This window comes from Lagopus muta, chromosome 12 (genome assembly GCF_023343835.1).
Source record: "Lagopus muta isolate bLagMut1 chromosome 12, bLagMut1 primary, whole genome shotgun sequence".
In the NCBI taxonomy this organism is placed as follows: Eukaryota; Metazoa; Chordata; class Aves; order Galliformes; family Phasianidae; genus Lagopus; species Lagopus muta.
Window position 1 is genome coordinate 11,916,049 of NC_064444.1, and position 277,918 is coordinate 12,193,966.

General features: G+C 39.5%; 10 protein-coding genes across 15 annotated transcripts; 4 read left to right on the plus strand and 6 right to left on the minus strand.

Moving 5' to 3' along the window:
* Positions 1-50,547: 50,547 nt before the first annotated feature.
* SHCBP1 (SHC binding and spindle associated 1) lies at positions 50,548-69,193 on the minus strand. The gene is made up of 13 exons (XM_048958821.1): positions 69,060-69,193; positions 68,506-68,676; positions 67,983-68,098; positions 66,633-66,841; positions 65,896-65,988; positions 63,274-63,507; positions 63,017-63,185; positions 61,682-61,802; positions 58,670-58,801; positions 57,737-57,855; positions 56,958-57,044; positions 56,469-56,610; positions 50,548-55,700 (listed from the first exon to the last, which is right to left on the minus strand). Exons 1-13 carry the CDS (start codon positions 69,127-69,129, stop codon positions 55,387-55,389), a joined length of 1,977 nt encoding a protein of 658 aa, XP_048814778.1. The 5' UTR covers positions 69,130-69,193; the 3' UTR covers positions 50,548-55,386.
* An 11,102-nt stretch (positions 69,194-80,295) lies between these two features.
* LOC125699483 (histamine H3 receptor-like) lies at positions 80,296-86,105 on the plus strand. Its single transcript, XM_048959051.1, has 3 exons — positions 80,296-80,551; positions 80,624-80,790; positions 82,795-86,105. Exons 1-3 carry the CDS (start codon positions 80,296-80,298, stop codon positions 83,674-83,676), a joined length of 1,305 nt encoding a protein of 434 aa, XP_048815008.1. The 3' UTR covers positions 83,677-86,105.
* Positions 85,427-106,255, minus strand: VPS35 (VPS35 retromer complex component). The gene is made up of 17 exons (XM_048958615.1): positions 106,171-106,255; positions 101,012-101,110; positions 99,430-99,526; positions 98,493-98,616; positions 96,979-97,161; positions 96,356-96,569; positions 95,618-95,701; positions 95,045-95,154; positions 92,806-92,902; positions 92,573-92,721; positions 91,844-92,051; positions 91,185-91,340; positions 90,430-90,552; positions 89,714-89,893; positions 88,381-88,620; positions 87,544-87,687; positions 85,427-86,332 (listed from the first exon to the last, which is right to left on the minus strand). The coding sequence occupies exons 1-17, from the start codon at positions 106,171-106,173 to the stop codon at positions 86,153-86,155; spliced, it is 2,391 nt and encodes a 796-aa protein (XP_048814572.1). The 5' UTR covers positions 106,174-106,255; the 3' UTR covers positions 85,427-86,152.
* A 90-nt stretch (positions 106,256-106,345) lies between these two features.
* ORC6 (origin recognition complex subunit 6) lies at positions 106,346-113,573 on the plus strand. The gene is made up of 7 exons (XM_048958763.1): positions 106,346-106,503; positions 106,643-106,772; positions 106,925-107,088; positions 108,071-108,160; positions 109,131-109,243; positions 110,596-110,667; positions 111,051-113,573. Exons 1-7 carry the CDS (start codon positions 106,439-106,441, stop codon positions 111,221-111,223), a joined length of 807 nt encoding a protein of 268 aa, XP_048814720.1. The 5' UTR covers positions 106,346-106,438; the 3' UTR covers positions 111,224-113,573.
* MYLK3 (myosin light chain kinase 3) lies at positions 113,239-151,622 on the minus strand. Of its 5 annotated transcripts, none has more exons than XM_048958754.1 (14): positions 150,541-151,622; positions 144,293-144,416; positions 130,373-130,463; positions 128,912-129,341; positions 125,541-126,112; positions 123,936-124,041; positions 122,449-122,542; positions 122,021-122,130; positions 120,819-120,960; positions 119,748-119,818; positions 118,263-118,391; positions 117,075-117,227; positions 115,607-115,739; positions 113,239-114,451 (listed from the first exon to the last, which is right to left on the minus strand). In XM_048958754.1, exons 2-14 carry the CDS (start codon positions 144,299-144,301, stop codon positions 114,380-114,382), a joined length of 2,112 nt encoding a protein of 703 aa, XP_048814711.1. In that variant the 5' UTR covers positions 144,302-144,416; positions 150,541-151,622; the 3' UTR covers positions 113,239-114,379. The 5 variants fall into 5 exon arrangements, with proteins under 5 accessions (XP_048814711.1, XP_048814708.1, XP_048814709.1 ...); XM_048958751.1 differs by lacking the exons at positions 144,293-144,416; positions 150,541-151,622 and adding exons at positions 133,731-134,241; positions 135,722-135,793; XM_048958752.1 differs by lacking the exons at positions 144,293-144,416; positions 150,541-151,622 and adding an exon at positions 133,731-135,285 and having other exon boundaries at positions 128,912-129,116; positions 129,207-129,341.
* Positions 151,623-151,741: 119 nt separating this feature from the next.
* C12H16orf87 (chromosome 12 C16orf87 homolog) lies at positions 151,742-165,005 on the minus strand. Its single transcript, XM_048958764.1, has 4 exons — positions 164,769-165,005; positions 160,719-160,815; positions 158,682-158,864; positions 151,742-152,293 (listed from the first exon to the last, which is right to left on the minus strand). Exons 1-4 carry the CDS (start codon positions 164,832-164,834, stop codon positions 152,175-152,177), a joined length of 465 nt encoding a protein of 154 aa, XP_048814721.1. The 5' UTR covers positions 164,835-165,005; the 3' UTR covers positions 151,742-152,174.
* Positions 165,006-174,029: 9,024 nt separating this feature from the next.
* GPT2 (glutamic--pyruvic transaminase 2) lies at positions 174,030-198,160 on the plus strand. The gene is made up of 11 exons (XM_048958758.1): positions 174,030-174,750; positions 183,735-183,824; positions 185,343-185,451; positions 187,579-187,712; positions 189,622-189,865; positions 190,890-190,969; positions 191,524-191,660; positions 192,345-192,519; positions 193,235-193,390; positions 194,674-194,786; positions 195,450-198,160. The coding sequence occupies exons 1-11, from the start codon at positions 174,445-174,447 to the stop codon at positions 195,538-195,540; spliced, it is 1,635 nt and encodes a 544-aa protein (XP_048814715.1). The 5' UTR covers positions 174,030-174,444; the 3' UTR covers positions 195,541-198,160.
* A 299-nt stretch (positions 198,161-198,459) lies between these two features.
* LOC125699321 (borealin-2) lies at positions 198,460-205,645 on the plus strand. Its single transcript, XM_048958762.1, has 10 exons — positions 198,460-198,733; positions 199,030-199,158; positions 199,587-199,627; positions 199,949-200,009; positions 200,615-200,682; positions 201,451-201,518; positions 202,793-202,891; positions 203,927-204,059; positions 204,289-204,375; positions 205,151-205,645. Exons 1-10 carry the CDS (start codon positions 198,604-198,606, stop codon positions 205,196-205,198), a joined length of 864 nt encoding a protein of 287 aa, XP_048814719.1. The 5' UTR covers positions 198,460-198,603; the 3' UTR covers positions 205,199-205,645.
* Positions 205,646-208,362: 2,717 nt separating this feature from the next.
* On the minus strand, positions 208,363-219,017 carry DNAJA2 (DnaJ heat shock protein family (Hsp40) member A2). The gene is made up of 9 exons (XM_048958761.1): positions 218,828-219,017; positions 216,399-216,458; positions 215,223-215,446; positions 213,904-213,984; positions 213,466-213,599; positions 211,720-211,916; positions 209,925-210,069; positions 209,635-209,762; positions 208,363-209,134 (listed from the first exon to the last, which is right to left on the minus strand). The coding sequence occupies exons 1-9, from the start codon at positions 218,903-218,905 to the stop codon at positions 208,946-208,948; spliced, it is 1,236 nt and encodes a 411-aa protein (XP_048814718.1). The 5' UTR covers positions 218,906-219,017; the 3' UTR covers positions 208,363-208,945.
* Positions 219,018-244,833: 25,816 nt separating this feature from the next.
* NETO2 (neuropilin and tolloid like 2) lies at positions 244,834-277,203 on the minus strand. Of its 2 annotated transcripts, XM_048958759.1 has the most exons (9): positions 277,099-277,203; positions 266,705-266,761; positions 265,145-265,285; positions 263,008-263,256; positions 260,964-261,008; positions 260,747-260,874; positions 257,855-258,083; positions 254,363-254,476; positions 244,834-251,741 (listed from the first exon to the last, which is right to left on the minus strand). In XM_048958759.1, the coding sequence occupies exons 1-9, from the start codon at positions 277,130-277,132 to the stop codon at positions 251,161-251,163; spliced, it is 1,578 nt and encodes a 525-aa protein (XP_048814716.1). In that variant the 5' UTR covers positions 277,133-277,203; the 3' UTR covers positions 244,834-251,160. The 2 variants fall into 2 exon arrangements, with proteins under 2 accessions (XP_048814716.1, XP_048814717.1); XM_048958760.1 differs by lacking the exon at positions 260,964-261,008.
* Positions 277,204-277,918: the final 715 nt, after the last annotated feature.

The window sequence follows — 277,918 nt, forward strand, 5'->3', positions numbered from 1 at the left end:
ATAGCACAGTTTTATGTTCGTTTATACACACAAACAAAACCACAGGACACTCATCTTGTAGTCTATCAGGGACTTAAAATGAACCACAACTTGGAACAGCGGAATATTTTGTTGCTGTTGCTTTGCTTTTAAATACATCAACCCTCCAAATAACAACACTTTAAGGGGAAAATGCTGGGCTTATCTCTAGCATGTACAAAGATTCTTCCACTTTCATTATTCTCAGTTCCAAGGCTGAACTCCAGCAGTGCACTATTTAGCCAACACTCTAGTTGATCAAGACAACTAAAAATAAAGGCAATACTCAAAAACTGGAAAAAACAGAGAACCTAAGAACAATGTGCTTTTTATCCTAGTCCCTAGAAAGAAACCAGCACAGGTCACGAGCATCACAAAAGTACTTCACACATGACATTTAAAACCACCTATTTCATTCCAGCAGAACAAACAGAGGAAATTGAAGTGTCTAGATAGTACTGTAAAAATGGTCAGTAGTATCTTCAGTCATCTTAAATATCTCCGCTGTATTTCACTGACTTTTGATCAAGTGCCTACTCATAGGTGGCCATTTGAATAGCTAGCAGAAATAGAAGGTCCATGAAAGGTTTCTGCCCATATTTTCTAACAGCCTGTATGAGAATTCCCTCAAAACCTAACAAGGCATCCACACCTTGCCAGAACAAATAGAAACATCCTGCCATGTTTCTTAGAGTGTTTTTAAAGCACTCTATTTTATGGTCCCTCTACAAAACCTTGTGCATTTCTTTTAAAAATTTCCAGTGCAGCTCAGTGCATTCACCATCACCTTACAATGTTTTTGCCTAACAGCCATTTATGAAAAATTTGAAGTCTCTGTAGCATATCCTGCATAAAAATGTCATTCACTGAATGATTTAAGCAATGGAAGATGATACCACTAACTTAAGTGCTTCATAATACAGAGGATTCTACTAGCAATAATGTTAAAGACTGCTTTTCTCATGCAATTTAGGGGTCAAGCTTCTAGATGCTAAAGACAGCCAAGCATAATGCTTTAAGACAGCTTAACATACAATAAATTGTGGCATCTCCATAGTTATGGGCTCTACCTCCCCTGTGTTTTATCACATACATCACAGAACTTAATTACGTTAATATTCTCATTTCTATCTGATACCTGTAAAATATCACTCAAATAGTGCTTAAACTCCACAATTTATCTTAATAGTGATTAGAAATAGAGCCACAATAGGGATGCCTTGAGTTTATTTAGTGAATTCTTTAGTGAATTCCAGGTGATGCCAATGAAGGAAATAAAAGTCCCACGCTTATGTGGCAGAAACTGTCATTTAAAAACCATCAATATACCTGTGGGATCATAGTAATAATGAAAAAAATGCAACCTGAGTGGTTTGATTGCTGTATCACATATTCCCTTAACAGCTCTGCTACACAAAACTAAGAAGGAAACATTTTCAGATAATTTCTCATGATTTCTATCTTTGTCTAAAACATTTAACACAGGAGAAAGAGATAGCTAACGCCATGCAAAGCCAATAACAAAAACCAAATGCTATCTGGAAAAGGACAGGTAATACAATTTGGGGAGGTGAGGCAGGGGGAGAAGGAGGTGCAGTGAAAAACGTGGACAGAGTGAGTTCCATACAAACATGAGGAAAAACTTTACTTAGTGACAGAGCACTTGAGCAGGCTGCCCAGAGGTGGGAGTTTGTTCTCTGGATATATTCAAAATTCACCTAAGTCAGTTTTCTGTGCAACCTACTGTAAGGAACTTGCTTCAGCAGAGGGTTGGACTAGATGATCTCCAAAAGTCCCTTCCAAACCCTACAATTCTGTGATTCTGTGATTTTAGCAATTCCAGTCTATTGGAATTCCTTATATGTTCTTAAAATTATATTTCTAGCACTCCCTTTATAAGAACTTTAACTTAATATGTAGACATTTGGAGATAAAATACCTATAATCATAATTATAAATTTATATATTGTATAATCACAGGTACAGTGCATGCTCTGCAAGAAATTTGTTTTATTTAAATAATTGGGTGGAGCGAAGAGTCACACCATGCCCTTGAACAAGGAAAAAAAAAAGAGAAAAGAAATAGAGCACGGATTACTTTCAGATAGGTGCTCAAAAGGCAAGCTAAAAACTCTCTACAAAAACGATTTGGAGCTTATTCATTCAATCAGTTATTTAATTATGAATAATACAAACAGTGTTCGAGCACAAGACAAAAAACATGAAATGCACTTGGAGGCCTTAAAGGGTAAATACAATTATACGCTGTAATAAAAGCTAACATCTTTTCAGCCAGTGGTTCAGAGCACTCAGATACGCTTTTGGAGAAGCATAAACAATGCAAAAAACCTATAATTGCAATGTCAGTCATGGTGTCCATACAGAATACCAAGTACAAAATCATATCGTACTTCATTTGTATCCATGGCTCCCTGGCAAAATAAAAAACTCAAAGCTAATCGCAGAAGCACAGTGTCCTCTGCTGGGGAAAATTACTTCAATGTCTTGCTGGAACATAAGAAAAAAAAAAAATCTGTTTTTCTCACAGCCAAAACTGAGGTAGACCAATCCATCATTGTTACAAAAGTCCCATTTTTCATGACCTACATAAAAATAGTAGGAGACAGAAGACCATCCCGGAGACACTGCTCCAGTGACTTCCAACAATTCAGGCTTGATTAATAGCTCCATAGCTGTTACTTACATAATTCAGCAGAAGCGATCTTAAAATACTTTACTTTTTCATGAACACTGTCGTTATTGAAAATGACTGACTGAATCATTCATCAAAGCTAACTAAAAGGGCTCTGAGCAACAAATAATTGCTACCTTTTTCTCTTTTTTCCAAGTTCAGAACTTCACTATAAAGTTTGCCATCTGTAAATTCAAAACAGAACAAGAACCGAAGCATAAGTTAATTGCTCTCTTTGATTACTGGATGTGATCTATTCATCTAAATTCCTCAAGAAGCTGCAGCCTTCTCTTCTAAGACAGCCTCCACCTGCAAAATACCTCATAGTAACAGTCAACAGCACAAGGGAGTAAACTTGAAAACTGGATAGAGCCAGCAATTAAAGGATAAAGCCCCCAACTTAAACAGCAAATACAGTATTTTAAGGGAAAAAGGGAACAAATGAATAGAAAAATAATTAACAGAAACATCAACACCTGTTCCCACACAACAAACAACAGTTTATAAATATATAAATGCCCCGTAAACATTGTTCTTATACTTTAAGATGAATAAGAACTCTCTTTCAGACAGCGATTGCCTCACTTGCACAAAAATATTCCTTTATATTTAAGTCAACTGAAAGAGTTATGTTTCACTTATTTAACCAACGTATAATGGCAGAAACCTCACAGCAGTGGTATAACAAAGTGAAATTAGTTGCCTTTCACGGACAAAATATATCCCTGTGTACCAAATGCTTACAATCAATGTGAGTTATCTTGGTTTTAGTTTGCACTACTAGAAGCCACAACACATACTAGTAGGAAAACCTTAATACATGCCTAGAGACTTAGAGAACAGAACATAGCTTGTGTTGATCTGACACCCTCAGAGGGGATCATGGCTACGTACATGTTACAAACAGACTAAACAAAAAAAACGGGCAAGAGCAACTTCTCTTCAAAACTCATTGGCAGTGCTTAACATGTTCAACAACAGTGAAGAACTCTACTACTGAACATCCAATGAGTTTATTTGATAAATCTCCTAGGCCAATCACATGGTATTCCAGCTCTCTCATTGGGTTAGGATGTGGAAATTAAAACACAGGTGGTTGCTGATAAATCAATACATCAGAATTTCATACTTTAAACCAGTCCAGTTTATGTATCTGTATATAATCAACAACTGAGAAGCTAAAAACTTTCAGTAGTAGCGTGATTTGGAATTGCAGACCATTCAACCAGAGTGATCATCATCTTTTCCATTTCTTTAATTCAATGGATACTGTTCATAGCACCATTCAAAATATTCTTGGTTTCAGCTTTGTGGCACAGTAATAGCTTACCATCTTCATTTTTTCACTTGAGAAATGATTAATTTCTGAATCTGTTGTAGTGCATACGAGATTTTCACGGACAGGTTCTTTTCAAGCATCATTTCAAATTAATTCTGCTGTACATTATGCATAGGTCAGTACCAAATGAAGGGAAGGCTCTGTTCTCATAATCAAGAGAAAATTCAAAGGCAGATACAATTACCAATTAGAAGTGCAGGCTGCTTTTAATGTATAGAAATTTTTAATAACACCACTGGAAAGAGAAATAGACCCATCTCACCTTTACCTCTCCAGCAGTACAGAGACAAACATTTAAAACGCTCAGTAGTTCTTCAGAATGCTTAGTTTGTATCTTACAGCCAAAGATGGTAAAAGGACATCTCCTTTATTTTGAGTTCATTGACTTTTCTAACCCTCAAAACACATCCTATGTCTGCTTTCAATCACGCTTATATCCGCATCGTAAAAACTCGCATGAAAATAAAGCACTTCTGTAGGTACTTGATGCCCACAGAAGAAAGTAGCTAGCAGTACACACAACAAAGCATGTATTAACTCGCAATAGTAGTTGGTTCCTACTAGCATTTCACTTGTACCCTGATTTCTTTTAAAAGCCAACAACCTTGAAAATGTTTCTTTTCTTATCTTGCACAGGACCTTTGCACCCATCTCTGTTATTACTCATCAGAGACTTCCAGGGAGATCTAGCAGCAGAATAATGCCTTTGTTTCATACGATACTCTTATAGCGATGTTCAGCTCACTAAAAATCTCACAAAAATATGCCATCGCATCTCTAATATCACATTATCATAAGCCAAAGTCTAGAACTACCTTTAATTGTTCAGTCAGTTCCTCAATATATTGATTTTTTGGAAAAAGTAGTGGAGAGTGGAGAGAACCACACTGGATGGAAAACACAATGATAATGATGATAAACACAATTGCTGTTTCAGCTGGAGCATTCTCCATAGATGTTTTATGTTCCCTAGTCTACCAATGGAGTAGGAGTGTCATCATTCCTGTCTGCTGGTAAAGCTTTGGAAAAGCTACCACAATCACTTAGTTGAAGTCAAAGCGCTGTCAGAATAATCCCCTAAGTCTGCCTTCTGAAACTAAATAAATGATTTTCCATCTTTGTTTGCCGTGTCACAAAAGATAACAGAACACATCCATTTAACATTTGTCACTGAAGCACATTATCCCTCCAGGAGTAATATGTGAGAGTAGCACAGACCTAGTGTTTCAAATTAACCAGGAATAGGATTAATCATGCAAGAAATGGAAGTAAAATGTAATCTTTCATGTTAAAGTTAGAGCAATAGAAAAGTATAAGAAGTGCATTTCCTAGCTACTATTTCTGTTGCATCTAAAGCTTGACTTTAACAGTTGGATTTTTAATTTCTCAGCCATAATGTGTTACAGGACAAATTGCACTGTATGCTGATCTGAATCACTTCAGAGAAGAGCATGGGGAGAGCAGACTACAGAGTGCCAGGGGGCAGTGGACAAGAGCTAGGCAGGCCAACAGAAGTGGTGTTTCTGATGGTAATGAAAACCTTCTGACCAGTTTGGCAGAACTACTTGGTTGATATCAGGAAGGACGGAAACCGACTAGCCAAATTCCAAGAAAAACCTTTACATAACTGGTAGATGAGAGTAAAAAATCAGTGTTATCACTCTGTAAAGTGCAGAGAAAAATGCACTTCTTCCATTTAGATCTTTTTCAATCCCTATTTTTGTGTTTTACAATGTGCATAGTAGTACAGAGGCATGCACAGACATATGAGGGGTGCATGCTGAATTATTTTTTTAATAATGAGATGTGCAAATGAAAAAGGGTTTGGTAACCACTGTACCAGGCAGTCACATAACCGGTATGATTCAACCTGAGCGCATTCTAATGCAAGTTCATAATTTGTTCATTACGAAGTAAAAGAGTAGAGATGAATTTTGAAGTACACTGAGCTGTACAGTGGTCTACAAGCATATTAAGATTCAAAAAAGAAATTCTAAATACAGCTCCAGTTATAAGAAGGCATGCAGAAAATTTCTGTGGATTTAGTAAATTCTTCATGGATACTGCAAAATTTAGGACAACAAAAAACTTACTCTAAACTTGGACAGCTTAGTTATCCAAATAAAGCATCCCACCAGCAGGTGGTAAAAGAATCCAAAGCACTTTCAAGGAGGCACAGCTTAATGTCAAAAATTTTAAGTATAAGCTAAACTTGCCCTTCTGTACAAACCTTTCTACTAGGTCTGTTAAAATGAAAGGCACGGCAGATTACTCCACAAAAATTCAAAGGCTATTCTACTTAATGCTAACCTTGCAAACATTTAGCAAGGCAAACTCTAGGAGCAAATTCAGCAGAAACTCTGAAAGGACCACAGGAGACAGCAAAATCCCACACATTACTCCGCTGTGTGATGCAAATTTCAACTGTTAGTTAATTATGAGACTTCACAGCAAGGATCTACTGGTCTGAATCAAAGTACAGTTTACAGCAGGTCACAAAGCAGTTATATTCCCACCTCTAAAAGGAGCTTCAGTTTAAAAAAAAAAATAGCAAAAAAGCACACTGAACAAGACCCAAGCTAAGATTTGTAAACTAATAAAAAGAAAGCGTTGAGTGTAAACCTTTCTAGACTGAAGAAGAGATGCGAATCTTTGAAAATTAATCAGCTGGTTATTGAAGCCAGTGGAAATTGCTTTTTCTTAAGTGAAACAAATTTTTAAGATTCAAAAAAACAACTGAAACACCCAATGTCTTCCTCATGTCTTCACTGTGACATTTCCACTGTTTAATCAAAATATTTTAATGATGGAATTAAATCAAAAAGTAACATTAACCATATTAATATAGTCTCACTTTCTCACATACCAAAAACAATATTGGGTGCAGACAAAAGATAAATATAAAAATGAACAGGGTGGTTTTAAGTGCCTTTCCTTACCCATTTCCACTTTTTTCTTAATTAAACCAGCAAAATTCCCTTGCAGAAAACACACATTGCTCAGTTTTTAAACTATGTGACTGCAGCATTATTAGTCAATTCGGTTGCCTCGCAATGCCCCTGCATCATGTTTTATACTATAAAATGTTTACTTTTTCTTTCTAATATTCAAGTTCGGAGCCTTCATTACTGTGCACAGCTACATTGTAATTTTTTTAAATTTATTAATGATGTCATTACAATGCTTAATAGGCCATCTCAGGTAGAACTCCAAGAATATACACACAAAATTATGTTTAATTTGTCAAGAGGGAAATCTTAATGGAGAGATGAAAACAAAACATGCATCTGAAATGAAGACCAAAGACAGGAGATTCAGAGACATAAGCATCTGAAGAGCAAACAGATGTTACCGATTCCTCAGTCAAACAGCAAAGCCACTTTCATTAGTAATTAAAGCAGTTTCCTCTATCATATGCTTTGTCAGACAACAAAATTGACCTGTCCTTCCTGTATTTTTCAAGTAACTTTGTCATTGTTAAGAAGGTCAAGAGTGACTTCCTAGTCCAAATGGAACCATTTGGATTCAGTTTTAAAGGTTATGGAAAAGTTTTGTTTTGCTCAATCACAAACCCAAAGTTAGGAACTGATGCATTGCAGTAAGTCTTGAAGAATGTTTCTCAGATTAGTAAACATGCACACCAGCCCCAAAATAACTGCTTGGGGGGGAACTTGCAAGCAAAGCCTAACTGATAACTTGTGCGTCGCATCATTTAAGACATGAACTCTAGCATTTTATATAGTAAAAATCTGCTTAGTAACATTATTGCTCATTATCTTGCATCTCTCACTTTGTCTTCAACTTAAGGTCAAGCAAACTATGCCAATCAGCACATGCTCTCACAAAATGCACTTCTGCATGTATTCACATCTGTCCACTCGCACCCCTGAAATGTCTGTACTTATCTGCCAAGTTCAATCACTGACAGATGGATTGGCATCCCAAAGTCAATTACATTCTTAGAAGTTCTATTAAAGCCTGCATGATAAAGCCAACTCATTTCGTACACCAGAAAATGGATTATAAACATCCCAATCATAAGAAAAACTTCGATTTGCCTTTTTAGATATGAGAATCCAACCACAGATTGGAAACCAAGGCTTATTACTTCCACCACTTTCAAAATTAATTACTTGTGGAAAAGTTTGTGCTTTTTATTATTTAACGAGAAATGATGCAAGTCAAAAGTGGTACTTATTATTAACCAAAACCAAGACAATTTAAAACAAGTCAATAAAAAAGCAACTAAATCCGTAGACAAGCAAGGGAAATAGAAAATGACTCAAAGAAGCCCAGAGCTTTTAAGAAGAAAAGAGCATCAAGGAAAAATACGCAGCCAAAATAGAAAAAGAGAGATCAATTTTCCAATTGCAAACTTAGAAAAAGATTAAAAGGAGACATCTCTTCAATACTGAATATTTTGTATTCAAACATTAATTTCAAAAATACATGGAATTTCAGTGAGAAAAGATGTAGTTCAAGGGAAAACAACTGAAGATTTCTAAAGGAGAGAATAACTTTGTGAATGCAACAAACTGATGAAAAATTTCTGGTGAAGTCTCAGCCCTCCCCCACGCACCAGAGAGAGAATGGGAACAGCCATTAGTCTGCATATTGATACAAGCAGCCACCATTTCTCAACAATTAACTTCCTTTTTTAGTAATAATGAACCGATGCAATCTGATCAAGAGAACTTTTTTATACACTTGCAGTGGTAAGACTTACTCTGAAGAACTGTCCAGTGACAGAAATTTCAATTAAAAAAAAAACTTGCATGACACCTCTCTGCACACTACTCTAATTGCATTTTCCCAGTGTACCATTTTACACTAGCTGTAGTTTTAGGGTTTGACAATTGATGACAAAGGGGCATTAAAAGTTAGCTCTTGCTGAAATACCATCGTACTTTGTGAGGTCTTCCATATCATCCTAGAGGTAGATCAACTTCTGACTAATTTCAGACAGAACTGAAAGTTTGCATCTGTTTGTAGAAATGGTCTTTGAGTACATGATACAATTTTAAGTTTTAGAAAGCTTTAGCAGAAAAATTATTTTATACCTTCAGCCTTCAGGCTTAATCAAATCACACTTGAATGAAAACAAGACACTCTAAGGTGTGAATAATATTGGAACTAGCTCTTCCATCTGAAAAAAACTAAGAGAATGCTGCTGTTCAGATACAACTCCAGTTTATAAATAAGCTTGGCAGCTCCTAGCAGAGGTGACATTGCCAGAAGAATTGTGCCATGCTCTTCAAATTGTACCTGCACAGTCTTGTTAGCGTGTGATAGCTTCACAGCAACAGTATGAGAGATCAGAGAGCACTTCTGTCTAGATCTGCCATTTCTGCCTTTGGCTTCTATCTCAGGATGATTCATTTTCTAAGTAGTAGTTCTGGCTCCCTCAGAGATCCTGATAAAAACTAACCTTCAGCTTTCAAATTCTTTACAGACCAGTCTTGGCTTTCCCAGCCTCAGAAAGGCAACATGTTCTTCAGAAGACAGTTCTCAGAACTGACATACTCAACCCCAGCCATAAAGATGATCACAATGCCCAAACAACTCCTTAAAAATAGAAAACAGATGCAGTACATCACTATTCAGTTAGCTGAAAACAGTTAAACTAATACTCTGATACTGTTATTGAACAGTTGATCAGTTTCCATAGGAACAGCTACAATATAAGTTCAGATCTGTGAAGGTACACTGTCCTTTCAGAAGACTTTATAAAGGAAGTATCTCTTGACATTTCCATTGTTTGAATAAATTACAAGACAAGGGCTTTTGAGAGGTTGCTGATTAAAGTGCCCTTTATTGTTATAAGTGTAATTAAGTAATACTTGAATTTATAATTCTCTTCAGGGAGTCCCCAGTCCTAAAGAAATTAGAAAATGGTTCAGCCTCAAAGTCATCTAGTTAATAATACTTTTCAATTATCACAGCTAGCCTGTGTAGCATTCACATTTGCAAGGTTTCATTTTATTTTAAGAAATTAAAGTGCAAATCCAATCACCAAATTCTCCTGTTACGCATTGTCCAAAGTCTATCAAGCAAAATATAATCTTAAAACAGCACAGATTTATAAATAGCCTGCTGTTTGGAATAGCCTGTCAGTCTGTTCTCAATTACATATATTTAGCTAACAGCTCACTAATTAGCACTCACTTCTGGTTCTGCAGATCCTAAAATGTTTACATTTTAAGTCACAAATTACTGTCTAACTATGTTGACTACATTATTTGACATAATATAAATATCTGTCCATGCTATAAAAAGAATCGCTGTCACCATTGAATGACTAGATTATATCCCATCAATATTTCAAGTGTTAGAAAAAGCTTACAAGAAAATATGAGAGGCAAAGAAAAAGCATTATGGACTGATCACAAACCCCAGTCCCTTATCCCCTACACTACTCAAGCGGAAGGGTGGATGGGGTGGGGAAGGTGGCTTTAGTTTGCTAGCATTTCTCACTGCTCCAGTCTGTTAGTAACACTTACAATTAATTGTATTAATCTTCCTAAACTGTGTTTTGCCTGCAACAGTAATTAGTGATCCAATTCCCACGTGCTGGAATTTGACACTTTTAAACTTCAGATGACGCTTCGTTGAGATTCCTGCCTCTCTTGTACAAAGTACGGCACCCTCACAAAGATGCAATAATTTTATGTCCAGCGTGCACCTCCCATTACTCCCCACTACTGCAAGAACTGAATACTCAATAGCTTCACAAAGGATTTCAGAATACACCAGAGGAGAAATCATCTGCAGAACACAAAGGATTATCAAGGTTGTACGGAAACATTCTTGAAAATGAAGAGTAAATTAAAATCCTCTCGTGGTTTTTTAGGCATCACACAAACAAGTTGTCCATGGAAAAAGATAAACAAATATTACCTGATATTTAGTTTTAGCTACGTACCATGTGTAGAACAAAATAAAATGTAAGAATTTAGACTATAAGCTAATTTTAGCTATTAACAGTAAAGTTGGGCACTCCTTCAAGATGGTCTCGTGGGTTTTTTTTTTATCGTTAGTGATATAATATCCATGTGTTCCATAACCTTCAATTTAACAATTTTTGATTAAATGGTTACATAATAGGAAATCCAGCCTTATTTATGTGTTTTTTTTCCTTTTTAAAAAACAACAACAACAACAACATCATCACCTTTACTAAACACTGTGAAATCCTAAATGGGATTTTTTCGCTGAACATTATACATGTGAATTGAGTTTAGATGAATATATGTAGCAATCATGCCTCTCTTTGTAGAAACCTGCAGGCATCCTCCACTCCTATCCTCTTCCATGAACTTATAACTAAGAAAAATAGGAAGCATTCTGTTTTTCATATGAGGATATTTACACAATGATTACCAACTTGTGGCACCATCACTGAAGCTATTCAAGATAAGGTATAGCATGGTTACTTCCACATTACATTCCATTCAATGCAGGGATTTGAATTATGTTAGCTGAGAGGTCTAATCAGCTATTGCAATTCATATGCCAAGCAGAAATGACGTTTAAGAAAGCAGTGCAGTATGAAAGGAAGTGCCTATAACTAGTTGAAGACTAATTACTTTAAACTAATGTAGCTGGAGAACTATCATTCTTTGGAAAATAACTGTGTATTTCATTTTAAGTTTTTGGTTTTGTTGCTTTAGAGACATAAACAATCTCTATAGCTGGATTTGAAATCAGTGTGTATTAACAATTCTTAGAATAAGGTGCTTTTTCTGACACATTCAGTGAAAGAACCGCAATAATTTCAGTCGGAGATGCACTAAAGGCACACAAACGTCACCATCTCATATCCTTAGGAGCTGACATCAAAAATTTAAAAAGCGACCCAGGCTCATCACACATTTTCTCTACATAATAATTGAGTTCTGCTTGTGAATTATTCTCCCTCCTCCAAAACACAAATAAAACAAATCTGAAATAGCAGTTTGTTTCCTCTAGACCTTCTAAATTAATAGTTTTGCTCCCTCATCTGACCTGTTTGGTGAACTCTCCTCACCACTACAAGCATATTTGCCAGGCTGCAATTTCCAACTTACAGATGACTCTTCACTGTATTAGAAAACTCCCTAAACACTTCCCTATCACTAAGAATATTAACTGTCACATATAATTAGGTTAATTTCATGTTCAGATGAAATGTGCACATTATTAATGAAAGCAAACATATGAAGCAGTTGACCTTGCTTCTACCAAAGAATGTACTTAGCAGTAGTGCTTACCATTAGTTGGCCATCTCAACTACTGTGAAAGATGAATCACATCTGCTAATCCTAAATTATGACAAAAACCTTCTACATTTTTTCTTTTCTTCTGAAGGAGAGAATTTGAGGCAGGAAATAATGTTGTTCCAAATCTCTAGCACAAACAGCTACTACATTGAGTTAGAGGGGTCCATATGCATGTTACCTTTGATGTTCCTCTCCTAAAATATCCTATAACAAACCTGACACACCAAGGCTTCCTGATAATAAGGTGTTTTCCATTTTTTAGAGTTCAACTAACATGAATTCCTCTGACAAATTCCACTTAATCATTTTATTTCCAAATTGTTTTTTTGCTTTACTGATCACTTTATCTGATTCTTTTCTTACTTCGTGAGTAGTATAATGCTCAGAAATCACAGAAATCTTTAGTCAGAAATCATATCAGCTATGAGATATTTGAGATATTCCCTACTAGAAAAATCTATTCAACTTTAATACAAAGACTAAAACTTGGAAGCCTAAGAGGAATCCAACGGAGATTATTTTCAACTGCTTTCCCTTTACCTCTCACTACTCTATACTGGGGGAAGGGAATGAGGAGAAGTTTCCAAAGCCACAAGATTTATATTTTTTTTAATTATAAGGATTATATTGTAATTATGCAGTAATAAATTTATTTAAAGGATCAATGTCCTTCAAAAGGAAATTTCTGTAACTCTTTTCTAGAACCTGAAATTCCATGAAAAAGAATTAGAAATCAAATAGAGAAGACTCACATTTCAGACTAGGACTCACCAGTCTGGGGTGTCATTCAAAAAATAAAACTCACTTCTACTTCTTGTCCATTCGTCTCTTTTAATTTCTACATCACAGAAGTCCCACTAGAAATATCACACCTCATTCAAAACTCAAAATGCCCAATTTCTCAGCTCAAAGACTGCTGAATTCATTCTGTAAATTTAGCAGCAAATGATTTCTTTCTGTAACCTCTGAGGAGCTTAAAAATAAACAAATCCCTACTGCTATACATTCATTAGTATCTGTTCGACAAATTAAATGTAACTGGTGCTTCTCAGAAGTGCAGACTTTTAGTTTGTTCCTGTCAAGACAAGCACACTTTTTCATAATATAAACTCGTTATTAGCACTGTCCTTCCTAAATTTGTATGGATGCTTTCTCACATCATTATGGAAGTTTAAACCCATAACCTCATTCATTAGGCTTTTTTTCCTTCTTGCTCTGTCAGTTCTCCCTGCTCCTGTGATATGTCTCAGTGAAATACACACATGCCACTTCAAGGAGGCAGCTGTAGAACAGCAAAGTCATAAGAAGATTGATATACAAGTAGTTTCTCTGATACTCCCTTTTAGAGAGGTGACACCTGCCTGGAGGGAGCAGGACACATTCACAGGCTTTCTAAAAAAGCTCCAGAGTCAAAGCTTCAGATGTCCTTCCAGAGAAATACTGCCAGTAATCCCAACCTGATATCATGGTTCGTTGCTGTAAGAAGCCTTTTTAACCACCATTATCATTTCTGTGATGAAAAGTTTTGTTTCAATAATTCTTTCCCACAGTCAATAGGTGCAAGTGAAATTTGCAGGCTTACTTACATTTTCATTTAATGAAGAGCCACTTAATTTGCATTCAAATTGATTTTTTTAATGGTAAATATTTTATTTTAGATTAACTGAGAATAATTTTTCATCTAATTACTATCAATAGAATCCAATACTCAAAGGAGGAAAAATGATGCACTTCATCTGCTAAAAAGAAAACATCCCTTAGCGCAGAGTTTATTAAATCTTACTTGAAATCAGTTATCACAGCTAAGTTCAATGAACTGTTAATTCCCATTGTTAGAAGCCTCCAAGTTGAGGGAATAAGAAATACATCAATATTTTGGAGAACTTTATGGTTATTTGCCACCTAAGAAATCCTTTAACTATCAATGCCTGAGCACCTCCTACCTTCTAGTTGAAATCTGTTTATTGGAGTGAGGTAACACTTCACTGTTGTAACTAATGCATGTAAAGCAAGGCCGACCAGGGAGAACAGCCAGCTTCACACTGCAGAAATCTCTGGGCTAACAAAAGCTGACTTGCATAAGTTAAACGTTTGGTTTCTCCCTAACTTTATAGTGCAAATCCAATTCACCCTGACTTCTCACACCACCAAAAGGCAATTTGCTGAAAATCTATAGGTTGCATGCAGTCTCAACACATCCATCAACTTTATCAGCACAGAAAGAAAAATGGCATACTGTTACTTTGAAAAGATTTGAAATGAGGATGAGGCATGCCAGACTCCTTAAAATTAGTTTGGTTTTCTGCACTATTAGCATGATAATCTCTGTATGCTTAATTTTGACAATTTTTTCCCCATAAGTTTATTTAATCACTTCCTGAAGTCACAGCTTCACGTAGATTAGGAAATCACTGAATCTGTTAAAACATGAAGACCTTGATATGTTCCAGTCAACTTAGCCTGAAATCAAGTATTTTCTAGGATATTTCAAGTATCAGGATGGTATAGCTTAAGTCCAGTTAAACATAGCTCCCATTTTTTCACAGAAAAGAGGTTTTTTTTTCCTTCTCAAAAGAGTTTGTTCCAAAAATCAGCTACATTAACATGCCTTGTCGTGTTACAGTTTGCAGATTCCTTCAAATCCTTTCATGGAAATATTTCATTTCACTGCTGTCATCTTTTCCTAATAGCTCATCAGTTGTGCTAAGCGTCATAACTTTAATCTCTTTTATGACTTATTTGATTTTTTTTTTTTTTTTAAGGTAATAATACTGGTATTTAACTAGTAAAAAGCAAATAGTCCTGTCAGCATTTCAGGAAGCAAAGTAATTTCCCCATCTTGTGATATCAAAAATAAAAGTATGACTAACATTTGATGTGTTCATCACTAACCTAAACAAACATGCTTCCAAGAAGAGTAGAAGATAGCACTGTCTGCCATACTTGTTTGAGATTATGGTAGGAAAAGTTACATACTCCTCAATTTATATTTACTTTGCTTCAAATCTGTAATCCAGGAGAGAAACAATGTAATATTTGTTACAAATTATTAAATAATCATTAAGCGTACGTTGCTGTGAGTATAATTGGACCATTAGTCTGTAGGTTTTGCTACTGCAGTTGTTCAACTTCAGCTTTAGTAGAGGTCTCCAAACAATTTCCTATTACCTTATAATGACTTTCAGTAAATGCTTATCTGTATCCAACAGATTGCTCTGTTTCAATGCACTCTACTACAAGAGAAAACCCACTGAAGAATTGTCACCATGAGCTAATTATTTGTGGCTGAAAATATCAAAGACTCTCATAACTTGCTGAAGCATAAAATTTGCCCTACCTTTAAATTGTTATAGTCTAATGAGATTCCAGGTTATAACAGAACATCCCAATGCTTTCTCTGATACTGTTTTAATCAGATTTCTTTCTTTTATTTTGTAAGCTTCAGAGAAAATATTGTACGTTGCAAACATCACATTAAAAATAATCTTTAACTGCTAATGACCCACAAAAATGGCTTGTGATTATTGAGTAGCTTCCACTAGCCGAAACTGTTCAGTGGGCACCATTTGCTAAGCTCTGCTATGTGCTCAGTAGACCTACAAGAGTCCTCTTCCAGCAAGACCAGCACTTCCTTCTTATTGGGAGTTTTGTTTGCACCTTACAAGATATTAATAAAAGCTACTTTTACTACATTTAAACCAATAAGTCCACCAGCTGACACACACAAGACAATGCCATTTAAATAAATAATGAAATATGGTAGTATGTTAAAAATACGTATATGTATACATTTGCATCATAAAATTACTGTTGTACATAAAATCTTGCCAATTTTGACCCACCGACTTGTGAGAAAAACTTCAGGGCTGCTATCAGTTCCCTACTGAGCAATACAGAACTATACATGGTCTATTGGCTAGACTTCAGGAATTCATATGAAATAGATTTCTGCTGCTACTGCTCTTACAATAACAACAGAAGATTAGCATGTTCCTATGAGCATTCAGAAATACAGGACTACCAGTCTGTTTCAGGAACCATCCCTACTATCAATGTGTGATATGTTAACAGGTCTTAATTATAAAAGCAATACAAAAGCAATTAAGAAAACTGAAGGATTACTAAAAGACCCAGATGCGGCAGCTTGTTTCTCATTCTAATGTATCTATTTTCTATTGAAAGTGAGATTAATCTTCATAAACATATTAAAAAAAAAAATCTTACTATAGCAAATTTCTCCCCTCATTAAATCAGCTCCTGTTTTGGCAGGAATTGTAGAAACAATGTGCCACTTCAGGCTCAACATTTGCTACTTATGTTCCACCACTTGAAGTGTCACTCAGTGAGATCCAGTCACAGTAAGAAAAGGAGCTACAGGACCAAAATCATCACAAGATGGCATAGCTTGGAGAAAAGCATATCCCTGTGCCATCAGAAGACACAAGTCACAAGCACAAACCTCCCTGTTCACATACTGAGCTTTCTTCAGATGTATCACTAGCACCCAAGGCTTCCAACCTGTAATTTGTTTTCAGCTTCCATGTTTCCCTTACAACTGAGGACCCAACACACTGACAGTTACCAGTACAGAGCTCTGTATCAAATTGCTGGTAGATCAGCATTCTAAATGTATTACTTTAGAAAGTTCAAGCTTGCAAACAAGCTTGATATATTGGAGTAGAATTGATTTACCACATCTTATATATAACATTCTAAAAAGCTCTTCTGAGCTAATTACATACTCAGTTGATCTCTAAGTGATTAACAAAGTTCCTGACTAATTTTCTCTCTCTTCTGAGCTGCCAGATGGAGTACAGAAAACTCTTCTGTATCTCATAATGCAGATTCTTTACATTTTTGAATAAAGTTTACATCTAGAATAAAGCAGGGAAGATTTCTCTGTTTTAATTTTACATTCCTAAAAAAACAAAAAACAAACAAACAAAAAAACACACAACGAAACAACCAAAAATCAGGCTTATTTTTTTTTAGGTCTCAGATCAGAAATCCATTTGTAAACAAAGGCCGATACACAACAGTACCATTATCTCAATCCTTTATAAGAAACTTCCTTTCATGACACAGTTCAGATTGCCTTTACCTACCAACCTGACATCCAGAGTTGGCATAACATTACCAGTGCTTGTAGTGACCATGCTTCCCTAAGATCTGGTTAAGAGGAGTCAGTGCCACGTTTGTCTCACAAATAAAAGCCACGCTAAAGGTGACCTTGTTGGTTTTTGCAATGAATGTGAAAAGCAATCAGATAACGTTGTCCAGTATTTCAGATCTTTCAAGATAATTCAAATTCATTTGTCCCTTATAAGATTCAAAGAAAAAAACCACTGTTCTTAATTTAGGCAATTAAGAGTACTTTGAAAGCAATATCCAGTACGCTAAACAACCTTTCCCTGGAGTGCTGCCTAAGGACCATGAGAAGTTAATTTTTAAGAGTATTTCATGTGAAGAAAGGTCATTTCCTAGATGTGCTCTATAGATTATAATTTCTAATTGGTAAGTTAAATGAGAAGTTATTTTTGTCAGTAAGGAATGAATGATTATGTGAATTAGAAATGAAATTTAATACACACATTACATTGTACTGCTTTAAATGAGACATACCAACATTTATCTTTCTTTTGAATATTGAATACAAATACATTGCTTTCTTCACACTACAGTCTAAAAAACTCTACAAAAAGAGTTCATATTAAATCCAGGATCAACTGATACGAATGAAAACTTAAGAAAGCCTAAATAGGCTATAACTTCAGCTCTTCAAGAGAAGAGAGTATGATCTACAGCACAACATGGATTCTGCCCTACAACTCTGCCGCTGACATTCACCAGCAAAAGGCAGCCCCACACATATATATAAGATTCTCTTGGCTCATCTAAAAGCCACTTGAGTCACTTTTGTGAATTGAAGGAACAGAAAACTGAAGTGAAAACTTGTTGTCGACGGATGGCATCAATTCTATTATTGTATATATTGCCTAACTGCAAATGGAAATAGACTGAATAATGGATAATTCTCCAGAAAATTGTATCAAGTAGTAATGAGTCCAACACAGACAGAAATAAAGAAAATTATCACATTCTGACATAAAAGACTGTGACAAACTTCAATTTGTCAAAATGAAAACATTGAAGTTCATACGACCATTTTAGCTGCACCATTCTAGGTGAGCCATGATGCTGTGACACTGTGAACAGATTCACATCAAGCACATGCACCAAAGACTGTGGTAAGTCCAGCATAAACCCACTGTGATAAAAATAGGTGTTTTTTTTCTTTGGGGCTAGCATTTATCAGGTGTCTTTAGATGTATTCGTTATCACAAGCAACAAAAGTTGAGTTGAGTAATTCTTTTGTTTATTTGGGCATTGCTAACTGCTTTCATTGTTACACTACTGACTCCAAAGCATGTCACGTTGGTGTGTCTTTATCACTGTGATAAGTTATTTCATAGACTGTGCATCATTTAAAACTAAACAAACACCTTCTGTCTTTACCCTGGCTCTACTTCAACTTGTTAAGTACTACAGCCTGTCATCTCTTTCCCTAAACAACCTACATGAGAATAGCACTACAGGATTATTATTCAAGAAAGTGAAGAGCAAAGCAGCAAAGGGCACACATAGGTAGTCACAATTGATTTGATTTAAGTAGACATTTTCATACAATCTCTTCCGCCCAATAAACATGTCTATAAGCAACATTTAAAAGTAACCTTTCTCCTCCGGGCACTATCTTCTTAAGTAATGCAATTCATGATGCATTAGAAGAAACAATGAACAAAATCCTCAAAGTCATCCTACAGCATTGGTAAAAGAAACCTTCTCTTTAGAGCATCTGCTGGAATTTTTCTTTAATAAAGCTAAATCCATTTTGGGAGAGCATTTATCAGACACAAAAATAAGCTTGTTAACCCGAAGGAAAGGCAAGTATTGACAGCATTGTTCCAACCTTCTCTCTTCAGCCTGTATACGAAGCACACAGTCAACAACTCTACCACCAGATAATGTTTGCAAAAAGTGTTTTTTTCATCAAGAGCAGAATAAGATGTTTTCACAACATATTCTTGACTCTTCCTGCACTGGCAGAAAAACAAAGCAAAGTCTAGAATACAACCTAATTAATGCAGGAGCAAAAATATTTCCATTTTCTCAATGATGCAAATTAACAGCAAGCGTGGGTGCTAAGTATTCACTTTATATGCCTGCTACAGAAACAGAGACCCAGAAAATGTAATTTCATTTAGTTTCAGATGAGTTTTATGTCCATATTCAGGATATAATACTTTCAGCCAATTTAATGTCACTGAAGTCAATGGCCTAGCCTCCAAGTCATACTGAACTACAGCCAAAACTGCATTTAGATTGGACTTCACTGCTTGTTGATTTTTCCAGTGAAACACATTCAAACACATCCTCTGTACCACAGGAACTGTTGCAAAACTTGATTACACCAAATACTTTTGATTTGGGCAAAAATGAAGTAAGCCCAGAAGCTTGGTACAGATTCCCTCTTCTCTACAGCTCACTTTGACGCACAGGGATGTCAGTGGAAGCGCTCCTGAAGATTCACATCAGCTGCTCTACTGCATGAGAGGGCCCTCTCTGACCACATGAAGTTGTGCTAACCACTATCTGTGGGGCTTTGGAGTGGCCTGGATCAGAGAACGAACCCAGCTTAAATAAAAAATGACTGCACCATGTTGCTTATAGCAATCACTCTGGGTGGTGCTAGGGGAAAAAAGAAGTAGAGTTCTAGTCTCCACACCAGTTAAAATGAAACATGCTAAAGTAAAACAGTATGTAGTAAATTAGAAAGATGAAATCTAAAAATAAAAATGTAACTCAACATACGCACGAAGTAAATAGCTGAAGAAGTATCAGGAGATGGATAGTCTGTATTATCTCCGCTGTCATTTAGAGCTGAAATATCTGTCCAAACCTTGATTCTCATAACTGCACTGGAATAGAAGGCTGCAGCATTTTCTACTAACTTTACAAGAAACAGTGAAACTACTGGAAGCCAAAACTTACAGTGCTCTCCCTTTAAAAACAAGGAGACCACTAAAGCTAATAAAGCCAAAATATTTTTCTTTGAGACAAAAATGATTTCTACGCAAGTTGAAGACAAAAACCCTGTTCATCAACACTTGCAAAAGAAAATACATGAGGAACAGAAATGAATTTATCTCAAGTGTACATTAAGAAGGTCTTCAGGCAGTTAATTTTTTTTTAATCCTTTACTGAACTAAATTTGGTCCTAAATATGCACAAGTCAATAATAATTAATACGGATATTTAGTGATAAAAATTTCTAGTGAAATACATAATGAAAAAATGATGTTTGGAATAATCCATATTAATTATCTTGATCCTGTGAATTCCTGTAAATTCCCTAATTGGAAGGGAAGCCAATCATGAAGAGATTTTAATTTATTTTTTTTTTCAAACCCTACCGTATGGATGATTGACAAAACATCAGTGATGTAGTTCATGTCATGGCCTTCCTGAGAACAGCCAGCCAGGCACAGAAGACATTTCTCTCCAAAGTGTTCTGGAACTTCACAATTTCAAAGCATATTAAAAAGTAACAGCATAAACTTATTCAAAATCCAAAGGAATACTGCAAATGTAAGTACAGGACTTCCTACTTTAGCACCTGCATTTCCACACTATCCACATTCATTTGGCCTGATCATCAGCAAAGACTTAGTTTGCCTGCAGTGCCAACTGGCACACCAGCATATCAGGACTGTATTTTTAACTGGTCCCATTAAAAAAATAATAATTCTTGCAATAACAATTTAAAATATTAATGACCACAGATCAAGAGTTTGGTCAGTTGCTCCCAGTAGGAAATATTTTCAAATACAGTCAGTTGAAAAAAAAAAAAGAAAAAAAAAAAAGATGCCTGTTTGCAAAAGGAATGAATTTGGCTTGCCTGCTTTTCCACTCATATACTCCAATCCTTATAATTATACAAGACTCTGATTTGAACAGGTCTCATAGGCCTGGACAGAGGTTATGCAAGAGTGAAACACTAACTCCCTGAATAATTTGAACATAAGATATAAATGCAAATTTACAAACCACTACACATATCTGAAATGTAAACTACTTTTTTGCTTATTAAGTCACTCCTTGCAAATTAGACCAATTTTACACTACAACGTCTAGCAGGGTTTGCCTCCCAGAACCTCTGTATCAAGCAGAACAGAATTCAGCCCCTAGATTCTCCAACTGACAAAATACAGGTTGATCCTATGGACTCTGCAAATAACTTGAAAAATCTTAATCCAAGGAAGATTCACTTTGATTACTTTGAAGACTTTCTATATGGGATGAAGAACATAAGATTTTCTCATTTCTGCGCGAGAATTCCTCATTATTGGCTTTCTTCTCATCTTTGATGCAGGTTAGGAAAGGATATCACAAACTGAAATTCTCCCTGTAAGGTCAATAATTATATTAACTTGATTTATATATAATTTTATGCGAGCAGAAACACTCAGCAGAGCCTAACATGATGTATTTTTAAGCAAGTCCAAAAGTCAGGAAAGTGAACTGGCAGGATTCTGCCATGATAAAATTCAGATGATAATTAATTTACCATAAAATGAAAATGCCACTAGGTAAAATATTCCAAGTTTTCACAGCACTGGGCAAGTTACCCTACTTGAAGTACATTAATTCTGTCTTCTTTTAGAATAAGGTCTGAAAAGAGCTTCCATGTGAACTGCTTTTAATCCAACAAAAAACTTGATAACCTTCTCTTCAGTATTCAATCTTTCCTGAGTTCAATGTGCTGAAATAACAAAACAAAATCACCAAGACACACGGAGCTGTAAGGACAAATAGCAAAACCTGGAAGTCTTCCCCATTCACTTATGATTAAAAAAAAAATTAAGATGTGTTCTATTATTACAAAAGAAACAAGATAACTTTTATTTATTACTATTATTTAACTGCACAGTGTAATGCAAAGGACAGCTCACTAATGACAGCAGAGCAGCAAGATCACAGGCTGCAGCAATTGAGGATTCATTCAAATGCAACAGCCATAGGCACAGAAACAAAAGAAAGAAACTGCTTACCTTCAGAGGGCCTCAGGTACACAGGGATCTTCAGCAAGATCCCTCACCTCCACTGCAAACCCTTAAATAAGGTCTGAGAAGGGGTGCATCCTGGCTGCATGCACCTGAGCTCCTCTGGGCTGGCCCTGCCTTCCCACCAGGTGTTCAATCACTGCTTCAGGCTGTGACTCAGCATTTCTACTACATATAGAGATTAATAAATTATTTTTTGCCCATTTTGTGAATAACTATGCAAATATTACAGATTTTGTCCATTTTGTGAATAACTATGCAAATATTACAGATATCTGCAGAATTACACAGTAGATAAATAAAAATGGCTGAAGAGGTGTCTCATGCTCAGTTTGTGATGTTCTCCTTCGCAATATTAATTATAATCTACTATAAATGTACAGAACTGCTTGTCAGTATGACAACTAAATGGATAAGCTAATAGGGAAAAAAAAAAAAAGAAAAAAACAGAAAACTAAAAAAAAGATTAGATAGAATTAATTCTAACTTATCCAATCAAATAGAGAAGTTGAAGACCAGGTGCGCTTCTCCTCACCTAAAAGTATTGATCTACTTCATAATAATTAATGTTGTTGTTCTCTAATCAGTGGTCACAGCTTTCCACAGGAGCTGGAACAACTTAGACAACAAGCACCTTCTGCAGTAGACTGGAAAATCAAGGACAGTGTTGCAGGAAATGCAAATGCAAATGCAAAAGGCTGAAGATGATAAGGAGGGCTGGCTGAAATAAGAGGCTTCTTGGAGATACTGGTTATGTTAAATAAAGAAATTTTCACTATTTTGCTCCCATTAAAATATTCTAAGCACTTCAATTTTTCTTAGATGTATCTAAATAACTCACAGGCTTTTGGTAACAACTTTTCTATATATTGTATTACAGGACTACAGACAAGCCCAAGTCCTAATAGTTTCTTCTTCAAACATTGAATTAATTGCAAGTAAAAAAGAAACATCAATAAAGGAGACTGAAGGCCTCCTCATAAGCTGTTACTGTTTCTGAAGTGGACACTCTCAGAAGAAATGCCACCAATCACAAAACACAATACCTAATTATCCACCTGCAGTCTGTGATATGTTGCCTCAAACCTTGCTTAGATTTAACAATATATAAATACAGAGTTGTCTTCTGATTTGCAGCGTAAGCTTGCTTAAAACAAAACAAAAAGAATGGAGTACACTTCCCTGAAGGAAGGAACTTGTAATCTTCGTTAACCCTATTATGTGCAATATCATTTCATCACCCTAACACTCCCTGCAGCTGTAGCAGTCTGGCAAGCACAAGTCACAAGAAAAACTCATTTACATAGGGCTTCTGGCCTTATTCAGTACAAAAAATTGCCAAGACAAATTACAGTGTCAAAGGAAAGCTCATTAAATTTTTATATCAGATTGCTATGTTACCCTTAGCTCCCAGGGTACTCATCCCTCTTTCTGTCGTTACTTTTCAGACCTTAAGGCTCAAATATTTTCAAGGGCAGAAGAGGACCAATTATATATATAAAAAAAAGTTATTTGCTTACTGGTATAAATTGAAGCATACAACCATCACTAATTCACATTTACCAAAAATATAGCTCAATTACCATGTCACACTAGACTGCTGAATAGCAAGATATTCCTGCATGCTTTTAATTTAGTGCCAGTAGTTGTGCTGAAGCTACAACAGCAATTAAACATACTGAGATGGGGGTTAAGCACATTTTCCACCATTTGTCTGTCCATTATAGCAATGTACCACTCAAAAAAGGAAACCCTGCCTGTTTATTTCATGCCCATGTGATTATTTCAAAAGGTTTAAAAACCTTTTGACAACTAGAGAGGTTAAAACAATTATAATCTTCATCTCGATCAAAATTTATATGGGTTATTTTCAAGGAACAGCCTTTTGAAGGATTCAGGGACATGAAAGCTACATTCCCATATACCCATAAACTAAGTAAAACATTCAGAAAGGTTTTTCTATTTAAAAATGGTAAATCAAAAAGTGTTTATTTCCCACCAAAAACTCTGCTTAAGAATTTATTCTATTCAATTCTAACTTAAAAAAAAAAAAAAAAAAAAAAAAATACTTTAGGAAAAAAACTCAGAAATTGCATACCTGGCTAATACAACAATACGTATTTCAAACAGTACTTTCGTTCCTGTTCCAAAAGAGCAAATATATCACAATTGTGATTTTATTTGACACCACCTTTAGGCTTGGCACATCGAAGCATAACCTGATGGAAGGCAGACACTCCCACCCAGCTCAAACCAACACAGCAATTGTCAGTTAGGATCCAAGTCAAAGCAATTGCTTCTGAAACTTCATAGCAGGTGGAATTTCTCCCTTACAATTGTATGGGAGAAACAATATTGCAATTAATTTACAATATTAAATCTTGAAATGCCTCTTCTCCTCCTTCTCCCTTTTTTAAGCTTTCTGGGTTCTCAGCATTTTGCTCATTTAGGATTATACTTCAAATCCAATGTCAGCTGCTGATCTGCTTTATCAACTACCAATAATGTAGCTGGGTAATTAACCCAAAGGAATAGCACACGAGCCCTCTGTTTTTCAGCTGCCTGGCTCATACTGGAGCTCACCATTACCAAAGTAGAGTCAGCTTAGAAAGCCCTAGAACAAAAGCATTCATTAAAAATAAATAATAACTAAAAAAATAAAAGACAGGGGTGGAGCAAAGCCCTGAGAAGAAACTACTTCTCATAGGAAGGTAACACATGGGGTACTCACTGAGAAGTGTTGCTCCCACAGAGGGGCAGGCAATTTGAGGTACACAAACACATTCACTTGACAAGCAGTGATACAAATGTGTTACAAATCCCATCACAGTGGGTTACTATCTCTTACTTTGTCAACTTCCATGATGCGTCAAAGCATTACAGCCTCTCTCATTCCATTCCCTCCTGGACTCACTAATCAGACAGGCCTGCAATGTGGGGGTTCCAGAGGTGTGCCATTGCTGAAGTGCCCCAGCCAAGCAATCACAGCTTCTCCCTGAATATCAGAGCTTTTGTGCTGACAAGAATGCAGAGCTACTGATTCTTCATGAGGCTTTCCATGTGTATGGACACAGGCGTGCAGGTGCGCATTCCCAGCAAGTGAAGTATTGAATGAAAGCTTCATACGTAACAAGACAGAGAGATGAGAGCTCAGACGAGCAGTGGAGGCACACAGCTTACCCAGTGTGAGCAGTAACCAGTATGTCCAGCAAAGCAGATCATATTGACACTTCTAGGGAGACAGGAATGCACACCTCACACTTGAACAATTTTTTCTATTTAGTTGTATAAAAATAAAACTAGAAGAAACCTGTTAGCATAAAGACAAAGTTATCCAGCTTACATTCCTCACATTTTATCCATCACTAGTAAAATATCTGCATAGAGATGGGAAGATGCTACTAGAGAAAAATTGCTTCTTCTAAAAGCTAGCAGCAGAACCACGCCTACGATGTCTCACTTAGCAAAGTTTTATTTCTTTTACTCCATAGTTGAATACGTATTTAAGAGGCATATTTTTCAGGAAGCTGCACAACTTTTTAGGCTTCTTAGTGAGCCTGGAAGTATTATTTTTCCAGTTCATTTAGTACAGATCACCTAAGGAATAAAAAATTGCTTAAATACAAGAGGAATTTGTCCATTTTACTTCAGTTTTCCATGTTTTGCTTTAAGTTTATCTTCAAATCATTCCTTGTTTGTTTGTTCTTTTTTTTTTTTAAGCATAAACTGACTCCATTTTTAACAAGTTATTTGCACTCAATATCTAATATTACCTAATTTATATTGGCCTTACTAACCTGAACCAAGGGCAGACCAACTCATTTGACATCTCCGCAGCTATAGCTGCACAGCACCAGCCTTTAATGCTGTAAATGGCCTGAAATCGCTACCAATTTGAATTTGTGTAGACCAAAGACAACATCGATGAACAAAAATAACAACAGGTGTTTCTTAAACACCTAAAGCTGTCTTCTCAATTTTCAAACATCAGCTAAAGAATTGCATTTTGCTTCTCACTGCTAGCTGAGCAAGGCAGCTCTTCTCTCCAGAGCCTGTCAGTCTCCTAAATTAATTAGAGCCAGTTCATTGATCCGTAACCAAGGTACTTTCTACAATCATTGACAATTGATTTCCATCTAATTCACAACGGGACAAGCTCTGGCCTCAAGTACGACCCAATATTCTTTCTTCACCCATGTGTTACATGAGGGCTGAATTCACATAAGGATATATAATAAGAAATCCATGCCATTCATGTCTCAGCTTCCAGAGATGTAATTATGGTGTCTGTGAACAAGTAACACTCAGAGGGGATTTTCAAGTGTGTTTTTTGAGGGAAGGTTATTCTGTTTCTTTGTGAAGGCTCCTTTCCAAATTTATAGCACTAATGAGGCACAATTAACTGACACATGTTATGTCACTTAGAATATTTACTACGTCTGCATAAACCCCCTTGGCCTTCATGAAAAGTTCAACATATTGGATGTGCTACAGAAAAATACAGAAGATCACAACAAATAAAACTTGAGTAGAATGACGATGACATTTGTTGCTCAAATTTGGCATAAGCACATAATTCTTCATTACTGTCCCACCTGAGGGTTTGGGATTACATTGGTGCAACAGGCTGCTGACTGAGGCTTTTGCCCATTGGGAAATCCATAAGCCTGCTAGGCCTTTTTTCAACATTCTCTTTCCTAACAGCCATGATGTTTTAGTGAATTGTGTGTTCTGTCATTCTGAGATGAATTCAGGTAGGAAGGGAGGAAAACAAAAGAAAGAAAAACTAAAAAAATGACAGTAACTATCCACAGCACATGTCTCAATGCTGACAAAAACAATGTATTCTGAGGATCAGAAAATGGAGGTCAGACACTAGTTAGAAGAACATTGGATAGAGCAAGGTTCAGTTAAATAACAGGGTACGTTCCACTTGGCACAGCTCCTACAGCCTGCTGGCCCTGCCTCGGGAGCTAATTAATAGAGTTAGGCCAGACTTAACTCTCTTACAGAGGGCAGTAAATAATTAACTGCTCCCTTCAAGAAAGAATGTACGTATTTATGTATGGCTTAAAGCGAGATATTTGTAACTAGCACTTCCTTCAATATACAACCTTTGCCTTTTGTAAGAATTCACACCATTTTTTCAGCAGAAGTGAGAAACACTGAGGAAATAGGAGTTAACTTTTTGTATGTTTGTCCCCAGAAATCTCTCCTGAAATTGGAACATTTTGCAATATGCTACTACTACATTATGGCCAAAATGTTCAGAAACATCTGTCAGAATCCATTCAGCTTAATAGTTTAATCCACCTTCCACATTAAAATTTGCACATTTTTTAAACTAATGTTATGTTATGACTAGCAAGACACTTCACATTTCTTATGATGACTCAGAGGATATGTTCTTGAGCTCCTTTGACAACACTTTAAAATCTACCCTCAACACAATGCTGAAAACAGCACAAAGATACAAAATAATGATTAACTAGGTCTGGGTTTTGTATTCTTCATATTCTTTTTCTCGTGCATTCTCAATTGCTGTAGCACCCAAATTTCACCCACACTCAAAAGCACTAAGGTGAAATATCCAGCAATGAGCTAAAACCCCGATTTTGTGTCCCAATGAAGTTAAATATTTAGCAGCACTAAAACCTCAAATTCAGGCTACTTGAACCATAGCTAGCCATAACTTTGGAAAATCAGAGCAGTGAAAGCAAATGCTTCTTAAGGAGCTGGTCTGCAGCACTTTTGAGAGCCCATTCAAATGATGGCAGATGATCCTTTCTAAGTCAGTGACAGGGCTTTTTCCTCCTATCACCAAGCATTAATGCAGGAGAGCAGTGCACTGCAGAAATAGCTCACTGCAGAAATACCTTACTGCAGAGGGGAACGACTTGCATTCTTTCTTGCTTTTTTTCTGCAAACAAAAAACTTGCATTAGGAACAGCTACAAAAGGCATCTTCATCAGTAATGAGTTTAAGTATAATTTATGTGAGTGAGCAACATGCACAGGAATAAGATTTAAAGGGGTAACATTTTGATTTGTTCGAAACACTAAACTTGCTCAAACCCTCTGAAAATGCATATTAAATTCTGAGGTACAACACTGGAATAAGACACACACGAAGGAAATGGCCATCTTATAATTTTGTGCCGCAGCCAAAGTCTGTCATCATTCTTTCCAACAAGCCCCATGTTGGACACATTCGTGTCAAACTTCCAACCGACGATTCAAAAGCCTGCGGGCCCACGCTGGCGATTCTGCATAACCATTAATTCTCAGAACGTCTGACCTGATACAGATATACAAAATACAAGAGGCATCCCTGTCACGTTTCCCTTGTAGCTTCAAAAGTTTGAACTTTATAGGCATAAATTTAAATAAATAAAAAAGAAGAACATTCATTGGAATTTTAACATATCTATATCAGTACTGTCCACACAGGAGCTATTCCTAGTATATCATCAGGCACTTTTTAAGAACACTTTAATACCATATCATTATAAAGGCTGGAAGCCCTATGATTAAGACTAAAATGAGCTACACACTTCAACTGAAAATCCGTGCTGCCTATAATATAGCAAACCTTTCAAGCAGAAAAACATTCCGTCTTACGTTGATTGGGTGCTGTAAGCCCACTTCAGGAGAATTCCAACTATTTCTGCCTGAGTTGCATGTTAGGATTCACAGCACATCTACAGTTTGTCATAGGCACTACCCTTGATACCATTTGATTTCAAAGCTGCTTGCTACAAATCCTCTGCAATCAGGTTGTGCTTGTTATTAATACCTTTAATCTGACCTCAGACAGCAAATCTAGCGCAGTGTGATTTGGCCAAACAGACTGAACAGTAATCAGCAATCATATCTGATGGATTATGTTCTTTGTACAATATTTATGGTGAGCAACGAACACAAAAAGGCAGTTATGCTCATACTGTGCGTTGCTGTGCATGCTGCTCAGGAGTTCAGTTCGTTTGCATGCTCACCATTATTTTATTTGCATCAAGATCAGTTGAAAGGAAAACATTTTGGGGAAAAGGGACACACTCACCCTCTAACAAAATGAAATATTCACATCTTTTATCAGTTAAACAGCAGTATTATAATTTGCATATACTGTGAGGTTAGTAATAACTCCAAGCACTGTAACGTACATATGATTTTCTTATGCACACTTAGCTGGAAGTCTGGGAGCTGCTTAAATCTTGGGAAAAATAAATAACCATTTCTATTCTCCTTTAGGAAAATGTCACTCATCACTTCACTATTACTCATCTCTTCAATTTAGGATTAACTTAAGCTGCCATTACAGCTATAATTCTGAAAGCCATGACACTGGAAGCCAGGCACTGTACTAAAGTGGATTTGCCTTCTAAGGAATTCAATTCTGACAAATGTTCATCCCTGTTTTTATTATCACTTCCTAATTTCAATGATTATTGTTTTTAATACAAAGGTTAATTTTCTCTAGGTTTAAGTCAGCCATCTAGTCCACACCAGCAATCAGTAAAAGACAGCAACAACCTGTCTGATTAATGTGTTCAGATACATTCTCAAGACCCAGGACCTACTGAATCAGTACCGGAAGGACAAAGTTAGGGAAATCCTAAAATGCTTCATCCATTTGCCAAGATTATCCTATCACATTTGGATACACTCCTAATACACGCTCAAAAATTTAAGCACTGCTTGTAATTTTTATCTAATTTAAATAACCAAAAGGCAAATTTGCAACAAGAATATTTTCAATTTAGTAACTAAGCTCAGAATAAATGCTGAGGAATTCTGATGCATAGATCTGGTGGTGTTATGTATAAATAAATATCTAGATTCCATCATTTGCAGGCTGGAATGGGTCAATCACATTGATAGTCTTCAAGGAAATTTTATCAATAAACAGTATATCATCATTCAAGGTTAATGCAAGTAAACACGTCTCAAAGTGTTTCAAAGTCCCTTTTGTGAAAAAAAAAAAAAATTACCTGCCAAATAATAACTGTTGTCACTGACACTCTGAAATTTACAATAGTTTGGTTACTAGTTTTGGGTTTCTCAAGGCGCTGTTTTGGTTTGGTTTTGGGGTGTGTGCAGGATTTCTGGGTTGTTGGTTTGTGGGTTGGTTGCTTTTTTTCTGAGAGTGTTGGAAACAAGCAGCGTAACTTCCATCTGCTACCTAGTGATTTTCTTCTACCACATAAGCACGGATCTGTGTGCTGAGTTGCATCTAAAATGTTCACTTATGCAGATCTCTGGGATCCACCAAGTCTGGATAAGAAATGACAGACTATTATCTGGGGAGAAAGGAAGAAAACAAGTAGTCCAATATTCATGAAAATAAATAGCAGGCAATGTGTATATTGTAAAAACAAATCAAGTCTAACTAATTTAATTTCCTTCTATCACAAGGCATAAGAGCTTATAGATATAGAGTAATTGGCAACATTCTTGTAACTGATCTGTTTGAGGCTTTTTTGTCACCATTTTATGCAACAGTCCTAAGGAATCTGGGAAAACAGGAAGACAGAACTATTGCATGGTAAGAAAGAAAATGGTTGAACAACCCCATTCAAACACCAATTATTAACAATTACCTGTCAAGAAGTCACCAAGAAGGTTCCCTCAAGGTATGTTCAGCAGTTTTGTTTATTACCTGGATGATGGAGTTAGGACTACCCCTAATCAAAACCACAGGTGATACAAAGCTACGTCTACAGTCACGAAAAACAAGCTTAGAATTCAACATGAGAGTGTTGAATATTAAAAGGGGTGTCTGTAGCATATCAATATTGATAAGCTCAAGGAATTATAGTAAGACAGAAATAACAGCCACAAATACATGAGAAGAAGATAAGTAGCAAGTCCGCACTGGAGTTACAGTCTACCACATGCTGAATGTAGGTTAGTAGTAGCACTGCTGCTTAAAAATCAAACACCATACTGCAACACACAGCAAGAATCCAGGAAAACCTTCCTGTTCTACACAGACTATTGAAGTCTCAACCAGAGAACTCCAGCATGAGAGACGCACAGACTGACCAAAAAGATTCCAGAAGATGATCTCTGTTCAGTGGAACATTCCTTAACAGTCAACAATATTCAACAGAACACTGAGGTTAAGGAACCGCTGTTGCTTAATCTGCAGAATCAAAGAGCACAGTAAGAAGTAATAAATATTGAAAATACCACCAGAAATAAAAAGCTGTAATTCCATGGAAGAGAATTAACATTCTTAAATAGCAACCAAACAATTAAAAAAAAAAAGGAAATGCAAAAGAAGCAGGAAAAAAAAAAATAAATCACATCATAGGTGAAAGAACAAGTTATAAAGGTGAGATGGAACACCACACATCTCTCAGCCGCTACTTATTCCAACTATATTAACCAAAACCCATGTATAAAATGAAACTTTCAAATATAGAGCTTTAGTTCAAGGAAACATTACATACACTCTCACACCATGGACATTCTTCATTCTTCTATTTAGCAGTCTAGGTCCAAGCCGAGAGATATGTTTATTTCAATCCCAAATTCTTAATTAGAGTCACATGTAATACACAAATCAGCACAAGCAAAATCTTGACACTCAGAGGCAACCCATCAAGGGAGTATTTATCTTAGAAACCAGGAAATAGCATTGAAACAATACCTCTGATCACTGATAGCTCACTGTTAGCAGGACCAAAAGCATGAAGTCTAGCTGCAGAGAAAAAAGATTAATCATTTACATGCAATTTATCCTCTTTATAGTGATAGGTCATTGATATTTAAAATGCACTATTATTGAGTTGCCTATTCTATTCAATCACCTCTTTTCAACACGAGCTCTACTCAACATTATTTTTAAGTTACAGCCATAGGAAACCAAACACTGGCTTTTGCAGCTTTCTAATTCTTAACAGAAGAGAGCTAATTGGGTGCCTAAGGTATTTATATGGTGTCCATTTATTACAGTATCTGTGCAGATCACAGTCGTTAATATAATTATTCTCCCAATATCACTGTGAAGTTCCGTTTTAACTGAAATTTATTTACTCTTCACATGCTCAAAAAGGCAACTGTAAATTGTTTTATTAGCATTAAACATTATCCTGATGTTCAAAATGCCAAAAATTGAAGCTGAAAAACAATAATTGAGCTTTTCTGATCTGATTTTTGCCAAGGTAACACATAAATAATCTTTTACATCTAAACTCTTGCTGCAAAGGATGAGCATTGTTCCCTAAGGGTGCCATACTTGTCCACAGTTTCCTCTACAGATAAGCACGTTGGTAACTAATTCACTCCAAGCCTCTCTCCTTTAGGTTGTAACCAAGCTGGTCCAAGGCCAAAAGAATTAAGAAAACTACTTCTTATTTTTGCTACCAGCAATACGAAGGAACAGCAGCCAGGCATGCTGTACTTTCAATGTGTCTGCAATCAAGGCTTCAAATAAAATTTTTCCCTGAAGCAGCTTTCTTAATCTTCAAGACATCTGAATATAGAACCAAAAAATACAGACATTCACAAAAAGACTGAATATGAAGAGTGAGATACCCTCACATTACAGTGATGTGAGTTTGCCTTTAAAAGTGGACCCCACAATACGGAACGTGCTTTGGCAGGGAAGTTGGACTCAATCTCTTGAGTTCCCTTCCAACCCCTGCAATTCTCTGATCATCACCACAAGGAAACTACCCATTATAATTTTATAATCCTGCTCACAAATCACAAGGATTAGTTTGTAGATGAGTAATCACTGAAAGAAAGACAGCAGCTCTCCAAAATTCAATTCCTCCACATACATCCTTTCAAATCAGAAGGGGCAGACAGTAGCTAACCCCAGCCCATCAAGCACCAAGTAAGAAGAAATGGCTCCAGGAAGACTACATTGATAAAAAAAAAAAAAAAAAAAAAAAAAAAAAGAAGATAGAGATGCTGGAAATGCTTCATTCCTAATTCATATACATGCATTCACAGGTTAACACCCCTACAGTGCATCAGAGCACAGACACATCCTGGCTTTCAGGGAGTTCACACAATTCAGTTGCTGTTGATTTGTAAATTCCTTGATAAATTCCTTTTTAAATTCCTCAATAAAAACAAACAAAACTATTCAGTCAATAGCCTGAAAGCAATTTGCCTGTTCTTCGCCATTGGTTTATGCCACACTGCAACACTTCGTAAGCAAAAGCAGGACTCCAGAAAACATGTCATTGGGCTTCTAGTAGAGATCAGTTTTAAACTACTTCTAAAATAAAGAAATGAAATAAGTGCTTCTGTGAAGAAAAAAAACACAAAAACAAACATACATCTTAGTGAAGAATTTCTTCCCATCCTACCTCCTTTACATTGGCCATTGCTATCATTTGTACTAGCTAAAATGTGTATCTCTCAAAGTACAGAAGCCAGGCCATAAGACATAACTGTTCTTGCACTGAGTCACCAGCTCAGCCTGGTGCTTGCCCATTAGCCAGAGCAGTTACATTGTTCAGCCTATCTCCATCCCCACTGTTGATTGATTTCTCGGATCAGGATGAAATTCCCTCAGTGTGAAAGACAGCAAAAGAAAGCTGACTTTACCAGCTTAAATTATTTTTAAACCTGAAAAAAAAAAAAGAGTTCTGACTTTGAATAAATGGCACGGCATAATGAAAAAGCACTGCATTAAGCACTTGACTGTTGCCAACCCCAGCGACACCTCAATTAACACAGCAATCAATGGTATGGGAGCCAAGCAGCCCTGATGGGCCATACACAGCAATACTGTGTCTTACGGCTTTGTATTTTCAGGATGGCCTCTACAGCACCAGCTGATAAATCAACACATAAGCCATTAAATGGTTCATTATCCCAGTAATATGATTCACTCTCTCTGCCAGGAAACACAAGACATGATGGGCACCATCTACTTGCAACCACGACTGTCCATCAATATAACAGATTAACTGTATGAGGGAGTTCGGTTTTCTGTAGAGGTCAATGGGATGCTTCACATGGTAATTTTTCTTCTGCAAGTCTTGACCTCTTAACAGGGAAAAAAATAGCAATGTGGACAAAGAGAAGATAATGCAGTTATCCTGCTGCAGAGACAGCTTTCTAAACTAAAACAATAATTAGATTAAAAAGAATCATGACTGTAGAAAAAGTCAGGGCTCACATGCACCTGGCAAGCTCTTTCCACACATGTGAACAGTTATGTTAGACAGATTCCTTCTTAGGAAAGCGGAACTTAGTTTCAGTTCAAAACAGATAATAGTTCTTGTATAATCCAAATATGGTCACTTGAGGAAAGGAAGAAAAGTTGTTCAGGACAGCAGGATTTGTGTGTGTGTGTGTGTGTGTGTGTGTATGTATGAAAGAGAAGGGGGCTTCTGTTGTTGTTTTCATATCTTCTGGGAATTATTCTTAAGATAATTCCTGTTCTTAAAATAACAACATAGCTAAGACCACACTTGCAAAGGCAGAGCCCTCCATTACAATATGTTGACTTAGCAGAGGTAACCTGTAAGGAAGTCTAAGAGTTCCTAGAATCACAGAATCATTAGAGCTGGAAGGTACCTCTGAAGGCCATCTATTACAACCCCCCTGCAATGAACAGAAACACCTGCAGCTAAATCAAACTGCCCAGAACCTGATCCAGCCTCACTTTAAAGTCTCCAGACATGAGGTATCAACCACAACATTAAGTAACCCGCTCCAGTGCCTCACTACCCTCAATGTAAAATATTTTTTCTTCATAACTAATGTAAATCTAAATTCCCTGAGCCTGAAGCTATTTCCCCTTGTTCTATCACCACAGACCCTGCAGCTCCCCTTTAGATACTGAAAGGCTGCTATCACCTCTTCTCCAGGCTGAAGAGCCCCAGCCTGTCCTCATAGGAGAGGTGTTCAATTCCATGGATCATTTTTGTGGCCCTACTCTGGACACATTCCAATAGGTCCACATCTCTCCTGTACTGAGAACTCCATATCTGGACACAGTACTGCAGAGGAGGTCTCACCAGTACAGACTAGAGGTGCAGGATCACTTCCCTCAGCCTACTGGCCACACTGCTTTTGATGTGGCCCAGGATATGATTGGCTTTCTGGGCTGTAAGGGCATACTGCTAGCTCATGTCCAGCTTGCCATCCACCAGTACAACCAACTCTTTTTCAGCAGGGCAGTTCTCAATCCTTTCATCCCTCAATTTGTACTGCTAATGGGGGTTGCCTCAACTCAGGTGGAAGACCTTGCACTTGGACTTGTTGAATCCTCATGAGGTTCACCTGGGCCCACTGCTCAAGTCTGTCTATGCTCTGAATGGCATCCCATGCCTCTAGTGCATTGACTGCACCCCATAGATTGGTGTCATCAGCAAACTTGCTGAGGGTGCACTCAAACCCACAGTCAATGTCATTAATGAAGATATTAAAGAGTATTGGCCACAACATCTACCCCTGCAAGGAAGAGCAGTATGGGATTGTGGTCTGTCAGTCATACCAGACTACATAGTTTCCCAGTGATCTCCCTTACCTGCATGCCAGGAAGACAGAAAACTTCTCTAAGAGGGTCTGCTCAGCACAGTGGGCATTCAGTTCCCTGTAGAGAGGAATCACCTGCAACCAATGTCTGTTCTTCAGTGAAGCACCCTTAGTGCTGGAGAAAAGCTTTTCCTGGTCTGTTTCTGTCAGTACATCAATACTGAGCACGCCATTACCTCTCAGAGAGGCCTTGCACACACAGGGCCTCACAGCAGTTGTACAGAGGCACCTGATGGGCGCAGCAGACAAGGAGGGCTTTTGTTGGCAGCTTTGAGCGCAGACTTGCCTCCATCCGCTCCTTTCCTTTGCATTCTTGCCTCCAGCCTTGCAATTTTTTTTCCTCAACCCGATGTGATACAGGCTGCCTTAGGCTTGTCTTTTTTTCTTTGAAATAACTTGTCTGTGCATGGATGAGCTGCAGTTTCCCTGCTCCTTTTTATCCCCCTTGGCACTTTTTAATCTATATATTTCATCCTGCCGCCTGGCCACAAGGCAGAACAGATCGCCTGCCTGCGCACGGCGCTGCTCTGACTGCCGCCCCACGAAGGCAGCCGGAGGCTCGCGCACTCCGCGCAGCTGCCGCTCTGACCTGCGACGTGCTTGCATTTAGTCAGTTGCAACACCCTTCCAGACGGGGGCAGACAACCCAGATCCCCCTCCGGGTGAATATCACGATAAAGTCTCTGTCCTTAGAGGGCGATAATCCCGCACTTCAGACCGTGAACGCCTTGAACTCGGCGGGTGTTCAGCTGCTAAGGAACGCACCTCTCCCGCACACAGAGCGCTCGCCCCCACGCGAGCTGCCCGCGCGCCCCGCACCGCCTTCCGCGCGGCTCCGCCCCCACCGCGTCAGCGCTGCCGCAGCTGAGGGGCCGCTCGCAGCCTTCCCAACGGCTTTACCTTTCTGCCAAAGCTCCCTCGCGACGAACTGCTGCAGAGCGGCCGATCCGCACCAAAGCCTTTACAAATGGGGCCGGAGCAACCAAACGGCCCGCTGCCAAACCGCCCCGCGCGGGATCCAGCCTCCAGTGCGCGCACCTCGATTAAAGCCCGCTAGGAGCCTCCCGAGCTCTTCAGCGCTTCAAATCTCGAAGGTGCACAGAAGAGTTGATTGCATCTAGGGTCAAATGCTCGATGCTATTTTGTTCCTCGGGTTTTAGGCCAGCTACGCTTCGCGTGCACTTACGTGTTGTGAAAAAAAAAGCGTTTCCTGGGAGGTCGTAATTGGAAAAGTCAGTGCATTCTGCACAGCCCTGCACTCCCACACCACCATTGCTTGCTGCTTTGTCCCACCTCAGTGAGCGCTTCCTAGGAGTTAAACAGAAGTGATAGCACCAGAAGTGCTAGCAAATATCCTAATTGGAACCAGACTCCAAAAATTGTTATAATGTATAATTAGCGAGCGTCCATACAAAATTCAGCTACAGAGAGAGTTTTATGGTATATCCTTGCAAGTTTGTGTTCTTAAACATGGGGGAAAAAAAAAAACCCTATAAAAACATAGTATCATAGTCCTTTAAACCAGAGACGCTTTCTCTGAAATTGGAGTGCATGCAGGGAAAGGAACATTTTGAAGTCTGAGAAAAAACAGATCTGCAGTTGAGAGCAGTTGGGCACATCTCTCCATGCAGTAGGGCTGCAGAACAGCAAAAGGACAGAGGCTCCAACCCAAAGAGTGCGCCAGGGCCCAGCTGCTACAAGAGGCAGGAGGATCCACTCCTACAATAGAGAAACATGTCCAGGAAGTGCAAGGATCAAACTCTGCTTTCAGTACCAAATTGCTCTGTTGGCTTCTGTGGGGAGATGTTAATCCACCACTGTCTATTTGTGTTAAAGTACACTCATGTAGTCTTAAAGTTCACAGTTAAAATTAACATACAAGTCTAGAAATGGGGAAGTGTTGCTATAGCAACATTAAATTGCTTTGTATTTCATGCACTTGGACATTGTTTCTGTTTTGTGATGCTAGGAGATATTGCCAGTTTAGTGAGTACTTGAGAAAACAGTAGCTTTCAAGTCAAAACACAAATAAAGACAGCTGATAAATGTGTATTGTATTATATAAACATGCTCTTTTTCTTTTCTTATATATTTGGCTAAATTTGTGTCTCTATACAGTCCATTATTATAAACTGTGTTCAAAGAAATCAAACCCAGAGCTGTGCAAAATCCTGCATGCCGGTCGCACACATCAGTGTTGTATTCAGCACACGTGAACAGAATGTCAGACAACACAAACTCTTCCTGGTTTCTACGTGCTACTCAGTGAAACAGCAATAATTATCAACACACTGATTTTTAGAGGGAACGGAGTCAAGTTGCACCAGGAGATGTTCAGGTTGGGTGTTAGTAGGAATTTCATCTCTAAGAGTGGTCAGGTGCTGGAATGGGCTGCCCAGGGAGGTGTTTGAATCACCATCCCTGGAAGCATTCAAGAAACATTCAGATGCTGTACTGAGCAGCATGTTTTAGTGGGGAAATATTAGTGGCAGGTGAGGAGTTGAACTGGGTGATCCTGGAGGTTTTCTCCAGCCTTGGTGATTCTGTGGTTCTATTACTCTCATATACATGCAGCGTGTGTGCATTTCAGTGTAAGCTCTAGTGTAGCTGGACAAGCAACAATTTGAAGGTTATCATCTCACATAAAAGTGAAGAGAGCTATCTTTAGAAGGAATTGCTTAAAGCCAGTCCTGTTTGTGTTTTGTCCTCAGTTAGATGCAGGTTTTGTAAGCTTTTAGAAAGGAAGCTTTATACCAGAGTGCCTTCTAGTGGCTACGGAACTACAAATCTTAGCCTGAAATAGAAATCATAGCATTTACCAGATAATTATTCAGTAAACAAATCCACACAAAAATATGTTTATAGATATATAACATACATAGAAATATTTTATGCTAGTCAATGAGTCAGCTTTGCATAGTAATGCTGTTTTATAAAAAGAAGCATAATTTAAGGATTACAAGAGGTTACTTACCACATGAGTAAGTAAGAAAGCAACGGACAAATACACAGTTTAGCTTTAGGAATATACTGTTTGGATTTCAAGTTTATGTCAGGTGTGAAGAATTAGCAACATCACAAGTTAATTTCATTGAACAATTCCATTAGTAGTACTTATCAGAATGATTTTAACTATAATAGCCACTTATCAAAAGTTTATGCAATACTGAACCACTAAAAAAAAAAAAAAAACACACACGAGTTTATACTGGTTCATCTTAACAGCTTTCAGGCACCTACTCCACAGCAGCTAAAGACCACTGCCTGCTTGGAAGAGACTGCAGACCTAGAATCAGACCAGCACTGAAACAAGGCACAGTAAGTACTTCCAAACCTCCTCAGGCATGGCAAGCACTACCAACCCAATAATCAGCTTTGAGTCTACAGAATTATTACAAACAGACCTTCTTACGAAGTTACAGGAAGGAATGGAAGCTACTAGTGAAGGTAGGGATGGAGGAGCAGACATGTTGTTTGCCTTAACCACCAACTTAGCACCGTATTCATTGAAGTCACCTAAAGATTTTGTACACATTTATGAAGAGATGCATAATGCTTACAGAAGACCTTAGTTAGGAAAGATTAGAAAGCTAGGAAAGCCAATGGTAAATTAACAGAAGTTACAGATGATTAACAAGCCATGACTTCCAAAACCACTTCTGTGACCAGCACCCAACAAACACGCACACATCACTGCTAATTACCTACATCCAAAAGTAAACACTGCTGGTAACATAACTCCCAATGGAGACTTCTCAGGACAGTGTTATACCACAGAATTGGTTTCTCTCACGTAATCCTGCGATTAACTTATTTACGTTTGCCAAAGCACATTACAAAAAGCTCTAGTAATTCATGGAATTATGCACACAAATAAAACCCGAGAATGACAAGCACCAGCCAAAGCATTAACTGTTAGAGAGCCCTCAGGCAACCTCCAAGCAAACCACCCAGCAGACAGAATACCCTTCTCCCTTTTTCCCAGGTGGTCCCCTCAGGAGGCTCATGCCAGCATCATGGGCATGCAGCTGCTGCCACATCCTGGGACCACATTGGTGCTGCTGCACCTGCACCATTGCTGTGATACAGCCTGCTCAAGTGTGCCAGGACAGATCCATACCTGTCCTGACACTAAGAGCTGATGCTAAGAGCTCCTGTGGGATTTAGCGGCAGCTCCCATGTGTGCCCAAAGCTGCAGCTGTGGCCTGACAGTGGAGAGGCCACCACATCATCCATAAGACTGCCATAAAGCAGTGTGCCATGCTGAATATGTACAAAGTCCTGAGAAATATCTAATACATAGCCACTCCTGCAATTCCCTTCTCACTACTCCAAGCCACTCAACAGGAGAATAACCATTTAACTTCCCCATATTAACACACATACCGGTGTTTCCAGAGACCTTATAGGTAGCAGAATAATACCAAAAGGAGTTTTTTTTTTTTAACTGCAAGTGAACACTTGAGTAAAAAGAGAGTAATTAATCCTCTTTCAGTTTTTTCTTTCTATTTCTTTGTAAACTCCCCTTTTCTGTCACCCCAAAATATTACTGAATCAGATCTCAAAAGCTGTACATAAACCAAAAGAAAAAGCCTTCAATGTTCTCCTTAGGTGGATCACATACAAATGAGTGTAGGTTCAACCTGAATTTACTTCAGCTAGTCAACAGGAACAAGAAAGGTTGATATTGTTCTATAGTTTGCAAAAATGTGAACAGTAGAGTACAGCGGAGTAGGAGTAATCTTCTTGCAGATGCTTTATGCCAACTTGGTGATACCTCACACTGTGGTTCTGTGGCCCCTGGCACTGTCTGGGTATTTAAATACATCTGACAACAAATCACACAAATTCACATCAATTTCAATAGCTTACTATGTGATTCTCCTTAATCTCAATACCAGGTAGCATTCCTATTCTTAAAAGAAATACTTTGTGCAAATGGAGTTCAGATCCTGGATTTCGCACATGCATTTCGCTGTAAGCTGCATTACTTCTTTCAACTCAAACAGCCCATATGGAAGGTTCTTCCAATTAAGAAGAAAACAATAAAGCATAAATTCTCTTCATCTTTAGTCACAGAGTATGTAAAATTTCTTTCTAAGTTCTGCAGAATTCAAACAGTAGGGTGCAGTTTCACTCACTATTCTAAGCTCACCTTTCAAGCCAAATCTCCATTTAAAATTATCTTTAGTTTTCTCTCTAAGCTACAAGACAAATGTTTCTGCAAATGGATCACTGCCTGATTTGTGGCTTCTGAATGTTATCTCATGGAACACATACATATACACAGAAAGCTAAAACACTTCTGCTAAATCCAAACATTTGCAGTGCTTGCCTGATAATAAAAAAATATTGTGCTATGACTGCCTAGCTTTTTCTTTTTTATTATTTGCTACACCTGGAATATTAGCCCTACCTGCAACGCTCCAAACATACTGAAGACAATTGCTTTTAAGAGCTCACAAGCAAATTGTTGTAAGATGTTACACTTCCAACAGAGGACTACTGCAACATGATGGAAAGTGCAGTAATGACAGCAGAGCAGCAAGACCCCAGATTTCAGCAAGTGAGAGTTTGCACAAATGCAACAGCCATGGGCACAGAAATAACAGAAAGAAGCTGCTTACCTTCAGGAGACCTCGGGTACACAGGGATCATCAACAAGACCCCCTCACCTCCACTGCCAACCCTTAAATGAGGTCTGGGAAGGGTGGATCCTGGCTCCACCCCTTCCAATCACTCAGGTGCACTGCATGCCCCTAATTTTCCCTGGGTTGGCCCTGCCTTCCCACCAGGTGCTCAATCACTCCTTCAGACCATGACCTAGTATTTCCAATACAGGTTACTAAGAAAATAATCTCTTGGAGTGATGCCTTCTCAGTGTTTTAGCCTGAGCCTTCTACTGCTTCTTAAATCTTGATACTAACATGGCTGGCAGTTCCTTGTGGGTTTAATCTATACTGTTACAACTCCCATAAAAATAATTATAGGAAAGGAAAAAAAAAAAACCTGTTCTAAATTAACTGTGCCCACCAAGTACATTTGTCACAAAGCTTACAGATTAGCACTATCTGGTATAATTCAGAACCAGACTTAGGCATTCTCACTCCTGAAGTCTTCCAGACTGAGATTTCTGGCACCTCTCTGACTGCCTCTCATCTCCTTTCTATAAGAAAGCCTTCACTTGTCAGGTTCTTAAGCATGTGAAAGAAAGCTGTACCTTCACATCCAGTTATACTGCTGCAGCTGCTGGAGAGAAGCAGATAAAGCACCACCATGCAGCAGAGGTACATCAGCACCAGGTTAAGAACTTCCTTTGGGTTTGTGATCTGCTAGGAGCAGAAACATTTGCTAGGAAATGTTAAGTAAAAGAAAACAAGAGAGATACAAAAGAGGTGTGGAACACTGGAATGACTACTGAGTCATTACAAACTCTTACGGTAGGACACAATGTTTTTCACAACTACATTCCAATACATTTTAAAAAAAAGACCAATGGATTAATTATTAACCCACAAGACGTCTAAAAATACTTTTTGTTTTGTTTTGAACATGGGCTTCCTTCTGCTTCCCAAGAAAATTCATAGTCAAAGAAATCATTGTCAGCATAAGTGAGCAAACGAATAGAAACTGCATAGCTTACCATAATAAAAACACCAAGGTTTTGTATTACATGAACTGTTTACCCAAGCAGGTGGATGCAAAGGACTAATTAATAGGATATTTTAAAAACAAACAGTAGCTTTGTTATGCTGATTCATTCTTGCTAAATAGATTGTTAAGTACTGATGAGTATCTCACTAGCTGTTGGATGCATAATGGTAAACACCTGTGAAATTCCACACATGCACAAGTCTACCAGTTTATTAAACATTCATTTGCTTGCCTTCTTTCTCCGCCAGTGGCTCGCAGACTTCAGACTGCATCTATTTAAACCCCCCAAAGATATTCCTGGATGCAGGCATTAAAGGCATGAATTGAAGCCAACACTGGGGGAAAAGGAGTACGTTTTGATTTCTAACGTTCCCACATTAAGGGAATACTCCATAATTACTGAAACATCTCATAAGGATTATTCAAACAACATTAATCAGTACAATATTTGTCAATGCCTCCAGAATAAATTCCCTTGTTTAGCTATAAAACAATCTCTATATGAAGATTTTAGTCCAGTTTTGGGAAATATTCTCACTCCCAATTCATTCTTCAGATATAACATACTTCAGAACAAGAAATTTATTAGCTTTTAAGTCTACACAGGTGTCTTAAATGTTTGGCAGCTACTATGTTTTTCAGAAAGCTTTCAATTCACTACAAGTTCTAAGTCAGCAGATAAATGGGTATTTAATTTGAGTGATACATACTTGATAGTCCACTGTCTTTTGGAGACAATGTGGTGTTAAGAATGCACTGAAACAAACACCATGCCTGAACTTAGCTGAGCTTGTATCACTAAGAGAGAGCATCCATGACAGCCATCACTTCAGTAATGCACCGTGTGTTTGCACCAAACTGAGAGGAAAAGCTTTTTTCAAACTGGTCATGCAGGGATGATTTAGATCCAATGACATTTTATTTCCTTTGGAATTTGGACAGGAATATTAGTTTAACTGTCCAAGTAGAAAGTGCATTACATCACTGTAAAATTTGGGTGAAGTCTTAAACATCTTCCTAAGTTATTTGTCAAAGCATTTTGATTACTGCCTACCACCTGCAAGAAAGTTCTGTTGCACACTGAAATGCAGCTGCAGCATCCAGTTACTTGTAGGGGTGCCAGCCTTTTTGGCTGTCACTGTATCAACTATTACTATGCTGCACACATGCCACACACTGCACACTTGGTATTGTAATTTAACTCCCATGCACTGCATGAATATAATTTTCAAACAGTATTTGCATGTGACAAGAGTTCTAAGAAGCAAGAACTCGCAAGCCAGCACCTGTTCCTCAGAACACACACATCATACTGTGGAGGACAACAACAGTTCAGAAACCAAGAATACATCAAAGATTATTATACCATCTGGTATTTTTAGAAATATTCATATTTAAAGCCAACACCCCCAAAATCTTACATAGCATTCCTTTTCCTAGCATAGCCTGCTGGCCTAGCAGCAAAATGCCAACAGTAATACTCTTTCTTGCTAGCGGTTTAGACTTTATAACTGGAAAAGCATCCCCGCTGAGAGAAGAGAATATGACAGACGGCGTGAGATATTGCAGTAATCTTACTGACAAAGCACTAGGCACGTGAAGAAAGCTCAAAATCTATTCACATTTCCCAGTTAAACATGGAAGCTTGATAGTAAAGTTATTCAGAAAGAAGTTATCTACAGCTCTGAAAACACAGGTGTGACTTCTTTTGCTTCTGCTTTCCTAATGAAGATGTACAACTTCCACTTGGAAATAGACAAAATTTACAACTTGTCTTCCTACGCTAGGAAAAGATTAAGAGGCCTGCAGCCAAGCTTTGGAGCACTGTAAGGGAAGGTTATTTAAGGTATTGAAATTGGCAGCCATTTGGGATTTAATACAGGCAAACACTTCAAATAATTGGTCTATTTAAACTAGTACTAAGAAATCCATACACTTCTGCTGACAAATTTGTATTCAGTTTAAAGAGACAAGTAAATGGGTCACTATATTTATCTCACTTTTTTGTTAAGACATTAATTGTTTATGGATAATCAAATGTCCACAGATAACTCACTCTTCTGTCATGTATCAATACCAAATGCTCTTATCCAGCAAATGGGGACTGATTAAAGGATGACTTTGTCTGATCCCAATTCTTCTACAATCCTTTCATGTGACGTTGGGAAAGCCATTCTACCTCGTTATGATTTGCTGTTTACTTCTACTCCACTTTGTCAGTCTCATCTATAATCAATAGAGAAGTTAGAGATCAAACTGTGACACAAAAAATAAAAACCTTGAAAGAAAGATACATAAATTACTATGGAAAGACAATAAATCAGCAAACAACTGGCATGCTAACAGTACTAGTTGATACCTAAAGCAAAAGTCTCCACTGCAGCACATCAAAAAGAAAAATATATAAACCTTTATAGAATCCACAAAGTAAGAAACTAGACATCAGCACTACAAAAAGGATTTTACCTCAAAATCGTCTAATTCTAATTCTTACATACTTTTTTGTTGTTGTTGTTTAAATATACAAGTGGTGAAGGTTAAATTTCTGATGTTATTCTTGCATGTCCTTGTACAGCTAAGGTACTATTCTGGTTATCAACCAACTATGATATACCACTGCTATACTACCAGAGCTATAAGAAAATTTATTGTTTAAAAGAGAAATGCAGTCAGTGTACAAGAAGCTTAACAGCCCAGAAATAACTACTGCATTGACCATCAGCTGTTACTCATATAACCCCATACACTCAGGTTAAGTAATGATCACTGTTCTTCCATTTATGGAAAGAAAATTCTAAGTTTCTCCCTAGCGTAGTTCCTGAGAGGAACATACCAACACTTCTGCATGCAGTGTGCTACAGACTTTCTGACAGTGTGTACTGCCTATAACACAGTTTTAAGAAACGACTTTTTAAGGACACGAGTCTCTGGAGATGCAGATCACGCACATGGGAATTACAGACACATTACTGCAATTAACTGAAAAAGAGAAAATAACAAATACAAGGTCTATAATCAAAGACAAATATTTTCCTATTTACCACAGTATGGTTGATAGCTTGATTCCAGAAATGTGACTGTTAAAGAAAGATTTAAAATATGGGAATAATAAGAATCTTCATCAAAATGCAAATACAAAGGGTATTTTTCAAAATGAATAATGATAAACATGAAAAAGAAGCAAGCAGCCAGAAGAAAAAAAAGAGGGTCGTTAAGGAACATGAATGCACTAATAGTGACAGATGATGCTGGTATTGCTGAAGGCCTGAATAAGTTATTTGCCTTAACATTCATGAAAGAATTTGGAGCACATCCTTGAGACTAAAATATATTTTCACTGGGAAAGTAACATGGTGAATGAAATACGAGACAGATGTTTATTATTCCAGAGCTCAAAGAATCATTCAGTAATTAAAGCAACTGAAAACTGACATAGCATCAGAATGCAAGAAGAAATAAAACAACCTGAAAAGTAAAAGATTTTCACTTTGATTTCTAAGAGCTCATTGATAACAGGAGTAGGGAGAGAGAGAAATTCCCAGTGCCTATTTCTCAGTTTCTGTAAAGACCTGTCCATGTGAGACCTGCTTAAGTCACAGAAAGGCTTAGCCTATTTTTTATTAAAATGCCTCCGAATGGTAGTGAAAAAATCCTGTCTCCTGATTAGCAAAAGATAACAACAGTATATTCTCTTTAGTCTTCTATGAAGCCATGGTATCCAGCAATATGGCAACAATAGACAATAAGCCCATGAAAACTGATCGAGCAGCATATATTAAAATGTCTTGAATTCTCTAATATACACTTGTGAGAGTCTAATATCAATTGACATCAGTAAAATAAGCCACTTATCTCATAGAGCAAGATATTACCCTGTCACTAAAAAATACAGTGTATAATTTTAAGAAAGATGTATAAGATCCTACGGTTTGTTCTAAGGTCCTAGAGGAAAGGCTGTTCTTTACTAGCTCTAAACAATAACACAAGAATATTCATGAAATAGGTTATGTTTTGGACAATACTGACAGCAAAATACTATGGTAACTGAAATAAAGTTCCTTAAAGAAAGAATTGTACCAATAACTAGCACCGCAATAACAAATTCACTATGAAGAATTTCAAATTCTGTGTAATTAATTAAAAGATCCTAATGTCAAAAATAAGGATTTATTTATTTATTTGTGTGTCACGTAACAATTAAGCTGGGATTTGAATTGTCCCAGTTACCCCAGATCCCTATGCGGATGCCATTACAAAGACAAGACAGATTTCTCAACTTCAAAAGTGCTCTACGAAACCTTGCACAACAGTATTCTTAGTGTACATTTCTGCTAGGAGAATGACAAAACACAAAGAGTAAATAGCACAAAAGACTGCAACAGATAACATGACAATTTAAGTACATCAGGTAAAGGAAAAAATCTGAAAGGACAAATGTGCTTGTTTGAACAATGTATACTTGAAAAGAATAAGGACAGTGAATAAATCAATTGGTCTATGGAACTTACACCTTTCCAACAGGAAACATGCTACAACAGCAGAAAAAAGAAACACTAGGAGAGGACTGGAAGCAGCCCAATCAGAAACAAAATGGCTGAGATGCTGGCTAGGAGTTCCTCACCCGGAAGCATGGAGTGCAAGACAACAGCTTTCACTATTTGTATTCCATTGAGAAATATTATAGACCTCATTAATCTAACTCCAGTGAATTGGCTTTAGGACAGAATAGATAAATTGTCATAATCACAAGATGAATTTTAGGCAAACACTACGTTTTGTACAGAGGAAGAAAATTACACTTCTTTCTATGTCTGAGCAAGGTCAGTCAGGAAGCATCGTTCAACTGCCAGTCTTCTGAATCTCAGTGATGATTCAACTAGGTACCTATTTAAATTTAACCTGCACAGAAGAAAGCAAGTACCTGTGTTCATCGTGCTCTTCTCTTTAATTCGTAGGCAGTTTTCAGGCAACAAGGCTCATCCGATTTTCTTGTCCATAGTTACCAGTGTAATGGGATCATTGGTGGATGTTCCCCAGCAGCTTTGCAAAGACCTTTCTCATGCTGAGAACTAGCAGTTGTTAGAAACTGTTTTCCAGGACTAAGATTCAGTGCAAACCTGCAAGGGATGTAGTTATCTCTCACTTGAAGACCTTTCTTCCATGAGAACTTGTCCTGCGCAGACACTTCACTAGTATTCTTCTCAGTAGAAGCACTACTTCAGTTTGAGACATTTTCTCTGAGCACTATGCTGGTATGGCTGTCACATCCGTGCAGTAACTTGAAAGATCCAATTGTATTTTCATATACAAAATCATCTAGCTTGACAGGACACTGTACTTTTTATGTTTCACCCACATTTCCTGTTGTTTCCACCTTGATCTAGAGCGCACTTCTAAAAATAATTTTAAGTTTTGTGTTACAAGAGGGAAGGAGGACAAAAAAATATTTGTGCTTATGACATAATCTTACAGCCTTGCACACAAAAATGACTGATGTAACTTAGAGGAATGGGGAAGCAGTATAGTAGTGCACTGAGATAAGCGCTTTACACAAGTGGAACATGCTGCATCTCCCAGAGGACTGATTTATATGAGAGTTAAATTGTTTGCGTGGAGATGTTACACGAGCATGTTTCCTCTCTGAAACAAAACACAATGAAATACAAAGCTTTCCCCATTGCAAGCTAACAAATTTAAATCAGCCTCCTTTGCCTGTCGCTGTGGTAACCAGCTGCAGGAAGGGCTGTGCAGAAATTTCAGGAAAAAACTGTATGAGTTGTTTACATAATCATAGATCTCCATATGAACAAAAATAACTCACTGTATCACAGGAGAGATGTGCTTTACTGGCTGCATTAGCAGAACAGATGTAATACATGACTGATATTAATAAAGCAAGAGACTGACTGTTCACCATGAATTTTTAAGTTATGACACCTTGTTACTCACTGTACTGATGGAGACATGAAACAGCGTTCTGCCCACAGAACCAGCACTGAAGCACATCAATCAGCATTAAATTCATCCTGAATTTTGTTTATCCTAACTGGTAAATATATAATAATAACTGTAATTTTGAAAATAACTGTAGAGTTCAGAGACAATACAAGTCCTGGTAAAGGAACAGCATCTAAGAAACACAAACAAGGAAAGTTATAACAACTATTTGCCTACAACTGAAATGGAGTTTTAACAGTTTTGTAAAAGGTTTAAAATAATGCACGTTACAGAGAAAATGTATCTAATGAGAGCCCTAGTTTCAGGACAGCTTTTGTTGTTTGTTTGTTTTTAACCTGTAGTACTGGCTGAAGTACTTCAGAATAAAATTTAGAACACAGAATAACACATATTAGGCTAAACTACAGAAATACTAACAGATTTGGTAAAAAGTTAGAGAGCACTTTTCAAAACAGCTTTTGGGGCACTTCACACTCCTATTTTATTTCTCTGTACATTTCGTGTCGTGAACTTTTTTTTTCCAACTACGTAGTGACACACCTTCCAGGTAAACACCCCACTGAATGTTGTGCCATTTCATTACTTGTATCTCTTTTAAAGCTATCATACCTGTGCACAGGTCCCAAGGCTGTCTTGCTGCTCTGCTTAGCAAGAACATGAACTCTTCACAGATCCCTACTTGAAACTGGAGTTGTTCACCTCCTAAGCCCAACTTTCACTGAGAAACAAAATAGCATGCATCATTTATGCCAACACTGAAAGATGCAAAGCAGTCTGCTTTCAGCTGATTAGATTTTTCCTTATTTGTTTATTACTCTGGCCTGAATTGCCTATCTCTTCAGTGAGGTGCTAAGGAAATTGTGCTAAAACCTGTTTCCCCATGTTTCATTTGAAAGGAGAAATCTATTCTGTGTGTTTCCAATGGATTTTTATCTACTAGAACTGGAGACCAAAAATCAAAGTTTTTCATGAAACTTTCATTTCCTAAAAATAAACTAACAAAAATACTTGACAAAATCATTATGGTAAACATGTTAGAACTAATGTGTTGTGACAAGTTTGTTGCTTTAAGATGAAAATCACTTTGTACCTGGTACAGCGTTCACAATAGAGCTGTGGTGGGTCCTGACTGCCTGCCAGCTGGGGTTCCTGGGTTGCTGTTCTGAGGCAGTTTCCCTGCAAGTGCTGCCAGCACTGTCTCCACGGCAGCATTTTGTGCTGCAGGGAACTCATTTCCAGCAGCACACGACTCAGACAAGACTTTGCTGCACACTCTTGATAGTGGTAAGTTAAAGCAATGCTAAGTAGCACAGGGTCATTTGTACAAGCCATCCTACCTTACAGTGTGCAACAGCTGACAGTGCCTGTCTCTTGATTAAAACTGCCCCGTCTCTCACTGTAACAAAACAAAGGATACTGAAAAGCACATTCTTCTGCCAGTACCCTACCCCTCTTCTTCCTCCTTACCTTCTATGGGGATGTTTCCAGTGCCCTGCTTTATGTACTTTGAAATGATGGTCTAGAAATTGATCTGACCTACTTCGGAAAAATAAATTTAAGCTACAATGATGTTAAAATTACTTTTTTTTTTTTTTTTTAAAGTGTTTTTAAAATGCATAATAGGTGGGAAAGAAATAGTATTGATAAAGACTATGAGCAGATACAAACAGAAAAGTAGAATTAGCAACACTATGCAAAGTTCTGTCATAATAGCATTATTACAATTGCAAAACTAAGAGAGTATGTTTCCTTATTGTAATACACAGCCTAACTTAAGCTGGCTATCCAACCCGTAACATTCTAAGAATCCCAACATTCCATGAAACATAATATAAAGCACGTTCCAATAATGTTTTCTTCATTAGCTATTCTTGACATTAGGCTGGGAAGAGAAATGATGTATTTCATAATAAAGGTCCTTTCTACAGATTATCAGTCTCAGTGAGATTCCTATCACAACATTTTATTACTATAGCATACATTTATCAAAGTGAAAGATAACTTGCTCCACACCTTCCCTATAATTACCCCATAACATTAAAGTCATTTAAGACGAGATTTCCCACTATAATAGCAATACAGGAAAACTCTGTGTAGCACTACCAAAATAATTATCAGTTATTCAAATTACGCTCAGCAAAGGAAGAGAGATACATAGGATGTATAGGATGTTCAAACTTGAAAACAGGAAAGTAACACTCTCAAACAATAGCATTTACCATTCATTAAAACGCTGAAATTGCTTTGTCAGTAGGAATAAAAACACTTCATGTACTGAATGGTAAAAACAAAAATTCATGTTCACACTTTTGAGCAAATTCTTTATTGACTGGGAAGAAATAGCAATTTAAACAGTGGAAGAATCATTTACTTCAGCATTTCACTGTTCAGCAAACAGCTACAGTAAGCCTGGTATAAGATGAAGAGCCAGTGTAAGAACTACTATAATGGAGTGCCCATGTACAGATACCCAGGTATAACAACCTAAGTCTGGTTATTTCAGCTGCTTTCTGAAATTAATAATTTTAATTAAAATCATCAAGAACCTACCACCCACCACAAGCCAGTTACAGGCTTGTTTCATATCCAAAGACAAGGCAGAGCTTCACAGTTGAAAAGCAGTGTGGTGCTACAGGATACAACACCAAAAACAAAAACATGGTTGTCCACAAAAATCACCCTAAGAACAGAAATGGAGTGTAAGATGCATTGGAATGGTACGTACTCAATGTAATCATGTGTCGTGCAGCAAGTTTCTCCTTGATCAGGCAGCACGAAGTACTTTAAAGATCAAAAGAAAAGCAATAAGAAGTGGAAAAAAAATACAATAATTCCTACCCTTCCATTTTAAGGCCAAAGTTTTCTGCATTTCATCCCAATATATCAAACAAGTCTAAAAAGAATGTACTTAAAGAGAACTCTTATCAGGAGTTCTGTCCACCCCCAGAGTCAAATATCAACACTCAGAGGCAAGGAAAGGATGGCACGCTCTCCTAGGCTGCTTTGTAATCCAGAATCAGGGCTTGCAATACCTTCCTCTTTTTCTGCATTTCTGCCTTGCTTTTGGTGCCTATTATCATGTACTCAGATGTATTGCCAACATCATACACTGCCTGCCTTGTAGAACCAACTGCCACTAAATCCACTGGATTCTGGATACATTTTATTGCACCTTTCTTTATATTTGCTTTAAAAAAAAAAAAAAAAAAAAAAGAGTTGAAGATTAGATTCTTACCATAACAAATACCACACAAAATGCTTTTTTCTTTTTTAATGACACAGCATGAAGCATTCAGAGTGAACATATGATTCAAAATGAAGAATTAAGGATTTAGTCTGCCAGATAAAGTATACCAAAAAACAAAAACAAACAAAAAACCCTAAAGTAACAGCTTTCTCTTAAATTTAAAAGAATCTGTGGTGTTCAGTTAGTTCACATAGTTAATAAGTCAGTAGAGCAGCAGTAATCACCTTTGGATGCATTCCCACAGCTCCCTGCCTGATGTATCACACAGACTCTCTCTCTCTTTCAGAACCTGCGGGTTACTTCTACACACACACACACACACACACGCACGCACACACACACACACACACACACTCTCTTCTGTTCCTGGTGGTGAATGACAGCTTAGATCCTTGCCCTGTTTTTTTTTTTTTTATTTTATATACAGTTAATATGCAACTCTAACTTGATGCATTTATATTGCTCTTAGAAAACTAAAAACTTAATGAAGGAAAAAAAGCCAAGGGTCACAAGTAACTTCAAGATTAAATTTCCTTCAACACTTTCACATAGGCATGCTTAAAAACCATTCAGCTTATTACAAGCGGATACAATAAATTCAGTTTTGTTTCCTGGCCCGCATTGCACAAGCTGTAGTTTCACTCAGGAGCGCTCTGAGGCCTGCAGATATCTTCTGGTTGTGAGACAGCAGAGCAGCGTTAGTTGATTTCAACTCACGTAAGAAAAATAAAATTCTTTTTGCCTTTTGTGCTGTATTATAATGCCTTAGAGAAGAACAGAATAGTGCTTCAGAGGGGAACTTTAGAGAGACAGCATCATCAATTCCAGCCCGCAGGAGTGCTTTACAAGAAAACCCTGTATTTGAAAGAGGGGAAAGCAGAGTGCAGAACTGGCTGTTGCCCAAGGACCTTGCGAAGCAGGAAGGCACAGCAGTGCTAAACAGGGCCATAGGAAAACTGGACAGGAAATATCACAGGACATGCTGAACTGATTTTATTTTCTTATTGTGAAACATGAAAAATACTGTCTGAGGCAGTCAGGCAGCTCAGAGGACAGGTAGAGCAAAAATATTTGTGAAACAGAATTAAACATCACTTTCCAAAAGAGGTTTTGTCGCTTTCTTTTCCTTTCTGAGAGGAAAAAACAAACAAACAAAACACTAGAAGAGAAGCACGAATCTGTGAAATCATCCTCCCTGTTCCACAGTACCATCTGAATGTGTGGCAGCCTATGGCCATACCCCTTACTGCAGACAGATCGATGCACTAACTGCTTCTGTGACGTATTCAATTCACTATTTTATCTACAACTGAAAGCTGGCAAGAAAGTGACAGCACAGCCTTGAAAGAAGCACAAAAATGAATAAAGAAAGAGCATACTTGAGAAAATAAGCACATAATGTGCTAAAGACAGATGAAATTACTGGTTAGGATTACAGCTTGCAGAAACAACAGCCTGAACTGAAGATGAACGTGCTGAAGTAGAAAACAGTGGTAAGGCCAAACTCCACAAAAAGGGCATGGCTCAATTGGAAGTTTGGTCCTTCAAAGCTCTAATGTCATCAAGAATTAAGCCACAATTTAATAACAGAATTCCTGCATAAAATCTTATTTTTCATATGTTGCTTCCTCACCTGCTGACAACCCATACAGCAGCATACCACTGGCACATGGCACAGGAACAGACCAAAAAAAAATGGTGAAATTGAAAAAGAATATTTTAATTTCTGCCTTCATAAACTTTAAGCTGAACATAAAAAGGGAACTCAAAAGTTGTCAACAGAAGCCAGCTTTAAAATTAATTACAAGAGAAAGAAATGCTACCTACATATCACAAAGACAGCTTGCTACAAAACCACAAAATCAGTTTTCAGCTCTAGACCGTTAATTAGGATTGCACTCAGGAATTAAAAGTATAACATCAAAGCACTAAACTTCACACATGACATGATAAATCCCATAAGATCACCACTGTCAGTACAAGTAGTGGGATTTCACTTGAGTTAAGTATTTTGTTACAGCCACTAAACTGCAAACATTTATTGTCTTGTGCATGTTAAGATGTTGTAATGGCATTCAGGCTCATTAAAACTCAAAAGCACAATCCTGAAGTCAAGTGCACTGAGCAGAACAAAAACAGCAGGGGGATAGGAAAGCTGCAATTAATGCTGCAGGTCACGTAAAAAAAAAAAAAGCAGGAAAAAAATACTTTTAAGTTACACTTTTCTCTTTTCCTTTCTACCTATTGCTCACACTAAAACAAGTCATAGACTCAAGGGAATTTTGATTCCCACTGAAGTTTCAGAAGTGGGTGGAGTGAAAAACCTGGAGTAGACAACTCGTCTCCACCTCAAGCAACCCTCTACAGTGCAAGGGAAGGTATATACTTGCTAAGTTACTTGCAGAAGTTATTCCGAAATTCTCTTGCTGGCACCTTCCTTCTCCTCAACACCATCCTGTGTTTTACAGCACCACCTTGAATCACTTGGGATTTTTTATTGTTTTTTAAACATGTAGAACTGGTTTTGAACTGATGTATGGAAATACAACTCCTGAAGGCAATATAAGCTTAAATAAGGTATTTGGATTTATATTTATAAGGAATGTGAAGCACTGAAAAGGCAGAACCCTGGGGCAGGCAGTTCAGCCAAATTTCATCTCCAGTTAATTTGTAATGAATGGTGAGTCACTGAAATGCTTTTTTTTTTGCTTTTTTTTTTTTTTAACCAAATGCTCCATAGCTGTGTGCTGATGAGATCTCATGCAAAGTTCTTGTTTTTTTTTCCTTTTTAGTTTTCCTTTTATTTCCAAGAGATCTGCTGCTATATGTGGCATAGGAGTTTCAAACATTTTAGAATAATGTGCTGAAAGATACACTAGAATAACACTAACCATGGAAACATCTGTTTTTATTTCTTATTCAGAGTTTTAGTTAGACACCATTCCTCCTTATGTCAAAGGTACACAGGCAGTGGCAGCTGCTGCTGTGTGCCAGCTTATTTCCAAAGAAGACTGAATGATGCTATCCTTCCAGATGCCAATTTCTCTAAAAAATTCTTAAAGCAAAGCACGGCAGCCAACTACTACATTTCATGCAACAGTTCACCAGCTTCTGTTTGGCACACAAAACTAAGTCTATCACTCTCTTATAGGAGGGATGTAGAGGCTAACAGCACTTTAAAAGAAACTATGGAGGAAGATGTACCACCAATTGCTGAGCAGCTGTTTTCCATTCTTCCATGACAAACTTTTTGTTTGTAGAAAGATTTATTTATATGTTAAAAAAGAACCAAAGGAGTTAAATAAATATACCAAAAAGAAGAAAAAAACAACAAAAAATGACAGCTAGGAAAGAGCAAGTCCATAGATTAGCGGAGTTCTCTTTTCTACCAGCATTGCCCATGCTTGCACAAAGAAAGTAGTTTTCACATGCTGTATATATGTGTGTGTGTGTGTGTATATATATATATAATTAATAAATATTTTACTAACATTATGGAAAGCTGGTGGAAGTTACCTCCTCAGAAAGTAGCAGTGAAAAAAACAGCTTGTGCAAATCTTATTACAATGCCACTAGGAATCAGGACTGTCAGAAGAGAAAAGTACCAAAACTTCCTTTGCCATTCCATTTGAACTGATTGCCCACAATAGAAACAAACATCTCCTGTGACATTAAGTTGTCATCAGCTTCTGTGATTCCCAGTTCACTCAGCCTTTTCCTGTGCATCTGACTCTTCTTTGCAGAAGCAGCACCAAGTTCACTTACAATTTCATGATTGCCTTCAGAAATCTCAGCTTGCTTATAAAGCTCCAATTCATCAGCCACACACTCAGGTAGTTGTCCTTGTCTGAAGCCCTCTACATGTGCTCTCTCATCACTTGACTGGGTAGACTGTGCATCCCCTAGATCAGGGAACAATGAGAATATCAATGCCAAGCATGCAAAATAGCCAAATCAGTTAAAACTACCAGAATGAAGTCTTCTTCAATTGTAACATTTGCATACCCCACACATTTGGGTAGTTGTTTAGTGACAACCATACATTTCAAATACAGCATATGAAAAGGTTTCCTCTCAAAAGGACTTCAAGCTACCAAGTAACAGTGATATTAGACTGTATTTACATACCATACTTGCGACTGGCAGTTCTCAAATAAGACATATGAAGAGAAATACAATTGTCACATTTTATTTACTGCAGAAAACAACTTCTGTGCTGCAAGACTGTGCTAACCAGCATGTCTCAGCTCTAGTGCTGAAAGGAAAAATGGAGCAGAGAACTAAGAACCAGAAGAGCTATAACAGAAGTCACATCCGCTTTCTTGCTGATCAACACTCTTGTTTCTGTAAGATTGAGGTAGTTATACAGGCTTTGCTTAGTGGGAAGTATAGATTAGATGCTTAAGGACTTAAAAAAAAAAAATCTAAGTGTACACATAGCACGGAGCACAGATATACACAGTATTTACCTGCAGGAAGTCTAATTCAGGAAATTCCATTGTTCTGATAGTTACAGAGATACATTCCAACTAAATCAAAACAGACATTGTGAGAAGTTTTTGAAAGACTCACTTCCTAGTTATGGAATTCAAAAAAACTTGTGTACACTAGGCTTAAGCGTTTTTGTTTCTTTTTTTATTATTTACTTCTATGAAGTCAGAGAAAAATACCTGTTGTTCCTTCTGCTGAAGCATCCTTTACATCAGAAGCAACAGTTGGTTTTACCAGGACCACACCATATCCTTCATTATTATGGATCACATTATTGGCCATGCTTATTTTGGGGATGTCATAATGTTCATCTAAGAAATTCTATAGAAAGGAAATAGAAATCCAACTTGTTATGTCCACCCAATGGGATGCAAATCATTTCACTTTTAGACAGAATTAGCTCTCTGCATTGGCTAGAATGTTTTCAGTGTATGCAAGTAATACTGCAAAAGATCTCTTTCTGGCAAATAAGAAACAAAACATTGCTTCATTGTACCAACCCAAGGCAAACAAGTACCACCATCATAAGTTGTAATACACAAGAGTTCCACTATAAGAAAGCATGGTTATAAGTCAAGCTAAACACAAGTTATCTGCACCAATTCTGACAGCTATAAGTTTGTGTGCTATTAAGTTGAAGAAAAAAGTGCATTCTGCCTTCAACTGACCTTTATGAGTATTCCCTCCTTGCAGTGGTGTATGCCGTTGTCCAACAAGGTGCACGTACTACCTGGGTATATTTCCACACCAGCACCCTACAAGACAAAACCCACTGCAGTTCACAAATAGTTCCGGAATGCTGACAATTTGGCATGATATCTCCATGGTTGATCTTGGTGCTCATTCATTTATCTGCACCACTCCAGCTGTGAAGCTTCACAGCTCTGTTAACTTGAACAGCAATATCAAACATGGAAGTCCCACAAGTAATGCTACTGTTGCTAGTCTATAGAATTACTAGCAAAGAACGACTATGCACCCTTTTATTGCTTTCTTGCTCTTTAGACATCCTCCTCAACATTCAAAGCCCTATCATCCTCCCAAGTGTGCTAATGGGAGTTCAATTCTGTCAGAAGGATATCATATCATATCTGTCAGAAGGATAAGGTCACTTAATTTGCCAAACTAGGATTAATGAGTTATTTATAGGCAGGGGAAAAAAAAAACAACACAGAAAATCACCTTAAAGATACAGCAGGACATGAATCAGTTCAACAATGCAGTAATCACTGTTTCATAGATAGCCCCTGCACGAGATACTTCATTGGGTACTACTGAAGACCATAAGATCCCTGGGAACAATCTCTTAATGTAACACACAGATGTTCAAGATAACCTGTAAAGATTCTCACAAGAGGGAAAGAAACCACCCCTTCACTGAGAGTATCACTGCCTAGTACAACTCTATTGAAATTTATAAACAAGTTTTTAACTGGCTATTTCGTACCTTGGCACCATACAGATCTGAGTTCTTCATTAATAGTTCAGCTGAAGTTCGTACAGTTATGCCTGTAGTTTCACACTGTAATACACAATTCTCTAAAGTTGTTTTCCCTTGATGAACATCTACATACACACAACAAACACTGTTAAATGAATCATACGTGCAAAAGCAAACCTACAGGTAGATAGATTCACAATATTTTTTACAGTATGTCAAAATGACCATTTAAATAACATCTTATGCAAGTTTTACTGATTTGCTCAGGCATAGTTTGAGCTCATGGTACTTTGTCAGGATAAGCAGGTACACTACAAATGAGCACTAATCAAAAGATTTGCCTTGAAGTTGTTTTTTGTTTGGTTAGCCACTGTTTTTCTAGTGCCAGCAGTTTTGTTTGGGGTTTTTGTTTTTTTGGTTTTTTTTAACCTTCTTAAAAGTCTTTTGTATTAATAAGTTATTAGATACATATATACAGGTGTTAAGAAAACATGTTTTAAAACAAATGCTTGCCAAGGCTAAGTATTAATTAGTACCTTCTACAAAGAGAAACAGCCATGGCCAAAACTCAATGGATACAGTTTGGGATTATCCGAGTTTCAGTTTAAGTTAAGTCAGAAAACAAAGGTCTGTGCTACTTCTGAAGTCCGTATCAACCCTCAGCAAAGAGCTGTCAAGTGTTGGGAGTTCTTTGTAGCATGAGAAATTATTTCCTTTTCCACGCAGCCTGACACACTGAAACCTGACCTACTGCTGCAAAACCCAAGAGCAGAGAGGTCAAGTTATCTCATCCAAGGTTATCTTACCCAAAAGTTAAGCCTGAGTGCTACAACAGCTTGAAAGTTAAAACCAGTAAGCTCTGTGTACTAGATTCGTTTAAAAAAATGAAAAGAAAGTCACAGAAGACTCATAAGAACATTAAAGTGCTTTTATACTTACTTAAAATCCCTTCCACAGCATCATGTTGCACCAACTTCAAATTGGAGATCTTTATATTGGCTCCTGTACAGTCCACGAAGTTGTCTCCTTTCCCTTGCTTTTCTATCACAATGTCATCTGGCAGGCCATAGCCTTAAAGCAGGGGTGAAAGTTTGATGAGCAACTGGTAACAATCACAGGCAGATATTCACATCAAATAAGAGGATTTAGAACTTGAGGTTCGATAATCTCAAATAGTTTTCTACCCATTGGCCAAGCCTCAACTTACACCCTTCTGCACTACAGTCCAATGAATTAAATCACCCAGAATTCCAAATCACCCTCTTTGAATGACATCAAATACCAAATTATTTTTGCCAGTTGAACAGATGTGTAACAGAGGTCACATTCACTGAGATCCAAGTCCTCACTCCCCAAAGCTGCAATACTCAGGAGGGAGGTACAGTAACAAAGGCCACATGAGAACCTGCAGTTGGCTTTCAAAATGGATGAGCACAGCAGAGCAAGCTGGGGCTCTCAGGAAGCAGTCACTACCACAGTGCAAGGAAACAAAAGGAATTCATGCTATAGTCCTAAGTTTCACTCAGCTTTACTGTTTGAATGAAACCTGGGTCAAAACACGTTCCTGTGTTATGTGTTATATGGACTTCCAGATTAAAAAGGAACTTTCAAAAGCATATGCCACCACTGATTTACTAAAGCCATCCACACTTGTCAGCATTCAAACACACACAGGGAAATTTATGAGCATGTAAAGCTTCTATTGCTTGTCAATGGCAAGAATCATGATAAGGAAAGCAATAATGCAACATCTATTAAAGCAGTATGAGTCCTATCATTTTCTGAACACGCAAAAAAGCTTAGATAAGAAGTGCCCATACAGGATGCTAGCTTTTAACCAAGTACATAAATAAATAATGTGAAAGTAGAAAGGTTGAAAAAAAAGCTTTTGAACAAGAGCTGAGAGAAAGTTTTAGAGACAGCAATGAAGGCAGTTTGGTAATATTTCAGCACACTGCAATAGCTAGTAATCTTTTTCTAGGGTTCCTGGAGAGGAGGTAGCAAGGGGCAGTTTACTTCAGTATGGAAAGAAAGTGCACCCTGGGACTTCAAGAGGCAGATCCTGTTTAGCTATACACCCCAAAGAATGAGGTTGTTTATCATTCATGGCAAGAGTTTTAAGAAGAATTGTCCAAACTACCCAAAGATCTTCTAACCAAGCTTTTCGCCTGCCCCACCTACAAAGCAGCAGCTCTAGCAGTAAAGAAGCTGTTTAAAAGATAAGGAATAGAGAGAAATTGATTCACCTGCCATCAAGCACTGTTCAATACATAGCTAGCTCAAGGTTGTACACCCTGTTAAGCAACTTTACAGGAGCTAACAGCAACTGTCATCCCATAACTCTGATCACAGGTATTAGGATCGATGTTCAGCTTCTCTTCCAACTTCAACTATTGTACAAGCTGCAAAGTTATTTGGTACCTTTGCTGCACACCTTCACCAAGTGATTAAGTTGTCCTTACTATAATTTTCTGTGTTACAGCTTTAACCTTCCCCAGTCCTCTGAAGTATTTCTTTTCCTCACACTTTCAATCACAGCACTGGTTTGCACATGCATGGAAAAAAATACCACCACTACTAAGCAAAGCAATATCATATCTTTGATGAGTCACAACTTCATTGCAGCTATATCCAGCCACTCAGATTAGTGCCAGCAACTTCTTTCTTGATGCTCCTACTTCAAATGTTTTCAGCTGCTATTACTGCTATAAAAACTTCTTTAACAGAAGTCCATATAAGAAGATTAAGTACCCTGACATATTCATTATTCAGAGTGCAGTTTGTACTAAAGACACATTTACATGCCTTGCTTCTTAATATAGCATACCTCATTCTTTAATGGGAGTGCTATTTCACCATTTGCATTACTGTTTCCTCAAAAGTATGAGAGAAGTTGTCATAAACTCCAGTCCACACAATTTTAGAACAAATCAATTTTTGCAAGCAAATCAAGCAGTTTGAAGTCCTTTAACCAGCACTGTCCACCAGCACACAACTCTATATAAATCATACAAGAGAAGAGCAAAAGAGAAAGTGATATTCATAAGAGAAGGGCAAGGAAAATACAGTCCCAAGCAGCAGGAAATTAAATTCCCAGCCTTTCCCATAATGAAGTTTTGACAAGATAAAACTACAGCCGAAGAAGAACATGAACAGCTGCACAAGCCCCGGTGATACACAGACTATTATGTTACAGCAGCATGCAAGCCTGAAGCAGAGAAATTACACTGGGAAACTAAGAATTATGAGGAAAAGACAGTAGCATAACCTAGACAATGCAGGAGTATTTGAAACAAATACTTGGAGAGAAAAATAGAATCACATATGGTGTGTCCACTTCTACAGAACAGAGACTAAATCAATAGCTCTTTCTATCCAGGTACATCACATAATAAACAGATTTGCATCAGCAGCCCATACGCACAGCTGGCACAACAAATACCATAAACTGAGTTGACAGAACTTGGCTTTTTCCCCTCTGTATTCATGAGTGCTATCTGGCAGTGAGTCTCAGACCACCTCTATGAAGTACATTAGGTCTGTGAGAATGCAAAGGACAACAAGAACCTCCACTAAGTACTCAAAATGAAGCTTCTCAGAATGATCTGTGCTTGTCAGATGTAAAAATATACAATCGTGTTTCTGCTGGATACAGATACAGGTACAACATCTAGCTCCATAGGTAACAGTACTAGATGTAGTACCTATATAATTCAGTCAAACAGAAGAAAACAGCAAATTCACTATTCATCAGCAAAACTTTAAGCTTATTTGCAGGAATAACTGTTGTTAATAGAACACCATACACCACAGACAGCCCTACAAGCAGAAACAGGAACACTCCAAAGTAAAAAGCAAATACCCAAGTCAAGCTTCTCCAAATTAAAAAAAAGAAAAAATCTTTGTGCATAGCTAGCTTAGGACCCTGGACTCCCTCAGCAAGCTTTCTACCTTCCATTTCAATAGAATCAGCAATGCAGAACACGCCATCCACAACATAATGACCAGGACAGATGATGACTGTGTCTCCTTCATAACAAGCATTTACAGCTGCCAGCGGATCATTGTGGAACTGTAAGAGACAAACAACATAATCAACTCCTGAAAAAATGCTATAAAATAGGCATATTTATGCCCTTAAATTTGTTCTTTAATTAAACGTTGCTGCCTTTGCCTGAAAGAAATCCTTTATAACGGCACCAGTAACAGGCCGTTTCTACTTGGAATTCCACAATCATAGCACTCTAGACAAAAACAGCCTTAAAGCTTTCCTTTGTGTTACGTCCATTCCATGAGAAATCTGGGGCAGTGGCAGACTGAAGAGCATATGCACTGGAAAGCAGGTTTCAGTATGGCCTGGGTTTCAGGCCAACATGTGAATTCTGTTTCAAGTGACTTGTCATGAATTACATGAAGCAGCACATAGCAGACAGGAAAGTCAATAAAAACAAAGAACTCAGCAATAAGATTTGAGTCGGTCCAAACATGCAGAACCCTATTTCTAAGCAAGTCACTCCAGAACAGAGTTCAGACATCACAGTGGCAAATAATAGGTCCACATGGTTCTTTTCCCTAAAAAAAAAAGACCTCAGTACCTGAAAAGTGCAGGCTGATATCCTCTGAGCAATTCCACATAACAGGAAACAAATAGTACAGAAAAACTTCGAGTTTATTGCATCCTGGCAAATTCTAGGGCAAGCACTGTAAAAATTACTCAACTGCCAACTGAGAAAATCTGATTTTATCCCCAGAGTTAATAGGGAATGCTCTGTTCGGGTCTGCTTTGCCCACCTGCAATTCATGAACATGATTAGAATACAGTAAGCAATTTCATTTGGGCCCAAGCACTACAGACTATTCTGTATGACAGACTAAGCTGAAGTGCTGAAAATCCTAGCTGAAGTCACTAAAACTAATTGCTCTAAATAAGTTTCCTAAGCAAGTTTCCTATGCAGAACCATAGCAATAGAATGGCATTTCCTTCTTGAAACCTTAAATTGTTATCAGCAACTCAAAATACAGAGCTATCTAACATTAGAGTATTACTCCTTTGCACATTTATTACAGGTTTATTTCTTACACATTGGAAGGAAACTGCTCACACAGATTACTCAGCAAACAAATTAAGAGAAATTACTTGCAACTTTGTCTTATTAAATTACAGTGCTGTTTTCAGACTCAAAAATGGTACTGTACAAGCGTATCGTCTTCCATGTACACAATTCTTTTGTATTGTTTCTTGAGTAGACAAAATCATGGGTGAGCAGGGAATTGCTGTTACTTTACCTGTATTTCTAGTTCTTCACCACAAGACTCAGGGCAAAGTCTGTCCCTTATCAAAGACTGCAAGAGACTCGCCATCACAGTTGCGGACACAACATGAGTGATCTTGATACCTGTTGGTCTCTGCCCTTTAGCTTGGAGACCACTGTATTTTTGGTAACCAAATACATACCTAGAACAAGGAACAAAGCCTTCAGTGAAGAACATTCTACACGTGGTTTCCCCATCAGGGCTCCCCTTCCATTAAACCCGCTAAGTACCTCAGCAGAGGATTCTCAATTAGTTTTAGTTTTTGTTTCAAGTGCTCTATTTTCTCATACAACTTTAATCCCTCCACCATGGAGACATTTTCCATTTCAGAGTCTGAATCACTGCTTGATATGTTGTTCCTCACATTTAAAAACTTCCTGTAGAGCTCTTCACATTGAGACAAGTAGCTGTGGTAATCAGCAACAAGACCAGAAGGCACACGGTGCTCGAGGATGTCATAATGCCTGCAATTCAGAGCCAGAGATCAGCATACTTTCATTTCCAATTTTGAAAGATCAAATACAAACCCAGAGAGAATCTGAGATGCCCTGTATTAGTACTGAAGTTAAAATTCTTTGCAGTCTGCATCAAATCAAAACCCTCAGAACATACAAATATTTTACTTACTTCTCTAAATGATCTCTCATGGCATATAGGTAACAATTATATGAAACATTCTAAAAGAAATGGTACAGTTACAAAAAAAAAAAAAAAAAAAAAAAGCAACTCCTAAATCCATTAGAAATCAAAATTAGCCTACTTCTCAAGCATTTATTGGAAAGCCTGAGAAAGCTATGTCTAAACAACAAGAATAAGCCCATAATGTGAAGTCTGTATCAGCAGCAACCTAAACAATAACCTGGACAAAATCCCAGAAACAAATAAGGCAGTATCTGCACAAGATGAAGATGTGAAAGCACTGCACAGGAAATTGTGTCACCCCAGAAGTATCTTCTACAAATGAAATTACAGGGTAGAAAATGCCAGCCTGAAGTTGCATTAAGATTATCTGCCAACTAGACAGTGCCACACAGTCACATAGAACTTATCACAGTCACTAAAAAAGAAAAAGAAATGCTGGACAATAATTAATAACATGAAACAAAACAGGACTTAATATTTTCATTTTTGTAGAGAACCAACTTAACACAGCATAAATAACTCTGCTGAAGAGGCGGAATGAAATAAGGGCAAATCTTCAAAGTTCAAAAGATTATTTTTAAGTGGTGCATTTAATTCAGAAAAGAGCAAGAAAAAAAAACTATAACCAGAGAAGTAAATAAGTATGCAGTTACAATAAAAAGGATATAAAGAAAAAGACTCACAAGATTTTGGCAATGCAATCAGAGGCAGCAGAAAGTTAACACAGCATGATTAAATGAAAAAAAGGATTTATAGCAATGTAGAAATAAAATATTAGATGGAAACTAAGAGTTAAATGTAGGTTGGTCCTGAAATGCATACTTCATTTTAGGGCTGGTCACTATGAAAATGCATAAAACTTGATCTTGATTTTTTTTTTTTCCCAAGCTTCAATTAAACAATTCATATTACTTGCCTCAAAAAAAACAGTATTACATCCTACCACTACACATGAATTTATCGGTTCTGATTGAAAGAGTGCACACCAGAGATCTGTAAAGTTTAAAGCATCACGTGTTTCCATGCAGCTTTAGAGTCAACACATGAGGACTTCAATCACAACACAGGATGGCACTCACATCAACATAGTTTGGAGGAGAGACTTCGCATTAAGCAGTGTGGGAAAAAAGATAACGTCTACTTGAAGTTTTTGGTTGTTTTTTTTTTAAACATTTTGGATCCCAAATAAACCAACTCTAAGGTCATTCACAGATGAAAACAATCTCTCCTGGCATACCATTGCATTCTGGTTAATTCCATGCAAAGACTTCATAAAGATCCAAAACCTCAACAACAGAACAGCCATGCATTGCAAGCTCACACAATAAACACTTCACAAACATTTACAATTTCTAATTTCCACATAGAACACTTCCCTCTAATTTGTATGATCTGTTAGAAATCCAAGCTTATCAGAATCCTCAAAACTAACTGTGTCCTGTTAGAAACAGAGACCCACAGCCACCTTCAGAGTACAGGTAATGATACTAATTTCCTTTGTAAAGCTTGTGCTATACACTGTATTCTAGCACACACTACATTCTGAAGAGCATTCCAGGGTTAGCTGTAAATAATAGCTGATTTAGTTCCAAAGCATCATAGCAGACTTGCACCTGAATGACAAACTCATGCTCAGTTATGCTATGTTGAAAACAGAAGTGTGCTTGGGTTATTTAACCCCCTCCAGCATGTAACCAGACTGTGTCCTCGTGCACTGCTCAATTTCCATATAGACAGATGGCATTAAAAAAGTAAAACTCACCTTCAGAAAACCTAATGCCAGCTAACCCCACAGATAACAGAAATGCACGTAATCCTTCTTCAGTATAAATGATTTACGAGTTTTTGTTTACATTCTGTTCCATTCTGGTTCCTATTCTATGCCTAAAGATATGACAGCATTTCATGCCTGCTTTAGATAGCGTTACATTAGTCACTCCTGCAAGTCCAAGGAGGCAATAGCTGGATTTGGAGCGCCATCTGATGGGAGGTTAGGGATTACAGGAAAACACAAGGGTTCAGAAATAAAGCAGCAACTTCAGTTGTACCCTCTTCTGTAACAAAATAGAGCATCAGACAGTGGCTGCTACTAGAACAGGCTTGCTTTAATTCACTAGTGAAAACATTCCTTGGAGATTTATGCATACCACTATTCCCACAGCACCCTTTCCTGTGGTCCCACACATTAACACAAGAAGTGTTACACTCACAGTCTCAGTCGAGGCTCCACACATCGCACAAAGTAATCAAAATCATCCTCCTCCTCCTCATCCCAGGTCCTCCAGATGCACTCGTAGAAGAACCTTTTGAAACAAAGTAAGCTTTTAAACACAAAAGAGGCCACATTTAAACAAGCAGAGACAGTGGCACTAAAAATACAGACATAATAGAATGTTTTCATTTGCATTCTGTAACCTATCTCCAATTCCACATCACCCTCCTATAAGCCATTTAGTAGACACAACAGTTGGTTTTTTATATGAAGAGTTTTAATTTGTATTTCTTGGATTAAAATCCATAACAGCCCGAGTCCTTCTGACTTTCATCAAGAGACTGAGCAAGTATAATCTGGATTTAAAAAGAAGACTTGCACAAGATTCTGTGGCTCTCTGATTATTCAGTTTTGGCCAGGCATCTTTCCACTAAGCTCTTCTTCTCCACAAGAAGTTTGCCACCTCTATGATACATGCTCAGGTCTCTGCTACTGAGCATTGGCCAGCAGAATGAGTCTCTTCTCAGATAAATACACCCCATTTTTGTGTGACTGCCTTCAGCTACCAAAGGCAAACACATTTCCTCTCCCCATAGCCTTCATGGTACCAGTCATAATATTGAATGTGGAAAGCTAGACACGTGGGGATGCCAGTCTAGCCACAAGAACTCAGGACAGCACACAACCAGAGTGCAATTGCTCAAGACAAGAATTAACCTTAAAGCAGTTTCCTACCTGACATGCTCCACAGCTAGTGCTGTCTGATCAAACTCTCCCGACTCATCATACACAACCCACAGCTCCTGCAGCAGTATCCGACGCTCCTTCAGCTCCAAGAGTTCCTGCATGCACTCCAACGTAAAGGTGCTAACCTGTGACTCGCACAGGAAAGGCTCACAGAGCTGCACAACTGCCTTCAGATCTGAGTACTCCACATCAACCACCTGTTGGAATGAATAGCTCTTAGAATTTCTCTACGTAGAACCACAGAAACGGCTGAGGAAGGTGCACATGATGTGCACAGCCCAGCAGACCTCACTAAGTGCCAGCTGACCCACACAGATCAACACACAGTACGTATTACAGCAAAGGCAATCTGGTCAGATGAAACGATAATCCCAGAAATAAACTCCTAAAAATCAAAAGATCTGGAGTAATCTCTTTGACATTCAAAACTAGGTTAAAAAAAATAAAAAAACCTCATAACACCTATCCAAGGCCAGTAAACTGCTTCTCAAATTGGTTTTAAAACACAAAAAATAGGATCTTCAGATTCAAACAAATCCATGCCTCACAGTTTTCCTAGACTCTTCTATGGTTCATTCTTCAAAGCATCCACAAGATATAAACCATCCCATGAATTCCTCAGCAAACTATTTTATCACTAATTTTGCTGAAAAGATCAAAAGATGAAGTTCCTCCCTTCTGAAAACATGTAATACAAGTTCAAGCTTGATCAAACATCCCAGGTTTGCACAAATATGAAAGACTCAGATACTGGTAGACATAAAAAAGAAGGATCCCAAACATGCAATCCTCCAGCAGGTCTACAAGAGCTATTGTTAGTATCAAAGTCGATTAGACAGAAGAATGTTAATGATAGGAAGAACTTAGAAGTGACCACAGCCTGGTGACTGAGAAAACTACCCCAGCAGCCAGCTCCAGACAAAGCACTTATCCCTCCTGTGCCCACCAGGGTTAACCTCACAGTGCACCCATACCAACTTGGACTCCTCCTCCTTGTTTCAAGGATCTTCTGGAGTTGTGACTTGCTGCAGCCCTGAAGAGCTCATTCTGAGCAGCAGTGCCTCACTGCCATAACAGTCCCCGATACAAGTATTCGGATTACAGGTTCTAACCTCAGGCTTTTAGGTATAGATAGCACAGCAGTGTACAAAAATGGTGTTCAAGAATAAGGATTTTTTTGAAACAAATTCCTATTGCTTTAGTCCTCATTGGCAATTACATATAAAAAACCATACTATTTTCTAGCAGTTCATAAATCTCATAGAAAGTGTTCTGCCTGTCAGAGAGATAAATGACGTTAGTGGGAGACCAATGCCTGAACAACCACATTCCATTTACCTCCACAAGGACCTCAAACACATTAGTGCGCCAAACAGCCTGCCATCCTGACGGCTCAAGGACCTTCTCCAGGTACTCAGCCGTAAATTCCTTCACCTCAGAAGCTTTGCAGTCAGCTAAAATGAAAAGGAAGGCAGTGCATTTATGTAAGAAAATAATGAAAAGTCCTCAGGAAAAGATGAAAAGCACAGAAGGTTTCAGCAGCAATGCTGCTGAGTCTGTGCTTTATCTCAAGGAGTCTCACCACACGCAGAAAAGTTCTGATAACATCAATAAAACCAAGCACAGGGCCCAGCATTAGCGCTTTTCCTTTCAGACCTTCACATTTACTCATGTTAAAGCCATTACTTCCTGGGCCTATCATCTGAGGTGACAGCACACAGCCCAGCACTGACGGCACACACCCCATCTGTGTTCCAGTCCTCGCTATCAAGAGCGAGCGTTTCAGGCAGAACTGACTCCACTTAGAGCAGAAGTCTTAAGAAACCTTGCCACATATTCTTTCCCTACTAAAATCACTTACCCAAAATGTAATCCTGGTAAGCTTTAAATCGCTCATAAAACAAAAGATGATCCGTGCGAAAAATATCAGGAAAAAGCGCACTCCCATCCGGTACAGTCCTCCCCAGGGCAGTGCCCGGCTTGTCACGGCTTCCATAATCGCTGCAGGTGTCCTCATCCTGCTGGGTGGGAGCTGGGGGAGCAGTGGGAACAAAGCAAACCCCACAGGCCGTCAGGTCCACGCAATTATCGCTCGCTCTTCTATTCCCAAACAACCCCTGCTCGGCCCAAGATCCGTCACACGCCTGCTTTCCCTAACAAATCTCACAATGCACCACAAAAACGCTGAAATTCATACGCTGAAAATTATAGGGCGATTTTAACCTTCAAGTACTCCTTCAGAAGTGCTACCAAAGATCCCAGCAGGCCATGCCTGCACCACGCACGCGAATTTATTCCTCAGAGCCCGAATTCCGCAGCCGCGGCAGCAACGCCTCACGCAAACGGTTGCGCGAACGCACGCGCCGCAGCGACAGCCGCGGCAACCCCCCCCGCCCCAGGGCGTTCGAACCTCACCTGGCTTCGCCTCCTCGGCGCCCCCCTGCAGCCCAGCGACGCTCCCGCCCGGCGGTCCCGTTCCGGCCATACCGCCCGCTCCGCTCCGCTTCAGCCCGCACAAATTTCAAATTCGCCGCGCCGACGTCACGGGCAGCGCCCGCCCCCATTGGCTGCCGGGCGGCGGGCGGGCCGTTGCGCTGCGGGGCGGGCCGGCGGTCTGGGCTCACTGGGAGGAACCTGGGCTGAGGAACCGGGCGCAGAGCCATGCTGGAGTCACAAACGCAGATTTCTGCCAATTAAACATGGCTCCTTGGCAGGGAAAGGGCAGGCAGAACGTGCTCAGTAAGCCAGTTCTCATGTCATTGGCAGACCTACCAGCAAAATATTGCACAGCCTGGAGGGTAACTTACGCAGATCCCAAATTATCCGTGGTAGGAAGTACATCAGGTTTAGGTTGTGCCATTCCCTATTTGGTACAAGTTTGAACACGCACCTTCTTTGATAAAAGAGAGAATTTTGTTATCCTGTCTGCATGAACAAATTCACCCTCAAATAGTGGCAAATGAGACTGCCCAGCAGCCTCATGCTCAGCAGCAACACGGCTCATTCCGTGCTGAAACCTTGCTCCTGCTTACTGTTGTGTCTGCTAGAAGCAGATTGTGTCCTTTTGGAGCAGATTCTACTGTGGCTATTCAGATAAAGACTCTGAAAGTAAAGTTGCCACAGGTCCAGTAAGGTTTAAATTCCAAACAAAGTAAGTAAGGTTAAGCTAAGCAGTTGGAAGATGTTTGTATTTTACAATTGGGTATTTATAATTGGGTATTTAGCAGAGATGAGGCGACTGGACATCACTACAGGAGCTAAGGACAGGCAGCAACTAACAATAGACAAGAAAGGTTAGGATGCTCCAGCAAGAATGTGCAGAGCTCTGTGGGAAGCAGTTCAGAAGGAGAAGATCAATGTCGCAGGTTTGGGACAGAACAGGTTATGTTCTATACAGCATGCTTTGTCACTGCTGGAGCCAGGCATGTAGAATGGTGTTCTGCAGAGCTGCTCCTGGACGTGCCACCATTTTTCCTCCAAACAATGGCTATTTAAATTGCTGTTGAGTTTTTTTGTTGTCTTTTGTTTGCTTTTTTTTTAATGCCACAATTGCTTTAAAACAGAAACAGCCACGAGAGGGCTGCCTTAGATCTCAAACAACATGATTAACCTGCTTAGCTTCCAAATATTAGCATTAAAAAGTATTAATTTGTTCTCTTTTGATATTTCACTGATTTTTAATGGAAGGAACACCATGGTGAAACAAATCCCACGTGTGCAATTCATCCAGGCTGGGGATCAAGATAGCATGCACCTCACAGGCAGCCACATCACAGCAGTCCCTATGCAGGTGGCTTAAACATCAACATCAAAATGCCTTTCTCAAAGGCTGCTGTAACACACAGCCCTGGCTCAGAGAAGCTGCACGGCTGAGGGCTGCTGAAGACTGCATGTGTAAGTCAGCCTGTGACCCCTGCAGAGCAGGGCTGCTGTGCAGTGGGAAATAAATTGCTGGGGGAAATTCTGCTGAGCTGTTGCTTCAGATCTCCAAAGTGCGAGCCCGATGGCTGCCAGTTATTGCAGATAAGAGCAGGCAGTTCCTCAGGTCAGGGCGGCTCTTAATTTTAACTGTGAAGTTATGAAGAAAAAGCATCTGTCCAGAGAAATTGATGTAGGATACAAACTCACCTGATAGTTTGGACCAGAACTTCGTTGTGCGCCACTGACCTCACTGGAGCAGTGTCTGTTCATGCCACCTGGAAATTCATTTCCGAAGTTAAAAACCTAAAGAAAAATAGCAGTGTTTTATCCAGTGCTCCTATCCAAAGAAACATCATCTCTATTTTAACTCACTGCTGGATGAGAAACCCCTCGACAGAAGTTCTCATTTGTGGATATATGCAGATTTCATTTGAAAGCACAGACTGTTTCTACTTTAAGGTTTCTTAAAGCAATATTTTCTTTACCTCTCATTATGAAGCAACCTTAAAATACAAGTATCAAAAGATCAAATTATATTATTACATGTAATGAAAAAAAAGCTTTTTATAAGGTTTGTCAGTCTGAAAATGTCTATCAGATGTGTGTGGGATAAGTGGTTGAGAATCAGCACAGATTCACAGTGATGGGAAAGAAATAATAAAAAGACACAGAAAAGTCTAAAAAGAATGGTACATAAGGCAGTAAAAAGTCTGCATACATTTCTGTTCTTGACACAAATTCCTTTTGTTACCATGGCAATAATTTAATCTCATTAGGCTTCCATTTCTCCATCATAAAACTTAGACAATATTTTTTTACTGCATGTGCTTGATTAACTCATTTGTAAACAACTTTTATATCTGGGGATGAACTGTGCCATGTAACTGCAGACTGCTGTTAATTATTTGGGTTATTAGCTATAAAGTATGTTCTTTGACAGGTATTTTATCATTGTAAGCCTAAATAAATCAAATACAACCAGAAAAGCAATTGAACTTTTGCAAACCTCTATAGTTTCATTGCTTCATCCCCTCAGAAACTCAAATCCAATTCATGGGTTCTTTTAAAGAACCACTTTGGAGCTTCACATGTGAGCTCTCTTCGTCCAAATGTCTACACCTATCAAAGATGGAGCCGTATCACTGCAACCAATATATCTTTGAAAATCAGAAAAATCAGTTTGAAATCATTTGTTTCTATTACTGCTTGACTTTATTAGCAGAGGATGCTTCTGAAGTGCTTTTTCTACTATAATTTAAGCGGTTTTCAGAACCTCCTCAACTCTGGCTTCTTCAGAAATGTACTTCATGGACTTAAAACTGGTCCAACACCTTATTTCTTAAAACCACAGTAATAGCATTACAGGTTTGGATTTTTTGTGTTTATAGACACCTCTTTTCTTGCAGTTCACCGGAAGAGTTTCAAGATTTACGCTACTCTATCTGCTGCGTATTGACTTTCTTTAACCACAAACATGCCTGACATTGCCAAGTGCCTCATTTTCAGAATGAGGGAATTCACTCTAGATAATGACTTTCAGAAATAAGCTACATAATAACACAAAATTCAAGCCCACGCAGTCTTACTTAACTAAGACTCATCTAGAATGGAAGTGCCATCAGCCATGCTCCCTCAGCACTGGACAGGCCATCTCTCCAGACAGACACATTGCTCCCTGAAGGAAGGCCAGAAAAGAGCTAAGTCCCTTTTGCAGATGTTGCAGTGCTGTCCTGAAGAACTCGGTAGACTGAGCGCTGCAAGGTCTTCTTCAACTGACTGCAAAGATGCAACAGGGACAAAACCCATAATAAACCATTTTCTTTCTTCAGACGTGGACAGCAGGCAGACAGATTTTCCAACAAACGTTAAAACTGAAGTTGAATGTTGATGGGAATAATGAATTTGGGCAAAATGGAAATTGCCAAGAGGATTCATCCTTATGACTAATACTACAATAATTATTTATCAGCCATTTTGCACCGCACAACACTATGAAAGCTATATTTTGCCATATTACCGTCGTTTTCCATTGGCATTGATAAGAACAGGCATCACTGCTGACAGTGACCACTCAACTTTCTGCACCCAGAGAGCTGCTGACCACATCTTAGAAATAATAGGAAAGAAGCAGTGATTAAGATAAGGATGAAATCACAATTACTGCAGATGCAGAATGCAACAAATCATTGGGCATAATCACATCAGGAAGATGGCAAGCTTGAAAAGAATGAAAATTGCTGACAGTGTTGGTTTTGTATGATCACTGCACCTCCTCATTCACTGCGAACAAAACAAAATAAGTTTACTAAAGATGCAAAAGAACACAGCTGTTGGTGATGGCACATTATGTTGCTGTGATCAATGCTTCATTTCAGTTCAAATTTTGAACATGGCTGTTTAGAAATTGTCCTCCTGTGATTTTGTTGTATTTCAAGTGCTTTAAGTTCCTTTTTCCCTGTAGTACAGCTGTGTCCCTATCTTGACAATGAAGGCAGAGTAACGATGGCTCTTGGGTCTTAAAAATTAGCTACTGAAGTGTGTTGGAAAAGAGATCAATTAGCATGAAGTGATTTCTGACAAACACTTGTCAGTGGGCTTACGATTATGTCTTAGCAGATGGTAGTTTGAAAGGCTGGAGCTATGTGAAGCGTGCTACTTCAGCTGATAGAACAGCAATAGGCAGCCAGTTTGCTTTGGATGTGGTAAAGCAGAACTAAAGCACAGTGACATCAGACTTTTCTAGATGCTTTTCAGTAGTTGACTTCATTTTCCGTGCTTTCAATCTCCTTAACAATTTGTGTGCAATTACCACAATTTCACTAAATACTGCTGAAATGTATATGCTTATGTGAAATTATAACACAACATGTAACTGCACATATGCTCAAATGATAAAGTCAACTCCTCCTGTAGTGGAATTCTTAAAATATTTTGAAGTTTTAAAGGTATGTTTAAGCCCTGTCAGGAAAAACATTTCCTACAGAAAACACATTTTCTGCTCAGTACAGCAGATACTGGAATATCCTCCAGTAGTGTGGCTTTCTAAAGTGGTGAAAGAAAGTGGTGGCTTTCTAAAACAACAGAATACGTGGCCCAGTCTTTCCTAATGACTGCAATCTACCCATCTAGATAAAATTGGCAAGAATGTTATTTCTTGTAGGTTGGATGGCACATATGTTTGGAGGCAGTTGGATTCATATGTGCACACAGCTCCAGAACTCCCCCAAAACGTTCATAACAAATTCCTTTAATGAAAGCCTTCATTTTCTGTGGTTATCATAGCTTGTTCAGGATAGGTACCCTGTTTGTTTGTTTTTTTATTTTGTTTCTAAGTAAACGCAATACAAGATGCATCCTCTGGGAGAAGCAATTTATGCATTGGATCATAATCAATTAACACAACAGCTTGAATCAAAAAAAGCAGCTTTTTTTTTTCCCCCCAAAAGAGATCAGAATTTATTTTGGTTATCATGGAATCATAGAACCATCCAGGTTGAAAAGACCACTAAAGTCACCTCGCCCAACCACCAGCCTATGCCAGTGACTGCTCCCAACCACGCCACTCAGTGCAGCATCCAACTTCAACACCTGCAGGGACAGTGACTCCCCATGCCCTGGGCAGCTGCTCCGCTGCCTCACCGCTCCTTCTGAGAAGAAATGTTTGAATTCAAACAAAACAATGAAAAGATGCATTTCAACCAGAATGTATAAACTTTAAATTACAGCCAAATTAATAAATAAAATAATGGTTAAGTAGTTTAAAGACAAAATTTTTTTCTTTTGAATGAACCACTGACATCCAAGTAAATTTTTCCCCCTGCATCTGGAAATCTTACCCTTCAAAAACAGGTCCTTACTTATTTGAAAAAATAGAAGCAATGCTTTTATATGTGTTTGAAGCCACTCTATTTCTTCCCTTTGTATGCGCTGACACTCTGTAACAGTGTCTACAATGTAGAACACAATTCAACTGAAATGGAAAATATTTCTCATCCAACTTTAAAAAAAAACCCTGGATATTGTTTACATGCTCTTTTATAGATATGTCTTTTTAAGATACACCACTTTTGTAGCAGAGCAGTGCACTGTGTGCTAATGAGAATCTGTCACTGCATTAATACAGCCGGGCTTTTTCACAAAAGAACAAAAGATTGCCTTCAAAATAAGACAGTTGGGAAGCAGGGTGTCCCCCTGGCAAGCTTTCCTGATAGCTGTCCAACACAGGAAAAACACACAGTAGAAGTCTATCACTACAAACCAATGTATGAAAGAAAAAAATTCCCACTTTGAAAAATAATCTGAACTATTAGCCTTAAAAATTTGGAAGCCAGTAATTTTGCAAGTTCTCCCGAAGTGCCAGGAGATGCAAATAACACAATGCTGGCCAGCAGCACTTCCCCAAGCTGTCCCATCCCCAGCTTTCTCCACCGCGTACAGCCACCAACACCACACCATCACTTATGTGAAATGCGTAAGAGTCTCCTTATTGACCCTTACCACAACCTCCTGGGGCCTGGAAGTTCTTCTCTTAACACAGGAGCTAATTTCCAATCCCGAGGTCCCAGCTAGGAGGGGTTATGTACATGTAACCCCTGAGCAGCACTACAAGAAACCCAAATATTTTTACAAAAGAACATTAAAGGTTCACTCTTCAAGTCCTATGTGAGCAGTGGCTTTTCTTAAGAGAGGTAATTACTCACGTTTGGTGGAAGTGCAGATTGGCATAACCAGTAGAGCCATAAGAAATAATGGTGTATGAAATGGAAAACAATGGGATTATTTCAAATCATAAGCATAACATTCATGCATAACAGAAAAAGACTATAAAGGGATTTGCATCAAATCCAAAAGCTTTTTTTCCAGCAGAAAACTTGTTTTCTTACATTTTCTTAGTTCCATACTTGAGACAGTTCATAATTTTATTCATTTTTTTTTCCTGTTTTTCTTTGCAGTACTTATAACAGTTTTGAAATGAAATCTTCCTTTACTTGAAAAGCTCAACTATTTCATCACAGAATAACGCTCTTTAAACACAACATTCCAACACAGGAAACAATTCCCTACTTTTATTGAGACAAAACTTTAAGTCCAGTATGAAGCTCTCCTGAAGAAATAAGCTCTTTCTACAGAACAGAACATTTAATGACATCCACATTTGGCAAAACATTTTCAGCTCTGTGCCCAACACAGAGACAGTGCAGTTTGGAGAACTGCTAAAAAGGCACATTTAGATTTGGTCAATTTTTTAACTGTAACACACAGAAGCAATGGTTTTAATACTGCTATATAGAGCTCTAGCCAGGATAGGGATATTTGCTAGCACAGAATCAAGGATGAACTTCAAGCATATGAGGAGTGCCAGTGACCACTTTAAAAAGAAATGTGTTAGTTCAGTTTCAGGATGCTTTTTTTTTTTTTTTTTTTTTTTAAGTAAAGGATGATTAAAGGCTAGCATTTCCTCTTAATGTTCTGTAATTGCTTATTTAACTCCCACTGACACTAATGGGAACAGCATGCTTAACCACCATGTGCAAAGATGAATCTATCTGAACACTCAGCAGGTGGGAGCTGCCTTGCCTATGGAGTTTAACTATGAACAGAGAAGGATGTGAGAGCTATTGTTCTGCTGCCATTGTTTTACAGTCCGTCTAGCTGTGAATCTTGAACACTGTTGCTTCTAGAATATTTCTGAAAGAGTTTTAAGTACCCTGTCCCCTGTAAGAACAGGGAAACGCACAAGAAAAGAGACTTTCTATGAAGCTCAATGAACAAGTTTGTGACAGAGCCATGAACAGAACATGGGCTTCTGCCTCCTACTCATGTATTGCAGTTTTCCCCTTTGCACACAGCTAAAATCAGCCCTTTTGTGCTGCCCAGAGAATTGTACAATTAGGGGCTGACCCAAGTATACTGAAGTCAGTGAAGGAGCTCAGTGACTGCTAGAGGATCACTTCCCATACACCTCTTTCAGGAATGGTTGATTCATAGCACTGAAGACTGCCTATGTACAGAGAGCACTGAAAGACCAGAGGGGGGAACATACCTGTGAGTACTGCTGAGCGTTTGTCTCTTTGACTTATCATGAAAATTTCTTCCAACTGTTCTCTCTAGCTTTGTTGTTGTTACCATTTTCTTTTTTAAATTTAATTTGTCACTTACCATGCGTTGAATCATGGTAATGATTTACCCTCATTAAATGTGTTGGATTTTCTTACATGAACGTACTCTTAATTTCACCTGTTCTTATTAAGAAGCCTCCCTGTAGGCCAAGGTGAAGGGAATGTAGTCTCCACAAGGGATGCAGAAGCCAGATGGGCACCAGCTCAGTTCTGGAGGATGCCATTCATTGGGGGAAAAGGAGATCCTGGGACCTCAGCAACAGTTTGGATAGAAATACCACAGCACTTTGAGCATGCTAAGGACGTAAGATCATGTGTCTGGTCACTGTCAGTACAAAGAAGAGAGAATCAGTTAAGAATAGAGAAAAAACACAATCCCTCTCTCATTTTTGCAATGCCCACCAATGTACTGAGAGATGTTTTGGATGTCTGTCCAGCTCTCACTAAATACAAATAACTACATAAGCAAACATTAAGTCCTCTGCAACATGCTTACAGCCAAGAGACAAAACTGTGCTGATACCCTTGGACAACATGAATGAAAGTACTTCAGTGAAATATGCATACATCAACAGTCAGGATGAGAAAGACGTGAAAGCCAAATATGCTGCATAACTTGATTGGTAGTACCATGCACATGGAATAGTGTGAGAAGCTGTTGAGTGTATCTAGGAGGAGCAAAATGGAATAAAACTATTCCTAGTGCCTATAATATATTCAGTTATGATGTTCCTCAGCACTGACAACTTTGGTTTCACTTTGAGGCAGTTGCCTATGGGATAACTGCTTCTGGGATCTTGTGGCCAGTGTAATTTTCCAAGAGCATTAGCTAGTAATGACATCACCTGAATGCAGAATACAGCAGAACCCTGGCCTGCACACTACGACCTCCTCAGTGCTGCACTGTAGTACACATAAACAAAACAGATCTTCATCAAGCAGCAGATCACACTTGAAGCAGATGGAAACCAGTTTATTACGTGTGAAGAGATGACAACACTGCTCATAAGGACTGAGTGGGTAGCAGTACTCCTCCTTTGCACAAGAAAGGAAGTACTGTCTCCATTTTAAGCTCTAACCATGCCTTTAAGTGTCTTAAAGGCAGGTGGGGCTACTCAGAGCCAGCTGTTAGCGCTGATACCTACACCAAACCTTGCTACGCCACAGCACTCATTATGCACAGGACTGAACTGGACTGAATGCTTCTTTACTGAACAGAAGAAAATGCATAATCAGCAGATGTTAACACCATGCACTCTGAACGAGATGTCTTTACACTGGCACAGATCAAATAGGTGTGCTTTCTCTACATGCTCAGGAACAAGAGGAATTATTATTTTTAAATAACTATTGCATCTCATGCAAGAAGACATCTAGAGAAGATTCAAAGAACAAAGTGAGCCACCATGCAGGCAAAAACCTGACTGGCAGAGTGTATAAACTTAATAGGAAATGATCATTACGGACTTTCGTTTCCCCTGTTCATTTAGCTGTGCTCAGTCCCATTTGACAGCAGGATTTATCATTTGATAAAGCAACCTGTATAGTCTCTCAAGTATAAAAATCATTCCACTGTTCCTGGCCAAGGAGGCTTTTTTTCTTTTTAAACTGTGAAATACCAACAAGTAGCTAGAGAACAGTTGATAGAACCTTAAACAAGGCTATTAGAAATTACATATCTTTTCAGAAACATGCAAATTAGTTAACAACTTCCTTTAAGTAAGCGATGGTTCCAGCTACAGTATGCTTGCATCTGTTTCACTGAGAAGTGCTCTTCAGACCACTGGAAATTAAAGCCTAAAGCTTCATGCCAGCCAACAGATATACACCAGGAAAGAATTATCCTGTATGTGGAGCCCTGGGACTAGAACTAAATATCTTCACAAGGAGCAAGCAAAGGAAGAACTATTACATACAAGATGTTATTTGGTAAAAGACACAACAACGTAATTCCAAATTGAGATTCTGGGAAATATGCAGTTCAAGTATGCTTACTATCCGAGTTGTACTTCAAAGAAGGGATTAACTAAAGAGGAGATCATCTTTGAAGCAAGAGGATATGCAGCCAGCTGGAGTCTACCCCCTCACAATGCAGCTTTCCCAAATCCATTTGGATGATGAATTTGGCCTGTTCTGAAAGAGTCATCTGCCTGGGATGGGGGGAAAAAACATTGTTTTTCTGTCATTTCTGTAGATATGCTCACCCACATACACTAGTCATGGGAAACTGCATGAATCAGACAGCTCCCTTTTTCATTAAGGACTGAGAGAAATCTTCTGGAAATTAAAACAATCATCAGTGAAGGAATCATGGAACAAAAGTTTTAAGTTTCAGAACACATCAATATTGATTGCCTTGGGAAATGTTACATTTTTCATTATTATCTTGGGCTATTGTCATTCCTCTTTAACAATTCTAGTTATTTGATTCTCAGCAAGAGACTATTTAAGATCAAGAACAAAATTTACTTTCAGAAGTCTACAGCTCAGCCTTACATAAGAACGTTTTACACAGAGCTCTTCATGTTCTTTCACTTCACCCTGCCAGGCCTGGTTATCAGCGCCCTCCCTCCAGCACAGCCTGCACTGACAATGGGAGCAACGAGCTGCCGCTCTCTTCTCTCGCCCGTGTGTGTTTCGAGCTTTTCCCCACAGTATTCCTAAACATATCCACACCACTACAACGTACATCTTGAAGGGAAGCTCTTCTCCCAAGAGCTGGTGTTCTTAAAGGAAAACCAACACAAGTCAGTAGAAAACACCTGACAATATCCATTTAAAAGTGATTATTCAATAAAGAACAAATTAACTTTCCCATGTTCTCCTGGTGATTGAGATACTTCTCTTCATTGTGTGTCTTGGCTGCCTCTATGTTTTTCATACCAGCACACAGCCAGACAGCAGCAGTTATCCACAAGCTCGCTGCCGCCCCAACTCAAGTGAATGGCAAACTGAGAACTCAGCTCAAAACAAAGTGAAAAAGAGTCCCCAAATAAGGGAGCAGTCAGTGTGGTAACAAGCTACAGTTTCTTGTTGCTTCACTGTGGTAGCTTCCCTTACTTGCTTTAGGGAGAGGATGCTACAGGGACACTTTGTGAGAACACTTTGCTGCCAGGCATCGCACAGGCAGCGATGTGCGGGGCCTCGCAGGTGCACCCCCAGCACCCCAGGCAGCGGCCGGGGGCTCGAGGGCGGCACCTCAGGCACACGACGGACAGCCGTTACAGAGCTGCGCTGCTCGCCCTACCTGACGTCGCACACACCGTCCTCTCTTCACAAAGCTGTGGTGATCGCTCCTAACACTTATTTCAAACGGCAGATTTACACAGATCTTTCGCCGCTCATACGAAAAAGCTTACAAGCGGCTGATTTCAGCGAAGGTTACGGCGGGGACCCCGGGTAGGACCCGTAGGCGCGTGGCAGGGCGCGAGCGGTCCGCCGACGGCCGGCGCCGCGCAGCCCCCAGCGGCCGTCGGCGGACCGCTTTCGCTACACGCGCGCCGTCCCTTCGGGGCGAGCCTCCCGCCCGGCCCCTCCCTCCGCCCGCCGGGGCGGGGCCGGGAGCAGCGCGGGGCGCGCGGCAGACGCGGGCCAGCATCGCGGGGCGAGCCATGGGGCAGGGCTCGGCGCGGCTCAACCAGTCCGGCGTTTCGCGGGCGGCCGGCGGCGCCTGCGCGGCGGACGGGCAGCGCGCGGGGCCCTTCTCCGGCGCCGCCGCGGCGCTGCTGGCGGCGCTCATGGGGCTGCTGGTGCTGGTCACGGTGCTGGGCAACGCCCTGGTCATCCTGGCGTTCGTGGTGGACCGGCGCCTCCGCACCCAGGGAGACTTCTTCTTCCTCAACTTGGCCGTCGCCGACCTCCTGGTGGGTGAGTGCTGGGGCGGCGAAGGGCCGGGGGAGCGCGGTGCGCCGCGAGAGTCACCACCGGCTGTGTCCACAGGCGGCTTCTGCATCCCGCTCTACATCCCCTACGTGCTCACGGGCGAGTGGAGGCTCGGCCGGGGCTTGTGCAAGCTGTGGCTGGTGGTGGACTACCTGGTGTGCACCGCCTCCGTCTTCAACATCGTCCTTATCAGCTTCGACAGGTTCATCTCTGTCACCAAGGCGGTAAGGGCTGCGCTCCTGGGCACGAACGGCAAAAGCCGCGGTTAGCAGAGAGAAGCCCAGCACAGAGCAGCTGCAGGAAGGGTTTGCTTGGGTGATCCTCGTGCTCCTCAGACAACACAGGAGATGGGAGCAGCCTCGATACACCCGCTCTGTTCTGGAAGTAGGTTTAGGAACAATTGGCTTTGGCAGAAAGAGTTGTTTCTCACTTCTCTGCTGCTTTAGAAACTGGCACAGGCTGTACGTGCTGCTGTTGAAGCTAGAAGAGCAGAGCCTCTCACTTCTTCTGCAGTCACACCTTAGAAGAGCTTAGAAAATCATTACCCGGGTGCAACAGAGCATTCCCTCGAACACAGCAACCTACTGCCAGCCTCCAGTAAAGGCAGAGCTCTGCACCAGGTACTAAGCCCTTCCATGGTGCCCAAACAACACGTTATCTCTGGCATTAGGTCTCATTCTTCTACAAGCAGTTCGTGGCTATTCTCCAGCACCATTTCACTTGTATTTCATTAAAACATTGAATTAGCTTCATTGTTCAATGTAAATCACACTGAAGCAACAATAACTTTTCAGTAAATAGTTAGAAGAAACAACAGCACTTAACACAGTTCATAGGTAGCTTAGTATTTCACCAACTATTTTTTCCAACAGGGAGAAATAAACAAATTAATTCTCAAATAGTCAACACAACATTCCTTTATTTTCTAAGTTCTGTATTAGCCATGAATTTTACTTTTAGAAACCACACTCATGACTATACACATAATATAAATATATAGACTGGATGGTTTCAGAACCAAGCTGTTTATAATAAATGATAGAGTTCAGCCTCTTTGAAACATTTCAAATAAATCGTCCATATAAAAATCCCTCCCAAAGAGTACAGAATCTGCCTACTGGTGTAGAGCAACATGAGTATATGAGAATGAGTTCTAAATTATTCTCTCAGTGAAAGCTTCAAACTTCCTACAGAAGTTGCTAATGATTTCAGGAGCAGTCTTGAAAAGGAGTGCAAAAATGAGACCCAATTCAGACAAACTCAGAATTCCTCAGCTGTACTGCCATACTAACCAAAACAGCATAAGCCCTGGAGACCAAAATTCACAGACTGGGGCAACGGGCATGAATTCAAGGAGATTTCAAGGCTGAGGACTTTGTATTCCAAAATATTGTGTCATAGGTCCCTGGGATTAACCACTGCAGAGACGGGAAGATGGAATTCCAATTCATTATATGAATATTGTCTGGTACACCAGCAAATTAGAATATGAAAACTTAGATGATCTTGAGGTTCTACTCTATAGTGCTGATGTAGTTTACTGACTTAACGCCGTACAACCCTTGTGGCACCTTAGATTCCCTGTTTTCTAAATAAGAAAAAATACTCACCCTGTGAAGCATTTTGCAGACCACAAATCATTCCCACTTGCAGGTAACAGTTCTGTAAGTAATTTGTGACAAAATGAAAATAAGGGTATAAAACAAAAGCTCTTCGCCATTTCTTCTTGGGGGCAACTTTCGCTTAAGAAAAAAAAAGCTATCTATACAAAGCATTGAGGATCTGCATTCACAGAATACCCCTGCAAGCTCTATTCATTTATTACAGTTTCTAGATTGTTTAATATAGAATACATCAATGAATTTCAAAGAGCTGTCTTTGATAGCTTTGATAAGCTGTAAACTTGTGTCATAGCTTATGCAACAGAATACATAAGCAACTAGTAACTGCTAATTCTAGAAACTGCAGTGAGTATTTACTTCAGAAAAGCCTATTTTCTGGTTTGTAAGGTCTGATGCACATTCTCAGAACCTACCCATCACCATGATAGTATTTCTGAAACACCCACTCTAACAAACATCTTTTCCGTGGTTTTGTGAGCCTGTAACCCCTACCCCCAAACCAATATATGTTATCATCAACCTTCAAAAGATAAGAGGTCCACATTCCAAGGTGCCCATGGAACCACTTGAGATGCCATTAATATACGTGACTTCTTCCTTACTCAGGTGAGTTACAGAGCACAGAAAGGGAAGACCAGAAATGCAATACTGAAGATGATCACTGTATGGATTGCTGCTTTTCTTCTCTATGGTCCAGCCATTCTCAGCTGGGAGTACGTCGCCCAGAAGAGCATCCTTCCAGAAGGAGAATGTCATGCAGAGTTCTTCTACAACTGGTATTTCCTAATGATTGCTTCTACCATTGAATTCTTTACACCTTTCATCACTGTTACATACTTCAACTTAAGCATTTACCTCAATATTAGGAAACGCATATCCCTTAGAAATGAAAACTTATCTCCTGGCCAAGGGGACTGCGAGATGAGTTTCCGAGGGAAGAAAAGGGAACACACCATATTTTTGGTAAAACCTGCTAACAGACAGAAACACAAGAGGAAGAAAGGAAGCAGCCTTTCTCCCCTGCAGAAGGCTTCAAGGCTCAGCCTATGTAAATTTGACAGTCAGTCATTAAATGTGAATGTCAATCAAGACCTTACACCACTTCAGGTGGACGCAGAGACCAAGTCTCATAGGAACAGTTTCTGTAAAACTACAGAAGATACAGGCGGCGCCACCACGAGAGCAGACGCTGCTATGACAAACAGATTTAGACTTACTCGAGATAAAAGAGTAGCTAAGTCTTTAGCAATTATTGTAAGTGTGTTTGGTTTGTGTTGGGCACCTTATACACTTTTAATGATCATCAGAGCAGCTTGCCATGGGCACTGTGTGTTACATTCACTTTATGAGACTTCGTTTTGGCTTCTGTGGGTGAATTCAGCCATTAATCCCATTCTGTACCCACTATGCCACATGAGCTTCAGGAAAGCCTTTATCAAACTCCTGTGCCCAGGAAAAGTTAAAGTTCATCCTCATATTTTTATGTAAAAAAAAAAAAACCTGTGAAATTTGTCAGTAAGCACATCTTGCTTTCAGTGGGAACACAAACTGGCCAGTACTCATCTGTAAATAGTAAATGCACTGTGCACTGAATATTTAAGGGAACACTGATGAGTAAATAATCAGGAACTTATAGAATACAGTCATCTGCATAGCTGAAGAAATAGCAATCAGTGACAACAAAGGTAATTTCTCAAAGCTCTTCAAGGATTTGCCTACAGTGTACTTTCTGGTGATGATGCACTAGCACTGAAGAGACAAAAAGGGAATACAAATTTCATACCAACAACTGGGGAGTGTCTCATTATTAATGTTTAAGTAAAACTGGTAAGAAATTTGTTAGTTTGGATTTGTTATATTTTGCCCCCAGCCACTCTGTAAGGACTTCAGGGTCTTAGCTGCTAGGTGTATGCATTTTGGGGAGGAAATCCCCAGTCCCTAACCAACTAATGGTACCAAGGAAAAGCTTGGAACAAGAGGTACCAGAACAGTCAGGTTACCAGAAAAGATGAACAACTATACCAATAAAGGAACACTGACCTGGGTGGAAAAGGTGATTCGTTTCTACCTTCATTAGCATCTTCTACAGTTTTACAGACATTTAATTCTGAGAACAATTCATAGCTATTGAACATCCACAGTCACTCAGTGCCACAGCCAAAAAGCATCTTAGCACAGCTGATCTGAAAGTTCACTAATGATGAAGTTCATTTTGTAAAATTTCAATAAAGGTAATTATTTACCAACTGTGAAAGAGTTACGACTGTCATCTTAACCAAGAGCATACGGAAGTAAGCTTATAACAGAGAATAACTGCAGCTGAAGCCACAAAACTATTATTAAGAAGTAATTCCTGAGTTGCAAGTACAGGTTACCTTAAGAATTAAACATAGTTTCACAAATATTCTAAGATAAGAGGGCATATTCCAACCATATGAATGCATCTACATGAACATAATAATCACATTTTACTATGAATGCTTCATAACAAAGAGTGCTTTCACTTTTTTCTTAAACAAGGGACAGCATCAACAGATACTGAGTAATGGTATTCAAAAGTTTTTTACTTACACCACAAAGCAAATGAGGCCATAAGGTTCCCTCCATTCCTCCTCCACTTCCAAACCAGCAGAGCAACAACCTAATTCTTATCTTCTCTGTAATTCTTAGGTTTCCTAGGATTATATTTGTCATTTTCAAAAACAAGCAGTGACACTAAATTATTGAACAACCCAGCAAAGTTTGACTACCTCATCCAATATAGCCTATGTCATTTTAATAGCAGTGACCGACTCAAGGAGTGAGGAAGTTCAGTCGGTAGCTTTAGAACACCGCAGTCAGTTAAGGTAAAGAAACAAGATTTCAACAAAGTTTTTAGGAAATGGTATTAAATCTACAACTAGATCAGTCTTCACATATCTTTGGGAATTGCTCTACCACTCAAATTTCTACAGCTTCATGATTTAATTGCCACGAATCTCTTTAGCACAGACCTAGAATCTAGCAGGCTTCTCCACCATTCAAGTCAGAAAAGCACTCTGAACTGTGAACAGGCACCTTTCAGCAGAAATTGATTTTGGATGACAGTTTTCTGCATCAGGACAGCTAGCACCCTCCTCAGTTGGTCCAGGTTAACCATGCCTTTGTTTTTTTGTCCCTTCAAAGCAGAAGTCCCTTTGCTTTTATCAGAAGGTAGTACTAGGTTCAACAGTGGGCTCTGAACAGACAAAACAACAGGTGTTAATAGCAATTTTATTGTTTCACTGGTGCAAAAATCATGATACGGAATAAACTGGTGTAATGCATTTTCCCCTAAATTTACAGTAATGAAGGTTATACATATCTATATAGATTGCAATTTCTCTATTTTTATACTATTTGGAACAAAATTATCTTGATAAATACTCCCTGTGCACGGTACTGGCTCTCGCTGAATGTCACAGAGCCTTAATATGCAAAATATAGCTTCTGTTTTTGAACATGGTATTTTAAAACTCTCCAAACATGCATTAATATATTCTAGTTTTTAGGGAAAAACATTACACTTAGTCTTAACTTGCATTAAAAGAAAAGCACAAGCAGAACCTGACATACAATAATCCCAAAAGTCTGATGCTCTGCAAGGATCACAGTTTCAGATGACAGTCACTGCCAGTTTAGAACTCTAGTGCCACAGAAGCAACAGCAAACAGACAAGAGAAGTCAAAAACAGAAGAACCCTACCATGTCACATAGATTCCAAAGAAAGATTCAGCCATGCTAACTGAAGAAACCTGTAGTTGCTGGTCCAACCTTTCAAATTCGTTAGAGTACTTAACACAAGTGTTTGAAGTGCCAGACTGAGCACATGAATGTTAACTTGACATTTCTGAAAGGCACAATCTATGAAACTATCTTTAAAAACAAAACAAAACAAACCATATGGTATGTAAATGAAAAGAAATAAGTACAGTGCGTATCTCCTTTAAAGAACAAGACCTTCATAAATTGGCCCCTCAGATTCTGGTGATTCCCTCCTCAGACGCAAGTGCTCCAGTGTGTTGTGAAAGTGTTTGTTAATTTGTTCTGTTTCTTCAGTAGATTCGAGGTTTGGAAGATCTTCTCTTATCTTTTGTATGAGTTGATTCAAAACTTGAATTGTCACCTGCAGGAGAAGATATGAGCAACAAAATAATTGACAAGACCTCTGTGTAACACATAAATATTAGTTTTAACAGACTACAGACAGACTTCCCTTGGTATTTGGACAGTTCTTACAGTTATTATTGATAACATATGCAGACAAACTGCTGGATTCTGCACCTTCTCTTGCTCCTCCTAGCAGGCACAATGCTTCAGGTTTCAGAATTTTGTGAAAGCTCCCCCCAACTCCAGCAAATATGAACAGCCTCTCAAGTGAAGAAACCTATAGATCTGTAACTTAACACAGCATTTCTCTTCACTTTATTCATTACAAACATTAATAACTTTAAACAAATAAAGCACACAACCAGACTGTCTAGACAACCTGTCCCCTGTAGAAGTCAGGATGGTAGCATCAGATTAAGTTATTCCTAGCAACCAAGTCACAGCTTAGGAAAGTACAGCTGTCTATGGCAACAAATCCAGCATTACACAGAACACCAAAGCACAAAATGCACTGCAGACTGCCACTGTATCACATTCTTACAGATGTGCTCAGTGCCTTGAAATACAGCGTTTTGCCTCAATCCACAGATCCAACAACTCCAACACTACTGTAGTAGCTGGAAATTGGTTCTGCTGCTGGAAGTTATCATATCCCTAAAATCTCTTCAGATGTTCTCTCAGAATTACATGATAAGTTATTAACATCTGTTCTTCACTAAATGGTGACATAGGAACTTCAGAAGTTTACCAGCTACATGCTAACTAAACAATGAGTATGCTGCAACCATTATCTCAGATGTCAGGTGAAACTTAGGCTGGCATGCAAGACATCACACCAGTGAGATTAAAGTCTACACCAACCTTTGGCAGCACTCTAAGCAGTGACCTTGAATAGCTCTAAGAATTTTATTTCCCTTAGTGCACATTAAGTTAAATACCTCTGAAGTTAAATGAAAATACAGTAAGATCTTAAATCATAGTCAGTTTTGACCTAATAAAAGTAGATGTATCCAAGTCTTGCAATTTAAATTCAGAACTAGATTACAAGTGATTTTCTTTCCTATGAAAGAAGTTATCTCTACAACATGGAGAGCATTGTATTTTACTAGCATACCAAAAATTGACCACTTAGTATTACTATTTAGCACACTAAGCAGACACGATCCGGGGTATAAATGAGTACAGGTATTAGAAAACAGATTTAATGAATAATGCATTTTTACTCACTGCCTCATTTTCCTTTTCGTAAAAATAGATGTATCTATTGAGAATTTCTATGAAAAGTTGGACTTGCAGAGAAGGGTCCATGCACTGATTCGCTATTTTTAAAGCCTTCTTCAGGCACTCCATCACTCTCTTTCCTCCATGAAGCTACAAGGAAAAATAAAGTTACAAGAAATAGAATAAAATAATATAAGAAATAGAATAGGGAGAACCAACATCTCTTCCCTCAACACATAGATAGCATTTCACAGGGGTACATTACAAAAACTGTAGAGAATGACACAAACTGCAGAACAACCTACCATTAAAACTGTACCCTTCTCGATTTTAACAGTTTGGGTAAGCTTTCCATAAATCAGGCAATAACAAACAGTTGTTGAAAGCCTTCAAGTACCTAACTAAATTTGTACACTACACTACAATATGTACACTAACACGTAGCTTGTGAAACAAATTTCAAACAAATGTTCCTAAGTGCTGTGGCTCATGTGGGAAAAGCACCCCTTCTTATGTTTGAATTCAACAATTTGTACCTTCAGAGTTCATTGATTCATGTGCAAACAACTATAGAGATGTGTAAAATGCAGGAGATTACTCTGAGCCAGCCTTAAACTAGCTGACAATCACAAAATTTTGCATGGTACTTCCACTTTTAAGCTTGAGGTTTTTTTTTAATTCTCTATTTATGCACACTGTAAGATTTAGAAGCTTCATATATTGGAACACAGTCCAGCCAAGCCTGATCACACTGTGTTCACTTTAGAAGCTAGTGCATTCTGAAGGAAGCCACAGCTACATCACTGAGGTAGGATGTGCTGCGCTGTGTCCCTTAATTCTTACCTCCTCTCCATTCTTGTCAGTGTTTCGGCCAGACCAGAACAGATGAGCACAAGTACTCACAGCCCGGCACTGGTCTGGTTTCTTAAGGAGCTTAGAGGCTGCCAACGCACACTGAGTCCTCAGCGGCTCATGGTTCTCCTCACTGAAGCACTTCATCCTCTCAAACGTCCCAATTATCAACGTGATTGCAGCCAGCTGTGCCTTTGAATCACTGATTTCATCTTCATACAGAGAGAAAGCCTAGTCAGAGAAGGAAAATCTTAATTATTGCTTCAGAACAATATAAAAAGAATTACACTTGCAATAACAAAAACACAATTGGACACTTCATAGAGACTGTCACCATCTAGTCAAAACCACAGACCAGAAGCGTGTCCTGCAACAAAGTTATTGAAATAGTCATAGAAAACATGCATGGTTCTCTAAAAACAGAGATAGTTTCTCCTTGTTTCAGGCATCTGTTCAAATAAGAAACTTCAGTAACAGAAATATTCATTAACAAAGATTCTTTGAAATGCAAAACAGCACAGCAAAAGCTTAAGTGGTAGGTTACTGACCAGTCAGGTTTCCTGACTGACAGTCAGGAAAATGTTCACATTGCTGCTGTGTCTTCAGAAAAAGAATGTACCACTAAAGAAATCTCAAACTATTTCTAAGGTAAGGCACATAAGGTCCATCAGCACTGTGCTGTGTCAGAATAGCAACTGATCCACAGTGAGTAGAGACGGGGGGCTATCAGTGACTCAGTTTAAGAACATGCCTTAGTAGCAGTATGAGAGGAAAGATTAGAACAAGGCCTGTAATGCGGATAGCATTAGTAAGTCAGTTCTTCATCTAATGTGAGCAAGTGGGAGAAAAGCTTAAGTCACAGGTAAAGCAGACTTGGAAATAATTTAATGACTTTCAACAAAAAGATGGTTATCAATAAGGACCAGCGTGACAGCTGTGAACGCCACAAATTTTACAGGACTTCCAAGAGTACCTAAGATCAGTACAATACAAGCTACAGGAGCTGGAAAATGGTCTTAAAAGCAATGAAAAAGCATTTTACATTGAGAAAGCCACACTCCTCCTGCAAACCAACCACGTGAGGATGTGGCAGCATTGCAACGTAACACATGTTGTCAGACTGTGTACTCCAAATATTATCAATGGAGCTCAATTACACAGAACCCTGGGAAGCAAGAACGAAGTTAAGGAGTTTCTACCTAGTAGTATTTGCTGCAATATTTGATGTTTTAATCGTGCTAGATTTTCAACGTTCAGAAAACTGATCCAAATCATACTTAAGGTAGCACAGGACAGTGACAGCAAAGGACAGCTGGACACTTACCTGGGACATAAATTCATAGGCCACAGTTTCATGATTCTCAAAGCCAATCTCCCCTGCAGCCAGCGCCCCTTGTAGAAAGAGACGAAGAGGCAGCTCTGCCAGCTCTGCTTTGATCAAAGCACTGATGGTCTGATGAGCAAATGAGAAGATTTTCTGGCACTTCTTCTCCCACTTGTCATCCTAGAGAAGTAAAACAAGTTAAAGACTGAACAAGATAGCAGTAAGAGAAAATAATATGAACTGTAGCAAACTGTGTTAAGCACTCCAATCTGCTCCCTTCTGGATGTCAGACAATTACTGAAATGGGTTGGTATATGTGGGCCTCACAGAATTGCGTGGATCTCAGCAGGTTTTAACAAAACCATTGCAAGGGAATTTCAAGACATCCAATTTCAAGAGTGCTTTTAACAAACATTTTTTCTTCACTCTACAACCCCGCAGTAAGGGGAAATGCATGTTTAAGCTATTACTTTCAATTAGAAAGCATTTAAGAGATAAAAATTGAAGAGTTGTTTTAGTGTAACTTGAGCAGTAGTTAAAAGAGTGCAATCAGCAGATGACTGTGCAGTCTGCCTTGAGGGGGGGAAAAAAAAAAAAACACAAAAAAACAAGCTTTTACACACTGTTAGCTGCAGCCAGACAAAATGCTCCCTGCTCCTCTAAAGAAGCAAGCAAAAAGAAACAAGTACACAGAAGACATCCAGAGACCAACTCACCACTTTTGAGTTTTCCTTGTAGCGAAAAGCAAGCTGGTACGCTGCAAAAACCAACGGTGGCAGCGTAAAACGAATACGTTGGTTCCCACCTGCACCAAAGTGTTTTCGAGCAGTGTTTAAGATCTAAAAACAGAAGCAGTGGAAGCTTAGAGAGTTCTTTAAAAAATCACGTCATTTGCATCTACAACAATCTGCACTCCGTGGAGCAGGAAGACGTATGAACTGCTTAACAGGAATTACATTTGTGCAGTATCTGTAGGTTTTTCGTGTACTGAGTGACAAAACTTTTTCCTGTAACTGCTTAATAAGCAGTAGGCAATGCTCATACTGTATTAACTACAGATACATTCTGGATTGGGTAGAGAGACAGAAGTTGCCTGGGCTCAAATTTAGAGCCTGCATCAGATACCTTCTATTCTCAGAGTAACACAGACTGCAGAAAAAAAAAAAATGACCATCCTTTGCTATAATAGCCTGTAAAAACTATAAAGCAGTTAAGTTTAATAAAACAAGTCAACCAAATTTCACTCAATGCTTTTGAGATAGATGGTTATATGAAGCAGTTAGAAGGCTAGTCGAATTGCACCTTAACACACTACTTCTAGGTAAGCAGCTTTCTACACTTTTGCATGATGTTGTGTATTGAGTTGGTAGCGACAGAGCAGCTTCAAGCTCCAATCAATCTTTTATAGTAAATAATGCAAAATCTGACACTTCACAGAACACAAACACACTCAGAAGCACTAATGCCATACCTTATACTGTTGGTCAGGGTCATCTGAACGCAGAAGATGAATAAATCTTCCAACAAGACTCTGCTCATCAGCAAAGTCCTCGGGGTCAGGGTCTTCAGCAGGTTGATCTGGCTGATCCTGGATCAGCGTGGATACCAAATTCATGATAGCATCAACCTGTTAAAGGCAACATAAGCTGTTTAAATTTGAGTAGTCTATGAACATACGTTGATAGAAACTGGAAGTGTCTTTACAGCCATTCATAGTCCTGACAAAGGACTAAGAACATGTTAACTGTTGATGCTTTAAGACTTACTTGCCTTACACGCTGAAGAGTCCCTCTCTGCATAGAGGGACAGAATAATTGTACTGACAAAATTCAGATTCACTATTCAAACCTTCTTCAGGTAAAAGGCCAAACTTCAATGGGGAAAAATCAAGATCTTTGTTAAAGCTTAAGAAGTAGTTTCTAGGATGAGGTAAACAAGATACATAAAGACAAGATATCTGAGAACTCGGGCAGAAAAATAATCAAGCCAGATAAAACCTGGGCTAATAAAATGGGGAAGACAAGAACAGAATCTAAGCATAACCTACATGAGATCCCTTAGAATGTTTTCAAGTCTTCAAACAGTAGCTAAGATATCCAGAATTTGCAAGTAAGTAAGCTTTTATCATACCTGTTCTTGGGACACAATTTCTGTGTTATAATCCAACACGTTGCTAAGCACATAACAACTCATGCTCTTCCTGGACTCGTAATCAAAGTACTCAAACAGGGGGTGGAAATGTTTTAGTCTCAAAACTGTCAGGATATTGTTGTAAGTATCAACAGGGATTTTCAGAAGTCTGGTCAGCTCCTTTGAAACAGCACTACTTGTTGCAATACTAAAAGAAAATACATGTGAGACCACAATTAATTACTAGCTTACATACACAGGCAGACTTAAATCTGCCCCAGTACCAACTCTGATATAGACCATAACAACTAAGCAACCCACAGCAAAGAAGATCAGAAAGATAAAGGCTCAAAAACAGTATCTTGCTCTTTGGGATATACAGCAGGAATTACAAATTTTAAAGCCACTGACAGCAGGAACAAACTGTGGCTGCTAATTCAGCCAAAGGAAAACTCCAGAGGGCTGTAAGGGAAAGAACAGATAGTGACTACACAAAGCTTGGCATCAACACTGTGCATCTGTACAGCTACATGGGGAGATTTATGCACAGACAAGTAAATCCTGGTGAGTCAGGCTTTCCCCCATTGTAGCTTATCATGAACTTCCACAGCTTGGCTCTTGCACCAAGATGCAGAATCTAAACCAGGCCTCTTCATCTTAAAAAATACAATGTAGAAGTCAAGATTTGAGGGCAGCTACTACTCCAGAGAGAACGTAATATTTACTTACTGTTCCAGATTAAGTTTATTGAATATTTCTACAGTTGTCTCCAACACCTTATCAACATAGTCAACACGGTCTGGGTAGCACTTCATAGCTAAGTTAATGAGAGAAACTTGCAAGGATACCACATCCTCTGAGGGCATGTCTTGACGAGACTGAAATTTAAGACAGCACTGAGTTGATCAAAACCACATAACTTTGCAAAAAGAACAGACTGCACGCAAGAATTCCCAGCATACCTGTATAACAGTAGCAACCTGCTGTGAAAAGATGTCAAACAGTTTGATATCTGCTGGGATACCAGGTCCATCTTCACGATGCGCAAATAAAGCTAACCTGGTAACAACAACAACAAATAACAAAAAAGACACTGGTCAGAGTAAGATACTAGAAGAAAAAAGTAAGCTTTTTAGGTATACATGCAAGCTTTATTAAAAGCAAAAAGGAAATTCATCTGAGTCAGAGGCCACAATCAACCACCGAGGCTAGTAAATATCTGTCCTAGAAAAGAGTGCTGATAGACAGCAAGATGAAGAAAGAACAATGTAGGTTCAAATCTGTGCTCTTCACCTAGAAGTTGATTGTTCCTTCCAGCAGAGAAAAAGTTACAGAGCAGCCTGATGGAACAGCAGATGTTCCGCAGTGGTGTTGAACATCCAATAGCATTTTCAGCTAAAAGGTCTCCAGAGGAGGGAGGAAGAAGAACTGAACTATGACTCAACTACTCCTTGTTTCCAAAAGAATTATAGATCAACATGTTTGGGATGTCCACTGCCTGTGAAGAGCAAAGTTCAAAGTAAATTTGAAGTGGAGTAGATGACTTTTTTTCCTCCATAAAAGCAAAGTTAAGAGATTGCTCTTTCCTGAGTTACAGAAAGATCTACAAAATATTTAGGAAAAATCACCTATTTAAAGTTTCTAAGATTATTTCTCACAGAGTTTAAAAACTTAATTCTTCACAAACTTCTGCTCTGAAATAAAGATACGTAAGAACAGGCTTAAGCACCAATAAAACCTCACTGCCAGGGAAAACATTAAACTACTCACATTTTGACAGGTTGGGAACAAGAAGGTTTTCTAAAGACAAGGAAAATTACTGCCTTTTCTCAAAGGGACAAGACAGCTTCTTTGAACAACTCAAAGTGTGAGGCTGACAGGCTTCCAAATACCATCATGCTGCAGGCAGATGGCAGCATAATTAAAAGTTGTGAATGGCACAGTAAGTCAAGAAAGACCTCAAAGCAACAAGTCTTTTCAGAAAGACTCCTTAAACAGGAAAGCCTCATGGGAATAGAGGCTAAAGCTTCACAAGCTCCTCTGCTTTGTTCACGCCCAGTTTCAACTACCTCATGCCAGAAATCAAGATGAGAAATGCAACCAGCAAACCCTGCGTGGAACATATCTAAGACATAATTGCACAGTTCTGAACTGCATAATTGTTCCAAACAACAGCAAAACAAAAGATTTTCATCACACGCATTGACTCAAATAACTGATAACACTGCTGTCCTTCAGAGTAACATCAGTCCTAAACAAAAAACTGACCAATTACAAAGAAGATAATCACACCACCTCTCTTCTATCCTATCTCTGAATGAGAGGGCTCCAGAAGACACTAACAGCAGCCAACACAGTACTGATATGCCTAGAAGCACAGCAGGTCCACTGCCACTCATTTCCTTACTACTGAGTATCTGTAAGAGTAAGAACAGAAGACTTACTGTGGAGGCAATACCAAAGTTGTTCAAGTCCTGCAAATAAATGTGACAGCAGAAGGTACAAAATGAAAGCCTCTATGCAAGAATTACATTGCTACGTGATCATGTAAATCTAGCAAGAGGTCCCTACAGTAACTGAACTTCCTACAGTGGTATGAATGGACCAGTTATACAAAGGTGTACATTGGTGTGCAAAAGCAAGAAGGTTTTTTTGAGGCTTCAAGGTTAATGATCTTATCCTAAGTGCATCTTTCTGCAGTAAGAAAGTACAGGTACTCGCTGTCATCGGTGTTGGTTCCATTCAGGATACAAATAAAAACTTCAGTTGAGATTCCTCCCTTAATATTTTAATTCAGTGCAAGCAGTTAAAAGCAGTATTTCCCCAAAATAAGAATCAATAAAGTAGTTCTGCTTCCTACCAGCTCTTTTCTGAAGAGGTTGTCAAATCAGAATACTGCTGCCACTCTAGTTCAAAAACACAAAGCTGGTCAATAACTTGTTGCCTGGCTTCATCTGCTTTTGAAGTTTTAATCTGTCCTTGAAAGTAGGACACATTAGAAGCCGCTAAAGCAGAGCCCAGAGAACAGAAACTACATGAATAATATTCTTCACAGTCTTAATTGCAGGTGATAAAAATACAGTAAAGTTAAACATGAATAACATATGAAAAATTGAAAGCTTTCAACTGCTAAGAGTTATCATCTGCGTGTGCAATACACACTTCATTTTGAGCCAATTTCCACACCCCCCAATCACTTACCTGTCAATTAAAGCAATTATTATATTTTTCACATTAACATTTTGGTGCAGCTCAGCACAAGCTCTGAGAAATGGGTTCAAGGTTTGGAGATGAAATTCATCTGGGAAAACCTGAAATTTTAGACCAGTAATCATCAAGTTAGTAACTGACTTTGCCCACTATCACACAGCAGTAAAACCAAATAGTTATTGAAAAGCAAATACCACACATTAAACACAGTCCTATGACTGTTCTAGGGTTTCCCAAACTGATCTTGTCTTAGCAAATATGTAAAGCAAAAGATGAAAGACAAATTGGTAACCTGAAGGCCTGGCTACCTATCATAATTCTTACTGCAAGCATGGTTGCTCAGATAGCTTACCAGCTTCTGCAACAGAAGGAGCACAAAATGGATACCACTCCACTCTGTCCACCTGGTGAAAACTAGTATGCATCACGCCAATGAGAAAGAGTACCACTGAAGAAATTTCCCAGTTCATAAGGAAGTAAAAATACTCCGAACCTGACTAAAAGCACAGAAATAATTATCCCCGTGTTCAAAACTAATAATGCAATTGAATTTAAGTAGCTCACCTGTATGATACACTCCATGAGGTACTCCTGAGCTAAAGCATCTCTACAGTTTACAACCTGCTCCAATATTCCAGGCAGAACAATCTGTAATAAGAAGAACAGCCCTGTAGTGTTTTTACAGTCCTGAAGTTTATACTCATAGATGCATTTAATCCAAGTAGAGCAGTATTTCTAACACTTCTTGGCTTTTCTTTATGTAAAGACTTTATCAGAAAGTCTAAGTGTTCAGAGAAAAAGTTTTCCACTCCCAGTCAGATGCCCCTTTGGCACATGGTACTAATTCAAAACATGCAAGTCTTTTTTAGGCAAGAATATTAAGTTTTGCTGGCTATCCTTTCACAAAACAAACAATTCTTCCCAAATGCTTTGGAAGGCATAACTTAGAAGAAGTTGTGAAGTCTACTATAGAATGCTCTATATGCACATCTCTCTTAAACCCACCTATTATTATTATTATTATTATGGGAATCAGTAAAATGAATTCAAAACTTCATGCCAATCCTACTGAAAAAGTTTATAAGAAAAATCCATGAGTAAGGTCTTTAGCTTAGCTTCTCAACACATCACACAGTTTCACTAGCTTTCTGAGTTTCAAGTGAAAAGTGGTTCTAGAAGTGCCATGACTACCAAGCTTTTAGCACAGCTGTAACTCTTGCCAACCTGCTTATCTGGAAGCCCAAACTGGTTTGACATGGGGAAAAAACAGCAGAGGTTGGAAAGTGTGGACAGTCATCCTACCTGCTTGTATCGTTCCACATTAACACCTTCCAGCTGACTGAGGCGAACAAGGTTGGTTCCTACCAGAATTCTCAGTTCCTGCCTTTCCCGCTCTCTCTTTTCTCTGTCCCTACTGTGGCCCTGGTGTTGCATTCGCACCCAAAGTTTGTTCATCTCAGCAAAGTTCAGCAGCACAAAGTCCATAGAATCACTGATGTCTCCAGTGGTTTCTTCACTGCAATTGAGAACAGGTTAGGAATATGAAAAGCTTTCTGCCCACCCAGATTTTAAGATAAAAGGTTGGGGAAGCATGTGGTGGGATGTCTAGGTTCATAAGAACAGTTCACATTCTCACTTAAATAAGGAAACCTTAAGAATTCCCTTCCCAAATTAACAGAATTCAGTTTTGACAAGAATTTTTAACTTATGCTCCTTCTCTAGAAGCATTCAAGCCCAAGCTGGATGGGGCTTTGCACAGCCTGGTCTACAGGGAGGTGTCCCTGCCTATAGCAGGAGGGTTGGAACTAGATGACCTTAAAGGTTCCTTCCAACCCAAACCATAGATGATATCCACCTCTTTCAAACCCAAAAAAGTCATGTCCCATATGTAATTACGTTCTGTTTAAAGTTATGTGCTGTCTTACTCTGCTTGCTCGCCTTCATCTGGTAAGATGTTCCTGGTACACTGCAGGAGATAGTTGCGAAGAAAGAGGCCTCTAAGAGGATGCTGTACTCCACGGCACATCTCCACCAGGTCTTTCAAAATATCTTTCCTGGACTGTGGAAATGACTTGACATATACAACACCTACTGTTATTAGGAGATACCTGCAGAAGGCACAGAACAGAGCAACAGATTGTCAAATAACACTAAAATACCTTAAAGGCAACAGCCCACTTCAATCCTGACAGCATTACCAAAGTGCAGAAAGCAGTTAGATGACATCCAGGTACCGGGGTGCCATAACTTCAGATATTTTGCCAGCTTTCAACTCCTGCTCTCCTCTGCTACAGAACACAGTAAGTCTGAAAAGCTGATTTACCTCATTACAATTTTTTGTACAAGGAATGCATACACGCTCAGCACGCACTGAGTGAATTACTGCTTGTCTATACTTACAACACCCTGCAGGACTGGAAAGTAACTCTGGCACAAAGATAAGGTATGTATAATGGTGAAGCATTAAACCTCTTTCACACTGTAGTTTAGCATAAAAGGTGTTACGCTCCTCAGAAATGCTCACACCTGCACTTAGTCCTTCCTATCTCTGTATTAAGCAAAGCGTACAAGGAACAAGTAAAAAAAAAAAAACCAAAAAAAACCACCCCACCCTTACAATCCTCAGAACATGCAAATATTTGGCTCAGAAGCCTCAACTCTGCAAGCTTTGCTAACTCATGAGAGCACCAGAAGGGTTCACCAGAGAGAAACATAGCCTACATCAAGTAGGTAAGAATAAAAATCAAATGATTATGATGAGGGAAAGACATAGTGGCATTACTCCAAATCACCCAATCTGCATGAGCCTGGTACCCCAGAGACCCTTCCTGGCACCACTGTGAAGGCCAAAAATAAAATTTTACTTAGCACAGAAACTTCTGAAGTCTTTATATCTCAAAGGTCCACTCTAGCCCTACAGCGACACATTTGAAGATAAGCCCTTCAGTATTACCTCTAGCACATTTACTTAAAAACTACATTTAGAAAGACTAAGCTGTGGTTACTCACCACTAGGAGACAGATGCTTATGAAGTACCTATTCTGTGTGCAGCTCAAAGACCTAGACCCTCAGCTACAAGTTACTTAACAGGTAGCACTGGGAAAAAAAAAAAATGCTAGATGTGCTGTTAATCTCACTGAGCAGAACGGACAACTTGGTTAGTTTTGTGCTGACCAGCTCTTTACTCCAAGTCTGCTTTACTAAAAAGTGTTTCCATCTCAGTCATGTGCAAAAATAAGATCTTGGCAGGAACAATCTACATTCTGAAGTTGCACTCTTGGCCTAAATCTCATAGGAATCCACTCTTAAGATATGCAGCTGTAACATTTACAAGCAAGTCTTGCTGTCAAGCAAGAATACAGCCCATTATCAGAATTCAGATATTGACCATTATCTGACATTTTTATTTAAGAAAATGCCAAACACATATACACTTACAGTCTTGGAATAATATTTCCAGCATACTGTACTAGCTCATAAAGGTCTGCCACTTTCCTTCCTTTGGCAAATTCATCTGTCAGGTAGACTTCCAAGTAGTGTAGCTCATCAGAAATTGCCATGTCTTGTTCTCTTAGTTAAGGATTTTAGTTCAAAGCATCTACAACAGACCTAGAGAGAAATTTGTTCAATCACACCAAAGAGGAAAGATGCTGTTCAAATACAATCATAGGTTTTAAACAAGTCAAGCCTAACTAGGTAGCACTTCAGAAAAATTCATCACTACTGACATTAAGAGTACCAAATAAACCTAAACTTCAATTTCCATTCTTAGCATATTAGAAAAGAGCAAGAAATACAAGCAGTTAAAACAGCTAACAAGTGAATGTGATGGAACAGAATATCTAGACTAAGAAGGCATACAACGTGGTACAGAAGAACAACTTCCTCAACAGCAGGCACAAAGAAAGCAATTTCAAATATATTCACATTCAATTCTCAAACTTCATGAAAAGCCTCCTGTCATTCAGGTACAAGACGACAGACAAGTGCATAGATTACAGCACTTGACTTAGGGCTAGATTCTGTGAAAACAAAAAGGCAAAGTAAGTTGGTTTTATAGATATTTTTGGGTAGCATACAGTAAGCACAACTTTTTATAGAGGTACTATTCTTATAGACCTAGACTCCCGAAGACTCACAATGAAAGATACAAAAGACATTAAAGACCTTCTTCACACCAAAGGGAAAATAACTTCAAACAGTGAGCAAACAACTGGATATTCTCTTATTATACATCCAGATAATTAGTAGAGAAGTGCTAACAAGAATGTGAGAAAAGAGATGGCAACTGAACAACCACAAACAACAAAAAGTGCAGGTGAACATTTCATTCCAAATTCAGCAACCACTTGTTCCTTTAACCTTCAAAGGATACAGAGCTCATAATAGCTCTTAGGAGACAACATAGAAGTCCGCAGCTCACCAAGCTTGTTGGACGCGTGTTTCAAAGCATCCATGAGCTTGTTTTTGTCCTTCAGAGGAGGTAAAACAACAGTCTATCACAAATAACTCCAGGAAACCAGAATACTTAAGCAAACAAAAAAAACTTAAAGCATAGGTTTCTGAAAAAAAAAAAAAAAAAAAAAAAAAAAACAAAAACCCACAACATGCAAGCATTAAGTACCTAAACATCAGGAAAGTGAGAGTTCTAATTCAAATAAATTAGTATCTAACCTATATTACATCCTCCCTCCAAACTAAGCTGAAGGCAGCTAGAAAGCACAAGATATAGCTGTAGCAATAAAGTATTATATTATCAAAAAATATTTTTTCCTGTTCAGAAATCCACATCCATCACTCAAGTTCTATTCAGCAAGCAAACCAGGACTACTCTTAAGTCATCCCATCTCCTGTTTTCTCAGATCTTATGAAGAAACCTCCAGCACTCAGAACACACATAATGCCAGTGGGAGCCACTGTTTGATTTCTCCTTTCCCCTCCTCACCCAACAGTAACAGCTTACTGAAAGCAAGAGTCACATACAGCATGTGCTTACAATGGAATTACCACAGGAAACAAGAAACTTTCAACCTACCATCTATATGTACTTACTGAACACATCATTAAAAACAGCATTAAGTTTGGGAGGGCAGTGGATGGAATGGCTAGGGTTATACACTTAGCATATGGTTACTCAGTCACAAATAGAAGTGGAAAGTTCAGAGGCAACTGCTTTCAAGACTTCAAAAATATTCCATGCAGCAGAAAACTGGAAGAGGCATTGACTTCCTTGCTACTGTCATTTGACCACAAAGTTAGCTTGCCCAGCCAGATGAAAATAAAAATATATTTAAGTTCTGTCATTGCAGCTTTAAACAGCTTCTCTAAGTAATTCTCTAGATAAAGCTAAAGCTTCTCAAAGCCAAGAAACGTTCACGTGATTATACTATGCTCTGCACTGACTACAATTTCAAGCTGAATATCCCAGCAGAAACCCCAGTCAATGTTGTTCTCCAGTTAGAGGAGAACTGATGCATCAGTCTACAATTAGTCCTATAAAAGTTCTCTTTAGCAGCAGATAACACATTAGCCTCACAGTCCGCAGCTCATGAAAAGACTCCAGTTACAAAGCAGCAGTACACTGAACACTGACAAGAACAATTTCTCATCGTGTAGCTGCACATAGAGTGCATTTGAGCAGTGAACTGGTAACAGCTGGCAGGCTCACCCTCAGTTTAGGCCGATTCAAATGGAAGCACCAACTAAATTATAAAGGTGCACCTTCATTATCTTGTCAAATACTGGGTAAAAAAAAAAAAAACACAACAAACAACAGCTATTTAAGGAACACTGAAGACTCCCTCACTCATTTAGTAGCTGCCTCATTCACTTGCAAAGGCTCTAACACAAAGACACAAGGAGTTAAGTTCCCTCAATGCACTACAGATTAGTATTGATTTACTATTTTACTCCTAGCAGATGGGAAGCTTCACTGCATTTTTAAGTTACATTCTTACCAAGCATCTCTTCATTTGGAAAGACTGCACCTTCACAGCCTGAATGGCTTCATCCAGGAGTTTTTCCTGTTCATCCTGGGGAGATTGCTGTGTTGTTGGCTGGAAGGAAAACAAACAACCATTTTAATGAATCTACCTATGACTTGATTCACTGTTCTCCCATAGTTTAGAATACAGTGCAAGTGTCACAGCAACACGACCATTAAGAGTTGTCAAATAGCTAAATATTCATTAATTATGGGGTAAAGCTTTACTCTGCAAAAACTTTCTTTTCTCCAGGAAAACGCTACTGCAGCCTTACAGTACTTGAAGGGAGCAACTTTCTGCACGGCCTGATAGTGATTGTGCAAAGGGGAATCACTTTAAACTTAAACAGAGGAGACTTAAGTTAAATGTAAGGAAGAAATGCTTTACTCAGAGGGTGGTGAGCTGCAGGAACATGTTGCCCAACAAGGTTGTGGTTGCCCCATCCCTGGAGGGGCTAAGGCCAGGCTGGATGCAGCCCTGGGCAGCCTAAGCTGGTGGATGGCAACCAGCCCATGGCAGGGGGTTTGAACTAGATGGTCTTTAAGGTCCTCTCCAGCCTCAGCCATTCTATGAGTCTATGAACTTGAGGGCAGGGACAAGATGAGTTATGGACAGCCTATATTATCCATATATAAATATGGACAGCATTGTTATTTCCTAGAACACAGAGCCAAGAGGGTAGAACAGTCAACTTCTACCTTCTTTACCAGCATTTTCAGGTCAAAAATACAACATCAGTATTTGGCAAGAAGAAGGTTCATGAGAACACATGGACATCATCACCCTGATGGCAAGCATCATTACTCCTTGCCAGAAGATCAAAGCAAGGCATGAAGCCCAGACCACAACCATACAGATCATATTCTGCACACACAGGTCACAAGCTATCAGCTAACTAGTATCCAAGCCACACAGCTCTGCTGAGGCCTAGCTCCAGATAAGCAAAGGATAAAGTACAATTACCTCTTCATGGAAGGTAAAGATGACTTGCAGAAAGTAACAGAAACCCAATGAGAATCATCATTTCCTCATGCCCCCTATCTTCCTCAGCAACTCTCTTCCTTTTGTTTCTCCTCAAATAAGAACACTCCAGGCCTTCACCATACAAAACAAATTCATCTGCCTTTCCAAGGGTCATACTGCATTTTCTGTATTGATTAGACCCATTGCTTACAGCCTTACACATCCCCCCGCCCAGCTGGAACAGGCTCTCCCTCCTGCAGCTGCTTCCTTTCCTCTGCCAGATCAATGAGGTCAGTGGAGCTTCCTTCTTTTACATTACACATGACATTCAAGTCTACATCAACCTAAACCCATACCCAGCTTCCTCACAGTGCCCCAGCAGCTCACACACTGCATTCAGTACCACTCCCCATGCCTAACACCCAGAGAAGAACCACCACCACGCTGCTGTCACTTAGGCCAGCCCTCAGCATCTCATTAGAGCTCCCCTGGCCTCTCTCAGCCTGGGGGTTTGGTTTCAGAGGGCACCCCTCAGTTATCATCAGATAGAAGCACTGGAACTGTGGCTCAACTGCACCTTCTCTGGTCTTGAGAAATACCATTTACGCACACAGAATCCTGTGCTGGTGCTCTGAGCCCACAGCTTCAGTAATTTCTCAACTCTTGGTTCTTGTTCCCTTCCTCTTCCACTGTGTTCAGAAGGCTCCTGCCCTCTGTAACCAAATATCTTGATAAGAATCTAAAAGGCCATCAACTACAACACCATCTTGATGTTCTTAAAACCACTATCTCCAGTATTCACTTCTCTCAAATGCTCCGTGCTTGGAGTTCCCGTAAGCATCTTTTAAGGAGCAAGATTTTAATTTGGGTTTTCATTAAAATAGAGAACTTAAATTTAACACCAATTTAGTAGCTGTAGAGCACTGCAGCCTTGGCATACCATGTTTTCCTCCTTTCTTCCACATTCACCACTACCCTTGATTCCTATCCTGTAACTGCAATCTCCCTCACAAGAGCCACAGACAACTTCTCCTGTGTGTTTTCCCTACTACCCAACAGAGAAGGCAATACCACACAACGTTGTTTGTGCCCTGGTTCTATCTCACCAGGTGGTGAATCTCCACCCTTCTTCCAGCAGGGAGAAGTCAGGGCTGCTCTGATCCAACCTCGGTGACAGTTCTGCTTGGAGCAGAAGGCTACGGGTGGAAGTTCTTCAACTGCAACTCAGCACCTCACTAACAGCTAAACCATGAACAATAACCCATTAGCAAATCTGTCTCGTCAACAGAGCAAGTTAGCTCTGCTAATCAGAGTGACTGCACTTATCACAAAGCATGGGCCTTCTGCACAGCACTGAAGCATATGGCAGAGCAGCACAGTAAGGTGGCTGTACCTCCAGGGCAATTCATAGCTACAAACTCTTCAAAGGCTTTGAGTAATTTTGTCTTTCCAATAGGACTTGGAATAAATGAAGATAGGTAGAAGGTACTGCACTTCTGCACCTAAAGAAAAGGCAATCATGGTGTTCTACAGCTGCACAAGTGGCAGAAAAGCCTTCCCTGACTGCAACAAACATAACCGAGGCAGCCCAAGGGGCACAGCCTGTAGCAGCATGGCCTCTGAAAGGGGTGAACATCTGAACAGCAGCGCTACCAAACAAGTTCCAGCTCCTTCCCAAGTATTCTGACTTTGAAATCTCTATAGAAAGTACCAGCTGACCCTTTTCTACGTCTGCATGTGAGCTGGTTACTACCGCGTGCCAGACACACACGGCTGAGGTTGAGGAGACACGGCTCCTATCAAACTGGGAACCAGCTGCTGTGCCAGATACAATGGTGAATAAAGCTGTTTATGTCCTGTACCTTCCACTCCATAGCAAGAACCTACACGTCAGTTCCAAGTGTTATTTAATCAGGAACACAACTGCTCTGTGGAATCCTATTCCAATCTAAACTCCTGAAGTAGAAGATATATCAACTCCTGAGAAAAGCAGCAGAGCTGTGTAATCAAGGCACAACACGGCCTCCCTCCTCAGCACCAAGCACAGTAAGATATGAGCTACTGCACAAACGCAAGATAACAATTCTCAGCAACTACGCAGCCAGCCTGACTTCAATGCTTGAGTCTTAACACCCCACAGAGCTTTCTGCCAGTTTGATGCTGCTGAGTTGCCTTGGGGAAGAAAAAATTTAAACCCCAAACTAGCTTGGAAGAAGCATATTGCCTGGCTGATCACATGGTAACACCAGTTACCTGGAAGATAATTCGTACTGCAAACATGGCTCTGGACATGTACATTCTGACAGTAACAGCTACTGCTGACACAGAACATTATCATTAAACCTACAGTGTATAATTTACTTGATTTCTGACACTCATTTCCACGAGAAGAAGTTAATACACAGTCTGTTGCATATTTAAGGCTTAGCAGCAGTCTGGAGGTGGTAAAAACCCCAGGTCAGGGTGCAGATGGCTTTGAAGTCTAGCAAACTGCAGCACTCCACAGAACTTAGAGCATTAAACCACGAAAGAAATCAAGGTAAGCCTGCAGAACCTACCAAGCAGTCTGTACTCTGATAATGCACACACCTAAAACTGGATGTAGGGTACGGATAACACAAGTAAGTGGAAGATTTTGCTTCTGTTCTAAGGTGTATTTTTTATCTACCCTAAGTATCATTACTTAGATGTGCTTCCAGCATATTCCATGCAACTTCTCCTCCTGTTTGCTCACATCCCATGTTTGGTACCACAACAGAAGTGACTTACCCAAGTTTCTCTACCTCCTTCAAATTTCATGAGGACATCAATCACCCTATCACTGCCCATGCAAAAGGAGCATTTAACCAAGGTAGACAACAGGTTTGCTGCAGAATATTAGGACTGAAGCCGGCCTAGCTATGAAGCCTGATCACACACAGCAGATTGCTGTGAGCATCACAGCACGGCTTGGCAGTAACTAAAAGAAAGCACAGGCATTTTACATTTATATTAGAAGCATTACTCTGCAACACCAGAACTTGTAAGTCTCACAACAGAGAAGCCTGAGGATCAACTAAAGAACACCTTTTTCACATGTTTAAGATATCATTTATTTCCACAAGAAGGCACAAGCAATCCACAAGAATCAAGGGGCTGTGCTGTTTAGTCATGAGATAACTGACAGCAGCAAGAAACAACACTCTAGTTTAAGGTTCAAACATTTTGCTTTCAGCATGGCCACTGGAAACAGCAGCAGAGCTCGATCTGGTAGAGGGGACCACGCCAGCACAGCGCTGGTCTTCTCTTCCTCCATCAGACACCACAGGGCATTGGAAGAAGGGGACAGAGAGCAGACACGGAAGTGACAAACACAAGGGAGCCATGCCAGCTGGGAACCATGAGGTACCTGTGGCAGTGACTCGGGAGGCAGATCACCTGCACACACTGCACATTTCCTGTTATCCATTCAAATACTTCCCCTTCATGACAGGATTCACGGCCACACACACACACTTCTGGAGGATGCAGCATTAAATCCAACCCAACACACAGACGACGTCAGAACACAGATCTGCCCCAGCAGCCCTGGGACTGCACAGCTCTGCTTCAGTTCATTTGTGGCACCGAGTATGTCCACGCCTCGCTGCGCAGACACAGCCAGCACTGCTCACACTGCAGCTGGACGGACCAACAGACAGAGATGCCACAGCACACGCTGCTGAGGATATCGCCTCAGCAAATACAATGAACTCGGGTTGTGCCAGGAAGCACAGCTGTCCTTTTGTTGTCGCCGAGCATTCAGAAGCACGTCTCGGTAAGCGCTACTCCACGCTCCAGGTTCTTTCATAAGCACTCACAACTGCTGCAGAGCGGCCTGCCCCAGACCCCGGCCGCAGCGGCTCACGCTGCCGTTTGGGGCCCGGCCCCGCCTCGCCTCGGCCCCACCCGCGCCGAGCAGCGGCCTCGCGGCCTCCAGAGCCCTCAGACCCCGCCGCGCCTCCCCCGCACGGCCCCGCCGCGCGCAACCGCTGACGGTGCTCCCGAGCTGCAGCCCCCGGGCCCGGCCCAACCCCGGGCCTTCTCTCAGCGGCCGACTCCCGCCCTCAGGGCGGCGGCGGGACTCGGGGCTCTCCCCTCTCCCCCCCACTGCCCTACAACCACCACGCACCGACCCCGCCGCCCCTCACCATGGTCGCGCCGCCGCCACGAGCCGCCCCCACCAGCAACGCCCCGCAGCGCCGCGCGCCGTCATGTGACTGCGCCGCCCGCGCCGCCCCGCCCCTCCGCCGCGCCGCCGCCCTTCCATTGGCCGGCGCCGAGGAAGCGCTTCTCTGCGGGTCGATTGGCTCTGCGGGGACGATTGACGGCTGGACGGACCGGTCGGTCGGCGAGCCCGGTGGCGGGTCCGGAGCCGCGCGACGCGGGCACAGCGGGCGGGAATCGAGAGCGAGGCGGATGGAGCGCGGCGCGGTACGGCGGCTGGCGGTACGGCTGGGGATCGGCGAGCCGCGCGTCGTCAGGTAGCGCAGTGCGGGGTTCGAGAGCATCGGCAGGGATGGCGGGAGGAGCGTGCCCTGCGTGCACGGGGCCCGGCACGCAGCCCGGTCACCTACGGACGAGGCTCCGCCGCCACCTCCGCGTCACCGCGGTGTTTTGCAGGAAAGCCGAGGAGTACCTGCGGCTGTCCCAGGTGAAGTGCGCGGGGCTGATGGCGCACGTGACCGCGAGCGGCCTGGCCGTGATGTGCCTGGAGCTGGCGGCCCGCTGCGCCAAGCACCCCGCCGGCAAGGTGAGCCGGCCCCAAACCTCCCGCGCCCCGCACGGATCTCCTCCGTAGCGCTGTCGGAAGCGGCGCGTAGTTTCTCGTTTCTCCGCCGTCTCTGGGTACGGAGCCGGCGAGGAGCCTCGGCGATCCCCGTGTTCTTTCTTTATCTCGAACAGAGCTCCTTTGTTAAACTCTCCGGTTTGAACAAGACCGCGTACCAGAGCTCCGTGAAGGCCTTGGAATGTTTACTGGGGGTGAACGCCCGGCTGGGGATGCGCGAGCTGGCGGTGCAGTTGTGCTGCACGGAGGCACTGAGCGCGGCCTCGGAAATCCTGCAGAGGTGAGCGGCTGTACGGCTCCGTGCCCGCAAGGGTGAGGAGCCGGCTGGGGAGAAGGGCGGGCGGCTGCTTCTGAAGGCCCACGAGGTGAGTTCTTAGCACTGACAGCACGTTACCTATTTAAAACACATTAGAAAGACTGAGCCTCTGGAGCACGGTAAGTCGCTGCCCAAGTTCCAGTTTTTCAGCTCAGAGCAGTTTGAAAAAGTCAGGACTTTGTGTCTTTGCCTGCAGCACTGTAATTAGCTGCTGCTCATGGCACAGTTCAGAAGAAACGGGCAGGAGAAACAACCATTCTGGAGAAGCAGATCTCTTACAGTGCACGTTACCTGTCAGAACATGAGGTACAGCACTTCAGTGGGGATCCAAAAGATTTTACTAAAACCTGGCTGTAAGATCTACTTTAGCAAGAGCAGTCGAGGAGAAGCTCTGCAGTGCTGTTCTGCTGCTGAGCACATTTAAGTGTTGGTGGGGTTTCCGAGGATTCTGGTGGGAAACAAAGGCTGTGAACGCTGTGGTACTTAAACAGCCTGGTAAAGGTGAACAATAAGAAGTTAAATTCTTCACATTGCTGAATATCCAGTATGTCATCCACTATATATTGTACAGGTGAAGGTTTAAATATAGATCAAAAAATCTATAGTTCTACCCTTTGTAATAGGACAGATCTAAAGATCTCTTCATGTAATTTTAAAGATAAAAGCAAGCGTAAATGGGTAGCACAAATGAAATTATACTGACATACCTCGATTCAGATCTCTCCCTTAAAATACCTTTAAATCAAAAAGAGGAAGTGATTCCCATTCCCTTCTATTCCCCAGTCTGTTTATCTCCTCTAAAGCAGTAGCAGCTTTTTGTGCTTGACCAGGTTTCAAAGGACTGAGATATCCAATATTTAACTGCTGAGTACCATGTGACAAATTAATTTCAAAAGTTTCATTTGAAGCAAATGCATTATACAGCTATCACTCTGTTATTCTTTAGGTACGAATCCAGCCTCCCTGAAGCACAGCAAATGGAACTTGATTTCTCAAAACCACTATTTATAGCAGCTGCACTATTCACTGCGTGCAGGTGAGTACAGTGTAAGGGGTTCTTTTATAGGCTTAGATACCTGGTGAGACATTCAACAGAAATAGTGCATGCAGTGTAAGCAACTGATTGATTCAGCATGGCTAAAGGCTCTTTACTACTGCATTCTGCATCTCTACTCCTGGAACTGGAGACATCTCTAGCACAAGAACCCTTTTACAAGGAAATCTCCAGCCTACACTGCATTTGCTTTCAGGGGGGAACAGAAGCATTACATCAGATGTACAGAAGAGGATCTTGAATTACTTGTCCTAGAAGAAATGAAATCTGCCTTTCCTGGTGTGTGATTGATGAAGCAGATAGTTCCATTTGGATGTGTTATCCCTGACAGTAGCTGAAGAAGTCCACCAAGCCAATATAACAGTAGTAATATTTTCAGATTTAACCTGAACTTTCTTCTCTTGTCAGTGTAGATTGGTGTTGGACATAAAGCAAGAAGTTCTGCATGTCTCTTGGTGAGATATTGCTCAAGATGAAAGAATGGCTGCTGCCAGCTTACCTATGAGCACCTGTACTATCCCATCCTCAGGCTCTAACATTTGGGGGATGGATTTGTCTCAGCTTTAGACCAGCATCATCTCAGGAGATGGCTGATAGAAGAGCCTGACACATTTAACAGTTGGGAAGAATTTGCTTGCGCGTACGTGTTTTCCCTCTCAATACTGTGCCTTTTAACAGTCAACAATTCCGGTGTTGTGTAGTTTCATAGCTCTTGACAAATGTTTTGACTGCAGTCCCATTCAGTTCTTCACAAGAGTAGTTGCCTTGCTTCCCTTGAAACCTATGAAGTACCTTTTCCTGATAGAATTTCCTCTCATAATTTGAGCTAACTGTGGGCTTCACTTCCAGATCCATCTTGACTCTTCCTTCCCAAAGGCAGCATTGATAGAGTAATAAATATCATCTCAGCTGGATGATATTTGCTGAGAGATAAATTAATTTTCTGTTACAGGTGTTTGAAGCTGAAAGTGGACAAATCTAGGGTGTTGGCTATATCTGGAGTGAAAAAAGCAATATTTGATCGCCTGTGCAGTCAGATGGAGAAGATAAGCCAGCAATTCAACAGTATGTTTTTGACCTTATCTTTGTAATACAGCTTACCCAACGTCTAGGCTCACAGTGTCCCCATGCATTTCTGCTGGTGGTTTCATTTCGGTCACTTCAACTATTTTCTTTCAGCCAAACCTGCCCACCATTCCAGCGTTTCCCTCAGTCCTGTTCCCACTCACAGTCCTTGCTTCTGGGAAGGTCAAACAGTTGAGAACATGATAAGGCCCACAGTACCTATCCTCTTCCTTAATGCTCACAGTTCTTTACATTTTCTGCTGCTGAAAGTTATCCCCTCTTTCTCCCATACCACTAAAGCATTTTGGATTCATCCTTGCCTGCTTTCTTCATCCTGTTTAATATAGCAACATAATATGGAAATTAGCATAAACCTTTTACTACCTCTGTTGCTTTAATTGACGCTCCTGTGTTTTCCTTCACAGGGATTAACACACAGCTAAGCCTTGATCTCCTTGTAGTAATTCAACCATTACCTGACACCATGCCTCCACACACAGCAGGCAGACATAAGAGTCTTTCTCACCTGCTGCTGAACTTCCAGCTCTCCCCACTCTTTAGCATAGGGCAAAGATTGAAGATGTATGTTCCTTTCTGTCCTTGTATCTTTGTTCCTTCCTGTTTATCTCCTCTTTCCCTCCCCAGATTTTTATTCTCACTCTCCCACTGACAGTATTCCTCCTCCACTTCATCTTCATATTTCACACTGCAGTGTTTTCTAGAGTGTCCTGCCTGAATCCAAACCAAAAGCTGCTCTTGCTAGGCATGGAGCTGCCAACAGAGAAATTATCCCACCACAAAAGCAGCTTCAAGGCAGACAGGAGTTCCTTTTTCAGGTTAGGTATAAATTGACAGCATGCTGTGGGTATCTGTAAAACAAAGCAGTTGTAGAAATGGTACAGAAGGGAGAATGCTTTGTGAATAATCAAGAATGGCAGCAAGGTGTTTTTTGATATGAACAAAGCTGATGATTATGGTTACACATGCAGCAGCAGCACTAGGTAAAGCAGCCAGCCAATCCTCGCAAGCCTTGGAGGGTGCTGGCACCTTTGCATATACAGTTTGGCTATCAGTCTTTAACAGAGAATCTTTTTGATGAGGAAACACCACTTGCCTGCTAAGCTGTTTTCCAGCCAGGTCAATCAGTTAAGTCTATTCACTAACTGGCTGCACAAGAAGCTATGCTAACACATCAGGCAGCAACCTGGAAGGAAGAATACATCACAAAGGGAGGGCACTGGGGGAAGGCATCACTGCTGTGAACAACTGGATGTAGAATAACATCCCACATCACTCATCCCACATCATTCAGAAGTAAAGTAACTTAACTTTTTTGTTTGTTTGTTTTTTAGAAGATGATATTCCATTAGCTGCAGAGACATCTGAAACCCAGCAGACTGACCTGGAGCAATGTGAGAAAGAAAGTAAGTTGTGTTTAGCTGTGAACTAAGATTATCGGAGTCATTTGGGGTTTTGTTGCTGCTTTGCAGTATTTTAGTTGTAAAATAATAAAAATTGGTTGACACCATTCTGCAATCTACTATAATAGAAGGACTAATTAAACACAGCAAAAGGACAATGTTTACTATACTGAGTAGTTGTACTAAAGTTAACTCTTACACTCAACCAGAAAAGTGAAAAGGTGACCGCCTTGGGAGGGGGGCAGATGAGGAAACCAGAGAGTTGAGAGTGCAGTAATGGTCTCTGTACATGAATAGGCTGATCTCTGTACACTGGCTGATTATTTCCAACAGCACATTGCTGGTGCTGGCCCATCATGTACTTACCTTTTTTTTCTTAAACATAGGTTCTGAAGATTATGATGATGAGATTCCATGTAAACAGCCAAAGACTGAAACAAAGCAAGACTATGAAGAATGGAAAAGGAGAATCCTGGAAAATGCTGCTAAGGCACAAGAGACAAATAGTGGTACTGTTTCTATAGTGCCACCTTGTAATATCACTACTGCTTGCTCATAATGTTAACAGTCCTTTTGTTCTTAACAATTCCTGTAGCATACAAGTGATGACTGGCTGGTATTCAGCTAATTTTATTTTTTGAGCTAGTTTTTAAAAGTTATTTTTAGTAAATGACAATTGAGGTGATTTTTGGAAGAAGCATGTTTAATTATTTGCCAGGCTGGTACTTGAGCAGATGTAGCATTATGTGGTAGGACAGCTTCATTTTTCTTGGTACAAGCAGCAGGTGACACTCCAATATGATGTTCAATGTGAATAAATTATAAGTCACATGTCCTTGTGCCTCTAGCTGGCAGCAGACAATGAAAAAGAGTGGGAGGAGACCAACTGTGCCTTGTTAAACAGCAAAAACAACAGATGAATTAAAGACTGAGTAATTTTTAAAACTGTCAAACACTTATTCACTGAACTGACAATAGTTTTTATGCCTGTGTAGGACTGAAGTCTCTTGTGTATGTAATGGGGCCCAGCTGTTCCAAGAAACAATAAAGATATCGGAAGGAAAAGCTTTGCATTAAGACGTGCATTTTTATGCACATGGTTGTTGTATGTAAAACTTCTGGGGGGCAAAGTAAGACAGGAGGACCCATCTGTGGAAGGTATCCAGGGAACAAGGATTTTGAACGTAGTGAAGCTGGGACACAGACCTTTTTGTTGTATCTCAGGAGCATAAGCTTCAACTGGAGTGCCCTGACCCATAGGTCTTAGAGGCAACTTGTGTCATCCTATACTTTCATCCCACCTATTCAGAGTAGGACTTAAAGTAACTATTTTTGAAAGAAAAATCATAACCTTTAGCAGTCCAGGACTAGCGTTACTATAATAAAGTCAAGCCAATTCTGCTGCCCATTTCTTGTCTTCTGTCTGAGTTGTATGAACAAGTTAACTTTTATAAATCATCATTTCAAAAAAAAAAAAACCAGAAACTCCTTAGCTATTTGCATGAAGGGAAATAACTCCTGTCTGAGCACTTAGATTTGAAACAGCATTCCCATCTGAGCTTCTCAACAGTATTTTGATGGTCTGCCAAATGCCTCACTGCTTAGCATGTTTCTTGCTTACCTGGGTGACACTGATTCCAGCTTCAGCTATTACCCTGTGGGGCCACCTGTTTTTTTTTGTTTTCCCATACTCTGTTCCAGTGTCTTGCAGACTGTGTGTAGGGTGTTTTTAGCTTTTTGTAGACCATGCAGGACATTATGAAATATCCCATGAGACTGCAGAGATGGTTTTCACTGTATTGCAGAATTACGTGGCTACAGAAGCTGAAAAGATTTCTGTTAAGAACAAAATAGCAAGCCAGATGCATCCTCTTTTTGTAGATGGAGAGGAAATATAAGACAGCAGAGAACAGCTATATCTATTACCCCCTTACAAAAATAGAGGAAGTACTACACAGTAAGTGGTAAAATGAAGTTTACTAGCAAATTACCTTTCACTTCATCTCACAGTGTAATTGAAGCATAAAAAAGAAATAAATTCTAGTCACCTTTAAATAGTAAAAGCCAATTTCATACCTGATGAGAGTCCTGAAACATAACAGTAACTTTATTGTGGAATGGACTCCAAACAAATGCATGGCGTGCAGAGAAAAATCTTAGTTAATGAACCCCCAGTAGGAGCTGTAACAAAACATCTGCTATTAATATCTAACATGTGGCAGAGGGGTGAGATCTTACATTCTGTAAGACCTAATGAAAGATGCTTTCTAATGTTTGTTTTTTGAACCAAAATGGAGGAATGGGCCTGTTCCTTTATAATGTATTTTATTAGTATTAGTTCAGAAATATACAGACCAAAGAATATATCCACTTCTAGCATGCAGAACCACTGTGGAAGGAAAATATGAACAAAAGTGGGCCTTCACAGAAGGTGATACATTGTAAAGATTCACTGGATTTTAATCATTTTTCACTGCTCTGATAGTAGAAAATCGGCACCAGTCCAGAATCCAGGGATTAGAATAAGTGGGAAGCACTAGAGCGGAAAGAAGATAACTAGGCTAGGGTAAGGCATTCATAAAATCTTCTTTATTAGCAACCAGCACTTTTGCTAATTTAAGGGATATGAAAATCTGTAAAGTTAATGGGAGCTTGGCAGCAGCTAGATGTCTTCACTGAAAAGCTAGTTCTAGGAAAACCAACAAGTATCACTAATAAAGAGCCTGTTCAGCTTACACTGAGCTCTACAAAATCTAGAACAGGAATGAAAGAAACCACAGGTCTAATAAATAATGTTGCATTTTTAGCTGAGAAATTGTAAGTGGCTTCAATTCTTTAGACATCATGAAGAGTTAGTATTGTGAAGAAAAAGTCTTATGTTTGAGAGCAAGTTGGGAAAAAAAGGGTTTCAGTGTTCCAGCTGAGCCAAAAAGAGAGTCTAGCAATACACCATTTCTCTGGAGCTAAACAGCATTAGAATGTGTTCTGCATATCAACTTTCCAGATAAAATGCATTAAAATCATTGAAAAGGATTTAAAAAAATCTCAAGAATCACAATACTAAGGGCTGCAGTCACACCCAATGAAAAGCATTTACACATTTAAAACGTGAAATGAAGTGTCTGGAAGTCTTTCCAGTACATTATGAAATATTTGCAGAGCGACCCAGCAGCCACTGCCTAGTTTTTATTTGTGGCAGTTTCACCCATCTATCTTCTCACAAAAGTAAAAGTTTGATCTTCCTGCTTAAGTAACAAACCTGAGGGAAAATATTGTGCTATTCTTGTGGCAGTCCACTAAAACTGATCGTGTACAGAGCAGTTGTGAAGAAAGTCTTTAGAGATCCCATGCTTGGTGTGAGAAGCCAGAAAACTGCTGGTCTTTTTGGTAAAAACAGACCAATAACACCTTCAGGAAGAGGTCAGCCCCACTAAATTCTATTTTTTCATCACTATGTACAACTAAAAGCTTGAGAGAACAAAACAAAGTATATTCTGTTTTCTTAAGTTATTTCAGTGCCTCTGCTTTCAGGTAACACTTTCTGTTCTTGTCTGCTTTCAGAGACATTTCAGGTAACTAAGCACTAACACACAATATATGAGAAAGACAGATGCAAGACTTGACATTATATACGGGATAGAAATTACTGAAGATACTGAGTTGTTCTCCTCTGGTTTCACACCATCTTCAAGCATGGTAGTTGCTTCATACAACATTATGCAAGCTTGACAGACATACTCTGAAATCTCTTCAGTCTGTTAGCAGCAGCCACCACATAAAAATGTTTCTGTGAACAAAACAGAGTGGTCTGAGTGTGAGTGTAACTGAGGAAAAGGACTTTTTCTTTCTAGATTTTCCTTCAGCAAAAAAAGACAATCTATTTACCTAAAGGTCCTCATGGAGGTTGAACATGTTAAGTTGCTAAGTTGAACATGAGTCAGCAGCGTGCCCTTGCCATAAAGGTAGCTATGGTGCCCCAGGTTGCACTGTTTAATGTGAGCAGCTCAAAGAAGTTGATCCTCAACAATGGTGAAACCACAGCTGTAGTACTGTGTCCAGTTCTGGGCTCCACATTAGAGAAGAGACCTAAAACCTGAGAGTCTAATAAATGGCCCATAAGATGGGTAAGGGACTGGAGTCTCTCCTATGAGGACTGCTCTGCTTGGAAGAGAGAAAGCTCAAAGGAATCTTATCAATATATATAAATATTTGAAGGGAGGGTGCAAAAAGGATGTAGCCAGGCTCTTTTCAGTGTTGACAAAAGAGGCAATTGGCAACAAACTGAGATAGCAGGTTCCATCTGACCATCAGGAATCCTTTTCAATTGTAAGAGTGAGTAAGCAATAGAACACGTTGCACAGAGGGGGTGCCTCTCTCCTTCAGGTTACTAAAAAGCCACCTATATGTGGTCCTGCTTGAGCAAAAGGGGTGGACATGAGGTCCCTGCCAACATCAGCCATTCTGTGATTCTGGGAAAACTGAATACAGGGTCAGAAAACAATCACTGTCTAAGCCACAGGTAAATCAGCTCACTTAAAGCAAGAAACAGTCTTTCTACAGCTCCCTTTTCTGAAAAGTCTTGGGCTTATCAGAAAGGTTCTGAGAATTTTTCCTGATGTCTTTAAGCCTATTTTTTTTTTTCCTCTCCCAGACTTCCGTTCTCTGCAGTGGGAAACAAAACTGCCTTTCATTGTATCCCATCACAACTGTTGTCAATGCAAAAATGTCTCCATTAAAAGAAGAAAAAAAATTAGAGTGAGCTAAATAGCATTTGAAGCCTCTGAACTTGTAAAGAAAAAAATATAGAACTTCAAATAACAAACTGAAGAATTTCTAAACTCATGTTTACAATAGTTTAGTAAAACTGAGCCAATATTCAGAAAAGCAGAACCTGCCTGGGTTGAGCTGATTTTCCCCCTGGAAGATTTTCCAGGCTAATTACCTTCCATTTTCTTTGAGCTATGTAACTTTGCAGCAACAACTGGGACTTCAGGCGAAGCTTGAACCTCTTGGCTTTGGCAGGCAGGTTGTTTAACCACTCGTGCTTCAAACACTGTGTTGCGCTCATCCGGCAGCTGCAAGAAAAAAAAGAAGTACCATGTAAACACAGCCACCCTCTTGCCATTTTCTCTGAATCTCAGGCTCCTCAATCTACAGATTACATAAATGTTTCCCTTAAATAAACCAATGCAAGTGAGTGGAAAGGCTTGAGATGCTATTCATTCCAGTGCATAGAGTCCTAACAACATCCTGCACTCTCCAGTGTAAGGAATGAGTGGTGTGAAAAGTTGCTGGCAGGGTGTGCAGTGGGTTGACTGTCCGGTGTTCAACTATTCTATTTTACCTTGTTTGGATTTTGTTCTGAAGAAGCAGCTGTACAGGTTCATCGGTTATGTATAATTTTGTTATGCAAATCAAGAACCACTGAAAGAATCAGTGCATGAAGAAAAACTGTTGTGGTGCCATCTACCTGTCCTGAGAGTGCAGGCTTATTCTGTGCCTCATATTTAAAAAGCACAAACATCCCTTCATCCTAAGCTTAGATACAGATAAATATAACATTATTCTCAGACATTCAACAATGGCCCCAAACATGAAAACCTGTCCAAAAACCTTGAGAAATAGAGAAAAGCTTGTGAAGGGAGGCAGGGAGACAAGATTTTAAAGTTCAATTTGCATTTTTTAAAAACAAACCCTATGACTTCTGGCTGAAAATGTAATAAAGTATTATAACCGATTTGTCTGATTTAGGCAATGATCTGGAGGACGGTAATATTCTAAGCACTCCTTGAAATACCCCTCAAATATTGCCCTCTGCTTTTCTGTATGCATTATTTCCTGTTTTGATTAGTTTTGTATCATCGCCCAGCAAGAGAAAACTATTTTCTATCCACCCTACCCCAGCCCCATAGCCATTTTCTGACATCAATGTCACCCTCATTCTTCTGTTGTTTCATACATACAATCACTTTTTGTTTTATTTGATCCCAAAATGAGAAACCAACATGCAGAGGTAAGTCCTAAATGCTTCTTAATAGCTACCAAATGCACTTAGACCACTTCAGAAGAAAACTATGCACATTTTCACAGCTGTAGCTTCTATTCATCCTCTGTATACTCAATAAACTTCTTTTTTCCCCCCCACAATTTACAACAAGGCTTGTAAGAATTCAAAGTAACAAACAAAATAGCTTTTATGCAGAGAAGGAATATTAAAGACAGATTTCTACACAGCAAATCCTTCCAGACTTCCTCTCTTCTGCCTTGAGGAACTGTCCAGTAAGCACAGAACAGCAAAAGAAAATGTCACGTAATAACTTCTCATTGTTGACTGTAATTCAAACAGTGGGCTAGAAGGAAATAAACACTATTAGGTGCTACACTGTTCTCATGATCAGAGAAGGAGGTACCTTTTCTCTTTCACAAGTAGTCTGGAAATAAAATCTTTTGCTTCCTCTGACAGCTGTTCAAAAGCTTCTGCATCAAAATCCCAGTTGCAATTGACTACATAATTCATCGTCTCCGCATCAGTTTCTCCCAGGAATGGGGACAAGCCACTAAGCCTGAATAAATAAATACATAAAATTTAAAAAACAATTTTAAAAAGCGAAGTGGGAGATAAACAGTTACATGCAAGATGAATTTCTTCTCCCTTGAATCTTCTGTTCTATAGTTCTGGCCAATTTTTCAAGAGGAAGAGTTCTCAGACATGGGGGTCCTACCTGTCAGTCCCTGCCAAGAACTGTATTGTTAGTGTTACTGCTCAGCAGCTCACTCAGCTAAGTCAGAGCACACCATTATTGGATCTCTAGTAAAATAAATTCAGCAGGAGTCTCAGTACATATTTCAGTGCTTTCCCAACTAGAAGAGCTAGGAGGGTTCAAGAGCTTTCCTAAATCAAAGCCTATAACCAAGGTTGGCTCAAATTACACTGGTTTCTGAACAGCATATTGTTTTCAACTAGCCTCTAGCCTCAGATTTATTGTTTCAGCAATTCATTATTTCATTTAGTTACTTTTTGGCTAACAAATTTAAACCATTTATTCCGTTCACAGAAAGCATTTGTGAAAAATTCTGAGACGCTGAGTCAGCTCACCAGAGCCTTCCAAGCCATCCCTGCCTTCAACAGAAAAAAAGTCTTACTCCCATTTGTGATGTGACCTGTGGCCCAGCACTTCACATTAATTCCTCTGGGCAGATGCAGACCAAGTCCAAGCTAATAAAATTATCAGACTGCAAATTTGAAAATTAATCTAAATCTTCAAGAATCCAATAAAAATGGAAATTCTGAAATGCTTTGGGCCACTTTTCCAAGGAATCACAATATGATCCACTTGAACTTGATAAATAAGGTGGGGTAAAGGAGAAGAATGTTTACATACTTATCTAAAGGCCTATTTGTTGTTCAGAGACTTAACACCAACTGTGAGGTACCCTCACATTAAAGGGCTGCAGCTCACTGTTTGCTTTTAACAGCATGAATTAGGAGTTCCATTCTGATGGGCTCGCTGCCTGCCATGCTCCTGTACCGCAGACACCCTCCACTGCCCTGTTCTCATAGAGCCTTTGGTGCCACTGCCATGACCTCTCATACTCACAACATGTACGTGATGACGCCTACGCTCCACATGTCTGTTGGGTAGGAAACAAAGTCATAGTTCACCACTTCGGGAGCCAAGAACTCTGGAGTTCCAAAGTTAACCTTCAATTTTTCTCGAGGTTTGTACCTTTAACAGAAAGAAACAGACATCAATGCTGAGAGCAGGCCAGGGGAACAAATATCTCATCTCTAGAAATCAAAGCATGGTACAAAAACAAACAAACAAAAAGCTAGCATAGCAGTCTCCAAGCCAACCAGGACAGCATTAAGGTCTTGAAGACCTTAATTAAAAGTCTTTTTTAAGATCTTGAAAATTAAGGAGTGAATTCTGCTGTGACTGCAGGTATAAGACAATCAGTTTTCCACTTGTCTGAGTAAAAACAGAAAAAAAGACCAAGAGCAATAAAATCTGCATAGACCTCTGTCAGGGAATGAGAGAAGCTATGCTTTCTGCCAGGTTCCACCTTTCCAGCAGATGTTGTCCAACATAAAACAAACAAACCTGTTTCCATTAAAAGGGGTTTGGAGAGCATTTGCTTCCCTATGCTCAGCTACGTCTTAGGTTAAAGGTCTGTGCAGCAGACTTGAGCAAAATGTAACTGCAAAAGTGGGATTCTCTGAACAGGATTATTTGGGCTTAGTAACATGTAAAACACAGATCCGAATAGGGAGAAAATGATTCAATTTTATTGCTTAAAAATTAAGTGTACAGACACTGAACCAGTAATAAGTTTCACTGACGCCAGTGGGAGTTACATCTAAGTACACAGACAGAAAGCAATTAAAGCACTGCTTTTATATCTCAGCTTCTTGGAAGATTTTGTTTTAAACTCTACTTAAGTAAAAAAATTACATCTTTACCCTCCATTTCATAAACAAATTAATCTCAGTGCATCCTTCTGTTTTCATAAATACTTCTAAAACAAGAGTCCTTGGATAGACACCAGAATATGATACATACGTACATGCTGGCACGCATATGCATGCATATACCAGGTCCTGACTTAACAAAATCCTCAAAGGGTTTAGAAAAAAAAAAATAATAAAGAAATGTTTTTATAGTTACACCAACAGGAGTCAATTCTTTCAATTCTGAGGATCTGACTCATGTTCCCACAGCTTTCCTCAAGCAAACAAAGCAAGCAAAGTAAGAGCACAGTGAAAAGCCTCTATTTCTCTGAGGGCTTTATGTTTCACATGAGATGTGTTCATGGAGTCCCTAGAGTAAAAGCTTTAGAAGGGGAATCATTTTGAAACAATTAGAACAGCTGTATATCTTTATTCAACAGAAACCCTACTTGAAAAAGCAAGTAGATAATTAATGCACACAGCAGAACTCATGCCTGCAGCAGCATAGTATTTAGCTCATTCACATATCAGAATCACCTCAGAGCCAGTAAATGCATAAAAAAATATAATAAGAACTACCAGCAGCATATTTCGATGGGATTTTTTTTTAATTAATTCATAGCAGAACCCTTACCTCCTTGCGAATCCAAAGTCAATAATTTTTATCTGGTTTCCTGTGTGATTTACACATAATATGTTTTCAGGCTACAAAAAGACAAGAGTATTTTCAGTTAAACATGACTAATACACAAATTTAGTAAGAATAAGAAAAATATCTCAGATATTTTAGAATCTTTAGGATGATTCTTTTACTTCTTCTTATTAGAGATAAGGATTTGGCTGACACATAAGTTAGAGAAAGGTTTGGTTTTGGATCTCCTGTAAGGAAGTTTAACTTCCACTCCAGTACAACACTATTCCTGTACTGAATATAAACAGATTTTGAAATGAAAAGCACCTGCTTCATGTACAACAGAGTTAGGTTATGGTTTACCCTGAATTTATGAAAGTGATTCCACGAAAGTCACAAGAAACACATCAAATGCACCCTCTGTTTTGTTCACGAAAGCAAAGGAAAAAGTTTCCTTCGTTTTGTTTTTGCTACTATTCTCCATTTATTTGCTAGTTTTCTTTTCCCTAACGTGACTGTTTTTCAAAGGAGAGAGTGAGTTTCCAAAGTCAGAACTGCAGAGCTGCCTGTAGGCCAACCAGGACTACTACCATCTGAGTAAGGCACTGTATGAACAAGGAAATTGATGTGGCCTGTTTTCAGCCACATCAGTTAAGGAATCACACAGTTCAGATCCAGGCAGTAAAAGGAACAATAGGAAGAAGATGGAAAAGATGTTTGGATACAATTAAAATGCAGGAAGAATGAAGACTGGAAGCATTTCTAAGCATTTCTGTCCAAAGATGTTTTGGGGTTGGTTTCTTTTGTTTATTTTTGAAGAAGAACAGAAGGTCATTGTTTAATGTCACACAATGAAAAGTTTCTGATTTAACAGCAAAAAAAAATTACAGAAATGCATTATTCCATTATTATAAGTAAGCTACTAAGTAGACACTGAAAAAAACCATCTCTGGAACTTCTTCACTGTGGCTATTGAATTAAGGTAGTCTATTTCTTTATGAGATTAATGAAATAAGAAATAATAGCAATTACAGCCTGTAGTGGTGTAAACCATCACTCATGGATATCACTGACCTTCAGATCTAAATGGAGAATATAATGCTGGTGCAAGTAATGGACTCCTTCACAGATTTGTTTGGTAAATAAGATTGCATCCAACTCTGTTAGACTGTAGTTTTCATCCGTGATCCGGTCAAATAATTCACCACCATCCAGACTAAAATTTTAACAGATAAGCATTAAAAACACCAGAATTCCTCATTAACTTCATTTATTTCCACACTGGAAACTCAGTTTCTAATTTAGCACGGGTCCTAACAACACAACCAGCATGTATCACATCTGCAGACTAAATGACTTTAAGAAACTTATTTTTGTGTGTGAAATTAAGCATCACTTTAGAGCGCCTTCCACACTGGAAGACTTATTGCTAACATTTGGGAGGAAGCAGCAGGGGAGAATCAAAGCCTAAATTCAAAGCCACACAATCTGAAGACAAAATGGGGACCTGGAAAACCTATAGAATGTACCGAAGTATCTATTATTATTTCCCTGTTAGCTCTGGGAAATTAACTCTTCAACCTATACAATGCGTTCAACTTCTAAACTGAAAGCCATATTACTTGAGCTGACAACTGAAACCAATCCTGCACAAAAAAAAAAGAAAAAAATAGAACATTACGTCAGACACACAGATCTGACAAGGTTTTGCAGGGTAAAAATTACAATTGTTTAAATGAAAGAGTAGAATATAGACATTTTAAAATGTCTTTTTTTTTTTTCTATTTTGTTTCCTTTTTTCTTTCACGTCAACAACAATTCATTTTGTAATGGAAACTCAGTTTGAAAAACAAAACCAAAAAAAAAACAATAGCCATACTTTAATCTCCCTTGTGTCATTTCCGTACTCTGTATTCTCACTTCTTATCTGAGGTTTTACTTACCCCATACTGTAGTTTGGTAGCTAGGGACAGCGACGCCTCAACGTTAAACTCAAATGAAAAATGAACCATAGCAAAATTATTTCATTAATAGTCTTGTAATTAGCTCCATATGCTTGAAGATAACTACCTTCCTTAGCATCTGCTTAAATTGCAATCTTGCAGTGTATGTATTTTTTAATGTGAAGATATTGCCTTTAAAATATGTAGCTTCCACTCTCATAGGCTCAAAAGCCACTCAAGCCTTTTTCATATCTCAGAGTTATTGCTCTCCTTTTCTTTTAGTAACCAAAGCAAACCCAAATTCCAACAGTTCCTGAAATCATTTAAACTTACTATTCCATGATCAAAGTTATATTATTTTTGGCTTCAAAGGCATCATAAAGCTGGATCAAATTCACATGATTTAATTGGTTCATGATGTTAATTTCATTTTTCACATCCTCCTGAAAAAAAAAATAAAAATAAAAATAAAAAAGAGCAAATATGCTCCTTGAACTCCAATATATTTGAATACAATAGTTTTTAACCCTGCAGCATCTGTATGACAGGTTTCATGTGAACAAATGGCTTAATCACAAACACTGGAAATGACCAACAGTTATGAAGCCCAAGCTACTACTTTAACAGACAAGTTCTAATATTTGGTACTATGCAATGAGAAATTGACTCCTACAAGGAGGTTCAGTGACGTGGCGTTAAAATGAATGCAATTCACATGGTTTACAGCATGCACTCATTTAGGCTCACAGGAACATAGTTACCTTTTCTTTTGCTCCTTTCACTTTAATGACTTTGGCTGCCAAATTGAGACCAGTTGAGACTTCTGTGCACTTATGAACTTGCCCAAAACGCCCCCTGTTGACAACAAACGAAAGACAGGAAAATAACACAGCTCACTGCAGAAATTTTTCAAACTATTCTTATCATTGATTAAAAATAGCCCAGTACAAAGTGAACAGAATCAGGTGGCCAGCAGCATCAATCTCCTCTTTCTCTCAGCTTATGAAGGATTAGTTTTATCTTTCCAGCCAGTTGTTCAACGCTTACATTAAAATATTATGACCCTTCGTATTACTACATTTCACTGTGGTATGATGACCTGATGATATTCTTTTTCAGTTCTGTAACTGTACCCATTTGCTGTCCTTCAGTGATGTGTCAGTGGACATATTAACAAGGATATTTCTGTCTTGATCTCATAACTTTTAAAATGACTAACACCAGTAACTGTACCCACTCCACAAACCACATTTCTTGCATGGTGTAAATTCTCCCCCATGTCACCCAGATACATTAATGCCCCTTGGGATGATTCCTAAACATCATTTTCTCTGCTATTGCATCATCAGGCCTATACTTAAGCCATATTCATACTTGAATTAGTCTGTAAATAAAACCTTCTTGTTAGATAAGTATACAAAATACAAAGGCTGAAGCAGCTGTAGATTTTCCTCAAGTCAAAACTAAATGCGAGGTCAACATAATTACAATTTTTTCCCTTAGTTTTCTTTAAGGGAAAGTTCAATGTGAAATAAAGATTTTGGAAGCTGTCTGACCCCTAACAGGCTCTGCTGACTTCAAATGCTCTGAATCTGACTGGAAATTATGGATTTCTGTCAAGACTCCAGCTGTAGCCAAAATTATTACAGCAAATGCAAATAGTATCCAAGAGCACAGTCAGGAGCCTGAAAATGGAACTGAGGCAGAAGCCAGTAATCTAAGGGACCTAGAGATGCACCTCAGACTGATTCATAAGAGGGCAAATATAGTAGCCCAGGAAGTCTGGAGGATGAAGAGATGAACAATCTGACATGCTATCTGCATACTCTCTCCTTGCTTTTCTATTGTAGGCCAAATTTACTCTCTTCTTGCTCTACCAGAGAAAACCAACTTCCTCAAAGCTTAAAGGACTAAAAATGGTAGAGAAAGTGATGTTATCAAAATAGAGGGGAAAGTATTCATAACATACATGAAAAATAGTTACAGTAGATACATTTGAATCCCCTTTTGTTCCACACAGAACCGTAAATTAAAGAAATAAGCTGATATTCATCACTCTCCATGTTTTCGGGAGTGAGTGAGCATTTTGATCCACTAAGCAACTGCTCTGGCTGCAGCAGGCTTGCACATGCCTCACCTGTACACATCTTGGTGCCATCTGAAGAAGATTACTAGTTCCTGAGCTAACTGCACTTCTTCACAATTAGCTACCACCTGCAGTACAGCAGAAGGGGGCAGAGAGACTTACCCTCCAAGGACTTCACGGTGACACACTGAGTAGCACGTTGTCACATCTGTTAGCTTGACACTCACCATGCGATGTTCGAAAGGAGCTGGGGGAGAAGGGCTGTCATCTAAAGAGGAGAAAGCCTGGTCACTGAGATATTTCTCCCTCATCACTGCAGCTTCATCTTCATCACACCAACATTCTCAGTCCACAGGGCATGCACATCACTTCATTTTGTTTGCTCGATACAATGAGAAGTCTCAATTGCCTTCTACTGGAATTCAGACAAGCACTGAAGTATCTACAAACATTAAGCATGCAATTCTTTCCACTATTTTTAGAGTGAAATGCAGGTAAAATACCAGAAGCAATGGAACTGCTCATTTTTAAATGCAAATCAGTTGAGCACACACAATCACTTTGCTTTTCATTAAGAAAAACTTAAATCTGATTTAAAAAAAAAAAAAAAAAAAGAATTTCTAGATGGTTGTAAAGGAGATGCTGAAAATATTCAAAATCTCTCTGCTGCTTCAAATACAGACTTCTACTGTTAGCAGCCTTCTAGAGATGATGGATGAAGGCCCATCACTGAGGATAGGATCCCACCTCCCAGCTCTCAACCCTGTCTTCTTAACACAGCAATGCTGAAAGAGCCCAGGGAGGTAGGTTAACATTTGACCTTATGCATTAACAAAAGAGGCCATTCAACAAAAATATCTGGAAGTTTCAAAACAATTATACTTGACATTCTTCTCATTTTGATAAGCTAACTGGGAAAACCAGCATGAATACACAACAATATCAGCATAGATATCAGTTAATTCAGGAAGCTTCTACCAGCAACACCTTGTTTTACTAGCAACATTTTATTAAGAGCTGTAAACACTTAAATGATTAAGTTTAACCAGTTCCTGGGAGTTAAATAATTAAATTATTATATGCTTAATGTCTAAGTTCTTCTAGGATAAAGCTTCTACCATCCACTACGGTGTTGCTCTTTCAAAGTAATTTTACAGTTTAAGTCCAGAGATCTTGGTGAGCAATTTAACACATATGCAAATTCATTTTCTTGCCACCACTGCTGAGAGCACCAGATGCAGCTCAGGGCATCTACCCATACACGTACATTCTGGAATTACACGTCTGTTGCCTGAAAAAACATGGAGTGTTCACACACTAATCGAGAAGAGATCTATGGCCAATAGCACAAAGACCAAGCAAGACACTCGTCCTGCAATATTCTGCTGTTCTCTTCAGTCTGTAATTGCAGAAGCATACCTAGTTTGCTTACTCTGCCTTACTGAACAAAGGCTATATCTGGAGGACTGTATTTTGTCAATATTACTTATTCTGTAGAAATATACATTCCACTTAATTTCATCTGAAAGGATATTTTTTACTGCAAAACACCTTTTAGAAGGAAAAGTACTATTGAAATAAACTGTACTAACGTTAATTCTCTTGTTTTTGACCATCAAACTTATCTGTGGTGTTCAGTTAAATACTCTTAAGCATAGGACCCAGGTGGTGTAGCACGCACTACTCCAGCTATTAGTTTGTATGCAATACACAGGGATAGCACAAACTCAGTGTAAAAGTTTCCAAAATTAAGTACAAGCAGCTTACCAATGATCATCCCATCCTGTGTGGAAAGTTCTTTGCTAGCTTCCAATGACTTAGTGTTCTCCATTGTTGTTCCTGCACACTGGCCCACATCGTTCTCACTTCCCACTGAACAGGGGGGCTCAGATTCTCTCCTGTCAGAGTTGGTAACTGCCAAGGAATCTTTTACTTCTACTGTTCCTTGATGGATTTTGACTTGTATTCCCAGATCTTTCTTTGGCTCTGTTGCAGCGGTACTCTGTGAAACTATGGGTTTGCATTTTAGTTCTGATTTGTCTTCAGCCTTTTTACTTGGCTTGGGCTTGTTCAATAATGGCTGTTGCTTCCCTGTTTTTGGTGCAAGTTCATTTTGCTTCTTGTTGTCTCTCACTTCTTGATTTGATTCAGCGCTGACATTTTTCAAAGTCTGTTCAAGCTTGGATTTACTAGGCAGCTGTTTATATCCTTCCACTTCTGATGATAAAGAGGACGGGGATTTTGCTTTGAGATTTTTATGTCTGTGATCACTTGAGTTCCCTTCTTTGCTCATTTCAACCTTTTCTTTCACTTCAGTCATATGAACATCAGTGGCTATCCTGCAGAGCAAGCAGTTGACAATTCACATAGATACCCAGACTTTCTTTCACAACTTCACTTAGAAAGAAAACTTATAAACTTCTTAAAATGCAGATTTCTATAGTATTAAAGAAACATAATTATACCAATCCTCTGAGGAAAAACAGCACTAAGGAGAAAGCACTGAAAAACATACAGATAATTTTTCTGCATCCTTGACTGCCTCACCTGAGCAGAACATGTCTCACAAACTCCAAAGTGCTTAACTCATCATCAGAAACATCAGAAAGCTGTTCCAACTTCTATCAGCTATTACAGTTGAACTAATGAGATATCATTCCTATTTGTAGAGAGATGGTAGAGATTGTCTTTGCCAATTACAGGCTGAGTATCCAAACATCTGCCTGGTCATACAGCTCTACAAATCTTTGTGTTTGTATTCATCCTAGTCCTCTCCAGCTGGCTGACTTGCACACTCAAACATGTTTATGCCTTATGGGATAGAATTCTTTCCACAGCTTTCTGTTAGAAAAGTAACTTTTGTAGTTCTCCCACCCCATTAATATTATTCGCCCTGACGTTCCAGCTACCAGAAAACTTTCCCTCTTTTTCTATTTCTACCAGAAATATTTCCCTCATTTCCCAGAAGTTAATCCCTCTTTCAGAGGAGTAACGTCATTACAAAATACACAAAAGAAATTGTTTCCACTTTTGCATAACTGAAGTCTGAAGTTTCCCAGTTTTAGCACCTTTCACAGCTGCTGCCTTGTGCTATGAATTTAAACTGCACCAGTAGTAAGCTATTCAGAGCACTGAACGCTGCTCTGTGCAAACACTTCCACTGCTATCTAGACAAGCCTGAACTCAAGAGGACTCTTGGGCATGTCTCCAAACAGGAGAACACAATGTTCTTCTGACACTTCTGCAGGGGCTTACAGACCTCATTAAAAGTAGCATGCGTTTCAAAGATGCATTTACTACACTATGCTTCACATGCAAGCATAATAGGGACCTTGTTCAGGAGTGTTGTCTTTTCCCAGGATTTGCTCTAGGTTCTACCTTCTGGTTTTCTGTTGGCTTCCCAACACTCTTCACCAAATGCTTTGGCACTTGCATACCCCCTCTGTCCAAACCATTCAACTGCTCCAAAAGCCGCTTTCTGTGTGCAAGTTCACTCCTGCCGTATCATATTTAATCAGTACCAAATGCCATAGGGATAACAGCAACTGTTCATCAGCTTGTTCACAAACACCTGAGCCAGCCTCAGTGCGGGAAGCACAGACCCAGCTCCACTTAAAGAAGCCTCATGAGCCAGAGGCAAAACAGAGGGAGGTCTCCTGTTTCTTAATGCTGTTACAACAACAGATTTGGGGTTATCAATGTATATGAGCTGTACACAATTTGTTCCTAAGTGTTGGAGAAGAGGCCACGATGGTGGAAACCACTATGGTTTCAAATTAAAACACACGCACAGAAGTAGTGTCACGTTCTTGTCTGGGCTTCAGACATTAATTTGTACTAGGGGTGCTCCAAAAGTATCGCCTCCCATTTTATCATGTTGGTTTCATGATGTCAGAGGCAGATGTTGGTGGCATGTAATAGAGGATGAACCTTCCCACCAGCGTTCCCTTAGATTTTTTTTTGCTGTGCAACATACAGCAGTAGAAGGGCAGTCTGATAAAATGGCACCTGATATGGAAGCGCAGATGAGGCAAAGGTGTGCCACTGAATTCCTCCAAGTAGAAAAACGGCACCCACAAACATTCACTGATGCTTGCTGAATGTTTATAGAGAGCAAGCAGTGGGTGTCAGCACAGTAAGGCAGCCGGTGAACTCCGTAGGTTCAGGGTTGTTTTTTTTTGTTTTTAAAGGAGAACAGCATGCAGGCTACTGTTAATCGCTGGTAAAAACACGTAGCTCATAGCATTTTGTATCTGAGAATTTGTTCAATCAAATAGTGTTATTGTGCTCCTTGTAGCTGTTGTGGTTTCCATGGAAATAAATAGGAGGCATTACTTTCCGAGTTACCTACATAAGCACTACTAATAGTGTAATGGGGGACACAGTAATGTAGATGTATACTTATGCATACCTGAATGCATATACCACTCATACCCACACACATGTATTTGTCAGCCCCAACAGAAAAGGCACGACACTTCAAATTTGTCACTGAATTGGCAGCTGTTGAGGTTTGGTTGGTAGAGTTTTGTGCTTTTGGTTTTTAATATAATTACAATCAAATTGTGAATAAAGAATTCAAAAGGAAAAGAATTGTTAAAGACATGTCACAAAGTATTTACCCATGACAGATGAGACTATTAGAAATTAAAATAATCTGGTCATTTCTTTAGGTGATCAAGGCATTAAAAAAAAAAAAAAAAAAAGCTTTAAAGACTACTTAGGACATAAAATGAAACAAATGCTTCAGCTTTATCATAGACAAGTAAACATTTCAAATTCCTTCCAGCCCCATGTTTACAAAAACAGAAGTTGGAAAAGAGTGTTTAAAAGGTCCATCTACTTGAGATGCAGAAGGGCAGCCACATTCCTCTAATACGCAGTAGCCCATCACATCAAATCTCCCATATATCTAGCCCTCTAACTTCAGACAAACAAGAGGTTCTTCATACTTTGAGTTTTTTTGCCTTAACTGTTTATAAGGTCCCACTGCACTTTTCCCATCATGACCATTTCTCCCCTGGAGCATGCCTAAGCAAGAGCTGACTTTTGAATAATCTGTTATTCCTTTTTTTTCTTTTTTTTAAACACATGAAATGGTTTCAGATCATGTAGAAAACTAGCAGCAAAGTCATTACCTGGTTTGTGTCACTTCACACCCTGTGTCAGATAAAGCTTGGGATGTGGAGGGCACAGCTTCCTGCAATGCCATACTCCGTGACGGAGGTTTGTTTTCATTCTCTTTGGGTTTCTGATGTAAAAGCTGCTTGTGGCACTCTTCTGGGCATGGTGCTCTGCCCATATTGTGAGCTTTAACAGGAACATCTTGGTTGCCTACATGATCTTGATTTATGAAGGGAAGACCATTATGTTGATTCAAAGCTTTGACACCAAAATCTTTTTGCTGTTGACAGCTCCATGCTTTTCCAGTACCTTCTACCGCTTTCTGCTGTGCTGTTCTCTCTTTAGCCTGGGGTCTGGAGTCAGCTTTGTGGGCAACAGCAATTGAAGCATTTACCTTCTTGCATCCTTTACTGTTTTCATCCAATTTTTTCACAGTTTTAGTATCTGAACAAACACAACATTAATAAGCTATCCATGGCAGAAGCAGTGGCAAAAAAGAGGGAGTAAAGTAACACACCCACTCAAAATAATCTAAGCAGTTCCTACTTCTGAAAGAAGTAGCCACTAAAAGCCACTAAAAATGCTTACCCAGGTTCAGTCAGTCATTGTTAACGCTCATGGCTTAATCAAAGTCTTACCTGCACTCCACAAAAGGGGAAGGTTCTCCAGCACTCTCAGGATAATTATTATATATATTAATAACAGGAATTTCTCATTTCTTTTGGTGTTCAGTATGCAGAGGCTACCAAGATTAGTTCACAAACTTGTGTAGCTTTCAACTCATAACTGTGACCAGCTGTATGCTTGATTTTTGTCACTTCCTAAATGAAACTAAAAAAGGGAGCGCCCATGATTTAAAGGACTCACTTTAAAAAAGAAAAGGACATTTTCTGAAGACAACAGGTCTGTTGAACTCACATTCACGCCATTACAACTTCTCAAGTATTAATAATGGATGTGAAATGGCAATGTCCAGACAGCTACATCCTAAAGAGGAATCTAGCACTGTTGTGGCAATGAAACTTTGTTGTTTATTAAAAAAATAATAATAATATATTTGCAATGTCAATATGCCCCTATTCCAAAGGAGGATAAAAGTGCTTTTTGAGTTTTATTAAGACAAATTTGGGGACTGTCTGCTAGGTGATACTGCCTCACCTCTGAGGTATCTCCAAACCAGTACTGCTCTCTTGTTTCAGATCACTGTAATACCAAAACAAGGAAACAGTGTTGCCAAGCGAAGATGCTGTTTTTAATTTAATGAGCTTCAAGGTTTCTCGGGGGGGGGCTGATTTAGGAGACAGGTACAAGGAAGGGGAGAAGATCTCTATTTTCTCAATAATTCATTCATAGTAATTCCTCTGTGGAATTCATTCATAGTAATTCCTCATTTAGTGGAAAATAGCAGACTATTCTAGTTTGTCTGCTGCATGTTCTAGAGTCAAAGACTGTAACATGCCCAGAGTGATACATACCTTCAGAAGGCTTACTGCTTTCAGTTTGCGTTCCTCTGTTACTAAGTACATGCTTAGGTTTTGAACCACTCTCCTCAAGCTTTTCCTTGGCCTGAAAAATGACAAAAATAACAGTCACGCTCAAGGGTGTTTATTTCTCACTTGGTTTCTCTAACTTCACAGGTTGAGACCCTGTAAAACAGGTACTGACACCTCTGAACTTCTGAATCTTTAGTTACTTCTGCTTCCATACACCCCCCTGCCCCCCACGCTTTTTTGAGCTCTTCCTGCTTTTGCAAAAAAACCATACTCCTAAAACAAGATGGCACAGAGTAATGTTTTAGGTCTCCGCTTTCCAAAACATTATTTGTAAGACATTTTGCCTCGAGTCACCCTTACTAATATTGATTAAAAACCATGCCATATGAAACACAGGAATTATTAGAAGATAAAATGATGTTGTATTTCTGATACTTGTTGACTGATGGCTGGAAGATGTTGTTGTAGATACAATGCTGTATTTGTCTCAAGGCATCTAGAGATTCATGATTCCAGCAATGATAGAGGTTACACAAAGAGCCTTTAGTCTATATTATAACACTCATACACATGCAACATTATTAAATGTTACCTTTAGTATGGTTAAAAACAGACTTTTTCTAAAGCAATTTCATTCTCCAATTAACACAGCACTGAGAACAGTTATTTTGTAACAGCATCACTATAACACTTCACAAAGCAATACATTTGTAATAAAACTAAATATTTGGCATAAAGCATTATACAAAAATAAGAAAAGGTATAACATCTTGGATGGCCTATTTAAATAAGCAGCCTCTTATCCTCATTCATATAAGCTAGTAAGGAACATCTCTAATTTTTTCTACAAATAACCAATTAGAAGTCTGCTGCAAGTCATCCCCTTTTACTTGGGGGTAAAAACAGTTACTACATTTTTCATGCTACAACCTTATAAATTCCACTACAGAGCACCTCCCTCCAACCCTTTCCCCCCACCACAAAAAAACAAAAACAAAATAAAATATTGTTACCATCTTTATCGCAGCTCTAAGCAAACCTGCAACAATGACTATGGGGAACATTTACTTGCAAAATCCTGTGTGCAAAGAAAGCCTTGAATAAGGGACAGCTTAGTTTTTTGCCCTTGTTTTGTTTGTTGTTGCTGTTTTGTTACATAAAAAAGAAGCCTGGAACCTGTAAAGCTCCGTTCATAGCCTTTTATTAATTTGTCTCCAACTTTGAATGCCTCTTCCATAAGCATTCCTATGGCATCCCAGGAATGCTGTCATATCATCAGCAAACAGCTTCACCCAAAAATGAAAACATGACCTCCCCACTCCCACCCCCATTCTTAGTAACCTTGTGCTAAGCCAACTGCGATAAGCAGCGTATCGCTACAAAACAGCAAAGGTTGGAAAATAGCAACAAGCAAGTAGGAAATTCTTTGTGTGCAACCCCAATGCAACTGTGAATCTTTTCGGACATATTATAAAACAGACTGAAATAAAAAACAGACCGAAGTTAGCACAGGGCTCACCACAAGCTGATGCATTTTTGAACTCACCCACACTTTCCTCCACATTACTCTAGCTAGGTCACATACATTTACTACCTCTCTAATTCAAAACTAGTTCAAATATCAGACTACTCAGCAGCCTGTAATCAAAGCACAGACATATCTTAAGTTCTTATAACTAATCTCATGCTTCAATTTCAAAAACTTCCCAGTAACAAGAAGGGAGAACAACTACGGTACTTCAGCAAAAGCAGTTAGCTCCATAACAGTTCACTTGCCAAACACACATTGCGAGTTCTTCACCCAAGGCAGAAGTTACAGCCTGGGATGGAGACTTCCACTCTACCCCAGTTCATCAGGCCACCAAGAACAGGACAATTCACCTCTCATCCCATTCATATCTTGAATGAATTTATGACTTCAGACCTTCTTTCTCACCAACACTGATGAGGCAGTACCCAGTAGCTAACTAACGATTGATCCTGATTGCATGCTACAAGTCCATGGGAAAGGTTCCTCCAGTGCTGCTCTAATAGCAGTTATCTATATCCCTCCTTACTGTTCACTTAGAAACTGACAATTTGGCAATGAAATCTTTATATTCGTCTTCTCCTGGCCAGTAACATATTGTGCAGTCAGTTCTGTTCTACATGTAAGCATCATCAAGGACAGTGCTTGGCTCCAGGCCTTTCACAGGGATAGCAGGCAGTAACTTGTAACAACGCAGGTCATCATTTATTGGTATCAGCACTAATGGAATCTCTTTATAAATCCTTCTGTCTCCATACAGTCTAGCTCACTTTTCATCTTCTGGCATTTAAAAAGGGATATCAGGAGAGCTCTCAAAGACTGAAAGGTATGCTAGCATCTAACACTGTCCTGGTTTTATAACAGTTCAGGAGTTCAGGTGTAGCATCTACGAACACACGTTACTGATTTGACAAAATAACATTTGGATCAATACAGAAATGCACACTGACATTTGTACTAAGCTGTCCTTACAGTAAGGACACCTCTACACAGGTGTGTAAGAGACTCTTGGAATGACATTTCAACTCATGGAGTTCTCCCTCGCACTTTTTTTTTTGGGGGGGGGGGGGGGGGGGGGAAGGGGGGCGGCAATACCAGTACACAAGTCATCATGAAGACTCAACTCCCAAAACTAATTCTAAATACTTAACTCTCAGAAATCAAGCTCAGTCAGTTCCAAATACCATACCAACTACAGATCAGTCTTATCATATTAGTCTATCTTTCCTCACTATTCTTGATAATTAGGAAATGCTTTGGAATCGCTGTCTGTGAACTGATGGAAACTGCACGTGCAAAACCACAAGAACTACTTGATTTGAGGAGTGAACAGTGTCAGTATAGTTCATGAAGTCACAGGCATATAAACAAAAGTCAGAAAAATTTCAAAACTTTTGTTGTGTTCAGACTTCATGATTGATCAAGAAAATAGAAGCAGCTTCCTTCAGTAAATACTTCCCAGTACATTACTCCTGCCTTTCACCGGAACCTCATCTCTGTCACCAATGTGAATGACATTGCTGATCTTCAGGCACTCTTAGAAGCTGAATCTTTTACAGCAGCAATCAGTTTCTCATACCTGTTACAGGATTGCTTGGCACACTCTGAGGACTTGAGATGCTTCAAGGCACATTTTAAGATTAGGTCTCCGCCACAAAATGCTTATAATTTAGAGGTCATGGCAGTAACCTGCAATAGCAATTCTTAAAGGAAAACCTAAATTATAAATGCTATGCAAAAAAAAACAAAAACTGCAGGAGAGACTTGCTACTTCACAAATAACTTTATCAAGAGCAGTAGAAGAAAACCAACCTCAACAGGGCTTTCCAGTAGACTCTCCTTCTTCCAGGGCACAACACCTTTGAGAATAAAATCCACTACTTTAGAATTTTTTAGTACTTCTCCCACTAATGTAATCACTTTATCCAGCGTATCAATCCTTCCCTCTATCTTTGCCAGTCTCTCCTTGTGCTTCGAGGCATCAAGCTGAGCAACTTTCATCAATCTTAGCACTTCTGAGCATATGCTGTCCATATCAGTGTGGTGAGGACTGTCCGATAGCTTCAGGCCTTTTTCCACTTCACCTGTCTCATCAAGGTCTCCTCTGGATACCGTTAGCTTGTTAATGTCCTTTCCTACACCCTCAATAGCTTTAACTCGTTGCAGTCTGCCTGTCAGGTCTTCTTGGAAATGCAACAGTTTGTCCATCTTCTCATTCAGTAGGTTCAGTTTTTTATCCATGATACTTAAATTGTTCACTTTTATAGGTTGTAACTTGGTCGAGGCATTTCCCTCTGCTGTGTCCAAGCTACCTGCAGACATTCTGTCCAGACAGCACGATGTCAGATAGATTAGGCTGGCTTTTCATTAATCATAAATTAGAAAATGAGGGCCTGAAAGTTAATCTTCTTTAGCTATGCCTACACCAGACAATCTCACTTATTGGAGTTGCTGGAGCGTATCATTAGATAGCTATTGCGCAAATGATTTACTTGTGTGTTATCTATTTCTTACTGCATGCTCTCAATGTTGGAGGTAATTTGGCACCAGGCTGTATTTTCTTGGGCCTCCTTGACGTCACAAGACCATTTAAAATTCTTTCTCAAGTGGCTGCTGATAGGCAAGCATCTTAGCAATTGCCAATGCCTAAGCAGACTTCTGTACAGAGAAGCACTGTTTTTATGACCAGTTTTGCTTCTGTGATATAGAAAAGAATTTGCTGGAGCATTTCTTCTCTTTAAATACAACAAATACAGAAGTAAGTGTGGTGGTGTTGTGCTAAGGGTTGGAAGAGTTCTGCTTTCCAGCACAGACATAGGACACCCAGCAGAGACACAAGCTGTGCTTGTTAGGTTGGCTGGCACTTGAATTTAAAAATAGAGAACAATGACAAGGATCTGAAATACGTATCTAGCACCAGCATGTCTTTGTCAACTGAAACTTCTAAAATTATATCTTTCTCCCAGGCTGTGAAAGTGAACCAAGCAAAAAATCTTCACGAGGACAAAGAGCCAGTCCAACAAAACTACTAAATTAGATATTTTATAGACTTATTACTGACTTCCTTTCACTTCTAAGTCACGTTAGTGTGTCTACAACATTCCCTAGAGAACAGAAAAGTGGCCATTCCATACTCGCACAATCCCCACACTTTCAAATGTCTTGCAATACAGAGCAACTCTTTGTCTCCAATCCCTTTCATTTTCCAGAATGAGCACATGGGAAAAAAACATAATTATTTAAGTGTATTTGCTGTATGAGATGAGGCATCATAGAAATTAGAATCCTTTCTCTACACACTACAGAGTCAGTAGTAACAATATTAAAATTATCCTTTCATGAAAGTATTCAGTTCTTGCCACTTCTGTAGGAAAATACTCCTGCCTAGCATTCTGTGATGTACATACTGAGAAGACACAGCCAAAGCTGACTCCTATTCAGATGCAGCTGTTCAACATTCAGGTATGCAGCAGGATGTTAAATAGTGTTGAATAAGCACCTGCAAAATTATGGGTGGGGTGATGGACGAAGAAAAAGGAAACATCAGTTGGTCCGTAGTGAGAAATTTAAAGTAACTTCATGACTGATGCTTAACTTTTTCCTTCCTTCTCCCAACTTTTTATTGGCTGTTAAACACACAAAGAAAAACTGTTCTAAATGGATCTGATTGTGTTCTCCTAGGGATGTGTAACGCTGCAATTGGATGATAACAGCAGGGTGGCAAAATCTTCAGCTACAAAAAATGAGAGCGAGCCCAAATGCAGCAGCCACAGATACAGAAATGAAGGAGAAGAGTTGCTTACCTTCTGAAGGCCTCAGGTAGGCAGAGACCTCCAGCAAGACACCCTCACCTCCACTGCCAACCCTTAAATGAGGTCTGGGACAGGGTAGATCCTGGCTCCACCCCTTCCAGTCACTCAGGAACTTACATGCACCTGAGCTCCCCTGGGTTGGCCCTGCCTTCCCACCAGGTGCTCAATCACTGCTTCAGGCTGTGACTTAGCATTTCCACTACAGGATGATAATACATTTATATTCAGGCAAGAATCTTTCATTCCTTTTGCTCTGGATTACAACAGAAGGTAATTTTTGTTCAGAACATTTAATGTCCAGTGTTCACATCTCACTGGAGCAGCTCAAAGAGAGCACATTGTTTCATTGACAGACTCAAGTCTTTTAATGCTAAAACTCACACACTGCAGATCACGGCGTACTCAACATTAGACCACACACAAAAAAAGTGTCTTTAGTCTAAGAAATGCACTAGCCTATTAAATTCACCCTTTCTTCATAAGAACCTATTGCATGTAATGACATTTTGTACTCAGACACTGCTACAGAAATTGTTTCATGTCTTATACTTTCCAAATTACATCTGAAGAATGTGAAATGTTCTATGAGTAATAACTAACAGCAATTAACACAGGAACACTGTACATAGCAGAGCTCTGCTCAGGCACCCCATGTTGTCGCTAGCTAAGCAAACTGGCAAGCCACATCACACTCTGAATGTAAACTCCGAATAAAGCTTCTTATAATTTTTTCTCCTATTATTAGGAAAGAAGGAAACAAGTGAACAAAAGATGGCAGCTACCTTCATCCTATCAGGAGCTGAACTGAATTGCTGGGATACCTTTAAAATATCTCAGCATATCTTTAAAACATCTCCAGGCTATCCAGTATTTCTGAAGTGCATGAAGAAAGGAACACAAATTCTGGAGAACCAGAACTACAAGTGACCTTCAACTGATGATGCCAAAGAATCTTCTATTCTCAAGAGGGAAATGAGAGGTTATTCCACTTTGGCTTCAGTCCCACACACACTCCCAGTTGTCAAAGACAGATGTCAGGAGACAAGAGAAACATTTGCATTCAACATAACGAATGGTTTAAGAATCTACAATACAGCAGTTCAGCTATGATTCCTCTTTGCTATCTCTGATCCAAAGGAATTAAAAAAAAAAAACCAAAAAAAAAACGTTTGCAGTAGGAACAAAGATGAAGTGAATGGGGGGGAAAAAAAAATCTACAGCACGTACTAAAGTAATACCAGAGGCTTATATCCCAAACAAGAAATGTCACAAGGTTAAAACCAGCTGCTCAAACAGATCATCTCATTAGATTATTGCATTGCTTCCAGTAACATAGTATAACTGGAGATGACTAAAAATATGCAGGTAAATGAAAAAATAAAATAAAATTAAAAAGCCTAAACAAAGCCAAAGCTTTATAGAGACTTTAGGGACTTGAGGAGAAGTTTGAAAAGGCTGCAATTCAGAGTTCTAAGAAGATGAAGAACAAGATGTGGTAAACATTAGGACCCTATAAAAAAAGCAAAAGACAGCAAATTCAAAATTTGGCTACAGCTACTGAATATTACTCAGGAAAAAAAAAAATACTAATAAATATCCTTTACATCTTCAGTGGCCAGCAGGCAACTTTTTCAAGTTATGCTGAAAACCTCCTTAACCCTTATCTAGTTGCTGTTGCTCATGGACACACACTGAATTCTCCCCTGAGGAAATGAAGAGTTAGCTGAACTTTAAGATACATAAACTTCTGCAAAATTAAGATCTACACCAGTAACTTCCCACAAACAGTTAATTTCCTTGACACATGAAAAGCAGCAAATCACATCCACAGAGCAGTGGTTCAGTAAGATACCAATTCTCATGACAAATGACAAGTACTGAAACAGGCTTCAACTTAGTATAAAGGAATAACTTCCAAGGTCAAAATATGCCATACAGTTTGGATAAGCCTGTCCAGTGAAATAGTTTGGTTTCCTGATGTGATCAGACAAAAGATCTCTATCTGTCATGTTCGGTGATGAACTAAGAACTGGACCACAATGGCTTTAAAAGGCCAAGAACCTGACATTTAACATATTATTCATGTCAGCTGTTGGTTGAAATCCACTTGCCCAGTACAAGTGCCTATAAAGCACTAGCAGTCTCCCCATCAGACCCTAGCATGACACATTTAAATACTGCCTAGTGGGCAAAAGTTCAACTTTATTATAGTATCACCTCAACTTAGTATGAACATCCATTATATGAACTCTTTTTTCCTTTTTATGCATGTTTAGTGACAGAGAACTGTTAACACAGTAAGTCATAACTCTCATAAGCAGTGGCACAGCTAAGGACACGTTTACGATCTTGAGATCACGCAGAGTATATTAATGCATCCCTGTCAAGCAGCTGACAGCAGATAGCTGAACAGATAAAATTATGACATTTAATTTACATCAAAGTAACAAGATTTCTAGATAACAGTGTTTATCACTCACCCACATGGCTTAACAAGACCCCTTGCATTCTTCCTTCAGGTTACTTTCCTCTCATGAGGCCAAGAGAGCACCTGTTGCCTGTTCACATTTATTCAACTGACCCTGAGTTGTGACCTCTTTTACCATCAAGTCTGATGCCTACAGAAACTGCATTAAGAAGCTGTCTCACTGACTTTAATTTTCATTCTTTTCTTTCTTATCCAAAAAATTACTAAAACAATTTACCAGCCTGGACCAGAAGGCTGCCATGGGTAAAGTTTCCCATCCCTCCACAACCTTCATCAAAGAGATCTCTGGAAACTGAATAGAGAAGTCCTGCTGCTGGTTCTGCTTTCTCTGAATTTCAGTGATTTTACACCATATGCTGTCAGTTCTCAGTAAAGCCTGCTGGTTCAGGCCATCTACTATTAAACTGCTTTGCCTCTCATTTTCAAGATGCTTTCTCATCTACACTAGGAGCTCAGCAGAGAACTGTAAGACATCTTTTAAACTGACCTGAAGCTGTTGTATCTATGGCAGTTTGTTCAGTTACAGGTAATTTAAAGTCAGCAGAGATCCATTGCAACGCATAAGAGAAAGTCTTGGTTGCACAGTAAGGCAAATAAGAATAAAAACACAAAAAGGAAATCCTTGCCACTGAAGTGATGAGATGAGGCCTCTCAGATCTCTTGCACAAGAAGGGGTTATTTCTAGACAGACAATTTTTCAGAGGAAGACCATGCATAACCCAGAATTTGCTCCAAAGCACAGTAAAATCATCACAAACAGTCTGGCTGACTTGGAATAGCATTGGCTTTCAGCCACATCCCTCAAAGTCTCTGCTCTACAGGTAGCATGCTTGTTTTAGAACAGATGGAAACCACCAAATGGCACTGCCTTGTTGTCTTCTGTTCCCTTCCTGCTTTGGAAATTTCTTTTTTTTTAATTCAAATTTGAAAGATTATGAGAATAATGCATATAATGCATACAATGCATACACACTGCACTAACTAGTTAACTTGCAATAATCATTTCCAACTTCAACTTCAACAATATCCCAAGTGATGACCGCTGCGAGAATGTATCTGATTTTTCTTTTTTCTTTTGCTTCTACACTCGCTTTTCCAAAGTTAAAATGCAGTAATACTGATTCCACAGCCACTCTTCAGCCCTTCGTGGTTATTGAATGAAGTGTGATCACCTTGAGAACAATTTCACATTGCATTCACTGGTTTAAGTGTTGGAAAAGCAAAGCACACAAGCACATCATACATCAAACTGCACTGGAATGAAGTGAATCGTGTTCGTGAGCAGCCACATCAGAGGCAACTTCACCTACAACAATCTGCCCACAAAGCATTTGGCTGGACTTGAACTGCAACACACACTTTCAGAAAATTCTCCCAAAAGCAGCTAGTGCACTTGTTTCACATCTTGTGCAATCTCAAGTCTCAGTTACTGAATTCTTTCTCTCCGTCATATTTCCATCCAACAGTTGCCACTGCAGTACAGCAAGCATCATGTACTGTGCTCAGTGCTCTTTACTGTTGTGGTTTAACTCAGCAGATGGCTCAGCAATGCACAGTCATTCGCTCATTCCCATCCTCTTTCTAAAATAAACAAACAGACAAACCCAACAGAAGAACTACGAAGTAGAACTCATGGATTGAGATAAAAACATGTACTAAGATATAGAGAAGGACAATAGTTATGACTATATATACAAATGCTCACACATGTATATAACAAGTGATGCATAAGCAATTGCTCAACACCCCCTGGCTGATGCCCAGGTAGCCCTCAAGCAGGCAATGAGAGCGATGAACTCCCACTTCCTTCAAAACTCCTTCACATGGATATCATATGATATCATATCCCTACAGCCAGTTTAAGTCAATTTTCCTAATTCTGTTCCCCTCCCAGCTCCTTGGGCCCTTTCCTGACAATGGCCTCAGATTTGTACAACACTGCTCAGCAGCTATTATACACATCAATGTGCTGTCAACGCTGTTTTCCTCCCAGAATCAAAACATAGCATCATACCATACTCTCTGAAGAAAACAATTCCATCCCAGCTGAAAATAAGACACTTACTAGTAATGTTTTTTTTTAAATGTTGTTTTTGGTGAAAATCTAAACCAGAAACCTAGCACAGCAATTTACTCCCTTATTAAAATGGACACTTGTTGACATTGCCATTCTTCAGTAATAACCAGACTACCACGGTAAGGAAATTTAAGATCAACTAAATAGTCATCTCTCCTATAATGAAGTCTGTTATGTGCTATATTCACCTGCTGATTCAGATCTCTCTGACATTTTGGTTTGACGTCATTCAAACACAGGAATAACTACATCAGTTCAGGCTTAGCCTCAAGACAAGCTCTGCTTCAAAAAAGGATTCAGAGAAAGGGAACTCGAGCACAAAAGCTGGTGGTTTTACAAACTCTTCCCAGTGAATCAACTACCCACAATTAAGCCACTCATATTCCTTTAGGTGAAAGTTTATATAAACCATGTACATAGAATGCAGCATCCGTATCAGATGTGCAAAAGATCTTCAAGAGGGAACTTTGTCCTCAAACTTGTTAGAATACACTTTTTGCCATCTATCCTAACAAAAAGTTTGACTCATTTCATAAGCCAAATCCTCTGCCTTACTGCTTAAGCATAAACTACAGGAAACATCTTCCACTGTAAACCTGAGCAATAACACAAGTTTTCAAGCCATCTCTAAATACTACTATCACAATTTTCAGAGTTAACTATCATTACAAATCCTTCTGTAACACCAGGACCAACTGAGTCAGCCACTTCAGCACAAGCAAGCAGATAATCAAGTCTAAGCCAGAAAGAGACTACAGACAACAAACAAGCAAACAACAGGTTCCATTTGCAACTAGTAAGATCAAATGAATACATACACTCACTAGCTCCTGCTGGAACAGACTCAGACCCAACCTACAAACCTACTCCATGCAGGAGAAGAGAGATCTCACTATGCTTAATAGCAAGTTTCTGGATTAAAGCAGTTCTTACCAATTTTAGTAAAAGCTGCATGCATGGTCCAAGACACTATTTGATCTTATGTGCTTCTCTGCTGGTCGTATTCTTCAAAAGCATCTTTCCTTTCATACTGTTTCATAAAAGTGAATGATTAGCTTTGTGAACAACATAAAGAATAATTTTTCAATTGATAATCATAATGAGTTTGGTATGATGGTCTGTGATAATCCAATGCAAGACAACCAAAATCAAGTGACTTCTGATTCTGTGCTCATTGAGGATAAGGAAAACCAATATAGAAATCAAACTAAATCTAAGACAGTTTCTAGTTCTAGACCTTCCCATTTTCAGAAGAGAATTATCATTATCTCCAGTTCTAAAGAAAGAGAAACTGAACCATTGAATATGAAAGTGTTACTCAGTCACCCAACAGAAGAATTACAGAGAAATTAGATATTCCGAACCTCAGCACAACCTTCATGTTACTGAGAAGTAACTAATCCTGGGCTGCAGAGAGCTAAGCCACAGAACAGCACATAAACAGACAACTGCAGTATTGATCATTTTTTCCTGAAACATGACTAGTCCAAAAAAATCCCTGGATAAGTTGCTTTGATGGTTCTAAAGCCAATTCCTATAATCCCTCCTGGAATACACTTTACTTTAATCTCCAAGGAACAAGCAAAAATTAATTGTCCAGAAGTTTGTCTTGATTCTACAAATTGTTCCAAACAAGGGCAATTAAAAGAAATTCACAAACACATATTTCAGGTTAAGACTCGTCTTTGGTAAGAAGTTCAATACCAGCAATTTAAATATGACATTATCTGTTCAATATGAAGAACAGCTGATTAGTGCATTCAATTAAATACATCTTTTTTTCCTGTTCTGCTGCCATAAATAGACAATAAATGAATAGCTCCTTCCATATGATGTTTATCTAGCCTTCTAAGCTATCCTATTTTCTCATGCAATAAATTCTTATGTAATAAATTCAAACAATATGATAAAAATCACATTGAAGTGTTGGCCATATTAGATTCACTACATAACACTACATTAAAAGAATGGAACAAAATTCTATCTGTTGAAATTCGAAGAAAATCTGTCCATTTCTCCAACTGTACCAGAAGTTATTTAGTTCACTCAGTCTAATGTCCCATTATGGAATGAAGATGATTACAAATAAGCTCTTTACTAAAGTCCATTAAAGCCATTATCAAATAAGATCTAAGAGCTGATCCTTTCTTTGAAATTTTGAAAGAATGGCCTCTTCAAAAAGCAAACAAACAAAACCCAAAAACTGCTACAATGCTTGCTTTGCACAACAGTGTAGCTTCTTAAAAAAAAAACAAACAAAAAACTGAACATTGTTATCACTGAATCACATGGCATTCTTTTTAAGTTTGCTTACGTTCATGTTCCTGCATCTGTCTGGATGGTAAAGGCTCAACATTTTAAAGTAGTAGAATAACATGCAAGTGGAAGAAAATACAAGCATTGTTTTCCCCAGACTCCCTGCATCTATAGCAACCAAAACCTAGCTCTACAGATAGCATTCAATACTGTTGGCTGATGGATAGCTTAAAGTGGTGGAAAAGTAGATCACTATTCTCTGTTCCACGAGTACTGTCTCTATATCTGTCTCTTTTTGCAGCGTTAGTAGGTTGTTAATAAGCAGCATTTTTTTGGAGCCAGACTCATTTCATTTCCTCAGATCTCAGCACAGTAGTGTTCCAATATCAAAACTTTCACATCCTACCACAGAACACATATTTGAGGTGTTGAGCACACAGCACTCCAGTTGACTGCACTGCTTTTACTATCAGCTTAAATGGCGTGATGCAGAATTTGGGTCCTAATGAAATCGCCCTGTGTAGGCCTGCCTGACAGATTAATTGTCTTATAATTCTCAGACATATGATTACTAAAGCAAAAAGTTGTAACAACTGACCTCCATATAATCTGAACGTCAGTCTGGCATCCCATAATACAAACACATCATTTGGATTAAAAGTTTTAACACGCCAAGGCTCTCACAGAAATGTATTTCTTTAGAAAGGCAAAGCCTGCACTACTCATTTCAGAAGCACCTCCTCAACATCGGCGGGTGCTTTGCAAGCAAAAAGACTGCACAAAGTGGCTAAGAATGTCTGACACACAGCACTTTACAGAAGGCAGAGTAGTCAATACTGTCACGTCCAGTCACTTTTTACTTTCAAACTAGGGGTGCAACAAAATACTTACTGTAAACCTCTTGATGTAATCAGAAACACAAAATCCTCCCATGCTTAAACGAAGAGATCTGTGCAGAGAGCTTTCTTGATATAAAGTTCCCATTTTGTTTTGATTGTGCAGTGGTCACCCAGGTAGCCTAAAGACTTCTAGGCTGTACAGCTTCACTGGATCTTGCCAGAATTCTACTTCTGTGATATACTAGGCATTCCATCTTATCTAGCACTACACCAGGCATTTCAATCATTTCACTTCCTTATCAGCAGTACTACATTTTATCTGCATCTCAGCAGCTCACTTCCTGAACTACTGATAACAGCTACTGTAAGGCACAGAAGCCACGTAACAGAAGATGACATCTGAATCTCCAGAAGTCACTAAAGAATCCCTTTCTTGCATTTATCTGTTCCTTAACTTATTTCTGCCCTACTTAACTTTGCATTAGTTCTAACTTACGGACAGCATGTTTGTGTCAACTAAGAAGTGACAGGACTGTTGTTTTTCTGACTGCTTTGTTCAGTGGCACTGATTACCGTGAGATGATATTTGTTTTGAAAACATGACTATACCAAATCATTTCTTCCATTTCAAATTTCTTCAGATATAAGAGAAAAGCATTAGGAGCAGAAAAGAATAGACTAGAAAGGACAAATATTCATCCTCTATTAGAATTCATATCAGGCATGAGAAGATCCTGACCTTTGCACAGACAGAAAAGCTGCTTAGAGAGCAATATCTGGACTTAGCATGGACCCCACCTTCATTGATTAAATCAAAATAAGATTGTATTTTACTGCAGAATGAGTGCACATCAACTCTCCTCTAAAATAAATAGGTAGGCAACAGGGATAAGACACAGTACCTTTATCATTATGAACTAAGAGATGTCAGGTCCAGAAGTGTGGGTACAGAACCAGCTACTCCTCTCACAGCAAAACCAAGAGCTTCATTTCCACCTGGCGCTGTACAGTAAGATGAGCAATGTGCTGTTAAAAACAAAACAAAATTAACGTAATTACAGACAAAATTAGGAAATAAAGATGAATGAGTCATGGGGGCAGAAGCCAGGGATAAGACTGCTGTGCTTACTGTGTTGGAAACTTTTTTTTTTTTTAAACTGCCTGGCAAGGAATGTTTTTCAGGCCATTCAACAAACAAGTGAAAAGGCCAGGGGTTGCCTGGGGTGCAGGACGATTTGACTGCAGCCCACAGAGGTGAGGTAGTTCTACCAAAAGGTTAGCAGTCTAACATCCTGCTATGAGACATAGGCAGCCTGAGGCTGCCTGAGACACTGGCCTTAAGGCTCCAGAAATTTAAGGCTGGTCTCCACTGCACAGTCTCACATAAATTCAAACTTGAGCTCTGTGCCTTGCTCTCTCCACTTGTAAAATTCAGCTAAATACTTTGTAGCTTACAGATTTTCAGAGCTTTAGAACCTATTATTATTATTCCTCACCTTCAAAAGATTGAACCAACCCAAAGTCAAAACTGCCTCAAACTATTCAGACATGAACTAGCTCCATATAGCGGTACAAGAAAAAATTGGGTCTTCCAAGCAGTGAGACTGATGCTGAACTATTTTTTCTTCATACTTTGTTCTGGCAGGGGATTGGAATTCCATGATCTTCAAGGTCCCTTCCAACCCAAGCTATCCTATGATATGAAAAGACTGCTGCAGACCTTAGAGCAGTATTCCTGGCATTTACACAAGGAACACTACCCAGCCACTCAACAGGAGAGAGCATGTCCACACCGGTATGAGGTTCTTGAACATTGCTCTCAAGTTTTGTTTGTTTTCACACATCCATATGTAACTGATTCTATGATCTACAGATCTCACAAAAACAGCAAATACTACCGCTATTAAAAAAGTGTAGAACTTAACACATGAGTCAGGAGATGCCAAATCCAGAGGTAAAACAGATGCATTTCTGATGCATTTATGACTTATTCCAGCAGCACCAATAATCGTGTTGTTACCCTGGATTTAATCAAGAGATGATATTACTTAATGCGGCAACGGAGGCGTGTACAGCGTGTAAGCACCATGCCATAGGGGAAAGCTTGCATGACAAAGAGAATTCTTCAGGAAGTTTGGCAAGCAGTTGGGAACAAGCAATGCTCAGCCTGCAACCTTCCATTAACAGATCTAAATACAGAACCATAGTGTAAAACAACACCTTCCTGCAGTATTCTCAATATCAATATCAATACTAAGAATATAATTACAAAGCTTCACTAAAAGCTTTGCTTTTTCTTTATTTCATCTTTTGAAACATATTTTCTTTCTCTCCCATTTTCACTTCATATTTTATGATGCACTGTGGGTTGTGTTTGCAGAAGGATCTCAAAAGCAACAAAGTAGCTGCATCTACAAAACATTCAATCCACAGTAAACAAATAGCCCACTTGTCACAAGATTAAACGCTGAGGACAGAAAACAATGGATACAGGACTACATTTTCTTCAGTACTAGAGAAAGGTCTAGTGGATTTTGCACACAAACGAGAGATGGTTTCTAGAGCAACTATTTGAATCTGCTATGCTCACACTCCAGAAACTCCTCTAACCACATTTGATAAGCAGCTCACCGCAATTCAGAGCGCAGGATAAGAAAAAAGGTAACACTACAAGGCTGTTCAGTTTTATTACCTCCATCAGCCAGCTGCTGACAGACACACCAATTCCTGTACTGAACACAGTACAAAATGGAAGATCAGCATTTTTAAGGTGATCTCCCTGCACCAGGCTCCACAAATTAGGAAGATGCTCAGTGCTCCACAAACACATCTCACATTCAGTTCAGTTATAACCTACAAGATTGCTCAGCTAAAACTTTCCATTAACATGGCAGTTAATACAGATCTCTTCCTTCCTGAAAAGGAAATCAGTAACTAGAAGTTTTAGCCTCTGGAGAAATTTCTTTTTACTATTAAAAGTTACTAAATTAATTTAGCATTTGAGAATCTTTTTGTCATCTATTAATAATTACAAGTAGGAAATACTGACACTAATTCCATCCAGTTTAACTCACTACGATTATACCCAAAACATCTCACTGCAGGATAACAACCCCCTTCCAAAATAGATTTCCAAGCTCCACCAAGAACTTACCCTTTCATTACTCTTCCATCCATGCAACAAACTAGAACAGAATGCCAGCATACAGGAATGCTCCCAGGGAAAAGCACACGAAATCAGCAAGTGAGTAATGATACCAGAAATGTTTGAGTTCCTTGTATATCTGATCAGGGCAAGTATTCAAAAGTTTATGAATACTGTGGTTGATGAGGATCTTTTAAGAGCAATGAGCTCCTGGCTGTCTCTGTGCCAGTATCAGCACATTTCTAGAGCTGCTCCACTTGCAATGGATTAGTACTAAAGGGTAGATTTGAAAGCCTCTCCATCTCATTAATATTCATTTTATATTTTAAATCTTATTTACATATAGACTCATCTCCAAGATTAGAAGGCTCATAAATTACATTCTATTTTTAAACCTGTAGTGTTTGAGCTCATTGTTTTGGAAGGAAAACAGTAGCAGACTGCTTTAAGCAGGCTGATTTATTCATTTATTTTTAAAAGAATAGTATTTATTGGGCTGGATTCAACTCTGCTCTAACTTCATTGTCCTGCAAAGATTTGCACTACAATGAATCCTGCCTTCAAAGCAGGCACACAAGTACAACTGTCAGAACATTTTCATTCTGTCATTAATTTTTGTTCCATCACAATGGGTGGGCACAACGTCTGCAGCTGAATAAACTCACAAAAGCCAACTTGCCTAGCGAACTCTTCAAAAATAGCTGTAACTGCCACAAAAACAGATTAAGGAGAAGTGACTATCTGCTTTGTTTCATAGCAAACACGTACAGATAATTTTGCAGTCAAAGCACACCATATCATACAGCAAACCTGGCTTTAAGAGTCATAAGGAAGGTGCAACAGAGAACAGATTGAAGCCTTCTCTACAGGAATGGGGGACAGTTTTGGGGGAAGGTATCTTATTTCTGTATAGCACAAACCCTTGTTACACAGCTCAACCCCACAGATAGCAACAAATTCAGGATGCTCAGACAGCCCCTGTAGCCTTCTGGTGCACACTAGTGAAGGCATGAGCACCAAAAGCAAAAAAAAAGATTAATTGATCTAGTTTTACCTTATTCTCCCTTGCAAACTGTTTGTCATAACAGATCAACTCCTAAACAGCTTGTTTTTAATAGAAAATGCTCTAAAATGTTGAGAGGTAACCTCTTGCAAAAATCAAAATAATTCCTCCACTTGCCCTCAAGAAAAAAAAAAGTTTGCAACAGTGAGAAGTGCAGAGCAAGAGTGACTGCTGGAAGAAGAAAAGTGAGATAAATACACTGCCACATGCATTAGATGATAAATCTTATTATGCTGCCACTTACGATATGCACTGCTCTGTATTTCATGAAGAATTCAACTGATGCAATCCTTTCCTACCCTCTTGCCCTCTCTTGGCCATACAGCTGGTATGACCTCTAATTTTAATGATTTATTAACTAAGGAACACATCATTTCTGTGATTAAGTCTCTTAAAGTATACACACCAAGATTTATGAGGCAGAAATAAGGAAATCAGACTTCTAGAATCCTTCCCATTTGGGTCTTAAATTCAGAGATAAGTATTTTAGACAGGCGTTAACTTTGGCAGAATGGATTGTTAGACAGTGAGCTAACGAAAAGTGTCACTAATGATAGTAAGGTTCATTCTAGGCATCAAAAAGCCTCCTTTCAGAGCTGATTCAAAATGAAAAATATCTTGCAAAACACCTCATTCACCTCACATATCATGCCTGAATCAGTTTCCCTGCAGATCATAACCATGAGAGCCCAAAAACTTACAACTAAGGATACAGAAGGTAAAACACAACAGAAAAGAAGAACACAGCCTTTGGAGCACTCATTGCTCATGCTACCCACTTTTTATGTAAAAAGGATCTCTTTAACTCAGAATGGTTTACGTATTTTTACTCTTCTATCACCTCTCTTCTGCCTTCCAAATTTTCCTGCTTTTTGTCACATCTCCAGAAAGGTGGAACTCATGCACTGCTTTCTCCCCTACAATATATCACAGAAAGCCTGCATATATCTCTCCTAGCAGCTTTCACACAGTCGTGCTTAGTTCTTGTTATTCCATTCTTCTCCAGCTCTGCCTAGTTTAACTTTTCTCCCATGCAACACCCAGACAAATTCCCTCAATCACCCCCACTTTCCTTCCCTGCCCTTTCTTCTCTCGTGTTGTTCCCCCTACCCCATGTAACATTCTGCCCTTTTCAAGGCACAGCCTTCCTGCCCAGTCACTCTTGTCCCTGCCTCCTCATATCAGGAATGAGCCACCATAGCTGTCTTTCCTTTGCTAGGCAAGGAAATGCCACTGCAGCTGTAACACTCACTAATAATGATCACTGCATATCTATGATCCCATAAACCGGGATTAATGTAATTGCTTACACTAACAGCCTCCCAGTGACGTTCTAAAGAAAAGTGACTTTCAGTGTACTTTCACAGGAAATTGAATACTATGTTCTTTTAACAGTAAGAATGCCTGAACATATACAGAAATTGTCCTTAGAATAAGGCTGCCATCTAGTAGCAGAATAAAGTAAATGCAGAGAAATCCCAAGCCAGAATGTAAGCTGTGATCCCACTTGATAGTCTGACATGCTATTATGTAGATACATAAACATAGGAAGTACAGTTCATCAGGAAAAAATAAACAAAGTGGCAGAAAGTAGAATTTGCAAGATGGTGGTTTCAAGCAGGCAGCTTTCCAGTAAAATCATACACCATTCAATTCACAACATTAATTTGCTCTAGACAGGTCAGCATAGAGGTGGTGCAGAAGTGAGTTAGTGTTTTTACAGATGTTAGTATTTTTACAGATGTGAAATATTTTCTCTTCCTTCAAGTTAATGGGCAAAAAATGCAATATTCCTCAGAGAAGCTTTCTGCTACAATGTGCAATGAAGCAGATTAAATCAGACTGAATCAAAGAAACATTTCAGGGCAGGGCAGGCCCAAAATCTTACATTGAAACCAGTCATCAAAAAAAACTGCATCAATTAGTTCCTGAAGGGTTAAATAATTATTCTTGCTTCTTGGAGAAAATAAAAAGAGAAAAAAAAAAGTTTCCAAGTCAGATACATTAAAAAGACAGGCACAAATACAGTTTGCAATACACAGGATTTTACTCTGTCATCATTTAGCTGTCATTGACTTTATTTTACAGTTTTGTAGACTGAGATGCAATACATTCAACATCAATAATTTACAGTCATTTACTGCTATTTTTAATCCCTTGACCATCTCCAACACAAAGAAAGAGCCCCTGAATCCTGAAATGCACAATTTACAGTTCAAGTGTGGAATATATTCCAAGAAATCTATGTCTTATGATATTACAGTTACAGAGATACCAATGCTTTAGGAAGATTCCAAAGTGTCTCATTTATATAGGAAACTGGTTTGTTTCTGATTGGTGGTAAAAGCAAATCTGGACTCCTGCTTTGCAAGATCCATTGTGGCCCACTAGCAAAGAGCTACCCCCACCTTGGGATATTTTCAAAACAACCTGCATCTATCACAGCTTCTGCAAAGAAACTGGAAGCCAGAAAGGAAAGAAAAAAAGCATGATCACAACTGAAAAAGAATTGAGAGCGGAGACCTGATGAAAACAAAAAGAAGTGGTACAGAAATAAAAATTCATCACTCTTTCAAGATTCTCCACCGATGAAGAGAGAAAAGGGCCTTGCACATTTGAGAGGTATTAATGTATTTTTCAGTTCTTAACAGTAAAGTGAAGGCACTAGTTTAAGTGTAGAAATCTTAACATGACATTTAACATCAGCTGCATTCCTCTGACGCAGAGAATCTCTATTACAAGAACGTTCATTCCATATGCAAGAGTAAAAAGAGGCACCTGTAGGAATGCAGGTTAGAGCACCAGACAGTTGGACATTAGTATTTCCCTTCCTCTCTTAACACAGTAAATCTCATTCTGGCAACAGAAGCAACACAATCCTGACTGTATCTTAAGTTTGCAAAATGAGAACTTCCCTTTTGTCATTCTGACTTTTAACTTACCATGCAGACAGCCGTTATGACGCATTATCTCTATCCTTAAGAGTTACTCATTTGTTCTTGCTACTTTTATCTGTGACAGGCTACAGCTCTGGAAAGCAGAAATTTACATGATGAAGGGAAGTAGATCTTGCGTTCACAAATTCTCATTTACTGGAATAAAGATAAATGCAGATTAGTTGTTTAAGTGCTTTTCCACACCCATACCATTCCCCCATCGTTAAAAAGGACCCCAATTATGACTTAAGAATTAAAAGTCATCCCTTGTGGCTTAATTAACTCAAAGCACAGCTCCTTCCTTTAAACAATAATTAGTAAGCAGTGAGTGCAATAGCCTAGCTTTATTAATGAAATTCTTTGCTACCAACCAAAGATCAGCTCTGTGGCAGAAACTCATTCTCACTATTAAAATAGTGATACTGTAAAGTATGAGTAAGACTGAAAAAATGAGACATTTAAGTGCTCTCCTCTTCTTGGAAAAGTGATAAAAAGCAAGTATGTCAGATCCTACACGTGCAACTGCTTCCCACATCTCCTCTTCAGTTTCTACAGTTTGAAGTTTTTTTTTTTTTTTTTTTTATTTTTATTTTTTAGAAAAAAAAGAAAAAAAATACATATTAATGTCAGAATTTGGGCTCAAATTGCATTATACCATTTTAACACAATGACTATTGTTGAATGTCTTTCCCAAACCTATTTCTACCAGAACAGCTCATCACCACACAACAAAAGCTGTTGAGAATTAAATTTAACCAGCATATCCTCATGTTTTGGGAATATCAGTGAGAAGTTGCTAGATGCCAATCTACATCACAGATATCTACTTTCTCTCTCTTCCCATTAAATAATGGGCCAATTAAGAATACAGCCTGAGTACTTACCAATCAGACAAGACAGAAACCTAGCAAACAGTTACAAAACAAGTATTTGCCTTTCCAACCCCAGCAGCCTGACCCCAAAAACTGTATGTGGTTTTTGAAAAGCAACTCTCTGTTGGGGACCTCTTTGTCAAGTTGACAAGCAAAATAGTCACTCGAAATGAAATTGCTTTAGTTTTCTTCCTACTGAATTATATCGTATCTATTAAAAAAAAAAAAACAAAAAACAAACAAACAAACAAGAAAAACCAAAGAATACCAGATTTTTAAGAGGATCAAAACCAAAACACTTAAAGTATCACAAATGTACTTAATTTCCAGCTCAATAAAATATTGCAATATCAATTTATTAAAAAGTTAAGTGAACTGTACATATGTAAACTGCAATACAGCCAAAAATCTGAAATATATGATTTTAAAGGAAAATCATTACTTTCTGAAAATATTTAAAATATTGCATTTCTGGCAGCAAATCTACAAGAAGTGCTCTAGCATGGGTGCAGTCTCTCTGAGCATTCGTCTAGTATTCGTCTTCAAGGCATAAAACACTTCTGCTTTCTGATTTCCATAGCACAATCTTGAGAACACTTCCTTTCTCACTTGCAGAGACAGAATGTGATTTCCAAAAACAGCAGCAGAATTTTAACAGGAAATACTACGGTCCTTATTGGCGCAGACAACACGCTTTCCGAGAGTCCATGACACCTTGGAAATATGCTAGTCATTCCGTATATAAATGCATCAGATTGTGCTTACAAGTTACAGAATAAGTCTTTGATTGATAATTTTTCTGTTTATTTCCGCCAAGGCCACTGAAAATACGAAGGCCTTTTCATCTGAAAGGTTAGCATACATGTCAACTTCTTTTTCTTGTTTCTCTGTAGAAGAAAAAAAAAGTCACTATTAGAAGCTTTTTCCATTATCTGAAGTTAAATTAACTACTATGTAACTTACAATATTCTAATGCCTACAGGAATTACAAAGAAGTTTGACAACTCCTGCTTGGGGAGGGACTGAGAGATAAGGAAGGGAGGGAGGCACACAAAGGTGCTAGCAGAGTCACAGAATTAGTCACCCAAAAGCATGACTGAATTTCTATTCTTTAATGACTAAGGAAGAATGAGTCACTAACATTAGATTGATTCCTGGCACAAAACTGAACTCAAGTGTTCCTCCAGGTTTACTGGGGTTTGGTTTCCTGGTGGTGATTTTGTTGGTTGGGTTGTTTTGCTGTGTTTGTTTTGCTTTTACAAAAACAGCCCCCATCCTAAAAAACAATGACATTTCACAATATCCTCATTAACTACAACATTTGTACCCTCATTTTACATCTGAGTAACGAAGACATGAACTACAGTGCCCAAGTCCAAACAGCACAAGGATCCCAATTTGCTACCACAATCATTTCTGAACTTTCTGTATTAGAGACTTTCAATTTTATCCCAGATATGGAACAACACTAAAACCTGAGTAAGCAAGGGAAAGCCCCTCAGCTTTCTCTGAAAACACTGTCTTGTTTCAGGGATGCAGACACATGACGGTAAGCAAGGGTGCTTGCTTAACTAACTTACTCCGTAGCACACGCCAAAACTCAGAACACTGCTTTCAAAAATACCACTTTTTCTAGATCATGCCTATTTATACTTAAGTTTAGCTAGCCACAGGTATCTTACAACTCAGAGAAAGCAAAAGAAAACAATAAAAAAAGTTTTGTCAGCATAAGACCAGCCTTGCAGACACAGAAGAGAGCAATACACACAAAATATAGTTCTAAAGATTGTTTTTACAGTATCATAGAATCATTTGAGTTCAAAAGGATCTTTAAAGGCCACGTAGTTCTACAGCTTGATGTTGAGAGCTCCATCCAGCCTGACTTTGGGTGTCTCCATGGATGAGGCTCCACCACCTCTCTGGGCAACCTGTGCCAGCACCTCACCACCTTTATTACAAAAAAGTTCTTCCTTACTGCCAATCTAAGTCTTCCTTCTTTTAGTTTGAAACCATTTCCCCTTGTCTTGTCACAGCAGACCCTGCTAAAGAGTCTGTCTTCTTCCTTCTTATAGCTCTTCTTTAGACAATGAAAGGCTGCCATCAGATGCCCTGGAGCCTTCTCATCTCAAGGCTGAACAGCCCCAACTCTCAGCCTATCTCAACAGTAAGGTGTTCCATCCCCTGGATCGTTTTTGTGACACTCCTCTGGATGCACTCCAACAAGTCTACACCTCTCCTGTACTGAGGACTCCAAATACAGAGATAGTGCTCCACATCAGGTCTCATCAGTACAGAGCAGAGGGGCAGGATCACCTCCCTTGACCCGCTAGCCACACTTCTTTTGATGCAGCCCAGGATACAGTTGACTTTCTGTGCACATTGTTGGCTTATGTTTGGCTTGCCATCCACCAGTACCCCCAAGTCCTTTTCAGAAGGGCAGTACTGTATCCTTATATTCCCCAGCTTTTACTGATAGCAGGGGTTGCCCCAACCCAGGTGTGAGTCCTTGCTTTTGGCTTTGTTGAACCTCATGAGGTTTCTTGGGCCCGCAGCTCGAGCCCATCTAGGTCCCCATGGATGGCATCCCATCCCTCAGGCACATCAACTTCACCACACAGCTTGGTGTCATTTGCAAATCTGCTGAGGGTGCACTCGATCCCATTGTCGATGTCATTGATGAAGATGTTAGAGAGCACCAGCCCAAGTACTGACTCCTGAGGGACAGCACTTGTCATTGATTCCACTCAGACATTCAGCCATTGACTACCACTCTCTGGTATGATCTCACAGCCAGTTCCTCATCCATTAAACAGTCCACCCATCAAATCCATATCTTATCAATTTGGAGAGAAGGATCTTATAAGAGACTGTGCCAAAGGCCTTACTAAAGTCCAGACAGATTACATCATTAGTTCTTTCCTTGTCTCCTAATGCAGTTACACCATCATAAAAAGCAGAAAGCTTGGTAAGACAGTACCTGCCCTTGATTAAGCCATGCTAGTCATCCCATATCACCTCCTTTTCTTCCATATGCCTTAGCATAGCTTCCAGGAGGATCTGCTCCATGATGTTCCCCAGCACTGAGGTGAAGCTGACAGGTCGGTAGCTCCCTGGGTCATCCTTTCTACCCTTCTTAAAATTGGATGTGACGCTGCCTTTTTTCCAGAGCCCTCACTTGACCACCATGATTTTGCAAACATCACTGAGCATGGCTTAGTAACTATGTCAGCCAATTCCTTTGGGATTCTGGGAATATATCTCAGCAGGACTCACAGACTTGTGGACATTTAGGCATTTAGATATTTTTGCAGTTGCAAACCTGATCTTTGACTGCAGTTTTCAACTCTGAAGCTCCACTTCTACTCCACATTCGACAGTGCCCCAGACTAATTTACAGTCAGAATACATCTGACAGTTCACCTGATCCCTTATCTCATTAACATACAGACACACACTCTTGACCACAGCACAATCCAGCATACTGCTTCACCTACACACCTAAACCAGTGATGGATACAAGAAATACAAAAAAATGCAATACAAGAAGAAATACAAGAAAATAATGGTGGCTTAATCAACAAGCTAACAGCTGTTCATCTCTGATCCAGATATATTAACAATGTTAATATATATAAAATATATATTATATATATATATAATATATATAATATATATATTATATATTTTTAAATATATATATTTATAAATATAAAAATGAGTTGTTCTCAGTACAGCCACTATGCACACACTACTCATTTCATATTAACCTTTCCCGTTTTCTTATCTAAAGGCTTCCCCTTTTCTTTTTTTCCCCCAGACTTCCTCATCCCAACAAACCCAGAATGTCAGAACACAGAAAAATTAAAAACATCCCCCCTCGCCCCATTTAATGTTAATAGATTTCAGACGACTTGGCCAAGCAGATTTCCCAAGATTTCCCTTCCTTCCTGCCCCTTCTGGTGTGCGAGCCAGTCCCGAGAAACTTCCACTTCAAAGAATCCATTGAAATCTTTATATCAAATGGTATTGGGGATTAACACGAGTTTGTAAGCTTTATGCATCAAGATCATTTCATTTTTCATCAGCAACTAGTGAAGCACTTGCATCTGGCTGACATTTTGTTATAAGCTATTCATAGGATACCATGGTTTCTACAGACAGCATCAAAACTTTCCACTTCACATTCCTATCTGAAAGTAGTTTTGACTCACTTCTCTATTATTAGCAAAAGACTGTCTTACAAAATCACAATACCATTTATGTAATACATTAAAAATATCAAGTCCTTTCCGTACAACAAAGAGGATACTTAGGTGAAAATACTCAGTCTTTCTAGAATCATTCCTAGATCTTATGCAATGTTCTGGACCTACGGACCTTTAAATTGTCCCCTGTGCATAAACCAAACGTGGACTCTGCTCCCTCATAAATTTTGCATGGATTCAAAATCCAAAGTGCTGAGATTCTAAGAATTCTTTCTATCCGAGACAGCACTACTTCAACCGTGCACCCTGAGTAAACAAACGCACAAATGATAGAATAACAAATTGCAGGGAAGGGAAAACTTTGTTCAAGCTATTTTACTACTTCAGCTGAAACAGTATCAGGGTACTGAAACATAAACATATCTGTAATAAGACTCACAGCTGATAAACAGCAAAGCTGTTATGTACATAAGAAGGCGGCCTGCAAACCAGCCCAGCTCTGCACTGCAGCCCCACATAGCAAAATCAGCTTATGCCACAACAGCAGCAAAATCAATAGCAGATTATTATGAAGTGTTTTTGTTTACAAAATATATTGCAGATCTTGACCAAAAAAAAAAAAAAACAAACACTGACAATCCTGACAAAAATCAGGCTTTTATTGAGGAGTTCTTATTTCCCAGGGTTATCACATCACTTTGAAACATGACAGAAGCATCTCCTTTGGGTCCCAGCCCTCTACCACATCCCCTCATTCTATGTCATCTTCCTCTCTTCCCCTCCCCTTCTTACTGAATCTAGAGGAAAAAGAGATTATTTTAAAAAGCCCTTTTGAATCCCCCATTCCTCTTAATTGATGCTTAATTCTGCAGCTCTAATGTGAACCAGTCAGGAAGGAAACAAAAGAACTGGCCGAAAGCGCAGACATAACAGGGGGAAAGCATACTACATATTAAAAGAGTATTAAGCAATCACAGAAGCAAAGCTACAGATGTCTTCAGGAAGGAAATTTTCACAGCTGGGTGGTCTTCAGACAGACAAAATATCTGCCTGCTATTCTAATTTAGGTGTTCTCTGTCCACCCGAAAGGTAATGCAGAAGCCTAACCAAATACCTACAAACTTACGAGCAGTGGCTTTTTTTTCCAGTTTTGAATTTTTTATTTTTATTTTTATTTCTTTGTTGGTTTTTTTTGGCAGAAAAAAAGAGAAAAGGAACACAGTCACTGGTGGCAATCAAGCCGTACCCAAAATGTCCCACCAATATATAATCAAAGGAAATAAAGTACTCAATAGCTAATTCAAGATAATCCAGAGCCAGCTTCCAAAGAATCAAATAATGATTTGGGCTGCAGGGGACTCTCAAAGGTTATCTGTCCAATCCCTCTTGCCATAGGCAGGGACATCTTTCACAAGGTTAACACTGCTCGAAGTCCTACCCAAGCCGACATCAAACGCTCTCAGTGCGCTGATACTTGAGCAGGTCACACAAAAATCACCTCAACTGGAGCAGAAGAATTACAGTTGCTTAGTATGCTTCCACATAAAAAAACACTATCAAGCAGCAAGACCAGAAAAGAAAGAATATTTTTTAAATTTCCACGAATTACTCCCCACATAACAGTTCAGCCAATTTTATAAACCACAAAAATGGAAATTTCAGTGTTAATTTGTTTTAGAGAAATCTCTTATGTTATGAGGAGTGCTCTGCCAAATTCATTTTTATAGACATTGCAGCCGATTATTGACTATTTTTTTTTACTTGTACGTTAACCAGAAGTAGGAAAGATCATATGCCCACTTATTCCTAGCCAATTAAGTGTGTTGTACTAGGGATGAGCTAATGTATTTCAAGGAGGCACAGACTCAAGCTCTGCTGCTGCTTCTTCTTTGACCTCTTCTGCAGAGCTGGTGCAGTAGTCACAGCTCCATTAAAGATCAAGTAGATGAAGGCAATCTTCTTAAGTGACACGTGACAATAACAACAAAAACCCCACACATGCATGCATCTGCATTCTTACATAAAGGCCTCACTACATCTATATTTCTCATTTTCCATCTCAGAGCACTGGTATATTCTCACACACTCCACAGTATGCAGCAAGAGGTCAAAAATATTTGGCCTAGTTTTCTAGATATTCCTCATGCTTTCAAATTATTGCTTTTAAGACACTACAAAACATGCATGCAGAATGGATTTCCTCTTTTGATTGCTTAGATTGCTTTCCTCTCTTTCATGGGATATGAAAAAAACAACTTACTCTCAGAAGGCAACTCAAAAAGCTTGCAGAATTTTCAAACCAAAGCTGTGCATGAATTGGACTCTCGGAAAAGTGTCTAGAAATGATCCAACAGGTGCATGTAGACAGAGTTCAGTTCAGATCAATAATAAATAGGGAAGCTTCAAATTCTGTGAAGGTGCAGACATCAGCAAGCCACAAGCAACAACAATAGCAAATGTAATACCAACAGGTTCAAAGATGGAAGTCTTAAGTGATAGTCACATGCTTGAAGGACTCCAGAATCACTCCAGTGCACGTAGAAGTCTCTTGTATAAAGATTAAAAACAGTGGGCATCTTAATAAGTAAGGAGACATTCTTTCCTGGGAGATATTATGTAAAAACCTGGAATCAAGTCACTGCAATGACTTTAACACGCCCTTTCTGCTTTGGGCTCCCTAAAGAGCCTCAAGTTTTGTTTTGCTTTTTTTTTTAAGCAATGTTGTCACCTCATCACTCTGACAACAGCGACCATCTTGTTTGTTCTTGTCATCTAGAATAGTGGATCACAAAAAAAAACAAAAAAAACACTAAGCATTACAGTTCAGGGCTTTCAATCTACATGATAAAACTGGGTATGGTGACTAAAAAATACTGATTTAATTACTAGGAATTCCTTCCAATCAAGCACCAAAACTTCATAAAACCAAATTCCCTTCCTCATATTACATGTGGTACTGACCGACCTAGCCCAGTTACTCTAAAGAATGCTATAGAAGTTTATTAATAGTAATGGTAAAAAAAATCTCAACAGAAACAGAACCCAGTGAATACTTCTCCAGTTCTCATACCTCTTTCTTCCTCGTGCTTTTTGGCTGAGGCACTCTTAGGTCTTCCTCTTCCTCGTCTGCTATGATCTGAATGGCTGTTAGACCTCGATCTCTTTCGGTTTTCTAAGTCTTTATTTACCGCAGAATTTATCTTCTCTCGTTTAACTCTCTCTGTCCGTCTCCTCTTGGCCTCACTCTTGTTTTCTGTGCAAATGAATAGAGATGATGTGATCTGCAATAGTCCTCATCTTTGCTCAGAACTTACTCTCAGCACTCACCCATCCAACTTTTTTTCCTTTACTTCTCCTCACAACAGTCACAGGTCTAATTCATGACATCCATGCAGAAATTAAGGTGTCAGATGCAAAATTACACTATACTTCTTGATTACATGGATTGAGCTTTTAATTCATTCAAATATAAAAAACATTTGGTAACATATGACATTCACTAGAACACCAGTTCTTAGCTTCCCATTACAAGATGTGGGAAAAAAACTCTCCAGAACACAGTCATCAAGACACTACATACATTTTCATTATTGAAGAATAAGTTAAAAATGTATGATTTATCACATAGCTGACCTATAGTAAAGTACTTCTGATACAAATACTGAAATTGTTCCCACTGCTCAGACAAGAGATACTGATTCAAGGATGCTATCGTTATATGTCATTACTCAGCCACCAAACCCCCACCATCACTCCCCCACCAACCTCAGCCTAAGACCAAGTCTCATTTCACTTGATGCTGAACAGGTGTATCACCTTCCTACACATCAGAGGGCATTTACATGCGTTTCACTGAAAAGTTAAGTACAGATTAGTGAGCTTGAGTAGTGAAAATAGTACGCAACCACCACAAGCTATTCAATGCAAACTAGTTGAACATTTGCAAGGCTGCAGCTCCATTTTGCAGTAACTACATGGTAAAAAAAGTTGCAGTTCCATTTACGAGGAAAATCTTCCTGGGGAATCAACTTCCTTCTGATTCTATCACCTCATTTACATAGACAGGCTACTTACAGACTGGACAGCACATTAACCTGTCATTGATCTTAATTCAAAAGCTGTATTTCACACATGCAAAGCTGAATTATGCAGGAGTTTTGCTCTATCAAACTATGGCCATCAACTTAATTTGGTAACTTGTATTTAAAACAACTGGGGAGCGGGAGAGAAAAATCATCAGCCCTTCCAGACAATAGCACAGATTGCATTACCTGTTCCATACTGTAATCTAGCATATAATCATATAATTCCTACTAGCTTTTGAACTACAAGGGCCCTTCAGAATATCAATACAAAAATACCAAGTTCTTAGGTTCAGTTTTGTAGACTTCTTGGATAATTTAGAAAAAAAAGTATACATCAATATTAAAAACAAAATTCCTCAACAGGTGTTTGATCTCACTAATTCCTACTAGACTTGAAGAAGTGATAAAAATTGGACACAAGGAGAATGTTAATCATGATAGAATGCATACTCAACCAATGTTTCAGCATGCACTTCAAAAACAAAAGAAATTGGATTGGACACAAAATGGACTTTTAAGATTTAACCATGCAGAAAGAAGCAAGATGTACCTGGTTTTAAATTAGACATGTCACCACATTTATGCAGTGCCATTCTAGTGCTCGTGAGTAAGCAAAACCCAGTGTAACTTAAAGAAAAAACAGTTACTTTCAGAAACCCCAGCTTCAATCAGCATGCACTCTGAAATCGGATCCCTTTGACGTATGCAGACGTTTATTTTCAAAACATTAACAGAAAGCTTTCTGTAAGGGATTGTTTTGCATAGTGACTAATGTGAGCAGCTAAGTGTACACAGAATAAATGCCAATACTGCAAGTATAAAGGATGTAAAACCAAAACCACCACATTTTCCCCATTAAAACTGAAGAAAAACTACTACATTAAGATTACTGTGCACAAATTCAAAGGAAAGTGAACTGACAGCAGCCAGTTTGCATAGAGGCACAAAACACTGCTCTTTGCTTCCAAGAAATAAAGCACAAGAGCTATTATTACATTCTTCCATATCTTTGTAAGTATTACCTGTAATGGGTGGCGATCTCTCTGCACGTTTAGCATGTAAGAGTTTTCGACTAATAAATATGTAGCCACAGGGACATGATTTACATGCAACAGGAACCTGAGAGAGCAAAAGAAAAGTATTTCAGAACATTTTGAATTATGACCAAATTCCTATGTATGATGAAAAAAAACCCCACACAACAGTACCTTGCATTCCATCCCCACAGAGCTACCTCTTCATATTTAGTTTTTACTGAAAAACTACAGTCTAGACCATCAAATATTATATTTGAAAGTAGTCAAACCAGGTTCTGCTGTTAATCACCCACTAAGCCTTCTCTTCATGCAGTTGTCATGCAGAAAACAAGCACAGAACACAACACTGCCATGTGTTGTACAATGAGCCCTTTTCCCCAAGCTGGCAGGAAGGGGTGAGGAAAAGTGAGGGCATCAAACCAGGGATGAATTAGAATAGAAGCACGTTTTCTTTTGGAGCTCACAATTATCCCCAGCCATAGCAGTAAGCCACTCCCAGCATTCCTTCCCTCACTTATTAAACAAAAACAAAATACGGGGAGGGGGGGAAGGGGAAAGAAAGCATAAGTTAAAATCATCAGTGCATTTAGAACACATCCACCCTCAGAAACAATCAAAACCAACCCCTTCATCAGCACAGCAGCTTAGCATGAGAGGCACAACAGAGCCTGAAGTGAAACACACGCGTTCCTACCACACTTCCACAGGGCTGCCGACAAGGCCGGGGAGCTTCAGAAGGACCAGTTAACCCAAAACACACGTAACTTGCCACAGCTCGCCCAAAGCTGGCTGCAGACAGAGCCTGAGAGGCCACAGAGCTTCCCTCAGCCAGCAGAGCTGCCCAGAGCAGCACACTGCCACAGGCAATTTGAACCAAGGTGCAAGAATTTGGAAATGCTGTGCTTACAAGAAATATGACCAAAATTTACTCTGAACAATTTAAAAAGGCAATGCTGATAAACGACATCATTTGTTATTTGTCATCTTCACCTAAAGCCAAGGTCTTTCAAGATGTTTTAAAATAGTACAGAATACCCCATCTAACCTTGATTAGGTTTAAGGCTGAAAACGCAAATTAAAGCAACCATAAAAAAAAAATTTGGAATAGACTTAAATAACACCATTAAAAACAAACCACATTGAAGCAGGAGAGTGGGAAAAAGAAGCAGGAGGTAACTTCCCAAGTTAAGACAGGCCTCTACAAGTTTGCCAGCATTCACTGAAACTGCAAGGAGTACAGACTGACCACCGTCTGCTGAATTTTACCAGACATGCATACGAAGGTTTCCAGTATTCAACTGGCTAAGACACAAATGTGAAAGCAGTGCATTAATTTTAAAGAGGAACTTGTTAGTCAGAATAAATAAGCATTCTGCTTCCTTCAGCACATCTCAACTCCTGAACATCATCTCAGGATGAGTGACTGAGTGAGTTGATGCAGCCCAGGTAACTACAGACATGGTTACTCCCTTTAATGGGAACACTGACATTAAAAACAATCTAATCAAGCTTTACTTAACCCTAAAATCAAAGTTAGCAGGCTTATGTGCGCTCTTATCCCACTGTTCACGTCTCGAGAGTATAGAAACACTACTCAGCAGACACTTCATCTGCATTGTTCAGGTTTGTTTACATTATGAACCCACATTTGAACACCTGGATCACTCCAATAATTACCTCCCTTGGCGCTGCCAAAATTATAAATAAATAAATCACCGCTGGTGGAGGACAACCAATAGGAACTAGAGGAAACACAATGTTTTTTTCCCAATTAACTTCATAGTGTTTGACAGAGCAATATTGTTATAGGTTAGGCATGTAGGTGGGACTAATGTTTGGGGACAGGAGCACGTGGGAAGGGGCTTATTCACCCAAGGCTCTCAATTATCCTCTGAAAATTACTTACTACACAAACCATCCCCCAGCAATCACTGAGGCAGCACAGTCCTGCAAATGCTATTTGAGTCTGTTCAATGTTTTTCTAACCAAAACAAATTGAGTTTCTCATACAAGAAAGATCACTCAAAGGTAAATTAAGGTTAATTATTTCCAATAAATGACCGCAAGGATTTCAGGCTCCCTCGTTTACTGGGGCTGTGAAAATACAATCAAAACTCTGTAACAGAAAAAGCAACACAATAAAAACCAAAGATACTAAATGGCAATTACATATCATCTAAACGTCAGGAAAAAAAAAAAAGTTTAAAAGCCTAAGAAACATTACTCAGCATTATACTGTAATATCTGTGGCTGTCTAAGTGTTTCCCCATATATCACTTGTAACACACAAAGCCCTTGTTTATGCAAGAAATGCTGGTACAAGACATGGCCACCAAGGGGCCTTCCCACCATGCAGAGGGCCGATGAGCTGCGCTGGGGCAAAGCACCTCGCTTCCAAGAGAAGCTTTAAAGATCCAGGCATTGTGAGGCAAGGTTTTAGCTTCTGGTCTTGGAAAGCAAGGCCTGATGAGTAATTCTTGTGCCAGGCCAAGACGCACATAATTCCCTGCCAGCCATGGAAGACCTGTTAATAACATGTCTGTGCTCACACGCACATCATCTGATTTAGTTCTAAGGAGCGGAACAAAGTTCCAGCATCAGCTTTAAAAGTCTGTAATATTATTTGCCCTTCCTAGTATTGATAGTTTGTCATTTACATTAAATTAAATGAACAAAACAAAAAACACCTATCTCATACTCAACTTCTCACTCATTTCCATTTCTTCTTTCACCGACCTAATATCAGAACTTGGCACATAGCTTCCTTTTCTCAGAAACAGCACTGCAGTGACGTACTCAACATGTGAGCAGCTGCAGTGGTTCATGCATTGCTTAAAACATGAAAGGGTGCCCCACGCAGCGTAACGCCTGCAGCTGCTCCGGGATGCAAAGGAACATTACAGAAACCATGCAAGTCAGAACAAGTGATTTTTTCAGAATTTGTTCAGCAAGCAGTGTGAGAGCTTTTTGTTTTAGGTTTTAACTGAAAATGGGATACCGGTCATGTTCCAGGATCAAACAGAAATGTGTTTCCCATAATTACATGGGAAAGCCTTCTCCCCTACCCGAGCCCCACGGCAGCCTTCTGCAGCGCTGTGCTATTGTTCCAGCACGGCTGAAATGAGCCGGCCTGCTTTTATGAGTAACATCATCACCAGTAGGAAGTGGACGTGAAGGCAAACATGTAATATGCCAACAGCCCAACTGCTGCTCACGCTGAAGCACAATAATTGCACTTTGTATGCTGAGCACAACTGCGGTGGGAGCAAACAACACTGCACACACGTTGGGACCACACGGGAGGAATTACAGCAAAGCTCCCAGTTTTGCTCCTTCTAAACTGCTCCATGAGAAAGCAGCACAGTGAGCGATCCTGACCGGCCCCAGGCACGCGAGTCATGCTGGGGACGGGCTGCACTGTATAAATTACAAAGTTAATTGTATTTTGATATATTTTGTCGTTACTAAACAATACCAATGCCTAAGCAACGCTGCATGTCACAGAATCCTTTGGCATAAGCTAACTATCACAGCAAGAGAAGCACGGTACACACAACCGGCGACTGCAAAGGCAACAACTCCGTGCTTCATACAAACGCTGCTATAAACGGTGCAGATCTTCCTCCTTTCTGAAAACCAAGCAGCTCAGCCAGCAGCTTCTGGCGTTACCGTCACAAACGCGTATTCTACAGCACGTACATCGAGAGACAGCCACAGGCGAGAGGAGCTGACAGAAAACAGGAAGAGCGGCGGGGCTCAGCGGGAAGCCCCTGCACGGGCAGCGGCCGCGCTGCACGCCGAGGCGCGGGGCCGGAGGCACCGAAGCGGCATCGAAGCCCCGCATACCCGCGGCTCGCCCCGCTCTCAGCCACAGCCCCAGCGGCAGGGCTGCCGTGCCAGCCAGGCGGCGGCGAGCGCCGAGTACACGGGCACTGAGGGCAAAGCGGCCGGGCGCCAGGCGTGGGACGGCTGACAGGACGGGACGGGACAGGACAGGGCGGCTCCCGCGCCGCGCCGCGCCACGCCCCGCCTCACCTGCTGGTCGCACTCCGGGCACGACTTGGTGGCCATCTTCACTTTCTTGGCCCTGCTCGACGACATGCTCGCTACTGATGCTGCTCTGCTGCTGCCGCCGGAGCGCCGCCGCCCCGCCCCTCGGCGGCCGAGGAGGGCGGGAGGAGAGGAAGGCGGGGGCGCGGCGCGGGCCGGGAGCGCGCACCAACGGCAGCGAGCGCGGCCTCCCCGGGGCCTGGCCCGGCCCGGCGCCCACAAAGGAGCCGCTCCACCTCCCCGACGCCGCCGTTGAAGCCCGGCCCACCCGGCGGCAACCGAGGCGGGGCGCGTGCGCGAGGAGCCGTCCACACCCCCGGATTGGCTGTGTGCACATGGGGGCGCGGGTCCGCTTAACGGCCCCGGATCGGCGCGGCTCGGCTGTGGAGGGCAGGAGCGGCTGCTCGGGAGCTCAGCGACGGGCGCGAGAGCCGATCTCCAGAGCCGCCCACCGGCAGCGGGGCTCGGCGCTGCGGCCTCCCGCCTCAGCTGTTCGCTCGCGCCTGTGAGGCTCGCCGTGCTCGCAGTGGTGCGTCCTTATAGGAGCGTGGATCTTCTGTCACTCCCGCCAGCAATTATTAATAGCGTAACCTAACCTAGCTGCGCTTTTACATTTCTTACACATTTTTAAAGAAAAATAGCAGTTTGAAATACTTCCACTGCAAAAAGTTAGAGCTGTGCAACAGTGTGTGAATGTTTTGTATTTGCGTGCAAAGCTTACATCTTAAAGAGGAAAGTGAGAATGACAGTGCCTCTATTAAGAGTTTGGCTTTCTCTTTTTTTAATTATACTTGTTCATTTACTACAAGATGTCTACAGGAGAAAAATGCACCTAAGCCTTGACAGCAAATTCTTTTTTTGAAGATCTCTGTTTAAAACAGCCCCGAGTGTAGCTGCCAGCAAATATTAAAGACCTGCACTGGGCCTGTGACACGTCTGCAGGGCAGCAATGGGAGCATCTGCGAGGCTGGCACTGGGCCCGCTGTAACAGAATCTGATTTGGTTGCTTTGAGTTGGGCTTGGCTTTTGCACCTCCACACAGAGGAAAAACACTGGAGGAGAGGTGTTCTTAATCAGGCTTCTCTCTGCGTTTTTCTTTTAAGGAAATTCACCTAACTGCAATTCAGAGAATGCTTTTTAAAGGTTAATTTTATCGCTGTCTACTACCTCATCACTGAGTTATTTTGAGGCATTTGGTCAGCTCTTGGTAAACAGGAATCCACAGAGAGAGTATTTATTCATCAGCTAGCACAGCCCAAATCACTTTGCCCTGCTTGTGAAATGAAAAAATACCTCTTCCTTCAGGCAGAAGACCAGCACTCCTCCTAACTCCTCACAGAGTAAAGCTACAGCTGAAGGCCTTGGTGAATGCTCTACCCTTCCCACGGTTTGCTGATCATCCCTACAGACCAGATAATGGTCTCCCAGTTGCCAAGCAATGTTGTCTGGAGCCTCGCTCTTGCTTGATTTATTCAGCTCAGCTGTTGACGCTGCTTTATGGTTCTGTGAAACCAGAAAATGGAGTTCCAGATTCATAAAAGCCCACACATACTCTACATCAGCAATGTGCTTTTATTACAGGTTTCTAAGCAACATTATTGCTGTGTGTAACATAAACACAGTAAAAAATGAAATGTCCTCTAATCAGCACAGAGAACAACCAATTTCATCTATCTATACTAAGGAAAATCAGAATATTTAGGAGATAACATAGGGAAGTTACATAACATCATAACAGTAAGGAGGTGCATTCCCACCTTAAGCATTGGAAATGTGATTCCTTTCAGTAATCCTGACAGTTAACCTTCTCACATGACAAAGTTCACAGGTAACAATTTTAGGGTAAAAAAAAGTTCTTATTTAAATTTGAAAAAAGAAATCTTTTTAATTTCATGCTAACCATGACCCAAGGAGTAGAGATGTCTCAGTCAGCCGTTTGAAGAGGAAGGTTGCAGTTCCAGGTCCAAGCACAATCACTTACAATCATTTACCCACTTCTGTTATTGACAGTTTATCTCTGTAATTATCAGGGCAGCTCCCCAAAGAGAGCTCCTAGCCAAAACAGCAATACAGCTCTGGTCCTATGCTGTTCTTCACATGCAAAACAAGGAAAATGGAGGGTTAAAATCACCAGTAAACTGTTTAAGGTCCACTTTCCCACTTTTTCCATACTCCTACTCCCTTTCTTTAGCAACCGCTCTGAAGAAGGAAAAGCCATCTCAAAACATCCTACTGGAGAGGGGCATACCTTGCGTTGGAAAGGGACTCCATGAAGCCACCACGAGCCACCTAAATGCATTAGATTATGATCCATATTTGTACAACATACTGTACTTACTGTATTGGATTTCATATTTTTATATAAATAGATCTTTATATATTCATTCATATATGTAAATGAAATAAAGACACTAAAAATATATACTCCAGTAATAGACCAACTGTACTGTTTCTTTGTTGTTGTTCTGCATTCTTCTTAAAAGAATTGATTACCTGTAGAACTGCTACAAGTTTTAAATCACCAGAAGGCTCTGTTTGATACGTGGTTTTCTACTTGTTTTCCACCAGAAGTCCTACATGCCACATTTGGTTCCAGCAGAAGCTTTCACATTGTTGCAGCACAGATTTTTTTTACTTTGGTTGATAAAACAAATGCTGACAGATCTAACAGGTCTCAACTGCATTATATTTTATATTAAAGACAATAACATAATTATTGTTTATAGAGTGTTTTGAAATTAAACTGCTCGCATAAAGTAAAAGAGAGAAGACGCTTGTTAAACTGTTCTGCAACCAGGATTTACACCACAGGAACAAAGAGCAGTTAGACTTCAGGTGTAATGCTCAGTTCATGTTATGAAAGCAGTGCTGGAATGGATGAGTGCTATGAATTGCAGGCAAACAAAAATCCATTCATAATACATAGTACATATGGTAAAAATGTATCTAGAAGAGTTTTAAAGTCCTAAATATTAAAAGTAGTTCAACACTAATGTCTGAACTCTGATTATCATCTCTCCACACAAATATGCTCAGGGTAGTTTTCTACATGCTGCATTTTAAATCACAATGAACATATCTAAGTATTAACTTTATCTCTCATAGATAAATGTAAGATATACAGTGTACAGTTTTGTTCAATCTAGTTTTCCCAATTCTCAGCCCAGTGTCTCCTTCCTGCATACATACCATCCTTATTGGAATCTCATATGCACAGTCCTCTTCCTGCAGACACCTACCACAGTAGGTGTTCTCAGACAGCAGTGTGCTACTACAGTAACATTGCCACTGTCACAATCTGTCACGATCTAAACAATAGGAAAAGTGCTGGACTTCTGCTACGTCATTTCCCAGAATTAAATTACATTTATGCCCTAGAAAGTCCCCTAAAGATTCTCAGTTTGCCATGCCACTCCATCCTTACTAACAATTATTGTATGATGAATAAATAGCCAAACATTTCGTCACGTGCAGAATGCTTTCCTAGAACAGTACCACCTATTGATTTGTTTCCACCCCTCCTCCTTGAGTCTCATTCCTAACAGCTCATGTCGGCGCTCTGTGGCCTCTCTGTTCTCCCACTCTTTCTCTCATTCTCAGCATTCATGCCTATGGACTCCACAGCCATTTGTTGCTTCAAGTCCAGCTCCCACACAGAGTGTGAGAAGATATTCTGCACTTGTGAGCATCCATCCCTGTGTTATGGCTTCTGCTGTGTGCAGAGCAACTGAATTGGCTAACTTGCCATGTTCCTTTTCTCGTCAGTATTTAAATGATCTCTCAGAGGGTGAGTTTTGTTTACCTTCTCGCTGTGTGTACTGCTTTCAGCCTACATCGATCTGCTGCCAGCAGAGGTCTTTCTCCACAGATACACAAAGACAAGTTTATATTTTCTATAAACCGTGAGCGTTGCCAAAAACACAGTTGCGTTTCATATAGGCAAAACATCCAGATTTGTTGTTGGATTGAGATTAAATCATGCAATGAGAACCTGGAAAATATTTCAGGATTTTGTTTTTCATTTTAACTGAGAAGTTTCAGGCACAGCAAAACATACAAAAATATTTTGGAAGGCCCTTAACAGCAGGGGGCTCTGCAGTGTGTGTGACAGTGTCCAGGAAAGGAGTTAATGAATATACAAGAGAACTAACACAGTCCTATTACAGTATCCTTCCTTTCTTTTTAGAGCAAATAAAATAGCAACAGCTGTTCAAATACTTTAACAAAAATAAAAATTCTTTCCTTATTGAACACAAGCAAGATAGCACTCACTGCTAGACTCCTGATTTTTAAGATTCATCATACAGACATCTGTTAAAGGTTGGGCCTGATGATCTTCCAAAGTCCTTTCCAACCTGTGCTGGTCTGTGATTCTATTCTATTTTTCTGGGTATTCTAATTTATTAACACAAGAGTTTTGAGTTCTGAATGTCAAAAATTACTACTATGTCAAAACTACTCTTGTATCCCTCTAGAGGTTTAACACAGCACTGAGAAAAAGCAACAAATATTTTTTTTAAGAGTACAGATGCCTCACCTCTATGTCAGTAACAGTAGTACTTTGCAAGACAGAGCCTCACTTAGAACATATTTTACACTAATTTAAAAGAGGAAATAATAAAGCTATGCCATTTATGTATTTGATGAAAAGCTACACATGAAGTTCTGCGTCCTTGATGGTTTCTTGTCTATGTGGTTGCCACATGCAGTCTGGCTGATCTGAATTATGGGAGGCCTTAGGATTCTCTCCTTCACTGGGATGCCTACCATATGGGGCTCTTACACACTGCAGTATTTTGGTGTGCAGCTCCAATTTGACAAGCACAAAATCCACAAGAAGTCCATACTCTTACTGTGCTTCCTTTGGAACTCAAAAGAAACATTTACATTTCTAGCTCATAGTCCCTGGCTGTTAAAGACCCTCTGAAATACTCAAATAGTTTTTGGTGTTTTGTGTATCTGAACCTTCTCAGTTAAGGTGGAAAAAAAACCAACCCAGAAGCAGACTCAAGGTCATGGTTTCATGAATTTCCATCACAGGTGTGCAAAATTACTCAGTTCACACATTATTTAGAACAGTTTGGTTTCAACAAAATCATGCAAGCAGTTTTATTTTAAATGTTTTGTATATAAAGCGTCCTATTCAAAATAGAATTTCATTATTTTCATAGAGTACCTTTTCAATTATTACAAAGAAAATTTTATAAAGTGTTTCATGTTTCCTTTTGGGTTTGTTCTTTGGGTTGGAGATTGGACTTTATTTTTGCTTATCATAAGAGAATGAGAGGCAGTAAACATTAAGATACAAAGTCACTGAACTGGCACTTTTTCCACTGACTGCACAGAGTTCTGGGCAAGATCTCGATGGTTTCTGTTCAGCTGGTAGAACACTCAGAACGGTAATTTCTCTGAAGATGCTCATTATATTCTGAACTACCACCATCAGCAGTATTCCAGAGGAAACGGTCCTCTTCATTCTCATACTTGTACGACACAGAACACGAGAACAGCTTGTCTTTCTGCCTAAAAAAATCCAAAGGTTTTGCAACATGTTTTTTGTTTACTTGATGTCTCATCAAAATCAAATGTCATTCAAATATTAATTATTCCTTACATATAGTTAACCACTTTGCCATTTTAAGAGTAGTTTTCTATCCAGTGCATTTATTTAAATGAAACAGCGTAAGAAAAACAAACATCCAGCCACCACATCATTATTATAATCATGTGGTTTAAACCATGCACTCATTCGTGATAAGCAGCTTGCTGAAGGTCTGTCATCATGAAAACATGTGACAGCAGCTGTTGGTCTGTTTATCAAGGCTTTTCTCCAACTCTGTATCTAGCTTTCCATGTATTTAAACATTTGCTGTTGTTCCATATCTCCAAGTACTCAATAGCATTGTGAAATTCACTTTAGCTTCTCATGTCTGCGAGAAAACCAAACATGGTCTTTCTTTACAACTAAGGATGTAACAAGCCATTGAGGATCAAAGAACTACACTTGGTAAGCAGTATGCGCCACCTTCATTGTCTAGTTTATGAAACTTGCATTCATATAGTTTGTACCAGCTGCATAAGCTGCCCAATGACTGTGCCTATCAACCATCTCAGGCCAACGTGCAAAAGCCACGGCTCCTCCACAGGGTGTAGCAGCAGCCTGTGACTATGCCTGCTATCTGCCCTTCAACTCCAGGGGCAAGGGGTGAGAGAAAGGAAGATTTCCATAAGCGAATACAAGAAGACACTTCATCCTTAATAGGTCATTGCACAACTGTGTTACAAACATTCATTAACTAATTTCACAGTACCTTTGCTCACAAGTTAAGCTTTCTTTTCCTCATTGCGTGGGTAGGAATGCTAAGCCTCAGTAAGTCAAAGTGGCATGTACAAACGCAGTCATACCAACTCAAGGGTCACCTTTCCTGAAGTCACTGTGAGTTTTGCTGTTAACATAAAAGATAAGAAGATAGAATCATAGAATCACAGAATGGTTTGGGTTGGAAAGGACCTTTAAGATCATCATAAGTTCCAAATACCTGTTATGGGCAGGACACCTCCCTCTAGACCAGGCTGCTCAAAGCCCCATCCAGCCCGGCCTTGGATGCCTCCAGGTGAGAGCATCCACAGCCTCTCCGGGCAACCTGTCCCAGTGTCTCACCACTCTCACAGTAAAGAATTTCTTCCTAATACCTGGCCTTAATCTATCCTTGTCTAAATCTACCCTCTATCTAGTCTAAATCTAACTTACTTCTAATGATGAATTTTTATTCCAAAACTGCAAGTTTATCACGTGCCATTACCTTCCTGAAAGTATCCATATTAAAATAACATACATTTATCATAATTAAAGAAATACACACTTCCATAACCCAAACAACACCTCATATTATGTTGAACACGGAAGGCGTTTTTTCATCCTATTTCTTTACTACTGTGTATGTTTCGACACTTGGGAAATTAATCAAACTATTGAATTTCAAGGCTGTATATATTCATTCAACTGCTTAATTACAAGCATATGCTTTGACTTGTGCAAAATGTATTGTACGACTGCTAGCCTTTTCCCAAGGCTGCAGTGCTAACAAGCAGCATTACAGAATCTGCAAAGAAGGTCCCGCTGGGACTGCCAGCTGGAGGCAGAGCCAGGGCCGCCGGGCAGCAGCACATGCCTTGTCCTCCTTGGGATCAATCACAGATACGGCAGCAGCGCGCACTGGAAACTTTCTGCTTTGCCAGCTCTTTCTGGGGGGCGGATTAGGGGTGGAACAGTGTATGTCAGGAGCAAAGGTTGACTTCTATACTTCCACTAACAAAATTACTGGTTCCAAATCCACTAGACTTAGATTTGTATATGGCAGACAGCATTTTGACCCTGATCCCTGATGAACTCAAACTAGGGTGTCCAGCGAGCCTGTGGATATACAGTGAATAGAAACAACAGTTTTCCAATAATTTATATCAAAATTCAAAATAAGTCAAACACTTCAAGTGGCCCGATTAGATCCTACTACAGAATGCATTCTGTTTTTATGGGTTTTTTGTGTTTGTTTGTTTTTACCTTGACAAGTTTTACTACAGCTTGAAAACTTTTCTTCTGAAGTACATTATCAAACCTGGTGTCAAAGCACCACAACATGGCTTGTTAATTATCAGTCCAAAAGCAACATTCAGGTAACACTCAGCATTCCAGATACACAACTGATGTCAACCGTAAAGGAGCACTGTCAAAATGTATGGGCTCCAAAACGTGATGGTTCAAAAGTTAAAGATTTAAAATGTGGAAAATGAATGAGTGTGGAGGAGATGCAGACTTCAGTGTGCTGAAACAGTCACCGAAGCTGCAGATAAACAAAAATGTCCTTCCTAGAACTTGAGTTCCCGACAGACAGCGCTCTATTGGGTCATTTTGGGTACTGAATACTGGAGAGAGGACACAGAGGGTCAGACCTTTGTTTAGCCTTCACGAGCTGAGCAGTAGACAACAAAAAGCTTTCAGTACAACGTGTACAACCGAAATCATAACAAATGAAATCCCTGAATAAAACAAATGAATTTTCTTTAAAGTAGCACAGAGTAAATAGAAATAGAACAAGAATTAGAGCTAAATGTTTACCGAGCTAAACGCTACAGCAAGCAGAAGCCTATTAGAAAGAGGAAATAGTGAAGACAGGAAAAGAGTCAAGATAGAGTGCCATGGGACAAAATAAAGCCAAACACTGCCAAAGCAGCTTCCTTTTCTTCATCTGCCAGAGGAGTGTACCAAACCATGCAGCACAGAGCACGAGTCCTGAACCATCTAATTAGGTACCTAAAATAGGAAGCTGTTTTCCTCCATTCTCCCAAGTCAGTGGAGAAAGAGAAAGGAAGAGAAAGAAGGTTCTACAGAAATAAATCAGAAATGAGCCCGGTTTGGAGGCCAGGCTCTTCCTCGGGGAGGTAACATGAGGTCATAGGAATATTCCTGAGTGAATGGTCCCTTTTTCCACTCTCTGAGCACAAACAAGGAGCCTCTTCTGGGCACCCAGGAGGGGTGAGCCGGGCCTTCTCCTCCCCACGGATGCCAAGAAGAGAGCATTTACCTCCCCGCCCCCTGAATTGTGCCGCTGCTGTATTGATGGCAGCTCTCCAGCCGCCCGCTCTGAGAGCAGAACTGAACCCGAGAGATAAAAACATTTCCATCATCTGGAAACAATGAAGGCACTGTGAGAGCAGCGGATGATTCCTGCAGGAGGGGAGGACCGGAGCAGCGCAGCAGCGCAGCAGCGCAGCACCGCAGCGAGCGGCGGGAGGGAAGAAGGAAGGGAAGGAGGGAGGGGAGCACCGCCGGCTCCCTCTCGCCCCGGGAGGCCGCATCCCGCAGACTCCCCAACAGGTGCCCGCCCGCAGCCCCCGGCCCGAGCCCCCGCCCGCTCCATCCCCGCACCGACGGGAGCGGCTAAGCGGGGGCCGCGCTGGGCGGCTCGCAGAACCGAGCAGGAAAACAGCCGCAGACAAAGGCGGCGGGGTCCGCCTAAGGAGCCGGGGCTGCGCCGATCCCCCCGCGGGCTCTGCCCCCTCCCGCTCCCCCCGGCATCCCCAGCCGCGGTGCGCGGCGGCAGACAATGCGGAGCGGCGGGCGGGGGCACTGTGGGTGCGGTAGTTCCCTGCCCATCACCTGATGCTGTGGGCAGGCGCAGCCCAGGGCCGCTGGAACTACAAAACCCGCCAGGCTGCGCGACGCCAGCCTGCTGCTGCAATCCCCACCTTGGCGTGCCGCGGGCGGGCACGGCACGGCACGGCACGGCACGGCACGGCACGGCTCGGCTTGGCTCGGCTCAGCTAAGGATGGCTGCAGGCGGGGCTGTGGTGGGGCACTGAGTGCGGGAGCTGCCGGAGGGAAGGGGGCTGTACGGCGCCGCCGCCTGATGCAATGGTGGGACTTATTGCTTCTCCCGCGGCACCGCACGGCTGTGAGATCGCTCGTACCGATCGCGATTAAGTTTGCGGGATCCGGACATGGGAGCATTGAGCGTGTGCATGTAACAGCGCCCGCTGCTCGGCATCTCTCCTGAGCGCGTCTCTCGCTCGCGGGCATCCCGACAGCCGCGGGCTTTGACTGTGCGACACACCGATCTTCGGCGGCGGTGTCATTTCTCCGGGCTGAGCGCCCGTGCCGACCATGCACCGCTTCGTGTCGGCGGCTGGGCGCGCCGCGGGCCGGATGCCGGCGAGCTGCCGGGGCGCCGGGGAAGAGGCGCTGCGCGGCGCGGCGGGGCGGCCCACGCGGGGTACCCGGCTGCCGCCGGAGGGAGCGGTGAGATGGAGCAGCGCTGCCGAGGCCTCCGCCGTGAAGATCAACGAGAAGGCGAGCAGGGAGAAGATCCTGACGCTGGAATCCATGAACCCGCAAGTGAAGGCGGTAGAATACGCCGTGCGGGGCCCCATCGTCCACAAAGCCGGCGAGATCGAGAAGGAGCTGCGGAAGGTGAGGCGGGGGCCGCGGGCGGGGAGGGGCGGGGCGGGGCAGCGCTCCCCGGCCGCCGGCCCTGCCCCCGGGCACTCCTCCGCCACCGCCGCCGCTGATTGGGGCGCCGGGGGGCTCGGCGGGGCTGCGGTCGGCGTGGGGCCGACGTGGCAGGCGGAGGGGCCGCGGGACCGCCCTGTGGGCGCCGCTCCCCGGTTGCGCGGCGCCCCGCCGGGATGCTCGGAACCGAGAGCGGCTTTTCAGCCTCCGCCCGCGGACGCGCCGTCCACGAGGGGAGGATGCGAGAGCGGCCGGAGCGAGGAACCCCCCGCACCCGGCCCTGCCCTCCCCCGGCCCTTCTCGAAGGGGTGGGAGTGGCACGAGAGACTGAAAGCCGCCACCGCCTCCTGTTTGTTCGTGCCGTGGGTTGCGTAAAGCGCATACAGTATCCCCTCATAAAGCGGTATTTACATCTCTTCTGCCACTTTGACCTCTTGATGCAATACCGCGTCCTTTACGTTATCGACCGGGGTTAGTGACCGCCCGCCGGAGCGCTTGGGCTCTCGGTACGGGGCCGCAAGGCTCTGCCTCGACCAGGACGGGCACCTCCGCCCCCCGCCGTCCTCGCGGCTCCGCACGCCCCAACGCCGGGCAGACACAGGAGTCCTGCGCACATCTCCGACGCGGAATTCCCCGGCTTCAGCTGCCCGAGTTGAGGCGCTTGAGGAGCCGCTTCCCAACACGAGCGCCAACGCCCGCTCGTGCCGCCCGATTCTGGGTGGCTGACACTCACAGCAGCCACAAATCCCAGAAGCTCCTGGGCCAAACCAGACCGAACAGAGCATCCAAATCACTCAGTGCTTATGCTGAGCTCTCCAGATCTTTCTCTTAGTCCTTATCTTAAGACATAAATCCAGAGAACAAACAGCAGTTCAGGTGTGGCTTCTTGCTAGCACTGATCACAGCTTCCCCCCCCAGCACAGGGACTGAGCAACGTAGTGCTGCTTTGAGTAAAGCATCAGGCAGAGTTACTTCTTATGATTCCAAATACTATTCCCTATTTTCTCCACTTTAGTAAGCCTTACTAATCTGTAATTGTAGGTATGGCAGGAAGAACATGATAAGTGTATGTTTTGAACAACAGTGCCATAGCAATGCGGAAGGGACTGTTTCATTTCTTCACTCATTGTGTTAGTTGGCTGATCTCATTTTGGAAGGCTGTGCATGCTTCCAGCTCACCATGTATTACATGCATCAACTACTTAAGCTTAACTCAATTATTGGATGCATCTTTTTTAGAATTGGACCATCAGAGTGCTGATGAAGGTTTCATTTCAAAATGTGTTTTGATTTTTGCCACACTACTTGTTTATAAAGGTGTTGCTGCCTTTCCATGGATTCCCTAATGAGATCATCTGCCAGGAACAGGGAACAAAACCTTCCAGAGTTCCCGCTGAGTGTTTGTTTTCATGTTACCAACCATCTCAGAGCAGGAGATATTACTTAACAAAACAAATACAATGTGATCTTCCTAACTCCTCCCCACTCCTCTGCTTCCTTCAATTACAAGCTGAGTCATTGGCAGAGAGAATCATCGCCAGTGCACTTCTTAAAAAATAGAAAGGCAAGTAATTACCAATTGCTTTATTAGAAGTTTGTTACAGCTGCTTTGTGTCTGCTTATGTGGCATTTTCCATTTAAAAGCTTTTTTTTTCCTTGAGGCAGTCCCTGGAATATTATCAATAGCAAACAGTGTTCGTAAACACATGACTACACTCTAAAATGACTAAAGTAAACAAAACCAAGTACCTGTTGGCAAGGAAGGAGGAGAATATTACTGTTGAAGTCAGGACAACATTGACAGAGAGCACTGACCAACCTGAGGAAGCAGCTGAAAGACTTTCTTCTGCATTGCATTACTGGACAACTGCTTTTTTCACCCCTCTCAACCTACGATCACAGAGTGAGCACTGCACCTCTGCCGGAGGAACAAGTGCTGCCTGAAGTAGTGGTTGTCTGAGAGAGGTGATGACCCACAGCATCTCTCAATCTGTGATTACTCTTTACTGCCGAAAGCAAGATCCTGGAGCTGCTCCTCCACTTATGATGGGGGAGGAGCTTTCCATAAGCAGGAAAGCCTGCGCTCCACAGTATGGTGTGGGAGAAAGACGAGGCAGTGGGAAGCAATGGTACCTCCACTTGTAAATCTGCATTTGTCCTATTCTGTAGAAGATGCCTCTAGATATTTTGTTTCTACGTAAACTAAAATCATCTTCAATGCAGGCACTGTCTAATCAGACAATAGAGGCCCCTATGTTTAAAACTTGGGCAATTCAGACTTTATACTTGTGTAATTCATATAGCTTGCTATGCAGACTGCTAAATAGCTACTTGAAGCTGTTTGCACAGTGAAAGCTTTCCTCCTTCAGTTTTGTCCTGTCGACTCACATTCTGAATAGCTGTTCCTCTGTTATTCTTTCTGGTATTTGCTTCTTTTGTATGGTAACCGCAGAGGATTCCAATAGGAGCTTTAACTCCGCAGTGCACATGGAAATAAGGAATAAAACGTTACTTGAGAAGTCCCTGGGCAATTTAAGGGATAGTTCTTAAAAAGAGAAAGCAAGTAAAAAGGAGGCATTAATTTCAGCCTCTTCGTTAATGTGCTCAGGATCAGGCCAGTGTAAGTCTCAGATTAGAATGCATTACTCAAGCAGGATAAGATCCATCGCTCAGGAGCGGAGATGAGGCATCCTGTACTTAGACCTCATGAGTTTTGTTGACCTGTATTGGCTGAAATGGAAAATTAAAGTTTCCATCTAAGTTAAGTCTGTTCAGCTGGAAATCTTTATGCAAAATCTCTTACTCAAATACTTTCCTTTAATATATATATATTTTATAATTTTGAAAAAGCATCGTGCTTCAAAAGTGAAAGACTTATTTCTTCTCCCCTTTGCTGATGGTAATAACCAGCTGATGCTGGCTTACTGATGTGAGACACAGAACTTTCAGCCATTTTCTTGGTGTTGCTGGAAATTTTTACAAAGCAAGCTCAAGCACAGGCATGTTTTACCAAGCGACTATTCTCTCAGTAGAACTCCAACAAGTATGATCTTTTGTCTATCACTTGTTTTTGAGACTTGCTGACAGATGGCCAGCATATCAAGTATTGACTTCAATTACATTTCAGACTAGAAATTTTAGCCTGAGCATGAAGGCCATGCAAGAATAATGTAATCTCAGGACTGAACCCTTCTCTCTACATAATGCGTAATAACAAGCTTTATCTTCAGATAGGCAGCAAACATACAATTTGTTATTTTGCATTAGTGCTAATTTTAACTGACCTTGTTATGGAAAATATCTTCCTATCTCCCTCACTTAAACTCTTCTGTTTACCAATTTCCTGTGTAGGTTTTACATAACTCATTTGATGTCAAGTTAAGTGAGCTTAAACATCCTTACAAAGCACATGCATACCAAATAGCATTTTAGAATCCACAAGTCAACTCATGTAACACTGGAAACTAAACTGGCTTACTGCAAGTCACTACAACATTAGGGCTCTGTTCAAAACACCCAACTTATTTAGACAGAAAGGTAGGGGCAGAGAGGTGGTATGCAGACACATATTGGTAGCATGCAGAAAGTTCTTTCAGATCAGCGGAGGAGGATTTCATATTCTACCACTGAGTCTGGAACTACTTGCATGTTGTGGCAATGTACAGTCTCCAGACACTTCAGTCTGTTCTGTTTTTTGTTTTTAATAAACTAATTTTTCAGGCTTTTAAATTGAATAGAAAGATTTCTGACTCAGAATCCAGCCTTAATTGTAAATGGGAATTGACTGTGTCCCTGTGAGTTCTGGAAAGATAAAACAGTTACGGCGATGACATGCAGAAATACAATTTGACATGCTAAGAAAAGGATGCAAGATGGACTGGTACACCCAGTAACAAAAGGTGCTAAGCTTAAATTACCACCCTGTAATTTCCTGCCTTGAATACGTGACTGTGTACACACCAAGAAAGTATCTCCCAGGCAAGAGCCTGTGACCTGACTAAGGTAGAACTGTTGCTCCTCCTCTGCAGTACACACTGTGTACTAGAGCAAGTCCACAGTAGAACCCATGCTTTTTAATAAGGGGGGAAACTACTGCAGATAAAGAGGAAGATCTTGAGAATATGATTACAAAAACTCTATGTTCAGACACACACAGTCCACAAGATCCACAGTCAAGATTTGATATTTTCAGATATGATATCAAAATTGATTCCAAAATAGTCTTTTTTATTTTCCAATAGGTCTTCAATTTGAGAGGATCCTAGTGTGTAACCTCCTCCTAATAGGCGTTATTTTAGTTATGTTATATACAGCCACATTCAAATCTAGGATTTTACTAACGTAGACAAAATTTCTGAATGCAAATGCACTCTGAACAGTGCAAAAGAGAAAAGCAACATGAGGACAATTCCTGATCTGTAATGTCTGATTCACACCTGCCTGGTAGTGGTCAGCCGTGCTGTTGTTCTCATCCAATTGTAAGGCGCATGCAAGTCACCGCTGCCATTTTAAGGCAAAATCCAAAATTTGCCTTCTCCTTCCCTCCAACAGCAGTCCTTGTCAGCATGAATTACACACACGTAACACAAAGCCTCACTCTGTGGTAAGCAGGTCAGGGTTTTTTCTGCCGTGAGCTGTTTTAATAAATGGATTGGAATGCTAATTCAGACCTTCAAGTCTCTATTAGTTAAGGGCCTCTGGCCAGTGCTTTCTTGGCCCTCTGAGAGCTAAAAAAGCACTTGGCTACTACAGAGTGTATCTAAACTATGCTGAAATGGTTGGTTGTGCCAGCTCCCTTATTTTACAGCTTGTTTGTGCAAGTCACAGCAAAATCAGGATTGGCCTGTGCTAAAGAAAAGGCTTCCACAGTGTGGTGTTATTGCCCGATAACCATCAGGAGGGAGCACAAAGAATTGCCAATGGAAATGAATCAATGAAAAACTGCCCAAAGCAGACAAATTCTGAAATTCTGAAACAGCTGAAGCACCACGTTGCTCTTCTAGGATTAAAAACACCTCACATTTTCACCCTTTCCAGTTCCGTTTTAGCTTAGTTTCAATCAAATTCAAACCACACAAGCCTGTGTTCAGACTGAGGCTTTTCCCCTGAAATCTGCTTAAGACTTGAGCAAACATAGCTGTACATTTGTTTGAGCAATTCTTTGCTCTTTCTGGACACAGTGCTAATCTCACAATTTCCCAGCATTCTTTGATGGCACCATTGTAAAAGGAACCTTTAGGCATGCTAAAACTCCTGCAAGACATACCAGCACTGGCAGTGCTTTGGCTTCTTGCTAGTTGTTTGTGATACTGAATGTTCTGGCATCGTACCACTTCTTTCATCAAATAATTCACTCAACACTCCTTGCATGGTGACTTGCTCCCTGTGAGTTTTTTCTTCATTTTGTATTTTTCTACTTCTAGCTTTGTTTCTTGAGGTCACGGGGATATGTAGGGGAAAAGGAAGCTTCTCCAGATCTGTTTCACTGCACGAAGTCTGCACCAGTTAATTCTGGTTCCTACATGAAAAGCCTTTGTCTCAACATGGTGTGATACTGAGAACACCAATACAGTTAGAATAATCCTGCCTGACCTTCTCTGAGTTCCAGAAGCTTTTCACATAGCCTCCCAGAAAAACTGCAGTTCCTTTAAGAAAAAGAGATTGACAGAAATAACTGAAGGAACTTATTTCTAAAGAGTGTAGAGGAAAGACTCATTTCTTCTTTTTAAAACCTGTCATTATCATAAAGGCAGCAACTGAAAAATATTGAATGTATTTTTACATGCTCTGCTTTACATCTGAATTTGAAAGTGTGAGATGGTTTCTTTAAAAAAAGATGACTACCATAATCAGTCCCCTTGCTAACAATTTCAGTAGAATGGCAGAAGATTGGCTTTGTTCAGAAGATGAAATGTTGTCAGGACAGGGTGAGGAGCCACTGAAGGCAGAAGGTGGTAGCACTGGATGTTTTGTAGGGCTGGAGGCTGGCTTTTCTCCCCGACATGGTTCATACCCTCGTCAGTAGGCATGAGTATCAGACTGGTACTTACTGCTCCACAGTTCGTTATTACAGCTCCTGTTCTGCAAGCTTCACTTTTCCAGATCTCTGCCTGCTTACCCCCACAAGTATAGTTGTAATTGCCAGTTGCAATCCTGCCAAATCCAGCCAAACTGCCTCTACAACACACCTTGAAAGCCTGCTCCTACTAAATTACAAATGAATGCTACATATATAAAAATACATAGATATATAAATATATGTATTACATACGTATATTTGTATACATATGTAAATATACTATACGTATATGTATATATTTATATACAGAGAGAGACTATAGACAGTTTCTGCTCTCCCTGAATGTTCCTGGCTTACCAGGAACTTATATTTTCCCAGCACAGACAGGTTTCTGACATGGCTGAAGACTGTTTAGCCTCCTGCAATAAAATAAACCTTGCCCTAACAAATGTTATGTTTTGTTGCAGCGCTTTTCCTCGTGTTCCACAGCCTGATGTCGAGTTTACCAACATTACATTTGCATCTCCTCATGTATAGATATTAATACAGACTTTGAGAAGTACTTGACAGTAATCTTTTCTGAGATTGCCACGCACACTAGTGCCATCACCATAGATAAACCTTGACTCAAGAGACCTGTGACTAATACCTCTCTGTGTCAAGGCTTCGAGTAGATCTCCACCTTGAACTCATGTGCAGTCATGGACACTGTCTAGACTTCTTTTGATGGCAGCTTCTGATATCCTTGCTTTGAAACTTTGGCTCATTAGCATTCTTCATTAGTTCTTGCTTGTTATCGTTTCCTTTGCCTTCTTTCTGAAATTGCAAAGTAGCAATTCCTCAAGGAGGAATCTAAACAATCTGAATAGCTTCTGATATTCCCTCATTCCATAGAAAGACAAGAAATCAAGTAGTAGAAATATGTGAAGAGAAAAATGTGTAGTCATAATACTTTTTCTCTAGATTTCACTGGAAGAGATATAGTGAGTCTTGAGAAGACAGTTCTAAACAATTGCTGACATTAACTCAGACAGGAAAAGCAAAGGTCCCAGTTATTTAAAAGCATCTCTCTTGTGAAACACACAAAAATAGAAGTAATAGCTCCTGCAGCTGAGGCCAAGAAATACAAATTATTCAATAGGATGACATACATTGAGCAGGTGTGCAGGAGCAGTCCATGCAACCCAGCTGTTCTATCTCCACTAAGATTTTCCAGTAAGATAACTTTCATGTTTTCCTGTTTTCTCCATATCAATCAATTCAGTAGCAAGAGTAGGGTAAGTTTTAAGGAGCAGGTGATGATTATGTTCTTGTAGTTGGAGCTCAAAGGCAGTGATGGCATAAACATTGAGTTTGGCACTAGCAATGATCTGGATGGTATCTGCTATCAGCAATCCCCAACTTATTTCTAACTGTTTGTAATGCTGAGAAATTGCTAAACTCCAGCCTCAAATACCTGTAATGTTTATCAGATATCTCTATTCCTAATTCATTATATAAAATTGAAATGCAACCCTTATTTAGGCACTCATACCAGCAAACATAAAAGCAAATGACATGGCGGGGTCAGTGTATCACTTTCAATTACTTTAAGTGAAACCTTTAAAAAATTCCTGCCAATTTTAAGGCCATGTAAAGTGTTTTAACTGTACTAAATCAGGATCATCTAAGTTCCACCTCCTTGTCTTGATGCCATTTCTAGCTACCTATTTAAATTCTGAAGAAAAATGTAAATGGGATTGGTTATGTAATCCTTGAAGTGGATCTGTAGGGGGAAGAGAAACCACATTATCTAGAATAACCTGTTAGCCACATATGTAGCTGTAGTCTTCCAAATCTTCACAACCTAGGAACTTAGTGGCCAATTCTATCATTTTGGTCATCAGTATCTTTGCATGCCATCCATGGTAGAAAACGAATAACTAGTTAAGCCTTGCCAGCCATATGCAAACCTGTAACTTGCTTTAGGTACATGGGCCAGGAAGGGGCTTTGTGAGCTCAGCCCAAACAGAGCAGGTTGTTGCAAGTGATTCAGTACAGAAAACTAATCAGTATAAACTTGCAGTTTATTAGTCCACGTGAAAATCCTGTAACAGCTTGAAGACTTCCCTACATCTCTCACACTTCAGTTATCTTTCAGATCATCTTTCTTACTTAAATAAACCATATTCTTTTTCTCTCCCAGTCCAGCTCTTTACCTTTTTTCCCGTAACTTTAAGTCCTTTTTTAAAGAGCTGATTGCTATCCAACACTGTTCCACTGCTTTCCCTCTGTTCTCGTGATGCATTCAGTTCCTCACATGAAAAACATCTGCCTGTTCAGATTTCAGAGATTAGGAAGCTTTCCAATACTCATGGTGATTATTTAGCACTTTTGCTGTTTATCATACACAGCCTCACAATTGTGGGCTCCATGGAACAGCTGTAGTGTTGTGGGGTCATAACATAATGCATACTTATTCTAAATATTCAGAAAATAAAGAAGTAACACGTGTATAGGGCAACTCAAAATAGTACTAGATGTCTTAGATTTCTCTTGTTAGTGGATTTTTTAGATGTTATCAAATATTTGTAGTTTCTTGATTGAGCCCTTCCTCCTGCAGGTGTATCAAACAAGATGTTCTATTACTGCTAATTCAAAATGCCTTTCTTTCATCTTTTTCCAGCTCACACATGTAGTTTCCATGCAAACCAATCTCTTATTTGTAGGCAGCAGAAAATGAAAACAAAGAGCAGACTACTAATTGTGTTAGAATGTGTCACAGTCAGCATTTAAGATCTACTGGTAGTACTTAAGAAATGCAGTAAGCTTTACATTAAACTTCTCTTTTCTGAGACTACACACTGTTCAGTTACAGCCAGCCAAAGAACAAGGCTCTATCAGCCGTTTCAACCCTAACAGTACATTGTGAATTATCCCCTTCTAGGGAATCAAAAAACCTTTTACTGAAGTAATTAAAGCCAATATTGGAGATGCACAAGCAATGGGACAGAGGCCAATCACCTTCCTTCGACAGGTAAGACTATTATAACACATTATTCTTGCTTCTTTGATTATGTTATACCTTAGTATCCATTTGACTTATGTATTAGTATGAGTGATTCTTCAGTTGCAATTACAGACAATAGTCTGCCATAACGAGTTACAAATTGTGATTTCAGCCTGAAGTCCTGTAATTTGCTTGCTGTATTTTCTCTTAACACAGTAGCTTTTCTTACTCTTCAGATTATTCCCCATCCATCCTTTCCCCTGCCACTTCTTCATTAGGAACCAGCACATTCATTATCAGCAGTGCACCTCAAAAAAGAAAGTGGCTGCCCTTAAGGAAAAAAGCAAATGCCTGTAAGTGTACTGTCAGGTGAAGAAAGATCTGCATGCAGCTGGGTGCACCCAGTTGCTGATTTTATAGCAGCATGCTGAAAAAAATATCCCAACTATTATGCTATTTAAATGCATATCATTTTAAAACTATTTACATTTTGTTATATTATTTAATAAATGTATTTTTATACTATTTAAATAAATAGCATGCTAGTAAAAATAGCATACTATATATAGTAGTATACTAAAACATCCCTTACTCACACACAAAATCCTGAGCCTATCATAATTCAAATTTAGAGAGTTACAGGCCAAATTGAAGCTGCATGATTCTGGGTATCTACATGCTGAGATGATAAAATTGAGGTATACAACAAACTGCCTACTAACTAGAAAGCCCCAAGCTTCTTTCAAGTTAATTTAGATCCACCAATGTTACTAAATAAAACACTGTGTAAATGTGAAATCCTTTCTCCTCATGACCTATGTGCTCAAGTTTAATTACTTAGTCACCTTCCACCTTGTCACCATAAGATGATAACAGCCTACCCATCTGACAACACGTTAACCTAGAAATGAGAGAGTGAATCAAAGCTGATCTCAAGCAAGGCCTTCAGAGCCTTTACGCCTTACATCTCTCCATAAACTTAGTTCTGTTAGGTTATGTTTCTACTTTTCCTATGTTCCATATCATCACTTTTTTTTTAATTAAATATTTCCACAAATTCTAATTGGTAATGAGTTCTCTTAGGCAAGAATTATCAGAAGACGCTACTGGGATTTAAAATTCTGATTATATTTTTCAGTTCTGCTCTATATCTAAACGCTTTATTTCTTGTCAACCGAGTGGGCTAATAATACAAAAAGAGTGGAGGACAGATCTATTTAGAGACTTCCCCTTCTGTATAATTAACTGTTTTACTGTGTTTGCACTACGCATAGCTCACTTGGACTCCAGTGTTTACCAGTCTTAATACAAATAGTTAACAACTCTATAACTGCTTTTATCAGCAGAACTTGGAACCTGATAAAAATCTCTTCACTCCTGCAAGCACTACCTTTAAAGAAACAACTGCAAACCCTTCATCAATAACCTTTGTTTTAAATTACCTGCTATTTGTGATCCTCCTGCCCAAGGAAAGTTCACAGAAACATTACCAACTTGAAATAACCGTTGAGCAGTGGCCAATTTACAGCTTTCTTGGCACTCTAGGTAGTGGCACTGTGCACATACCCAAACCTGTTGGACAGCCCAAGTTTTCCAGAAGATGCAAAAAAGCGAGCGAGACGGATCTTGCAGGGTTGTGGAGGTAACAGCTTAGGTAAGCATCCGTTCCAGTTGCTCCTACGTGCAACAGAATCAACTAAAGCAGTTTCAATACGTGTAGTGCTGAAATATCCTCATCTTGGTTTATATGATAACAAGTCCAATGGAGATGGCCTAGGTCAAAGCTGTAGGGGGAGAATTCATAGTGTGGCTCACAGGAAAAGTAAAACATAAAATACAGTTACCAAAATTGAGAAGTTGCTCTTAACTCCACAAATCCTTTCCTAGCTTATTTCCAAACACTTCAGCAACCCCGTGCCAACTGCCATGTAAGAGTTGCTAGGGACACATTCAAATTTTTCCTCAATCTTTTTCTTGTAGTGATTTTCAAATTTAGGGACATAATAGGAGTTCTCAGAATGCTGAGCCTCAGTCCTGTGCGTCTGGAGTGACTGAAAGAAATTGGCTTTGTATAATATTTCAGAAATACACGTAAAACCACTTTTTTTTAAATCAGATCATCACATACTTCAAATAATTTGCATTAGCTTAGTAGGCACGGGGGAAGTAGGCCTAAAATATTTGCAACATTCAAATGCAATGATCATTGAGAATATGTTTTTAATACAAGCTCTGTAAATATGTAAATGCAGTGTACACAATATTTTTCCTGATACAATATGTATTGAGAACAACTTCCTGTCTAAATTCCTGAAAACCAAGAACTGCATATATTATTGATCTGCTCTACTGGTTTGTACCTGCTCACCATACTGATCTGCTCTACTGGTTTGTGCCTGCTCTCTATCTATCTCTGGATCATATATCAGCCCTCACTCTTGGCCATGGTTGCTCATCAGCCTCTATTCAGCACTCCAGAAGCACATGGCCTGGGGTGAATGCATGTGCAGAGTCCCAGACTATGTATGAAGCTTCAGACGTCCTCAACTTCTGTTGTGTCAAAAGAATCCCAGAGTATTTGAACATGTTGTTTTTTGGGATTTTTTTTTTTTTAATATACTTTGTATCTTACAGTACAAACTAATGCATTCCAGTCAAAGATATCAACCAAGTACAATTAACCATAGACCTCAAAATTGAATTTCTGTCTATCCCTACTGAGCTATGGGACAGAGCCCTTCGAAAAGCACAAAACAGAATGACAGCTTAGGTTTGTTGTCTTACAATAACAGGAGCTTCCTAGCTGTGGTGGAATACCTTTGTATAAACCTAATGCAACTTTACTGCGAAAATAAATTTTTAGGACATCAGAGAACTCTGTGCCTGAACTGCCACTTTGTGCAGTGCAATTGCACAGCCCCTGCAAAGGCTGTCTTTCTAAATTACATTGCTACAGAAGAATTATTAGGCTGACTACTAGCATATAACTGAGCTAAGAGAGTGAAGTCAGGTGCAATTATTTCACTCCACCCAACAAGCAGAGAAGATTCTACAGCTTCATGACAGTGTTCTAAATTACGTGTACACTTGTCATTTCATCGTTCATCAGTCCTCAACTAAGCTTGGTCTCATCTTCACTTGTGTTGCACATGTCAGCACACAGGCATCTAAAAATCTGACTTAATTTAGGATTGTTAGTTGTGTCCTGTAAACTTCATGCAAACCTGGCAGACTGGGGTGACACTAGAAGTCTCTCTACAGGTAACTTCTACCTCCACAGGGAGGGAGAGAGAAGCAGTTTAGGATGTTCTCAGACTGTGGGAAGAAATGGCATTATATTATTTTCATATTGCAAACAAGTCTTATTTTTGTCATGGATTTTTAAAAAGTTGTTTTTTTCCTATCTCTGTTCCTTGTTTCTACTACTTACATAGTCACTGATTGACCTTTCAGCATAATGAAAGCAACTGGGAGAATGTCAGAATGGGATTGCTGACCCAATTTGCAAAGCATCCATTACAGCCTACTTTTTAATCAATCCAGTATACTATTTTTATATGTTAGTGATTCTTATTGTATTTTTCTAGACTCAAATGAATTACTTTGCTAAATGAACAACCCAACTTCCTTTCCCACTCCTTGGAAAGAAAATGAAATCCCAGAGACTCAGAACTCTCATACACAAAAACTACTTTGTACACTACTAGTTCAGGAGTTTTGCTAGCAAACAGCAGAGTAATAGTCAGTGCACCTAATTCTTATCTCATGCTGTTTCCCACAGGAGCTTACACTGCCAGCCAAGGTATAAATTGCATCCGTGAAGATGTCGCTTCATATATTGAAAGAAGAGATGGAGGAGTTCCTGCAGATCCAGACAACATATATCTTACCACTGGGGCAAGTGATGGTATTACTGTGAGTGTCAAAATTCAAGCTGTTTCTTCTTGCTATAAGCTACAATTAATTAGCTACCTTCAGAAATACAGATCTCTGTTGAACATCTGGTCTGACACCTAGGAGTTTGATCAAACAGATGCTGTAGTAAAATTAAGTAGATAATCAGAACATCAATTACGTGGACTTAAGGTGCCAGCTAAGGAATAGACCCATGGAAACACTGTCTCTAAATTTATAATGACCAGTACCCCTTGCATAGATAGCATAAGCTATGTACATGTCTAAGTACAAACTAGGTGAGGCAGCCCATTCAGACTAAATAGTGGTGCCCCTGGTAGTCGTGATGCATAAGAACTGAAGGTTAGCAGGTATGAATCCACGACAAAGAGGGGAGAAGTCTCAGGAGCATTTCTCCCTAGCAAACTCCGCTAGTGCATATTAATGCCTGTGAAAACCTCAAAGACCATTTTCAATAACCAACTTGTTTGGGAGAAGCATTAGGTTTTGGCTTTGACCAAGCTAGTCCTCAGTTAAAAGAAGAGAACCATCTCTATTGGGCTTTTGCATTACAGGGACATGGTTACTGATACTGTAACAACCAAAAGTTGTTTACCTTTTTTTTTTCTTTTTTTTTTTTTTAAAGGCAGCCTAATAATAATAAGGTGGCTTTTTTTAATGACACCTTGTGGCAAAGTTCAGAATGACAGAATTGTGACATAACAGTTCTCCAGATATCGTTAATGACTTGGCTTTCCAGAGTTTCTGATGCCAAGGGTTGTATTGGCAGCTTGTCAGGAACATCAGCATAGCATATCAAATCTGTATCATGCTTATTTCACTCTGCCATTAGCAGAGTGTCAGCAGTTACAATGAGTCTCATTATTTGGTACTTCCAAGGACAGAACAACTACTGTTTCATCACTTAAGGGGCAAAGTGTGCCAAATAATTTGTTTTTAGATTTGCATTTCATTCTAATGACACTTTCTGGTTGTTCAGTATTTTTCAACTAGTGGCGGGTACAGAATGATGTTAATTATAAATCATTCATCTAACAGCTGAGTTAAAATGTGATGAGAAGCACAGAAAGGCAGATTTTATGCATGAGAAATTTCAAGGGTACTGTTGTCAGCTATTTTTTGTTTTACACTCTTATTACACATTGATAAAGATTGCACCTGTACTTCAGAGCTCTCCCTAGATTAAAAAAGGCAAGAAATCTCTCCACTTGTCAGAAATGCATTATTTTATCTCATTAACACATAAAAAGCCCCATTACAATCAGAAAAATTAACGCTGTGAACAGGGGGGGTATAGGAATGTAACAGGAAAGGGACCAGCATAGATATACTGATATTTCAAAGGAAAGGTGCTCCCCTGTCCCCAGAGATCCAGATTCACAGGAAAGACTCCACAAGAGAGGGATCTCCAACCAGAGATCCTGCCCTGGGGGCAGTCAGCCCAGAGGAAAACCTCTGTGTGTCCCAGCAATAACTTCTGATGTTATTTCTTGGCCTGCTGCAATCACTGGTGCAGTATGTGGAAGGCAGAGCAACAACTAGCTGAGGCTTCCTTCGTTCTAATTGTGAACGGGTGCTACAGAAAAATCATGATCTTGATGTTCCTCTTTTCAACTTTTCCTAGAGCTCAGAATTTCTGATCAGAACTTTTCCCAAGATTTTGAAGTTGACCAGACATTTAGCAGTGATGTGCAGAGGAATACTGTGAAGCTCAGTTAGACCAGCCTCTTTCAGATAGTAACTTAAATATTCAAGAAAATGACTGCCGGCTTCTAGAATAGAAATCTACCTTAGCTCTACATCTTTTCAAGAGAAAGATCAGTAACTTATTCTAGAGAATACTATTAATTCTGACATATGAGTTGTTTTTGTTGTTTGTTTTTTGTTTTTTTTTTTACTTTTTCCCCAGTCAATTTTGAAGATCCTGGTCTCAGGAGGTGGAAAATCCCGAACAGGAGTGATGATCCCTATACCACAGTATCCCTTGTATTCAGCACTCATATCTGAATTAGATGCCATCCAGGTGAACTACTACTTGGATGAAGAAAACTGCTGGTCTCTAAATGTAAATGAACTTCGGCGCTCTTTGAATGAAGCCAAGGCATATTGCAACCCAAAAGTGCTCTGCATCATCAACCCGGGAAATCCCACCGGTCTGTAGCACCTCTGTTGAAAAGATGTTTAAGATCCATTTACTTTTTTTTATATTTGACATTGCAGGCCCATCCAAAATACATGCCAATGTGTAAAGCTGAATTCTAGACATCAGTGCTTCAAGTCGGATAGCACATCATAATTTTAGAAACTTGTTTTCAGTGTCATGGAACTCCAGGAATTTGGGGAGAGAGGAAGGAGCAGATTCACTTCACTGGATCACATCTGAAGCCACTGCCTCCACTGAAATTTGTGCACTCGTAGAATGACTTTCAATTGCTTTTGGTCCTTACCAAAAATCTTCTCTCTACACGACAATGGCAATGGCTACAGATACACACTGAACTGAATGACAACCAGTGTTTCCATTGGAAGAATTTATTTCTTTGTGTAGTTGATGTTGCTTAGTGAGAAACTAGCTCCCTTTTAATGGCTTGGGGACGGAAGATAACAAAAACAATTCAAGTGGGTGTAAGCAGGCATAAGCTTTTTTCCTGCTGCTTGTCAGCTGACTGCAGCAAAAAATCTTTGTGTATATATCCACAGCTCACTGCACTTGTGAAGAAAATTGGCTCAAGTCAATACATCATACTTGAGTTAGGAAGGCACAATGTCAATTAGCATGGCTTGGGTCACAAACAGGAACAGAATAATTGAACTCCCTGTAGTTATCTGTCAAAGTTATGCTTAAATAACATTGTGAAATAGCCTGTTTTTGCTTAATCATTAAGCATGGGAGGATTTTAAAAGATCATTTATACAAAGACTACTCTTAATTATTGCATGATTAATGTACCTCACACTTCCTTTGCTTGAGGTGTACTAAATTACCTTGAACCATATCCCCTCCAATTATGTTTCTTAATTTCACACTTACTGAATTGTGCTCTAAATTGAATAGCTCTTTTTTGAGACAGAGGGATATTTCATTGAAAAGTTAGTTGTCAAACTAGGTCTGGGCTGAACGATTTGTCTGTGTGCTCCACTAACTTTATTTTTCTTGATCTGAAAATCTAACTGTAGGACAGGTACAAAGCAGGAAGTGCATTGAAGATGTGATACACTTTGCTTGGGAAGAGAAACTTTTTCTTCTGGCTGATGAGGTAATGGAATATCCTGTTTTCTCAAATGCAAAGCTAAAAGTAAGCAGATTAAATCAAATTTTGTCCCACATGTGGCATTGTGCTTTTTAAGTACAGAGGACAGAGTCTCTGTCATCACATTAAGACACAGACGAACACACAAGATTATTAATATGAGATGATTAGTAAGAGGTAGCTTGATCTGGATTTGAGGTAAAGCATAGGAGACACAAGCAGGAAAATTAAGGAAGAAACTTTGCAAGAGCTGACCTAAAAATCTATGTGATATTCAGACCACTTGAAATGAAATAAAGAATAAAAATCAATCTAAACATACAAGTCAAGGCTAAATTATATACAGAGTTGGCTGTTTTTCCGAAGGCTGAATTATTAAGGCCACATGAGATAAAACATATAATTACAGTAACAACCATTTAATAAAGAACCTTGTGTCTCCTAAAGGCTTCAGTTACAAGTGTTAGAACTGTTTCTTCTGTGCACACCTGGCTCTCTAAAAGGCCATTTTTATCCTCAGCTGGGGGAACAGGGTACATTAATGTCTTCTGACTGTTCAGGTTTACCAGGACAATGTGTACTCTGAAGGATGCCAGTTTCATTCCTTCAAAAAGATTCTGTACGAGATGGGACCTGAGTACTCCAACAACGTTGAGCTGGCCTCTTTCCATTCCACCTCTAAGGGATATATGGGCGAGTAAGTCTGCTTTAATTTCTTTATTTCATGTTCTCCTGTTAATCTGATTGCACAGGAATTTCACATCAGAAACCTGAAGGTATCTTTTTCTGATTTTAACTAAAAACTGTTACAAAAAAGAAAGCAAACATTTAAAGCACTGAGTGATGAATTAGCTCAGTGGTTTCAATGTATTGAATAGCACAATGTTATGAGCATGTTTATTTCAGACACCTCATGCCTCAGTTCCACAAAGCTGCAGTCCTACAGTCCTAAGCCAGAGCTGTGAGAAAGGCAAACATGGGAAAAGCTCAAGCTCAAGAATCACTAGGACATTTAATATTACGGGGGTTTGGTTGTTTTGGAGAGGAAGAGATCTAAGAAAAAGATTTTTTTCTATTAAATGAATGCTGCTACAACCATATGATCCTGTTGTGAAGAAGAAACAGTCCATGTTAATAGTTAACTTGCCCAACAGGGAAGCTGCTTGTACCTGTTTTCTTTGTATGGTATACTAGGACTTAATGGCACAGTGTTCACTTCCATCATAAAACGACCAGTAAAGCAGCTGTCTCAGCAACCTCTACGTTACATATTGCAAAGATCTTCATTAACCATCGTTCTACTTCTGCAATTCTTTTCATTGCTTTTCCAGTATTTATACACTTGCAGCTAACTGATCTCTTCTGTTTGCTCCAATCATAGATGTGGCTACAGAGGAGGTTATATGGAGGTCCTTAACTTGCATCCAGACATTAAAGGACAGCTTGTTAAGCTGCTTTCTGTTCGCCTTTGTCCTCCAGTCTCAGGACAAGCAGCAATGGATATTGTAGTGAATCCTCCAGTACCTGGAGAAGAGTCTTATTCACAGTTCATAAAGGTCAGCAATAACATGCTTATTCTTTCTGCACTGGCTTAGAACCATGTAGGCTTTTTATACTAACTAAATATGTCTGCCTTTAAAGATACGTTCTGTTCTTTTTAGGGTTTCTTTGTTTAGGAGCCAAAACAAACTGAGAAGGCATTACCAAATCAGCTTTCTTGCTGATAAGTTCAACTTTTCTGCTGTTAAGCATGACAAAAGAACTAATAAATAATATTTGCTTGTACTAACATCTAAAGAGAAACAGAAATTCAAATACAGTTATAAATTCAGCCTTGTTCCTTGCTATCCAGTACCTCCGAATATGAACAATATGGCATTGTGTGTTAAAGCATATATATACAGTTTTTCACTTCTGAAATTGAATCTGGCTTAAGAAATTGCAGCACTGAGTCAGACCAAAGGTTTGTTAATGTGGTCCCTAAAAATAGCCAAGAATGGATGCTCAGAAGGAAGAATGTAAGAACAGGGCATGCTGATAAACTTCTGTAGGTTCCTGTCTGCCTACACCTGGTATTGCATCCTGCTAATGCCTTTATGCATTGCTGTCTGTAACCAAAAGGATGAATGTAGTATCATCATTTGTTCTAAAAGTTCAGCAAAGTCCTTGGAGTGCTTAATTCTGGGTGGGATTCTTGTGGCATCATCATTATCTCTGGCACTTTTATTGCTTTATCAGATATGTCAAACTGGACACTTTCCTTTTATACAGGAAAAGGAGTCTGTTTTGAACAATCTTGCCAAAAAAGCCAAACTGGCAGAAGACATGTTCAACAAGGTTCCAGGAGTTCACTGCAATCCACTTCAGGGTGCTTTGTATGCTTTCCCACGGATCTTTATGCCTTCCAAAGCCATTGAGGAAGCAAAGGTCAGTCATCATTTATTCCCAATCCATTTTAACCTTTATGCTTTTGTGCCTGCCAGTTAGAGTGGATCACAGAATCACAAAATGGTTTGGGTTGGAAGTAACCTTTAAGATCATCTAGTTCCAAATACCTGTTATGGGCAGGACACCTCCCTCTAGACCAGGCTGCTCAAAGCCCCATCCAGCCTGGCCTCAGATGCCTCCAGGTGAGAGCATCCACAGCCTCACTGGGCAACCTGTGTCTCACCACTCTCACAGTAAAGAATTTCTTCCTACCTAATACCTGGCGTTAATCTATCCTTGTCTCAATCTACCCTCTATCTAGTCTAAATCTACCCTACTTCTAATGATGAACTTCTATTCCAGAGGTAGAGAAAGCCCACTAGTCACAGAAGTGGTACTTCACCGACTACATATGATTTAAAATACAACATGGCCTTTACTTTAGGTGAGGGAAGTAAGCAAAGCACTCGTTAGGCTTCCAAGTTGAGAGTGCTACCATGTGTTAAATGGATTAAGCTGTAGGATAGAGACGTACGTGGACGTAGGTAGGCCAAGATGTGTGGCTGAGACTGAGATGGGCTGTGCACTACTGACTCTGCAGAAGCCACAGTGAGCAAGGATGAGATAAAGGCAGGGAGATCTCCTTTCAGATTTTAGTTCTGCACAATACTTTTTCTCATAGGTCAGTAAGCTCAGTGACAAGTCTTTTTGTTCCTAGCTGGAGCTCTGTTATCCAATATGTAATACTCATTTTTTTTCAAGGGAATTGTAAGTACATAGGCGAGGACAAAAATGGGGCTCCTTTCCTGCTCGTTCTGTGACAAGGTGTACAATTGTATGCACTTAAGAACTTGGATGGTATTAATCAGGAGACTTTCTAGTCAGCAGATAACATAAGGGAAAAAATAGAAACTGCTAACAAAAGTGGAACACACAGCTCAAATTAATTTCATCTTGCCAGATATGGCTTAGATTTCTCTAAGTACAATTTTGTGACTTTTGACCAAAAGTTACAAACCATTCGAGGAGTAAAACAAAAACATGTAGAACCTTTCTTTTGAAGCAAATATTTGGTGTAGGTTCTTCATCCTCGCTCCTCCACAAACTACTGTTACTTAATTCACAGCATGAATTGTACAACTAGGAATTGTTCTTCATCTATTTAGTAAACAGAACAAGAAACCAATAATGCAAGACAAGGTTTCAGGAAAAAAAAGCAGTTGTGAAATTATATGTCTTTGGGATATTTTGACTTTGTTATTCCAACGCATCGATTCCCTCAGGCGCATAAGATGGCACCTGACATGTTCTATTGCATGAAACTTCTGGAAGAGACTGGAATCTGTGTTGTACCTGGAAGTGGATTCGGCCAAAGAGAAGGAACATATCATTTCAGGTACAGTTTCTGTTTGATCAATGAAATGAACTGTAATAAGCTAAGTACTACCCCAGTACTTTCTTTTCTGATTAGACATAAGGGCTTGCATTTAAAGTCATACAGTCTCACTTTCTGCTGGGGCAAAGACCTGCTCTTCTATCTTCTCCTTCTGATTCAGGTGTTCTCCCAGCTTGCTGACATAGTTTTATTCTATTTTTATACACTGGCACTTGAATTGCCTTCTCTGCAAATAGTAATTATAGCTTATGCTGTGAAGTTGGCTAGGGTGTTTATAACACTGCCCTGCCTTCTTCTGGGAATTAAACAGCATTTCCTTAGTCAAGTATCTACAGTATCTTTCCCTACCAATCTGCTCCTTACACATGCTTAATTACTTCTAGTTAACTGAAACAAGAAATAGGACTAAATCCTTCAATACCAAAACTGTGAACATAAACTCCACTGCTTGCTCTTGCTTCCAACAAATAGCATTTTATTACAGCCAAGCCACTAACAGGTGGAATTCAGCATGGAATTTGGTCTTGTTTGGTCTGAAGCGATGAGGGAACCTTTAGCTACAGCAGTTCTGCTGGCTGTGTCACATCTGTGAAGTGATCGCATTACTTTGCTTTGAAAATAAGGTGCTTTTTAAAAATTCTTTTTCTAAATACTATTTTTCAGAATGACCATTCTTCCTCAAATAGACAAGCTGAAGATCCTAATGGAGAAAATGAAAGACTTCCACATAAAGTTTCTTGAAAAATATGCATGAAACTGCTGCGGCTTTTTCCTCCATCTCCTCCCCTTCGAGGTGAATGCCGAAAGTGAACAAAGATGTGCTAAGAATGTGCTGTTCATCTAATTAACCTAAATTCATAATAGATAGAATCTATTTCAGATACAGCTACAACTCGGTTGAATTTAATGTCTGGTAATATGCAACATTGTTACACCAACTTCCGGTTTTTTTAAGGGCAAGGGGAAAATGTGAAGAAAGCAATGGAAGAAAAGAGTCAGTGAATGATTTTGTGCCTTGGTTGGAAGTGATGTTCTGGAACTTTTGACTCACTAGGTTGGGGAAGGAGTTGGTCATGAAATCTACTGCTGTTATTTGTTCTTAGTTTGTTTGTCTCAAGACAGAAATACTCAGAACAATTGTTTAGATTGGAACTAGGAACATGATTTCCTTTTTCAAACTCAGCAAAAATTCAGAAACCTGCTACAAGGGACTAGTGTGCCGGGCTGTGGTTCTTTTAAGTATGGAGTGTTCTCTGAATCTGACTAAACACATAAGTACAACATGCTTATTAAAAGAAAATCACTGGCAGATGTGTGTAGATACCTTTGAACTTCTGTTATAAAGAAATTCTGCCATCACAGCATAATCTGAGCAGAATACACAGTTATGATCAAAGGGATGAAGGTGTCCAATCAAACCCTATTTTTGTAAAATTGGAACATAATGAGGAGTATTACCTTCTTGTTCATATGCTGTTGGACACACTAACCCGGCATAAGATAAGAGCAGTTGAATGCTTATTCTTATAACAACTCCACAAGACTCTTTAATTCACTTATTTTATATACATGCAACATAATAAGCTACTGTCTCAAAGCACCTATGAGTACTGTGAATGCTTTCAAAGAAGGTAAAATAAAACGCTACTTTATAAAGAACTGCTTTATCTATAGAGAACATTTGTTCGAAGCCACATCATTAGAAGAGCCATTAGCTGGCTAAAACACAGCCAGCTAAGTCAAGGACTAACAAACGTTGTGATCAGAAGAAATGTTTGGGGGTGGTTTCTAATGAAAGAAAAGGTACTTAGAGGGAAATGTCTTGCACACCTAGCAAAAAGCTAACTACAGTACAGCTCATGTTAAATCTTCCACAGTCATACTGCGGGCTGACTGAGTCTGAGTTCTTATTAAAACCCAGCTAAAGCAGGTCACTATCTAGGAGAAAAGTGGTATTACTGCACTAATCTATGCTAGTTCCACTGAACAGAGGAAGAAGGCTTCAGTTTGTCCAGACTGGAAGCTGGACACCTCTGGCCAAGAAATGTATTCCAGTATTCAGCCAGGAAAGCATTACAGTCTGTCAGGCTTAAGCTCAGCATTTTACAAAGTTAATTTATCAGTATCTCATTTCATCTAGTCATTATTATTTAGAGTAAATTCATTTTAATGCCTAATAGCACTTTGTTAGGCTGCCTTTAGAGCTGCTTCAGCACCCTGTGCTGATCCAGGATATAAAGCCAAGGGCTAAAAAAGCACTGCATGGATAAAGGATGTGCCAATCTTTTATGTGCGCAAGGTGTTGCGAATACCTGTCCTTCCAGCAGCAGCTACCAGGCTGTGATGTGCACTGGCAGCTGCTGTCCTTCTCACTGGTTCTCACAAAAGCCTGCAAGGAAGAACTTGGTACTTCTCAATCATTTGCCAGTGATTACAAGTTCATAAAGGAAAACTGCATGTGCTACACAAAGAGGCTGGAGTTAAAAAAACAACACTATATGAAAATAAAAAATAAAAGTAAAAAATTTTCTCTTATCTATAGAGAAATGGATTTCTGGAAGGAAAGCAGACTGGGAATGGATATGTTGCTACTATCCATTGATAAATGCAGCCTTTTACCCATTAGCACTCTCCATTTGGCATCTTTAATATGCAGTAATAAGTCAAATTTAGAAGGCAAAACTGTAGTAAGTGGATGGAATGTTGATTTAAAAATAAGACAAGCAGCGCTTTCCTATTCTATAAATGTGTCTAAATCAGATCTATCTGGCTTCGAACTTGCAATGTGGTGTAGATTGAAGCTAGGATCTAACAATCGGAGTTAGAAGATCTTTTATATTTTTGTAACTATAGATTTTTTCATAGGGTAGCATTTGTAATCTAAGAATTCAATAGATTTTATATTTGCCTTTGCACCCGATGCTTCTGGAAAAGTGTAAAGGTTTACAAGTTTCTAATGATACTTTACAGGTGTCAAAGGCTTTTTGTTTTATGCCAGGACAGCAATTCTTACACTTTTAAATCAAAATAGAATGGCATAAACAGTTTTTTCTAAACATTCTCTTATGGTGCCTTTTGTGTTTCCGACATTAGCAGGGATGACACTTTGCATCTCATACAGAAGGGCAGTGATCTCTGCTGCCCATCCGCAATGTCTGTGTGTACCGTGATGAGCTGAATGTGCATTTTCGTGGATTAATCCCGTAAAGCTGAAAAAGGAGGTTTATTTTCGATGTCTTTTAAACATTTGATTAATAACAGACAATCCTTACTTTGGAATGCATGCTTCTAGGCTTGATTTTCTTACAGGTGCTCCTTATAATGGTACTTCAATGTATGAAACTTCCAAATAATAAAGCGCATATTAAACTAAAGAGCGGCTGTTCTCCGTGTCCCGCCTCACTGACACAACGCTGCAAGGCTCGCCACGAGGCGCCGCACCTCACGACGAAAGCGGTCCTCAACGACAGCCGTGGTTCAGCGCACGCACTCGTGCCGCTCCAGCTCACGGGCCGCTCGGGCTGCCGGTGCCGCCCCGCCTGCGGAGCACCGCGCTCACGGACCTCCACGCGGCAGCGGCCGCCCGCCCGCACCCCGCCGCCCGGCCACGACTCACCCGTCGGACGGAAGCCGGTCGGCAGCGCCGCCTTCAGGCGATTCACGCAGCCGGGGGTGTGACCGCCAGGGACCGGGAGAGGAGGCGGAGGGAGAGGAGGCGGAGGGAGTGGAGAGGAGAGGAGGGGAAGGGGGGAGAAGCCCCCGCTCGTACAAAAGCCTCCGGGCGGAAGGGGCGAGTCCGTCGCGCGAGGTGGCAGCCATGCCCCCAAAGAAGGCTCTGGCCAAGCGGCGCAGCACCGACTCGGGCGTGGAGCGCGACCGCGGAGCCCTTTCTCAGGAGAAGAAGGATCAGCGCATCGCGCTCTTCCTCAGCGACTTCGACCAGCAGGGTAAGGCCGGCCGGCCCCCTCCGGACTCCCTGAGGCGGCGGTACCGGGCCCGCCCGGCCGGCAGGGAGGGGCTCGGGGCGGGGCGCCGCGCGGCGTCCCGTGAGGCGCGCGTCGGGGCGGCCGAGGCTGTGGCGGGTCGCGGAACGGTGGGACTGCGCGGGAAGCACCGCTCCGCCAGGGGGCGCCGTGACGGACGTCGGGGCGGGGAGCGGCCGGCGGGCTGGCGCTGCCGCACCTCGGGGCTGGCATCGGAGGTGGGTAATGCGTGTGGCGATAAACGGCCGTCTGGTTTCCAGCCAAGGAAAGCGTCCGGGAAATGAAGAAAGAACTCGATTTGCTCTTGCAAATGGCTGAGAAAGCGTTCATGGTGGAACTGCTGAAGATGCCGACTGCCATCAGAAAGATGAAAAGGAAGGACTTGCTTAGTAAGTGTGTGTGAATGCAGCATTTAATATTGGTGACACGGCCATGAAATCAAACTGAAGGCTCTGCGATCTTGAGTTGACTGTAAGCCTTTGCAGAAGGTGTGTTTAGTGCCTTCCCTGAAAACTGCTACCTGAAAGCACTGGCTTCCAGCAGCACAGAGCATTGCTGCTTTTAATTCAGGCTGTGTACTGTTTGGCTAAATTTACTGTTCTTCTACAGATAAAACTTACTGAAGTGGCCCAGGATGTTTGCTTATCTTTGTTTTGCACACTGGCTGTCCTAAGGGATTTGCTAGTGAAGGTGAATTATTTAGGCAACTACAGTTCTGAATTACATGCTCATTTCCATACTTTGAAAGATAAGAACCTGCAGATAATAATGATTCAAGCAACAGTATGTAAACAAGCTGTGCTTTCTTATGTCACAGATTTGCAAGAAGGGGAGGAAGTGGCCCTTGCTGCTGCAGCGGTGTGTATTTTTAACTTTATCACAGCTTACAGACCAGAAACTTTTCTTTCTGCTGTAAAGATTTCAGACAAATTACTTTGTTAATCTGCCTGTTTAAACAGAAGACATAAAAAAGGCTAGACAGCCAGCCACAGTGCAGTAACATTACTAAACATTTATGGTCATCTGCAAGAAGTACAGCTGCTTCTGAAAAATAAACTGCTGTTCAGCCATTTCTGTCATTTTCTTCCACGCTCTTTTGGTTTATTGCTTTCTGTAAGATAAAATGTATCTGTTGAACAAAAAATATTCACTTTATCTTTTTGAATAAATGTCTTACAGACAGACTGTACCCTAGAAGATGTACCAAACCCAAAAGTGACACGGACCAACAGTAAAAAAGGCAAGCAGCTCTATTATGTAGCTTTGCTCTTAAATTTTCTCCTTGTTGTGGTTTGAGCAGAATGTGAACATTAGGCCTGGAGAACTTCAGAGGGAAGTGCTCAACTAAAAGTACAAGGATCATGTGCTGTGTTGCTGTTCTAGTGCTCCAAAACATGAGATAAGAATTCCTGCCCTTTAGATTTATCACTGAAAATGGTGAAAGGAGACAGATTTGAGAGCCTTATCAGTGCTCTACAGTATAACAGGAGAGCTCAGAACATTACAGATTATGCTTTGACTTCCTGTTCTCTAAGCTCTGTAAAGAATATAACATTCATCTTTATAGTCCAAACTATGCCATAAAAGTGACATTACTACTTAAATGCAGTTCTGTTTTATCTGGGAGTTAAGGGGTTATCTGGTGCCTTTTAACTATTTGATGTGTCACTTTGTCTGTGACAAACAGTTGGCTTTGAATTCTGTCCCAGGTGAGTGATCATCACCCAGCAGAACTGATACCTAACTATGGGTGGGTAAATCGCCTTCAAACAAAAAAGTTTGAAGTAACGTATGCCTCTTTGTGAGACTTCTTTTTCTTTTCTATTCTTTCAAATGCATTTCTAGTTAAGGTAACTACAATTGTTGAATATGAAGATGCCAAGTATACATCTGCAAAGAAAATACCTAAAAAAGTAAGTTTATTCTAAATAAACAATGTAAGGGTTTAATCAGTTGTGACGTGCTATGAACCCTGCTCTGTCCATTACCAGACAGGCCAGTAGCCTGTTGTCTGTTTGAACAATAAATTCTTTCAGTTTATTTTCAGTTAAGCAAGACAATTTGCATAGTAAATTAACTTCATAATAAAATGTTATCTGCTCTTTGTGTAACTCATTCACACAGAATTGCACATACTGAAGTAGTCATTCTTTCCTGATTTGCCAATAAGTCTTGATGCTTTGAGGAACTATCTGAAACATTTTTTAGAACTCAGCTTTGTGTTAAAAATAGACTTATGTTTGGGTGACTAGTGCATCCTATCCACATGGAGCTGTAAACCAGATAGCACAGGCGTATTAATTCTACCACCTCAGTCCTGTGCAGTGCAGTACCTCAGCCAAACGCAGTGTGCCAGGATGACTCAATGAAGACAAAACTTGTATGTGGAGTTACAGGTCTTAATTACAAGAGGGCTACGTGTTGGAAAGGTGTATGTTAGAAAAGCTATTGCTTGTGTTTGTTCATACTGAAATGCAGTACAGTTTTACATCAAAAAACTTGAAATGTGTATTTGTGGTTTCTAAAATATGTAAAACAGCAAAAAGCAGCACTGTGGAGCTTAACTGTTCTGTTTGAACATGGAATTCTTCCAGTATTTTTCCTGGAAGTATCTATCATATGTCTATCATTTTGCCTTAAGATGCCATTTCTGTTAACTGCAGTCTAATGCACGTTCTCAGGTATCCAAATCAAAGTCACTGGTTTCACTGAGCTCTGGTTTAAATAGCAAACTGCACAGTCTTTCTAGGTAAGCCTGACCTTTGATACATAACTTACTTAAACTGGTAAATCCTGCACAGAATCATGCTCAAAAGTAGATGAAATTTGAGCCTTATAAACGCTCTGATAGAGATGCCTTCCGTAACTTGTATTGGATGTACAAAAAAGCACATCTAGCTGACATCTAGCTGAAAGACGTAGTTCTCTCGCTCACCACATGGTGTGCAGTTCCGAATGTGTTATCAGCACAGACTAACAAACATCACTTCTTGAAAGACAGCACATAAGGGAAATGTCTTTGTTGCTTCTTATTATGGGTAATGAATTGTTGTGTAATAATTTTGCCCTTAGACATAGCAGAAAGGAAGTTATCATTAGCAGGGAAATAGATACTTGCAAAATCACCTTTGTGGTACTTAGGATAGACAATATTTAAGTCTCGCCATAAAATCTAATGAATTAAAATAAATGAATAAAAAACAGTGGGTATATCTGCTTGAAAAAGCTTTTTGAGATGGTCCTGTTCCAGTGTACATTCCTGAATCCACTGGCACTTATTTGGGTACATTCAATTTGTATTTGGAGAAAAACAACTGAAATAATATCAGTGCTTAACATGCCTAAAAGAAATAAAGTCTTAGCCACGTACAATTATTTTCCTGAATTGGGATTTTTTTAGTTTCTGTCTTGATGAAATCAAACTACAGGAGGTTGCTTTGCCTGAGAAGTCTGGCTTTTCAGGCTGCATTTATTCTGTGCAGTAACAGTGGGACAAAATTATGCCTTTAGTCTTCAAAATGCGAGTGGGAAAAGAGAGGAAAGAGCAGAGGTAAATTCTGTCATCAAAAATTCTGTGAACCAAGTTAAAGCCCAACAATTAAAAAAAAAAAGTCAAAAATTAAAAAAAATTGTTCTGTGGATTCAGGTCAGCCATACATAACAAGTGTCCTGAGAGCTGAACTAGTAAAATGAAATCCTACTGTAAGAGCAACTTCCCAAGATGATCATCTCTGTATGCAGAAACAAAGCTGGGGATGATGCTTTAAGTATCCCCCACATCAGGAATTGCAGCTGTCCCTTATCTACTAATGTAACCAAACCTTTCATTCACCTGTCATGTTAGGTTCCAGCATAGCTCAGAATCTATTTGAGGGCTTCTTCATTGTATGTAAACTGGATATGTTACAGAACACTTACAACATTCTCTAATTCACTGTCCATTTTCATCTAAGCTGGAGCTTTTACAGTAGAAGTAGATGAGGAAGCAATTAAAATAAATCACTACTCCTGTTATTTTTTTAGGTCTGTTTACTCTTCCACAAGCATAAATGAGGCTGTTAAGACTCTTACCCCTGACTGCAATGCCACAAATTTCAAAGCCACGCCAAAAGTATCAAAAGGGTAAGGAGCACCAAGACACTGCATGTCCATCTAGATTTAACAGGTCTTCATGGTCTGCCACTGAACTTGGTAGTAGGGATGTGAACCAGTTGCACCTCCTGCTTTGAGCATGGGCGTTAGCTTACTTTTTCATGGAGGTACAGAATGCAATGTCACAACTAAGCCAGTTTGTTTCTTTCCTTTAAAGAAAAGGAAAAACCTCAATAAACATTAATGGAGTATACATTCTACTCCTTTCTCCTTTTGTTTAAAGGTATAGTTTAGAGTTTATGCTACAACCTCAGAGCATATGTTTGATTAAAATGTGACCAATATGCTCATGTTTTAAAAAATTGATTATCACAGTTGTATCCTTTTTCAACAGTTTAGGTTTTCAATTACTTTCCGTAAGCAACAGTTTAGTTTTGACAGAAGTCGGCAGCCGAAATACCTAAGGGTAGGGAGAAGAGAAGAGGGAAGGGTGTATGATTTTGGTAACTAACTGGGTCATGAAACCAACATGTTGCTTAGTTTCACCTTGGCTTACTACAGATGCCAGAGGCTTATTGCCTCATAGAAAATGTCCAAATCCTGCCTTTAAAAAAATACAAAACAAGTATAGGAATTCTATACATACAGCATTTCCTGTACCTCTAAGAGGTAGCAGCTTTGGAATGTCCTGCTATTTCCCTCTGAAGTGAACAGATATAGTGCAAGTCTTATCTTAAGCCTCAAGGCACAGTTTTCTCTTTCCAAAACTGTTCTGTCACTGTTCATATTGGGGAGTGGATGTCCTTGATAGTGAGAGGTCCAAATGTCAGCCTGCTTACAGGCCTGTAACACAGCAATAAAAAGCGTCACGGTCAGAAAATATTACCTAATATGCTAGTAAATGCTGCTATTAGATTTCCTGCAGTCCTTTGGCAGCACTGAAAAAGGTAAACAAGATGGCTTTTTTCTTAGGTATGCTTGCTACCATGTGCAGAAACTTCTTGCACAAAAAATGTGCAGAATAGAGGAAGCTAATGTTATAGTAACATTTTACTTGTATTCTAGTGCTGGACTACAACAAGCTGTCTCAAGAACTTTACCTACCAGTGAAAGAGTTCAAGGCATGATACTGAGAAGTAAATCAGTACCCCAAAATAAAATGGTTCCATTTGTAAACATTCCCTTGGCTGATGGACAGGTATGAAACTCTTCCTTTAAAAAAAAATTCTAAAATACTTTACAGTAGTTAGCTGTGAATTGTCTAATACAGATAGCTCTCGCTGTCCCTATGTGAGCTGCTAAACACAAGGAAGAACAATTAGCAATGTTTTGTAATGTAGCAGGGCAGCACCTGGTTTTCAGAGAAGCTGACAGTGCAAGTATAAACGTTTGGAGTAGTTTTTGAAACTTTCTCTTCATGTTTTTAGACACTCCGTATGGCTGGTGGAGACCTCCGTAACTTTGATGTTCAACTATTAAATCAAGATACAGTACAGCACATTCATAACCTAGTGGTAAGCTTAAACCAGGAGACTTGAATATAAGTATTCCAACACCCAGTTCTGCATTTTCATGTGAGATAAATGTTGTGGGTGTTAATTCTGATTGTGTATTTCTTCAGAAGTTAAGCCTAAGTTGGCTGGCAGAAATTGGAAGGAGAGGGAGGTACAGGGAAGGGACAACTGCTGTACACAGATAAATGCGTAGGAGAGCACTTACAGAAACACGTACAGTTACCTGGAATAGAACAGAGTTATAAGCTTTTCCTTCTAGATTGCTCAGTGTGCAAATTGCCATACTTTATCCCATCCACAAAAGCTTACAGAGTTACAGCAAAGCTTCAGTTCTTGTTAGAATCTGTTGTTCTATGTCTATTATTGAATAAGAACTACTGTTAATTCTCTACTGGTATTTGAACATGAACTACCTTACTTCTGGCTCTAGGAAGTAAATTGTTTTGAAGAAGAATAAAGCTGAACAGAACTTTGTAGCACACACTGCCTGACATTCTTAGCAAAGCATAGAGCTTCCGGATGAATTCATCTGGAGCAATAGGTATCCATCTGGACAATCAGTGATAATAATCAGAGAAGTCTTGTGGGTGGGAGTAACTGAATGTGGCTGGAATAAGTTAAGATGAAGGTGCAGAAGTCAAATTTGGTAACAGCGTATCTGCATCTGTAAGCAGAGAGCAGGGATTTACTTATTACATCTACAGCACCTAATTTTTTCATTTCCTTTAAGCTTTGCTTGTTAGCTTGAACTAAAGTGAATTTTCTTCACCCTTAGAGTGAGCTGACTGTATTATGTGGAAAGGCTACTGCTAAGTCAAGTTAACGGAACTGCCTTGCGATGACAGAATATTCACAACTGCTCTTACCTTCCTCCTCTAAAGTGTTCAGAGAATATCTACAATGTCTTAATAAAGCTGTGTACTGCTGAATAAATATTTTTACATAAAAGCATACAATGGGATCCATGTTTTTCCTTGTTTCCATAAAGGACACAAATGCAAAAGGAAGCGATTTTACTTTTCCACCTTTGTACAAGCCTTGAGCTGGCATTTTAGCTCAGTTCACAGTAAAAGGAAAAATACCTTGATGTAGCAAACAAGATTTAGTAGCAAAAGATTTAAGTTCTAACTGATGTTTCTACACAGCTAGAAGTAGGAAGCTACTTCTTATTACAGTTTACATTGTTTCTGGCATGCATGGAAGAATTCTATTTAGCTATTGGTTTGCTGTTACTATTCATGTTTTGTGTTTTGGAGATTTTACTTAAGCCTTAAAATGAAATGCAGGTTTTTAAGTTCTTTAACAGAACTTTAAGATATGCAGCTTCAGTTTTCTGGTAACACAGATATAAATCTAACACAAATAAACTGAATTATTTCCAGTCTTCTGTTGTGATATAACTTGCTAGATAGGGTAATAGCTCAGATTTTCTCTGGTAGGAAAGCTTTTGACAACTTTTTCAAGTAAAAGATGACCACAATTGCTTAAGCTTTTCATTAACTTGAGCATACTCCTGGCTTTTAGTCTGCTAGGAGTGATTTCACTGTTTTCACTGTGATACAACAGCAGGGAAGACTTGCATTTTCAAAACTTTAAGCATATTTTAAGCAATTTTAGCTTCTAACAGTTTTTTCTTCTGTCTTAAAAAAAAAAAAAAAAAAAAAAAGTGAGATAAGGGTCACAAGTTTCAATTAAGGAAAAAAAAGCACTTCCTAGGACAAGGAAGTCAAAGCTGGTCAAGAACATTAAGTTAAGCCTAACTGATGAATAATCTTATTTTCACTTGATAACCAGAGTATAGATATGCTTTTCTTTCCAATAATAGCATTAAGAATTGTATGAAACATTCTACATTTAGAAGTCAGTCATTATACTGCCCAATTACAACTAACTTTATTTGAATTAACCTAAATTGATGAGAGCATCGCATCAGCTTGTTATCAGTGTTGATTCCTGAAGACAAGCTGGTATGACAAGCTGGTATTTCAAGATGAATGATTTAACTTTTCCCTCATATACTACATTAATGCATATCCCATTGCAAGGCAGCACTGAAATCTGAATGTTTGACGACAGTATTCTACAATTTCCATAAAAATGCATTGTTGAATATAGCTTTGAAAACCAGTACAGTGCACAGCTGTGGATCTTGGAGGGGTTTAAGTCTGAATGTAGTGGTATCTATTACAGAATTAGCTCCTGTTGTTTAATCAGGCCTGCTCTAGTTGAAGGATCTCATGAATTTTAACTTAGAGTGTGTGTGTGCGTGTGAAAGAGAGACTATTAACAGCTAGGAAAGTGTCTCTGGGCCCTGACACGGGCCAAACTCACAAGCTGTGCACTTCTTCAGTGATGCAGGCCTTCTTAATCAATTGATACGTTTATCCCAAGGGGTGAAGCACCGAAGACTCAATTACTCTGTAGTACTACCTCTGACCTACATATCACAATGCACCACTTATTACAAAGAACACGCAACTAATGCTTCTTTCACATAGGACAAGCACATTGGCCTATTTAACGAGGCAGCAGCTGCAGTAAAGCAATAAAGTTTATTGCTAAACCAAACAAAATTACTGACAGTGGTATTATATTACTTCCAAGTTTAGTACTGAAGTCAAGATTGTATAAGTTTTAAATTTATGTATGACTTTTACCACACTAAAACTCTGTAGAAAGAGGAGATGTGTAGAATAAAGGCAATTCTGGAAATATGGTCAGATTCTACTGTCAGGAGCGTAAATTAAATTAATGACTAATAATCCATACTACATATAATGATCAAATCTACATCCTCCCCCCCCTTTCACTTCAATATGCTATCTAAGAAGTTACAGCGAATTCCTCCCCACTCCACCAAAAAACACAACTTTAACAATTTACTTTAGAGAGATAAATTTTAGAGTTAAAAAAATTTTAGCGTCTAAAGTTTAGAGGTAAATCTGAAGACCAGTATCTGAAAGCATTAGACAAGTACATTAATTATTAAACACTACAGCTTAAGATGATGAACTTGGTGAAACACACCAGAAGGATCACTATGTAACTATGACTTCATGCAAAGCCAAAACCTGCAGTTTAAGTGAGAACAAACAAAGCTTCAATAGAGGACTTGCAACGGTATAAATCAATACTGAAGGAGCAGCCAAACAGTGTTTATTCTTGCTCCAGTTTAAAATCCACATTTCGCAATGTTCCAATGTCATCACCTACAAGTGCACTGAAAGCTCTGGAGCACCTCTCTCCCACCTCACTCTGATAAGAATTCAACAATTACCTGACAAGCTTTTAAAGTCACTCTTGAAATTTGTAAAGAAAAATAAGAGTGTATTTCAACTTCTACTCAATGGGGAAGAGGAACTACACTATAGCAAACTGGTGAACAGCAACTCATGCACAGTTCTCCAACTCCGTAACAAAATAAGACAGCTGTACCTGATAATTATTTAAGGTCTCTTTTTTAAAACCAATTAAATGCATATAAAAAGGAATAGGCCTGGGAAAATTAAGCATCTTAATAGCTAGAAAAATTTTAAACTACTGAAAAGCTGATAAAATTGACAACATTTAGTATGTTTTGAGGTAAAAAATATTTGTCAAGTACAACACTAATCTCCATCTCTTTACAAACCGTGTTAACACCACTACAGATTGCCAGGCATGTTTTTTTGTTTGTTTGTTTTAAAGACATGGATTTAATTTAGCACAGGATTTAATCATCTTCATTTCAAATGTTTGTAACTTCTTGATGGCAGTCTGAGATCTTTGTACTTTCTCTATAGAAAGGGGACATGGCTGTGGCCTTCCCCTACCCAAATAGTTGTATTGCTGCTCAAGAAAAATATTTATACACACAGTACTTAAACTGCAAGCTGGTTTTAAAGCAGCTTCAGCCTCTCTATGTTTTCAAGCACCTACCTCTCTATAGTCAGTTGGTACACATGGTCAGAACCACTGCAAAAGTAAAAGTTACACGGCAAGAAGAAATATATTATACACCAACTGCTTTTATTTATTTCAGAAACCGTTCACAAGATGGTAGAAAAAACTTACAACCACTTCTAATTTAGTCTTCCATTGTTCCCAGTCAGCTCTAAACCCATTATGTGCAAAGCCCATTTACCATGCATCTAGATGACAGATACAGGCTATGAAATTCTTTATTCTACTTGTAGCAGCTTATGCAGGTGCAGCCAAATACCAAGCCTCAGGACAAATTGTACACAAACTTTACAATGTAGAATTTGAATTTAAAATATGAAACTTAAAATCTACACAAAACTGGTAAAAATCAAGCACAGATACGAGGACAAACTTAAAACCCATGTGAAAAGGAGTCTCGTCTTCCTTTCAAGTGCTTTATTCTGCTACACAGTCAAAATGAAGATGTAAGCTTTGTGGTTAGTTTAAATTACACTCTGTAGATACTATAGACCAATTTAAAAGTTACACATACAGCAATAGATGTCCATTGGTTCATCTGGATTACTTATACAATCCAGTTGGATTGTTGAAAACAAGTCAGGCAAAATTTCAAAGAAAATCCTTGTGCAACTTTTTAGACAAATGTTTACTGATGGGCACACTGTACCCCAGGTCCATGATGGCTGCTTTCTTCATCAGAACTATCATTATAAGCTTCACGTCTCTGGCCACCACCTGAACCACGAGTGGTATCAAATTCCTGAAGATCTACCTCTTCTGCATCACCAATTACATTAGGAAATTCTGGTCTAGCAGGCAGAAGATCTTCAAGTTCCTGCCCCAAAGAAAGAAGCGCATTCAGTACCACATCTCCAACTTCTAAATAAAGTCATGACTTCCCCACAGCATCAAGACTCCTTGGAGCAAGTTTGGTTTGGAAGCCTAAACTAGTGTAAGCTCTGAAGTGCATAACTCATTTAAGAGTAACCAAAGTATCTGCAATAACTGGAAAACAAATTAAAAAAAAAAGAAAAAGCTCCACACATTATCAACCAGTGTCCAATCAGTAATTACAGTTGCACTCTCAAGACTTATCACATGGTCATAGATTCTTCTTTCTCTTCTCATCTACCCAAAAATCAACACCGCTTTTAAAAACAGGTTCCAGAAACCTAAATCTCAATTCATATTTCAAGTAATATGCTATGAACAGTATTAATAGAACAATTTATTAACATTTACAGATTACAAAGCAAGCACAGGGGGCTAATGCACAAGCACCTTGCATGCACTGTCCAATAAAACTACCAAATTTATGCTCGAAAGACTACTTACTGAAAGCTTCTCTGGGCTAATCCAGTTATTTTCAGGAAACTGAACGTCAAATTTAATGTAAAGATCCCCCTTCTCAAAAGGATTGCGATACTGTGGCATTCCTTCACCTCTGACTACACGGACACAACCTGTAAGGGTAAGAAACCAATCTGCAGAATGCTGCTTCAGAAACAGTCCTGCCCCACCCAATTCTCCAGTCTGGGCTCAGGTAAAAGCAAAACAAGAATGGAATTAGATATTCAAGAACAACAAAAGCACAGTCAAAGGAGTCCTTATCTCCTCACACTTACCTGGTTCAATTACTTTTCCAGGAGGATATTTAACCACAATTTGACGCCCATCAAGGTGCTTAAATGTGAACTGGAATCCACACAGTGCTTCAACAAGTCCTATCTTGTGCGTCATATGCAAATCATTCCCATCCCTTTGGAACACCTGAAAACAGAAAACTGGAGGTATCTTTTCTAGCACTACAATCATATCCTCACAAGACTGATTATTTAGAGTTTACTGTTGTTCCTAAAACTACAAGACATTACTTAACACACTGTGGAAGCGTGCACCTTACAAACACCTCACGACATCCTAAGACAAAAGGTTCAAATTACATAAAAAGGCAGCCCGTAAAGCAGCAGTACTCCTTTACCCCAAGACCTTTTACAAAAATTAGGCTATAAACAAAAAATTCAGGATTGTTTGACACTGCTTCCCCTACACCATGGTACAAAAAAAAAAAAAAAAAAAAAAAAAAAAAAAAACAACCAAAAAACCCACCACATTTTCATTTCTCAACATTTATTGTAGTGGCTGATATCTCCATCAGCTAGCTACCTATGGAGCACAGGGTTCTGATCAATTAGTCCACAGCTATCTTAAGAGATCTTTAAGCCACACCACTTTGGATTTTTAATGGGAATACACGAGTTTGTCCACCAGTAGGCTGCCAAAAGCATTACCTCCTCCACCTCCTTTCCCACCTCAAGGGAGATTTTAAGAACACAAAAAGCTTGACTGAATATCAGTCTAGTTCTACTCACTAGGACACAAGGTTTCAGTATTTTTCAGAATAGTTAATGCTGTAAAACCAAATACAGCTCATTAGAAGACTAAGATAGAAATGGAATCTACCATATGAACTTTCATGGTTTTATGCACATCTGTTTTGTACGTGTACAGTGTTCTCATTACCAAAAACAACGAACCAAGTAACTGTGATGCTGTGTTTCACCCAGTATTATAGAAGAATGCATAAACTACACATAGGTCTCAATAGAATAGCTGTCCACAGCACTGAAAAGCTTACGAATTTTCAAATAGTTAAAGCTGATAATAACTTAGAAATTTGTACCTCAGTTCTTTGAGGCAACAGAATGCTTTTTTTAGTCCATTTAATGATTTCCTCCTTCAGAGTAAATCACAAAGTTTATCTTATCCCTTCATAGTAATAACTGGGCTTTTTCAAACAAAACATTAAAAAAGTCATCCCAACTTTCCCTTAGCAGAGGTCTAGGACAGAAAAAGGTCATTTGCAATGTTTAATTCAGAAGTGCAATATGTACACACTAGAATACAATAAGAATTAACCAAGCTAGTATAAAGCAATCTTGTTTCCTAGTGCTTGGTTAAATGATGTAGTTATACTATCAGCATTCTGTGTTAAATTTCCAGAGCCTGACAATAGTGGACACAGAAAGCACCATCTCTGCAGCCTAGTAGGAGTTTCCTGTGATGTCACAAGACATTAATAAAATCAACACTTTGCACTGTTTGTGCCACAAGCAATGTAGATTGAAGTTAATGTCTTGAACAGCTCTGCACAGTGACTAAATCTAGCAAAGTCATTGTGAGCTTACTTGAGAAGATTAATGTTCACTAGCATGAAGAAACACCAAAATCCACATGTCCTCTGGTCCTCACTTGCAAATAAAAGCTCACAAATAAAGCCATATTACCTGCTATAGAATTACTAAAGGCTATTCATCATCTCTTCCAGACATGCAATTACATGAATACAGCCATTTACATCACTTAAATATTAAAAGATTGTATCAAATGGCATTTAAAATATAAACTTAAAGGTATTACCTCATTCTCCTTTTCTTGGAGTAACAGGACAATATCACCTGGTTCCACACCTGGAGCCTGATCTGCTTCTCCACTGAATGTAATTCTTTGCCCATGTTTCATGCCTTTGTCTACATGGACTTCAAGTATTTTTACCTCTTTGATCACCTTTTTCCCTTCACATTTTTTACAGCGGTCTTTTTCATTAATTACTTCACCTGAAGACACAAGTTCAGAGATTAACACATAATTGTACACAATTCTGAAAGGGAAAGAAAGCTATTTTAAAGTAAGTTGAACAACATACGCAACAGAACTAGTTATTTAGGTGTTGCTTTACACGTCCATCACAAGAAGAAAACCAGACTCTACTTACTGTACTTGGGAAAAGGGAAAGAAAGAACAAAAAGGGAACACAAAGATATATATAAAAGCTTCCAAGCAATCTTATCACAAATCTTCAAAAGATTTTGGACACAGAAGGCAAAACAAAAGGTGAGGTTTGCAGCTTGCATTGTTCCTTAGGTCCAAACTCAACTCCAGTATCCTTACCATTCAACTTCTCTTTAAAATAAAACAAACTACTTTAAAATTCTTCGTTATGTTGCAGGATAATCACTGTAAAGGAGGGAGTGGCAGCATCCACTCTTCCTTAAAAGTCACAATACCAATTTCAAACTACTTCACTGAATTTGAGAAGCTTAGTTCTGTTCTATTAACAACAGTGAAAGCTGCTAACAGCCCCATTCTGCAGCATTCTACTGCAGCCCTTAAGTACTACATAAATGCAGTCAGTAAAACTAGAGAGAGCCTCACATACCAAGACAGCTGATCAAATCAGCTTCATACAAGAGCAATAAATGGTGTCCCACAGAAATTATCTACAACTGCCTGGCACATAAGATTCCACTCCTATACTATCCTGACAGTGAATAGTTTTTCATACTGTTTGTCATCTTTAGCAATGCAAGTACTTTTTCCAGCAAACTGAAGGGTAATTATACAGAGCAACTTAAATTCTCTGTCCTACCCAACTGAAACTATGTATTTGAATTGTGAAACAAGATGTTAAGAAACATCATTTGTAAAATATTTCAATGAAATACAGCTTTTTAATGTCAGGTACTGTCAAAAGCAAAGCTATCTACAAGGCTGCATTACTACTCTGCAAACTGCAGAAGATTCAGAAAGGATTCACGTGTAGTACATATCATGTGATGATAAAACAACAAAGTCAGCAAAGGGTATCTTAGTATTTTTTTTCTTTTAAGTCCAACTTTAGGTTTTTAGTTTTAACCTAAACCTGTCCTTGGAGACTAAGACAGTAAAAAAAAAAAAAAGAACAAAACACCAACACCAAAAACTTCTAATCCCTCCTCCCCCCCAAAAAATATTGGTCTCTTCAATGGAAGAGTAATAGCAACAAGTAAAATCCACATCTAAGTCTTTAAGAAACAAAACCACCACCACGTAACACAAATTAAAAAAAGAACAAAACACCACAATTAATCCCTATTGTTAAGCTTCCAGGTCATCTTTCAGCATTCCAGAAGCCTTGCTTCTGCTCTAAGTAAAATGACTTCTCCATACTGGGTCCAGACACCTATCTGACAACATGACAACATAGAGGAAAAGCTTTCCTAGATGAGATGCAATTCACTATGAGAGAAGCTATGCAGCAGTTCTCCCAAACACACAAGATAAATATTTATATATTTTTATTACATATTTATAAGTGCAATGAGGAATATGAAAGAGCCAACCTACCTTCTCCATTGCAGTCAGAGCACACAGACTGCATCTGCTGAACCATTCCAGGAGCCAGCTGTCTGATCATGATACGTACACCTCTACCCCGACAAGCATTACATTTCTGAACAGCTCCAGCCTTCCCTCCTTGACTAGAATAGAAAGCACCAGTTGCATTAAAACCAAGCCTTTCAGAAATGAACAACAATATTTACAGCAGTAGGTTAACATGCCTGACTGCACTGCCAATGAGTCAGGTGTCCCTGCTGGCAAACACACACACACACACACACACACACACACACACTCCCCCAAGTAGTTCAAATCCCATGAAATTACAAATAAACGATTTTGAGTCTGAGAGCAGACTCCAGTAAGTTAAATACTGATGAAGATCTGACATAGAAGATGCTTCACTGTATCATACATCAACAAAGCAAGCAGAACCGAACTTACCCATTACATGCACTACAAAGGACATTCTTGCTAAGTTGTAGTTTAGTTGTCTTTCCATTATATAAATCTTCTAAAGAGACTCTGCAAAATAAAGCATTTTCTCCTGTGTTATCATTTAACAATATTCTTTCTCCACATCATTAAAATACCTGCCTAGGACAAGTAATAGAAAAACAGTTCTCCATAATGACTAAATCTGCTGTTAAAACAAGATTTTTTTTAAAAGCACCACTGTGCTTTTACAAGGAATCATTAAAAACTGTTCTATACATATGAATACAGGTACAGCCCTGAACATCACTTAAGAGAAAAGCTACGATGTAATTGGTTAGTTGGGTTGCTCCACAGGAAGCAAGCTAACATAGCACATTATGTTTCACTACACACTCACATTTGATCTTTTAGTTTTCTTTTTCAAAGAGGCTCTACCAAGCAAGTGAGAAGCCCTCCTCTCTCTAGATCATCTTGGAGGCCTTTATAGCATACATACATACATAAGAAGATTACTTACTACTGTACTGTACTTTCCCCTGGAAAACACAAGATACTGAGGGAGAGGAGGCAGAAAGAACAACACTAACAAGTCCCCAAGGCTATACAGTTCTTTACATTTGTTCATTTTTAGATGCCCTTGAATATACGAGCAAATTCTAATAACCTCTGTAAAGTGAGAGAAGCTTACGAACAGTGTTTCCCCAGGTTCACATTATTGGACAGAAGTTTCAACTTGAAGTATATTAAACTAGAAAAGGTTACCTAGCATTAGCATTTACAAATAAAAACAAAACTAAAGCAATTAGTAATATTAGTTTTAACTGTAAGTGAAGAACAGTCAGACGTGCTATTCGAGCATGATGTTCAGTTTGGTTTTGTTTCTGAAGGTTTTTTTCTTTTTAAAGAATTTCCCATTAATTACATACTTTATACTTCCAGTCAGCTACGAATGCAAGTTAGCTAAAATCTTTCAGGAGCATTAATACCTAAAGAGTTCAGCTATTACACAATACTTGTTTATTTAATGCAATTTCAGATTAGAACTTCCAAACATAACTGAGAAGCAACACCAAGAAAATGACGTTAAGTAAGGCTTAGTTACAGGCTAGTATTGAGACAAATCAAAGTATCAGATAACCTACATGATTAACCATTTATTGAAAACCAGCTAACTGCCTTCTGGACTATACGTGACACAGAGGTCTGAAAAGGAGGTGCAGACTGCATAATCTCACCTGGGGAGCACAACAAACATATAAACTAGCAGCAGAGAAGAGTACAGATAAGTTGAAAATTTACATTAATTTCAGCATTATGATACTTACTTGAGAGGATGCATCATATCTTCTCCTCTTCTTCTACCATTACGACTTCTACTCTGACCACCCATGAAGTTGAACAATCCACCACCAAAGATGTGGGAGAAAATATCGTCCATTCCACTGCTTCCACCACTACCTTCTCGAAGGCCCTGTTCTCCATATCTATCATATAACTCACGTTTCTCTGGATTTGACAATACTTCATAGGCAAAGCTTATTTCTTTGAACTAGAAGGAGGAAAGAATCACATCAGTGCACAATAATCTTTAACTAAGGGAGAATTTTGCTACAGTTCCCTGTCCAGCATGAAAACCTGATGAGGATGGTACACAACACAAACCTTCTCCACCCTCATCCTAGTAAGACAGGAAAGCAGATTGAGGCATCGTTGTGTTACATCTTGCCTTCCCATCAAACACGACATTTTATTGCAGGTATCCACTGACTTGCTTTTTGGGTCTAGCACAAGACAGTCTTACTAACAGGTACAAAACCACACATTACTGCAGTAGCCAGCAGGCAAAAACAAGTTACGCACACGATATCGACTGTCAGACTTGTCAGGTGCTTTAGAAGTTGCTCAGTTGTTCTCCTATTTTAAAATGCATTTTAACATATCAGTCCACAAAACAAAGCTTATCTTCACATAGTCATCCCTGTTCACTTCTAAGCAATCTTGAGAACTTCTGATAGGGATAATCAACTGAGTCAACTTAATTAACATTTTTAAAATTACTATTAGTACATCTGATCCAAACTTCTCATATATGTGGTGTGTTTTACGCTGCAATTTCAAGTCCCTCCAAAAGTACTTTTTCCCCACATCTTCACATATTTTACTTTCCATGAAATATGGGCCCAGAAAACAGATTATTCATGTTTTTCAAATACATATGTAGCTAGATGTCAGTGTCAGCTGACACTGGCAGATGAAGAGGCAATTCTTTTAGCACTGCCTTCTCAACCAATTTGACTTAACTGCTGCATTCTGTCACTAAGTTTGCCCTGAGATTGGAAATCAGTAGAGAAGGCATTATTCCCTCTCATGGTTCTTACTGTTTTTGAACCATCTGTAACACCAAGCCCCCAACACTTTTTTCAGGTCTTTAGATGCTATTGAAACAGCAAACTTCAGGAGTTTAAATGAAAAAAAAAATATAAAAACAAAACAAGTCTTACTTTGTCACCTGCATTTGGATTCTTATCAGGATGGTATTCCTTGGCCAGCTTTCTATAAGCCTAGTTGAAAGAGATACAAAATTAGTTCCAATTTTGAGTCATCTGTACTTTTTTGAGAGACTCAAGTAGCCTTCCAAGGAGAAAGAAAAACCTGATAAAATGAGAAAACAAATGTTTGATATCAGTCACGTATCAATGGGGTATATAATTCTGATTTTACTATGTCTCCTCAATCACAGCAAGACATTAAGAACAAAATGGCTGCCTCAGCTTTTCATCCGATTTTATCAGTCACTAATCCAAGAAAAATCATTTAATTTTTTTTTCTTACCTCCCAATAATGAAACATTCAATCTCATACTGAACTAAGTATGAGTTACATGAGCAGAATTTACACCATCTCTACTTCGTTGTTAAAAACAGCAGACAGAATGGCTGCAAAGATTTTTAAATATGCTTTTTTGACCAGTGCTTCAGTTCTTAAGACCATGACCTTTTCTTTAGCAGTACTCCATCATTTTGTTCCTAGCTTAGAGGATCAAAGCCAGTAACAAGACTTCTTCTACAATTTGGGTATTTCTCGCATCTTCTCCCTGACCCCACCTCATTGGTTCCCAATGTCTGCCCCATGATTGTTAATAGAAATGACTCAAAATGACATTTGAGTAGAGCTGAGCATCTAAATTCTCCCTTTGGAACTACAGCTGTAGAAGAGCTTTATACCTGGTAAAATTCCTTTATTTTAAGTTACATGTCTTTACTGATTATCTTGAAGTATGCTGTGCTTAAAAAAAAGTTAATAAAACAAAGCAGAACATCGACATAAGAAGCAAAATGTTCTACAATACACTAAGAGTAAAGAGCAAAAGTCATAGGTCTCATAGTACAAATTACCCATCAATAACAAGGCTTAACCTTTCACAAACTTGAACTGTAATAAAAACATCTTTTCCTTGTATTTTAAGCACTAAAATAATTGAAAAATTCAACTGAAAATCTACATATCATATCAGCTAAAAAGGATTTTGTGTAGTGACTGTTAAAGGGAAGAGTTCATGTCTTCGCTTATAGCAGCACAGCATTTTAGAGCAATCCTTAAGATCATTCATGGCCCCAGAGCAAGCAACCTCTTTTTAATTAATGAGAAACAGATCCAGAATCAAGGCTACATGGACACCTACCATAGCTTTAATACAGGTTAAACTAATCATTGTTAAGGGCTGTTTTCCTCCTGATTCTCAGTAAAACCATTATCCATTTCTTTTTTTCTTTGCTCTGCTTTCATATCTGATATTAAAATATCAGATTAATGAAGCATCCACATGGCCTCTCAGTGAGGATAAGAGGGACAAACTGAGTGCTACAAGGCAGTTGGTACATTCCTTGACAAGTGCAACATATAGCAACGAATACAGAACAGCAGAGGTCATAGAGTAAAAGAGAGCTGCAAGTTCTTCAGTCGTATAGGCGAGAAAACACCTTTAAGAGACTTTGATAAGGAAAAAATAGTGCCTGACCGTGTTTGCCAGCCTCCTACCACCTTTCACTAACACTATTTCGACATTGCCACTGCCTATCCCTGCACAAATTAAGCTACCTTGTGCATGCTGGGTAACGCGGCTGTTTGTGGCAGCACCACCCATCAGCGGAAGCAGGTCACTGCTAGTAAACTTGCTTGTTAATTTTCCTTCCTCCCGCATAAACGGGGGTAAATTTTTTGGGGGGGGAAAACAGAAAAGCGGTTCATACCCTACGTACTGAAATGCCTGCGGTACGTCGTTATACCGATGACCCGGCTCCAAGTTTTCTCCTTGCCTCTTTATCACCTCGCTTCGGTGCCCCCGGCCCGGACTCGAGCAAAGCGAAACCCCGCCGGGCCCACACGTGGGACAGACAATGGGGAGGCCGCAGCCCCGCTCCGCTTTGCGCCGCTCCCCCCCCCCCGAGGAGCCCCCGCCCGTCGGGCGCGCAGGGCGGCGGGAGGCGGAGGCCGCCCACGGCCATGGCGGGGATCTCAGACCGCCGTGCCGCACGGCAGGGCCCGGCTCCCCGGCGCTCCCGCCCCCCCGTGCCGCCCGGGGCCCGCCCGAGGCCTACCCGGCTCCGCCACCGCCCGCCCGCAGGCGAGGCTCCAACGGCCCCTCGGCGCGGCCCGCGCATTCCCGCCGGGCTGAGGTGACACCGGGCGCCTCTCTCTTCCCGCACGCGGGCTCAGGCCTCGCGGTGAGACCCGGCGCGGCCCCGCCGCCTCCAGCCGTGCCCCCCCCCCCTCGCAACCGCCCCATCCCGAGGCCCGCCCCCGGCCCGCTCGCCTCCCGCCGGCCCTCGCCCGCTGCCCCGCGAGGCCCCGTCCGGCGCCCGATCCACCCCCGCCCCGCAGCGCTACCGCCCGCCGTCCCCGGGCGCCGGCTGCCGCCCCTCCGCCGCACCTTCTTGAGCTCGTTGTCGGAGGCTCCGGGCGGCACGCCCAGGATATCGTACAGCTTCGTGTCGGCCACGTTCGCCATGGCAGCAGCGGACGGCGGGCGCGGGCCGGAGAGGGCCGAGGGGCGGCGAGGGCGAGACCGGGAGCGGGACGAACGCCGCTGCGACGTCACACGCAGACGCCTCGACGCCACCGCGCCGCGACGCGGGAGGAGCCCGCCCCCCTTCGCCCTTTGGCGGCCCCGCCCCCTCGGCCGCTTCGGGCGCCTGACCCAGTTCCCGCGCGGGGCTGCGGGGGGCGCTGTCCGCGTGGAGCTCGCGCTGCTGGGGGCGGGAAGGGGCTGTGAGGGACGAGCGGGCGGGCTGCCCCGCTCTGAGCGAGCGGAGGTGTGGAGCGTTCCGCGTGGGAGCTGTGGCTTCGGCGTTCCCCGCGTCGCTTCGAACCCGACGTTGCAGTGCCTGTGCGCCCGCCTTTCCGCAGGTGACTGCGCCTTGCTGCTGGGGCGCGTCTCTGAGGGCACCTCGTGCTGTCAGACCTCAAACACCAACCGATTTTTCTTCAGGGTGTATTACCGAGGCTTCGGTGGTTATAAATAACACGGGTACCCATCTGCTCTGTGTTTTTCGTGTTTTGCTCCGCTTATGGGATCTTAAAAAAGCGCTAGTTGCTATGCTAGGCTTGAAGTGGTGCAGAGAAGTGAGTTGTGCTGGAGTGGTGCTGAAGCCACGGCAAGGCACCGCTTTCAGATGGCAAATAAATGTCCTGCTTGTGCCTCATTAGAACCTCGGCCCTCAAACCTGGTCAGGAGTGTGGCTTCTCCAGCCTTTCCTCATACTGCACTCCTGGTCATCAGCCCCTCTTCAGGCAGCGACTGCTGGAAGGCTCTGGAACCTGAGGCAGGTGCTTGGCAGAGGGAAGAGGAGCGGGACGGGGCCAGTTCTCTACAGTGCCCTCCTCAGCCAAGCAGCCATGCCTGGAGCGTGTCTGGGATGAGGTGAGCAGTGTTGGGCCCTGAGGAAAGTCTGCCAGGAGCAGATCAGAGACTTGGCCCAGGTGAAAGTGCGGGAAAGGTACTTTGAAATGATTCATGTATTTAAGGTGCAGAAATTTGAATGGGCCTTTCGCCTGAGGGGAACAGATTGAAGCACTTGAAGGCTTCTTTCCTCATCATTTGAGAGCGACTTCATCTCTTCACCTCAGCTTGTGACTGCAGTGGCTGCAGTTGGGAAGAGCCATCTGCTGGTGGTTTCTCTGCTCATTAGGCTGATATTTACAGAGCCCTGAATTCCATCACCATGTTTATGAAGGCTGGCATAACCTGGCTTAGTACATCATGGTAATACTTGCTGTGGTATTGTAGGTGTGGCAGTCAAGGACTTCAAAGGGAAATGGAGACTAGTATTGGAGGGAGAAAAGTGTTAGGGCAGAAACAGCTACTGGGACAACCACCACGTGAACTGCAATTATCATCTGGCTCAGAGACATGCAGAAAGAAAGAACAAAAAAAAAATCATCAGGAGAGATAAGTTTCTTCAGTATTTTTAGAGGCTGTCTGCACAGCCTTCAGTAACCCTATGGTTTAACATATGCATCTGACATCTGACACTAGTAAGGCTTCAATGTTCAGCTTACCTGTGTCTTGCACTACTTGAATTCATCTTTTATTTTGGCAAGGCTGCATTTAGACTTGTCAGCTAATATACAAACTGTCTGGCATGCATACCTGCCCTGGTGATTTTGCATTGCATTCACTGATTTATATGCTTCTAGAAATTACTATTTTTGTCATATGGCATTTTCTTATTAGTGGGCAGTCAGGTAGGAAGAAAAGTTATGAGGATGTAGGGAAGCACTTTGCTCTGCAGATCTGAAGCTAAACAGAATCAGTATGATTGGTACCTATGCTATTTAAAATACCATAGAGTAATATGCATTTGTGCCTTTGCATTAAAAAACAAAGCAAAATGTCAGCAGCTGGAGATCAGAAGAGCTAACTTAGCTCAACCCAGCAGGTGCTATGCTTCTACCAACTGTTCATGAGTTGTACTGACAGAACTTGTTAGGCACATAGCTGAAATGTCCCTCACTTCTTTTTGCTAGCACTTGTACATTGTCTTTGTTGTCTTTTGTATGGTTCTTTTTTGTTTGTTTGTTCCAATTTCTTTATCATTCCTCTCCTTCACTTAGCTTATTCATATAGTTTCTAAGATTAGGTAAACTCACACACTGTGATGAAAAGACGGAATGTTAAAACTGCAGCAGTTGCTGTATGAGGTTTTGCTTTAAATAGATTGCACAGTTCTCAGCTCTGCAAAGTATTGATCTGGCTTTAGGCAGGCTCTAAGAGGGATCATTCACACTTGGTTTGTGTTTCAGGTCCTTATACATTCTTTATATGGAACAAGTTGAATTTCTTTTCTTTTGGTTGAAGCATTTTGTTATGCTTCTTTAGAAATCAAATAGGAATTGTTTGTGTTTGTCACTGGAGAATCAGAGAGAGAGAGATCAGCCTTACCTTACTGTTAAAGAAATATATCCCCACCCCTTCCCTAACGATTTATCAAGTTATCTTGTGTGTTTAACATAGTCTTTCTTCCTAGTCACTTGAGTGTGTAAGTAGGCACTGTTGCCTTCTATTTAAAGAGTACTACTATACAATCAAATTTAAATAATAATAGTAATGGGTTTTGTTTAAATACTCCTGAAGAATAATGCAGTCATACACTAAAAGCTATGGAGCCTACTTGGTCTTTTCTTTAAATATTCTTTTATTTCAAATTTGATCTGATTAGGCAGTTGGTATATTATGCACAATGTCTGATTTCTACCATTTTTCCACTGTGAAGAAAAAAAAAAGAAAAAAGAAAAAAGAAAAAAAAAAAAGCCATTCAAGAACATAAGCTGAAACTTCCAAATAATGTTCTTTCTAAGATCCAATAACCAAAGAGCATGTTAGGAAGTGGTGGGCAGCTGCCCATGCAGTCAGTTGCAGTGATAACAGAACTGTTGCTCCAGCTCTTGCTGGTTAAGAGGAGCCTGTCCCTGCTCCAGTTCTTCTGACTGGAGAAACAGGTTTGAGTCTTACCATGTGGTCAGAACAAGAGGTCTTGTCTTGTCTACTGTCCTGCCCCACATCTGATGATAAAACCCAGGGCTGCCTGGCAGGTACCTGGGCAGCATCAGTAATATGATTTGTGTACCTCATTCCTATTCTACTTTCCTGGCCCTCATTTTTGCTTCCCTTACGCCTGTTTCTCCATCCTCAACTCCTCCAAAATAAACAATTGCCCCTAATTAATTATTCCCATAGGTCCAATTTTGCTAAATCCACACCCAGATTTGGGTTACTTAGATACAGTTACTTGGATAAGCTGAGCCTTATGTCCTATTACTGATATGGTTACTAGGTGTCATCAGCCTTATATGATTTAATTCCTAAAAGTCCTTTCCAATAACCTGTACCTCCCACTAAACCACCCATGGAATCCAGCCACCCTCAGAGAGGGTTCTGGACTTTGGACAGTATCTCACACTAGTATTTGTAGTTTCTAGTAATTATTTTTTTTAATCTTATGTGCTTTAGTTTCCCCAGTTTTGTTCAGTTAGCTGAATCTCACACCAAAGCCTAGTCAACAGTATGACATTTGCTTGCTATTGTAGCAGGGCACAGCTGTTAGAAAATACATCAAAATGTTAGAAGAATATTTTAGCTGAATTTGTTCTGTTATTATTATTTAAAATTGCTTTGGGGTGAATTTTATGGGCTGCAGAACTTACCTAACACAAACACATTCTACCAGTGTAAATTGTAAGCAGAGGTATTGTGAAAATTAGTTTGGATAAGGAATCAAAGCATTAACTTTGAAACAAAAGTTGTTGTTTAGAGAATTTTCTTTTACTTTTCAAAGAGATTCATTAAAGTCTTGAGAACACTGGTAAGAAATTTTGGGATGGAAATAACCCTTTTCTATATTTAGGATATCCAAGGGAGAATTGTCACATTGTTAACTGGTAAAGAAGAGCAAAGAGTGGATAGTGCAAAAACTGACATCTCAAGTATATGCTGACTTTTCACAAGAGAACTGAGCCATTTCAAATTCATATTTCATAATCATAAAAAGATAGTTTTGGGGAAAAATTCATAATAATCTACTATAAAAAAAAAACTGCCAGCCTTTTAACAGTTTCTTTAATTGTTTAAATTCCTGAACAAGTCCCAGCTTTCTTCTTGATCTAGTAATACATCTCAGTGTTGCTGGAAATTGACTAGGCAAGACGTTTTAAGTAAGATTTCCAGTGCTTGGAAAAAGTACTTCAGTTTATTTGGCTGTAGATTACATGTAACAGCTGAGATGTGAGTAAGGCCCTTGACATAATGAGAACTTGCCTTGCCAATTATTGTTGTTTTTAATTATGTTATCTGATATGTGAGTTACACTTGCACTTAATGTTTTTACATAATATTTTGTTTTGTTTTTCCCAGCATGCAACAATCCCTGTGCTATTCAATGTACAATGAACATCTGAGCTGTAAGTATGTGATCTTTCAGTTTTACTACCAGTAACTCTCACACCAGAGAGTTAAAGACATTCTTAAGATAAAAGCTACATTTTGTAATACATATGCAAGATTTTCATAGGTGTTAAATCTTCATACTTAAAATTTGGATGTAACTAAAGTTGCCATATTCTTGAACTATGTACTTCAAACAATCTGTCCTATTATGTCCTGTTTTCTGTAATACATGCAAGCATTTTCTGTGAAGAAAAAGATATTATTGGTTATTAGTTTGGTGTTTTGCCTCTATTTAACTGAGGGCAATTTTTAAACAACTTTGTTTTGAAGGAGATTTACAAGAATGCTTTCTTGTAAGATAAGCAAGAGGACGCTATTATAGTATCTCTGTATCTGCTTATATTTCTCCTAAATTGTACTGTAACTGTTGTAAAATATGCTAGGCCTTCTAACTGTAGAGTATACTTGATGAAACCAAAAGTGGAGTAAAGTGGTACTTTGTGTAATACTGAACAGACTGTATGAAGGCTGAAACAAGAACAAGAGGGAGAGTATTGGAGTAGATAACTGGAGAAAATTCATTTAATGTTTATTCAGAAAAGGTAACACATCTGAGAATCATCCGGATGTAATCATCCCTAAACAATTAAATAGGGTTTAATTCCTCCCCATGCTGTTAAAATACAGACAAATAATGCCTGGCTTCTGAGCAAAAGCAGTTGAATAGTGCACTGAGGACTTTTTATTGCCAGGGCAGAGTTGTGCTATTACAGGGTTTTTGAAGGAAAGGGTGGGTGGGCAGGTAGGTACATGGAAAATGGAAGTACTTACATAGGGGAAGCCATGGGGAACTGCAACTGAGGCATGAAGAAATACGTAGACTTAAGAATGCTTTAGCAAAAAACCTGTTATATATGGCTTCTCTCTCTTGCCTCTGAGCATGTGCATCTACAAGAGTATGTTCTCTTTAGCAGAAAGGAGTCAGCAAAGAGATAGCTAGCTCCGTATTTTGAGGCTAGAACATACATAGAAAATAATGAAAACATTCTATAGAAGACAGATCTTTATAGCTTTTTTATTCTAAAAACAAAAAACAAAAAACAACCAACAAAACTCACAAAATCTTCTGGTTAGTCTACCAATAATGTATCAGCAGCTGTCTTAAAAAGATGCCAGTCCAGCTTTTCCCAGAACCTTGTCCTTCAACAAGATAAACACATTCCTGAAAGCTGGTACTGAGTTCCAACATCACAATGGCTTGTGACTATTTCCTCTGTGCTTATATCTTATGTTTATAATTAACCTTATTGCAGCCAAGAATCACAGTATTGCTACACACATTACCTTATAGTCAGCATTTAGGAAATGCATTAAGGAATCTATAAGAACCTGTGGGATAGCAGCTCTTTATATTTTTCATGCTCGCATTCTACCTCAGATAAAATAGTTTACATGAAATACTTCACTGCAGTTACTTCTATGAGTGCAAATACTGCAAAACAGTAATGCCTCACCTTTCTATATTAAAATATTTATATTTCCTTTTTTATTTCTTATAGAAAAATGTTAATGTCTTGAGTTTGTTGTTTTGGAGTAATTTTATCTACAAGGTAGTTTATCACATTTAGAAAAAATCAGAGAATCATCACATTTGAAGCTTTGTGGAATGAAACAATATTACAACTCAGAACAGTATTTCTTGACCCATTTAAGAGTGTCATTTCAGAATTGTGCACTAAAGGGCAACTCTGTTCTCATATACAGATTTTTTTAATGATCCACACACTTCTGTGACATTGTTTTTGTTCTAACAGGTATTATAACTTCATAATGCTTTAGTCTTGCTCCAAGTAAGTTAATCTGTTTTACTGTTGATTTCAATAGAAGCAGAAGTCTGGAACTTCACCAAATGCCTGTCTAAATGCCATTTTGAAACATATTTGAATAACAAGCTAAAATGTGAATAGCTTTATCTATCATGAAGTTAATAATGTGGACAATATGTGAAACCATGAGATATCTGCCTTTCTCTCAAATACCAACAAAATCCTCGGCCTTTGGGAACAATGTGTGACTTAGCAGAGGGAAATAGTAGAACTCCCTTATGGGTCCTCTCTAACTTTAAAACTCTAAGTAGCTATTTCTATATCTGTTACCTTTGCACTCTAAGGAAAACAGGGGAAAAAGAACTGTGAGTTGGTCTGCATCCCTTTCACTCAAACAATTACTAATTTATGACTTAATATTAAAGATTTGTTGAAGGGGGAAGGTAAGGCAATAGAAACTCTTTTTTTTTAATGGCTTCGTTGTTGTTTGTTCTAAAGAAGAAAGGAGTGCATACAAAATTAAGTTGGTTTTGGGAAACAATATTTCTCTTTTTCAGATTTAGAAGTCTTTGTTTCTTAAAAATAATGATTGTGGTTCATCTTGCATAACTTCAGACAAACTTCTGAACTTCAAAATTGATTATTTCTATCAGTAGAAAAATTAAACCTCCTAAAACAAGACAGAGTGAAAAGCATTAGTTCTTTTAAATTGGGCGTTGATTATTTCTGAATAGAGCCCATTTATGTAGCTCAAGTAACTTCCCCATTGCTATATCACTTTCACCAGCAAGCCTTTAATAAAAGGGGAAAGGCTTGATATTAAATTATAGCACTTCTCCAAATCTATTTTTTGGCTAATATATGTACTGTGACAGTTTGGGATGCTGCTGCTCTTTCCAGAGTTCAGTTATATTAAGGTTGTGAAGTTCCTTACTGTTTTGTTGCTCATAATTCTTGTCTCCTTCTATGACAGGAATTAATTTTCTCGTGTCTGTATTGTTGTAATTCTCTGCAGAAGGAGCAGCAATACGCTGACGAGGAAGAATCAGACCACGTGTGCTGTGAGCTCTCGTGGGTTTTCTTTCCAGCAGCTGTTACGGGGCCTCCTGCCAGCCTGCCACGAGAGGGAGCTTTTGCTTGTTAAATAATTTTGCTCTCTCCAGTATGGGCCTGTAATGTGCCTTGACTTAAGTTCTTCTACAAAATAGCATAATAAGAACAAAATACATTAATTTCTCGTCTGAACTTGTGTTTTAGTTATTAAATAAATATCAGGAGGTTTAATTATTTCTACAGTAACTTGAAAACAGCTTCTTAGGGATGTAAAATACTTGATTTACAATCAATTTAATTGGGAATAATTTTAGCTCTGTAGAACTTCTGTGAATTCCATGGGGTGAAGATTTGAGCATAATATGCTCTATACAGTCTGGTCAGACAACACAATTCTTCCAGTTCGGAACTGTTGAAAAAAAAAAAACAAAAAAGACAAGAAGAAGAAATAATGTTATGCTCTCCAAGGAAGGAAAAAAATACAATTTGAAACCTATAGATAATAGCTGAAGGGGAGAAGAGAGGAAAAAAAGAGCTCTGTAAATGGCAGACAAATTGGGATCAAAGGCTGAGTGATTTGCTATGCATCTTGCAGTAAAAGAAAGTTTAGGTAAGTGCTGTGTCACAGAGATCCCCTGCCAAAGCTATTTTCCTGTGCCATTTAGTGCCAACCATCTCTAAAGAGTAGTTCATAGGAACAGCTGGAACTGGTAACACCCTACATTGTCATTTACTAGAGACCACAGCACAGTGTATGAAAGGATTTATTCACTTCCTGATCCATCACCAAGGAAACAGGAAGAAAAGCTCACTCCTTTGAGAGGTGGAGAGACTATCTCCTAGAGCACAAGTAAGAACTTGACAAAGAGGCCTGTATTACATAACCCTCCTTACTTAAGCCAATTTTAATGTGAAATAGTTCATCAGGAAACTTTTCAAAATTGAACAGCCAAAATAAATTTTGCTGTTTTCTTGCTGATGTTATATGATAAGACTCAATGAAGACAACCATTCTTGTTTACATTCTGTAAATTCTGAAAAAATATGTTAAAACCTTCAATTTAACTCAGAAAATAATTTGAATTGAGGAACATATTCCATTTGAATAATGGAAGATGAAGGAAGGTTTGCATAAAGATTATCAAGCATGTTATCTAAGAAACCAGATTTGGGAACAATCCTATTTCTGTTTACTAGATGAGGGGAAAAACTCACTCACTTAAAATACAGAATTGACTGAGGAGTCAATTCAATGCTATAGTCTTTCTATAGCTTTCTCTATTATAGGAATGTAGTCTGTCATTCCACAACGGTAAAGAACTCTTCTGTCAAACCCCTGAAATGTGGTGGGGGGTAGAAACAGAAACGAAAGAAGATGATGATCTAAAATTTGTATTATTGTGTGCATTAAAAACAACAACAAGAAAAGGAGGTAACAGTTTAATTAACATTTTGAGTACAATGTGGAAACTGCGTTGCTTCTGGCCACTAAGATTTGTAGGTTCTTACAGTGACATCCTGAGCTCCCTTCACTAAACAATGTGACCTCTTGATCCTAGCATTAGGATAGGTGATTTATTATGAAAATTCTTACTTGCAGGTTAGCTGATTAATACCACCTCAGTAGTTGTGATTCCAAGCAAGTTTAGTACTGCTGACAGACCTTTTAAAATGCATCCTTTTAAAGAGACAACCTTACTTTCATCTTCAATAAGCTGTGTGAAAACGTAGCTAAGACCTATGGGCAGATCTGCTTTTCACTTTGAAATTCTAGGTGACATGTCTTTGTCAGGTGTTAGATTCCGTACAGGAAAAGCACAGAGTGAGCACAGTAGAAGTTTGCAGGCTGGCTCCTTAACTATATTCACAGAACAGTGAGGAAGATCTTGTTTAGCCTGCCTGTGGGAACACAGGCTATGCATTGCTAAGCGTTTGTCACGTCATTAAGCTTTATAAGTTTGTCTTATTATTCAGGGAAAAATGGCTGAAAGCTCGAGGCTTTTAATTCATTCAGTTCCACTAGTGAAAACAGAAACAATCACAGTTAATCAAACAAGCTGATTTTGCTCTGTCAATAGAATTACAGTGCATGGATTTGGCACACTGACAATTAACTGAGCAGCTGGCCTACATTGAGTATATTGATAATCTCAGAAATAAGGTGCCCTGGCGGAGGTAAGGTCTCATAACAATAAATATGCTGCTTCCAGATGGTGAAGTGAGTAATGAGCCCAGATGCCCTCCAGCACTGCTTCAGCTCGCAAACATTCCACCCTCAGCACTGCCTTTTCCTGTCAAGTGTAGAAACCTCTGGACAATAAGAGCTGAGTGCTCCCAACAGGAAGCATCTCAGCTAATGATGTATGACAAAGAGGTATGGACTAGCACTGCCATAACACGTAGAAGGAGAGATCATTGCCAGTTCTGAGCTGAGAGAGAGAGCAAAGAGCCTAGCTGCAGCACAGCATCAAAATGAGCTAAATCAAACAATAGTTTCCTCTTCCTACTGGCAAAAGTAGTGTCAGAAGAAGGATGATATGACTAGGAGAGATCAATAGAGGAAGGAGTCATCCATTAGAAAGTGATTTAATAATCTTTTGGAAAGAAAACGTGCTATGTTAGTCCTGAGAGACAAGATACAAAACAGAAGTGATCACATAAATGTGAAAAAGTGTATTTGTAAATATTCACGAAGTCTTGCAAAGTTGTAGGGCATATCATACTTTTTTTTTTTTCCTTTTCTTACTCAGCTAGCTAACCAGCAATGTCTTTTTTTGTTTGTTTGTTTGTTTTTTAAGCTAGCTCTGTACGAAATACTTATCTGAACTGAATACTGAGTAACTAGTCCAGCTTTTGCTTACAAATTAGGCTGATGAGAACCTCTGTCTCTGGAGCGGATGCACTGATGGATTAGCCAGCTGTTGCAAGCAGAGGATGGTAATGAAGATTGTACACTATTTTGCAACTAAGAGAACTTACAGATTTCTAATGGGTGTCAATCCTGCCCAAGGCAGGGGGTTGGAACTAATTAATTTTAAGGTCCCTTCCACCACTGTTTGATCTCTAAATTTGGAGTAGACAACTATCCCATAAGGTTGTGTTGTCCTAAAGAAATACAAGATTGCAGCAAACTGATATTTATTTTCTAAGTACAATTGTAAACCTACTGTCTATGCTATGCTGCTATCCTGAAAAGTAAAGTGACCTGTGCCCTGAGATTCCCACCAGTTCTACCCCATACAAAAAGTATTTTTTGGAGCAGTAGTGATTTTTGAGCAGTTATTGAAGTAGTTTAAGATCTCTTATGCAGTCAGTTTCACATCATTCTCTCCTCAGCCCAATATCAGGCATAGTAATAGCAGGATTATGTACATATTATGTATATATGTTTTGTGTTACTATTTTCCAATTTTCTTTCCAATAAAAATAAGTCTGTTAATTTGGATGTTATAACCTCTGCACTGCTGGCAAACTAATACTGGCACTGTTCAGATTAAAATTGCAGTAGTGGTAATAATAGGAAAGACTGAGCTTTTATATGTTCTTCAGTAACTGTGAGAAGGATTCAGCAGCTGAATGATAGCTCCACTCTTGATTTCAAAGACTGACAGTCTCATTTCTCTATCTGATAATGAAGCAAATTATAGTTTAGGATTATGTATGTATATTGTATATACATCTTTGAAAGCAAAAATTGACACTTACAAGTCTTATTGACATTTGCTGGTGAAATCTTGGAATATTGTAATGGATCAGGCAATGTTATTTTTCCTGTTTTGTGCATTAAGAGCATGAGACAGAGAAGCCAGCTTTGCACTCTTTGTGAAGATTTTCCAAAAGTCTTTGTAGGAAAAAGGAACTGGGTGAATATTTCCTGTTTCTTGTCCCACTTCCCTAAAGCTTGCTACTTCTCCTGGATTTTGAGAATACAAATACATCGAAATCTGCCCTCTTGGCTGTTTCAAGAAAAATGAATCAATTTCATATATGTATTCTCAGAATACACACAACTCAGAATTGACCTGTTGTTTCCAACAGGTTCTAAAAGAAACAAGTTGATAAATAATGTACCAATTTTTTTTTTTTTAATTATTATTATTTTTTATTTTCGCCAGCTATTCCCAATCTTGGGGTTGTGATGGGTTTGAATGTTAGTTGTAAACTCAGAAATTTTTATGCTAAAATTTTTGGGCAGGTAAAGCGTCCATATCAGGAAAGTTATGAGTTTGTAACTTGAATCCAAAAATCAAAAAGAGGATTGCCTTCTTTTATGTTGTGTAACTGAAGAAAATAAAAGTAGGTGGAGGGAGGTTGTGCATCATGGGAAGTGGTGGTGAGCAGCACAGGCAGAGATATGATCATGCGAGGGGCAGCCCTGGCCACTAACTCATCCTTCTGCTATTTGTCCTCTGTTGCTGTGCTTCTAGTACTGAATTTTTGCCTGCACAGATTAAAAAAAAAAAAAAAAAAAAAAAAATCCAAGTTGGTTTGCTGTATATCTATCTTTGATAGTCAAAAGTCAGTGCATGAATCTGTTAGAATTTGCAAATGATCAAATTCAACATCCATCACAATAAAAAAATAACTAAAGAATTCAAAATGTGTGGCATATTTTATAGTATATAATTCTACTTCAAACAAATGTATGCATGAATGTACATCAGCTTACTTTGAAGTGCAACAAAGTGATTTTAAAAATAAACAAAAAGACTCTTTGAAATGGGGGAAATAACAGGAATAACAGAATTCACACAGGAATATCATTATATTTTCAGCACGTGTGAATTCGTAAGTGGAAAAAAAAAAAACCAACACAACACTGTAGTGCTACTAGTGTTGCATGTTAGATCAGCATACAAACCACTTAGGTTGCACATGTCCCAGAAATCAGCAACAGGTCAGCTTAAATTCTTGTCTACAGATATTGGTTGTGTCAGAAATGATATTTGAAGTATTTAAGTAGTGCTGGGCTGTCTGTGACAGCATCTCTACTTGTCTTGAAAATATTTTTGAATGTATTGTTTGTCTAGCTTATCAGTAGGATCTCTAAATTGTGTGCAGAACCAATTAAACTTCTATTTCAATTCTAAAAGGTATAAACCAATTCTGGCAGTCTTCCAAATAAAAATTCTTAAAATCTCAAGATACGCCCCACGGGGAGCGATATCACACACATCAGAAACTGCACAAAGAGTGGCACAGGGAATTCTCTTGTTAAATACCAGCAGCACTGCAAAAAAACGCACAAATGTGAATGAATCTAAATATTTTCTGCTGCTTCTTCACAAATCCAAGCCATAATTTTCCACAAACTTTCATTTATGAAATATAAAACACGAGTGTTAGCCCAGTATGTATGAAGAAATCGGGTAAGATTTCACGTAACTGAAAGCAGCTCATTAGTTAGCGGATTCCTCAACTTCATGTCTTGTTAGTCTGATAGTGAGTAAACAGAAGAAGCCTCACAGGCATTTCTTGCGTGCAGGTTCCCTAGGGGTTTGGGGTTCTCAATGGGTGGGAGAAGTAAGATTGTTCAAGGATTTTTTTCCTTTTTCCTTCTCTTCCGCCTCCCTTAAAATAAATACAAGCTTATGACCTAGGAGGCATTTTTGAGTCCCATATTTATGTAAAAAAACCCTTGACTTTCATATAAAAACACATAATTGTGTATTTGCTTTGTATGTAGCATGCAGACTCCTGAATTGAACTAATAGCCATCCTATTCACTTTTAGTTTCCAAGTATCCGAGGTAGCGAAGACTATAGAGACTATGGTGGTATTTACTTTTTCTCCAAGTGTCATATTTTCCTCTTAAATACTATGCAGTAACCTTTCTTCCCATGTTTGCTTTATATGTTAAGAGAAAATTGATCCCCGAGTGAAAAGTTGACACAAGAGTTACGTGCCTCTTGAATTCTATGTAAACTCCACCTGGTGCATGGGATTTATACCAGTATTTTGTGAAGAGCTGAACTTCACCTTAAGACCTGGCTGAGGTATTGTTAGCATGAAATCAGTCGATGCTTCTGAGGAGAGATACTTCTGAGTTAGAGATTAATCCAGCTTGAAATTTTGTTACTCTGTAATTTTGCAAAGTGTCACTGTTTGCAACAGCTGATTTTTTCACTGTTACAATAATTTGTTCTCCACATCCATTGCTTCCCATTTTTCCCCCTTCTGCATCCCAGTATCCCATTTTACATGATGCCTATAAAAGGAGTATAACAAAACTCCTGTAGAGTTTGTGTCCTTAAAGCTGAGTTCAAATACATAAAAAGTGGGAATTTAATTAAAACTTGAAACTGAAAGTTTTATAATACTTCACAGAGCACTTAAGTTGTTAAATTTTTATCTTGTACTCTTATCTGTTGTCAGTCAAATGTGCCTGATGTACTTATCTGTTAGTACTAATAAGTTCCACAGCTGAACTGTCATATGTTCTTATGAAAGTAGGTGAATTCTCAACTGTATAAGGAGCTTCTTAGTTCCCATTTGTGCTTCTATAGTGAAGAAACACAACAAAATTTATCTCTGCTGCCCTTGCTTTTCTTTCCTGGGAAGGATGTTTTTGGCTTTGTTTTTGTTTTATTTCTTGTCCACAAGAATTATTTCAATCCACAACTGTAGCAGTACTAATTCCAGATAATATGTCTGTAATAAAGTAGTGGTTTAATTCACTTAAAAGCCAAGATGCACAATAGCATCAATCGTTGCGCTGTTTTTATTTGCTGCTCGAAATATTTGACTTATCCTCTTAAAAACTAACATATGTATATTATATATAATGTTACAGAGGAGAAAGCATCGTTGGCACGCTCCATCTTGGATCCTCAAGAAGCATACAAGAATAGCAATTTGTTCTTGCTGCATTCAAGAATCAATATAAACACTGGGGGAGAGGCGATGGGGGAATGGAGAATATCTCCCTTATGTTTTGTCTTCCCTGTAAATCCCAGAAAACAGTGAGGTGACAAAAGTGGACTGTAACTAAAACAGAATGCAGAGCACCAAGAACTGGGAAGACTGAGTACATATAGTAGTTTTGCAGGCCAGAAATTCAATGAGGTTTGTTCTTTCACAAGTATAGACCTGTGTCTATATATGTTGGCTCTTTTAGATGCCTTGTGCATCATTATAAACATAAATACCTTTCAGGCTGTACTGTCTGATCTAATGTTATCTAAAATACAGTCTTGCAGTCATTTTTCCTCAACATCATTTCAGAGTAACTGCATTACTTCCATTCTGACCTTTGTCTATTGCTTGGCTCCTCAGTAACATCCTGGAAGGCAAGGTAGCTGATATTTTTCTACTTCTGACTTAAAAGCATTCCTTTGATGTTTGAGGATGACTTCTTTCTGTGAACTCTCACAGTGGCATGTGGACACCAACACAGCACTTGCAGTTTTATACCCTGAGCGTTCTTCTCTCCTCTGCCTGTTGGCCCGACTTGCATTGCTTAGTTACTAGTCTCAGTTTGTTAAATTGCCCACTTAGACTTTCAGGTCAGGAATAAAATAGATCATTCAAATCAGAGCTGTATGATTGGAATTATAGGAGAAACACGTATAGCACCCATCAGCAGTTTGCCTGCTATGGCAGTGTTACTGCATTCATTATGTTGCTAAACACACCTTGCTGATCTGACCGCTGAAACAGCAAAGTAAAAAATTCTGAGAAAGGAGAACACGTCTTCTCTATGATTTTTGATAGCAATATAAATACACAAGCTGCATTAGTCATTTGCATCTGTGTCATTTTAGGGCTGTATGACAGCACAGGACAAGAGTTAGTTTCCTAAGAAAACTAAGAGGTGAATATAGGAATATTTTCCTGCTATAAATAAAACATATTCATGCCTTATAAACCTCTGCTGTACTAATAGATTTCTCTATGTTCTAAAGATAATCCTTATTTGTGTAAATATTAGTGATGCTTTGAGTTCAACCTTGAAGTGATGGCTCCATGGCAATAGCAAAATCTGATTGTGTAGCAATCTTTTCATTTTAGTAGAGATTAAACAACAACAAATGATTTAAACTGAAATCTACTTGGAGGGTTGTGTCATCCAACCCGAGATATTGGGAGATAAACATTGCATATACCTTCTAATACCTTTTCCTGTCTGTTTCAAATCTGAATATGCATCCTGGAGAAGGAGAGCAGGTTGACCCAAAATCTGTGAAGCATTATTTTCTGTAGTTCCCTCAATTGCTGTGCTGGACTGCTAGGTCAGCTGGGAAGGATGAGCGGGCCAGCCTGAGAGCTCATTGTCTGCTGTGAGCCAGCCCTGGATTTTCACTGCATACTTTTGAATTGGTTTTTTCCATCTTTGCTGCAGATAATGACTGTTCCTAACTTTCTGCCCTTACCTGAACCTTAATAGCTGACACATTCTCCCTGAGTCTGTCTGCTTTAGATCTTCAAAGCATGTTTGTCCAGCTTCCTATAAATCCTTGAACCTCTTTAACTTGAATGAGGCAGGTAGGGAAGGGGTATTAGTATTTCTGATAAACTGCTTACTGTCATGTGCTTTGTCAGTTCAGTTTCCTTTTTCTCATCTCAGTATTGTTTGTAGCTTATCTATAAACAGTGCTAAAGCTATAAAAAAAAAAAAAAAAAAGAAAACAAAGGAAAAAGTGAAGAAAACAAGCCCTATTTCTATATGAGAGAATATATATAAGTAGGTTGCTTTGAAAGTAATGCCTCCTATTTATTTCTGTAGAAACTACAACAGATACAAAGAGGCCTAGAAGGCTATTTAATGGAGCAAATTCTCAGCTACAAAACATAGCTATTCAGCATTGCCACTACCATCAGTAAGCATCTTCACCAGTGATGAACAAGAGCAGGTAGGCACTTAGCAATTTGCACCACAGAGGTGACAAACTCTTACCACTGCTGAAACACTAGCCACCACCTGATTGTGCTCACATCCACTGTTTGGTCTCCATAAACAAACTGCAAGTCTCAACGAATGTCAGTGGGTGCAATTTTTTCTGCATGGAGGAATTCAGCCACACCCTTCTGTCTTCATATGTGCTTCCATGTCAGACATCACTCCGTCAGACTGCCCCTCTGCTGCCATCTGTCACTCAGCAACAATGTCATGTAATATTAGTGGGAAGGTTCAGCTACTGCCACAGCACCACCATCCACCTCTGATATTGTGGGCCAGCATAATAAAATAAAATAGGAGGCATTACTTGCTGAGCAGCCCTGGGATTTTAGTGTTGGAGTTTATGATGCATTTTTTTTTCCCCCCCACAGTGAATAGTCTGGATAGATACATTATACATTGTGAAAACAGAAGGCAACATTCTCATCTCTAAAGTTAATATTTGAAGGGAGAATAAAGGAGCATGAGACAGCTTTGATTGATCTGAGTTATACAGAAGAATTTTCAAACTAATAAGATTGGGGAATTTTATAGTCTTATCAATAATATTGGTAAGATTTGGGAATTACCAGTAAAGTTTGCTCACAATATCACAACATCTCATAGTTGTCCATAGCTTGTGAGCTAATCCAGTATTATTTAGAGGATAGTTTAGTTTACTTTAGTTACTTACAGAAAACACTAAATCATATCTAATATAAAAAAAGTGCAGGGGGTTGAAGGGGAGGCAGATTGTGTCTAACTTCCATTTCTCTGAGCTATTTATGTAGTTTCTACAGAGAGATAATCTATAGAGTTTAGAATTTCCACTGTAGTCCACCTCCTCCATGAAAGGAAAATGAATGCACTGGCTTTTGAGCTTTCCCTCCTGTTGGGGTTCTGGATAAGCAACAACAAAACATGGAGCCTTTCATCTTCTTTTTTTGTTAAATCTGCTTTCGTAGCCAGAGGTATAAATGAAATCTTTGTTTCCATTTTCTCCAATTTTCTGCTTAGTTTCCATCAAAGCATTCTTGGAGGCTTTAAATAATCCATTACTGTGATGCTTTTTTTCTTGAAAAGTTGTGGGTTTTGTTTCATCAGGGAATAGACCTGTTTTGTTCAATACCGTAACCTAAAAATCACCACCTTGCTGGAGCTATTACCTTCTACCTAAACAGTGACTGCTCACTCTGTGTGCTGTCAGTCCTTTCCTGCCTCATCATGGAGCAGCTCCCAGACAGTGCTGTACTCAAACAGCCTTGTATTCTGGGCTAGTTCTTGTTAGACTGCCTGCACCAAGCACACAGCTGGGAACAGAGTGAACAGTCCTGTGCTGAGTGCTGTTGTACAGGGGCACCTATAGGGAGGCAATTACACCTGGCCATCCAGTGAAAGCTTTTAGAATGTTGTTTTATAGCAAGATATTTCACTTTGAAGTTAATGGTAGTATAGATAATTTGTCTGCACCTATAGTCAGTGGGAGATATGGAGGAGAGAAGAGAGAAGGAAAGCTAGAATGGCAAAGATACCACTTGAAGTTCTGTAATTAGTTTCACAGTAGTAATTGTTAGGTACACTTAGTGGCCATCTAAATTTCCCCAGTGCTCACATACTACTTATTCTAACCTGAAAAAAGCTAAACATAAGCTGGAAAAAACAAGCAGAATTCATTAAGGCCAGCTAAGTGAGGTACCTCCATTTAATAGCAAGGTAGTAATTAACTGCTCTCATTCTCTCTGACCATTCCAATGATTATAGAGTTGTGTGGATTTAAATTAAGCTCACAGTTTTTACAAAGCTTTCTTTTTTCTTTTAATAATACTAAAGAAAAAATATAACTGAGTTCATTGTTCTTTCTCCAGTCTTTTTCCTCCCCTTTTTTGCTCCTTTTAAAAACAGAGGAAAGGAAACTCACCTAGTTTTATTAGCCTTATATTGAGGAAGTTTTTCTCATTAACATCATCCCCCTTTGTATTAAAAGTCTCATTTATCTTGTAACTGCTTCTTTGTTTGTTTTATTGTTAAAACTGGGAGGAACTACATCCCAAACCAGACTACATGACCATACTCTCAGCTAGGAAACATTAGTATCAAGAGTAATTTGTTTATAAGTGTTAACTCCAGAAAAACACAACCTGAATAATGAAAACCACGTGTTATAATGCAATGGAAAGCACAGCAATAATGACAGGGTAGCAAAGTCCTAGGCTACAGCAAGTAAGGATACACCCAAACACAGCAGCCATAAACATACAAAAAAACCCAAAACAAAACAACAGGGAACAACAGGGAACAACAGGGAACAACAGGGAACAACAGGGAACAACAGGGAACAACAGGGAACAACAGGGAACAACAGGGAACAACAGGGAACAACAGGGAACAACAGGGAACAACAGGGAACAACAGGGAACAACAGGGAACAACAGGGAACAACAGGGAACAACAGGGAACAACAGGGAACAACAGGGAACAACAGGGAACAACAGGGAACAACAGGGAACAACAGGGAACAACAGGGAACAACAGGGAACAACAGGGAACAACAGGGAACAACAGGGAACAACAGGGAACAACAACCCTGCTTACCCGTAGGAGGAGCTCACATACACAGGGATCTCCAGAGGGATCCCCTTGCTTCCACTGCCAACCCTTAAACAGATTTGGGAAGTGGGTGGATCCTTGCAGCAATTGTGGTCACGCAGTTACGTTGCATGCACCTGAGCTCCTTTGGCAGTTGGCCCTGCCTTCCCACCAGGTGCTCCAGTGCTGCTTCCAGCTGTGACTTAGCATTTCTGCTACACCTGTTAATCTGCTGCCAAGAAGTCACCAACAACATTATTCCTATAGCACAAATAATTCTGGTGACAATGGTAGTAGACAACTTGAGAATGGCTTTTTCTAATGCACTGTTTGTGTTTTCAACTGTTGGCAGGATTTTTTTTTTTCCTTTCATACTGTATTTATGAAATGCACTCAATTTCTTATATATCAGGAACTGGGTAGGAGAGAGTAGAGAAAGCATAAAAATGTAATGTCTATGTAGTCAGGATCCTGACTAAAGATCTGCCTTAACGTTGCTGAAAAATAAATAAATAAATAAAACTTACTATTTAGCTTCTTGCCATTTCAGTTGTTGACTATATGCAGTGTTTAATATTGTTTTAAAGGGATTTTTTTTTTCTGATGTGTGGTTGTTTTTTTTTTTTCTTTTCTTTAAATTGTGAATTTTACTGTTGTTAGAGACTTGCTATGAACATCATGCCTTGTATCGCTAGAGAGATTTTTCTTTTTTCTTATGCCATACAACAGTTCCGCACCATTACAACATGACAGAGTAGTGGTTATGGTTTTCCCAGAGACTGCAGTAAACAGTCATATAGATCAACTGGAAAATATGTTTTTAGTAACTAGATAGTTTTCATGCTGTGAATTTTGTCTTTCCTTCCCTGTAGTCTAGGTAAAGCAGTTATTCATATATGGGATATGTTTTTTCAAACACTCTTTTGTTGTTTTCCTTTTCTGTGCTGAAACAGAAGATTTGGCAAATCACCACAATCCTGCTTAAGAGGAAAATACAAAGAAGAAAAATGCAGTTTCTTTTCAACTTTATACGTGCTATCTTATTTCTGGAGTGCAGTACAGCCAAGCTGAACAGAATAAGGAGAACCAGTTCTGTATTTGTAGTAACACTCTGAAGTGGCATGGAATTTTATAGGAGACAGGTATTGCCCACGCCATTGATAAAGTTCAGGGCAGACTGTCAACATTTTAATACCCTATCCATAACAATATATTTTTCTTCTCCTTATGGTATGAATCCTTTAACAGTTGGCCAGTGTAGCACTTGATGCTTGGCTTTAAGTAAATAGTTGTCTAAAACGTCAGTTGGAATCAGCAAGTTTTTTCCTAGTTTTAGTACTTGTGTAGTAGTATATTTCTCACAGATGAAGACTGCCAATTTTAAAAAACAATTGATCACTTGATCTCTTGTGTTGAAGCCAAGAAATAGTGAGGAACTGCAGATTTGGAAAGTCCATGAACCCTAAGATAAAAGCTTGACTTGTTAGTGTTCCTTTCCAATCAGTATTATTTTGTGATTTAACTGGAGTACTGTTTGTATGCTTAAAACTACACTCCAAAATTGCAGACAGATCATTTTGAAAATGTTGAAATAGTTGAATTTGAAAGGCTCAAATATAAGTGCACCCGTATTTATGACTTTTACTGATTAATTTGAGTCCACTGATGCAATGAGTGCTTGAATTAAATACGAGGCTAGTGAGACTCTTCAGTGTTGATGCTATGTTATAGCACTAGTAATTACTGGAACATCACATCTCTGCAAATATTTTTTTCAAGTCTATTATTTTCATATTTATTTGGACCTTGATGTGCTTTAGCTGGCATTATTGGAGTAACATAAGCCTTTCATTTGTGTGCTTATTAGGATGTAAAATAGAAGGTTCAGGTCTGAAGGCTATAACCAGTCTAATGAAATAAGTGATCTATAAGACTTATACAGAAGTGAAGTAAGCAGTTTTTTCCTTGTCTCTCCTCCTACTCAGTCTTCTTAGTAGAATGAGAAGTTCAGATGCAGTAAATAATGTAACTGTAAAGTGGGTGTTGCATGTCCTTTTTCTTGATTCATTCCTGCTTTGCCCCCTGAGTTAAAAGCTTGAAATGTACGTTGATGTAGAAAATTCATGAGCTACTGACTTGTGAACGAATTTTAGAAATGCATCTGTTCTGGGAAGGATGTGATTGAGACATCAGTCTTTCTTCCTGAGTAAAACAGAACTTGAAGGAATGTTTTTATGTTCTTGTCCCTCTGAGCTGTGTAGGCAGTCTAAGAGTATTAGAAACAAACTACAGAAAGCCACAAACGAGTGAAATGCCTTGTCAATGAATTTTTGGATAAGGTAATGTATGTAGTATTTCCAGGTCTTTCACATAACTCGTTTAATCACTGAAACCATATTAAAGCAAAAGCTGTGACAGTAATGCCCCTTTATTTATTTGTCTGAAGTTCAGTATGATGGTTTATTCAAGCTAACATCTCTGTTCACTTGTTTGAACATCTTTAATTCAATCCATACATTACTAGTAGTAAATGCTGACAGTAAGCTGCTAGTAAAATGGGAAATACTTACCTCCTGTTTGATTTTTTAGGTTGTTTGAAAAATAAATTCCTGTATCTTACAGTGTATGTGTAGATTCTTAAAAGGCTGTTTGATAACTGTGAAGCAGATTTGCTAGACACATTTGTAGGTTATTCATGGGATTTGAATAATTGCTACAGGAAATGATCATTCTTTCTGATGTTTGTTTGAGGATAAACGTGTTTTGGCTTTTTTTTTCCTACATGAAGATACAAGAGAGCAGTAGTATCTGAGATTTCATGAGATGGAGTAAAGGACAAGGATAGAGAGTGGTTTCATGGTCAACAATTCTAATGACTGTCAGTACTGCAGGGAAAGAGCAGAGCTGCCTGGCATTGGCATTGTGTTCAGTCTGAGGTTGGTTTGTTTTATTGAGTTGGCACTGACATGAAGCTCTAATGAGCATGTAACAATTGTGTGCTACATGTAGATGTCACTGGACACAGGGCCCAATTTGACAGGGAAACGCTCCTAGCTATTTTTTAAATGTTTTCTGTTATAGCAGGCTAAAGAATGCAGTATTTTGGAAGAATCATGTACGTCTATGCTTGTGTGGAGTTTTAGCACTTAAAACAAAGGAGTTGGTGTTTCATGTATTTTACACATCATCCGAATCACGAGCGATGTGAATATCTCTGCAGTCTGCCATTACAGACAGAAACTTTCAGTGGCGTCAGTTCAGGAAAATTAGATCATTAAATGGGAGATAATGTTTGCCAGTAATAAATGTAACAAATGTTGCTGTGGAAGACTGCAGCATTTCAGTAATGGCACAATTTTTTTAACTCTAGAAAAGTAAACATGCTCTCATTCCTCAGCCTCCTAATGATGTTAGATGTCTGAGTGTAATGCTGTGGGTAATGTATATGCAATTGGAATTTGTGATTGTCCTTGCATAGTATCTGTTCAGATACTTCTGCAACCTAACCTTTGTTATTTCTACTTTCCTACTTAGATTTTTTCCTTTCTGAAAGGGTTCATGACAGACTTTCTTTCACAATCCTATAAAGGACAGTAAGAATTAGACTAGATCAGATGTGGCATTATGCTTATTTAACTTAGCTGCTGGGGACAGAGAACCTGCTTTGATTTAATTTGTGAAATGGACTTACGAATCTACAATTCCAGTCATTAGCCATTAGCATTCATACTAAGTCTTCCTTTAAAAAAAAATAAAAAAAATCAATAAGCACATCTGACCTTAATGTTAAGGTCTTGCTCTTAATCAATAGAATCACTACCATAATGTATTGAACTCCAAAAAAGCATTCTGGATATCTGGAGATCTCTGGCAATCTTTAACTTGAGTGCAAATTAGCATTGGAAATTATTTCAGTATGTTCAGTAAAGTTGCTGTTTAGCTATTGTTTGTGGAGGATCCAAATCCAGTTCCTTAGGAGATTGTGGGTATTTTTGATTGCCCAAATGTTACATGGTACCCAAATGTTACTGCCACAGCGTAATACATCTACTGCCATAATTAATTTTCAGATATAAATGACAGCCAAAGCTAGCAGGAAAGAGGGATTGATTCATCCTAATAATTAAGAAAATGTCCAATCTTTCTTTAATGTACTTTGTTGTATGTTCCTACCTAGCTAGGATAGTGAACATTTTTGGAAGTACTTGTATTTTGCAGTGAAAGGGTTTTGTGGAGAAGATAGCATTCCTTAAATCCTCAGAAGCAGTTGGTTTTGCTTTCTGTGATGAGATTCAATTATAATCATTATTTCAATATATGGGACAGCCTATGGCATCCCTGGAGTTTAAGAAGCATTTCTGATGTTAGAGAAGCTGTCTTTGATAATCTGTCTTCGTAGCCTTCTGGTTAGCACAACCTTAAGGAATTACAAATAGGAGCAAATACAATTTAAGTCCTGGATTTACTGTGTGCAAAAAAAGTTGTTAGATAGCTTTATTTCAAGTTGTCTTCAGACAGAAATCCAAAGGTCCATTTTAAACAGTTTCTTTTCCATAGCAGCTTGCTTCAAGTGGAGAAAATGTGGAGGATATTCCTATCTATATCATAGATGTTTCTGTCTTTACTGTGCCTGTGTCTTGTGCCACACTGCAGAGCACTGTGGCTTATGTGGCTGGCCTAGTTTACTTGTATAAAGGTTAAAAGAAAGAAAATGAAATCCTGCCTTCACACACTCCTCGCATTCTACTTGGGAAGCTGTTGATTTGAAGAAGCATCTCAGGAACAATCTCATAACGATTCTGAGCTGAATTCCTTCTGTTTACTACATAACAGAAGAGTGGTTTCTTTATTCATACCTCTGGCAGCATTTGTCTCTCTATTCTAGTTAGCTTCTGACCTGAGACTGAACTTAAAGTTCACAGGTGAAGACAAAAGGAATTTCTGTTTTCAGCTGTGCTAATATGGATTCTAAGGAGTTCCATTTATGTTAGCACTTCTAAAAAAGAAGTTAACTCAATTTCAGAAACTCTTCTTTAATAAAATTTCATTAAAACTAAAGGTGCATTTTGTCACAAAGATGCCCCTGCAGGCCTATTCACTGCTTTTTGCATCCCTTCAACACATCTCATGCAAAATATGGTAATATTTTCTGAAGAACTCTCATGCTTCTAAAAAGCTCTTAATGCTTTAGCAACTGCAGTCAGTTATCAGCAGCTACTCAGTGTTAAAGTCACAAGGGAGTGCAAATATTTGTACTTCAGTAGTAATGATAATTGATTAGAAATTTACCTGAAAAAAAAAAAAAAACCAACAAAAAAGCCACTTTGTTTCTACACTCCATGGCTGTGGGTGCTTGTCACTTCACCTACCACAAACACGTAAGGTGTTTGTAGTGAATTCCTCCAGTGAAACAGAAATGAAAAAAATCCAGTTTAAAAATCAGACCTCAGAAGGGTGAGGGAAAAGTGGAAGAGGGAATGGAAGAAAAATAACTATAAAAACAGCTACTTGAGCAGTTTGATTTATTTCTCCTTCTTGAAAAGTTTGGATAACTGACAAGCAAGACATATAGAGGATTGACTTCAAACAGTGGGAACCATGAAAGAGACAGAATCCTGCTTCCAAAGCCATGGATCTTGGTGTAGCTTTTGGTAAGGCCTTTGGTGCCTTATCTGATACTGTAGGTGTCAGGGTAGGTCCTTGATTTCTGTTTCCTTATCTACTAAATCTTGTGGGTGTTACAACAGGCTCAAAAACTTCAGCTCCTGTCAGAGGGAATCAAAGCCATGTATTTTCATTTTCCCTTGGAGATACGATGTTAGACATTTCTTTAAGCCTGGCCCAGGGTCCCCAGGCAACATTGCCACTTGTTTAAGACATTCTCCTGTTGTTACCTGCAGTGCTTCCATTATTAAAGAAGGCAGCCTCACAACGGAGCAACCAGAAGACTAGTTTTTGTATTTCAAATATAAGGCAGCTTGTTTCCCCTGCTTTAGGACTTTCTGCCAGTTCCTGCAAACATTCTGAACTGCAATTTGTAACTCAACTCAGCAGACACCTAAATCTGCATTTGCTTGCAAATTCATACAAATATTTTTTCTTTGTACAGTAGATGTCAAGTGACTCTTCTGTGTTTTTCTTTTTTTGGCAACTGTAGTTTCTCTCTAGAACTACTGTGAAGATGAGCCACAACCCCCAGTTTTGAATTCAGTTACATATTTTTTTTCCCCCTGGGTTTTTGATTTGTTATTAAATGACACAAAAACTTTAGAAGTACCTGTTTGGTAGTGTTGCCGTAGAGCAGTTTGTAGCAGTTATTTGTGTTCCTGGGTGGGAGGAGAGAGTACTGAAAAAGAAGTGGTTTTGTGCTTTTTCTCTGTCTTATTGAACATTAGTAGTTGCCACCTGCAGTAAAAGAATATTATAGGTCTCTATATGTTTTCATTAAATCCTGATGTTATGCTTCTGACAACTTGTAGCAATATAAGTTCTCCCATGAACGTACTTGAAGTGGCTATTGATTACTTTATAAATTGACATTAAAACAGGTATTTCGTAAATTTAAACACACTTCTATGATATTTAAATCACCTGCTTGTTATTGCTCTGTGAACAAGAAAATGCACACGCTAGCCTTGGAAACCATGTGATTTTTTGATGCTAACTGAAGTTGAAACTAAAGTGCGTGTAAGAAATAGTAAAAATACTTCCATTCCAATAATCATTAAGCAATCTCATGCTAGGATTCTGCTAGCTCAAGTAAAGATGTGCTTCCCCATGCCAATGTCTGTCCTTACTCCTACACAGATGTGGAAACTGCAGAGCAGTAAGGCTTTCCACGTTCACAGCTTTAATTATTCATTCTGGTTTTAAAGGCAAATAACTTAGTTTTGTACTTTCCTTGCAAGGATTTAATGCTTGAGTGCATGTATTTATATTTGTCAAAGCAGATGTAAATGCAGAAATGCCTGTGAGAAAATGATAACCTTAGGAGTCACAGACCTCTAAAAACTACTCAATATATGAGTTTAAGTATATATTGCTTTTTTTTATTAGTTTACTTTACACTCACATTTCATAGTGATATCTTTTGCTCACTTATATATTCCAGAATAAGAATGAAACTTAACAAGCACAGAAAATGAAATGGCTTGATAGTTACGCTCCTGGTAAGTGCAAAGCAAATATCTTCATTCTGCTACTTTGTTTTTCTTTACTACAGAAAAAAATTTAAATGATTTGGCTTCACCTCAGACTTTCAATTGCTTTGTTGGGTTATTAAAGGTACAGTGGGAGAGCCAGTAATGAGTAGTACTGCTTATGTACATTGGCTGTTTGTTCTTTACAAATAGAAGATTAATTACAATGTTTAAGAGACTTGTGATTTATTGACTTGTCTAAGAATCTCTTATTCTCATAATTGCTTTAAAGAGTGTTTGCCTACCTTTTACATCCCCATTAATCACAAAGTAGTCCTTTTATGTAGTATTCATATAGTAATTGAGAATGCTATCCAGTAAATTCTTGGTACTAGCATCCGGTATAGTCCAAATTATTAGGAGTATTGAGGGTGTTCATTGAAGTGAGGGCAGCTAACATATTGCTGAAGTAGGATTGTATGCTTTATTACCTGGAAAGTAATTTGAGTGCATTGGAAGGTGAGTTAAACATTCCTCAGAAGTTTTCAGTGGTATTTTGTCTCTCATTTTGGATTTAAAACAAAGAATTCAGGTGAATGTAATTGTTATTAAAGTGTTACAAGGAAAATAAGCATGATAACCAGGGCAAACAAACATTTTCTCATTTTAGAAAAACAAAACATAAGCCTTCTTGATTCTGGTATTTTGCCTTGAAGTATTGCACTGTGTGTACTAGAAAACGTATTTACTTCATTCCAGTTCCACTGTGTTCATTTGATGTTACAGAAATAATTGTGCAAACCTCAACTTTCCCTTATAGTCTCTTACTCTTCAGTGAAAAGTAAGCTCTGCTTTAAAGCCAGAAATTAGCATGATGCTTAGGCTTTGCAGTGCTGTGGCTTAAAGATAAACCTAAAGTATAATTCTTACTTCATAAATATATCTGGAAGGAAAAAAGGGAGAAGCAATTTTTATGTAGATGATAATGAAGTTGTGAGATGTAAGTAATAATATCTATACATCAATTAATAAAATAATGAAATAAGATTTAAAACTTTAACTACCTCTTGAAAACCTGTTTGAGGGGAGAGGATATAGCTGCTCAGAGAGAACCGTGATGTGTTTATCCTTTAAATATATTTGTAGCATTGAGAGGTCATACACTGAGAAAATATTAGGATTATAAAAGAGCAAATAGTTTTGGATTTTGAGGTCATAGCAATTGGAGAGATCAATACAATAGGAAAGGCATTACAACAGAGATGTGATAGCAGCAGGACCAGCATAACAGGAAGGTGCTATGAAGGAAAAGAACAAGATTGCTCACCTGTAGCAGAAGACTGCAGGTTTGCAGGGGAAAACTCCACTAGGAAGAGATCTCTAGAGAGAAATCCTTCCCCAGTGGCAGTCAGCCCTTAAATGAGGTCTAAGAGAGGTGCAGCCAGGCTCCACTCCCTCCAGTCACACAGCTGAACTGCCTTCACCTGTGCTGCCAGGGCTGATCAGGTCCTTTCCCCAGGTGCTCAGTCAGGGGTTCATGCTGTGACTCAACCGTTCCCATATAGAGGTGTATAGTTCTTAAGTACTTTTTGGTTGACTATAACATTATATTTTTTTCTTGAGTAGAACTTGACACATATATTTTATGGTTTTCTCCTATGAAAGATGCTACCTTGAATTACCTTGATGGTAATGGAAAGACGTGCCAAGACATTAAGCTCTTGCTTTCTTTCTCTCTGGGCCTGGCTCTATAAGAAGACACTTATGGAAACTAAGCTGTTTTATCTGATATATGGTGGATTATCTTTCGTAGCTAGATAAGCAGGAATAAGTTGAGAAGGAATAAATGACTGTTGCTGTTGATGTATGAAACAGATGGAAAACAGATTTTTGTTAAGCTGATTCTGTAAAATGGAGCGTAGCAAAGGAATTTGAATGTGGAAGTATGTTTGCTGTTTCACTGTGACACAGAAGCACATATTAGAGCACACTGACATGTGATTTATTTGTGTATTCATAGGAGAGATTTATCCTGTATGGAGATAGTTATTGGAAACCCCAGGAACAGAAATCTTAAACATACTATTTTCTGTATTGCTGGATTGGGATAGATACTATACATTCTTGTTTTCAAAACATGGAATCAGCCAAAGATTTTCAATTAGGATCAGGGAAAGGACTTTAAAATTAACATTGAGGTGCAACAGAGATGTCATATAATGCAATTTTTGTCTGACATAGATTAAGAATTGTGTTTTGACAAGCATTCTATAAAAATGAGAATATCTATGAGAAATATTAAGGCTCATAGCAGAACTTTGAAAGAAGAACATGTAACAGTATACTGATTTGATTTAATTTTACTGTGAATAGATATGCAGAAACTTGGTCATATAGGGATGTTAATCAGTAAACAACTTTCAGTATATCCATATGAATAAAGTAGTTCAATTTCAGGTTGTAATTTTCTCTTGGTTTCTCAAAATAGGTGCTGAAGACTAGTATGGAAATTCAAATTTTATTGTTATTTTTGATACTAAAGACGTCTATTTAAATACAAAATTGATTTGAAAATAAGGAAATCCTTTTTTCCTCAAGTCACAGCGATTTGCTGCTGATACAGAAAATTCTTTGTGCCATGTAAAAACCAAAACAAAATGTATCTTAATGTCTTAAATTCTGTTAAGTGTTTACGTGACAAGGAATTCTGTAAGTAAGTCAATGACAGCTCTTTTCATGAGTTCTTTATACTAGTTCAGTAAGAATAGACAGTAATCATCATCATGTACCACTATGATTTATGTGTACTACGAGGGTCATCATACCTATACAAGATGATTTCATGCATTTTAAGGACAAATTAATACTTCTTGGTGAAGCACTTCAGTCTTTAACAGTGTTAAGTTTGAGTTTCCTGTACCACTGTTGTCATATCTATAAGGGTAGGCATCTCCTTAAAAAGCTTCCTAGGATCATGGTTCTCCATCACTTATTTTCAAGTCACCCATAGATTTACTTTTACACCTTTTATAAAAATAAATGCTTCACGCTGGATAGTTTGATGTCTGTGTCATTACCATAAAAAGTACAAATGAATTACAAATACCAGAACACACCTGGTGCTGTTGACTGTTTCTTGGTCAGTCTCTATAGCCAGGGCATGCATCTTTCTTTATGTGCAATCCGTGCAATAGGGGATGTGGATACAAATGAGTGCCAAATCAGAATGCTCCTAGAAATGTATGGATTTGATGTGGAGACAGTGGAAATGCTCTCACAGTGCTCAGATACTGTAAGCACGTGGAAGGGTGGTGTTTCTCACCAACACCAAAAAAGGAATTTAAAAGAACACTTCAACTCCAACTGGATTGAGTCTTCAAAACCACTATGGGATTCTTTTGCTGAAAGTAGCAGCTTTCTGTACTGAGTAATACCAAGCAGTTCATTTACTCATTTATTTTCTCTGTAGTAAAAGGAGTTCGATTCTACTGGAAATGAAATTTTGACTCTAGTGGTCACCACTCATTTCTTAAAGCAGAGCAAGTAGCTTAATCTAACATTAGATGAAATATATGGATGTGTGACTGTTTTGATGTAGTAACCACGTGAGGTTTTCCTTTCAGGTTTTTGGGTTTCAGTGTTTATTTCCCCCTTACCTCAAATAAAACAAGCAGCAATAGATATTTGTTTTCCCTGTCCTTTTTATTTGTAAAAGTCTATAGAAGACATCATTCCTTTTGGTTTCCCTCTCAGATCTATTCAAATGTACACCTGTTGCCACAGTACGGGTTTGGTCTGTTATTACTGAAATACTGCAAATCTCCCTCCAGGAGAGTTCTCACTCTACTGGGAATCAGGAGCAGATGTTAACTAAACAGCAGGACCTCAGCTTTATGCTATAAGCTACACACACACAGACAATAACTTAGAAAGTGAGGAAGAGGAGAGAGTGAAGCTGGGAGAGCTGAGCCTGAGGTTAGCAGAAAACCTTACTCACAAGATGTAACTGGTCATGGGAGTTTGCCTAGTTTGACCGTGCCACCAGAAAGTTGCTATGGAGTCTGCAACATTATTCAGGTGATTTGAAAATTCTTCAGTAGTGCTTTTCCTATGTTCTTCCACAGATTTTCAATTTGCAGGGCTGCTGGATTTTTAAAATTATTTATTTAAATTTTATTTTACTATTACAAGTGAACTATTCAAAGATAATGTAACTTAGGAAAGAATATGGACCACAATATTTTATCACATGGACAAATATGCCTTAAAAAGGAAACTTTATCATGCAAACCTAGCACTACTAGAGTAATATGGACATAAATACTAGTTTTACATGGGTCATTTCTTGTTTTAAGAACGTGGAATGAAGTCTGTTGCAAATAACATTCTGTACCACGTAGGTAATAATGACATATTTATTACTGAAAGTAATTAGAAGTAAATTAAATTTGTCAATAAATGTTTTAATTAAATATTTTTTAAAAAGTTGAGTCAAAATTAACTAGATTTTATTATTATTATTCTTTTCTAAACATTTGTCTTCTGACACGAAATGCATCTAGAAATAACGCCCTCTGTGGTTGTTTCAAGGAAGCACAACGGCTGAGACCAGGATGTAGTCACAGGGGTCTGATGGATGAGCTTCTGATTATGTACTTTCTAGATATATGACAGGCTTAATTTTGAAGTTGGGAAGTATTGAGGATAATCAGCTCACCCACCTCCAATCAATTTCTTACATTTATGAGATTTTGCATTTTCTTTTAAACATTTGTAAGTTTTTTTGTTTGTTTGTTTTGTGGTTTTTTTGGCCATTAGTCGTTATAACTGTTCAGCTCTTAAAGAAAAGAGGTTTCAGTTGCTGGAGTAATATATTACTTTTTGGAGTGTAGTAAATACAACAAACATATCACTGTAAATGTGGTTTTACATACACAGATAAAGGACATACCTAGTGCAAGCTGCTAGGCCACATTTAGTAAAAGGTTTATTGTGAACAAAATAGCAGAATGAACCCAAACAAATCAGGGAATAAACTATAAGCTAATGCAGAAGTCACACTGCGTGTGCTTGGCAAACTGCAAGGTACACAGCAGCCACTGCATGTTATTCAGAGCTGCTAAAATGGACGGTGAAACAAGCCTGTTGTACAGGTGCTAGATTTTGATTTAATAAATAGTCTGTACAGTATCAAACTATATAAAAGTCTAAAAAACACAATGAGAACTACAATATTTGCAAATCTATTCTATATTGTAAAAATGTTAAAATTAGGTCCAAACCACCATTAAAAAATGTGAAATATGCAAGTTTTCAAGTGGCAACAAGGGGCACGGGAAGGGAGCCATAAAGGTTAATAAGAGTTGCTTTGCTTTCTCCTTGTTTCCACTATCTTCGTATACCTTGTGATCACACAGATCTCAGCAATTCTTTTCAGTGAGGCAGGAGATGAGCTAAAGTATCATCAGCGATTTCAGCAGGGAAGATTGGCTGCATAAGGACTGAAAGGCTATTTTAAAAGAGAAATGTACAGTAAGGTCTGTTCATGTAAACACTTGGAAAACACAGGAACAAAATTATTTTTTAACCACAGAGCTGTGAAATCGGTGGAGTCACGTGGATCTATAATAAATGGCAGAATCTTTTAAAATGCTAAGTCTTCTTGAAAGACTGCATTTAGAATAACGTGAGTACTTATTTGTGTTTAATGGCAAGCTGCAAAGATCATATTCCCAAATTAATATAGCTCAATATCTTTTAAAGAGGCAGTAATCCTTTACGTCTATTTCTCACAAAGCATAGAGTGAGGAACTGATAATTAAAGGCAATATAAAATGGTAGGCAAGATGAAACAGATGGCTGTAACGTAATTCTTGAGTCTTAACTGGCACTTAACTCTCTTTCAGTTTGACAAATACAATCAGACACCTATGTTGACATACATATGGTATGCTTAACTACTTTTATTTATGTAACTGAGGTATTAAAATTGCCTTGAAAAGCGGACATCTAAAGAAGAGAAAATGATATGAAGAGGAGAATAGTAGTCACTGTTTTTGCTGATCTATATGATAGTGGCTGTTCTTCCTCCAATATTCTTAACTTCAAATTTCCATGCAAAAACTGTCTTTTGCTTTGCTGAATGGGTAGCTTGGAAAAGTGAGAGGAAGTCCACTGTTTTTCAGCAAGAGTGAGTTATGAAGACTTTTTTTTTTAATGAAGTATAATAGGCTAAAAGTGTGTGCATCTCACACGCTGCATATCATACACTTTTAATATATACACTGTCCTTATACACAAGCATCCTTTATGTACACCAATACCACCTTCACTAGGAAATTAAAAGTCGATAGATAATGAACCTTGTGCTGTATCTTCTCTTCCTCTAACATAGATTTCACATGGAATCTCCTCCATCACTCTGTCTTCTATGACTTGCTCAGGGCAGTCATGTGCTTGTTTGAAAGTGTAACTACTTTTTTTGAATGTGCTATTGAATGTTTTCATTGGCTGAGGTTGTGCAAAATCATTGCGGAAGGGAAGTTCCATGGAGCTGAGGTTTGTCCTGCTTTGTTTTATATTGGAGGCCTGAGAGCCACAGTGATGGTCATGAATGCATCTGGAAGCTGTTGAAGAGCGTCTCATTTTCTGATAGTTTTCAAGTTCTTCTGATAAATCTGCCAAATCTGCAGAAATTTCTTTGTCCCTCAGTGAAAACAGTTCATAATGTGGAGGATCAAATACTTCCTGGAAGCCAGTTTTATTGAAAGCAGTCTTGCAAGCCATAACCTTTTTGCGAGGTTGCTTTACTTGCACTAGAATTGAAATGATAAGAAGAACTAAAACAATCCCTGATGTTATGCCAATGATTGTTCCGTGTGTTCTGGTGATTTGTTCAAACAATCCAGATTTTTTTTTTTCTGCAAAGAAAAAGTAGGGATTATGAGAAGGCTTTCAATATTTTTCACATTTTGGATTGTATGTTAGAAATAAGCAACTGAGATCACCAAGTAAGTGCTGTTCTATTAATGAAATGACTTCATGGTACCAGTGACTAGACTGTATGTCAATAGGATTTGTTCTATTGACAAGTCTAATTGTCCACCTTCATTAGTGACTGCCATATCGTAATTTGGTGGCAGGTGTAACTGTGGCAAGTGCAGAGTTAGTCATCTGGGACTATACTGATCAATTAACATTCCAAAATCTACAATTTGAACAGCTACAGATGCTTCTCCTATCAAAGTATGCTTGTGCTGGTAATGTTCCCACTGATGCCAGTGGAAGAAAACTTGGATTTAAATGCATCTGTTTGTTCTTTAAAATTGAATACTACTGCAGTGACAATGTAAGGCTGTTTGTTTTCACATCTTTTGGAAATTTAGTGTCTGTCCTTTGCACAAAGCCTGCTAGAAAGACTGCGATGCAGGGAACTTCAGCAGAGGTATATTCCAGTTTAACTGTTCACTGATCGTCTGCTGGGGGTAAAACTGGGAGAAAGGGGCAAAAAACCCAACCAGATCATGTGGCATTTTTGGGTAGTACTTCATATGAAAACACACAAGATGGCAGCATCAGAACAAAATGGTTTTCCATATATAGAATTCTTATTTTAAGATTAAGATTTTCCAGATGGATCTCTGTTCTGTAGAGTACTACTTTCAGAAGAACAAAAGAATTCTACACCAATAGAATCCGCTACATTCACTAGCAGAGGGAGAAAAAAAAAAAAAAAAAAAAAAAAAAAGCATTTAAGACTATGTAGAAGAAAACGTTTCCTAGTTATTATATATGTTCCATTATTGGGCTTCTGGCATCTGGGTATGTCTGTTAGGCACCTAAGTACTGCACGCACTGCACAAGAAGTGTTACATACCCTCAGTGTAGACTAAAACCACCCATATACTACATGGGGTCCCGAGGAATTGGCTTGAAAGCAATACTTGAAATACTGTTACACTTCACAGCTTAGGCCGTTTACTCTTAGTTACATTTATGCCTTTAATGGAAAGGAGGAGATCTCCCTTTGTTCCGCTGAGTTTCAATCTTGTCAGCATACTTTTGTGGGAGACAGGAATTTCAGTGCTATGCTAATTTTCTCATGCATCTGGGTTTCTTAATTCTTGGATATTTTTTAATCATAAAGGTCTTAATCAAAAGTGATGTCTTCCCCAGCTGCTTCAAAGAAATTGTCCATGACTTATGGTTTTAGTTTTTTAAATCTTTATGCCCCACTGGGCTGCAGGCATAAGGTAGGTCACAACATGCTCAGATGTAGGTGCTCATGGACACGGACTAAATGAGAACTCTAGGTGCCTGAGGGAACGGGGAACAATTGAGAAGCTTTCTGTTTAAAGATAGAAAATGTTCATTTGGTTGCATCAATCTCCTCAATTCTACCTTAGCTGGCAAGATGGATCCAGCTGTCAGCTGTCTTGTGATTATATGCTCTGCAACTTTTAAAGCAGAAATTAAATTGTATCTGACGTAAAACATGGTAAGTTATTCTGCACCAGTTGCAGCATGTACAAATACTGGGAAAGGCACTTCCTTCACTGATGGTACAGTTCTTATGCGTTATATTTTTTAAATACTACAGAATAATAATGAAATGTGGATTCTAGGTGAAGTTCTAGAAGAGTTTTTGCAGAGATGGGAAACATCTACAAGTTGCACGTGATAGAGAACATAGAATATCATGAAAGCTAAAGATTATTTAGAGGAAACTTATTTTCCAATTGAAAACTTAAGAGTAATGGATCATGTTTGTTAGCTGTATCCTTACATAATATGTAATACTTTCATTTTGTAACACACCTTGCATTACAGCATATTAAACCACTGTGTATTCTTTATATTGTTTACTTGAAACTATTTCTAGATTTTCCTTACAAAAAGCTTTGACCATTTGTACAAATGAGAAGAAATTTTCTTTGAAATTGAGTACACATCTTAATCTTTCAGGATTTTTTTTTCCAGACCCTTTAATTTGTCAGAGAACAAACTTGTTTGTTTTGCTTCTTAGGAGAAAATTTTTAATTTACTTTAAACTGCTTCTGTTCCAACTCTGAAAAATTAACTTATATATATATATAATTTTATCTTTGAAGACCGCTGTGTCTACTTCAGTCTTGAAAAAGACTTTGTGCATGAAGCTTTGTCTGTCTTTTTTCCAGTTGTATCTTGTTATTTTTTTTCTTTTTTGGTGATAAAAAATTCAACCTGTCCCTTCAGTCCTTGCTTCATTTAAGTTTTTAGGAACGGATAGGATGCAACTTGGTAAATGCTGAATTCTACTGACTATTAAGCTGGCACCCTTTTAAAATGAAGAGTATGTGCTGAAGAAGAGATTTGATTATAAAGTAGTCAATCTTCAATATGCTTACATGCCTCCTGAGTTTAAGTAAAAATTTGCAACAGCTTCCTGAGATTAGGAGAATTGCTGTCTTCAGCCTATTTCCAGGACAATAATTTCATGGCTTTCCTGAAAGGCTAACTGACCAGTGTGGATCATTAAGGCTGTACTTTGCACTCTATTTACCTCTGCAGTGATTTTCATCCCAGGGGTATGCACAGTTTTGAATGCCATTGCAGACTAAAGAATTATTGATGCACATGTTGCTATGGCAGAAGTAAGTGTTGCCTGAGCAGGGAGCTGCAGAAGAGAAGAGGAAGAAAATGTTAGGGATTTTCAGTAACTCAGAAATTGCAAGAAAGAAAAAAAACCAACAAGAACACAAAAAAACTAGTAAATTGCTGTAATTTTTAATTAACGCATATTCTTTTTAAAATTTCAAACAAAATCAGTTCTAATGCACATTATTAATTACCAGATGATTTACTCTTTTGTTTGTTTTGTTGCTTTGTGATGCATTACTGATGCTACAAACAAGTAGTTCTTCTGAGTTCTTCTGAGTTCTGCTCAGAAGGCAAGGCAGAAAGAAAAGTCACCTGACACAGATAATGGTAGAAGGATTTAATACTTGTCTTTAAAGGCTTAATGCTTAAATCACATGCTCATCATCAATTATATTTATTCAGTCTGCTGTGCATCTGCTACGTAGATGGTATAGCTGGTTGTGAAGCAGCTCCTGAACATCTGCATTTTAGAGTCTATTAATATCTTAAGACAAATCAGATTTCAGCTTGCGGTGGCCTGTTTCAGAAACTGCAAGAGATTTCAGAAACTGGGGGCATCTAAGTCACTTCTGCTTGTGAATCGAAGCTCTTAGATCCTCCTATTAGAGCTAATGCAGGGATTAAGTGAATGAAGTTCATTTTTAATCTGTTTACATATGGTTAGAAATTTGAAGAAATAATTTAACTAAAAAGTTCCTCTAAAGATTCTGTCTATTCATGTGCATTATACGTAAGTTCTTGACATCAGACAGCTTCTTAAGAAAAAAGGCTGTTTTCAGGATGGTGTGCAATGTAACTGAGGAGGTCTCTGTGACTTCAGGACACAAGAAATTTGTTTTTCCTTTTTCTGTCTCTGTAATGTGATATTTTTATTATAGAAGTGCCTCTTTTTATGGAAATCAATACATAGCAGCATAGATGTTGTGACAGACATTATTCTACAGCTTGGTTTCATAGGGAGAATTTATTTTTGAGCAGTCTTAATTTTCTAAAACTTAAAGCAAAACCCAAAGGATGCAACAGGGCAGGATGCAACATGACAAGTCCTGTGCACAGCATGTTTCTCACTTATTCTGCCTCTTAGACTTCAGACTCTCATTGACAAAAATAGGATTTATGCCTAAAGAAGAGAAGAAAATTCAAATTGGCATTCCCTAACCCTATTAGTCATGTCTTCCCGTTCTGCTGCTGCTTCTCTACTCACCAGCACATTCTCTATTTTACATTCCTGTGCAGTTTCCTGAACAATTTTTGGGTGATGGTTTTTGTTCGTGGGCCCATAAAAACAGAATAAATGAACTTCATTTTCCATTGTTTGTTATTTAGAGAGTACAAAGTCTGCCTACCAGTTACAGTGATTGATTGGTTGCAGTCCAGGACTTCAAGGACATAGCTGGACTCTTATCTCAACAGCTGCCTCAGACTTATGAAGAATTCAGTGTTTATATACAGAATTGTTCATGTACTGAATCAAGCCAGAAATGAGACACATTGATCTTTTTGGTAGCTGAACTGCAAGGAGCACTAAATATTTGCTAGGTGACTGTCTTGCATAATTAGTTCATTTATGCAAATCTTTTCAGAAATATTGATTGTTTTCATGGTTGGCTTCTTATAATTACAAATCATTAGTAAGGTATAAGAAATAAATAGCTTAGAGATCTGAAAAGAAGACAAGCTGAAAGTCACCGTTTTCAGTTAGAAAACTTGCTTATCAATATACTATTTAAAACTACAGGAGAAACTTAGTTTTCAGACATGTACTTTTGGATTACTCTATCCAAAAAAGACAGTATCTGTAATTAGAAGATAAATAAAAATAACAGTGTAGCACTGCAGACTCTGGTCTGGCAATGACTTCTGAATTGCTTTGAAATTGTCACTAAGGAATGTTACCCACCCTTAGAAGTAGGCACTGTTTCAGCCTCTTGCACTTGACTTCTCCCCTGCCCCTAGTATCTATAATATAAGTGGAAAATTTTCCCTGCCAAAGTTCATAGCTTTTTTGAGATTGAAAGCTGCAATAACCTGCACTATCAGTAATATTATGTTACTAACCATTGTGAAATAAAAACTACTGGAAAAGCTGTTATAAATTTGATAAGCTGTGCTTAAATCTTCACTGTAAGTAAAGTTGATTAAATGCCCACTGCAGGTTAAGCAATAGAGTAGTTTCTGAAACATGCAATTGCTTCTTACTATCTTGTATACAACATTAAGCAATAAAGCATTTATCTTAAATTACTCTTACTTTTCAAAGACTGTTGCAGAGAAAGCAACTTCCATCCTGTGTCAACATATCCTGTGTGATGGAGCTGAACATAAAATCTGTTACCTGTAACTTGAATTATTTTTCCAAGATGGTGATCTTAGTATCCCTTGGTATCCCTTTCAAGACTGTTACTTGTGTCCAAAGAAGTTACTTCTTTGACAGTAAACCTGTACACCTGTACTGGAAGTTGAAAACTTTCAGCAGAAAGCACAGCTTTACCTCCTGATGTGGCAGATAAGTTTTATTCAGTTCTTCCCATAGATCTCAGATCTATAGTTCCAAACATAGTTACTTCTGTGCTGAAGATGCCACGCCAGGTTTCAGGTTCTGCAGTGTGGACCATGTAGTGCCTTCTAAATATGTGAGGCAACAAAGTTCAGTTAAGTTCAGAGAGCTTTCTCCACTTGGAAGATCTCACAAACAGCATGCTTTTAGGAAGCATCTTAGGCATTGTTCTCATTGTCTCTAATGCAGGTTATGGAATACAAATAGAAACTGAGAAAAGCATTTGCAGCTCTGCTTTTAATATAGGCTTCTTGATGAATTAAACTGCTTTATCTGTGGTTGTGCCATAACTGGGCTTAGCGGGGGAAGCACACATGGGACTGTTTTAGAGTCATGTGCAGTGGAGAAAGGAGGCAACAATTTAGGTGCAGTAGGAGTGGATCTGTGGTTGAAGCTGTGGGTAGGAAAATGATCCAGACTCTGGATGGACTCTGCATGGTCACAAGCATTCTCTTGTCCTTTGAACATCCAGTGTGGGCTTGAGAAGAGCCTGTCCTGGTGTCTGGCAGGGAAGCAGAAGTTGGGTGCTTCAGTCCCACTGTTGTCTTTTAAGTAAATCTGTGCATGTCTGTAGTACTCAGTAAGAATGACCTACACTAAGGCTGCATTAGTACTGAATTCAAATGAAAAATAATACTTTTAAGAAAGAAGGAAAGTCATTTTTCAGGAACTATGGTGCAACTGCAATAAAGCAAGTATTTAACTTAACTACTCCTACCCAAAGGAAACACTGTTTTTGAGTGTATGCTCCTATTGCACAAGGTATAGTTATAGCTTTTCCTGTAATTCTTGAGGCAACCCAATACCGGGAGAATGAACTCGTTGAAATCTACTTACGATCCACAAATGAAGTGAAGAGCATTCTGAATCTGCTTAGTCTGCTGCCTTCGTCTGCCCACATTCGCACCACACCAGTTCCGGTCTGCAGCATGACATCGTTTGCTACAGTGCTGCAAAACTTTGCCTTCAGGTTTTCAATAGAACTGCTTCCATCATATACAGCAACAAAGTTTCTTTTGCATTCATTGGAATGCTCCATTTGATAGTCCAGAAATCGTAAATAGATCTGTTAGAAAAAAGAAATGAGAAAGAAATTTTAGGAAATCTTGAATAAGATATTTTAAGCTGCTTAGACCTTTGTTAAGCCTGCAGTCAGTTACTCTAAAGCAGATGCAAAAAACGCACAAGTGTCCTGAAGAATGTTAGTGGTATTTTGACTGCCCTCTTGCCTTTTTAATTCGTAAAAATAACACTAAAATATAAGGGAAGGAATCTAGTCAGAAAAGCTCTGAAGCAAAATAAATTAATCACAGTTTGTTGCTTTAGAATGGTGGAAGCTAATTACTAATCCATAGCAATGTTACGGAAGACATAAGCCATGAAGACGTGAGTAATTTGAATAAAAATGGAAGTGGGAGAAAAGCAAACTGGATGCCTAGGACAAATTTATAAAACGAAGCCAATGATAACTCGTGCAGAAATAGAAATTTAACACAAGTAAAGGCAACATATGTGGTAGATCATATACAGTGGGGAAATTAGAAGACCAAGAGAATAGTTGGAGAGTAAACAAGTAATTTATCTCGCTGGGAAACTTGGGAAAGACTGTAATTTGGTTACAAGTGCATAGAAAGATCACTGGGGTTTTTAATCCCTTGTTATGTCAGTCTTGGGACTTCCAAAATTCTAGTGTAAGTTGAGGAGATATGTAGTCACTTCTAAATTAAGACCTTATTTAAACTTTAGAATTCTCAAGCTATCCATTATTTTGCCAGAGAAGAAATCTACACATATGGGGGCTTGGGTCTGCTACACTGTGGGAGAGGGGGTCGTAATCCATCAGGTGCTCACTGTACTCTTCAGATAAGCTTGTCTTTGACTGCCTGCATGTACAATTGCCTCTCTGGCTGCTGCTGTGAATGTTAAAGGCATTTTTCACAGCACAGTTCTTCATGCATATGCCTAATGACAAGAATCTCAACTCCTGTTCAATTTTTGAAGGAGACTGTGGATGAATACCATGCATGACTGCTATACTACCAGTCTTTCTGTCCTTCTGCCATATCTTACTCTTCTCTAGAGTAGAAGCCTTTTAAATCTGGATTTTAAAGAATTCACTGAAACAAAAGCACTACTTTTGTGTGGGGAAAAAACATGCCCTCCCAACACCTCACAGAATTTATTCAAAAGCTAGTAAAAGAGCACGTAAGAGATTGATTACACTTGTACACTCTGACTCTTCCTTTCTTTCTGGTTTCTGCCAAACTCTTGCCAACACTTTCATTCTGTGAAAAGGTGCAGCCTGTGTCACAGTATCTCATAAACATGGGTGTGAGCTGCAGGTGCTCATATTTTCACTTAATGATTGGCTTTGCGTACTGCAAAATTACAATGGAAACTAAAAATAAATTAGAACTTTTTCAGTAGAGCTATTCTGCATATGAAAACAAAGGAGTAATTCTACTGAAAAGACTCAGCTCTGCAAAAGCTCCTTCCAGTTTGTGTGCCAGGCAAGCAAATATAAAACACCTTTGCTCATAGATTATTTTGATTATTCTAGTAATTTTCTGAATATGGAGTGATTTATTCAATTTATAATATGCAGATTTTAAAAATCCTTTTATCACTCAGTTGTCAGTTTTAAAAATTTGTTTTTTATTACAAAATCAAACTGAGGAAATTAAAAATGTCTATGTTTTGTTTCCTCAAGAGACAGCACAGTATCAGATCCAATGGGTTTTATCATCACAATTCAGCCAAAATAGAAGCTTGAGAAACCACTTTTAAAATATGAAGTTATTTTTCTGTCATGTTTTAACTCAATAATTTAGAATGGTGATCTAATCTCAGAACTGACCCAACTACAACTGTGCCTTCTGGCAACATTCAATAATTTATTAAAATAGTTAAGCATAAGACCTGGTGCACTCGACTGGAAATGCAGAGAGAAAATGGTTTTATTATTGTTTCTGGAAGAACTGCTACTATTACTTAGACTAGTACAGGGCTCCTGGGAGTTGAGTCACTTCCTCAAAGGCTCAAATATATTAATGGATTTCAGTTTCTTGTCTTCTCCTCTTATTACTACTTTTAGGTTGTTGTTTCATCGATTTGAAAGTTGCTGAATATACTAACTCCTAGAAGTGGGTAAGAAGGCAAACACTAGGTTTGTCATCTTGGCAGGTCCTGCTATTGAAAAGACTTTTTTTCATCCTTTATGTACACGGAAAAGGCAAGCAGTAACGTGTGCTTTAATACACATGCAGAAGCAAGATTACAGATATGTATGCTATACAGAGAAAAAATTACGTATTCTTCAGTGCAGTGCTCAAATAATTATCAAGTGCAGCTTATATCAGAGGCTGTGATAATATAGCAAAGCTTTGTTGACTTCAAATAGAACCAAATTCCCCAGTAGAATTACTGGCAGCAAAATTTTACCTGCATTACCTGGCAGCATTTTTACCTGCAGTTTTCCAATAAAAGCACAGGCCAAATCAAATGCCTTTGAAAAATGTTTCTTGAACAGTTTTCAAGTCTACTCTGTATTTGAAGTTTCACACAATAGGAAGACTTGCTGCATATGTGGATTTTCAGAATAATCTATCTGAATTTCCTAAGCCACTGAAACATAATTCATTTCAGTGAGAGACATTATGCAAATTGCTATTACCTGTTAGTAATGACTTGGAAACCCATTACATACTGAATGATATGAATGAAACCCACCTTAGCATTTGGAGTAGCTTTAATTGTCCATATGCAATCAACTGCTTGTCCTGGTTTTGTTTTTTCTTCTTGTTCTACTTGACTGGAACGTACTATTCCGTCAGCTCCCGAGAGCTCAAATTGGCAGTCTAGGGAGAACATACACCTTGCTGTCAAATGCAATATGATATTAATTCAAAATTCCTTATATAAAGAAATTGGTATTGTAATACTAGACCTGGAATGGGATTTAAAATACCTCCTAGGTAAGTGAAGTCAGGATCTGTAATAGAAAGAAGTCATGAATCACAGGGGCTATCAATGCTTGAGAATCACTTCAAGGTTTATTACAATCTGAAAATGATGTCCATTTTTATTATGTCACAATAAAAATTGCTAGAAAGTTTGTTCAGTCAATTGGAAGGTACAAAGGCAAACTTTTTTAGAGAATACAAGATTTCATAAAGATTGAGCTTAGCTGACTAAGGCAATTCTATACTTACAGCTCAGATTTCCAGCATAACAGCAGAAATTACTAGGCATTATGTTTCCACATTATATTCTGAAATTTAACCATACCACTTTTCACTGAAATCTGTGGAGCTCCACAAGAGTACAAGAGACCTTTCTGTGTGCATCATTCTGACCAGACTGTTGTCTGTCTAGCTCAGAACAATGCAAACTGAGTGCTTTTGTAGAATATATCAACACTTTGACATTGCTAATTTCTACTAATAATGAATATAAAGACAGCTTAGTACTAAAGTTACTTTTTCTTTGGATACTCATGTTGCTTATTTTAAGCCAAGTAGCACAGTTCTAAACATCATTAATTAGCGCAGAATTCAGCATTAATTGCTCCTCTTATGTACCTTCTTCTAAATGCAAAGTGTATGTACTGCACATATCTGCATAGTAAACTGTATTAATATACTGTATGTGTTCTAGTAGTGAGTCAATAATATACCTTTTTTTAATGGTTAGATGATGGTACTTAACTTTACTGGGACTGGGGCTTGGCTAAAATTGGGTCTCGAGTGGTCTGGGATGTCTGGGGTTTACATTTCAGTGATCAGGTTTGTGTTTCCCCACAGACTGCATGCTTTCCCGGGTGTTGTGTTGAAAATCACCAAGGAAGTCACATACATCCTAGTGTGTATGTGTGTGAGATGTTAGTCTGTCTAAGCAGAGGAAGTACTCCAGCCTGGGACTGGGTTAAATTAGTTTTGGAACTGATGTTAATGAAATGGCTGTAGAAATGGATTTAGCAAAATGTAGAAGTATTGTCCCTGTGGAAGTATTTCAGTGGATCACTCTCGGTGGACTGGTAACCACCTTAATCTGAAGAGTTTCCAAGTCTAAATCCCTAGCAAGGTATACATTCTGTAAATAATAATACATAATTGTGTGTAGTGTATTCACACGCTGCAGTGGTAAAGACCAGTTGGGTACATAAGACAGCATAAAATAGTTATGGCCATGTATCCATTTACAGCAGTAGTAGAGCTGACATTTGTATATTGTGTTTTGTCCCAAAGGACATTGAAGTGCTGATACTACACATGTATTTTATCTATGAAATACAGCAGTCAAGCATTGTACAAGGATATCAGGTCAAATTTAGTTGTGAAAAGAATGTCCTGCCAGTTTAAAGTGGCTCCACAGAGCAGATTAGTTGTTGTCTGTCTAAAGGCACAGTCAGCATATGATCTGCTCCTTCATACCCTGAAAACAGCTCAGTACTTTGAGCAAAGAACAATTCTGTTTTCTGAGTTGGCGGTTTGTGGGAATCTAGTTATATTGATAGCTGATATTTATATTGTCTATGTGTTTCCTCAGGCTTTTCAGTAATGGAAAATTAAAATAGTTTGCATCTAGCTGGAAGTCCTATTGTAGTCTGACTTCAGGTGTTTCTGTCAGCGTGTCGTACATTCCTAGAAGATAGGCTGCTGAAAATGGCAGCTACTAGCCTGCAGTGGGGGACCTGGTACGAGTTACCAAAGAGGGAAGTTGCTAAAGTCTTCAGCACAAACAAGATCAACTGGCCTCTTCATTAGGAAAGTATAAACCTGTAATTCTCTTCAGTCAATTTTCCAAAGTGTTTTTATTCAAGTATGCTCCAGGATTAGCAGAATGGGTCTGTCTCTAACTGTTGCATTGTTACTTTTGCCCTCATAAGTATTTACAATGAAATACAGTTCTGACTGCCAGCATAACACATCCACAGGGTCGAGTGGGAGCAAATGGTCTTTAATTTGGTTGTTAATTTTAAGTATCTTTACCTGGTATAAATGAGTACTTTGCTTGAAATCCCTTTCCTTCCAGCTCCTCATCAGAAATAAACTTGATCCACATAAATCTCCCCGTTGATCTAATTAGTGCAGGACTTTTCAGACCACAGTAACGATCGATTAGAGGGGAGAAGCCAAAAGGTCCATCTCGAACCTCCAGATGATCAAACCGACATTCAAATGAGGGTTCAATGTAATAAGGTTCATCAAAGGTCAACTCAATTCTTTGCCGTGGAGCAGCTAGACATAAAAAATTAAGCAAAAGATTAAATGCAGATCTATATAAAAAAAGCATGAAGACATGAAATAGTGGAGAGACCTCCAAAACAGCAAGATAACAAAAGAGACTGGACACTTCTCAAATTACAGCTGGCAGTCTGCTCCAAAAACTCAGGTATACAGGACCAAAAATTCAATAACTGAAAAATTCATACTTTTTAATGGAATTAAAAAGTATTTTCTCTTTTTTTTAATAACTGAATATTAAACAAAGACATAAATTTAAAATATCACGCGTAACAGATGTCAACATTAATGCAAAGACATTCAATCAAGGATAAATATTAAAATATAAATTAAAAATTATGTTCTTTGGGGCCAGAATACATAAAAGAGGAAAAAACTTTGAAGGATGTAGAAAAGAATGGAAAAGAAAAATATCTCAAGAAATCAGTGGCGTATTTCCTAAACAGTAAGCCCTAATTTGGAGATGCTTTGGTTGGAGACTTCTTTTATTAGAATACTCAGAAAAGTGTAAATGGCTTCATTTACATGATCAGTACAAGAGCGATGGGTGTAAGTCTGAACCAGGACTTGGATAAGACTCCTAAATCCTGATGCAGTACAGCTAAGGTTACATATTGACTTCACATCTGTACTGAAACCGTGCCTTTATATTGTATGTGTAGATTTAGGGTTGTTCTTGTCATCGGTTGTCCTAAATGAATCTTCAGATACTAACTGGCATCAGGAATGACAGCATTAACAAATCAAATGCTGTCTGCTTCTGCTGGATGCAAAACCAATTTATTTATACATCTCTAATAGTGTTTAGATCTTTACACCTTAATTATACAAGAGTTAAAGACATTCCTGGCTGTTACTTTGCACATACTGTAGTGGTCTGGAAGGACAATGTTTTAATCAGAAATTGTGGAGGAACTTTGTCTTGCCTATTTCTTGCCACAGTAATAACTGTGAGGACGGAGGCATGGAAAACAATTCTGTGCCCTGTGGAACTGCCCTGCACAAGGAAGATCCAGCAGGTCTGGTAGCTCTGAAGCTGGACAGAATATCTGCTCTTCAGGTACATGGTGGCAGGGAAGATGCAAAACATCCGCTGCACAAGCACAGAAGCAAAATTGAGGGTCTCTGTTAACCAGTACAAATAAAAACTCACTGAAACATGTTATTGAAGTACATTAATTAATTGATATGAATCTGGTGGTGAAGCTTACTAGCTGACTTCAGCGGGTTTTGGATGCATTCTAGTAAGAGGGAAAATAATTTGTGTGTCCCAAGTCTTACAGCCCTTATCCAAGATATTCCCATCAGATTCTGTTTTATCAAGTTAATGAATTTTTTGTCCCCAATGCATGACTTCAGCAGTGACCTCAGCAGTGCTAATAAACCTCCATTTTTAGTACAGTGCTATGGTGACAGACAGGTGTGGGTATTTTTATTAATAAAGGGCAGCATAAAGATCCTCTGCCTCTGAGATACACTTAGCCTAATACAGTGTGGCCTGGTAAATGCTAAAATGGTTCTTCAGCCATTTTTTGCAATTTATTTTCAGCAATATTGTAAGTGATATTAAGGTAAGCTACAATTTTTATCATAGTATTTCTTTGCCTTCGTGGATTACAGTAGATCTGATGCTGCTTTTTCAGGCTATGTCTTATTCCATATTGATAATTCCTGCATGATTGCCTTTTATATTAACTCGCTCTTATTACTTGAGAGAGCACATTTAGCTTCTTGCTAAACCAAGGGATGGCAGAATTGATTCTATTACAAATGCGGTTATGCAATACTTGACGGTGTAGTAAAATGTCACAGTTTGAACAATTTGACATAATCTGTTTGACCGTAAGATTACAATACAGCAGAACACAAAGACAGCCAATACCTTCCAGGATGTAGATGCACTCTTGATTTGGTGGGTACATGTTAGGGTAGTTTGGTGAAGCAAAGTGTCCTCCATTACTGGTCCGTACCCAGTTATCACACTGGGTGGGAGGAATGCGATTCAATCCAATATTTTGCCCACCTTCAGGGAAAATAAAGGGATGAAATAAATGTCTCCTGCAAATATGCAAATTTTATTTTTCACAAATGAAACACTGACATAATGCATAGCCTATATTAAAAAAAAATGTTTTGCTTGAGAATCCTCTTATCACATATGCCACTTGTTAATATATAGCTAGGGAAATCTTTTGTTTAATTTATGATGTGGTATATCCTGATGAGATCATGGTTTCTGAATACTGGATCTGTACAGTAGTCCTTGGGAAAGGAAGAGAGGGTGTAAATATTTTTACCCGAGCGAGTTTAGATTCCTTGATGCTTTTTTCTAAGACAAATAGTCATTATGGCTGTCAGTAGAACAGCTTTATTTTAAGGTCTGTATCTTTTTCATTCCTATGCAAATGTAATCCAAAATATTTGTTAGCATGTAGCATTTCTGACCCTCATTCCAGAGTAAACTGAAGTACATGGACCTCAGGCTATTTACAATAATATGTTGCAATACAAAATGCTTCTGATATGTAAATAAGCTAAATATAGCAATGGTAGTTAAAATTACTAGCAGTAATTAGACTGCACTGGTAGCTAAGGGGCTCGTTTAAGATCAAAGATCTCTTCTTCTAGATGTGCAGGGAAATGCGCTCTGTAGCTGAGGTGATGCAGTTTACTAAGGTTATGCACTCTGCTGGACCATGCACAGAAGCTCTGTTAGTTCAGATTTCCTTATCCTCTGAGCAAGGTCTTGGAACAGTAAGATCCATCTGACATTGTTTTTAAGTAACTTTGACCTCTTTGATACCAACCGTACTAGAGAGAAAACAGGATATGTGCTTTCTGCTGGATTTTCCCAAACCTCAGAGGGATGCCCTCGTAGACTTATGTATGTTTACAGTTTTTCCTTGCAGACCATTCAGTCCACACTGATATGGGTCATAGCTGCCTACAGTCAATTACATCACCTTCCTCTGATAAGTTGGCAGCCTGTATTTATGGGGGTGAAAAAATCTTAGTCTCTCCTGCAGAAACTGTTCTAGGAAATTATGTAGGTGTCATTTCAAGGAATTCTTCTCACCTATGTTTGGATTAATCACGCATATGACAAAATAAGTCATATGAAACTAATGCCTTCCCCACTCAGGAGGTGTTGGCTTCAAAAACTTTTGTGGGTGGACTACTTGAAAAGCTTGTTGTCAGATAGAGAAAACATGGGTTTCCATGGTGTTTGTTTTTTTCTTACCCCCATCCTCTAAAGTCCAAAACCACAGAATTTTAATGGTGTAAGTGAACCTTCATCTTCTTTTTTTTCAACTGGGTTGGGGGGAGGAGAAGACCTACTAGTATCTGAACACAGCTGCTTACTTTGACTTCTATGGCTCAACTCAGAACTGCAAAACTCGTACATTTTTTTTGAAAGAAAATCATCAAAACAAAATTGTACCTTGTGTCTTCTGTGCAACAGCAATCCCTTCCACAACAAGGATTGTTACTAGCAACACTGATAAGAGAAATTGAACAGGAAAAGCATCAGTAATTGAACAAAATTATCTGCCATTTTCTGCAGTCCCTATTCACACAAATCCTAGAATCACTAGCTGAAACAACTCAGAACACACAAAAGTACACAATTTATGTGCTTTTTAACATTTCAGCTTTAGGAAACCAGTGCAGTTTAAGTGCACTGCAGGTTCTTCTTCCAGGCTGTTAAGAATGCCTATATGAAAGCAGCCATTTGTTGCTTGAGGGGACTTGAAGAATCTTCTGTAGAGTATCTACTAATTTGAAAGCATCTTATAACATTAAACAGTATCTATCTTCTGCATAATTTCATATCCTGAACTCAGATGTTTGGCAGACATATTGAAGCATATTTATCTTAAAACTCCATATGCATAACACGTGTACAACAGATTTGTCAAGCTTACACAAAATTAACTAAGACCAGGAAGGGAAACAGGAATGAAGTTAAGAGTATATTATTATGCCCCTCTTCAAATCCTTGATTTGCTTCCATCTTGAATACCTCTAATAATTCTGGAGCCACATGTTAGAGTACTGGCTAAGCAGGCTGTGCTTCTGGACAGCACAGAATATGAGTTACAGTATCATGTGTGTTGCTGAGACAGTGAATGGAGAGCACTGGCTCAGTTTCCTTTCCCATACAAGAGCCAAGGGGTAGCACTAGCAGGTGGCACTTTAAAAAAAAATAATCTTATTTTGCTTTGAATGTACATATTTCATAATGCTTCGTTAAAATGGAAAATTCAGTTTCAGGATGCCCTTGAGTCATAAGCTGCTGGATGTCTGCAGCTTATGGAATAGTATTTGGGATACTATCTGGGATAGTGTTTGGGCAAACATCATTTGCTCTGTTTATACTCTTTCTGAGGTCTCTGCTTTAACATCTCTGCGGAAGACAAGACAGAAAGCTAGATGGACTTTTAATTTGACCTGGCATGGCCTTTCCCATGCTTTTAACCTATTTGCTAATATTAAGTCAGACAAACATGGCCTCATTTATGGAGAAAAAAAGATTTCAGCAGGAATTCTATTGTCACATTGAAAAGTTCACTCTTTTTTCCCAGTTTGTCCCTCTCATTGCTCAGGTATTTTAGTATCTCATGCTGAAATGGCATTTTCTCTATCTGTGATTCCTCTGTGTTGCTTATTAGACTTTCAGCCCTTCAGTGAGCTCTGGAGGGAGCATGCACTGACTGTGAACTACTGCGATCCTGACTAAATTCATATAGATGCTACTGTAATGTTGGCACAGATATATTATCTCGGGGAAAGATGGAAGGAATCAAAGCCTGCCTCTGGAAGTGTCGGTCTTACATTACTGTTTTATTATGTATGTTTCTGCTGCCCTTTCTTCTCTCTACCGATATTAAAAAAGATTGTACATGGCTATGAGACTTACCTCAGCAACAACCATTTTTTCTCTTAAAGACTCCCACCCTCTATTTTGCAAGGACGTAGCAATCTCAAATCAATTTAGACCACTTTTATAACTCTGTGCTGCTGCTTAGAGTGCAAAATGACTTTTTTTCTTAAAGCAAGAAAACACAAAACCCACAGCAATCCTTTATAAGAAAAGCAAATACTTTCATGACTAACAGAACTCATGCAGACATTATTCACTTTCAAGTATCAGTGAGAAATCTGCGTTGTTTTTTTTTGTTTTAGTACAGCTGTCTGCTATCACTAATACTATTATTGTGCCTTTTTGCTTTCTTTTTTACCTTAAGAATATCAGTAAGCACCTATCATTACTTCAGTGATTGTGGTGTCTTCTACAGAACATAAAAATAGACACTCAGTTACACGAACCAGCGATTTCCCTTCTTGAAATGATGTGGAGACAGAAACAAGGACTTCAGACAATCTGATTGGTTTTCACTAAAGCCTGTGTGCTTCTATAAATAGTTGAGAGCTGTGTGTGTAAGTGCAAAAGAACGGAGCATGTTTCCTGCAGAACAGCATGGGCATGCAGACACTTATGGAAGATAAATGGTCTGAATATTTGTCTTACGGTCTTCATTTTGTCATGTAATATGGATGAGTGGGTATAGCACGTATGGGCCACCTTCTCACTGTCCCTTTTCATCCTTTCCATTTTTAATCTCTTCCATCTCTTCGCCTTTCCCTTTCAGTGCCTGTGTAGCAAATGTTTAAGGGCCTGTCTTTGCCATTTCTTTTATCCCTGGTGATAAAGACACATCTTTTTCTAAACACAGAAGAATATTCATCAGTGTGTGGGCTGTCCTTATCTCTGTGACATCGTGACTGAAGAGGTGGAGAGAGGACTTATTTCCATTCTTCCAGAGAGTAGTGGGCAGGGACCCCTAAAGCGATATCACCTTAAACTGGGTGCATTTACCTGCATGATAGCAAACAGGAGCTTTTTGGCTGGAAACAAGGCCTATCAATGTTCAGGATGAAAGGAGAAGAAAGAAGGGAAAGAAATGAGCCAGGATATTTTTAAACCTTTTAGACTGCTTCCATTAACCCATTTTTGTCTATTTTTTAAAAACAACAAAGCAGTCACTCGGTGTCCTAAATCCGTATCACTTCCTGGAAAAATATTTACAAATGTCAAAGATGAATTTGGACCATACAAGTCAGTAATAAGGAAAGCAGATGTCAAAAGAAGAGACAGCTCCTGTAGGACAGCTCAGTGGGGAGCTTGTGCTGAACAGTGCGCTGGCAGTGCGTGCGGGGACATGGACCCAGCAGGCAGAGCAGGCAGAGACACTGAGCTACTTTCACAGAAAGACTTGTAGCACTTTCAGAAGGATCAGAAACAATCTTGTTATTTCTGAAAAACTGAAATTCAAAAAGAATGCGCCTGAACTTGCAATAGGACATAGTATTCCCCTACTTTTTTTCTGTCTTTTAAAGTCTGTCACCTGTCAGCGTGACATGACTATTCTTCCATGAGGATGAAAGCGAACTCTAGACTTAGCTCTGTATTCTACCTTGATACTGGAACTAGAAGCAGCAAGTGTGTAAAAATGCCACTTGAAGGTGGCTTGCTAATGTAAGCAAGAGCATGAACAGTGCAGGACTGCATGACCGCATTGAATATCTAAGGGACAGAGGGATGTTTTGGATGATTTTTGATGCAAAGAGTAAGGTGAGAATTCTACTAGAGATCTGGGAGACTGACCTCGTTTTCTTGCAGCTATTTAGCTGGTAAAGATGATAGAGGCTAGAGCTTCTGCAACATATATTAAGCTTCTACTTTGTGGCATCTAAACTGTAGGAGAGGCTATCATGAAACCAACAGCAGCAAAACCATTGAGGCAGGCAGATTAAGTGGAGCATCTTTAATTCATGGATCTGGTACTTGCTACAAACTTTTATTTCATAAATTATGGTGCACGGTTTTATACTACCATTTAAAGCTCTGATAGTTTTTACCTGTGTGAACACTAACTGGAAATGAAGCAAAAATGGCAAGCTTCTGTCTGTTTATAAAAAGAATCTATTTTTCATATTGTTTGCTTCTTTGCATGAAAGATTTTAGATCACATAGCCTGCAGACAGCTGTATAAATTTTTAAGAGTGAATACACTAATCATACGTTGCAAGTTATTATTACTACTCAGTTGTTGAAATAAGCTTATGGAATCCTATAAACTGGTGTGATTAATTACATATTTCTGTGGGAGTCAAGATTGTCTTTGCCGGCATTTCTTAGTTTTCTGAAATGACTATACGACGCAAAGCACATTTGCTAGCTTGGTTTTGAAGTGGCTCTTATTTCTCTTTAAAAAATAGAATAATATAGTTTCATAGTAGCCACCATTGAAAAATCAGAGTTTTGCTTAAAGAAACCAGTGCTGTAGGCTGCAGATCTGATATATGCTTGTACTTTCTTGCAAGATGCAGTCTTCAGATTTCATGAAGTACTGCTCTGAGCTCTCTACAGTACGTCTTTCCTCTGCTTTTTCTGCATGCTCTAGGGATCTTCACATATAGAGAAAACACACAAGATTTGCTGCATAGCTGTGAGAGCAGTATCATTGTTTCAGTGATAACAATGGGGGATCTATGCATGCAGGGCAAGCTGAATATCAAAGTTGGGAGCAATCATGCAGAACTCAGAAACAGTGAAAATTTCCACCAATTCTTAAAATAAAGACATGATCGTTTAGAGTATTACACATTCTTAGTAACAGTGGTTGTCAGAATCCTAGGGATAAAGTTGACAGACATTGCTTAGAGCAGGATTCCCTGTTTTATCTCTGTGCTGTACTCCCTGGATTAGGCAGCACCTTATGTACACACGGTCCAAATAGACAGTAATTGGCAACACACAGGTCATGCATGTTAGAACAACTTGCCAGGATGCCTGCTTCTTTCTGGCAGATACAGCCTTGTGTAACAAATGCTTATCTTAATTATACACTGTGTTTTGCCTTATGGGAATGAATCCTTTTCTACGTACTATTCTTAAACCCAGCTCTTAATTTTCCCCCTGCGTGCTATAATTAATACTACTTTCAGGAACTGCTAATTGCAGTGTCCCAGCACTTATGGCCAATGATTTTCCATATGCTTTGTCTAAACAGCGTAGTGGAGACATTAATGTGGTGGAGACATTTGTGATGTTACACCCTGTCTTATTCTCTGGCCAAGGGCATATATACAATAGGAATTGCTCACGTTAATTTTAGTTGTCGTTAAAGGACTCTATCAAGTGTAGGAACCCACAGTGTTAGGTGCTGCACATATTTAGAGTATTTTACTTGGTCTTGGAAGAAACTTCTTCAGTTTAGACAAAACAATGTGAAGATGGATGGATTTTGTATAATTACATGTGGATGCTCACTTCCTTTTCTTTCAGAAAGGTAATTACATGCATTTCTGATTCAAACAATTTTTAACTCAGAAACAGACAAACTGTAAATCCCAGAGGAATTAGGTTTTTTTCTCTCTTCCTAGCACTTGGTGACATTTACTAGGTGATAAAAGCAATACTGGATTGCATCTATTGCTGCTTTTTTAAGCAAAGAGTTCTACTGCTGAGGATGAAAACAGGGCAGTTTTTGAATCCACATGCTCTTATAGTTCAGTCTGTATATATTCCCTGATTTCTTATGATCTCAACAGGACATGAGCAGATTGTTAAAATGAGTATCAGAGAGCAGTGAAATTGGCTGCCTAGAACTTAGCCTATTAACAGCTTCAGTGATTTCCAAACTTATTTATTTATTTAGATACTGGAAGATAGTGCAGGATTGCAGCAAAATGAAGTAACAGAGAGGAAAGTGTGCATAAGGCATGATGTATTTCAGCTGTTTGTAATCTTTACCCAAAGCACGCTAGTGGAGCGGCCATCCCATTTTTAATCCTCTCACAAATGCAGTGTAGCAGAAGTGGGCTTCATCAGCTATTTACAGTGACTCTAGCACCTTTCTAAGATCCAAATCTTGTTAGCCATTAGTGGGCTGGCAGGGTGTCTGAATGCACCCAGGTCTATGCTCAGATAAAAGAGTTTCATCTCTCTCTGGCTGTTTTCAGTAGGGATTCCTCTCTTTAAGATTGCCAAAAAAAACCCTCAACAAATTTAGAGTCCGTATCTCTGCAGAGAAATGAGGTTAACTGGTTCAGGAAGTACATGCAGGTTTCCCACTTCCCTTTGATCAAATCATCCGCAGAGCAATTCATGCTTGGATGGATCTGTGACAGAGTCCCCTCCAGGTTTGCTCAAAACATTTAACGTTTCTGATCCTGCCTCCATTAGGAATAGTTGAGCAGCTGTGGGTTGCTTCATTCTACCAGTTTGCTCTACATCCTTTTACTTATAATCCATTTCTGGGTATCTCTGCCAGCAAAACTTCTGCCAGAGGAATACTATTTTTTATTTTGAAGCTTTCTTCATTATTTGGAATATCCTTTTTCATCTCCAAGCTGGGTGCAGCATTAGACTGCTGAGAAGGTTGCATTTGTAAACCATGTTGATGAGGGATTCCAAAAACCTTACTAAATTAAATACACTGGCTTAAAGTTTAGGTGGTTTCCCTGTAGCTGACAGAACGGATCCTGCTGCACATTTCTATTCTGAATACATCTTTCCCAGAGATTATGTACTCCTACTGCACTGCTGGGATATTGATACTTTTGATTTAGATCAGATTGTATCAAACTTCTTCACCTCTTTATTATCAATATAGTGGGGGTTTTTTCAGTGATTTTTTTTTTCTTTTTTTTTTTTCTTCAGGAATATCTATCTTGGAATTAGTACTGAAAGTTCTGCTGCCTTCTGTCATGTCTGAGAGCAGCTAATATAGAGTATCATTTTTTTTCTCCTGGCTCTCCAGTCTCAGTCCATTGAAAAGAGACTGCTCTGTGTTCATGGATTTTAATGTCTGCTAGAAGAGGAGGTTTTGTGATAGGCATTGTTAACATCTTGGCAGTCCCTTCCTGATGCATAGTGGGTCAGCTTCATAATAACAGAACATGGAGAGAAGCACAAAGATAAGCTAAAATAAAAGGAATATGGATTTTTTTTCATGAAAAGCTACCTGCTGTTTTTTTGGTTGAAAATTTTACACTCCTCCACCCCATTCACTTGTTGTATTTGATACATCAGCTGTCAGTCATATATCAAGAAAGGGAGCAAGCTATGTAAGTTGTCCAAGACTGCCAAGTGTTTCATTAATTAAAAAACAAATTGGAATATACAGATCAGAAAAGCAGCAAGCCAGTTTGCAGTGCTACAGCCCCAACTGCAGCCAAGACACTAATTAAGATTGTGCTTCTGTCTACATAAGCATGTCCATCTCTGCACGTGTAACCTGCTTGGTGTGTAAATAGTGTGTACAAGAGTACACACAATTTCTGGTACAATTGCAGATATTTAGCAGCTCTCTTCACCATCCCTGCAATGAATTACACTGTGAATTTCTGACAGGTTCATAAATGATTAATAGCTTATAAAGTTTCACTTGGGGAGTAATCTTTCTGTCTAATCTCTCTCCATGAATTAAACCTTAGGAAGGTGCAGAACATCTTGGCTTTTTGGGAGACAGGGATACATAATTCAGCAGCTCCTTCAGCTTCAGTCCAGTGTCAGTCAGCACTCCAGCTACATCTATATACCAGATTATGAAACTGAACTTTTCTATTAATATCATTATATTTAGAACCAACTAGTTTTTGTAAAAAAACCTGTAGCAGTCATTGTCAAATACGTCTTGGGAGAACTAGAGAGCTAATGCTTTTGAAGTTATGCTACTCTGAGAGCAGCGTATTTTGGATACTTGTTTCTATATGTACTAAAAATGACACATAGCACATACCATCAGATACCTGTTTAGAACAGAAGAGCTTTTTCAAACTTATTCTACAGTTACCTGAGTTACTTCTGCTTAACTGCTTGACAGCACAAGCTGTCTGGTGCTCAGCTTTCTTTCAGTGCAGCAGAAAAGATTGCAAATAGCTCCTGGTTTTAGACAAAAAACGAAATTCTGGCTTATACTTGATACCGCCCTCATTAGGGCCACTTGCAGCCTCTACAGACAATACTTCCCTCTTGGTTTCAGCAGACAAGTCATGAACTTGTCTTTTAATTTTTTTCTCTGCTCATTTTCAGCTTCCTGGGTCATTGTTACACCTTTTGATTTTGGGAGCAGGAGGCTGTAAAATTCCTAGCTTTACTTCCAAACGCTACATATCTGTGAGAAGTTAGCTATTAAAATCATGCCAAAATGCAAATGAGAGGACTGAGCAGAATGGCAGCAAGTTAATCATAGCAGTCCATGTTCTCGCAACCTGCCCAAGTTGGAAATAACCTTGTACCTTACTGGAAGGTTGGCAGTGTTGGCTTCGTAGGAGTAGTGGACATTTGTACTAGCCCTGGCTGTTGCATTATCAGGAGCAAATGACCAAATTCTCTAGCTGGCTTTTTGAGGTAATCCAATGCAATAACTGAAATAGTCCAAAACGAACACAGTCAGGATTCAACTTAAGGTTAATGTAATTCAACATCTGTGTTCTTTGCTGTTGTTTTTTTTTGTACTAGTCATGCTTGGAAATGAAGGGAACAAGCCTCTAGCCTATATCTTTTGGGGCAACAGGAGATACATAGAAATTTAAGGTAGATATATTTAGTTCCAATGTGTAATAGAAACAAGGCTTTATAAAGAAAGCAGCTGCTTTTCTCTTGTATGAAGGAGAGGATGATAGTGCCTTATTATTGTAGAGCAATTGCATTCTGCAAGCTGTGCCAGGATTCAAGAATGCTTCCAGTGGTGTCCAAAACATTGAGAGCTGGAGACGGGAGGAAAAGGATCTGCCCGTAGATGTCCAACTCACAGCAAGCACCTCGGCCTCTGATCTGTGCCTTGTGCTGCTGAGGAAGCAGGTGGGCACGGCCCACAAAACCTCAGTGCTGCTGCAGCCTCAGTGCTGCTGTGGCCCAGCACCATTTCCATGCAGCAATACTTGGCAAACTCAGATGAGGGCAAATAACCAGAGTAAGAGATGCTCCAGTACTTAATGTGAAGCATTAAAGAGTTTCCTCAACACTATGGACACAGACAGTAAGAATTATATTAAAACGTTTCTATGCTTCATAGGTGATAAGAACTCAGTAAGTAAAACAAAGCTATCTGTATGGAGATAAAAATTACCGTCACTGTGATTAATTTCCATGCAGGATTTAAGATGCATCTCATAAAATATGGTGCTTGATTTGAACGTTCCTCCCAATAGTTTCCTTTTAGGATTAAATCTGCGTCTATTTAGGAATCTTTCTTCCCTCTTTGTGATCAGATCTGACTACATGAAGACTCCTCGTGCAGAGATAAAAGGGTGTGCACAGTGCTAAGTAACAATACCTTATTTCTGAAGTCATGGCAAGTGATGCATTTGGAATATTAACGACTTACTGACTAATGGCTTTGTGTTCTTCATAATATTTAAACTGCGTCAAAAACTTCCTTTAGAATGACAGTTCTTTTTAACTGGACTCTAATGTGATCATAAAAGATCAGAGTGAGGTCTGTTCAGGAGAACTCCTGTATGGGTAAATTTGCAGGAATTGCATATCTCTGAAATGCAATTAAATCTGCGTATGTAGAAGGTAATTAAGAAGCAGAAGCATCAGTTGTATTTGTTGGCGGTTTTATCGTGGTTCAGCTATGCATTAACCATGTTATTTAAAGAGGAAGTAAAAAGCCTAAATGCAATTCCTTGCCCAGTGAGCCTTTTGTTCCCACTCTGTGAAATCAGTGGCTGGTTAACACCTACGTACAGTGGGCTTTTATTGAAAGCAAGCATCTTCTGGCTGTCAATTATGATGCTAATAAATGAAAAATATTTATTTAAAGCCTCAAGGCATCCATCCTTCAGGTCGGTAACATGGACTTTTATGGGTTATGGAAACATTCTGGATTTAAATCACTTTTTACAACTTTCATACTGTGGGAGGACATCAGTGCACATCAGAATCAATTCTCCACGCTGCAGTGATGCCTCGATGGCTTCAATAATGCAAGCAGACGTTCCAAAATTTCCTAATGGGATAATTTAATAAAAGAATCCCTAATAGTTTGAGTCTGACATTGCTAGAGAAGATACGGAATGCGAGAAATCCCCTCCTGAGGCACAAGGTTAACGGTCACGTTTAGCTTTATTTTCTGACAAATCTTTCACCCACGTTGAGCCATATAAATAATAGCACAGATAAAGGCAGGCTAGAAGGAAGGCTGGCTGCCCTCAGCTGTTTACCCCTGCGTTTCGAGAAGTTAGTAACGGGATTTACAGGCTTCAGGGGAAAGAGAAGCAGAGATGAACACCGGTCAAGCACCAGCTTGTGACACAGACACCGGTTTTGTGAAAACATTGCAGAAAACAGATCTCGCTCGTGATAACAAGCAAAAGCACCTGACTACAGTAACGTAGCTCGGTAGGACAGTTAAGAGAACAGAAAGTGTATTGTTAACAGTGAAAAGATGGAGTGGGGGGAAGCTCTCGGCGTGCTCCGGCTACGCGCGGGGAGCACCGGGGCAAGCTCGCCGGCACTTCGCGCCCTGCCCAGCTCAGCCCCCAGCCCAGCTCAGCACCGCCGCCCGCCCTGCCCTGCCCAGCCGCGACGGCAGTGCGGGGGCTGTCCGCGGACTCTCGGCGGCGGCCGCCCGGCAGCTTCGGCGCGTCCCAGCGGGACGGAGGCGAGTGGCTCCGGGAGTAGCGGGCGGCCTCGCCGCCCCGCGCTCTTCGGCCGAAAGTTTCCGCTACCGGCGGGAGGGCGCGCGGCGAGACGGCCCCGGGAGCCCCCGGGCAGCTTCCCCCGCGGAGAGCGCGGCGCCGTCCCGCGGCTCCTACCTTCCAGCACCGAGCAGACTTTGCGCAGGGCCATCGTCTCCCGGCGGGCCGCGGCGGCGACTCCGCGGAGGCGGCGATCAGCGGCGCTCCATGGCCGCGGCGGCCCCCCGCGAGGGCGCTGTGGCCCGCGGCTACGGCTCGGCCGGCCCCCGCCCGCCCGCGGCCATGCCCGGCGCCCCCGCGCGGGGCGCGCTCAGCCTCCGCCGCCCGAGCCCGGAGCCGCCGTGCTCAGTCCCATCTAGAGCGGGACGCGGCGGGGGCCGTCGGGGCCGGGCCGCCGCGAGGAGCGGCGGGGGGCTCCCCGTGGAGAGGGCCGAGCGCGGTTCGCCGGCTCGCAGCCCGACTGAAGCGGCCGCCGGTGGATGAAGCTCGTTTAAGATGTGAGGGGTGTTTGCTTGGCTGAGCCGCTTGTACGCATGTGCCCGCCCCCCGCGGAGCCCCGCGAGCTGCCGCAGCCGGCGGGGCGGCCGCGCTCCTCCCGCCCGGCAGGTACCGGGCGGGGGCGACCGCCGCCCTCGCCTCGTCCGGCGGAGAGAATTCGGCGCCGGGGGCTCCGCCGGGCGTGAGGCTCTGTGACCGGCCATCCGCCCGGCTGCCGGGGTTTTCCCTTCTGCCGACAGGAGCCCGGGTCGCCTCCCCGGTATGCGGTGGCTCGGGGGAATCCGGGTCCCGTCCGCCGCCTTTGTCGGGCATCGCGGCGGCTGCGATCGGGGTGGAAAGCAGCCGGTGCCCTCCTCCTCTTTTTCCTCTCGTTCCTCGTGGCGGGGCCCGCGCGGCGGTAGCCGCCCGTACGGCTGCGTTGTGCCGCCTGGAGCCCGAG

Bases quoted from the DNA above. Each gene is read 5' to 3' on its own strand.
- LOC125699321 (XM_048958762.1), top strand. From the start codon at position 198,604: ATGCCCCCAAAGAAGGCTCTGGCCAAGCGGCGCAGCACCGACTCGGGC. The intron at 199,159-199,586 runs GTAAGTGTGTGT...CTTATGTCACAG, and splicing joins GAAAAGGAAGGACTTGCTTA to ATTTGCAAGAAGGGGAGGAA. The intron at 204,060-204,288 runs GTATGAAACTCT...TCATGTTTTTAG, and splicing joins TTCCCTTGGCTGATGGACAG to ACACTCCGTATGGCTGGTGG.
- C12H16orf87 (XM_048958764.1), bottom strand. From the start codon at position 164,834: ATGTCGTCGAGCAGGGCCAAGAAAGTGAAGATGGCCACCAAGTCGTGC. The intron at 160,816-164,768 runs GTGAGGCGGGGC...TTGCTCTCTCAG, and splicing joins GCCCGGAGTGCGACCAGCAG to GTTCCTGTTGCATGTAAATC. The intron at 158,865-160,718 runs GTAATACTTACA...TCATTTGCACAG, and splicing joins GAGATCGCCACCCATTACAG to AAAACAAGAGTGAGGCCAAG.
- GPT2 (XM_048958758.1), top strand. From the start codon at position 174,445: ATGCACCGCTTCGTGTCGGCGGCTGGGCGCGCCGCGGGCCGGATGCCG. The intron at 187,713-189,621 runs GTGAGTGTCAAA...CTTTTTCCCCAG, and splicing joins GGGCAAGTGATGGTATTACT to TCAATTTTGAAGATCCTGGT. The intron at 194,787-195,449 runs GTACAGTTTCTG...ACTATTTTTCAG, and splicing joins GAAGGAACATATCATTTCAG to AATGACCATTCTTCCTCAAA.
- ORC6 (XM_048958763.1), top strand. From the start codon at position 106,439: ATGGAGCGCGGCGCGGTACGGCGGCTGGCGGTACGGCTGGGGATCGGC. The intron at 106,504-106,642 runs GTAGCGCAGTGC...GGTGTTTTGCAG, and splicing joins GGCGAGCCGCGCGTCGTCAG to GAAAGCCGAGGAGTACCTGC. The intron at 107,089-108,070 runs GTGAGCGGCTGT...GTTATTCTTTAG, and splicing joins GCCTCGGAAATCCTGCAGAG to GTACGAATCCAGCCTCCCTG.
- LOC125699483 (XM_048959051.1), top strand. From the start codon at position 80,296: ATGGGGCAGGGCTCGGCGCGGCTCAACCAGTCCGGCGTTTCGCGGGCG. The intron at 80,552-80,623 runs GTGAGTGCTGGG...CTGTGTCCACAG, and splicing joins CGTCGCCGACCTCCTGGTGG to GCGGCTTCTGCATCCCGCTC. The intron at 80,791-82,794 runs GTAAGGGCTGCG...TTCCTTACTCAG, and splicing joins TCATCTCTGTCACCAAGGCG to GTGAGTTACAGAGCACAGAA.
- SHCBP1 (XM_048958821.1), bottom strand. From the start codon at position 69,129: ATGGCCGGAACGGGACCGCCGGGCGGGAGCGTCGCTGGGCTGCAGGGG. The intron at 68,099-68,505 runs GTAAGTGATTTT...TTTTCATTTTAG, and splicing joins TTACCAGGATTACATTTTGG to CTGACTGCAAAGCTTCTGAG. The intron at 56,611-56,957 runs GTCAGTTGAAGG...TCCTTTCTATAG, and splicing joins AGGAGGGAATACTCATAAAG to AATTTCTTAGATGAACATTA.
- VPS35 (XM_048958615.1), bottom strand. The intron at 99,527-101,011 runs GTAAGAATGTAA...CCTCCTCTGAAG, and splicing joins TCCAAATGAAGAGATGCTTG to GACAAAAACAAGCTCATGGA. The intron at 87,688-88,380 runs GTAAGAATTAAG...TTTTCCTTGTAG, and splicing joins CTGACAAGAATGGAGAGGAG to CTTCATGGAGGAAAGAGAGT.
- DNAJA2 (XM_048958761.1), bottom strand. From the start codon at position 218,905: ATGGCGAACGTGGCCGACACGAAGCTGTACGATATCCTGGGCGTGCCG. The intron at 215,447-216,398 runs GTAAGACTTGTT...TCCTCCTTCTAG, and splicing joins ATCCAAATGCAGGTGACAAA to TTCAAAGAAATAAGCTTTGC. The intron at 213,600-213,903 runs GTAAGTTCGGTT...TTTCTATTCTAG, and splicing joins CTTTGTAGTGCATGTAATGG to TCAAGGAGGGAAGGCTGGAG.
- MYLK3 (XM_048958751.1), bottom strand. From the start codon at position 134,240: ATGTCTGCAGGTAGCTTGGACACAGCAGAGGGAAATGCCTCGACCAAG. The intron at 130,464-133,730 runs GTTGGTTTTCTT...GTCATTTTTCAG, and splicing joins TACTGGAAAGCCCTGTTGAG to GCCAAGGAAAAGCTTGAGGA. The intron at 115,740-117,074 runs GTACCTCCTTCT...TTTTTCTTGCAG, and splicing joins CTACTTGTGAAAGAGAAAAG to CTGCCGGATGAGCGCAACAC.
- NETO2 (XM_048958759.1), bottom strand. From the start codon at position 277,132: ATGGCCCTGCGCAAAGTCTGCTCGGTGCTGGAAG. The intron at 265,286-266,704 runs GTACAATTTTGT...TTTTCCCTGAAG, and splicing joins TGTTGCACAGAAGACACAAG to GTGGGCAAAATATTGGATTG. The intron at 263,257-265,144 runs GTATTGGCTGTC...TTTTATGTCTAG, and splicing joins GTGCATCTACATCCTGGAAG to CTGCTCCACGGCAAAGAATT.